Source organism: Taudactylus pleione, unplaced genomic scaffold (assembly GCF_031769625.1).
Source record: "Taudactylus pleione unplaced genomic scaffold, aTauple2 ptg001489l, whole genome shotgun sequence".
Lineage (NCBI taxonomy): Eukaryota > Metazoa > Chordata > Amphibia > Anura > Myobatrachidae > Taudactylus > Taudactylus pleione.
The window spans coordinates 23,432-311,789 of record NW_028285887.1 but is presented as its reverse complement, the minus strand read 5'-3'; the positions used below and the strand labels follow the sequence as shown (position 1 = coordinate 311,789).

The 288,358-nt window shown below is 47.4% G+C and overlaps 1 protein-coding gene across 1 annotated transcript; it reads right to left on the bottom strand.

Annotated features, from left to right (window-relative positions):
• Nucleotides 1-64,039: 64,039 nt before the first annotated feature.
• Nucleotides 64,040-283,458, bottom strand: LOC148442500 (carbonic anhydrase 4-like; the record flags this gene model as incomplete). Its single annotated transcript, XM_088463880.1, has 6 exons — nt 64,040-64,833; nt 156,173-156,336; nt 157,572-157,641; nt 246,844-246,933; nt 263,200-263,342; nt 283,294-283,458. Coding segments are annotated over 6 exons (866 nt in total), but the record flags the coding sequence as incomplete, so codon positions are not given.
• Nucleotides 283,459-288,358: the final 4,900 nt, after the last annotated feature.

Sequence of the window (288,358 nt, the reverse complement as noted above, 5' to 3'; positions counted from 1 at the left end):
CCCTGGAATCCTGGCAAAGCGAATGAAGGGCTTCATCCACAAGTATCACATAACGAGTGGGATCGCATCTCCTGCATGCCTCTGTCATTTTTCAGAAAATTCTGCACCACCAAATTTATTGTGTTAGGAAAACATGGGACGTGCTGGAATTTGCCCAGATGTAATGCCCACATAATATTGGTGGCATTGTCAGATATCACAAATCCCCAGGAGAGTCTAAGTGGGGTAAGCCACTGGGCGATGATTTTCCTCAGTTTCTCTAAGAGGTTGTCGGCGGTGTGCCTCTTACTGAAACAGGTGATACACAGCGTAGCTTGCCTTGGAACGAGCTGGCAATTCTGAGATGCTGCTACTGGTGACGCTGCTGTTGTTGCTGCGTAAGGTGATACATCTACCCAGTGGGCTGTCATAGTCATATTGGGCCTGACTCAGACCCACTCGCAAGTGCACAGCACTTGCAAGCGGGTCGATGGTCCCCCTCTGCACATGCTCTGCCTCCAGCGTGCCCATGCGCGAGACCCATCCTGCGACGGCAGCTCCGTCACAACTGGTCTTGCTACAAGACGTGGCGGCTATCGATGTTGATTGACAGCTCGCCCCATTTTGTAGATGGGGAGGGTGGGTGGCTGCACAAAAGCAGGCGTTCCCTTAGGAATGCCTGCCATTTGTGGGCAGCCCTACTGACATCACTCGTGATGTCACTAGTGACATTACTGCTCTATTAGAGCAGGAAGTTCACTTGGGCTTGTGAGAGCTGAGACCCTACCACAGGGTATCCTCGCAAGCCCAATGGTCGCGATAATCGTGACCATTTCCAGGCCGCTCGCAGAAGTTGTGGGTGGTCACCCACAGCTTAGCAAGTAGCCGGACGAAAAAATAAAATCCAAGCCCTGATTCAGAGCGAGCGGCTCTGAATCAGGCCCATAGTCCTTAGTCTGCCCTGTTCCACTTATCCACATGTCCGTGGTTAAGTGGATATTGGGTACACCTCCAATAGCTTTTGAGGTGTAGCCTCTTAAACACCATGCCACCCCCTCCAGAAATCCGCATCTTCGTGACCTTCCTCAGTGACAGGAGCTGGGTGCTGCACTGTAACATTATGAGCAGCACTGGGCTCCTGACACAGTGAGGGATCCGGCACTGCACAGAGAGTGGTTCCCGGGAGAAGTCCGCACCTCCGTGACCTCCCTCAGTGACAGGAGCTGGGTGCTGCACTGTAGCATTATGAGCAGCACCCAGCTCCTGACACAGTGAGGGATCCGGCACTGCACAGAGTGGTTCCTGGGAGAAGTCCACACCTCCGTGACCTCCCTCAGTGACAGGAGCTGGGTGCTGCACTGTAGCATTATGAGCAGCACTGGGATCCTGACACATTGAGGGATCCAGCACTGCACAGAGAGTGGTTCCCAGGAGAAGTCCGCACCTCCGTGACACCCCTCAGTGACAGGAGATGGGTGCTGCACTGTAGCATTATGAGCAGCACTGGGCTCCTGACGCAGTGAGGGATCCGGCACTGCACAGAGAGTGGTTCCCAGGAGAAGTCCGCACCTCCGTGACCCCCCTCAGTGACAGTAGCTGGGTGCTGTACTGTAGCACTATGAGCAGCACTGGGCTCCTGACACAGTGAGGGATCCAGCACTGCACAGAGAGTGGTTCCCAGGAGAAGTCTGCACCTCCGTGAACTCCCTCAGTGATAGGAGCTGGGTGCTGCACTGTAGCATTATGAGCAGCACTGGGCTCCTGACACAGTGAGGGATCCGGCACTGCACAGAGAGTGGTTCCCTGGAGAAATCCGCACCTCCATGACCCCCCTCAGTGACAGGAGCTGGGTGCTGCACTGTAGCATTATGAGCAGCACTGGCTCCTGACACAGTGAGGGTTCCGGCACTGCACAGAGAGTGGTTCCCTGGAGAAGTCCGCACCTCCATGACCCCCCTCAGTGACGAGCTGGGTGCTGCACTGTAGCATTATGAGCAGCACTGGGCTTCTGACACATTGAGGATCCGGCACTGCACAGAGAGTGGTTCCCAGGAGAAGTCCGCACCTCCGTGACCCCCCTCAGTGACAGTAGCTGGGTGCTGTACTGTAGCACTATGAGCAGCACTGGGCTCCTGACACAGTGAGGGATCCAGCACTGCACAGAGAGTGGTTCCCGGGAGAAGTCCGCACCTCTGTGACCTCCCTCAGTGATAGGAGCTGGGTGCTGCACTGTAGCATTATAAGCAGCACTGGGCTCCTGACACAGAGAGGGATCTGGCAATGCACAGAGAGTTGTTCCCAGGAGAAGTCCACACCTCCGTGAACCCCTCAGTGACAGGAGCTGGGTGCTGCACTGTAGCATTATGAGCAGCAATGGGCTTCTGACAGTGAGGGATCCGGTACTGCACAGAGAGTAGTTCCCGAGGAAAAGTCTGCACCTCCGTGACCCCCCTCAGTGACAGGAGCTGGGTGCTGCACTGTAGCATTATGAGCAGCACTGGGCTCCTGACACAGTGAGGGATCCGGCACTGCACAGAGAATGGTTCCCAGGAGAAGTCCGCACCTCCGTGATCCCCCTCAGTGACAGGAGCTGGGTGCTGCACTGTAGCATTATGAGCAGCACTGGGCTCCTGACACAGTGAGGGATCCGGCACTGCACAGAGAGTGGTTCCCGGGAGAAGTCTGCACCTCCATGACCTCCCTTTGTAACAGGAGCTGGGTGCTGCACTGTAGCATTATGAGTAGCACTGGGCTCCTGACACAGTGAGGGATCCGGCACTGCACAGAGAGTGGTTCCTGGGAGAAGTCCGCACCTCCGTGACCCCCTTCAGTGACAGGAGCTGGGTGCTGCACTGTAGCATTATGAGCAGCACTGGGCTCCTGACACAGTGAGGGATCCTGCACTGCACAGAGAGTGGTTCCTGGGAGAAGTCCGCACCTCCGTGACCCCCCTCAGTGACAGGAGCTGGGTGCTGCACTGTAGCATTATGAGGAGCACTGGGCTCCTGACGCAGTGAGGTATGCGGCACTGCACAGAGAGTGGTTCTCGGGAAAAGTCTGCACCTCCATGACCCCCCTCAGTGACAGGAGCTGGGTGCTGCACTGTAGCATTATGAGCAGCACTGGACTTCTGACACATTGAGGGATCCGGCACTGCACAGAGAGTGGATCCCGGGAGAATGGCGCACCTCTGTGACCCCCTTCAGTGACAGGAGCTGGGTGCTGCACTGTAGCATTATGAGCAGCACTGGGCTCCTGATACAGGATTCGTCACTGCACAGAGAGTTGTTCCCAGGAGAAGTCCGCACCTCCGTGACCTCCCTCAGTGACAGGAGCTGGGTGCTGCACTGTAGCATTATGAGCAGCACTGGGATCCTGACACAGTGAGGGATCTGGCACTGCACAGAGAGTAGGTACCATGAGAAGTCCGCACCTCCGTGACCTCTCTCAGTGATATGAGCTGGGTGCTGCACTGTAGCATTATGAGCAGCACTGGGCTCCTGACACAGTCTGGGATCTGGCATTGCACAGAGAGTGGTTCCCGGGAAAAGTCCGCACCTTAGTGACCCCCCTCCGTAACAGGAGCTGGGTGCTGCACTGTAGCATTATGAGCAGCACTGGGCTCTTGACACAGTGAGGGATCCGGCACTGCACAGAGAGTGGTTCCTGGGAGAAGTCCACACCTCTGTGACCCCCCTCAGTGATATGAGCTGGGTGCTGCACTGTAGCATTATGTGCAGCACAGGGCTCCTGACACATTGAGGGATCTGGCACTGCACAGAGTGGTTCCCTGGAGAAGTCTGCACCTCCTTGACCCCCCTCAGTGACAGGAGCTTGGTGCTGCACTGTAGCATTATGAGCAGAACTGGGCTCCTGACACAGTGATGGATCCGGCACTGCACAGAGAGTGGTTCCCAGGAGAAGTCTGCATCTCCATGACCCCCCTCAGTGACAGGAGCTGGGTGCTGCACTGTAGCATTATGAGCAGCACTGGGCTCCTGACACAGTGAGGGATCTGGCACTGCACAGAGAGGTTCCCTGGAGAAGTCTGCACCTCCTTTACCCCCCTCAGTGACAGGAGCTGGGTGCTGCACTGTAGCATTATGAGCAGCACTGGGCTCCTGACACATTGAGGGATCCGGCACTGCACAGAGAGTGGTTCCAGGGAGAAGTCCACAACTCCGTGATCTCCCTCAGTGACAGGAGCTGGGTGCTGCACTGTAGCACTGGGCTCCTGACACAGTGAGGATCCGGCACTGCACAGAGAGTGGTTCCCAGGTGAAGTCTGCACCTCTTTGACCTCCCTCAGTGACGGGAGCTGGGTGCTGCACTGTAGTATTATGAGCAGCACTGGACTTCTGACACAGTGAGGGATCCGGCACTGCACAGAGAGTGGTTCCCGGGAGAAGTCCGCACCTCTGTGACCCCCCTCAGTGATATGAGCTGGGTGCTGCACTGTAGCATTATGAGCAGCACAGGGCTCCTGACACATTGAGGGATCTGGCACTGCACAGAGTGGTTCCCTGGAGAAGTCTGCACCTCCTTGACCCCCCTCAGTGACAGGAGCTTGGTGCTGCACTGTAGCATTATGAGCAGAACTGGGCTCCTGACACATTGAGGGATCCGGCACTGCAAAGAGAGTGGTTCATGGGAGAAGTCTGCACCTCCATGACCCCCCTCAGTGACAGGAGCTTGGTGCTGCACTGTAGCATTATGAGCAGAACTGGGCTCCTGACACATTGAGGGATCCGGCACTGCAAAGAGAGTGGTTCATGGGAGAAGTCTGCACCTCCGTGACCCCCCTCAGTGACAGGAGTTGGGTGCTGCACTGTAGCATTATGAGCAGCACTTGGCTCCTGACACAGTGAGGATTCGGCACTGCACAGAGAGTGGTTCCAGGGAGAAGTCCACAACTCCGTGATCTCCCTCAGTGACTGGAGCTGGGTGCTGCACTGTAGCATTATGAGCAGCACTGGGCTCCTGATACAGGATTCGGCACTGCACAGAGAGTTGTTCCCAGGAGAAGTCCGCTCCTCCGTGACCTCTCTCAGTGATATGAGCTGGGTGCTGGACTGTAGCATTATGAGCAGCACTGGGCTCCTGACACAGTGAGGGATCCGGCACTGCACAGAGAGTGGTTCCCAGGAGAAGTCTGCATCTCCATGACCCCCCTCAGTGACAGGAGCTGGGTGCTGCACTGTAGCATTATGAGCAGCACTGGACTTCTGACACAATGAGGGATCCGGCACTGCACAGAGAGTGGTTCCCAGGAGATATCCGCACCTCTGTGACCCCCCTCAGTGACAGGAGCTGGGTGCTGCACTGTAGCATTAAGAGCAGCACTGGGCTCCTGATACTGAATCCGGCACTGCAGAGAGAGTGGTTCCCGAGGAAAAGTCTGCACCTCCGTGACCCCCCTCAGTGACAGGAGCTGGGTGCTGCACTGGGCTCCTGACACAGTGAGGGATACAGCACTGCACAGAGAGTGGTTCCCAGGAGAAGTCCGCACATCCGTGATCCCCCTCAGTGACAGGAGCTGGGTGCTGCACTGTAGCATTATGAGCAGCACTGGGCTCCTGACACAGTGAGGGATCTGGCACTGCACAGAGAGTGGTTCCTGGGAGAAGTCCGCACCTCCCTAACCCCCCTCAGTGACAGGAGCTGGGTGCTGCACTGTAGCATTATGAGCAGCACTGGGCTCCTGACACAGTGAGGGATCTGGCACTGCACAGAGAGGTTCCCTGGTGAAGTCTGCACCTCCTTGACCCCCCCAGTGACAGGAGCTGGGTGCTGCACTGTAGTATTATGAGTAGCACTGGGCTTCTGACACATTGAGGATCCGGCACTGCACAGAGAGTGGTTCCCGGGAGAAGTCTGCACCTCCGTGACCTCCCTTAGTGACAGGAGCTGGGTGCTGCACTGTAGCATTATATGTAGCACTGGGCTCCTGACACAGTGAGGGATCCGGTACTACACAGAGAGAAGTTCCCGAGGAAAAGTCTGCACCTCCGTGACCCCCCTCAGTGACAGGAGCTGGGTGCTGCACTGTAGCATTATGAGCAGCACTGGGCTCCTGACACAGTGAGGGATCCGGCACTGCACAGAGAGTGGTGCCCGGGAGAAGTCTGCACCTCCGTGACCTCCCTTAGTGACAGGAGCTGGGTGCTGCACTGTAGCATTACGAGTAGCACTGGGCTCCTGACACAGTGAGGGATCCGGCACTGCACAGAGAGTGGTTCCTGGGAGAAGTCCACACCTCCGTGACCCCCTTCAGTGACAGGAGCTGGGTGCTGCACTGTAGCATTATGATCAGCACTGGGCTCCTGACACAGTGAGGGATCCGGCACTGCACAGAGAGTGGTTCCTGGGAGAAGTCCGCACCTCCGTGACCCCCCTCAGTGACAGGAGCTGGGTGCTGCACTGTAGCATTATGAGCAGAACTGAGCTACTGACACAGAGAGGGATCCGGCACTGCACAGAGAGAGTGGTCCCTGGGAGAAGTCTACATCTCCGTGACACCCCTCAGTGACAGGAGCTGGGTGCTGCACTGTAGCATTATGAGCAGCACTGGGCTTCTGACACTTTGAGGATCCGGCACTGCAGAGAGAGTGGTTCCCAGGAGAAGTCCGGACCTCCGTGACCCCCCTCAGTGACAGGAGCTGGGTGCTGCACTGTAGCATTATAAGCAGCACTGGGCTCCTGACACAGTGAGGGATCTGGCACTGCACAGAGAGTGGTTCCCAGGAGAAGTCCACACCTCCGCGAACCCCTCAGTGACAGGAGCTGGGTGCTGCACTGTAGCATTATGAGCAGCAATGGGCTTCTGACAGTGAGGGATCCGGTACTGCACAGAGAGTAGTTCCCGAGGAAAAGTCTGCACCTCCGTGACCCCCCTCAGTGACAGGAGCTGGGTGCTGCACTGTAGCATTATGAGCAGCACTGGGCTCCTGACATGGTGAGGATCCGGCACTGCACAGAGAATGGTTCCCAGGAGAAGTCCGCACCTCCGTGACCCCCCTCAGTGATATGAGCTGGGTGCTGCACTGTAGCATTATGAGCAGCACTGGGCTCCTGACACAGTGAGGGATCTGGCACTGCACAGAGAGTGGTTCCCGGGAGAAGTCTGCACCTCCGTGACCTCCCTCAGGGACAGGAGCTGGGTGCTGCACTGTAGCATTATGAGTAGCACTGGGCTCCTGACACAGTGAGGGATCCGGCACTGCTCAGAGAGTGGTTCCGTGGAGAAATCCGCACCACCGTGACCCCCTTCAGTGACAGGAGCTGGGTGCTGCACTGTAGCATTATGAGCAGCACTGGGCTCCTGACACAGTGAGGGATCCGGCACTGCACAGAGAGTGGTTCCTGGGAGAAGTCCGCACCTCCGTGACCCCCCTCAGTGACAGGAGCTGGGTGCTGCACTGTAGCATTATGAGCAGCACTGAGCTCCAGACACAGTGAGGGATCCGACACTGCACAGAGAGAGAGGTCCCTGGGAGAAGTCTAAATCTCCGTGACCCCCCTCAGTGACAGGAGCTGGGTGCTGCACTGTAGCATTATGAGCAGCACTGGACTTCGGACACAGTGAGGGATCCGGCAATGCACAGAGAGTGGATCCTGGGAGAAGTCCACACCTCCGTGACCTCCGTCAGTGACAGGAGCTGGGTGCTGTACTATAGCATTATGAGCAGCACTGGGCTCCTGACACAGTGAGGGATCTGGCACTGCACAGAGAGTAGGTCCCATGAGAAGTCCGCACCTCCGTGACCTCTCTCAGTGATATGAGCTGGGTGCTGCACTGTAGCATTATGAGCAGCACTGGGCTCCTGACACAGTCTGGGATCTGGCATTGCACAGAGAGTGGTTCCCTGGAAAAGTCCGCACCTCAGTGACCCCCCTCCGTAACAGGAGCTGTGTGCTGCACTGTGGCATTATGAGCAGCACTGGGCTCCTGACACAGTGAGGGATCTGGCACAGCACAGAGAGTGGTTCCCTGGAGAAGTCTGCACCTCCTTAACCCCCCTCAGTGACAGGAGCTGGGTGCTGCACTGTAGCATTATGAGAAGCACTGGGCTCCTGACACATTGAGGGATCCGGCACTGCACAGAGAGTGGTTCCTGGGAAAAGTCTGCACCTCCTTGACCCCCCTCAGTGACAGGAGCTTGGTGCTGCACTGTAGCATTATGAGCAGCACTGGGCTCCTAACACAGTGAGGGTTCTGGCACTGCACAGAGAGTGGTTCCTGGGAGAAGTCCACACATCCGTGAACTCTCTCAGTGACAGGAGCTGGGTGCTGCACTGTAGCATTATGAGCAGAACTGGGCTCCTGACACAGAGAGGGATCCAGCACTGCACAGAGAGTGGTTCCCAGGAGAAGTCTGCACCTCCATGACCCCCCTCAGTGACAGGAGCTGGGTTCTGCACTGTAGCATTATGAGCAGCACTTGGCTCCTGACACAGTGAGGATTCGGCACTGCACAGAGAGTGGTTCCTGGGAGAAGTCCTCAACTCTGTGATCTCCCTCAGTGACAGGAGCTGGGTGCTGCACTGTAGCATTATGAGCAGCACTGGGCTCCTGATACAGGATTCGGCGCTGCACAGAGAGTGGTTCCCAGGAGAAATCTGCACCTCCATGACTCACCTCAGTGACGGGAGCTGGGTGCTGCACTGTAGCATTATGAGCAGCACTGGGCTCCTGACACAGTGAGGGATCCGGCACTGCACAGAGAGTGGTTACAGGGAGAAGTCCACACCTCCATGACCTCTCTCAGTGACAGGAGCTGGGTGCTGCACTGTAGCATTATGAGCAGCACTGGGCTCCTGACACATTGAGAGATCCGGCACTGCACAGAGGGTGGTTCCTGGGAGAAGTCTGCACCTCCATGATCCCCCTCAGTGACAGGAGCTGGGTGCTGCACTGTAGCATTATGAGCAGCACTGGGCTCCTGACACAGTGAGGGTTCCGGCACTGCACAGAGAGTGGTTCCTGGGAGAAGTCCACACCTCTGTGACCTCTCTCAGTGACAGGAGCTGGGTGCTGCACTGTAGCATTATGAGCAGCACTGGGCTCCTGACACAGTGAGGGATCCGGCACTGCACAGAGAGTGGTTCCCAGGAGAAGTCCGCATCTCCATGACCCCCCTCAGTGACAGGAGCTGGGTGCTGCACTGTAGCATTATGAGCAGCACTAGGCTCCTGACACAGTGAGGGATCTGGCACTGCACAGAGTGGTTCCCTGGAGAAGTCTGCACCTCCTTGACCCCCCTCAGTGACAGGAGCTTGGTGCTGCACTGTAGCATTATGAGCAGCACTGGGCTCCTGACACATTGAGGGATCAGGCACTGCACAGAGAGTGGTTCCTGGGAGAAGTCCACACCTCTATGATCTCCCTCAGTGACAGGAGCTGGGTGCTGCACTGTAGCATTATGAGCAGCACTGGGCTCCTGACACAGTGAGGGATCCGGCACTGCACAGAGAGTGGTTCCCAGGAGAAGTCCGCATCTCCATGACCCCCCTCAGTGACAGGAGCTGGGTGCTGCACTGTAGCATTATGAGCAGCACTAGGCTCCTGACACAGTGAGGATCTGGCACTGCACAGAGAGTGGTTCCCAGCTGAAGTCTGCACCTCTTTGACCTCCCTCAGTGACGGGAGCTGGGTGCTGCACTGTAGCATTATGAGCAGCACTGGGCTCCTGACACAGTGAGGGATCCGGCACTGCACAGAGAGTGGTTCCCAGGAGAAGTCTGCATCTCCATGACCCCCCTCAGTGACAGGAGCTGGGTGCTGCACTGTAGCATTATGAGCAGCACTCGGCTCCTGATACAGGATTCGGCACTGCACAGAGAGATGTTCCCAGGAGAAGTCCGCACCTCCGTGACCTCCCTCAGTGATATGAGCTGGGTGCTGCACTGTAGTTTATGAGCAGCACTGGGCTCCTGACACAGTGAGGGATCCGGCACTGCACAGAGAGTGGTTCCTGGGAAAAGTCCACACCTCCGTGACCTCTCTCAGTGACAGGAGCTGGGTGCTGCACTGTACCATTGTGAGCAGCACTGGGCTCCTGACACAGTGAGGGATCCGGCACTGCACAGAGAGTGGTTCCTGGGAGAAGTCCACACCTCCGTGACCTCTCTCAGTGACAGGAGCTGGGTGCTGCACTGTAGCATTATGAGCAGCACTGGGCTCCTGACACAGTGAAGGATCCGGCACTGCACAGAGAGTGGTTCCCAGGAGAAGACCGCATCTCCATGACCCCCCTCAGTGACAGGAGCTGGGTGCTGCACTGTAGCATTATGAGCAGCACGGGGCTCCTGACACAGTGAGGATTCGGCACTGCACAGAGAGTGGTTCCTGGGAGAAGTCCACACCTCCGTGATCTCCCTCAGTGACAGGAGCTGGGTGCTGCACTGTAGCATTATGAGCAGCACTGGGCTCCTGACACAGTGAGGGATCCGGCACTGCACAGAGAGTGGTTCCCTGGGAGAAGTCTGCAATTCCATGACCCCCCTCAGTGACAGGAGCTGGGTGCTGCACTGTAGCATTATGAGCAGCATTGGGCTTCTGACACATTGAAGATCTGGCTCTGTAGAGAGAGTGGTTCCCAGGAGAAGTCCACACCTCCGTGACCCCCCTCAGTGACAGGAGCTGGGTGTTGCACTGTAGCATTATAAGCAGCACTGGGCTCCTGACACACTGAGGGATCTGGCACTGCACAGAGAGTGGTTCCTGGGAGAAGTCCACACCTCTGTGATCTCCCTCAGTGACAGGAGCTGGGTGCTGCACTGTAGCATTATGAGCAGCACTGGGTTCCTGACACAGTGAGGATTCGGCACTGCACAGAGAGTGGTTCCTGGGAGAAGTCTGCACTTCCGTGACCCCCCTCAGTGACAGGAGCTGGGTGCTGCACTGTAGCATTATGAGCAGCACTGGGCTCCTGACACAGTGAGGATTCGGCACTGCACAGAGAGTGGTTCCAGGGAGAAGTCCGCACCTCCGTGACTTCCCTCAGTGATATGAGCTGGGAGCTGCACTGTAGCATTATGAGCAGCACTGGGCTCCTGACACAGTGAGGATTCAGCACTGCACAGAGAGTGGTTCCTGGGAGAAGTCCGCACCTCCGTCACCTTCCTCACCTCCCTCAGTGATGTGAGCTGGGTGCTGCACTGTAGCATTATGAGCAGCACTGGGCTCCTGACACAGTGAGGATTTGGCACTGCACAGAGAGTGGTTCCTGGGAGAAGTCCGCACCTCCGTGACCTCCCTCAGTGATATGAGCTGGGTGCTGCACTGTAGCATTATGAGCAGCACTGGGCTCCTGACACAGTGAGGATTCGGCACTGCACAGAGAGTGGTTCCTGGGAGAAGTCCGCATCCCCGTGACCCCCCTCAGTGACAGTAGCTGGGTGCTGCACTGTAGCATTATGAGCAGCACTGGGCTCCTGACACAGTGAGGGATCCGGCACTGCACAGAGAGTGGTTCCCGGGAGAAGTCCGCATCTCCATAACCCCCCTCAGTGACAGGAGCTGGGTGCTGCACTGTAGCATTATGAGCAGCACTGGGCTCCTGACACAGTGAGGATTCGGCACTGCACAGAGTGTGGTTCCTGGGAGAAGTCCGCACCTCCATGACCTCCCTCAGTGACAGGAGCTGGGTGCTGCACTGTAGCATTATGAGCAGCACTGGGCTTCAGACACATTGAGGATCCGGCACTGCACAGAGAGTGGTTCCCAGGAGAAGTCCGCATCTCCGTGACCCCCCTCAGTGACAGTAGCTGGGTGCTGCACTGTAGCATTATGAGCAGCACTGGGCTCCTGACACAGTGAGGGATCCGGCACTGCACAGACAGTGGTTTCCGGGAGAAGTCTGCATCTCCATGACCCCCCTCAGTGACAGGAGCTGGGTGCTGCACTGTAGCAGTATGAGCAGCACGGGGCTCCTGACACAGTGAGGATTCGGGACTGCACAGAGAGTGGTTCCTGGGAGAAGTCCACACCTCTGTGATCTCCCTCAGTGACAGGAGCTGGTTGCTGCACTGTAGCATTATGAGCAGCACTGGGCATCTGACACAGTGAGGGATCCGGCACTGCACAGAGAGTGGTTCCCAGGAGAAGTCCGCACCTCCGTGACCCCCCTCTGTGATATGAGCTGGGTGCTGCACTGCAGAATTATGAGCAGCACTGGGCTCCTGACACAGTGAGGGATCTGGCACTGCACAGAGAGTGGTTCCTGGGAGAAGTCCGCACCTCCGTGACCTCCCTCAGTGACAGTAGCTGGGTGCTGCACTGTAGCATTATGAGCAGCACTGGGCTCCTGACACAGTGATGGATCCGGCACTGCACAGAGAGTGGTTCCCGGGAGAAGTCCGCATCTCCGTGACCCCCCTCAGTGACAGGAGCTGGGTGCTGCACTGTAGCATTATGAGAAGCACTGGGCTCCTGACACAGTGAGGATTCGGCACTGGACAGAGAGTGGTTCCTGGGAGAAGTCCACACCTCCGTGACCTCCCTCAGTGATATGAGCTGGGTGCTGCACTGTAGCATTATGAGCAGCACTGGGCTCCTGACACAGTGAGGCTTCGGCACTGCACAGAGAGTGGTTCCTGGGAAAAGTCCGCACCTCTGTGACCCCCCTCAGTGACAGGAGCTGGGTGCTGCACTGTAGCATTATGAGCAGCACTGGGCTCCTGACACAGTGAGGATTCGGCACTGCACAGAGAGTGGTTACTGGGAGAAGTCTGCACCTCCGTGACCCCCCTCAGTGACAGGAGCTGGGTGCTGCACTGTAGCATTATGAGCAGCACTGGGCTCCTGACACAGTGAGGGATCCAGCACTGCACAGAGAGTGGTTCCCGGGAGAAGTCCGCATCTCTGTGACCCCCCTCAGTGACAGGAGCTGGGTGCTGCACTGTAGCATTAAGAGCAGCACTGGGCTCCTGACACAGTGAGGATTCGGCACTGCACAGAGAGTGGTTCCTGGGAGAAATCTGCACCTTCATGACTCCCCTCAGTGACAGGAGCTGGGTAATGCACTGTAGCATTATGAGCAGCACTGGGCTCCTGACAGTGAGGGATCCGGCACTGCACAGAGAGTGGTTACTGGGAGAAGTCCACACCTCCGTGACCTCTCTCAGTGACAGGAGCTGGGTGCTGCACTGTAGCATTATGAGCAGCACTGGGCTCCTGACACAGTGAGGGATCTGGCACTGCACAGAGTGGTTACTGGGAGAAGTCCGCACCTCCGTGACCTCCCTCAGTGATATGAGCTGGGTGCTGCACTGTAGCATTATGAGCAGCACTGGGCTCCTGACACATTGAGAAATCCGGCACTGCACAGAGAGTGGTTCCTGGGAGAAGTCTGCACCTCCGTGACCTCCCTCAGTGATAGTAGCTGGGTGCTGCACTGTAGCATTATGAGCAGCACTGGGCTCCTGACACAGTGAGGATCCGGCATGGCACAGAGAGTGGTTCCCAGGTGAAGTCTGCACCTCTTTGACCTCCCTCAGTGATAGTAGCTGGGTGCTGCACTGTAGCATTATGAGCAGCACTGGGCTCCTGACACAGAGAGGATGCGGCACTGCACAGAGAGTGGTTACTGGGAGAAGTCCGCACCTCCGTGACCTCCCTCAGTGATATGAGCTGGGTGCTGCACTGTAGCATTATGAGCAGCACTGGGCTCCTGACACAGTGAGGATTCGGCACTGCACAGAGAGTGGTTCCTGGGAAAAGTCCGCACCTCTGTGACCCCCCTCAGTGACAGGAGCTGGGTGCTGCACTGTAGCATTATGAGCAGCACTGGGCTCCTGACACAGTGAGGATTCGGCACTGCACAGAGAGTGGTTCCCAGGTGAAGTCTGCACCTCTTTGACCTCCCTCAGTGATAGTAGCTGGGTGCTGCACTGTAGCATTATGAGCAGCACTGGGCTCCTGACACAGAGAGGATGCGGCACTGCACAGAGAGTGGTTACTGGGAGAAGTCCACACCTCCGTGACCTCCCTCAGTGATATGAGCTTGGTGCTGCACTGTAGCATTATATGTAGCACTGGGCTCCTGACACAGTGAGGGATCCGGTACTACACAGAGAGAAGTTCCCGAGGAAAAGTCTGCACCTCCGTGACCCCCCTCAGTGACAGGAGCTGGGTGCTGCACTGTAGCATTATGAGCAGCACTGGGCTCCTGACACAGTGAGGGATCCGGCACTGCACAGAGAGTGGTGCCCGGGAGAAGTCTGCACCTCCGTGACCTCCCTTAGTGACAGGAGCTGGGTGCTGCACTGTAGCATTACGAGTAGCACTGGGCTCCTGACACAGTGAGGGATCCGGCACTGCACAGAGAGTGGTTCCTGGGAGAAGTCTACACCTCCGTGACCCCCTTCAGTGACAGGAGCTGGGTGCTGCACTGTAGCATTATGATCAGCACTGGGCTCCTGACACAGTGAGGGATCCGGCACTGCACAGAGAGTGGTTCCTGGGAGAAGTCCGCACCTCCGTGACCCCCCTCAGTGACAGGAGCTGGGTGCTGCACTGTAGCATTATGAGCAGAACTGAGCTACTGACACAGAGAGGGATCCGGCACTGCACAGAGAGAGTGGTCCCTGGGAGAAGTCTACATCTCCGTGACACCCCTCAGTGACAGGAGCTGGGTGCTGCACTGTAGCATTATGAGCAGCACTGGGCTTCTGACACTTTGAGGATCCGGCACTGCAGAGAGAGTGGTTCCCAGGAGAAGTCCGGACCTCCGTGACCCCCCTCAGTGACAGGAGCTGGGTGCTGCACTGTAGCATTATAAGCAGCACTGGGCTCCTGACACAGTGAGGGATCTGGCACTGCACAGAGAGTGGTTCCCAGGAGAAGTCCACACCTCCGCGAACCCCTCAGTGACAGGAGCTGGGTGCTGCACTGTAGCATTATGAGCAGCAATGGGCTTCTGACAGTAAGGGATCCGGTACTGCACAGAGAGTAGTTCCCAAGGAAAAGTCTGCACCTCCGTGACCCCACTCAGTGACAGGAGCTGGGTGCTGCACTGTAGCATTATGAGCAGCACTGGGCTCCTGACACGGTGAGGATCCGGCACTGCACAGAGAATGGTTCCCAGGAGAAGTCCGCACCTCCGTGACCCCCCTCAGTGATATGAGCTGGGTGCTGCACTGTAGCATTATGAGCAGCACTGGGCTCCTGACACAGTGAGGGATCTGGCACTGCACAGAGAGTGGTTCCCGGGAGAAGTCTGCACCTCCGTGACCTCCCTCAGGGACAGGAGCTGGGTGCTGCACTGTAGCATTATGAGTAGCACTGGGCTCCTGACACAGTGAGGGATCCGGCACTGCTCAGAGAGTGGTTCCGTGGAGAAGTCCGCACCACCGTGACCCCCTTCAGTGACAGGAGCTGGGTGCTGCACTGTAGCATTATGAGCAGCACTGGGCTCCTGACACAGTGAGGGATCCGGCACTGCACAGAGAGTGGTTCCCGGGAGAAGTCCGCACCTCTGTGACCCCCCTCAGTGACAGGAGCTGGGTGCTGCACTGTAGCATTATGAGCAGCACTGGACTTCGGACACAGTGAGGGATCTGGCACTGCACAGAGAGTGGTTCCCGGGAGAAGTCCGCACCTCTGTGACCCCCCTCAGTGATATGAGCTGGGTGCTGCACTGTAGCATTATGAGCAGCACTGGGCTCCTGACACAGTGAGGGATCCGGCAATGCACAGAGAGTGGATCCTGGGAGAAGTCCACACCTCCGTGACCTCCGTCAGTGACAGGAGCTGGGTGCTGTACTATAGCATTATGAGCAGCACTGGGCTCCTGACACAGTGAGGGATCTGGCACTGCACAGAGAGTAGGTCCCATGAGAAGTCCGCACCTCCGTGACCTCTCTCAGTGATATGAGCTGGGTGCTGCACTGTAGCATTATGAGCAGCACTGGGCTCCTGACACAGTCTGGGATCTGGCATTGCACAGAGAGTGGTTCCCTGGAAAAGTCCGCACCTCAGTGACCCCCCTCCGTAACAGGAGCTGTGTGCTGCACTGTGGCATTATGAGCAGCACTGGGCTCCTGACACAGTGAGGGATCTGGCACAGCACAGAGAGTGGTTCCCTGGAGAAGTCTGCACCTCCTTAACCCCCCTCAGTGACAGGAGCTGGGTGCTGCACTGTAGCATTATGAGAAGCACTGGGCTCCTGACACATTGAGGGATCCGGCACTGCACAGAGAGTGGTTCCTGGGAAAAGTCTGCACCTCCTTGACCCCCCTCAGTGACAGGAGCTTGGTGCTGCACTGTAGCATTATGAGCAGCACTGGGCTCCTAACACAGTGAGGGTTCTGGCACTGCACAGAGAGTGGTTCCTGGGAGAAGTCCACACATCCGTGAACTCTCTCAGTGACAGGAGCTGGGTGCTGCACTGTAGCATTATGAGCAGAACTGGGCTCCTGACACAGTGAGGGATCCAGCACTGCACAGAGAGTGGTTCCCAGGAGAAGTCTGCACCTCCATGACCCCCCTCAGTGACAGGAGCTGGGTTCTGCACTGTAGCATTATGAGCAGCACTTGGCTCCTGACACAGTGAGGATTCGGCACTGCACAGAGAGTGGTTCCTGGGAGAAGTCCTCAACTCTGTGATCTCCCTCAGTGACAGGAGCTGGGTGCTGCACTGTAGCATTATGAGCAGCACTGGGCTCCTGATACAGGATTCGGCGCTGCACAGAGAGTGGTTCCCAGGAGAAATCTGCACCTCCATGACTCCCCTCAGTGACGGGAGCTGGGTGCTGCACTGTAGCATTATGAGCAGCACTGGGCTCCTGACACAGTGAGGATTCGGCACTGCACAGAGAGTGGTTCCCGGGAGAAGTCTGCACCTCCGTGACCCCCCTCAGTGACAGGAGCTGGGTGCTGCACTGTAGCATTATGAGCAGCACTGGGCTCCTGACACAGTGAGGGTTCCGGCACTGCACAGAGAGTGGTTCCTGGGAGAAGTCCACACCTCTGTGACCTCTCTCAGTGACAGGAGCTGGGTGCTGCACTGTAGCATTATGAGCAGCACTGGGCTCCTGACACAGTGAGGGATCCGGCACTGCACAGAGAATGGTTCCTGGGAGAAATCTGCACCTTCATGACTCCCCTCAGTGACAGGAGCTGGGTACTGCACTGTAGCATTATGAGCAGCACTGGGCTCCTGACACAGTGAGGGATCTGGCACTGCACAGAGTGGTTCCCTGGAGAAGTCTGCACCTCATTGACCCCCCTCAGTGACAGGAGCTTGGTGCTGCACTGTAGCATTATGAGCAGCACTGGGCTCCTGACACTGTGAGGGATCCGGCACTGCACAGAGTGTGGTTCCCAGGAGAAGACCGCATCTCCATGACCCCCCTCAGTGACAGGAGCTGGGTGCTGCACTGTAGCATTATGAGCAGCACTGGGCTCCTGACACACTGAGGGATCTGGCACTGCACAGAGAGTGGTTCCTGGGAGAAGTCCACACCTCCGTGATCTCCCTCAGTGACAGGAGCTGGGTGCTGCACTGTAGCATTATGAGCAGCACTGGGTTCCTGACACAGTGAGGATTCGGCACTGCACAGAGAGTGGTTCCTGGGAGAAGTCTGCACTTCCGTGACCCCCCTCAGTGACAGGAGCTGGGTGCTGCACTGTAGCATTATGAGCAGCACTGGGCTCCTGACACAGTGAGGATTCGGCACTGCACAGAGAGTGGTTCCAGGGAGAAGTCCGCACCTCCGTGACTTCCCTCAGTGATATGAGCTGGGAGCTGCACTGTAGCATTATGAGCAGCACTGGGCTCCTGACACAGTGAGGATTCAGCACTGCACAGAGAGTGGTTCCTGGGAGAAGTCCGCACCTCCGTCACCTTCCTCACCTCCCTCAGTGATGTGAGCTGGGTGCTGCACTGTAGCATTATGAGCAGCACTGGGCTCCTGACACAGTGAGGATTTGGCACTGCACAGAGAGTGGTTCCTGGGAGAAGTCCGCACCTCCATGACCTCCCTCAGTGATATGAGCTGGGTGCTGCACTGTAGCATTATGAGCAGCACTGGGCTCCTGACACAGTGAGGATTCGGCACTGCACAGAGAGTGGTTCCTGGGAGAAGTCCGCATCCCCGTGACCCCCCTCAGTGACAGTAGCTGGGTGCTGCACTGTAGCATTATGAGCAGCACTGGGCTCCTGACACAGTGAGGGATCCGGCACTGCACAGAGAGTGGTTCCCGGGAGAAGTCCGCATCTCCATAACCCCCCTCAGTGACAGGAGCTGGGTGCTGCACTGTAGCATTATGAGCAGCACTGGGCTTCAGACACATTGAGGATCCGGCACTGCACAGAGAGTGGTTCCCAGGAGAAGTCCGCATCTCCGTGACCCCCCTCAGTGACAGTAGCTGGGTGCTGCACTGTAGCATTATGAGCAGCACTGGGCTCCTGACACAGTGAGGGATCCGGCACTGCACAGACAGTGGTTTCCGGGAGAAGTCTGCATCTCCATGACCCCCCTCAGTGACAGGAGCTGGGTGCTGCACTGTAGCATTATGAGCAGCACGGGGCTCCTGACACAGTGAGGATTCGGGACTGCACAGAGAGTGGTTCCTGGGAGAAGTCCACACCTCTGTGATCTCCCTCAGTGACAGGAGCTGGGTGCTGCACTGTAGCATTATGAGCAACACTGGGCTCCTGACACAGTGAGGATCCGGCACTGCACAGAGAGTGGTTCCCAGGTGAAGTCTGCACCTCTTTGACCTCCCTCAGTGACAGGAGCTGGTTGCTGCACTGTAGCATTATGAGCAGCACTGGGCATCTGACACAGTGAGGGATCCGGCACTGCACAGAGAGTGGTTCCCAGGAGAAGTCCGCACCTCCGTGACCCCCCTCTGTGATATGAGCTGGGTGCTGCACTGCAGAATTATGAGCAGCACTGGGCTCCTGACACAGTGAGGGATCTGGCACTGCACAGAGAGTGGTTCCTGGGAGAAGTCCGCACCTCCGTGACCTCCCTCAGTGACAGTAGCTGGGTGCTGCACTGTAGCATTATGAGCAGCACTGGGCTCCTGACACAGTGATGGATCCGGCACTGCACAGAGAGTGGTTCCCGGGAGAAGTCCGCATCTCCGTGACCCCCCTCAGTGACAGGAGCTGGGTGCTGCACTGTAGCATTATGAGAAGCACTGGGCTCCTGACACAGTGAGGATTCGGCACTGGACAGAGAGTGGTTCCTGGGAGAAGTCCACACCTCCGTGACCTCCCTCAGTGATATGAGCTGGGTGCTGCACTGTAGCATTATGAGCAGCACTGGGCTCCTGACACAGTGAGGATTCGGCACTGCACAGAGAGTGGTTCCTGGGAAAAGTCCGCACCTCTGTGACCCCCCTCAGTGACAGGAGCTGGGTGCTGCACTGTAGCATTATGAGCAGCACTGGGCTCCTGACACAGTGAGGATTCGGCACTGCACAGAGAGTGGTTCCTGGGAGAAGTCCGCACCTCCGTGACCTCCCTCAGTGATATGAGCTGGGTGCTGCACTGTAGCATTATGAGCAGCACTGGGCTCCTGACACAGTGAGGGATCTGGCACTGCACAGAGAGTGGTTCCTGGGAGAAGTCCGAACCTCCGTGACCCCCCTCAGTGACAGGAGCTCTGTGCTGCACTGTAGCATTATGAGCAGCACTGGGCTCCTGACACAGTGAGGATTCGGCACTGCACAGAGAGTGGTTACTGGGAGAAGTCTGCACCTCCGTGACCCCCCTCAGTGACAGGAGCTGGGTGCTGCACTGTAGCATTATGAGCAGCACTGGGCTCCTGACACAGTGAGGGATCCAGCACTGCACAGAGAGTGGTTCCCGGGAGAAGTCCACATCTCTGTGACCCCCCTCAGTGACAGGAGCTGGGTGCTGCACTGTAGCATTAAGAGCAGCACTGGGCTCCTGACACAGTGAGGATTCGGCACTGCACAGAGAGTGGTTCCTGGGAGAAATCTGCACCTTCATGACTCCCCTCAGTGACAGGAGCTGGGTAATGCACTGTAGCATTATGAGCAGCACTGGGCTCCTGACAGTGAGGGATCCGGCACTGCACAGAGAGTGGTTACTGGGAGAAGTCCACACCTCCGTGACCTCTCTCAGTGACAGGAGCTGGGTGCTGCACTGTAGCATTATGAGCAGCACTGGGCTCCTGACACAGTGAGGGATCTGGCACTGCACAGAGTGGTTACTGGGAGAAGTCCGCACCTCCGTGACCTCCCTCAGTGATATGAGCTGGGTGCTGCACTGTAGCATTATGAGCAGCACTGGGCTCCTGACACATTGAGAAATCCGGCACTGCACAGAGAGTGGTTCCTGGGAGAAGTCTGCACCTCCGTGACCTCCCTCAGTGATAGTAGCTGGGTGCTGCACTGTAGCATTATGAGCAGCACTGGGCTCCTGACACAGTGAGGATCCGGCATGGCACAGAGAGTGGTTCCCAGGTGAAGTCTGCACCTCTTTGACCTCCCTCAGTGATAGTAGCTGGGTGCTGCACTGTAGCATTATGAGCAGCACTGGGCTCCTGACACAGAGAGGATGCGGCACTGCACAGAGAGTGGTTACTGGGAGAAGTCCGCACCTCCGTGACCTCCCTCAGTGATATGAGCTGGGTGCTGCACTGTAGCATTATGAGCAGCACTGGGCTCCTGACACAGTGAGGATTCGGCACTGCACAGAGAGTGGTTCCTGGGAAAAGTCCGCACCTCTGTGACCCCCCTCAGTGACAGGAGCTGGGTGCTGCACTGTAGCATTATGAGCAGCACTGGGCTCCTGACACAGTGAGGATTCGGCACTGCACAGAGAGTGGTTCCCAGGTGAAGTCTGCACCTCTTTGACCTCCCTCAGTGATAGTAGCTGGGTGCTGCACTGTAGCATTATGAGCAGCACTGGGCTCCTGACACAGAGAGGATGCGGCACTGCACAGAGAGTGGTTACTGGGAGAAGTCCGCACCTCCGTGACCTCCCTCAGTGATATGAGCTTGGTGCTGCACTGTAGCATTATGAGCAGCACTGGGCTCCTGACACAGTGAGGATTCGGCACTGCACAGAGAGTAGTTCCTGGGAGAAGTCCGCACCTCCGTGACCTCCCTCAGTGATATGAGCTGGGTGCTGCACTGTAGCATTATGAGCAGCACTGGGCTCCTGACACAGTGAGGGATCTGGCACTGCACAGAGAGTTGTTCCCGGGAGATGTCCGCACCTCCGTGACCCCCCTCAGTGACTGGAGCTGGGTGCTGCACTGTAGCATTATGAGCAGCACTGGGCTCCTGACACAGTGAGGGATCCAGCACTGCACAGAGAGTGGTTCCCGGGAGAAGTCCGCATCTCCGTGACCCCCCTCAGTGACAGGAGCTGGGTGCTGCACTGTAGCATTATGAGAAGCACTTGGCTCCTGACACAGTGAGGATTCGGCACTGGACAGAGAGTGGTTACTGGGATAAGTCCGCACCTCCGTGACCTCCCTCAGTGATATGAGCTGGGTGCTGCACTGTAGCATTATGAGCAGCACTGGGCTCCTGACACAGTGAGGATTCGGCACTGCACAGAGAGTAGTTCCTGGGAGAAGTCCGCACCTCCGTGACCTCCCTCAGTGATATGAGCTGGGTGCTGCACTGTAGCATTATGAGCAGCACTGGGCTCCTGACACAGTGAGGGATCTGGCACTGCACAGAGAGTTGTTCCCGGGAGATGTCCGCACCTCCGTGACCCCCCTCAGTGACTGGAGCTGGGTGCTGCACTGTAGCATTATGAGCAGCACTGGGCTCCTGACACAGTGAGGGATCCAGCACTGCACAGAGAGTGGTTCCCGGGAGAAGTCCGCATCTCCGTGACCCCCCTCAGTGACAGGAGCTGGGTGCTGCACTGTAGCATTATGAGAAGCACTTGGCTCCTGACACAGTGGGGATTCGGCACTGGACAGAGAGTGGTTACTGGGAGAAGTCCGCACCTCCGTGACCTCCCTCAGTGATATGAGCTGGGTGCTGCACTGTAGCATTATGAGCAGCACTGGGCTCCTGACACAGTGAGGATTCGGCACTGCACAGAGAGTGGTTCCTGGGAGAAGTCCGCACCTCTGTGACCTCCCTCAGTGACAGGAGCTGGGTGCTGCACTGTAGCATTATGAGCAGCACTGGGCTCCTGACACAGTGAGGATTCGGCACTGCACAGAGAGTGGTTCCTGGGAGAAGTCCGCACCTCCGTGACCTCCCTCAGTGATATGAGCTGGGTGCTGCACTGTAGCATTATGAGCAGCACTGGTCTCCTGACACAGTGAGGGATCTGGCACTGCACAGAGAGTGGTTCCCGGGAGAAGTCCGCACCTCCGTGACCCCCCTCAGTGACAGGAGCTGGGTGCTGCACTGTAGCATTATGAGCAGCACTGGGCTCCTGACACAGTGAGGATTCGGCACTGCACAGAGAGTGGTTACTGGGAGAAGTCTGCACCTCTGTGACCCCCCTCAGTAACAGGAGCTGGGTGCTGCACTGTAGCATTATGAGCAGCACTGGGCTCCTGACACAGTGAGGGATCCAGCACTGCACAGAGAGTGGTTCCCGGGAGAAGTCCGCATCTCCGTGACCCCCCTCAGTGACAGGAGCTGGGTGCTGCACTGTAGCATTATGAGCAGCACTGGGCTCCTGACACAGTGAGGATTCGGCACTGCACAGAGAGTGGTTCCCGGGAGAAGTCTGCACCTCCGTGACCCCCCTCAGTGACAGGAGCTGGGTGCTGCACTGTAGCATTATGAGAAGCACTGGGCTCCTGACACAGTGAGGATTCGGCACTGGACAGAGAGTGGTTACTGGGAGAAGTCCGCACCTCCGTGACCTCCCTCAGTGATATGAGCTGGGTGCTGCACTGTAGCATTATGAGCAGCACTGGGCTCCTCACACAGTGAGGATTCGGCACTGCACAGAGAGTGGTTCCTGGGAGAAGTCCGCACCTCTGTGACCTCCCTCAGTGACAGGAGCTGGGTGCTGCACTGTAGCATTATGAGCAGCACTGGGCTCCTGACACAGTGAGGATTCGGCACTGCACAGAGAGTGGTTCCTGGGAGAAGTCCGCACCTCTGTGACCTCCCTCAGTGACAGGAGCTAGGTGCTGCACTGTAGCATTATGAGCAGCACTGGGCTCCTGACACAGTGAGGATTCGGCACTGCACAGAGAGTGGTTCCTGGGAGAAGTCCGCACCTCCGTGACCTCCCTCAGTGATATGAGCTGGGTGCTGCACTGTAGCATTATGAGCAGCACTGGGCTCCTGACACAGTGAGGATCCGGCATGGCACAGAGAGTGGTTCCCAGGTGAAGTCTGCACCTCTTTGACCTCCCTCAGTGACAGGAGCTGGTTGCTGCACTGTAGCATTATGAGCAGCACTGGGCATCTGACACAGTGAGGGATCCGGCACTGCACAGAGAGTGGTTCCTGGGAGAAGTCCACACCTCCGTGACCCCCCTCCGTGATATGAGCTGGGTGCTGCACTGCAGAATTATGAGCAGCACCGGGCTCCTGACACATTGAGGGATCTGGCACTGCACAGAGAGTGGTTCCTGGGAAAAGTCCGCACCTCCGTGACCCCCCTCAGTGACAGTAGCTGGGTGCTGCACTGTAGCATTATGAGCAGCACTGGGCTCCTGTCACAGTGAGGGATCCGGCACTGCACAGAGAGTGGTTCCCGGGAGAAGTCTGCACCTCCGTGACCCCCCTCAGTGACAGGAGCTGGGTGCTGCTCTGTAGCATTATGAGCAGCACTGGGCTCCTGACACAGTGAGGGATCCAGCACTGCACAGAGAGTGGATCCCGGGAGAAGTCCGCATCTCCGTGACCCCCGTCAGTGACAGGAGCTGGGTGCTGCACTGTAGCATTATGAGCAGCACTGGGCTCCTGACAGTGAGGATTCGGCACTGCACAGAGAGTGGTTACTGGGAGAAGTCCGCACCTCCGTGACCTCCCTCAGTGATATGAGCTTGGTGCTGCACTGTAGCATTATGAGCAGCACTGGGCTCCTGACACAGTGAGGATTCGGCACTGCACAGAGAGTGGTTCCTGGGAGAAGTCCGCACCTCTGTGACCTCCCTCAGTGACAGGAGCTGGGTGCTGCACTGTAGCACTATGAGCAGCACTGGGCTCCTGACACAGTGAGGGATCTGGCACTGCACAGAGAGTGGTTCCCGGGAGAAGTCCGCACCTCCGTGACCCCCCTCAGTGACAGGAGCTGGGTGCTGCACTGTAGCATTATGAGCAGCACTGGGCTCCTGACACAGTGAGGGATCCAGCACTGCACAGAGAGTGGTTCCCGGGAGAAGTCCGCATCTCCGTGACCCCCCTCAGTGACAGGAGCTGGGTGCTGCACTGTAGCATTATGAGAAGCACTGGGCTCCTGACACAGTGAGGATTCGGCACTGGACAGAGAGTGGTTACTGGGAGAAGTCCGCACCTCCGTGACCTCCCTCAGTGATATGAGCTGGGTGCTGCACTGTAGCATTATGAGCAGCACTGGGCTCCTGACACAGTGAGGATTCGGCACTGCACAGAGAGTGGTTCCTGGGAGAAGTCCGCACCTCTGTGACCTCCCTCAGTGACAGGAGCTGGGTGCTGCACTGTAGCATTATGAGCAGCACTGGGCTCCTGACACAGTGAGGATTTGGCACTGCACAGAGAGTGGTTCCTGGGAGAAGTCCGCACCTCCATGACCTCCCTCAGTGATATGAGCTGGGTGCTGCACTGTAGCATTATGAGCAGCACTGGGCTCCTGACACAGTGAGGATTCGGCACTGCACAGAGAGTGGTTCCTGGGAGAAGTCCACAACTCCGTGATCTCCCTCAGTGACAGGAGCTGGGTGCTGCACTGTAGCATTATGAGCAACACTGGGCTCCTGACACAGTGAGGATCCGGCATGGCACAGAGAGTGGTTCGCAGGTGAAGTCTGCACCTCTTTGACCTCCCTCAGTGACAGGAGCTGGTTGCTGCACTGTAGCATTATGAGCAGCACTGGGCTCCTGACACAGTGAGGGATCCAGCACTGCACAGAGAGTGTTTCCCGGGAGAAGTCCGCATCTCCGTGACCCCCCTCAGTGACAGGAGCTGGGTGCTGCACTGTAGCATTATGAGCAGCACTGGGCTCCTGACTCAGTGAGGATTCGGCACTGCACAGAGAGTGGTTACTGGGAGAAGTCCGCACCTCCGTGACCTCCCTCAGTGATATGAGCTTGGTGCTGCACTGTAGCATTATGAGCAGCACTGGGCTCCTGACACAGTGAGGATTCGGCACTGCACAGAGAGTGGTTCCTGGGAGAAGTCCGCACCTCTGTGACCTCCCTCAGTGATGTGAGCTGGGTGCTGCACTGTAGCATTATGAGCAGCACTGGGTTCCTGACACAGTGAGGATTCGGCACTGCACAGAGAGTGGTTCCTGGGAGAAGTCCGCACCTCCGTGACCTCCCTCAGTGATATGAGCTGGGTGCTGCACTGTAGCATTATGAGCAGCACTGGGCTCCTGACACAGTGAGGATTCAGCACTGCACAGAGAGTGGTTCCTGGGAGAAGTCCACACCTCTGTGACCTCCCTCAGTGACAGGAGCTGGGTGCTGCACTGTAGCATTATGAGCAGCACTGGGCTCCTGACACAGTGAGGATTCGGCACTGCACAGAAAGTAGTTCCTGGGAGAATTCCGCACCTCCGTGACCTCCCCCCTCAGTGATATGAGCTGGGTGCTGCACTGTAGTATTATGAGCAGCACTGGGCTCCTGACACAGTGAGGATTTGGCACTGCACAGAGAGTGGTTCCTGGGAGAAGTCCGCACCTCCGTGACCCCCCTCAGTGACAGGAGCTGGGTGCTGCACTGTAGCATTATGAGCAGCACTGGGCTCCTGACACAGTGAGGATTCGGCACTGCACAGAGAGTGGTTACTGGGAGAAGTCCGCACCTCCGTGACCTCCCTCAGTGATATGAGCTGGGTGCTGCACTGTAGCATTATGAGCAGCACTGGGCTCCTGACACAGTGAGGATTCGGCACTGCACAGAGAGTGGTTCCTGGGAGAAGTCCGCACCTCCGTGACCTCCCTCAGTGAAATGAGCTGGGTGCTGCACTGTAGCATTATGAGCAGCACTGGGCTCCTGACACAGTGAGGATTCGGCACTGCACAGAGAGTGGTTCCCAGGAGAAGTCTGCACCTCCGTGACCCCCCTCAGTGATATGCGCTTGGTGCTGCACTGTAGCATTATGTGCAGCACTGGGCTCCTGACACAGTGAGGATTCGGCACTGCACAGAGAGTGGTTCCTGGGAGAAGTCCGCACCTCCATGACCCCCCTCAGTGACAGAAGCTGGGTGCTGCACTGGAGCATTATGAGCTGCAGTGGGCTCCTGACACAGTGAGGGATCCGGCACTGCACACAGAGTGGTTCCTGGGAGAAGTCTGCAACTCCATGACCTACCAAACTGATTCAAATGGGTGTTTGGCCTGCGAGGCCATGTCCCCGGTCTAAGAGGCCACACTCCTTCTACAGCCCTCCCAGCATCGGGTGTCACCATGGGGAGAGATGCCACTGGTAGAGATCATTGTACCTTATAATCAATGCAGGGAAATGGCACTGATTTTACCATTTGAATGTATATATCTCTTATTTTATTTTTTTTCTCCATGTACAGAGCTACATAATGGGTGTGAGGTGCAATCAGGGAGATTTATAGACTCTTTAGGGAGGTTGCTGCTATTTCAGGGAGTTTCCCTGATGATCAGGAAGAGTTGGCAAGGTCTAGAATAACTAAAAATCCATAGCGACACAGACTGGCTCACGGACACTATGGCAGGAATCCCCGACTTGCTATAAACAAGAATTAAGCTGTAGGTGATAAATAGGGGAAATGTACTAAACAGCGGATATGAAATTCTGACGAGATTGAGATGTTTCCCTGGTGGGATTGTGATGTTTCCCTGATGGGATTGTGAGGTTTCCCTGGCGGGATTGTGACGTTTCCCTGGTGGGATTGTCCCTGGTAGGATTGTGACGTTTCCCTGGCGGGATTGTGACGTTTCCCTGGCGGGATTGTGACTTTCACTGGTGGGATTGTGACGTTTCCCTGGTGGGATTGTCCCTGGCAGGATTGTGACGTTTCCCTGGTGGGATTGTCCCTGGCGGAATTGTGACGTTTCCATGGTGGGATTTTGGTGGGATTTTGATGTTTCCCTGGCAAGATTGTGACGTTTCCCTGGCGGGATTGTGACGTTTCCCTGGTGGGATTGTCCCTGGCGGGATTGTGACGTTTCCCTGGCGAGATTGTGACGTTTCCCTGGCAGGATTGTGACTTTTCCCTGGCGGGATTGTGACGTTTCACTGGCGAGATTGTGACGTTTCCCTGGCGGGATTGTGACGTTTCCCTGGCGGGATTGTCCCTGGCGGGATTGTCCCTGGCGGGATTGTGACGTTTCCCTGGCGAGATTGTGATGTTTCCCTGGCAGGATTGTGACTTTTCCCTGGCGGGATAGTGACGTTTCACTGGCGAGATTGTGACGTTTCCCTGGCGGGATTGTGACGTTTCCCTGGCGGGATTGTGACGTTTCCCTGGCGAGATTGTGACGTTTCCCTGGCGGGATTGTGACGTTTCCCTGGCGAGATTGTGACGTTTCCCTGGCGAGATTGTGATGTTTCCCTGGCAGGATTGTGACGTTTGTCTGGCGAGATAGTGACGTTTCCCTGGCGAGATTGTGATGTTTCCCTGGCGGGATTGTGACGTTTGTCTGGTGGGATTGTGACGTTTCCCTGGCGGGATTGTGACGTTTGTCTGGTGGGATTGTCCCTAGCGGGATTGTGACGTTTCCCTGGCGGGATTGTGACGTTTGTCTGGTGGGATTGTCCCTAGCGGGATTGTGACGTTTCCCTGGCGGGATTGTGACGTTTGTCTGGTGGGATTGGCCCTAGCGGGATAGTGACGTTTCCCTGGTGGGATAGTGACGTTTCCCTGGCGAGATAGTGACGTTTCCCTGGCGGGATTGTGACGTTTCCCTGGCGGGATTGTGATGTTTCCTTGGTGGGATTATGACGTTTCCCTGGCGGGATTGTGACGTTTGTCTGGTGGGATTGTCCCTAGCGGGATTGTGACGTTTCCCTGGCGGGATTGTGACGTTTGTCTGGTGGGATTGGCCCTAGCGGGATAGTGACGTTTCCCTGGTGGGATAGTGACGTTTCCCTGGCGAGATAGTGACGTTTCCCTGGCGGGATTGTGACGTTTCCCTGGTGGGATTGTGATGTTTCCTTGGTGGGATTATGACGTTTCCCTGGCGGGATTGTGACGTTTCCCTGGCGGGATTGTGACGTGATTTACTAAACACAAAACTACCGCTATCCCACTAAGAGAAAATAATAGTTTACAATAGAAAACTCCGCCCCAATTAAAGAAATAGAAGGCACAGATTTACCAATACAGTATTAGAGGTGGTCACGATCCAGCCCAAAAGAAAAATGACCTGCGTCTGAATGGCGGTTTGTTGGCGAGCGCAATCCCTAAAACTGTATTTATGTAGCTTTTTTTTAATGGGAACATTCACACAAAAAAATAATAATAAGGTCACAAGTCCCCGGCCTTTACCCCCGGCTGTTAGCGGGAAATGAGAACCAGGCCGCTCAGCACAGCGTTGGTGGGGTCTCCCCCCCTAATGTATGACAGTGCAGGGTCTCTCATGTGTATCGGCACAAAGTCTTCATCAGCAACATTCTCATAAATGAGCACATTCCGTCTACATGTAAACTAGATCATTAGTTAATGAGCGAACAGGTTTCTACTGACAGGACACTGCAGACTATTGCGCCACATTATAGCTTCAGGAGCGATCTGCAATTTATTCCTGCAACTGGTGCCAGCAACATAATGAACATTTAGAAGAGACAGTGTAAGAACAAAGAGAAAAATTAGTGTATTGAATAAAAACTACCCATAACTGTACTAAATCTGTTATATGGGGTAATACGCAGAGCATCACCCCACATAACAGATCTACACAGCACTCTGCAGAGCTTCACTCCATATAACATGTCTACACCACTCTCTGCAGAGCATCACCCCACATAACAGATCTACACAGCACTCTGCAGAGCATCACCCCACATAACAGATCTACACAGCACTCTGCAGAGCTTCACTCCATATAACATGTCTACACCACTCTCTGCAGAGCATCACCCCACATAACAGATCTACACAGCACTCTGCAGAGCATCACCCCACATAACAGATCTACACAGCACTCTGCAGAGCTTCACTCCATATAACATGTCTACACCACTCTCTGCAGAGCATCACCCCACATAACAGATCTACACAGCACTCTGCAGAGCATCACCCCACATAACATGTCTACACCACTCTCTGCAGAGCATCACCCCACATAACAGATCTACACAGCACTCTGCAGAGCTTCACTCCATATAACAGATCTACACAGCACTCTGCAGAGCTTCACTTCATATAACATGTCTACACCACTCACTGCAGAGCATCACCCCCATATAACAGATCTACACAGCACTCTGCAGAGCTTCACTCCATATAACATGTCTACACCACTCTCTGCAGAGCATCACCCCCATATAACAGATCTACACAGCACTCTGCAGAGCTTCACTCCATATAACATGTCTACACCACTCTCTGCAGAGCATCACCCCACATAACAGATCTACACAGCACTCTGCAGAGCTTCACTCCATATAACATGTCTACACCACTCTCTGCAGAGCATCACCCCACATAACAGATCTACACAGCACTCTGCAGAGCATCACCCCACATAACATGTCTACACCACTCTCTGCAGAGCATCACCCCACATAACAGATCTACACAGCACTCTGCAGAGCATCACCCCACATAACAGATCTACACAGCACTCTGCAGAGCTTCACTCCATATAACATGTCTACACCACTCTCTGCAGAGCATCACCCCCATATAACAGATCTACACAGCACTCTGCAGAGCTTCACTCCATATAACATGTCTACACCACTCTCTGCAGAGCATCACCCCACATAACAGATCTACACAGCACTCTGCAGAGCATCACCCCACATAACATGTCTACACCACTCTCTGCAGAGCATCACCCCACATAACAGATCTACACAGCACTCTGCAGAGCATCACCCCACATAACAGATCTACACAGCACTCTGCAGAGCTTCACTCCATATAACATGTCTACACCACTCTCTGCAGAGCATCACCCCCATATAACAGATCTACACAGCACTCTGCAGAGCTTCACTCCATATAACATGTCTACACCACTCTCTGCAGAGCATCACCCCACATAACAGATCTACACAGCACTCTGCAGAGCTTCACTCCATATAACATGTCTACACCACTCTCTGCAGAGCATCACCCCACATAACAGATCTACACAGCACTCTGCAGAGCATCACCCCACATAACAGATCTACACAGCACTCTGCAGAGCTTCACTCCATATAACATGTCTACACCACTCTCTGCAGAGCATCACCCCCATATAACAGATCTACACAGCACTCTGCAGAGCTTCACTCCATATAACATGTCTACACCACTCTCTGCAGAGCATCACCCTTATAACAGATCTACACCAAACTCTGCAGAGCATCACCCCCATATAACAGATCTATACTGTGAATGCAGAGCATCACCCCAGAAAATAGATCTACCCGGCACTTTGCAGAGCATTATACCATATAACAGTTCTACTATGCAATATGCAGAGCATCACCCTATATAACAGAATCATTGTACAGTAAACTCAAACCACCTTATTGAGAATCATCCAGTATAACAAGTCAACATAACCCCCCCCCCCAATATAATAGGTCTGCAGAGCATCCCCCCAAATAATAGGTCTGCAGAGCATGCCCCCATATAATAGGTCGGCAGAGCATCTCCCCATATAAGAGGAATGGGTTATAGCAGAAGGAACTGCAGAACATTACATACAATAGGCAAAGCTTTATAAAACATTATGAAATAACGTCTATAGAAAGCTACACACAACCTCTGTATACTAACAGCCCGTGGTGCAGAGAATTGTACATTATATAGGTAACATGAAATAATAATGAGCACTGATCCATCACTTACCCACAGACCCACGCCAATAACCACCACAAAGTACCCCACAATCACCGAAATGTCTGCCGGGTTACTAATGGCAGCTGAGGTCCCCGGGGCAGATGTATTCATGGTCTCCTCTATCTCTGGTGCTCTCTTACTGCCCTGCCGGCCTGTCTCTTTCCACCCAGTGTGTCACTGGTGTTCTCTTACTGCCCTGCCGGCCTGTCTCTTTCCACCCAGTGTGTCACTGGTGCTCTCTTACTGCCTTGCCGGCCTGTCTCTTTCCACCCAGTGTGTCACTGGTGCTCTCTTCCTTCCCAGGCTGTCTGTGTGTCCGTATCTTCCTTCCCAGGCTGTCTGTGTGTCCGTATCTTCCTTCCCAGGCTGTCGGTGTGTCCGTATCTTCCTTCCCAGGCTGTCGGTGTGTCCGTATCTTCCCACCCTAACCATCTAGCTGACTCTCATAGTCTCTCTCTTGTTCTTTTATCTGAGGTGTCCGGTTAATACCCCTAAACATTAACTTCTTCTGCTTGTGAGAGTGAACCAGGACCAGGTTGCTGTTATTAGCAGGTGGTATCACATGGACAATCGCACAAGCAGGAGGCCACCACTTGGGGTGAGGTCACTAGTTAATCTGTATGGGCGATGCCACAGTAACCCATAGACCGAGGCTTTCACCAAAGGTTATGAGATCTACACTACCAGGGACAGAGGGTCACACTGTGACTTCTATATGCTGGGGGCAATTCTCCGTTCCGGTTCCTCCTCTAATACTCATCTACAGAGCCGCCTATAAGCACTGCGCACAATGTGGTACGCGTGGCGCACATATACCTCTTGCTCAGGAGCGGTGCACACAGGGAGGAGCACTAACCAGAGGGGGTCACTGTGCGAGAGTCTATAGGCCGGATTCTGAGTTACATGCAGCTTTTTCTTCTGCGCACGCATCTAAGTCGCACCGTGCGTGCATCCAGTGCCCGTGCACATAGAGCCGCAGTTACGATGGAGACACATGGCCTCAGAATGTTTTGATAATGAATTGGACATTCCTGGTAGGTGACGGTGGGCGCACTTAGATGGTCCGGCTTATGGGCGGGTTATAGGTGTGCTGCCGGCGTGTTGCTTTAGTGGTTGGTGGCGATTTGCACATAGATGGGTCTGGTGCAAGCTTCCAAGTTGCGACTAGGGGTGTGCACCGGCCACTTTTCGTGTTTTGTGTTTTGGTTTTGGATCTGGATCTTTCTTCGTGTTTTGGATCTGCATTGGTTTTGCCAAAACCACCCTTCCGTGTTTTGGGTTCTGGGTTTTGTGTTTTGGATCTTTATTTTTTTAAAAAAAAAGCATAAAAACAGCTAAAATCATAGAATTTGTAGGTTTTTCTGCTCCTATTCTATTATTAACCTCAATAACCTTAATGTCCACTCATTTCCAGTCTATTCTGAACACCTCACACCTCACAATAGTGTTTTTATGGCCAAAAGGTTGCACCGAGGTAGCTGGATGACTATGCTAAGCGACACGAGTGGGCGGCACAAACACGTGGCCCATCTAGGCGTGATACTGCAGTGGCAGACAGGATGGCAGTTTGAAAGCTAGGCCCCAAACTGTACATAATGCAAAGAAAAAAAAGAGGTGCAAGATGGAATTGTCCTTGGGCCCTCCCACCCACCCTTATGTTGTATAAACAGGACAGCACACTTTAACAAACCAATCATTTCAGCGCCAGGGTCTGCCACACGACTGTGGCTGAAATGATTGGTTCGTTTGGGCCCCCACAAAAACAAGCTGGCAATTAATCTGTCCCTGCACAAACTGGCTCTACGGAGGCAAGATGTCGTCCTCATCCTCCTCATCCACCGATTCCTCACCCTCTTCAGTGTTGTGTACATCCTCATCCTCACAGAGTATTAACTCGTCCCCTCTGGAATCCACCACCACAGGTCCCTCTGTACGTTCTGGAGGCTGGTCTCCCTGGAAGAGTTGATAATTAATTTTTATGAACATCATCTTCTCCACATTTTGTGGAAGCAACCTCCTACGCCTTTCGCTGACAAGGTTCCCGGCTGCACTAAACACTCTTTCGGAGTACACACTGGAGGGGGGGGCAACTCAGGTAAAATAGAGCCAGTTTGTACAGGGGTCTACAAAAAAATTGCCTCTTTTTCCTGCCAGTACAGGTATGGACTGTCTGACATGCCTACTTGGATGCTGTCACCGATGTAATCCTCCACCATTCTGTCAATGGTGACAGTATCATATGTAGTGACAGTAGACATGTCAGAAATTGTTGCGAGGTCCTTCAGTCCGGACCAGATGTCCAAACTTGGTCCTGCCTGCCCTGCATCACCGCCAGCGGGTTGCTTAGGATACCTAAGTTTTTTCCTGGCAGCCCCAGTTGCGGGAGAAAATGAAGAAGGAGCTGTTGACGTGTCACGTTCTGCTTCAGCTGACAGTGTTTTCACCAGCAGGTCTTTGCACCTCTGCAAGCTTGTGTCAGCCGGAAAGAGACACACCACATAGGCTTTAAACCTAGGATCGAGCACGGTGGCCAAAATGTAGTGGTCTCATTTCAACAGATTGACCACCCTGGAATCCAGGCAAAGCCCAAGGGCTTCATCCACAAGTCCCACATGCCGAGCGGAATCGCTCCATCTTAGCTCCTCCTTCACTTTCTCCAGCTGCTTCTGCAAAAGCCTGATGAGGGGAATGACCTGACTCAAGCTGGCAGTGTCTGAACTGACTTCACGTGTGGCAAGTTCACAGGCCTGGAGAACCTTGCACAACACGGAAATCATTCTCCACTGCGCTTGAGTCAGGTGTATACCCCCTCCTTTGCCTATGTCATAGGTGGATGTATAGGCTTGAATGGCCTTTTGCTGTTCCTCCATTCTCTGAAGCATATAGAGGGTTGAGTTCCACCGCGTCACAACCTCTTGCTTCAGGTGATGGCGGGGCAGGTTCAAGAGTGTTTGCTGGTGCTCCAGTCTTTGGCACACAGTCGCTGAATGGCGAAAGTGGCCAGAAATTTTTCGGGCCACCCAAAGCATCTCCTGCACTCCCCTGTCACTTTTCAGAAAATTCTGCACCACCAAGTTTGTGTGAGCAAAACATGGGACGTGCTGGTATTTGCCCAGATGTAATGCCCGCACAATATTGGTGGCGTTGTCAGATATCACAAATCCCCAGGAGAGTCTAAGTGGGGTAAGCCACTGGGCAATGATTTCCCTCAGTTTCTCTAAGAGGTTGTCGGCAGTGTGCCTCTTACTGAAACCGGTGATACACAGCGTAGCCTGCCTTGGAACGAGCTGGCGTTTCTGAGATGCTGCTACTGGTGACGCTGCTGCGTAAGGTGATACATCTACCCAGTGGGCTGTCACAGTCATATAGTCCTTAGTCTGCCCTGTTCCACTTGTCCACATGTCCGTGGTTAAGTGGACATTGGGTACAACGGCATTTTTCAGAACACTGAGGACACTTTTTCTGATGTTTCTGTACAGTCTCGGTATCGCCTGCCTAGTGAAGTGGAATCTAGATGGGATTTATAACCGGGGACACACTACCTCCATCAATTGTCTAAATCCCACTGCACTAATGGCGGATACCGGACGCACGTCTAACACCAACATAGCAGTCAAGGCCTCAGTTATACGTTTTGCTTCAGGATGACTGCTGTCGTACTTCATCCTCCTCGCTAAGGACTGTTGGAGGGTCAATTGTTTAGTAAAAGTAGTGGTGTTCCTACTTCCTCTCTGGGATGATGAACGACTCCCAGCAGCAGCAACAGCAGCAGCGGCAGCACGAGGCGCAGCAATGCAGGATCCTCCGGAGGAATCCCGGATAGGAGAGTCAGTCATGCCAGTGACATGGCCTGCAGGACTACTTCCGATCCAGACTAAGGAGGAAATTGACGAGGAGGGAGTTGACGGTGTGGTTTGCAGGCGCTTGGATACAACAGGACAACGGGATTTAGGTGTCCCTGGACTGCTTACGGTCTTAGCCAAAGTTTCTGAACTTGACAGTAACTTTTTATGAACGCGCTTCAGGTGCCGTATAAGGGAGGATGTTCCTAGGTGGTTAACATCCCTAACCCTACTTATTTCACCTTTACATATGGTACATATGGCAAGACAGTTGTTGTCCGGATTTGGATAGAAATATTGCCAGACCAAAGAGGTGCAATGTTTGGTCTTCTGCCCAGGCATGACCGTGATGTGCTTTTTCATCCCACGGACAACAACTGTCTCCCCCGGAGCCTGATTTAAACAAACCACATCACCATCAGAATCCTCCTCGCCAACTTCCTCCTCAGCGCCAGCTACACCAGTATCCTCATCCTGTTGTACTTCAACAGTGACATCTTCAATTTGCATATCAGCAAGTGGACTGTGGGTGCTCCTTCCAGCACTTGCAGGTGGAAATGGTGGAAAGAGCCACCTCTTCCCGTCCAGTGCTGGGAAGGTCAGGCTTCGCAACCACCACCACACTTGGGCTCTCCTTGGGGATTTGTGATATCTTCTTAGAACGCACAGTTCTTCGCTGTGCTTTTGCCAGCCTAACTCTTTTGATTTTTTTAGTGGGAGGAGGGCTTCCATCGTCATGTGAAGCTGAACCACTAGTCATGAACATAGGGAAAGACCTTAGCCATTCCTTGCCACTCCGTGTCGTAAATGGCATATTGGCAAGTTTACGTTTCTCTTCAGATGATTTAAATGTTTTTTTCAAGGTCATTTTCCTGAACTTTGTCATTTGGGATTGTATGTGCCCTCTACTATGACATGGGCATCGGCCTTGGCAGACGACGTTGATGGCATGTTAACGTCTATGTCATGACTAGTGGCAGCAGCTTCAGCACTAGGAGGAAGTGGTTCTTGATCTTTCCCTATTTTATTTTTATTGGAGAAAGTTTGGTCCTCCATTTATGTTATATTGATATATACATGCGGCTAAGGCGCACACAAACACAGAAAATAATTTTTTATTTTTGTTGGAGACTAGTGCACTTTGTGGGTTACACCACCCTTTAAGAAATGAGCCAGCCGGCCCTTTACTTATGGGACACAGGCGCACGCTTGGCGCTGCTCCTTTGTTGATGCACGTGCAGCCACAGTGCACACAATTCACAAACATTGAAAAAAAATTTTTATTTTGTTTGGAGTGCCCTTTGGGGGTTACAGCACCCTTTAGCGGTCAATCCAGCCAGCCCTTTATTTATGTGACACATGCGCACGCTTGGCACTACTTTGTTGATGCACATGCAGCTACTGCGCACACAATTCACAAACACAAAAAAATTCATTTTTTTATTTTGTTTGGAGTGCCCTTTGGGGGTTACAGCACCCTTTAACGGACAAGCCATCTGGCCCTTTATTTATGGGACACAGGCGCCCGCTTGGCACTGCTCCTTTGTTGATGCACGTGCAGCCACAGTGCACACAATTCACAAACACAGAAAAAATATTGTTTTTTAGCACTTGGGGGGAGCACCCCTGATGGACAGAGCACCCCCTGGACAACACTACAGCACCCCTTTAGGACTGGGACACTGCACAGGACTTTGGAGTGGACACAGCCCCTATGGACAACTGACTGCTCAACACAGTCCAGCCAGCCCCTATGGACTTTGAAGTAGTGGACACAGCCCCTATGGACAACAGCAGCACAGCACAACACTACACTACACTACTCTGCACTACACTACACTACACAGCCCAGCCAGCCCTAACTCCCACCCTCCCTCTTCACTGTCCACAGCCGAGTGAGAGAATGGCGCCGAAGCGGGTACCTTATATAGGATCCAAAACCCACGAGACCCGGAAGGTGGGATGATGACATTTTGCCTCGATTTCAGATCCGAGTCAGGCAGGAAAAGTCGAGCCTGACTCGGATCGGCCTTGGATTGGGGGGGCTCGGAATTCAGAAATCCGGACCTGCTAACCCCTAGTTGCGACCGATTGCTGTGCACACATTACATAATTTCCACATCCCCATACTATAGTATGGGGACTGTATAGTGCTATAGCATGGAGACTGTATAGTGCTATAGCATGGAGACTGTATAGTACTATAGTATGGGGACTGTATAGTGCTATAGCATGGGGACTGTATAGTACTATAGCATGTATAGTACTATAGTACGGGGACTGTATAGTGCTATAGTATGGGGACTGTATAGAGCTATAGCATGGGGACTGTATAGTACTATAGTAAGTCGACTGTAGAGTGCTATAGCATGGGGACTGTATAGTACTACAGTATGAGGACTGTATAGTACTATAGTATGGGGACAGTATAGTACTATAGTATGTATAGTACTATAGTATGGGGACTGTATAGTGCTATAGCATGGGGACTGTATAGTACTAAAGCATGTATAGTACTATAGTATGGGGACTGTATAGTACTATAGTATGGGGACTGTATAGTGCTATAGCATGGGGATTGTATAGAGCTATAGCATGGGGACTGTATAGTACTATAGTATGGGGACTGTATAGTACTATAGTATGGGGACTGTATAGTACTATAGTATGGGGACTGTATAGTGCTATAGTATGGAGACTGTATAGTGCTATAGTATGGAGACTGTATATTACTATAGTTCGGGGACTGTATAGTGCTATAGTATGGAGACTGTACAGTGCTATAGTATGGAGACTGTACATTACTATAGTATGGAGACTGTACAGTGCTATAGCATGGGGACTGTATAGTACTATAGTATGGGGACTGTATAGTGCTATAGCATGGGGACTGTATAGAGCTATAGCATGGGGACTGTATAGTACTATAGTATGGGGACTGTATAGTACTATAGTATGGGGACTGTATAGTGCTATAGTATGGAGACTGTATAGTGCTATAGTATGGAGACTGTATAGTACTATAGTATGGGGACTGTATAGTGCTATAATATGGAGACTGTACAGTGCTATAGTATGGAGACTGTATAGTACTATAGCATGGGAACTGTATAGTACTATAGCATGTATAGTACTATAGTATGGGGACTGTATAGTGCTATAGTATGGGGACTGTATAGTACTATAGTATGGGGACTGTATAGTGCTATAGTATGGGGACTGTAGAGTGCTATAGTATGGGGACTGTATAGTGCTATAGTATGGGGACTGTAGAGTGCTATAGTATGGGGACTGTAGAGTGCTATAGTATGGGGACTGTATAGTGCTATAGTATGGGGACTGTAGAGTGCTATAGTATGGGGACTGTAGAGTGCTATAGTATGGGGACTGTATAGTATTATAGTATGGGAACTGAATAATGCTATAGCATGGGGACTGTATAGTACTATAGTATGTATAGTACTATAGTATGGGGACTGTATAGTACTATAGTATGTATAGTACTATAGTATGGGGACTGTATAGTGCTATAGCATGGGGACTGTATAGTACTAAAGCATGTATAGTACTATAGTATGGGGACTGTATAGTACTATAGTATGGGGACTGTATAGTGCTATAGCATGGGGACTGTATAGTACTATAGTATGGGGACTGTATAGTGCTATAGCATGGGGACTGTATAGTGCTATAGCATGGGGACTGTATAGCGCTATAGCATGGGGACTGTATAGTTCTGTAGTATGTATAGTGCTATAGCATGGGGACTGTATAGTGCCATAGCATGGGGACTGTATAGTGCTATAGCATGGGGACTGTATAGCGCTATAGCATGGGGACTGTATAGTGCTATAGTAAGTCGACTGTATAGTGCTATAGCATGGGGACTGTATAGTGCTATAGCATGGAGACTGTATAGTGCTATAGCATGGAGACTGTATAGCGCTATAGTATGGGGACTGTGTAGTGCTATAGAAAGACGACTGTAGAGTGCTATAGCATGGGGACTGTATAGTACTATAGTATGGGGACTGTATAGTGCTATAGCATGGGGACTGTATAGTACTATAGTAAGTCGACTGTAGAGTGCTATAGCATGGAGACTGTATAGTACAATAGTATGAGGACTGTATAGTACAATAGTATGGGGACTGTATAGTACTATAGCATGGGGACTGTATAGTGCTATAGCAGGGGGACTGAATAGTGCTATAGCATGGGGACTGTAGAGTACTATAGTATGGGGACTGAAGAGTGATATAGTATGGGGACTGTAGAGTGCTATAGTATGGGGACTGTAGAGTGCTATAGTATGGGAACTGTATAATGCTATAGCATGGGGACTGTATAGTACTATAGTATGTATAGTATGGGGACTGTATAGTACTATAGTATGGGGACTGTATAGTGCTATAGCATGGAGACTGTATAGTGCTATAGCATGGAGACTGTATAGCGCTATAGTATGGGGACTGTATAGTGCTATAGTAAGTCGACTGTATAGCGCTATAGTATGGGGACTGTATAGTGCTATAGTAAGTCGACTGTAGAGTGCTTAAGCATGGGGACTGTATAGTACTATAGTAAGTCGACTGTAGAGTGCTATAGTATGGGGACTGTATAGTACTATAGTATGGGGACTGTATAGTGCTATAGTATGGGGACTGTATAGTACTATAGTATGTATAGTACTATAGTATGGGGACTGTATAGTGCTATAGCATGGGGACTGTATAGTACTAAAGCATGTATAGTACTATAGTATAGGGACTGTATAGTACTATAGTATGGGGACTGTATAGTGCTATAGCATGGGGACTGTATAGTACTATAGTATGGGGACTGTATAGTACTATAGTATGGGGACTGTATAGTGCTATAGCATGGGGACTGTATAGTGCTATAGCATGGGGACTGTATAGTGCTATAGCATGGGGACTGTATAGCGCTATAGTATGGGGACTGTACAGTACTATAGTATGGGGACTGTACAGTACTATAGTATGGAGACTATACAGTGCTATAGCATGGGGACAGTATAGTACTATAGTAAGTCGACTGTAGAGTGCTATAGCATGGGGACTGTATAGTGCTATAGCATGAGGACTGTATAGTGCTATAGCATGGGGACTGTATAGTACTATAGCATGGGGACTGTATAGTACTATAGCATAGGGACTGTATAGTGCTATAGTATGGGGACTGTAGAGTGCTCAGGGGCGGATTGGCCATAGACTTCACCGGGTACTTTCCCGGTGAGCCGACGGGTGAGGGGGCTGCTGTCTGCAGATCTTAAATATTTACATCCATATATTAATAGTTATTCCCTCATCGGGGCCGGCTCCAGCTTACTAATGCACTTCCTGGTTGCTGGCTCCGCCCCAGGGACCAGCCACCTCACTACAATTGTAGCCCGTCCCCGTTCTGCCTCCTGGACCTGCTATTGGCCGATTCATAGTGATGCGCACACCCACCACCAACCCGCTCTCAGTTCTCAGCCTTTACCACTGCCGCCGGGAACAAGAGAACGCGTCTCACAGAAGTGGAAGAATGACATCAGCGCAGCCTAGTATCCTGTGGAAGCTCTGCAGTGACAGGGGACGTACAGCCAGGAACGGACCCAACTAATTGCAACAGGTAAGCAGCACATTAAGTGCCCCTCCCCCTTATCACCTGCCTCCCACCTCCGAAACGTCACAGAAGCAGGATGGGTGGGTGCTGCTGCTTAGTGTAGAGAGCACACATGGCGGGTGTTGCTGCCGGCTTGCCGGGCGGAACATGTCACCCTCTGCCTGGCACATCGTTGGATGGGCCGGCAACAGCTGAACGACTCCTCAGTCTGCAGGTAGTCTTCTCACAGCCACAACAGTAGAGAAGATGGTACCAATGATAAGGGCATAGATATAACTGGCAAGGGTCTGATAGGGTCTCGCTGTGACGTTACTCATGGAGAAGGAGGAGGGAGATGACCCCCCCAGATGTTCTAGTAATAATACAGCACATTATACTGAGTAGAAAGACTCTAATCGATAGAACCCAGATACTGAACATTCCAGCCTCTGGCATTATGCCCTGATCACTCACCTGGGCACACTGCTTCTTTAGGAGCTTGGACAGGCGCAGGATAGCACTCACTGGAAGACATAAATATCAGTGGTTACCATCAAACCCCAATACACCCCTCTAGCTGTAACGACCAGTTCCTAATTCATTATCCCCCTAATCTGACATCAAGCCCCCCAGTATCCTCCTTACTCACAATACTCCTTCCCATCACTCCTAGCCCCCCACGTAATCCCTCGCTCTCTCTGCTCCCCCATCACTCCTATCCCCTCTGTAACCCTGACTCACTCTGTATATATAATTTACTTATTTATTACCATCTATTTATATAGGGTACTCAAAGTCTGCAATGCTTTACAGAGAATATTCAAAATCAGTTTGCATTGTGAGGTCCCTGTATTGGGCTGTGCTTGCTGGACACTGTCTGTACTATTTGGTGCCCCGTGGCTTGTTGCCTGTCCTATATGACAGTTGCCGGATGGTGCCTGTACTGTATGGTGGATATTGGTATGCTGTCTGTCCTGTATGGCAGTTGCCGGATGGTGCCTGTACTGTATGGTGGATATTGGTATGTTGTCTGTCCTATATGACAGTTGCCGGATGGTGCCTGTACTGTATGGTGGATATTGGTATGCTGTCTGTCCTATATGGCAGTTGCCGGATGGTGCCTGTACTGTATGGTGGACATTGGTATGCTGTCTGTCCTATATGGCAGTTGCCGGATGGTGCCTGTACTGTATGGTGGACATTGGTATGCTGTCTGTCCTATATGGCAGTTGCCGGATGGTGCCTGTACTGTATGGTGGACATTGAAATGCTGTCTGTCCTATATGGCAGTTGCCGGATGGTGCCTGTACTGTATAGTGGACATTGGTATGCTGTCTGTCCTACATGGCAGTTGCTGGATGGTGCCTGTACTGTATGGTGGACATTGGTATGCTGTCTGTCCTATATGGCAGTTGCCGGATGGTGCCTGTACTATATGGTGTCCCGTGGGTTGCTGTCTGTCCTATATGGCAGTTGCCGGATGGTGCCTGTACTGTATGGTGGACATTGGTATGCTGTCTGTCCAATATGGCAATTGCCGGATGGTGCCCGTACTGTATGGTGGACATTGGTATGCTGTCTGTCCTATATGACAGTTGCCGGATGGTGCCTGTACTGTATGGTGGACATTGGTATGCTGTCTGTCCTATATGGCAGTTGCCGGATGGTGCCTGTGCTGTATGGTGGACATTGGTATGCTGTCTGTCCTATATGGCAGCTGCCGGATGGTGCCTGTGCTGTATGGTGGACATTGGTATGCTGTCTGTCCTATATGGCAGTTGCCGGATGGTGCCTGTACTGTATGGTGGACATTGGTATGCTGTCTGTCCTATATTGCAGTTGCCGGATGGTGCCTGTACTGTATGGTGGACATTGGTATGCTGTCTGTCCTATATTGCAGTTGCCGGATGGTGCCTGTACTGTATGGTGGACATTGGTATGCTGTCTGTCCTATATTGCAGTTGCCGGATGGTGCCTGTACTGTATGGTGGACATTGGTATGCTGTCTGTCCTATATGACAGGGGCGGATGGTGCCTGTACTGTATGGTGGACATTGGTATGCTGTCTGTCCTATATGGCAGTTGCCGGATGGTGCCTGTACTGTATGGTGGATATTGCTATGCTGTCTGTCCTATATGGCAGTTGCCGGATGGTGCCTGTATGGTGGATATTGGTATGCTGTCTGTCCTATATGGCAGTTGCCGGATGGTGCCTGTACTGTATGGTGGAAATTGGTATTCTGTCTGTCCTATATGACAGTTGCCGGATGGTGCCTGTACTGTATGGTGGACATTGGTATGCTGTCTGTCCTATATGGCAGTTGCCGGATGGTGCCTGTACTGTATGGTGGACATTGGTATTCTGTCTGTCCTATATGACAGTTGCCGGATGGTGCCTGTGCTGTATGGTGGACATTGGTATGCTGTCTGTCCTATATGGCAGTTGCCGGATGGTGCCTGTACTGTATGGTGGATATTGCTATGCTGTCTGTCCTATATGGCAGTTGCCGGATGGTGCCTGTATGGTGGATATTGGTATGCTGTCTGTCCTATATGGCAGTTGCCGGATGGTGCCTGTACTGTATGGTGGACATTGGTATTCTGTCTGTCCTATATGACAGTTGCCGGATGGTGCCTGTACTGTATGGTGGACATTGGTATGCTGTCTGTCCTATATGGCAGTTGCCGGATGGTGCCTGTACTGTATGGTGGACATTGGTATTCTGTCTGTCCTATATGACAGTTGCTGGATGGTGCCTGTACTGTATGGTGGACATTGGTATGCTGTCTGTCCTATATGACAGTTGCCGGATGGTGCCTGTACTGTATGGTGGACATTGGTATGCTGTCTGTCCGATTTGACAGTTGCCGGATGGTGCCTGTGCTGTATGGTGGACATTGGTATGCTGTCTGTCCTATATGACAGTTGCCGGATGGTGCCTGTATGGTGGAAATTGGTATGCTGTCTGTCCAATATGGCAGTTGCCGGATGGTGCCTGTGCTGTATGGTGGACATTGGTATGCTGTCTGTCCTATATGGCAGTTGCCGGATGGTGCCTGTACTGTATGGTGGACATTGGTATGCTGTCTGTACTATATGGCAGTTGCCGGATGGTGCCTGTACTGTATGGTGGATATTGCTATGCTGTCTGTCCTATATGGCAGTTGCCGGATGGTGCCTGTATGGTGGACATTGGTATGCTGTCTGTCCTATATTGCAGTTGCCAGATGGTGCCTGTACTGTATGGCGGATATTGGTAAGCTGTCTGTCCTATATGGCAGTTGCCGGATGGTGCCTGTACTGTATGGTGGACATTGGTATGCTGTCTGTCCTACATGGCAGTTGCCGGATGGTGCCCGTACTGTATGGTGGACATTGGTATGCTCTCTGCCCTTTATGACAGTTGCCGGATGGTGCCTGTACTGTATGGTGGACATTGGTATGCTGTCTGTCCTATATGACAGTTGCCGGATGGTGCCTGTACTGTATGGTGGACATTGGTATTCTGTCTGTCCTATATGACAGTTGCCGGATGGTGCCTGTACTGTATGGTGGACATTGGTATGCTGTCTGTCCTATATGGCAGTTGCCGGATGGTGCCTGTACTGTATGGTAGACATTGGTATGCTGTCTGTCCTATATGGCAGTTGCCAGATGGTGCCTGTACTGTATGGTGTCCCGTGAGTTGCTGTCTGTCCTATATGGCAGTTGCCGGATGGTGCCTGTACTGTATGGTGGACATTGGTATTCTGTCTGTCCTATATGACAGTTGCCGGATGGTGCCTGTACTGTATGGTGGACATTGGTATGCTGTCTGTCCTATATGACAGTTGCCGGATGGTGCCTGTACTGTATGGTGGACATTGGTATGCTGTCTGTCCTATGTGGCAGTTGCCGGATGGTGCCTGTACTATATGGTGGACATTGGTATGCTGTCTGTCCTATGTGGCAGTTGCCGGATGGTGCCTGTACTATATGGTGGACATTGGTATGCTGTCTGTCCTATATGGCAGTTGCCGGATGGTGCCTGTACTGTATGGTGGACATTGGTATGCTGTCTGTCCTATATGGCAGTTGCCGGATGGTGCCTGTACTGTATGGTGGACATTGGTATGCTGTCTGTCCTATATGGCAGTTGCCGGATGGTGCCTGTACTGTATGGTGGACATTGGTATTCTGTCTGTCCTATATGGCAGTTGCCGGATGGTGCCTGTACTGTATGGTGGACATTGGTATGCTGTCTGTCCTATATGGCAGTTGCCGGATGGTGCCTGTACTGTATGGTGGACATTGGTATTCTGTCTGTCCTATATGACAGTTGCCGGATGGTGCCTGTACTGTATGGTGGACATTGGTATGCTGTCTGTCCTATATGACAGTTGCCGGATGGTGCCTGTACTGTATGGTGGACATTGGTATGCTGTCTGTCCTATTTGACAGTTGACGGATGGTGCCTGTGCTGTATGGTGGACATTGGTATGCTGTCTGTCCTATATGACAGTTGCCGGATGGTGCCTGTATGGTGGACATTGGTATGCTGTCTGTCCTGTATGGCAGTTGCCGGATGGTGCCTGTACTGTATGGTGGACATTGGTATGCTGTCTGTCCTGTATGGCAGTTGCCGGATGGTGCCTGTATGGTGGACATTGGTATGCTGTCTGTCCTGTATGGCAGTTGCCGGATTTTTGCATGTATGGTGGACATTGGTATGATGTCCGCATTTTATGGCTGTCACTAAAATGTTTTTATTTTATAGCAGTTACTTGGATACTTTATGTCCTGTATGACAGTCACTGGGATGTTGTGTGTTTTGTATTTTAGTCACTAAGATGTTGTCTGTCCTATGTGGCGGCCACTGGGATGCTGTCTGTCCACTACTGGAGTCACACGGATGCTGCCTTTTGTGTATTGTTGTCACAAGGATAATATTAGTCTCTGTATTGCATTGCTGTTAGGGCAAAGGATTTGATAATCCACCTAGGTTTCAATATGGACCCGCCTACAGTTTATTTGGCTCCGCCTACATGAGGCCACTTTCTGAAAATTTTTCAGGGCCACTGTAAGTTCCCAATCCGCCCTTGATAGTGCTATAGCATGGGGACTGTATAGTGCTATAGCATGGCGACTGTATAGCGCTATAGCATGGGGACTGTATAGAGCTATAGCATGGCGACTGTATAGCGCTATAGCATGGGGACTGTATAGAGCTATAGCATGGGGACTGTATAGCGCTATAGCATGGGGACTATATAGAGCTATAGCATGGGGACTGTATAGCGCTATTGCATGGGGACTGTATAGTACTATAGTATGGGGACTGTATAGTACTATAATATGGGGACTGTATAGTGCTATAGCATGGGGACTGTGGAAATTATCGGGGTAGAATTGTAATCAGTGATATATCCTGTGTTACATGCTTAATGAATAGCCCTGAGCCCTAATTATAAAAATGTAAGGGAAAATGTTAATTATCACCCTCTTTTGTAAAATTAAGTGATGATGAATAGGCCCCTATCTGAGCAATAAACATCTGCCTTTAAGACGACTGCACCTATATATCCTGTGACAACAGAATTGCACCAAATGATATTCTCTTCTACATCTGTTCTGGATTGAGCGCAGTGTCTCCAAACTCAATCCCTCTGCCAGATACTGTGCAGGGCCTGGTCCATTGCGAGGGATCAGGGGGTAACTATCATTTGACACCAATCAGGATCTGCGGCCATAGCCTGTCTACGCATACGCAGCAGAAACGGTTCCAGGGGATGGCGGTAGAAGCTCAGGTGTACATAAGCGGTTCCAAGTGCCGAGGGTAGGAGTTTGGTGGTGGCAGCATCATTACACACCCATGGCGCAGTGGGTGGAGTCAGTAACAGGCGTTTACTGATGGTAAGAGGGAATCCCTAATACCCCAAGATCCAGTGGGAATCAAAACTAATCTGTAATCAGGTGGTGATCTTGGGTCATGTGGTCCCACTTGGTGTAGCCTCATTTATTGATGAGAAAGAGAAGGGACATTGCTCTGACTGCCCATCGTATTGCAACAGCCCAGATCACCCTGCTCTGCAACAGATGGTATCTACACCATATTCAATGAGGATCATCCAGTCATAACCTATGCCAAGTGTAATATACAATACCATAACTTGTGCCAAGTGTAATCTGCAGAGCCATAACTTGTGCCAAGTGTAATATACAATACCATAACTTGTGCCAAGTGTAATATACAGAACCATAACTTAATATGCAGAGCCATAACTTGTGCCAAGGGTAATATACAGAGCCATAACTTGTGCCAAGGGTAATATGCAGAGTCATAATTTGTGCCAAGCGTAATCTGCAGAGCCATAACTTGTGCCAAGCGTAATCTGCAGAGCCATAATTTGTGCCAAGTGTAATCTGCAGAGCCATAACTTGTGCCAAGTGTAATCTGCAGAGCCATAACTTGTGCCAAGCGTAATCTGCAGAGCCATAACTTGTGCCAAGCGTAATCTGCAGAGCCATAACTTGTGCCAAGTGTAATCTGCAGAGCCATAACTTGTGCCAAGTGTAATATACAATACCATAACTTGTGCCAAGTGTAATCTGCAGAGCCATAACTTGTGCCAAGTGTAATATACAATACCATAACTTGTGCCAAGTGTAATATACAGAACCATAACTTAATATGCAGAGCCATAACTTGTGCCAAGGGTAATATACAGAGCCATAACTTGTGCCAAGGGTAATATGCAGAGTCATAATTTGTGCCAAGCGTAATCTGCAGAGCCATAACTTGTGCCAAGCGTAATCTGCAGAGCCATAATTTGTGCCAAGTGTAATCTGCAGAGCCATAACTTGTGCCAAGTGTAATCTGCAGAGCCATAACTTGTGCCAAGCGTAATCTGCAGAACCATAACTTGTGCCAAGCGTAATCTGCAGAGCCATAATTTGTGCCAAGTGTAATCTGCAGAGCCATAATTTGTGCCAAGCGTAATCTGCAGAGCCATAACTTGTGCGAAGCGTAATCTGCAGAGCCATAACTTGTGCCAAGTGTAATCTGCAGAGCCATAACTTGTGCCAAGTGTAATATACAATACCATAACTTGTGCCAAGTGTAATATACAGAACCATAACTTAATATGCAGAGCCATAACTTGTGCCAAGGGTAATATGCAGTCATAACTTGTGCCAAGCGTAATCTGCAGAGCCATAATTTGTGCCAAGCATAATCTGCAGAGCCATAACTTGTGCCAAGTGTAATCTGCAGAGCCATAACTTGTGCCAAGTGTAATATACAATACCATAATTTGTGCCAAGTGTAATATACAGAACCATAACTTAATATGCAGAGCCATAACTTGTGCCAAGGGTAATAGGCAGTCATAACTTGTGCCAAGTGTAATATACAGAGCCATAACTTGTGCCAAGGGTAATATGCAGAGTCATAACTTGTGCCAAGCGTAATCTGCAGAGCCATAATTTGTGCCAAGTGTAATCTGCAGAGCCATAACTTGTGCCAAGTGTAATCTGCAGAGCCATAACTTGTGCCAAGCGTAATCTGCAGAACCATAACTTGCGCCAAGCGTAATCTGCAGAGCCATAATTTGTGCCAAGTGTAATCTGCAGAGCCATAATTTGTGCCAAGCGTAATCTGCAGAGCCATAACTTGTGCCAAGCGTAATCTGCAGAGCCATAACTTGTGCCAAGTGTAATCTGCAGAGCCATAACTTGTAGAAAAGAGAGGGGGGTTTAACCCCGTATTGTTCCTCAGCACACTGAATTATACTAGCAACAATATATGAACACTATATGGTAATAGAATTTCAGAGATATTAGTTGCATGCATTTGCAAATACATGGGATGCTAGGCCTCGTCAAGGCTTCTCTGTCACTAGCAGTCCCTACACTAAATGGTTCACGTACGGGCGCAGAGCACCCCAAAACTACGTCCAGCCCAGGACCCCCCCAGGGCATCACACGAAAAATGGAAAAAGAGTGACAGTGCAGTGTAAAGTATAGTAGTGTGCAAGTAATTACTAAGTGTTAAGGGGTTAAAATATATGTGAAAAATTACATATTACCATATTTACATGCCCATTAAGGCCATGTAAAGAAGACAGTTGTCCCCATGCGGACTCGCTACGCTCGCCGCTATTCAGGCTCGGTAGCTCTCTATGCTTGCCACAAGGTTATATCCCCCTCTATGCCCACCTGGATGGTAGGGAATGATGTTGGACAGTAACTGATGTCATGCTGGAGGGTGTGTAACTGGTAAAACCAGGAGAAGAGCATTGTGTACTTGGTGGAAGGCATCTGTAAGTGGGAACTCTAGGAGCAGAGCATTGTGTACCTGGTGGAAGGGGTCATGTTGGAGAATAAGTGGGAAGCCAAGGAGTAGAACATTGTATACCTGATGGAATGGGTGATGTTGGAAGGTGTGTATGTGGGAAGCCCAGAAGCAGAGCACTGTGTAGCTGATGGAAGGGGACACGTTGGACGGTGGGTAAGTGGGAATCCCAGGAGAAGAGCATTGTGTTCCTGGTAATAGGGGACAGGTTGGAGGGTGTGTAAGTGGGAAGCCCAGGAGCAGAGCATTGTGTACCTGGTGAAGGATATACATGTTGGAGGGTATGTAAGAGTGAAGCCCAGGAGTAGAGGATGGAATGGGTGATGTTGGAAGGTGTGTAAGTGGGAAGACCAGGAGCAGAGCACTGTGTACCTGGTGGAAGGGAGCATGTTGGAGGGTGTGTAAGAGTGAAGCCCAGGAGTAGAGAATTGTGTATCTGGTGGAAGGGGTCATGCTTGAGTTTGTGTAAGTGGGAAGTCCAGGAGCAGAACACTGTGTACCTGGTGGAAGGGGTCACGTTGGAGGGTGTGTAATTGGGAAATCCAGGAGCAGAACATTGTGTACCTGGTGGAAGGGGTCATGTTGGATAGTGAGTAAGTGGGAAGTCCATGAGTATAGCATTGTGTACCTGTTTGTAGGGGACATGTTGGAGGTTGTGTAAGTGGGAAGACCAGAAGCAGAGCATTATGTACCTTTTGGAAGGGGTCATATAGGATGGTGTGTAAGTGGGAAGCCCAGGATAAATGCAATGTGTACCTTGTGGAAAGTGTCATGTTGGAAGGTATATAAGTGAGCAACTAAGGAGCAGAGCACTGTATACCATTTTGGAAGGGATCATGTAGGAGGGTGTGTATGTGGGAAGCCCAGGAGAAGAGCACTGTGTACCTGGTGGAAGGGGACATGTATGAGGGTGTGTAAGTGGGAAGCCCAGGAGCAGAGCACTGTGTACCGGGTGGAAGAGGACATGTAGGAGTGTGTGTAAGTGGGAAGCCCAGGAGCAGAGCACTGTGTACCTGGTGGAAGGGGACATGTAGGAGGGTGTGTAAGTGGGAAGCCTAGGAGCAGAGGACTGTGGACCGGGTGGAAGAGGACATATAGGAGGGTGTGTAAGTGGGAAGCCCAGGAGTAGAGTATCGTGCACCTGGTGGAAGGGGACATGTAGTAGGGTGTGTAAGTGGGAAGCACAGGAGCAGAGCACTGTGTACCTGGTGGAAGAGGACATGTAGGAGGGTGTGTAAGTGGGAAGCCCAGGAGCAGAGGACTGTGTACCTGGTGGAAGAGGACATGTAGGAGGGTGTGTAAGTGGGAAGCCCAGGAGCGGAGCACTGTGTACCTGGTGGAAGGGGACATGTAGGAAGGTGTGTAAGTGGGAAGACCAGGAGCAGAGCACTGTGTATTTGGTGGAAGGGGTCATGTAGGAGGGTGTGTAAGTTTGAAGTCTGCACTTTCTTGTAATTTTCAGGGGCTGTCTTTGTTCTTTTAATCAGGACACAGGAAGATATTAGATCACAATAGTCTTTATTACTTGCCATCTACACTGGTAGAAGTGTGTGAGGGTCCTGATAAATAGAGAATTAAGCTGATTAATTACATGAAGCCCCCTTACCACAATTGTCATAGTTTGTATACTGGATTCTATCTATATCAAATAACCTCTTCCCATTTTCAATTACACAGGAAATTAGGAGAATATCATTCACTCTATACCGTGTCTGGTAATCATGCCTACTAATGCCGAATAGTGCTAGGACATACTACAGCCATGCAACGTGGAGTCTCTCCGGCAAACTTCTGTTATACTCTTTGTCTCTTTTGTTTTTTCTGATGGTGGAAACTTTTCGCTGTCATAATTGAAAACTGATAGAGACTAAGCTGGGTACAAAAGTCCATTTCTGTGGCTTGTCAATTAAAAAAATTTAGGGGTAAATTTATTAAGCGTCGACTTGGCAAACTCCAGATTTACTAAAGCCAAACTGCCAAAGACATGCCCATCCCAATTTTGCTTTTTATGTGAAGAATAGAACAGATTTCCAAACCAAAAACTCCCCAAAAATGAGATGGTTGGGACAGATGATAAAAAAGCATCACGCTGCTATCTGCCCAATCAGGAGGAGAGGAACCACAATACTCCACAATCACGCTGCAACCTGCCCAATCAGGAGCAGAGGAACCAAGATACACCACAATCACGCTGCTATCTGCCCAATCAGGAGGAGAGGAACCACAATACACCACAATCACACTGCTATCTGCCCAATCAGGAGGAGAGGAACCACAATACTCCACAATCACGCTGCTATCTACCCAATCAGGAGGAGAGGAACCACGATACACCACAATTACGTTGCAACCTGCCCAATCAGGAGAAGAGGAACCACAAATCTACCACAATCACGCTGCTATCTGCCCAATCAGGAGGAAAGGAACCACGATACACCACAATCACACTGCTATCTGCCCAATCAGGAGGAGAGGAACCACAATACTCCACAATCACGCTGCTATCTGCACAATCAGGAGCAGAGGAGCCACAATACTCCACAATCACGCTGCTATCTGCCCAATCAGGAGGAGAGGAACCACAATAATCCACAATCAAACTGCTATCTGCCCAATCAGGAGGAGAGGAACCACAATACTCCACAATCACACTGCTATCTGCCCAATCAGGAGGATGGGAACCACAATACTCCACAATCACGCTGCTATCTGCCCAATCAGGAGGAGAGGAACCACAATACACCACAATCACGCTGCTATCTGCCCAATCAGGAGGAGAGGAACCACAATACGTCACAATCACGCTGCTATCTGCCCAATCAGGAGGAAAGGAGCCACAATACTCCACAATCAGCTGCTATCTGCCCAATCAGGAGGAGAGGAACCACAATACTCCACAATCACGCTGCTATCTGCCCAATCAGGAGGAGAGGAGCCACAATACTCCACAATCAGCTACTATCTGCCCAATCAGGAGGAGAGGAGCCACAATACTCCACAATCACACTGCTATCTGTCCAATCAGGAGGAGAGGAGCCACAATACACCACAATCACGCTGCTATCTGTCCAATCATGAGGAGAGGAACCACAATACTCCACAATCACACTGCTATCTGTCCAATCAGGAGGAGAGGAGCCACAATACACCACAATCACGCTGCTATCTGCCCAATCAGGAGGAGAGGAGCCACAATACTCCACAATCACACTGCTATCTGCCCAATCAGGAGGAGAGGAGCCACAATACACCACAATCAGCTGTTATCTGCCCAATCAGGAGGAGAGGAGCCACAATACTCCACAATCACACTGCTATCTGCCCAATCAGGAGGAGAGGAGCCACAATACTCCACAATCAGCTGCTATCTGCCCAATCAGGAGGAGGGGAGCCACAATACTCCACAATCAGCTGCTATCTGCCCAATCAGGAGGAGAGGAGCCACAATACTCCACAATCACACTGCTATCTGCCCAATCAGGAGGAGAGGAGCCACAATATACCACAATCACGCTGCTATCTGCCCAATCAGGAGGAGAGGAACCACAATACACCACAATCACTCTGCTATCTGCCCAATCAGGAGGAGAGGAACCACAATACTCCACAATCACGCTGCTATCTTCCCAATCAGGAGAAGAGGATCCACAATACTCCACAATCATGCTGCTATCTTCCCAATCAGGAGGAGAGGAACCACAACACTCCACAATCACACTGCTAACTGCCCAATCAGGAGGAGAGGAACCACAATACTCCACAATCACGCTGCTACCTGCCCAATCAGGAGGAGAGGATCCACAATACTCCACAATCACACTTCTACCTGCCCAATCAGGAGGAGAGGAACCACAATACTCCACAATCACACTGCTACCTGCCCAATCAGGAGGAGAGGAACCACAATACTCCACAATCATGCTGCTATCTGCCCAATCCTAATCAGGAGGAAAGGAACCACAAACTGCGTGTTTTGGTTCCTCTCCTACTGATTGGGCAGATCATGCCGTTATTAGCCAAATCAGTAGGAGGGTAGCCACAATCATGTTGCTATCTGCCCAATCAGGAGGAGATGACCAACAATATGCCACAATCATGCTGCTTTCTACTAGGGATCTGCGCCGGACCATTTTTGCTGGATTTGGTTCTGATTCATCGTTCGGCTTTGGTTTGGATTTGCCAAACCTGCCGTGACTGGTTTTGGATTTGGATTTTTTTTTACAAACATTGACAAAAAATGCTAAAATCACATAATTTGGGCTTTTATGTTCCTATGTTATTATTAACCCCAACAACATTAATTTCCAGTCATTTACAGTCAATTTAGACCACCTCACAGCTCACATTACTGTTTTCACCACTATTGGCCAAAGGTTGCAGTGAGCTGGATGGTTACTAAGCAACAGACACCACAGTTTAAAGCACATCTATGAAACATTGCCACTCACTACTGAGTCACTGTGCTTGTGTGTTATGAACACAATGAAGGCTAAGGCCAAAGGAGTCACTATACTTATACACACAGAGGGCTACTGCCCAAGGAGTCACGGTGCTTATAAACACAGAGGGCTACTGCCCAAGGAGTCACGGTGCTTATACACACAGAGGGCTACTGCACAAGGAGTCACAGTGCATATACACACAGAGGGTGTGAGGATACCGGGGGACCTGGGAATCCCGGGGTTCAGGATCACACAGTGGAGCGGGTTATAATGACGGCAAGATGAACTTTATTCATGGAGACACAGAAATCCAGCCAACAGTAAGCAGGGTTATAGCAATACAGTCCACTCAGAGTTCAACAAAGTATTTCCCAGCTGCTCTATATCTCCTCCCTACCTGGCCAGCAATGGCAGCTGTATCAGGGCACACAGAGCTGTTATATATCTCCACCCAACCTGGCCAGCAATGACAGCTGTAGCAAGGCACACAGAGCTGCTCTATATCTCCTCCCTACCTGGCCAGCAATGGCAGCTGTATCAGGGCACACAGAGCTGTTATATATCTCCACCCAACCTGGCCAGCAATGACAGCTATAGCAGAGCACACAGAGCTGCTGTATATCTCCTCCCTACCTGGCCAGCAATGGCAGCTGTAGCAGGGCACACAGAGCTGCTGTATATCTTCTCCTTACCTGGCCAGCAATGACAGCTATAGCAGAGCACACAGAGCTGCTCTATATCTCCTCCCTACCTGGCCAGCAATGGCAGCTGTAGCAGGGCACACAGAGCTGCTATATATCTAAAGACACTAAGAGGGGACAACACCCCAATCTTCAGAGTCACACTGTACTCACACACTTACCCACAATTACCCTTGCTGCACCACCCTACTTCCTTCTCTCTCTCTCATTGGTGGGCCCTGGTGTCAGTCTTTCCAGAGAGGAAGGAGGAGGGCTTTGTAACACTCCCTTACTGTGTGCTGCTGGCAAACTTCCTGTATTAGACTTATGCAGACTGAGGGCTTCAATTTAAGAACACAGAACTGGGTCATGGGATTAATTCTATTCAACATGCAGGGAAGTCCTAGAAGTCCTTCTTATGCCTCCTCACATACCTCCCCCTGCTTAAATCGAGGAGACAGACATGGTCCCAACATTGGAGTCCTGACTGTCGACTCGGCCCGAGGGTCTGGAAAGCTTGATATTTGTTTCCTCACATCTGGATAGCCCGTCAGTATTGTGATGTTCTCATCCCTTTTTGTGAGAAATGGAAAAGTTGAAACTTTGTAATACCAGACTCCAACTCAACAACCTCCCATTTTCCCCCCAAGGTTCTATTTAGCCAATACAATGGGTTATGGTCAGTGACAACAGTAAATTCCTTCCCATAAAGATATGGTTGTAGCTTCTTTAAGGCCCAGACTATGGCTAGACATTCTTTTTCGATAGTGGCATAGGCTATCTCTCGGTCAGCTAGTTTACGGGATAGATCCACAATTAGATGTTCCCTACCGTCTTCTCCCACTTGACTCAACACTGCCCCAAGTCCACACCCTGATGCGCCTGTCTGCACAATAAACTTTCTGTTGTAGTCAGGGGCAGCCAACACTGGGGCTCGAATCAGCAAGTCTTTTAAGGTCAAAAATCTTTTAAAATTCAGGAGTTTATGACGTGCAATAGCATTAACTGCATTTATGTTATTGAATGCACATGTGGCCTACAATATATAGGCAAAACATCAAGAACATTACATGAAAGATGGGCTGAACACCTGCGTAATATTAGGAGGGGTGTAACCAATCATTCATACTCCAAACACTTCCAGGAGATACACCAGAGTTCTGTGACGGGCATTAGACATATCATAGGTGTTAAAAAGGTAGAGGGCAATTGGCGCACTAAAGGCACAGAAATCTTTTTAGCTAAAGCGGAGATGAGATTAATATACGAAGCTAAAACATTGGAACCTTATGGTCTAAATGCAGATTTTGAACTGAAATGGTTCCTATGAGATTTCTTCATTGTGTTTAATTTTATCTTTTTATCACCTTATCTCTCTGTTTTATGTATTTAAGATCTTTTACTCTACCCATTTTATTTATTATGTCTTATGGAGTATATCTTATATATGATTTTATGCTTTATTTTAATGGGATCTTCTCTTAATTTGTACATATATATTTGTATCCTGTTTTTATATGTCATTATGCTATATTCTGTACAACAGTGGACCCGCTGAGTATTTAGTATTAGTATATGTGCATTGAGATTTTACATCGGATACCTTGGATCTACATATAGGATCCGATCGTCAACTACTAGATATGGAACTTTATATTATATAAAGAGCGAATGATACATATGTATATTATAAGCATCAGCACCTTGAACCTGTGCTCGTTTAATAGCAATGCCGGGACCCTGTAGATATACATATATATTAGATGGGACCAGGTGATGCGGTCCAAATAGGTAAAGCACATAGTTTCCATGGGAACTGGAAGATAAGTGATGCACTCCACAGAGTGGAACGCACCACAAGGAAGCGCCTGTAACATGAGGGTTAGTAGTCCCTATTGCGGGGCCGACATATACGTCATATGTACACGCCCACCCACGTGATGCGTTCCAGATAGGTGGAACGCATCATGAAACTACAAGTCCCCGCTGTTAACAGGAAGTCAGGTGGAACACACCACGAGGAAACGCTACTGACATAGAGGATTGAACGGAGCTGTCCAATCTTGCAGGGAATACGAAGTAAGTGGGAATTATTTTAAAGAGGCAATTCGTGCAAGTTGCAGCTTTTATTTCTTCATAGCCACACCCATGATTTGGAGGTTGGGCATATTGGTACCCTATATAAGTTCTGGTTATTTTATCCATCACACACCTTGACAAAGACCTGTTTGAGGGGTTGAAACGCGTTGGTGTTTTCTCTGATGGTGACTGCTGACTGAGGAGTACCTACATTGGGAAAGGTAGTGCTCTATAGGGGGAGTGGAATACCCCTATATGTTCAACATTCTACCTTTCTTAAAAGGTCTGTAACGGTACGCGGCCATCTGTTTTATCTGTACTATTTCAAATAAATGTTTATGGTTTTATGCTATGTTGGCATCCCTTCTTTTATATCTTCTATATATTGGGACTGAGAACCTATATGAAGGGAAGGAGAGCCATAGCGAGGAACCACTACAGTAAGAAGTGAAGTAACCAGACACTTTTGAAGAATACAGCATTTTGGAGTACCACTATCCATAAAGACTGAGTATTTTTGGAACTTTCATACATTTACCTTTGTAAAAAAAAGAGGACTTTGTCTATTGAGACGGATTATATATTATAAGCTATTATTGGCCACATAATACTGGTACAATCCCTGACACTTGGAGCGCTTGAGACTTTGTTTGTATTTTGCCAAGTCTTTTAAGGTGTTGAAAGCTTGCTCACATTCAACAGTCCATTCAATATTTCGAGCATATCTCTTTTTGGTCAAGTCTGTCAGAGCCTTGGCCATGGTGCTGTAATGTGGTATAAATTTCCTGTAATAGCCAGCGACTCCAAGGAGCGCCTGCACTTGTTTCTGGTTGACAGGTTGGGGCCAATTGGCAATAGCCTCCACCTTTGCCAGATCAGGTCTGATAGCACCTCCTCAGACCCGATGTCCTAGGTACTGAACCTCAGCCATCCCCATCTGACACTTATCTGGGCATATGGTGAGTCCAGCCTGTCTATTCCTCTTCAGCACTTCTGTCACCTGAATTAAATGCTCCTCCCAGGTATGGCTGAAGATGGCAATGTCATCTAAGTAGGCTTGGGAAAAGTCTTGACACCCCTCCAAGAGGTCATTAACCATTTGCTGGAATGTGGCAGGGGCGTTCTTCATCCTGAAAGTCATGGTAGTCTACTCAAAGAGTCCTTTCGGTGTGATGAAGGCAGAATGCTCCTGGGCCTCTTTGGTAAGTGGGATTTGCCAGTAGCCTTTGCTCAAGTCCAGTGTTGAGACAAACTCAGCCCCTTCAATCCGATCCAGTAGCTCATCAACATGGAGCACAGGGTAAGCGTCAGTGGTGGTGACTTGATTCAATTTGCGATAGTCCACACAAAACCATGTGGTTCCATCTTTTTTGGGAACCAAAACAACCCCAGCAGCCCATGGGCTTTTAGATGGCACTATAACCCCCAAAGCTAGCATCTCCTCAATCTCAGCCTTTAACTGCCTCATAACACCCAGAGTCATCTGGTAAGTGACTTGTCGGATGGGCTTAGCACTCCCAGTATCCATGTGGTGGGCGGTCAGATGAGTTCGACCAGGTAGACAAGAAAACTGGGCCTGTTCAGCCTCTAAGATCCTCCACATCTCTTGCTGCTAGGCTGCATTCAACTGTTGTCCCACCTGGACTGATTCCACTCCTTTCTTCTCTTTAGCAGCTCTCAAAGGGTCAAGCAATGGATCAGTTTCTGGTGTCTCCATCGGAGGACAACATACAGCCATTGTTACTACTTGACGATCATGATAAGCCTTAATTCGATTTATATGGAAGGTGCGTAGGTACTTTCGTCCCTTATCCAGGGCAATCATGTAATTGACTGGTCCGGTGTGCCTTACCACGGTATACAGTCCTTTCCATGTGGCCTGCAGTTTGTTTCTTCACACTGGGATAAGCACCATTACTTTTTGCCCTGGATGCAACTCTCGGTCTTGAGCGTGGGCATCATACCATTCCTTTTGTCTCTCTTGTGATTCCCTGAGATGCTCTTGGGTTAACTGTAGCAATTTTCTCATGTGGTTCCGCATATTCTTTACATATTGTAAAATGGGTTGCTGGTGTACTTGGAAAGTTCCCGCCCAGCTCTCTTTGACCAGGTCTAGAGGCCCCCGCACTTTCCGGCCGTACAAAAGTTCAAATAGGGAATATCCAGTAGATGCCTGTGGGACGTCCCGATAAACGAATAGAAGCTGTTGAAGGGCTCTCTCCCAGTCCCTCCCCTCGGACTGCACGTAAAGCTTGTAGAAGTCTATTTAGCGTTCCATTGAAACGTTCACAGAGTCTGTGGATGATAAGAGGTGGTCCGAAGAGGTTGAACCCCCCACTTTTCCCACAGGGTTTGCATTAGTTCACCTTGGAATTGGGGTCCTTGATCTGTGACAACTTCCTGCGGGTATCCAAGCCGACTGAATATGTACGTCAATGCTTGCGCAACATGTTCTGTGTCAATAGATGATAGGGCCACAGCCTCAGGATAGCATGTAGCAAAGTCCACCAGTGTTAGGATGTACTTCTTTCCTGTATGACTGGGAATAACTAATGGTCCAACTAGGTCTATGGCAATATGGGCAAAGGGCTCCCCTATAATAGGTAATGGGTGCAGAGGAGCTTTTCACTGGGGCTTCCCTGGTCTCTGGCAGGTATCACAGGTGTCTCGATACTGCTTAATGTCTCTAGAGATCCGTGGCCAGAAGAAATTCTGCAACAGTCGGGCCAGTGTTTTATGGGTACCAAAATGCCCGGCCACTGGAATGTCATGAGCAAGGGCTAGTAATTGTGCTCTATTTGGTGTAGGTACCACCAACTGTTTAGTAGGCATGACTGTTTCTTGTCCAGACTAAAGAATGACCAAATGGTACAGCAATTCCTCTTCCCAAACTATCTTGCTCCCATCGGCTGTTTCCAACACCAGGTCAGCTGCGCTCCTTAATTTACTTAGGGAAGGGTCTATCCATTGGGGCTGTCGAAACTCGCTCCGGTCCACCTCCCCCAAGTCCATCTCTGAAGTACTGGACAAGGGACTGGAATCACTCACCATTGTGGTCCGGGTAGGTTGGTTCTGTTCTGTATCTATCACCTGGGTCACTGCTCTTTGGGTTTGGCTCTGGGTCACCACTTGAACAAAGCGTGTCACCAGTCCCTGATCATACCCGAGAATGACCTTGGCTGGTAGCCCCTTGAGTACTCCGACCTCCACGATTCCTTGATCGGCTCCCTAGTCGAGATGTATCTTGGCGACGGGGATATTGGTCTGTTGTGCCCCGGCGGTGGCAATTCGTACATACTGTCCAGGAATCACCTGGGAGGTGGGAATCAGGTCTGGCTCAATCAATGTGAGTGAGGCCCCAGAATCTCGTAGGCCCTATACCTGCTGGTCCTCTACCAACACAGGCTGTAAGTGCCCCTGCATATTCTGAGGAGTTGCCTGCTCCTCCCCCAGAACCAGGTTTACAATATACACCCCATCCATCATCTCGGCCGCATCTGACTAGATGACCTCCTCGCAATAATCCTCCATGGGGTAACATACCACAGAGACTGGGGCCAGTCTAGCCCCAGGGAATGGCCCTCGCATGCATGGACAGGTCCTCAACAAGTGTCCTGGTTGATTGCAGCGGTAACACTTATGAGGTCCTGGGTTATCCACTTTGAATCTGGGTGGCTGATAAGAGATGTTTTTGATAGGGCCTCCTCTACTACTATCATTTATGCGTGGTTCTCTGTTAGGGAGCTTCTCCACTCGTGGGGCTCTTGTACCACCTGTTGCACTGAAGTCTCTTCATTCAGGACGGTTAGCTGTATATTCATCAGCCCATTCTGCAGCTTGGTCAGGTGTGCTGGGCTTCCGGTCTGCGACCCACTCCCGTACCTCTGGTGCCATCTTAATCATTAGTTGTTCTACTACGATTATGTTGATGATATGCTCCACAGTAGAGGCCTGTCTACCCTCAAGCCATTTTCCACAGGTTTGCTGTAGCTGACTGGCAAACTCTTGGTAGGAAGCAGTCCCACTTTTGCTCAGTGTCCTGAATTTGAGATGATAAGATTCTGCCGTGATCTGAAAGTTAGCCAGCAATGCCTTCTTTGTACAGGTGTAGGCTCCACATTCCTGGGGAGTTAGAGCCAGGTAAGCTTCCAGAGCTCTACCGGTGAGAGTTGGCCCCAAGTACTCCCATGAGATTCTCAAAGATCTGGAGGTGAGTGTCAATGTCAGTTTCATTCTCTCGAAATGTGGGAACATCCTTAAATCCCAAGCGCCACTTCTCTTGTTCAGCCCCTCTGGGCAATAGCACAGTTCCGCTGCTAGTAGGGATTTGTACCCCTAATATCGCTTGGATCACTCCAGCTCTCTTGTGTAGTTGCACTTTCACCTAGCGCCCCCAGCCAGCTCTGTAGTAGGGTGGGAGTAGCGGTGGTTGACTCGGGTAACCGACTGGAAGAAGTGCTTCCACTGCCTGTCGGTCCTTCTATATCATCACTCAGGTGGTCGGGATCCTCTGGGTGTGCACGATCCCATTCCAACAAGCACAGTACCAGAATCTCCTGGGTGTCAGTCCCATTATACGCAATTCCCTTCATCCTGCAAAATCCTTGCAGGTGCGATTTCCGGGCTGTCCGGTAAAACTTCTCCTGTCCTCTCATGACGTTTTCAATTTGGCCGCCGGTTGCAACTCCTGACTGACTCTCCATGATGATATTCTCTGGTGTTAGCGTTGCTTCTACTCACTCCCCTGGAATAACTGCAGGAACTGTGTGACATGCCACCGCTGCCACCAAATGTGAGGATACCGGGTGACCTGGGTATCCCGGGGTTCAGGGATCACACAGTGGAGCAGGTTATAATGAAGGCAAGATGAACTTTATTCAAGGAGACACAGAAATCCAGCAAACAGTAAGCAGGGTTATATCAATACAGTCCACTCATACAGCAGCTGGAAAATACTTTGCTGAACTCTATCTCCTCCCTACCTGGCCAGCAATGACAGCTGTAGCAGGGCACACAGAGCTGCTGTATATCTCCCTGCCTGGCCAGCAATGGCAGCTGTAGCAGGGCACACAGAGCTGCTGTATATCTCCTCCCTACCTGGTCAACAATGAAAGCTGTAGCAAGGCACATAGAGCTGCTCTATATCTCCTCCCTACCTGGTCAGCAATGACAGCTGTAGCAGGGCACACAGAGCTGCTGTATATCTCCTCCCTACCTGGCCAGCAGTGACAGCTGTAGCAGGGCACACAGAGCTGCTCTATATCTCCTCCCTACCTGGTCAGCAATGACAGCTGTAGCAGGGCACACAGAGCTGCTGTATATCTCCTCCCTACCTGGCCAGCAGTGACAGCTGTAGCAGGGCACACAGAGCTGCTCTATATCTCCTCCCTACCTGGTCAGCAATGACAGCTGTAGCAGGGCACACAGAGCTGCTGTATATCTCCTCCCTACCTGGCCAGCAGTGACAGCTGTAGCAGGGCACACAGAGCTGCTCTATATCTCCTCCCTACCTGGTCAGCAATGACAGCTGTAGCAGGGCACACAGAGCTGCTGTATATCTCCCTGCCTGGCCAGCAATGGCAGCTGTATCAGGGCACACAGAGCTGCTATATATCTCCTCCTTGCCTGGCCAGCAATGGCAGCTGTAGCAGGGCACACAGAGCTGCTGTATATCTCCTCTCTACCTGGCCAGCAATGAAAGCTGTAGCAGGGCACACAGATCTGCTATATATCTAAAGACACTGAGAGAGGACAACACCCCAACCTCCAGAGTCACACTGTACTCGCACACTTCCCCACAATTCCCCTTGCTGCACCACCCTACTTCCTTGTCTCTCTCTCATTGGTGGGCCCTGGTATCAGTCTTTCCAGAGAAGAAGGAGGAGGGCTTTTGTAACAGGAACACTCCCTTACTGTCTGCTGCTGGCAAACTTCCTGTATGAGACTTATGCAGACTGAGGGCTTCAATTTAAGAACACAGAAATGGGTCATGGGGTTAACTCTTTTCAACATGCATGCAAGTCCTAGAAGTCCTTTCCCTTGCCTCCTCACAGAGGGCTATTGCCCAAGGAGTAACGGTGCTTATACACACAGATAGCTATTACCCAAGGAGTCACAGTGCTTATACACACAGAGAGATACTGCCCAAGGAGTCACGGTGCTTTTAATTTATACACAGAGGGCTAAGGCCCTGATTCAGAGCTGAACGCTCTGAGCAGAACGCTCGCTCTGAATCGGGGCCCTCCTCCATGAAAAAGGAGCGGCCTCCTGGCCGCTCGCAGAGCTGTGGGTGACCACCCACAGCATATGCGAGTGGCCAAAAAGATGGTCACGATGGTCTTGACCATCGCGACCATCGGACTTGCGACGGAGACCCTGCGGTAGGGTCTCCCTGCCACAAGCCCTGGAGTGATTTTGGCTCTATCAGAGCCACAATCACTCCCACTGACATCACTAGTGATGTCAGTGGGGCCGGCTTCAGACGGTAGGCGTTCCCATGGGAACGCCTCCGTCTGGCAGGCACGCCCACCAAAGTGGGCGTGCTGTCAATCACCATCAACAGCACGCCCCCTTTGGTGCGAGACCCGGAGCGATGGAAAGCCCGTTGCTCGTTGTGTCTCGCGCATGTGCACGACGGAGCTCCCTCCGTCGTGCGCATGCGCAGTGGGGAACATCGACCCGCTTGCGAGCGTACTGCCGCTCGTGAGCGGGTCTGAATGACCCCCTAAGGCCCAATGAGTCACAGTGCTTGTATACACAGAGGGCTATGGGCCAAGGAGCCATGGTGCCTGTGTATACACAGTGGGGGTACAGCACCAAAAAATATGTTTTTTTTAAACTTCTAACTTTCCTGAAATTTTTGTTTATTTTTTTAAACTTTATTTTTGTACACACAGCTACTTGTGAGTCTTTGATCAGCAGAGTATAGCGCAGCATATATCAGTGTGCAGTGTGCGCCTTATACACAGTCACTTTACCAGCACAGCCACTTGTGAGTCTCTGGACACAGCCAGTATCACTATCAGCAGAGCAGTGCGCAGCGTGGGAGTGAAATGGAGCAGAGTATCCTTATATAGAGGCAAACTCTCGCGAGAATCCGACATCAGGAGGATGATGTTCAGCCTCGCAGTGGGATCCGAGTTAGGCTGGAACACCCGAGCCACTTCTCGGGTGAACTCAGATCTCCATTGTTCGGATTCCACAGAATCCGAACCACACATCCCTACTTTCTACCCAATCAGGAGAAGAGGAGCCACAATAACACTGCGATCTTCCCAATCAGGAGGAGAGGAGCCACAATATGTCACAATCACACTGCTATCTGCCCAATCAGGAGGAGAGGATCCACAATATGTCACAATCACACTGCTATCTGCCCAATCAGGAGGAGAGGATCCACAATATGTCACAATCACACTGCTATCTGCCCAATCAGGAGGAGAGGATCCACAATATGTCACAATCACACTGCTATCTGCCCAATCAGGAGGAGAGGATCCACAATATGTCACAATCACACTGCTATCTGCCCAATCAGGAGGAGAGGAGCCACAATACTCCACAATCACACTGCTATCTGCCCAATCAGGAGGAGAGGAGCCACAATACTCCACAATCATGCTGCTATCTGCCCAATCAGGAGGAGAGGAGCCACAATACTCCATAATCACTCTGCAATCTGCCCAATCAGGAGGAGAGGAGCCACAATATGTCACAATCACGCTGCTATCTGCCCAATCAGGAGGAGAGGAACCACAATACTCCACAATCACACTGCTATCTGCCCAATCAGGAGGAGAGGATCCACAATATGTCACAATCACTCTGCTATCTGCCCAATCAGGAGGAGAGGATCCACAATATGTCACAATCACACTGCTATCTGCCCAATCAGGAGGAGAGGAGCCACAATATGTCACAATCACACTGCTATCTGCCCAATCAGGAGGAGAGGAGCCACAATATGTCACAATCACACTGCTATCTGCCCAATCAGGAGGAGAGGAGCCACAATATGCATACAATGAGGGCAATTAATATAGTGCTCTCACAGGGTAGACACTATTTTATTACTATCTTAGGCGGGAATTATAGTTTATTTTTATTAGGATAGCAATAGTTTACATTGTAATAATTATATTAAAGAGGCAAAAAAATTAACTTTTAATTGTGGTACAAAAATGTTTTTATGTCTTGGACAATGTTAATTACTTTATGTCTATAGAATCATAATTAATAATCTTTGTAGCTGAGTTTTATTTTTTTTGCATGGAGTTTTGACCACAACACCAGCAATTTGGTCATTTCTACACCAATGGACATCAACGCAGTTTTCAAAAGCGCAGAATAGTAAATTTATCAGACTGCCGGCAATGTCCAGCTGTGTTAGACCCTTGGCAAAGCTACTGCTCAGTAAATTTATTCTTTATCTTAGACTTAGATTAGATACATGGTATGGTGAAGTTGGTTTCTGCACACATTGTTTGTGGTGGAGAAGGTGACATCTTGGTCAGGTTACACTCAGGTTGGTCTCTAAATTAGCAGAAGCAGCAGTGTGAGCACAGAGAGGGTTGCACCATACTGGAGACTGGCATGTGAGTCGCTTGTGACAGTCGGTGCTGACGTGCTGTTTGGTGATTGGGTCGCTCTTTGGAATGAAGCCTGCACTTGTCGACCATTCAGAGATTGAGGAGGACGGAAGTTATTCATCATTGTCTCTAAATTTCCTGAGACGTTGTGCTTAAGAGCAGATGAGAAAGTTTGAATCTGGAAAATAATTTTGGATGTAACTAATAGAGAACACAGAATAGAGAAATATAAGAGAAATCTGCTAGTATAGAGCATAGCACATTATTCATACTAACACACCTGGAGCTGGAAGAGATGGACACAATATGGTTTAGAGAAGATATGATGGGGAATGTGGAAAAGAAATATCTGCACCAATGACAACAATGTGAGCAAAGTGACCAGTAGAGAAGGAAAAGTGACCAGAAATGAAGAGTTATGGTAGACTTACCCCTGTTAACTCTATTTCTTTGAACTCCATAGGGTCCACAGGGATTTCCATGGGGTATAGTTGGTAGGAGTGAGCCATGCACCAATCAGTTAAAGCTTTATCTCCCAGGATGCACTGGCCCTACACATATACCCCACCCCCAGCCACTGGCAGCCAGTTTTGTAAGCAAGCCCAAGGCAGGGGTGGAAGAGAGGAGAAGGTAGAACAAACTACACAAGAAAAACACTGACAGAAGATGAGGGAATCAGTGATCGAGTGAAAAATACCCAATGAAGCCAGGTGCATCAGGGTGGGCGCCCCGTGGCAACGCAAGAAGAAAAATAAATGTCCTCTTTGTTGGCGCACTAAGGGGTAAATTTACTAAGAAATGAGTTTGGTCGAGATGACAATCTCGGGTGTTTTTAGGAAAGTTTTTCATCTCGCAAAATTGGTTTTCTCACTTTTCTTTCTCTCCCGAGATGTAAATCTTGCCTTTACTCGCCATCGGCAAAAATCGGTAATGTTAATACATGCTATCACAGTGTGTCTGCCCACAGAATTGGATATCTGCGGAGAACGTCGCGGGACATAAGGGTGAGTATTGGCTTTTTCTTTCAGGTTTTTCACTTTATGTTGACACCTGCTACCCGATGTTCAGGGCCACTTAAGTCAATGTATGTATGTATGTATGTGTGTAATAAAACTTTAATTTCATGGTGTGTGTAGTGGTTTTTTACTAATTTCTTTCCCAGTGAACTACAGGTGCCAGCAGGCCCTTAATGCATGGTACTTGTGGTTCTCCAAGTACTAGCATGCGGGGGAGGCTTGCTGGCACCTGTAGTTCGACTGGAAAGACAATGTATATTTTTCTAATTTTACACAACAAGGACAAGTTACCAGAAATAAAGAGTTATGGTAGACTTAACCCGCCACCCACCGCCCAGGGGTGGCAGGGATAGCCCCCCCTTGCTTGGAGGGGTACTCAACTCCCCAGGGATCCCTGGCCTGGGATGACTAGCAGTCAGGACTGATGCTGCGGCTGGGGGGCGTGGTCAAAGGGCTTCCCTGTCTGTGGCATCAGCCCCCCGCTAGTAAGGGTCCAGGGCTGGTTTTAAATATAGGGGTACCCCTATGCATTTTTTTGCCCCTATATTTAAAACCAGCCCTGCTGCCTGGTGCTGGTACCTAATTTACTGGGTAACCCTATTCATTTTGTTCCCCATAATTTTAGGTACCAGGACAGGCTGGCAATTTCGGGGCTGGTTAGTGTTTTTTTTGGGGGGGAACCTCACGTCATTTAAAAAAAAAAAAAAAATTATTACAGGTACACCACAAGCTGCCAGCACATATATCAGTGATACTGTATGTACAGGCTGCTAGCTGGGGAGAGTCACATATATCCCTGATACTGTATGTGCAGGCTGCTAGCTGGGGAGAGTCACATATCACTGATACTGTATGTGCAGGCTGCTAGCTGGGGAGAGTCACATATATCACTGATACTGTATGTGCAGGCTGCTAGCTGGGGAGAGTCACATATATCACTGATACTGTATGTGCAGGCTGCTAGCTGGGGAGAGTCACATATATCACTGATACTGTATGTACAGGCTGCTAGCTGGGGAGAGTCACATATATCACTGATACTGTATGTGCAGGCTGCTAGCTGGGGAGAGTCACATATATCACTGATACTGTATGTGCAGGCTGCTAGCTGGGGAGAGTCACATATATCACTGATACTGTATGTGCTGCTAGCTGGGGAGAGTCACATATATCACTGATACTGTATATACAGGCTGCTAGCTGGGGAGAGTCACATATATCACTGATACTGTATGTGCAGGCTGCTAGCTGGGGAGAGTCACATATATCACTGATACTGTATGTGCAGGCTGCTAGCTGGGGAGAGTCACATATATCACTGATACTGTATATACAGGCTGCTAGCTGGGGAGAGTCACATATATCACTGATACTGTATGTGCTGCTAGCTGGGGAGAGTCACATATATCACTGATACTGTATGTGCAGGCTGCTAGCTGGGGAGAGTCACATATATCACTGATACTGTATGTGCAGGCTGCTAGCTGGGGATAATCACATATATCACTGATACTGTATGTACAGGCTGCTAGCTGGGGAGAGTCACATATATCACTGATACTGTATGTGCAGGCTGCTAGCTGGGGAGAGTCACATATATCACTGATACTGTATGTGCTGCTAGCTGGGGAGAGTCACATATATCACTGATACTGTATGTACAGGCTGCTAGCTGGGGAGAGTCACATATCACTGATACTGTATGTGCAGGCTGCTAGCTGGGGAGAGTCACATATATCACTGATACTGTATGTGCTGCTAGCTGGGGAGAGTCACATATCACTGATACTGTATGTGCAGGCTGCTAGCTGGGGAGAGTCACATATATCACTGATACTGTATGTGCTGGCTGCTAGCTGGGGATAATAACATACATCACTGATACTGTATGTACAGGCTGCTAGCTAGGGAGAGTCACATATCACTGATACTGTATGTGCTGCTAGCTGGGGAGAGTCACATATATCACTGATACTGTATGTACAGGCTGCTAGCTGGGGATAATAACATACATCACTGATACTGTATGTACAGGCTGCTAGCTAGGGAGAGTCACATATCACTGATACTGTATGTGCAGGCTGCTAGCTGAGGAGAGTCACATATATCACTGATACTGTATGTGCTGCTAGCTGGGGAGAGTCACATATATCACTGATACTGTATGTGCAGGCTGCTAGCTGGGGAGAGTCACATATGTCACTGATACTGTATGTACAGGCTGCTAGCTAGGGAGAGTCACATATCACTGATACTGTATGTGCTGCTAGCTGGGGAGAGTCACATATCACTGATACTGTATGTGCTGCTAGCTGGGGAGAGTCACATATCACTGATACTGTATGTGCAGGCTGCTAGCTGGGGATAATCACATATATCACTGATACTGTATGTGCTGGCTGCTAGCTGGGGATAATAACATACATCACTGATACTGTATGTACAGGCTGCTAGCTAGGGAGAGTCACATATCACTGATACTGTATGTGCTGCTAGCTGGGGAGAGTCACATATATCACTGATACTGTATGTACAGGCTGCTAGCTGGGGATAATAACATACATCACTGATACTGTATGTACAGGCTGCTAGCTAGGGAGAGTCACATATCACTGATACTGTATGTGCTGCTAGCTGGGGAGAGTCACATATATCACTGATACTGTATGTACAGGCTGCTAGCTGGGGATAATAACATACATCACTGATACTGTATGTACAGGCTGCTAGCTAGGGAGAGTCACATATCACTGATACTGTATGTGCAGGCTGCTAGCTGAGGAGAGTCACATATATCACTGATACTGTATGTGCTGCTAGCTGGGGAGAGTCACATATATCACTGATACTGTATGTGCAGGCTGCTAGCTGGGGAGAGTCACATATGTCACTGATACTGTATGTGCAGGCTGCTAGCTGAGGAGAGTCACATATATCACTGATACTGTATGTGCTGCTAGCTGGGGAGAGTCACATATATCACTGATACTGTATGTGCAGGCTGCTAGCTGGGGAGAGTCACATATATCACTGATACAGTATGTGCAGGCTGCTAGCTGGGGAGAGTCACATATATCACTGATACAGTATGTGCAGGATGCTAGCTGGGGAGAGTCACATATATCACTGATACTGTATGTGCAGGCTGCTAGCTGGGGAGAGTCACATATATCACTGATACTGTATGTGCAGGCTGCTAGCTGGGGAGAGTCACATATATCACTGATACTGTATGTGCAGGCTGCTAGCTGGGGATAATAACATACATCACTGATACTGTATGTACAGGCTGCTAGCTGGGGAGAGTCACATATCACTGATACTGTATGTGCAGGCTGCTAGCTGGGGAGAGTCACATATATCACTGATACAGTATATGCAGGATGCTAGCTGGGGAGAGTCACATATATCACTGATACTGTATGTACAGGATGATAGCTGGGGAGAGTCACATATATTACTGATACAGTATGTGCGGGCTGCTAGCTGGGGAGAGTCACATATATCACTGATACTGTATGTGCAGGCTGCTAGCTGGGGAGAGTCACATATATCACTGATACTGTATGTGCTGCTAGCTGGGGAGAGTCACATATCACTGATACTGTATGTGCTGCTAGCTGGGGAGAGTCACATATATCACTGATACTGTATGTGCAGGCTGCTAGCTGGGGAGAGTCACATATCACTGATACTGTATGTGCAGGCTGCTAGCTGGGGAGAGTCACATATATCACTGATACTGTATGTGCAGGCTGCTAGCTGGGGAGAGTCACATATGTCACTGATACTGTATGTGCAGGCTGCTAGCTGGGGAGAGTCACATATCACTGATACTGTATGTGCAGGCTGCTAGCTGGGTAGAGACACATATGTCACTGATACTGTATGTGCTGCTAGCTGGGGAGAGTCACATATATCACTGATACTGTATGTGCAGGCTGCTAGCTGGGTAGAGTCACATATATCACTGATACTGTATGTGCTGCTAGCTGGGGAGAGTCACATATATCACTGATACTGTATGTACAGGCTGCTAGCTGGGGAGAGTCACATATATCACTGATACTGTATGTACAGGCTGCTAGCTGGGGAGAGTCACATATATCACTGATACTGTATGTGCAGGCTGCTAGCTGGGGAGAGTCACATATATCACTGATACTGTATGTACAGGCTGCTAGCTGGGGATAATAACATACATCACTGATACTGTATGTACAGGCTGCTAGCTAGGGAGAGTCACATATCACTGATACTGTATGTGCAGGCTGCTAGCTGAGGAGAGTCACATATATCACTGATACTGTATGTGCTGCTAGCTGGGGAGAGTCACATATATCACTGATACTGTATGTGCAGGCTGCTAGCTGAGGAGAGTCACATATATCACTGATACTGTATGTGCTGCTAGCTGGGGAGAGTCACATATATCACTGATACTGTATGTGCAGGCTGCTAGCTGGGGATAATCACATATATCACTGATACAGTATGTGCAGGCTGCTAGCTGGGGAGAGTCACATATATCACTGATACTGTATGTGCAGGCTGCTAGCTGGGGATAATCACATATATCACTGATACAGTATGTGCAGGATGCTAGCTGGGGAGAGTCACATATATCACTGATACTGTATGTGCAGGCTGCTAGCTGGGGAGAGTCACATATATCACTGATACTGTATGTGCAGGCTGCTAGCTGGGGAGAGTCACATATATCACTGATACTGTATGTGCAGGCTGCTAGCTGGGGATAATAACATACATCACTGATACTGTATGTACAGGCTGCTAGCTGGGGAGAGTCACATATCACTGATACTGTATGTGCAGGCTGCTAGCTGGGGAGAGTCACATATATCACTGATACAGTATATGCAGGATGCTAGCTGGGGAGAGTCACATATATCACTGATACTGTATGTACAGGATGATAGCTGGGGAGAGTCACATATATTACTGATACAGTATGTGCGGGCTGCTAGCTGGGGAGAGTCACATATATCACTGATACAGTATGTGCAGGCTGCTAGCTGGGGAGAGTCACATATCACTGATACAGTATGTGCTGCTAGCTGGGGAGAGTCACATATATCACTGATACTGTATGTGCAGGCTGCTAGCTGGGGAGAGTCACTGATACTGTATGTGCAGGCTGCTAGCTGGGGAGAGTCACATATGTCACTGATACTGTATGTGCAGGCTGCTAGCTGGGGAGAGTCACATATCACTGATACTGTATGTGCAGGCTGCTAGCTGGGTAGAGACACATATGTCACTGATACTGTATGTGCTGCTAGCTGGGGAGAGTCACATATATCACTGATACTGTATGTGCTGCTAGCTGGGGAGAGTCACATATATCACTGATACTGTATGTACAGGCTGCTAGCTGGGGAGAGTCACATATATCACTGATACTGTATGTGCAGGCTGCTAGCTGGGGAGAGTCACATATATCACTGATACTGTATGTGCTGCTAGCTGGGGAGAGTCACATATATCACTGATACTGTATGTGCAGGCTGCTAGCTGGGGAGAGTCACATATATCACTGATACTGTATGTGCAGGCTGCTAGCTGGGGATAATCACATATATCACTGATACAGTATGTGCAGGCTGCTAGCTGGGGAGAGTCACATATATCACTGATACAGTATGTGCAGGATGCTAGCTGGGGAGAGTCACATATATCACTGATACTGTATGTGCAGGCTGCTAGCTGGGGAGAGTCACATATATCACTGATACTGTATGTGCAGGCTGCTAGCTGGGGAGAGTCACATATATCACTGATACTGTATGTGCAGGCTGCTAGCTGGGGATAATAACATACATCACTGATACTGTATGTACAGGCTGCTAGCTGGGGAGAGTCACATATCACTGATACTGTATGTGCAGGCTGCTAGCTGGGGAGAGTCACATATATCACTGATACAGTATATGCAGGATGCTAGCTGGGGAGAGTCACATATATCACTGATACTGTATGTGCAGGCTGCTAGCTGGGGAGAGTCACATATATCACTGATACTGTATGTGCAGGCTGCTAGCTGGGGAGAGTCACATATATCACTGATACTGTATGTGCAGGCTGCTAGCTGGGGAGAGTCACATATCACTGATACAGTATGTGCAGGCTGCTAGCTGGGGAGAGTCACATATCACTGATACTGTATGTGCTGCTAGCTGGGGAGAGTCACATATATCACTGATACTGTATGTGCAGGCTGCTAGCTGGGGAGAGTCACATATCACTGATACTGTATGTGCAGGCTGCTAGCTGGGGAGAGTCACATATATCACTGATACTGTATGTGCAGGCTGCTAGCTGGGGAGAGTCACTGATACAGTATTTGCAGGCTGCTAGCTGGGGAGAGTCACATATGTCACTGATACTGTATGTGCAGGCTGCTAGCTGGGGAGAGTCACATATGTCACTGATACTGTATGTGCAGGCTGCTAGCTGGGGAGAGTCACATATCACTGATACTGTATGTGCAGGCTGCTAGCTGGGTAGAGACACATATGTCACTGATACTGTATGTGCTGCTAGCTGGGGAGAGTCACATATATCACTGATACTGTATGTGCAGGCTGCTAGCTGGGGAGAGTCACATATCACTGATACTGTATGTGCAGGCTGCTAGCTGGGGAGAGTCACATATCACTGATACTGTATGTGCAGGCTGCTAGCTGGGGAGAGTCACATATCACTGATACTGTATGTGCAGGCTGCTAGCTGGGGAGAGTCACATATATCACTGATACTGTATGTGCTGCTAGCTGGGGAGAGTCACATATATCACTGATACTGTATGTGCAGGCTGCTAGCTGGGGAGAGTCACATATATCACTGATACTGTATGTGCAGGCTGCTAGCTGGGGATAATCACATATATCACTGATACAGTATGTGCAGGCTGCTAGCTGGGGAGAGTCACATATATCACTGATACTGTATGTGCAGGCTGCTAGCTGGGGAGAGTCACATATGTCACTGATACTGTATGTGCAGGCTGCTAGCTGGGGAGAGTCACATATATCACTGATACTGTATGTACAGGCTGCTAGCTGGGGACAGTCACATATATCACTGATACTGTAGGTGCAGGCTGCTAGCTGGGGAGAGTCACATATATCACTGATACTGTATGTGCAGGCTGCTAGCTGGGGAGAGTCACATATATCACTGATACAGTATGTGCAGGCTGCTAGCTGGGGATAATCACATATATCACTGATACAGTATGTGCAGGCTGCTAGCTGGGGAGAGTCACATATATCACTGATACTGTATGTACAGGCTGCTAGCTGGGGAGAGTCACATATATCACTGATACTGTATGTACAGGCTGCTAGCTGGGGAGAGTCACATATATCACTGATACTGTATGTGCAGGCTGCTAGCTGGGGAGAGTCACATATATCACTGATACTGTATGTACAGGCTGCTAGCTGGGGAGAGTCACATATATCACTGATACTGTATGTGCAGGCTGCTAGCTGGGGAGAGTCACATATATCACTGATACAGTATGTGCAGGCTGCTAGCTGGGGATAATCACATATATCACTGATACTGTATGTGCAGGCTGCTAGCTGGGGAGAGTCACATATATCACTGATACTGTATGTGCAGGCTGCTAGCTGGGGAGAGTCACTGATACTGTATGTGCAGGCTGCTAGCTGGGGCGAGATTTGCAGTAATAGTAAACACTGTAATCTCGGGTCAGTTATCTCATCTTCACTTGTAACTCGGGAGAGAAATCTCGATTTGCTTCACCATCAGAAAACTGACTTTCAGCTAAACTCGCTTCTTAGTAAATTTGCAAAACCAAGAAAACAAAACAAGCCCGAGTTTAGGCGATGTAAATCAAGATTAAACAAAAAAAAAATACCTGACCTATCTCGACTCTTAGTAAATTTACCCCTAGGAATGAGCATAAAATGTAAATTTTATTCATTAAATTTTAAAATACAAATGAACTCCTGACGTGAAATATGAAAAAAGATATTCTATATTATGAGCAATAAAAAAATATTAAATAAATGAGTGTGTCTTTTTTATCCCAATTGGTATTTATTATGTGGAATGATTAATCAACCTGAATCCTCATTATTATTATGCATCCAGTTTGCACTAAGGTCCTGACAATAGGGTTAGCAACTAATTCAGCCAATGTGGAGTGATATATCAGGAATGTGAGTTGTGATACTTCTAGTACCAGAGGCATCTACTAAGTAACAGCTCTCTGATTATAGAACAATGTTGCAATTCCAGTAACCACAAGTGTAGTTATAAGAACATCCCCTTAGCCTCTAGGTGTCGCTGTTGTATTAGAAATCATATACTGAAATGGCGCTCACATCTGTTGGTAATATAAATCACACAAAGGGCTCTATTTACTACAATCCGCATTTGTAATGCAGATTGTAGTGTGATATTACCGACTGAATTCGCATTGCGAATTCAGGTAATATCACAGGGATTTACTACAAATCCCTTGCAGGGACAGAGATTGCGATAAATCTCTGTCCCTGCGAATCCCCTTTGGAGCCTTATCACGGTATTTTTGCAAAAAATACTGTGATTAAGTGCCCGCGCATGCGCCGACCGGTCACCACTGCTACCCCCCCTCTGGCGCGAAGCCCCGCCCCCTGGCACTAAGCCCTGCCCCCCACAATCACGGCCCCCCCGCAACCCTACCTACCCCCCCGCGACCCCCCTCTCCCTTACTTACACTTACCTGCATGCTCCAGGCCTCCGGTGATGTTCTCCATTCCTCCGGTCAGGTGATCTCCCATACTGCACTGGGACCCGATCACCTGATGACCAGGCAGCAGGGCACTATGGGAGACCAGCTGACCAGAGGGGAGACATTACCGGAGGCCCGATCACCAGTCCCTGGAGTCAGGTAAGTGAATTTTTTTTTTAACAATTTTCTTTTCTTTTTTTTACAGTGATCAGCTTGTGGTCTGTTTAGACCACACAGCTGATTACAGGGACCGACTCCCAGCTCTGCTCATCCTGTTAGAGCAGGGCAGAAGGCTGGTAACCGGGGGAGACCTTGGATAACGCCACCTCCAGGTGGTGTTATTATCATAGGGCTTTCACCGATATTTTTTTCACATTTATTTTTAGTAACTCTGGTCGGATCGCAACAATATACACAATCACACCTTAATGCAATGTTGTAATAAAGATTCTTTATAGTGGTGTGCTTGTATTTCTTATCCTCTAATATCCAGATAAAATAAGAGGTATAATGCACACACCACGGAACTAGGTAATTAGTTGCACCTTGTGAATGTATTAGTGCCCACATGAAAATAAATGACACAGTGGTAAATAGCAATACTTAGAATATAATTGCCTGGTATGGTATATTGAATAAGCAAAACTCAGTGTGCACTATATAACTATAATGGAACCTGATCCGATTTTTATTACCAATTCAGAACACGACATCAGCCCGCAGTTACGTGAGCTCAAAAAATTATTAGTTATGGTTTTTGTCAGGATAATAATAATGGTTTAATAAATATTTATTTTATGTCCATATAGTTAAAGTGCAAATAGGTCCAGATGTTATATTACTAGTCTCAAGCCCTGAGTATTGCATCCATTCAGGATTTGTATTCCTAATGACCGTATAGTTTGAGGGCTGTACTAATTATTCAGGACCCTAAGCATTACGTCAGCTCAGGATTAAATCCCTATTGGTCAAAGGGATGTCAGTTAAATCGTAAAATAAATCATTAGTATTATTTGTTTATAAAACTGACAATGGCCCTCATTCAGAGCCGCTCGTTAGCGGCAGTACGCTCGTTCCGAGCGATGTTCGCACATCTGCGCATGCGTACAGTTTTTAGTACGCATGCGCGAACCAGTCAGTGCGGCTGAAAATCGTTTGTACGCTATATAGTGAGTGCCTGCTATTTTGAGTGACAGAATGAGGTGTATGTGGGTGGTACCAGGGGAAGGTGCTTGAAAACGGGGAGTGGAATTCGAACGCAGGCGTGCTTAAAGGTCAAAACGGGCGTTTTAAGGGTGTGCATAATTAATCCAGCTGCGTCATTGACCACGTCACTTGGTTTTTTTAAACTCAGAACTGCTCGCAAAACAGCGGTTGAAAAAACCAACCACAGGAATAGCGAGCAGTTCATATCCTCGATTAATCAAATAAATAGCGGACATGACGTATGGTGCGAGTGGCCAGGGGGCGTTTTTATCAAATAAACGAGCGTATGTTTTGCTCGCTCGTTCAGACTTAGAGGTGTGAACAGACTGCAATTTGCGAACAGATCATTTGAATAGCCACCCCTTGTTTTTGAACGAACTACCGCAAATAGCGAACAGCTCTGAATGAGGGCCAATATCCATAAGGATTTAGATACAGATACGCTTACTAGCTGTATTGAATAATTTAGAACACTGAGAAATATGTCAGCTCTGAATTAGTGTCCCTATCAGCCGTTGTACTACTGATATATATACTGCGTGTTCTGTTGAGTATATGAACCAAGCGCTGTTAAATCTGAATAGCGCTATAGCACAACGAGGATAGGTGAATCAGTTAAATTACTACTGACATACATACTGTGTATTGATATATAAACCAAGCGCTGTTTAATCAAAATAGCACTACAGCATAACGAGGATAGTTTGAGCAGTTAAACAGTAATATAGTTATATTGGGAGACACATATCAGAGTAGTGAAAACTACTCCCACCGCCGACGTACGTTTCACATATACAGGTTTTATTAAGGCACCCTGTGGACCCTATGAACTTCAAAGAAATAAAGTTAACAAGGGTAAGTTCTTACCATAGCTCTAAATTTCTTCTTCAGGGTCCATAGGGGGTCCACAGGGATTACCATGGGGATGTCCTAAAGTAGGAATGTGCAGGCTCGGATAGGTTCGAGTTTGCACGTGGAGTTCGGATTTTTCCCTCCAAAAAAACGGAACTCAGAAAGAGGCAAAACGTCATCTTACATGAACGAACATCATCATTCCTGGACAAAAGTCCAGGAATGATGATGTTCGTCCATGTAAGATGACGTTTTGCCTCTTTCTGAGTTCCGTTTTTTTGGAGGAAAAAATCCGAACTCCACGTGCAAACTCGAACCTATCCGAGCCTGCACATCCCTATCCTAAAGCAGTTTCCCCTAAGGGAGCTCCTGAGTAAAAAGGAGAATCCTGCACCCGAAAGAAGCATCCTGAGAGGCAAATGTCTCAAAGGCAAAAACCTATGGAAGGTATGGACGGAAGCCTATGTGGCCGCCCTGCACAATTGTCTAGGAAAAGCGCCACCGCAAACCGTACATGAAGGTCCGACAAACCGCAACCACACATTCTTCAATCAAAATTAAAACCCCAGGATACCACTTATGGAAGGTAACCAATACGGGTACATAGGACAGCTCTGTCCGAAAACAGAGAAAAAATGAAAAGCAAGCACCCAAACCCCTAAAACCATAGGGTCATGACCTCTGGGTGAGCACCCTTAAAAATAAGAGTGCTAAACCCTGTGACAGATGCGGGCTGAGGAAGGCTTCCTCACCCCAAGCATCATCCTGACCACAGAGCTATAGAAACCTTTGGCTCATAAGAGGGATAACTTAAGAACCACACCATCAAAGACAGACAAGGGAGGTCCGAGTGCAGACAAGGACCCTGTACTAACAGGTCTGGCCCTAGAATTAGCGTCCAGTCTGTGTACTATGAGCGCACAATTCCCGAGCGCAGTCAGTGAAGCGCACATGCGCCTAATGATGCAAACTCATGAACAAAAGGGTGATTATCGGCCATAGCGTGCGTCCGCGGCTTAGCGTCCGGGTCTGAATCAGGCCCTCTGTACATAGATCGAAGCTCCAGGATGTTTATAGGCAGGTGATTTTCTTTAGTTGTCCATCTTCCCTGAAAGATATGATGACCTTTTACAGCGCCCCATCCATGGGATGGCATAATAAGCACATGCAGATACAAATCCTGAATGTCCAGAGAAAACATGAAATCCCCAGGTTCCATTGTCCAAGTTTCGAATGGAAACTCTACGGGCTATTTTTCTGGCAGAGTGGAATAAAAACCAGTTCCTTGTTGAACTGAAGGAACAGATATTACCACACCTGAACTTAGCAGGGAGTGAATGACTTCCTCGAAGGTCTGGGCCCTCATGGGGTCTGATGAAAGACCTGTACAATGAAAATTGCTGGGGAGGATATCTCTGGAAAGTGAGAGCGTATACATTAGACCACTTCTCTGACCCTGTGGTCTGCGATTGTCTGATGCCATGAGTTGGCACACAGCAAAACTCGGCCTCCCACCCTGGGATCCCCCAGGAGGAGGCCCGCTTCATCAGACGGACGGTTTGTCATCAGACTTAGGAGGTGGACGTCTGGGAGCCCAAGGCTGCTTAGATCTAGACTTGTTGGTCTTGTCTGAAGCAGGCTGCCTTAGAAAGGATTGTCCTTTTGCCTTACCTTGGAGACGAAAAGGCCAAAAGGAAAACCTATTAGGCTTAGAAATAGCTGCTGATGGGAAAAAAAAAAGATTTTAAGGCTGCCAGAGTATCCACTATCTTGTCCAATTCTGCGCCAAACAGTACATTGCCAGGGAAAAGCAAGGATTTGAGAGCCGTCTTAGATTCTGAGTCCACTGTCCAGGATCGTAGCCAATGGACTCTGCGGGTGACTACCAAAGTTGTAAAAGCTTTAGAAGCAAGGAATCCAGTATCCAATGCAGCTTCTTCCAAATAAGAGGCTGCCTCCCGAACATGGGAGATGTAGGCCAGTTGCTCCCTGATTGCACTGAAAGACAGGATGTCATCAGATGCTTTCGTCCATCCTTCAATAGCCTTAGCTACCCAGGCTGCGGCCATAGCCGGCCTAGTAATAGCACAAGAAAATGAGTAAATAGACTTAAGACAAGTTTCTAGTTTTCCATCTGTAGCGTCCTTAAGGGAGGATGCGGATGGTATAGGCAACGTAGAGCTCTTAACTAAATGCGCCATATGGGAATCCACCATAGGAGGGACATCCCATTTAGTATACTCACCAGGTGGGAGAGGGTAAAAAGACACTAGTCTTTTTGGAATCTGGAACCATTTGTTAGGAATATTCCATGCTTCGCCCATAAACTCAGTGAGCTGTTCTAATTGAGGGAACTCAGCCTTAACCACCTTTTGTCATTTAAACACTGAGGCTTTAGGCTTAGGAGCGGGTTCCTCATCCTCTATATTCAAGAATGATTTAACCACCCTCACTAGAGAAGAAACATCCACTATCAAATGATGGTACTTCTCACCCAAGGGGGACCCTGGAGGAGAAACCTGTGCATCATCTGCCTCCTCAGATTATGTGCCAGAATATGAAATCTGGGCAACCTGAAATAATACAAACTGCCTATGTTCTATGGTGGCTAACGGTCTGTCCACCTCTAACATATCTTGCTGAAAGGCGGCAGACGTATGAGCCATATCTTGAGTTGGGTGAGCATAAGCATCCATCCAGGAAGGATGTATGGGGGGTACAAACATAGCAGGCTATAATTGCTGTGGGTACCCCACAGTGGGAGGAAGCATGGGGGCTGATAAGCGATCCACTAACTTCAACATAACCTGTGCAAAGGAGGATACCCAAGGTGGGTCCTGCACCGGTACTGGTAAGGTAAGCTGGTGAGGAGGTACATGACAATTAGCACACTGCCCATCCTGCACAATATCCTGAGAGGACAAGGCTGCTGCACCGGTACTGGTAAGGTAAGCTGGAGAGGAGGTACATGACAATTAGCACACTGCCCATCCTGCACAATATCCTGAGAGGACAAGGCTCCTGCACCGGTACTGGTAAGGTAAGCTGGAGAGGAGGTACATGACAATTAGCACACTGACCATCCTGCACAATATCCTGAGAGGACAAGGCTGCTGTACCATTACTGGTAAGGTAAGCTGGTGAGGGGGTACATGACAATTAGCACACTGACCATCCTGCACAATATCCTGAGAGGACAAGGCTGCTGCACCGGTACTGGTAAGGTAAGCTGGTGAGGGGGTACATGACAATTAGCACACTGACCATCCTGCACAATATCCTGAGTGGACAAGGCTCCTGCACCGGTACTGGTAAGGTAAGCTGGTGAGGAGGTACATGACAATTAGCACACTGACCATCCTGCACAATATCCTGAGAGGACAAGGCTGCTGCACCGGTACTGGTAAGGTAAGCAGGTGAGGAGGTACATGACAATTAGCACACTGACCATCCTGCACAATATCCTGAGAGGACAAGGCTGCTGCACCGGTACTGGTAAGGTAAGCTGGAGAGGAGGTACATGACAATTAGCACACTGACCATCCTGCACAATATCCTGAGAGGACAAGGCTCCTGCACTGGTACTGGTAAGGTAAGCTGGTGAGGGGGTACATGACAATTAGCACACTGACCATCCTGCACAATATCCTGAGAGGACAAGGCTCCTGCACCGGTACTGGTAAGGTAAGCTGGAGAGGAGGTACATGACAATTAGCACACTGACCATCCTGCACAATATCCTGAGAGGACAAGGCTGCTGCACTAGTACTGGTAAGGTAAGCTGGAGAGGAGGTACATGACAATTAGCACACAGCCCATCCTGCACAATATCCTGAGAGGACAAGGCTCCTGCACCGGTACTGGTAAGGTAAGCTGGAGAGGAGGAACATGACAATTAGCACACTGACCATCCTGCACAATATCCTGAGAGGACAAGGCTGCTGTACCGGTACTGGTAAGGTAAGCTGGAGAGGAGGTACATGACAATTAGCACACTGCCCATCCTGCACAATATCCTGAGAGGACAAGGCTGCTGCACCAGTACTGGTAAGGTAAGCTGGTGAGGGGGTACATGACAATTAGCACATTGACCATCCTGCACAATATCCTGAGAGGACAAGGCTGCTGTACCATTACTGGTAAGGTAAGCTGGTGAGGGGGTACATGACAATTAGCACACTGACCATCCTGCACAATATCCTGAGAGGACAAGGCTGCTGCACCGGTACTGATAAGGTAAGCTGGAGAGAAGGTACATGACAATTAGCACACTGACCATCCTGCACAATATCCTGAGAGGACAAGGCTGCTGCACCAGTACTGGTAAGGTAAGCTGGAGAGGAGGTACATGACAATTAGCACTCTGACCATCCTGCACAATATCCTGAGAGGACAAGGCTGCTGCACCAGTACTGGTAAGGTAAGCTGGAGAGGAGGTACATGACAATTAGAACACTGACCATCCTGCACAATATCCTGAGAGGACAAGGCTCCTGCACCGGTACTGGTAAGGTAAGCTGGAGAGGAGGTACATGACAATTAGCACACTGACCATCCTGCACAATATCCTGAGAGGACAAGGCTGCTGCACCGGTACTGGTAAGGTAAGCTGGTGAGGTGGTACATGACAATTAGCACACTGACCATCCTGCACAATATCCTGAGAGGACAAGGCTGCTGCACCGGTACTGGTAAGGTAAGCTGGAGAGGAGGTACATGACAATTAGCACACTGACCATCCTGCACAATATCCTGAGAGGACAAGGCAGCTGTACCATTACTGGTAAGGTAAGCTGGAGAGGAGGTACATGACAATTAGCACACTGACCATCCTGCACAATATCCTGAGAGGACAAGGCTGCTGCACCGGTACTGGTAAGGTAAGCTGGTGAGGAGGTACATGACAATTAGAACACTGACCATCCTGCACAATATCCTGAGAGGACAAGGCTTCTGTACCGGTACTGGTAAGGTAAGCTGGAGAGGAGGTACATGACAATTAGCACACTGACCATCCTGCACAATATCCTGAGAGGACAAGGCTGCTGTACCGGTACTGGTAAGGTAAGCTGGTGAGGAGGTACATGACAATTAGCACACTGACCATCCTGCACAATATCCTGAGAGGACAAGGCTGCTGCACCGGTACTGGTAAGGTAAGCTGGAGAGGAGGTACATGACAATTAGCACACTGACCATCCTGCACAATATCCTGAGAGGACAAGGCTGCTGTACCATTACTGGTAAGGTAAGCTGGAGAGGAGGTACATGACAATTAGCACACTGACCATCCTGCACAATATCCTGAGAGGACAAGGCTGCTGCACCGGTACTGGTAAGGTAAGCTGGTGAGGAGGTACATGACAATGAGAACACTGACCATCCTGTACAATATCCTGAGAGGACAAGGCTGCTGTTCCGGTACTGGTAAGGTAAGCTGGTGAGGGGGTACATGTCAATTAGCACACTGACCATCCTGCACAATATCCTGAGAGGACAAGGCTCCTGCACCGGTACTGGTAAGGTAAGCTGGAGAGGAGGTACATGACAATTAGCACACTGACCATCCTGCACAATATCCTGAGAGGACAAGGCTGCTGTACCATTACTGGTAAGGTAAGCTGGAGAGGAGGTACATGAAAATTAGCACACTGACCATCCTGCACAATATCCTGAGAGGACAAGGCTGCTGCACCGGTACTGGTAAGGTAAGCTGGTGAGGAGGTACATGAAAATTAGAACACTGACCATCCTGCACAATATCCTGAGAGGACAAGGCTGCTGTACCGGAACTGGTAAGGTAAGCTGGTGAGGAGGTACATGACAATTAGCACACTGACCATCCTGCACAATATCCTGAGAGGACAAGGCTGCTGCACCGGTACTGGTAAGGTAAGCTGGAGAGGAGGTACATGACAATTAGCACACTGACCATCCTGCACAATATCCTGAGAGGACAAGGCTCCTGCACCGGTACTGGTAAGGTAAGCTGGTGAGGGGGTACATGACAATTAGCACACTGACCATCCTGCACAATATCCTGAGAGGACAAGGCTCCTGCACCGGTACTGGTAAGGTAAGCTGGAGAGGAGGTACATGAAATTAGCACACTGACCATCCTGCACAATATCCTGAGAGGACAAGGCTGCTGCACCGGTACTGGTAAGGTAAGCTGGTGAGGGGGTACATGACAATTAGCACACTGACCATCCTGCACAATATCCTGAGAGGACAAGGCTGCTGTACCATTACTGGTAAGGTAAGCTGGTGAGGGGGTACATGACAATTAGCACACTGACCATCCTGCACAATATCCTGAGAGGAGATGGCTGCTGCACCAGTACTGGTAAGGTAAGCTGGAGAGGAGGTACATGACAATTAGCACACTGACCATCCTGCACAATATCCTGAGAGGACAAGGCTGCTGCACCGGTACTGGTAAGGTAAGCTGGAGAGGAGGTACATGACAATTAGCACACTGACCATCCTGCACAATATCCTGAGAGGACAAGGCTGCTGCACCATTACTGGTAAGGTAAGCTGGTGAGGGGTACATGACAATTAGCACACTGACCATCCTGCACAATATCCTGAGAGGACAAGGCTGCTGTACCGGTACTGATAAGGTAAGCTGGAGAGGAGGTACATGACAATTAGCACACTGACCATCCTGCACAATATCCTGAGAGGACAAGGCTGCTGCACCATTACTGGTAAGGTAAGCTGGTGAGGGGTACATGACAATTAGCACACTGACCATCCTGCACAATATCCTGAGAGGACAAGGCTGCTGCACCATTACTGGTAAGGTAAGCTGGTGAGGGGTACATGACAATTAGCACACTGACCATCCTGCACAATATCCTGAGAGGACAAGGCTGCTGCACCGGTACTGGTAAGGTAAGCTGGTGAGGAGGTACATGACAATTAGCACACTGACCATCCTGCACAATATCCTGAGAGGAGAAGGCTGCTGCACCGGTACTGGTAAGGTAAGCTGGAGAGGAGGTACATGACAATTAGCACACTGACCATCCTGCATAATATCCTGAGAGGACAAGGCTGCTGCACCGGTACTGGTAAGGTAAGCTGGTGAGGAGGTACATGACAATTAGCACACTGACCATCCTGCACAATATCCTGAGAGGACAAGGCTGCTGCACCAGTACTGGTAAGGTAAGCTGGAGAGGAGGTACATGACAATTAGCACACTGACCATCCTGCACAATATCCTGAGAGGACAAGGCTGCTGCACCGCTACTGGTAAGGTAAGCTGGAGAGGAGGTACATGACAATTAGCACACTGACCATCCTGCACAATATCCTGAGAGGACAAGGCTGCTGCACCGGTACTGGTAAGGTAAGCTGGTGAGGTGGTACATGACAATTAGCACACTGACCATCCTGCACAATATCCTGAGAGGACAAGGCTGCTGCACCGGTACTGGTAAGGTAAGCTGGAGAGGAGGTACATGACAATTAGCACACTGACCATCCTGCACAATATCCTGAGAGGACAAGGCTGCTGCACCGGTACTGGTAAGGTAAGCTGGTGAGGAGGTACATGACAATTAGAACACTGACCATCCTGCACAATATCCTGAGAGGACAAGGCTTCTGTACCGGTACTGGTAAGGTAAGCTGGAGAGGAGGTACATGACAATTAGCACACTGACCATCCTGCACAATATCCTGAGAGGACAAGGCTGCTGTACCGGTACTGGTAAGGTAAGCTGGTGAGGAGGTACATGAATATTAGCACACTGACCATCCTGCACAATATCCTGAGAGGACAAGGCTGCTGCATCGGTACTGGTAAGGTAAGCTGGAGAGGAGGTACATGACAATTAGCACACTGACCATCCTGCACAATATCCTGAGAGGACAAGGCTGCTGTACCATTACTGGTAAGGTAAGCTGGAGAGGAGGTACATGACAATTAGCACACTGACCATCCTGCACAATATCCTGAGAGGACAAGGCTGCTGCACCGGTACTGGTAAGGTAAGCTGGTGAGGAGGTACATGACAATGAGAACACTGACCATCCTGTACAATATCCTGAGAGGACAAGGCTGCTGTTCCGGTACTGGTAAGGTAAGCTGGTGAGGGGGTACATGTCAATTAGCACACTGACCATCCTGCACAATATCCTGAGAGGACAAGGCTCCTGCACCGGTACTGGTAAGGTAAGCTGGAGAGGAGGTACATGACAATTAGCACACTGACCATCCTGCACAATATCCTGAGAGGACAAGGCTGCTGTACCATTACTGGTAAGGTAAGCTGGAGAGGAGGTACATGAAAATTAGCACACTGACCATCCTGCACAATATCCTGAGAGGACAAGGCTGCTGCACCGGTACTGGTAAGGTAAGCTGGTGAGGAGGTACATGAAAATTAGAACACTGACCATCCTGCACAATATCCTGAGAGGACAAGGCTGCTGTACCGGAACTGGTAAGGTAAGCTGGTGAGGAGGTACATGACAATTAGCACACTGACCATCCTGCACAATATCCTGAGAGGACAAGGCTGCTGCACCGGTACTGGTAAGGTAAGCTGGTGAGGAGGTACATGACAATTAGCACACTGACCATCCTGCACAATATCCTGAGAGGACAAGGCTCCTGCACCGGTACTGGTAAGGTAAGCTGGTGAGGAGGTACATGACAATTAGCACACTGACCATCCTGCACAATATCCTGAGAGGACAAGGCTGCTGCACTGGTACTGGTAAGGTAAGCTGGAGAGGAGGTACATGACAATTAGCACACTGACCATCCTGCACAATATCCTGAGAGGACAAGGCTCCTGCACTGATACTGGTAAGGTAAGCTGGTGAGGGGGTACATGACAATTAGCACACTGACCATCCTGCACAATATCCTGAGAGGACAAGGCTCCTGCACCGGTACTGGTAAGGTAAGCTGGAGAGGAGGTACATGACAATTAGCACACTGACCATCCTGCACAATATCCTGAGAGGACAAGGCTGCTGCACTAGTACTGGTAAGGTAAGCTGGAGAGGAGGTACATGACAATTAGCACACAGCCCATCCTGCACAATATCCTGAGAGGACAAGGCTCCTGCACCGGTACTGGTAAGGTAAGCTGGAGAGGAGGAACATGACAATTAGCACACTGACCATCCTGCACAATATCCTGAGAGGACAAGGCTGCTGTACCGGTACTGGTAAGGTAAGCTGGAGAGGAGGTACATGACAATTAGCACACTGCCCATCCTGCACAATATCCTGAGAGGACAAGGCTGCTGCACCAGTACTGGTAAGGTAAGCTGGTGAGGGGGTACATGACAATTAGCACATTGACCATCCTGCACAATATCCTGAGAGGACAAGGCTGCTGTACCATTACTGGTAAGGTAAGCTGGTGAGGGGGTACATGACAATTAGCACACTGACCATCCTGCACAATATCCTGAGAGGACAACGCTGCTGCACCGGTACTGATAAGGTAAGCTGGAGAGGAGGTACATGACAATTAGCACACTGACCATCCTGCACAATATCCTGAGAGGACAAGGCTGCTGCACCAGTACTGGTAAGGTAAGCTGGAGAGGAGGTACATGACAATTAGCACACTGACCATCCTGCACAATATCCTGAGAGGACAAGGCTGCTGCACCAGTACTGGTAAGGTAAGCTGGAGAGGAGGTACATGACAATTAGAACACTGACCATCCTGCACAATATCCTGAGAGGACAAGGCTCCTGCACCGGTACTGGTAAGGTAAGCTGGAGAGGAGGTACATGACAATTAGCACACTGACCATCCTGCACAATATCCTGAGAGGACAAGGCTGCTGCACCGGTACTGGTAAGGTAAGCTGGTGAGGTGGTACATGACAATTAGCACACTGACCATCCTGCACAATATCCTGAGAGGACAAGGCTGCTGCACCGGTACTGGTAAGGTAAGCTGGAGAGGAGGTACATGACAATTAGCACACTGACCATCCTGCACAATATCCTGAGAGGACAAGGCAGCTGTACCATTACTGGTAAGGTAAGCTGGAGAGGAGGTACATGACAATTAGCACACTGACCATCCTGCACAATATCCTGAGAGGACAAGGCTGCTGCACCGGTACTGGTAAGGTAAGCTGGTGAGGAGGTACATGACAATTAGAACACTGACCATCCTGCACAATATCCTGAGAGGACAAGGCTTCTGTACCGGTACTGGTAAGGTAAGCTGGAGAGGAGGTACATGACAATTAGCACACTGACCATCCTGCACAATATCCTGAGAGGACAAGGCTGCTGTACCGGTACTGGTAAGGTAAGCTGGTGAGGAGGTACATGACAATTAGCACACTGACCATCCTGCACAATATCCTGAGAGGACAAGGCTGCTGCACCGGTACTGGTAAGGTAAGCTGGAGAGGAGGTACATGACAATTAGCACACTGACCATCCTGCACAATATCCTGAGAGGACAAGGCTGCTGTACCATTACTGGTAAGGTAAGCTGGAGAGGAGGTACATGACAATTAGCACACTGACCATCCTGCACAATATCCTGAGAGGACAAGGCTGCTGCACCGGTACTGGTAAGGTAAGCTGGTGAGGAGGTACATGACAATGAGAACACTGACCATCCTGTACAATATCCTGAGAGGACAAGGCTGCTGTTCCGGTACTGGTAAGGTAAGCTGGTGAGGGGGTACATGTCAATTAGCACACTGACCATCCTGCACAATATCCTGAGAGGACAAGGCTCCTGCACCGGTACTGGTAAGGTAAGCTGGAGAGGAGGTACATGACAATTAGCACACTGACCATCCTGCACAATATCCTGAGAGGACAAGGCTGCTGTACCATTACTGGTAAGGTAAGCTGGAGAGGAGGTACATGAAAATAAGCACACTGACCATCCTGCACAATATCCTGAGAGGACAAGGCTGCTGCACCGGTACTGGTAAGGTAAGCTGGTGAGGAGGTACATGAAAATTAGAACACTGACCATCCTGCACAATATCCTGAGAGGACAAGGCTGCTGTACCATTACTGGTAAGGTAAGCTGGTGAGGAGGTACATGACAATGAGAACACTGACCATCCTGTACAATATCCTGAGAGGACAAGGCTGTTGTTCCGGTACTGGTAAGGTAAGCTGGTGAGGGGGTACATGTCAATTAGCACACTGACCATCCTGCACAATATCCTGAGAGGACAAGGCTCCTGCACCGGTACTGGTAAGGTAAGCTGGAGAGGAGGTACATGACAATTAGCACACTGACCATCCTGCACAATATCCTGAGAGGACAAGGCTGCTGTACCATTACTGGTAAGGTAAGCTGGAGAGGAGGTACATGAAAATTAGCACACTGCCCATCCTGCACAATATCCTGAGAGGACAAGGCTGCTGCACCGGTACTGGTAAGGTAAGCTGGTGAGGGGGTACATGACAATTAGCACACTGACCATCCTGCACAATATCCTGAGAGGACAAGGCTGCTGTACCATTACTGGTAAGGTAAGCTGGTGAGGGGGTACATGACAATTAGCACACTGACCATCCTGCACAATATCCTGAGAGGAGATGGCTGCTGCACCAGTACTGGTAAGGTAAGCTGGAGAAGAGGTACATGACAATTAGCACACAGCCCATCCTGCACAATATCCTGAGAGGACAAGGCTCCTGCACCGGTACTGGTAAGGTAAGCTGGAGAGGAGGTACATGACAATTAGCACACTGACCATCCTGCACAATATCCTGAGAGGACAAGGCTCCTGTACCGGTACTGGTAAGGTAAGCTGGAGAGGAGGTACATGACAATTAGCACACTGCCCATCCTGCACAATATCCTGAGAGGACAAGGCTGCTGCACCGGTACTGGTAAGGTAAGCTGGTGAGGGGGTACATGACAATTAGCACACTGCCCATCCTGCACAATATCCTGAGAGGACAAGGCTGCTGCACCAGTACTGGTAAGGTAAGCTGGTGAGGAGGTACATGACAATTAGCACACTGACCATCCTGCACAATATCCTGAGAGGACAAGGCTGCTGCACCATTACTGGTAAGGTAAGCTGGTGAGGGGTACATGACAATTAGCACACTGACCATCCTGCACAATATCCTGAGAGGACACGGCTGCTGCACCAGTACTGGTAAGGTAAGCTGGTGAGGAGGTACATGACAATTAGCACACTGACCATCCTGCACAATATCCTGAGAGGACAAGCCTGCTGCACCAGTTCTGGTAAGGTAAGCTGGAGAGGAGGTACATGACAATTAGCACACTGACCATCCTGCACAATATCCTGAGAGGACAAGGCTGCTGCACCAGTACTGGTAAGGTAAGCTGGAGAGGAGGTACATGACAATTAGCACACTGACCATCCTGCACAATATTCTGAGAGGACAAGGCTGCTGCACCATTACTGGTAAGGTAAGCTGGTGAGGAGGTACATGACAATTAGCACACTGACCATCCTGCACAATATCCTGAGAGGAGATGGCTGCTGCACCAGTACTGGTAAGGTAAGCTGGAGAGGAGGTACATGACAATTAGCACACTGACCATCCTGCACAATATCCTGAGAGGACAAGGCTGCTGCACCGGTACTGGTAAGGTAAGCTGGAGAGGAGGTACATGACAATTAGCACACTGACCATCCTGCACAATATCCTGAGAGGACAAGGCTGCTGCACCGGTACTGGTAAGGTAAGCTGGTGAGGAGGTACATGACAATTAGCACACTGACCATCCTGCACAATATCCTGAGAGGACAAGGCTGCTGCACCAGTACTGGTAAGGTAAGCTGGAGAGGAGGTACATGACAATTAGCACACTGACCATCCTGCACAATATCCTGAGAGGACAAGGCTGCTGCACCGCTACTGGTAAGGTAAGCTGGAGAGGAGGTACATGACAATTAGCACACTGACCATCCTGCACAATATCCTGAGAGGACAAGGCTGCTGCACCGGTACTGATAAGGTAAGCTGGAGAGGAGGTACATGACAATTAGCACACTGATCATCCTGCACAATATCCTGAGAGGACAAGGCTGCTGCACCATTACTGGTAAGGTAAGCTGGTGAGGGGTACATGACAATTAGCACACTGACCATCCTGCACAATATCCTGAGAGGACAAGGCTGCTGCACCAGTACTGGTAAGGTAAGCTGGAGAGGAGGTACATGACAATTAGCACACTGACCATCCTGCACAATATCCTGAGAGGACAAGGCTGCTGCACCATTACTGGTAAGGTAAGCTGGTGAGGGGTACATGACAATTAGCACACTGACCATCCTGCACAATATCCTGAGAGGACACGGCTGCTGCACCAGTACTGGTAAGGTAAGCTGGTGAGGAGGTACATGACAATTAGCACACTGACCATCCTGCACAATATCCTGAGAGGACAAGCCTGCTGCACCAGTACTGGTAAGGTAAGCTGGAGAGGAGGTACATGACAATTAGCACACTGACCATCCTGCACAATATCCTGAGAGGACAAGGCTGCTGCACCAGTACTGGTAAGGTAAGCTGGAGAGGAGGTACATGACAATTAGCACACTGACCATCCTGCACAATATCCTGAGAGGACAAGGCTGCTGCACAGGTTATGCATGTAACCAGTAAGTAGTACACAATACAGTGTATAACTAATAATGCAATGTGACACCCTTCACAAATACAAGTAAATGTGAAGTACAAATTAACCCCTACACACCTGGTAGTGATGGGTTAAGAAAGAGCAGCCAGGATAGATATAACTGACAGTCAGAAAATTAAATGCATTTGTGACCATCGCCATGGGTTACGGCGATCCTCAAAGTCACTTGCCATAACTGTATGCATTCTGTGTGCACAGGGTAATGAGTGCTTGCAGTATTATGAGCAACAACCTAGCTAAGAGCATAATGTGAATTATTATAATAACCCTAAAATGTATTTATTTCATGTTTGATATAAACTGGTAGGTCAAAGCTATGTCTGCATTCAGCTACTCGTTGAACCATTGGGGGACCAGGGGGCCCTTTGAAGAAAAGCTTCATTGAAATAGTGTTTGCCCCTCACCCTAGGGGGCCCTTGTTCTAGACTGTGCACAAACAAACGGGCTGTTAAGAGTATCATTTTTATCACCTTAAGTTTATCAGCTGTTCTACAATAAAATCCCTGTTGAAGTCATGGAGATATATGACGCATAGGTTCTTGTAGCCATGCTAATTTACATCTACACAGACCCTGGGAGAACAAAGGACAGGAAGGGTGGGGCCAGGAAGGGTGGGGGCTGCTGGGGGAGAGGGTAGCTGTGGAACCATAAGAACAAGTTACACACACTACTTTGCATTCAGTCTACAAGGGAGTAGCTTCATGCAAGGAGTGCTGCCCATTTTCTGTCTCCTGTGGTCTCCATCCACCAGTCGCATAACTAAGGGGGGGTCGAGCAGGGCGTGTGCCCTTGGCACCATCGGACCGGCAGTGTGGGGGGGTGCTGACGGCCCCAGTCCAGGACACCATGGTCAGTGTAGTGCTGACCGGAAAGAGTTTGGTCAGCCCTACAGAGTAAGTAATAAACACACAGCCTCACTCATGAGCTCCATCTTCCGGCTCCCGCAGTGGGTAATGGAGAGATGTCATGACGTCTCTCCCATATTGCACAGCGGGCTGGCTCGGGAGGATGGAGATGCAGACGGCGGCAGGAGCAGGAGCGGGGATTCAGGTAAGAGTTATTTTTTTCTTTTTTATGTGTGTTTGTCTGCACTGCTGGAGGAGGGGGGGGCAACTGCTGGGGCCACTGCATTGGGGGGACTACTGCTGGGGGCACTACTGGGGAGGACTTCTACTGGGGGCACTGCATCAGGGGACCACTACTGGGGGCAATACTGGGGCACTGCATTGGGGGACCACTACTGGGGGCACTGCATAGGGGGGGCCACTACTGGGGGCACTGCATAGGGGGGACTACTACTGGGGGAACTATATATGGGGCTTTCTACTGGGGGCACAAGGGACACTGCACAGGGCGGACCATGACTGGGGGCACTGTATAAGGGGCACTGCATAGGGGGATCACTAATGGGGGGACTGCATAGGGGGGACTACTACTGGGGGCACTGTATAAGGGGCACTACTTGGGGTCTGCATAAGGGGGACCACTCCTGGGGCACTGCATAGGGGGAACCACTACTGGGGGCACTGACTAGGGAGGACCACTACAGGGGGCACTGTATAAGGGGCACTGCATAGGGGGGGTCACTACTGGGGGCATGCATAAGGATGACCACTACTGGGGGCACTGCATAAGGGTGACCACTACTGGGGGCACTGCCTAAGGGTGTCCACTACTGGGGGCACTGCCTAAGGGTGTCCACTACTGGGGGCACTGCCTAAGGGTGACCACTACTGGGGGCACTGCATAAGGGGGAACACTACTGGGGGCACTGCATAAGGGAGAACACTACTGGGGGCACTGCATATGGGGGAACACTACTGGGGGCACTGCATAAGGGGGAACACTACTGGGGGCACTGCATAGGGAGGACTGCATTAAGGTGCATATGGAATGGAAAGGACTGTTCCCAGAGTGCCAAGAAAGGGGCGTGTGTCATGTTAACACACCCCATTTTTCAGTGACCATGCCCCTTGTGACCAAGCCCATTTTTCGGCATGGTGGAGCCACATTTTTCAATTTGCCCTGGGCGCCAAACACCCTAGTTACACCACTTCCATCCACACAGATCTCCTAAGACCTCAGAGTAAGATAATTTAGGGTTCTGACTTATTATCCTTTTCTGTTATTTGAAATTAGTCTGTGCCTTTATATCTGTATGTCTGTATTATATCTGTATTATATCTGTATATCTGTATTATATCTGTATATCTGTATATCTGTATATCTGTATTATATCTGTATATCTATATTATATCTGTATATCTGTATGTCTGTATATCTGTATATCTGTATGTCTGTATGTCTGTATATCTGTATTATATCTGTATGTCTGTATTATATCTGTGCCTGTATATCTGTATTAAATCTGTGTCTGTATATCTGTATTATATCTGTACCTGTATATCTGTATTATATCTGTATATCTGTGTCTGTATTATATCTGTATTATATCTGTATGTCTGTATATCTGTATTATATCTGTACCTGTATGTCTGTATATCTGTATATCTGTATTATATCTGTAACTGTATATCTGCATTATATCTGTACCTGTATATCTGTATTATATCTGTATGTCTGTATATCTGTACTATATCTGTGTCTGTATATCTGTATTATATCTGTACCTGTATATCTGTATATCTGTATTATATCTGTGCCTGTATATCTGTATTATATCTGTGCCTGTATATCTGTATTATATCTTTACCTGTATATCTGTATATCTGTGCCTGTATATCTGTATATCTGTATTATATCTGTGCCTGTATATCTGTATGTCTGTATATCTGTATTATATCTGTATATCTGTATTATATCTGTGTCTGTATATCTGTATTATATCTGTGTCTGTATATCTGTATTATATCTGTACCTGTATGTCTGTATATCTGTACCTGTATTATATCTGTATATCTGTATTATATCTGTGCCTGTATATCTGTATATCTGTACCTATATATCTGTACCTGTATATCTGTATTATATCTGTATTATATCTGTATATCTGTGCCTGTATATCTGTATATCTGTACCTATATATCTGTATATCTGTACCTGTATATCTGTATAATATCTGTATCTGTATTATATCTGTATATCTGTATTATATCTGTATCTGTATATCAGGATATCTGTACCTGTATATCTGTATTATATCTGTATCTGTATTATATATGTGCCTGTATATCTGTATATCTGTATAATATCTGGATCTGTATTATATATGTGCCTGTATATCTGTATATCTGTATTATATCTGTATGTCTGTATATCTGTATTATATCTGTGCCTGTATATCTGTATATCTGTACCTGTATATCTGTATTATATCTGTATCTGTATTATATCTGTATATCTGTATTATATCTGTGCCTGTATATCTGTATTATATCTGTGTCTGTATATCTGTATTGTATCTGTATCTGTATATCTGTCTGTCTGTATATCTGTATATCTGTATTATATCTGTATGTCTGTATATCTGTATTATATCTGTGTCTGTATATCTGTATTATATCTGTACCTGTATGTCTGTATATCTGTACCTGTATATCTGTATTATATCTGTACCTGTATATCTGTATTATATCTGTGCCTGTATATCTGTATTATATCTGTGCCTGTATATCTGTATTATATCTGTACCTGTATATCTGTATTATATCTGTGCCTGTATATCTGTATATCTGTACCTGTATATCTGTATTATATCTGTGCCTATATATCTGTATATCTGTACCTGTATATCTATATTATATCTGTATCTGTATTATATCTGTATATCTGTATTATATCTGTGCCTGTATATCTGTATATCTGTACCTATATATCTGTATATCTGTACCTGTATATCTGTATTATATCTGTATCTGTATTATATATGTGCCTGTATATCTGTATAATATCTGGATCTGTATTATATCTGTGCCTGTATATCTGTATTATATCTGTATGTCTGTATATCTGTATTATATCTGTGCCTGTATATCTGTATTATATCTGTATCTGTATATCTGTCTGTCTGTATATCTGTATATCTGTATTATATCTGTATGTCTGTATATCTGTATTATATCTGTGCCTGTATATCTGTATATCTGTACCTGTATATCTGTATTATATCTGTATCTGTATTATATCTGTATATCTGTATTATATCTGTATATCTGTATTATATCTGTATCTGTATTATATCTGTATATCTGTATTATATCTGTGCCTGTATATCTGTATTATATCTGTGTCTGTATATCTGTATATCTGTATTGTATCTGTATCTGTATATCTGTCTGTCTGTATATCTGTATATCTGTATTATATCTGTATGTCTGTATATCTGTATTATATCTGTGTCTGTATATCTGTATTATATCTGTACCTGTATGTCTGTATATCTGTACCTGTATATCTGTATTATATCTGTACCTGTATATCTGTATTATATCTGTGCCTGTATATCTGTATTATATCTGTGCCTGTATATCTGTATTATATCTGTGCCTGTATATCTGTATTATATCTGAACCTGTATATCTGTATTATATCTGTGCCTGTATATCTGTATATCTGTACCTGTATATCTGTATTATATCTGTGCCTGTATATCTGTATATCTGTACCTGTATATCTATATTATATCTGTATCTGTATTATATCTGTATATCTGTATTATATCTGTATCTGTATATCAGTATATCTGTACCTGTATATCTGTATTATATCTGTATCTGTATTATATCTGTGCCTGTATATCTGTATTATATCTGTGCCTGTATATCTGTATTATATCTGTATCTGTATATCTGTATATCTGTACCTGTATATCTGTATATCTGTGCCTGTATATCTGTATATCTGTACCTGTATTATATCTGTATATCTGTATTATATCTGTGCCTGTATATCTGTATATCTGTACCTATATATCTGTACCTGTATATCTGTATTATATCTGTATCTGTATTATATCTGTATATCTGTATTATATCTGTGCCTGTATTTCTGTATATCTGTACCTATATATCTGTATATCTGTACCTGTATATCTGTATATCTGTACCTGTATATCTGTATTATATCTGTATCTGTATTATATCTGTATATCTGTATTATATCTGTATCTGTATTATATATGTGCCTGTATATCTGTATATCTGTATAATATCTGGATCTGTATTATATCTGTGCCTGTATATCTGTATTATATCTGTATGTCTGTATATCTGTATTATATCTGTGCCTGTATATCTGTATTATATCTGTATCTGTATATCTGTCTGTCTGTATATCTGTATATCTGTATTATATCTGTATGTCTGTATATCTGTATTATATCTGTGCCTGTATATCTGTATATCTGTACCTGTATATCTGTATTATATCTGTATCTGTATTATATCTGTATATCTGTATTATATCTGTGCCTGTATATCTGTATTATATCTGTGTCTGTATATCTGTATATCTGTATTGTATCTGTATCTGTATATCTGTCTGTCTGTATATCTGTATATCTGTATTATATCTGTATTATATCTGTGTCTGTATATCTGTATTATATCTGTGCCTGTATATCTGTATTATATCTGTATCTGTATATCTGTCTGTCTGTATATCTGTATATCTGTATTATATCTGTATGTCTGTATATCTGTATTATATCTGTGCCTGTATATCTGTATATCTGTACCTGTATATCTGTATTATATCTGTATCTGTATTATATCTGTATATCTGTATTATATCTGTATATCTGTATTATATCTGTATCTGTATTATATCTGTATATCTGTATTATATCTGTGCCTGTATATCTGTATTATATCTGTGTCTGTATATCTGTATATCTGTATTGTATCTGTATCTGTATATCTGTCTGTCTGTATATCTGTATATCTGTATTATATCTGTATGTCTGTATATCTGTATTATATCTGTGTCTGTATATCTGTATTATATCTGTACCTGTATGTCTGTATATCTGTACCTGTATATCTGTATTATATCTGTACCTGTATATCTGTATTATATCTGTGCCTGTATATCTGTATTATATCTGTGCCTGTATATCTGTATTATATCTGTGCCTGTATATCTGTATTATATCTGAACCTGTATATCTGTATTATATCTGTGCCTGTATATCTGTATATCTGTACCTGTATATCTGTATTATATCTGTGCCTGTATATCTGTATATCTGTACCTGTATATCTATATTATATCTGTATCTGTATTATATCTGTATATCTGTATTATATCTGTATCTGTATATCAGTATATCTGTACCTGTATATCTGTATTATATCTGTATCTGTATTATATCTGTGCCTGTATATCTGTATTATATCTGTGCCTGTATATCTGTATTATATCTGTATCTGTATATCTGTATATCTGTACCTGTATATCTGTATATCTGTGCCTGTATATCTGTATATCTGTACCTGTATTATATCTGTATATCTGTATTATATCTGTGCCTGTATATCTGTATATCTGTACCTATATATCTGTACCTGTATATCTGTATTATATCTGTATCTGTATTATATCTGTATATCTGTATTATATCTGTGCCTGTATTTCTGTATATCTGTACCTATATATCTGTATATCTGTACCTGTATATCTGTATATCTGTACCTGTATATCTGTATTATATCTGTATCTGTATTATATCTGTATATCTGTATTATATCTGTATCTGTATTATATATGTGCCTGTATATCTGTATATCTGTATAATATCTGGATCTGTATTATATCTGTGCCTGTATATCTGTATTATATCTGTATGTCTGTATATCTGTATTATATCTGTGCCTGTATATCTGTATTATATCTGTATCTGTATATCTGTCTGTCTGTATATCTGTATATCTGTATTATATCTGTATGTCTGTATATCTGTATTATATCTGTGCCTGTATATCTGTATATCTGTACCTGTATATCTGTATTATATCTGTATCTGTATTATATCTGTATATCTGTATTATATCTGTGCCTGTATATCTGTATTATATCTGTGTCTGTATATCTGTATATCTGTATTGTATCTGTATCTGTATATCTGTCTGTCTGTATATCTGTATATCTGTATTATATCTGTATTATATCTGTGTCTGTATATCTGTATTATATCTGTACCTGTATGTCTGTATATCTGTACCTGTATATCTGTATTATATCTGTACCTGTATATCTGTATTATATCTGTGCCTGTATATCTGTATTATATCTGTGCCTGTATATCTGTATTATATCTGTACCTGTATATCTGTATTATATCTGTGCCTGTATATCTGTATATCTGTACCTGTATATCTGTATTATATCTGTGCCTATATATCTGTATATCTGTACCTGTATATCTATATTATATCTGTATCTGTATTATATCTGTATATCTGTATTATATCTGTGCCTGTATATCAGTATATCTGTACCTGTATATCTGTATTATATCTGTATCTGTATATCAGGATATCTGTACCTGTATATCTGTATTATATCTGTATCTGTATTATATATGTGCCTGTATATCTGTATAATATCTGGATCTGTATTATATCTGTGCCTGTATATCTGTATTATATCTGTATGTCTGTATATCTGTATTATATCTGTATGTCTGTATATCTGTATTATATCTGTGCCTGTATATCTGTATATCTGTACCTGTATATCTGTATTATATCTGTATCTGTATTATATCTGTATATCTGTATTATATCTGTGCATGTATATCTGTATTATATCTGTGTCTGTATATCTGTATATCTGTATTGTATCTGTATCTGTATATCTGTCTGTCTGTATATCTGTATATCTGTATTATATCTGTATGTCTGTATATCTGTATTATATCTGTGTCTGTATATCTGTATTATATCTGTACCTGTATGTCTGTATATCTGTACCTGTATATCTGTATTATATCTGTACCTGTATATCAGTATTATATCTGTGCCTGTATATCTGTATTATATCTGTGCCTGTATATCTGTATTATATCTGTACCTGTATATCTGTATTATATCTGTGCCTGTATATCTGTATATCTGTACCTGTATATCTGTATTATATCTGTACCTGTATGTCTGTATATCTGTACCTGTATATCTGTATTATATCTGTACCTGTATATCTGTATTATATCTGTGCCTGTATATCTGTATATCTGTACCTATATATCTGTATATCTGTACCTGTATATCTATATTATATCTGTATCTGTATTATATCTGTATATCTGTATTATATCTGTATCTGTATATCAGTATATCTGTACCTGTATATCTGTATTATATCTGTATCTGTATTATATCTGTGCCTGTATATCTGTATTATATCTGTGCCTGTATATCTGTATTATATCTGTATCTGTATATCTGTATATCTGTACCTGTATATCTGTATATCTGTGCCTGTATATCTGGATGTCTGTATATCTGTATTATATCTGTACCTGTATATCTGTATTATATCTGTACCTGTATATCTGTATTTTATCTGTGCCTGTATATCTGTATATCTGTACCTGTATATCTGTATTATATCTGTATCTGTATTATATCTGTATATCTGTATTATATCTGTATCTGTATTATATCTGTATTATATCTGTATCTGTATTATATCTGTATATCTGTATTATATCTGTATCTGTATATCTGTACCTGTATATCGGTATATCTGTGCCTGTATATCTGTATGTCTGTATATCTGTATTATATCTGTACCTGTATGTCTGTATATCTGTACCTGTATATCTGTATTATATCTGTACCTGTATATCTGTATTATATCTGTATCTGTATTATATCTGTATATCTGTATTATATCTGTGCCTGTATATCTGTATATCTGTACTTATATATCTGTATATCTGTACCTGTATATCTGTATTATATCTGTATCTGTATTATATCTGTATATCTGTATTATATCTGTATCTGTATATCTGTATTATATCTGTATCTGTATATCAGTATATCTGTATGTCTGTATATTTGTATTATATCTGTACCTGTATATCTGTATTATATCTGAGCCTGTATATCTGTATATCTGTACCTATATATCTGTATATCTGTACCTGTATATCTGTATTATATCTGTATTATATCTGTATATCTGTATTATATCTGTATCTGTATATCAGTATATCTGTACCTGTATATCTGTATTATATCTGTGCCTGTATATCTGTATTATATCTCTGTCTGTATATCTGTATGTCTGTATATCTGTATTATATCTGTGCCTGTATATCTGTATTATATCTGTGCCTGTATATCTGTATATCTGTACCTGTATATCTGTATGTCTGTACCTGTATATCTGTATTATATCTGTGTCTGTATATCTGTATATCTGTATTATATCTGTGCCTGTATATCTGTATATCTGTATTATATCTGTGCCTGTATATCTGTATATCTGTACCTGTATATCTGTATATCTGTACCTGTATATCTGTATTATATCTGTACCTGTATATCTGTATATCTGTACCTGTATATCTGTACCTGCATATCTGTATTATATCTGTATCTGTATTATATCTGTGCCTGTATATCTGTATTATATCTGTGCCTGTATATCTGTATATCTTCTGTACCTGTATATCTGTATTATATCTGTATCTGTATATCTGTATATCTGTATTAAATCTGTGTCTATATCTGTATTATATCTGTACCTGTATGTCTGTATATCTGTATATCTGTATGTCTGTAAGTCTGTATATCTGTATTATATCTGTACCTGTATATCTGTATTATATCTGTACCTGTATATCTGTATTATATCTGTATATCTGTATGTCTGTATATCTGTATTATATCTGTATGTCTGTATATCTGTATTATATCTGTGTCTGTATATCTGTATTATATCTGTACCTGTATGTCTGTATATCTGTATGTCTGTATATCTGTATATCTGTATTATATCTTAGCCTGTATATCTGTATATCTGTATTATATCTGTGCCTGTATACCTGTATGTCTGTATATCAGTATTATATATGTGCTTGTATATCTGTATTATATCTGTATGTCTGTATATCTGTATTATATCTGTGTCTGTATATCTGTATTATATCTGTGCCTGTATATCTGTACCTGTATATCTGTATTATATCTGTATCTGTATTATATCTGTGCCTGTATATCTGTACCTATATATCTGTACCTGTATATCTGTATTATATCTGTATATCTGTATTATATCTGTATCTGTATATCAGTATATCTGTACCTGTATATCTGCATATCTGTACCTGTATATCTGTATTATATCTGTATCTGTATTATATCTGTGTCTGTATATCTGTACCTGTATATCTGTATATCTGTACCTGTATATCTGTATTATATCTGTATCTGTATTATATCTGTGCCTGTATATCTGTATGTCTGTATATCAGTATTATATCTGTTCCTGTATATCTGTATTATATCTGTGTCTGTATATCTGTATTATATCTGTATGTCTGCATATCTGTATATCTGTGCCTGTATATCTGTATTATATCTTTACCTGTATATCTGTGCCTGAATATCTGTATTATATCTGTATCTGTATATCTGTATGTCTGTATATCTGTATTATATCTGTATGACTGTATATCTGTATTATATCTGTGTCTGTATATCTGTATTATATCTGTACCTGTATGTCTGTATATCTGTACTTGTATATCAGTATTATATCTGTACCTGTATATCTGTATTATATCTGTGCCTGTATATCTGTATATCTGTGCCTGTATATCTGTATGTCTATATTATATCTGTATATCTGTATATCTGTATTATATTTGTATCTGTATATCTGTATTATATCTGTATATCTGTATTATATCTGTACCTGTATGTCTGTATATCTGTACCTGTATATCTGTATTATATCTGTACCTGTATGTCTGTATATCTGTACCTGTATATCTGTATTATATCTGTACCTGTATATCTGTATTATATCTGTGCCTGTATATCTGTATATCTGTACCTGTATATCTGTACCTGTATATCTGTATATCTGTATATCTGTATATCTGTGCCTGTATATCTGTATGTCTGTATATCTGTACCTGTATATCTGTATTATATCTGTATCTGTAATTATATCTGTATTATATCTGTATATCTGTATTATATCTGTACCTGTATGTCTGTATATCTGTACCTGTATATCTGCATTATATCTGTACCTGTATGTCTGTATATCTATACCTGTATATCTGTGTTATATCTGTACCTGTATATCTGTATTATATCTGTGCCTGTATATCTGTATTATATCTGTGCCTGTATATCTGTACCTGTATATCTGTATTATATCTGTGCCTGTATATCTGTACCTATATATCTGTATATCTGTACCTGTATATCTGTATTATATCTGTATCTGTATTATATCTGTATATCTGTATTATATCTGTATCTGTATATCTGTATATCTGTACCTGTATATCTGTATTATATCTGTATCTGTATATCTGTATGTCTGTATATCTGTGTCTGTATATCTGTATGTCTGTATATCTGTACCTGTATATCTGTGCCTCTATATCTGTATTATATCTGTGCCTGTATATCTGTATTATATCTGTGCCTGTATATCTTTATGTCTGTATATCTGTATTATATCTGTATGTCTGCATATCTGTACCTGTATATCTGTATATCTGTATTATATCTATGCCTGTATATCTGTATTATATATGTGCCTGTATATCTGTATATCTGTACCTGTATATCTGTATTATATCTGTGCCTGTATATCTGTATATCTGTACCTATATATCTGTATATCTGTACCTATATATCTGTATTATATCTGTATCTGTATATCTGTATTATATCTGTATATCTGTATTATATCTGTATCTGTATATCTGTATATCTGTACCTGTATATCTGTATATCTGTGCCTGTATATCTGTATGTCTGTATATCTGTACCTGTATATCTGTATTATATCTGTATCTGTATTATATCTGTGCCTGTATATCTGTATGTCTGTATATCTGTATTATATCTGTGCCTGTATATCTGTGTCTGTATATATCTGTATGTCTGTATATCTGTATTATATCTGTACCTGTATATCTGTATTATATCTGAGCCTGTATATCTGTATATCTGTACCTATATATCTGTATTATATCTGTATCTGTATTATATCTGTATATCTGTATTATATCTGTATCTGTATATCAGTATATCTGTACCTGTATATCTGTATTATATCTGTGCCTGTATATCTGTATTATATCTGTATCTGTATATCAGTATATCTGTATTATATCTGTGCCTGTATATCTGTATTATATCTCTGTCTGTATATCTGTATATCTGTATATCTGTACCTGTATATCTGTATTATATCTGTATCTGTATATCTGTATGTCTGTATATCTGTGTCTGTATATCTGTATGTCTGTATATCTGTACCTGTATATCTGTGCCTGTATATCTGTATTATATCTGTGCCTGTATATCTGTATTATATCTGTGCCTGTATATCTTTATGTCTGTATATCTGTATTATATCTGTATGTCTGCATATCTGTACCTGTATATCTGTATATCTGTATTATATCTATACCTGTATATCTGTGCCTGTATATCTGTATTATATATGTGCCTGTATATCTGTATATCTGTACCTGTATATCTGTATTATATTTGTGCCTGTATATCTGTATATCTGTACCTATATATCTGTATATCTGTACCTATATATCTGTATTATATCTGTATCTGTATATCTGTATTATATCTGTATTATATCTGTATCTGTATATCTGTACCTGTATATCTGTATATCTGTGCCTGTATATCTGTATGTCTGTATATCTGTACCTGTATATCTGTATTATATCTGTATCTGTATTATATCTGTGCCTGTATATCTGTATGTCTGTATATCTGTATTATATCTGTGCCTGTATATCTGTGTCTGTATATATCTGTATGTCTGTATATCTGTATTATATCTGTACCTGTATATCTGTATTATATCTGAGCCTGTATATCTGTATATCTGTATCTGTATTATATCTGTATATCTGTATTATATCTGTATCTGTATATCAGTATATCTGTACCTGTATATATGTATTATATCTGTGCCTGTATATCTGTATTATATCTGTATCTGTATATCAGTATATCTGTATTATATCTGTATGTCTGTATATCTGTATTAGATCTGTGCCTGTATATCTGTATATCTGTACCTGTATATCTGTATTATATCTGTATCTGTATATCTGTATTATATCTGTATGTCTGTATTATATCTGTGCCTGTATATCTGTACTAGGGATGTGCGCCGGACCATTTTTGCCGGATTTGGATTTGGATTTGGTTCTAATTCGTCGTCCGGCTTTGGATTTGGATTTGGATTTGCCAAACTGCGGTGACTGGCTTTGGATTTGGATTTGGATTTGGATTTGGATTTTTTTACAAAAATTGACAAAAAAAGCTAAAATCACATAAATTGGTCTTTTTTTTCTTCCTAGAGTATTATTAACCTCAATAACATTAATTTCCAGTCAATTTAGACCATATCACAGCTTATAATATTGTTTTCAACATTATTGGCCAAAGGTTGCAGTGAGCTGACTGGTTACTAAGCGACAAAGCAGCGGCACAACGACACAGACACCACAGTATAAAGCACATCTATGACACATTGCCACACAGCAGTGGCAGAAATGAAAAGTAGTGCACCCACCCAGTGGGGTACGGCCAGCAGAGTCACAGTACTTGTTTACAAAGTGGGCTACGGCCCTAGGAGTCACAGTGCACAATCTTATTAGCATTACACCGCACATAGGGCCTGATTCACATTACACCATAAAGTAGTGTCTCTTATTTATGTTACGACACACAGTAGTGCCCCTTTTACACAATGCCCACAGTAGTGACCCTTTTACACAATGCCCACAGTAGCGGTGTCCCTTACACAATGTCCCCCAGCAGTGGTGCCCCCTATGCAGTCCCCTTAGTAGTACGGTCCACTATGCAGTGCCCCCAGTTGAATGCTCCCCAGTAGTATGCCCCCCATTAGCAGGCCCCCCCAGTAGTATGTCCCCCATTAGCAGGCCCCCCCAGTAGTATGCCCCCCATTAGCATGCCACCCAGTAGTATGCCCCCCCAGTAGTATGGCTCCCCCAGTAGTAGGCTGCCCCAGTAGCAGGCCCCCCCAGTAGTAGGCTGCTCCAGTAGTAGCCCCCCCTGTAGTATGGGCCCCCCCTGTAGTATGGCCCCCCCTGTAGTAGGCCCCCCCCCAGTAGTATGGCCCCCCCAGTAGCAGACCCCCCCCCAGTAGTATAGCCCCCCCCCAGTAGCAGGCCCCTCTGTAGTATGGCCCCCCCAGTAGTATTGCCTCCCCCAGTAGCAGACCCCCCCCCAGTAGTGCAGACCCCCCCCCCCAGTAGTATAGCCCCCCCAGTAGCAGGCCCCTCTGTAGTATGGCCCCCCCAGTAGTATAGCCCCCCCCCAGTAGCAGACCCCCCCAGTAGTGCAGACCCCCCCCCCCCAGTAGCGCCCCCCGGACCTTTGACAAGTAAAAAAATAAAAAAAATAAAACTTACCTGTATCCCCGCTCCCGCGCCGTCCGCTCTGTCACACGCTGAGGAGGGAGCCGGAAGACGGAGCTCATGTGTGAGCTCCAGCCGGCTCCCTCCGTGCAGCAGCCAATGAGAGTCTGTGTGACTCTCATTGGCTGCTGTAACAAACACACAGCTGCCGCTGGCGGCTGTGTGTCTGTGTCTGTGTAGGGCAGAGCGCTATCACTGCGCTCTGCCCTACACGCGAGGAGACCTGATGTCGGATTCTCTAGTGAGAATCCGACATCAGGCGGCCGCCGTTCGGGCCCCGAACGGGGATCCGAGTCAGGCGGTGAACACCCGAACAGGGTTCGGGTGGACTCGGATCCCCAATGTTCGGAGCGGTTCGGATTCCACAGAATCCGAACCGCTCATCTCTAATCTGTACCTGCATATCTGTATATCTGTACCTGTATATCTGTATATCTGTGTTATATCTGTGTCTGTATATCTGTATTATATCTGTGCCTGTATATCTGTATATCTGTACCTATATATCTGTATATCTGTACCTATATATCTGTATTATATCTGTATCTGTATATCTGTATTATATCTGTATATCTGTATTATATCTGTATCTGTATATCTGTATATCTGTACCTGTATATCTATATATCTGTGCCTGTATATCTGTATGTCTGTATATCAGTATTATATCTGTGCCTGTATATCTGTATGTCTGTACCTGTATATCTGTATTATATCTGTATCTGTATTATATCTGTGCCTGTATATCTGTGTCTGTATATATCTGTATGTCTGTATATCTGTATTATATCTGTACCTGTATATCTGTATTATATCTGAGCCTGTATATCTGTATATCTGTACCTATATATCTGTATATCTGTACCTGTATATCTGTATTATATCTGTATCTGTATTATATCTGTATATCTGTATTATATCTGTATCTGTATATCAGTATATCTGTACCTGTATATATGTATTATATCTGTGCCTGTATATCTGTATTATATCTGTATCTGTATATCAGTATATCTGTATTATATCTGTGCCTGTATATCTGTATTATATCTCTGTCTGTATATCTGTATGTCTGTATATCTGTATTAGATCTGTGCCTGTATATCTGTATATCTGTACCTGTATATCTGTATTATATCTGTGCCTGTATATCTGTACCTGTATATCTGTATTATATCTGTATCTGTATATCTGTATTATATCTGTATGTCTGTATTATATCTGTGCCTGTATATCTGTATATCTGTACCTGCATATCTGTACCTGTATATCTGTATATCTGTGTTATATCTGTGTCTGTATATCTGTATTATATCTGTGCCTGTATATCTGTATATCTGTACCTATATATCTGTATATCTGTACCTATATATCTGTATTATATCTGTATCTGTATATCTGTATTATATCTGTATATCTGTATTATATCTGTATCTGTATATCTGTATATCTGTGCCTGTATATCTGTATATCTGTATTATATCTGTGCCTGTATATCTGTATGTCTGTACCTGTATATCTGTATTATATCTGTCTGTATATCTGTATTATATCTGTGCCTGTATATCTGTATATCTGTATTATATCTGTGCCTGTATATCTGTATATCTGTACCTGTATATCTGTATATCTGTACCTGTATATCTGTATTATATCTGTGCCTGTATATCTGTACCTGTATATCTGTATTATATCTGTATTATATCTGTATATCTGTATTATATCTGTATCTGTATATCAGTATATCTGTACCTGTATATCTGTACCTGTATATCTGTATTATATCTGTATCTGTATTATATCTGTGCCTGTATATCTGTATTATATCTGTGTCTGTATATCTGTATTATATCTGTATGTCTGCATATCTGTATATCTGTACCTGTATATCTGTATATCTGTATTATATCTGTACCTGTATATCTGTGCCTGTATATCTGTATTATATCTGTGCCTGTATATCTGTATATCTTCTGTACCTGTATATCTGTATTAAATCTGTGTCTGTATATCTGTATTATATCTGTATGTCTGTATATCTGTATTTTATCTGTACCTGTATGTCTGTATATCTGTACCTGTATATCTGTATGTCTGTATATCTGTATTATATCTGTATGTCTGTATATCTGTATTATATCTGTGTCTGTATATCTGTATTATATCTGTACCTGTATGTCTGTATATCTGTATGTCTGTATATCTGTATATCTGTATTATATCTTAGCCTGTATATCTGTATTATATCTGTGCCTGTATATCTGTATGTCTGTATATCAGTATTATATATGTGCCTGTATATCTGTATTATATCTGTGCCTGTATATCTGTATTATATCTGTGCCTGTATATCTGTATGTCTGTATATCAGTATTATATATGTGCCTGTATATCTGTATTATATCTGTGTCTGTATATCTGTATTATATCTGTGCCTGTATATCTGTACCTATATATCTGTATATCTGTACCTGTATATCTGTATTATATCTGTATATCTGTATTATATCTGTGCCTGTATATCTGTACCTATATATCTGTACCTGTATATCTGTATTATATCTGTATATCTGAATTATATCTGTATCTGTATATCAGTATATCTGTACCTGTATATCTGTATATCTGTACCTGTATATCTGTATTATATCTGTATCTGTATTATATCTGTGTCTGTATATCTGTACCTGTATATCTGTACCTGTATATCTGTATTATATCTGTATCTGTATTATATCTGTATATCTGTATTATATATGTGCCTGTATATCTGTATTATATCTGTGCCTGTATATCTGTATTATATCTGTGCCTGTATATCTGTATGTCTGTATATCTGTATTATATCTGTGTCTGTATATCTGTATTATATCTGTATGTCTGCATATCTGTATATCTGTACCTGTATATCTGTATTATATCTGTACCTGTATATCTGTGCCTGAATATCTGTATTATATCTGTATCTGTATGTCTGTATATCTGTATATCTGTATTATATCTGTATGTCTGTATATCTGTATTATATCTGTGTCTGTATATCTGTATTATATCTGTACCTGTATAATCTGTATATCTGTACCTGTATATCTGTATTATATCTGTATTATATCTGTATATTTGTATTATATCTGTATCTGTAATATCAGTATATCTGTACCTGTATATCTGTACCTGTATATCAGTATTATATCTGTATCTGTATTATATCTATGCCTGTATATCTGTATTATATCTGTGTCTGTATATCCTTGTATTATATCTGTATGTCTGCATATCTGTATATCTGTACCTGTATATCTGTATATCTGTATTATATCTGTACCTGTATATCTGTGCCTGTATATCTGTATTATATCTGTGCCTGTATATCTGTATATCTTCTGTACCTGTATATCTGTATTATATCTGTATCTGTATATCTGTATATCTGTATTAAATCTGTGTCTGTATATCTGTATTATATCTGTATGTCTGTATATCTGTATTTTATCTGTATATCTGTATGTCTGTATGTCTGTATTATATCTGTGTCTGTATATCTGTATTATATCTGTACCCTGTATGTCTGTATATCTGTATATCCTGTATGTCTGTATATCTGTATATCTGTATTATATCTTAGCCTGTATATCTGTATATCTGTATTATATCTGTGCCTGTATATCTGTATTAATATCTGTGTCTGTATATCTGTATTATATCTGTGTCTGTATATCAGTACTATATATGTGCCTGTATATCTGTATTATATCTGTGTCTGTATATCTGTATTATATCTGTATGTCTGTATATCTGTATTATATCTGTGTCTGTATATCTGTATTATATCTGTGCCTGTATATCTGTATTATATCCTGTATCTGTATATCAGTATATCTGTACCTGTATATCTGTATATCTGTACCTGTATTAGGGGTGTGCACCGGCCAATTTTTCGTGTTTTGTGTTTGGTTTTGGATCTGGATCTTTCTTCGTGTTTTGGATCTGGATTGGTTTTGCCAAAACCACCCTTCCGTGTTTTGGGTTCTGGGTTTTGTGTTTTGGATCTGTATTTTTTTGAAAAAAAGCATAAAAACAGCTAAAATCACAGAATTTGTAGGTTTTTCTGCTCCTATGCTATTATTATCCTCAATATCCTTAATTTCCACTCATTTCCAGTCTATTCTGAACACCCTCACACCTCACAATAGTGTTTTTATGTCCAAAAGGTTGCACCGAGGTAGCTGGATGACTATGCTAAGCGAAACGGGTGGGCGGCACAAACACGTGACCCATCTAGGCGTGAAACTGCAGTGGCAGACATGACGGCAGTTTGAAAAACTAGGCCCCAAACTGTACATAATGCAAAGAAAAAAAAGAGGTGCAAGATGGAATTGTCCTTGGGCCCTCCCACCCACCCTTATGTTGTATAAACAGGACATGCACACTTTAACAAACCAATCATTTCAGCGCCAGGGTCTGCCACACAACTGTGGCTGAAATGATTGGTTCGTTTGGGCCCCCACAAAACAAGCTGGCAATTAATCTGTCCCTGCACAAACTGGCTCTATGGAGGCAAGATGTCATCCTCATCCTCCTCATCCACCGATTCCTCACCCTCTTCAGTGTGTACATCCTCATCCTCACAGAGTATTAATTCGTCCTCGCTGGAACCACAGGTCCCTCTGTACGTTCTGGAGGCTGGTCTCCCCTGGATGAGTTGATAATTAATTTTATGAACATCATCTCCACATTTTGTGGAAGCAACCTCCTATTCCTTTCGCTGACAAGGTTCCCGGCTGCACTAAACACTCTTTCGGAGTACAACACTGGAGGGGGGGCAACTCAGGGTAAAATAGAGCCAGTTTGTACAGGGACCTCCAAATTGCTTCTTTTTCCTGCCAGTACAGGTACGGACTGTCTGACATGCCTACTTGGATGCTGTCACTGATGTAATCCTTTAACAGACAGACGCACGCTTGTCGCTGCTGCTTTGAGGATGCAAGTGCGGCTACAGCCCGCACAATTCACAAAGACAGAAAAAAAAAAAGAATATTTTTATTGTTTGTGGAGCGCACTTTGAGGGTTACACCACCCTTTAACAGACAGACGCACGCTTGTCGCTGCTGCTTTGAGGATGCAAGTGCGGCTACAGCCCACACAATTCACAAAGACAGAAAAAAGAAGAATATTTTTATTGTTTGTGTAGCACACTTTGAGGGTGTCACCACCCTTTAACAGACAGACGCACGTTTGTCGCTGCTGCTTTAAGGATGCAGGTGCGGCTACAGCCCACACATTTCACAAAGACCGAAAAAAAAAGAACAATATTTTAATTGTTTGTGTAGCACACTTTGAGGGTGTCACCACCCTTTAACAGACAGACGCACGCTTGTCGCTGCTGCTTTAAGGATGCAGGTGCGGCTACAGCCCACACAATTCACAAAGACAGAAAAAAGAAGAAGAATATTTTTATTGTTTGTGTAGCACACTTTGAGGGTGTCACCACCCTTTAACAGACAGACGCACGCTTGTCGCTGCTGCTTTGAGGATGCAAGTGCGGCTACATCGCACACAAGTCACAAACACATTAAAAAAATAGTTTTTTATTTTTTGGAGCACTTTGAGGGTTACACCACCCTTTAACAGACAGACGCACGCTTGTCGCTGCTGCTTTGAGGATGCAAGTGCGGCTACAGCCCACACAATTCACAAAGACAGAAAAAAACAGAACTATTTTTATTGTTTGTGTAGCACACTTTGAGGGTGTCACCACCCTTTAACAGACAGACGCACGCTTGTCGCTGCTGCTTTAAGGATGCAGGTGCGGCTACAGCCCACACATTTCACAAAGACCGAAAAAAAAAGAACAATATTTTAATTGTTTGTGTAGCACACTTTGAGGGTGTCACCACCCTTTAACAGACAGACGCACGCTTGTCGCTGCTGCTTTAAGGATGCAGGTGCGGCTACAGCCTACACATTTCACAAAGACCGAAAAAAAAAGAACAATATTTTTATTGTTTGTGTAGCACACTTTGAGGGTGTCACCACCCTTTAACAGACAGACGCACGCTTGTCGCTGCTGCTTTGAGGATGCAGGTGGAATCTAGAGGAACCGGGGACACACTACCTCCATCAATTGTCTAAATCCCACTGCACTAATGGCGGATACCGGACGCACGTCTAACACCAACATAGCAGTCAAGGCCTCAGTTATACGTTTTGCTTCAGGATGACTGCTGTCGTACTTCATCCTCATCGCTAGGGACTGTTGGAGGGTCAATTGTTTAGTAAAAGTAGTGATGTTCCTACTTCCTCTCTGGGATGATGAACAACTCCCAGCAGCAGCAATAGCACTAGGAGGAAGTGGTTCTTGATCTTTCCCTATTTTATTTTTATCGGAGAAAGTTTGGTCCTCCATTTATGTTATATTGATATATACGTGCGGCTAAAGCGCACACAAACACAGAAAATATTTTTTTATTTTTGCTGGAGAGTAGTGCACTTTGTGGGTTACACCACCCTTTAAGAAATGAGCCAGCCGGCTCTTTACTTATGGGACACAGGCGCACGCTTGGCGCTGCTCCTTTGTTGATGCACGTGCAGCCACAGTGCACACAAGTCACAAACATAGAAAATATAATTTTTTTTGGTTTGGAGTGTACTTTGGGGGTTACAGCACCCTTTAACGGTCAAGCCAGCCGGCCCTTTACTTATGACACAGGCGCACGCTTGGCACTACTTTGTTGATGCACGTGCGGCTACTGCGCACACAATTCACAAACACAGAAAATAATTTTTTTTTTGGTTTGGACTGGAGTGTACTTTGGGGGTTACAGCACCCTTTAACGGTCAAGCCAGCCGGCCCTTTACTTATGACACAGGCGCACGCTTGGCACTACTTTGTTGATGCATGTGCGGCTACTGCGCACACAATTCACAAACACAGAAAATAATTTTTTTTTTGGTTTGAACTGGAGTGTACTTTGGGGGTTACAGCACCCTTTAATGGTCAAGCCAGCCGGCCCTTTACTTATGACACAGGCACACGCTTGGCACTACTTTGTTGATGCACGTGCGGCTACTGCGCACACAATTCACAAACACAGAAAATAATTTTTTTTTTGGTTTGGACTGGAGTGTACTTTGGGGGTTACAGCACCCTTTAACGGTCAAGCCAGCCGGCCCTTTATTTATGACACAGGCGCACGCTTGGCACTACTTTGTTGATGCACGTGCGGCTACTGCGCACACAATTCACAAACACAGAAAATATATATTTTTTTGGTTTGGACTGGAGTGTACTTTGGGGGTTACAGCACCCTTTAACGGTCAAGCCAGCCGGCCCTTTACTTATGACACAGGCGCACGCTTGGCACTACTTTGTTGATGCACGTGCGGCTACTGCGCACACAATTCACAAACACAGAAAATATATATTTTTTTGGTTTGGACTGGAGTGTACTTTGGGGGTTACAGCACCCTTTAATGGTCAAGCCAACCGGCCCTTTACTTATGACACAGGCGCACGCTTGGCACTACTTTGTTGATGCACGTGCGGCTACTGCGCACACAATTCACAAACACAGAAAATAATTTTTTTTTTGGTTTGGACTGGAGTGTACTTTGGGGGTTACAGCACCCTTTAATGGTCAAGCCAGCCGGCCCTTTACTTATGACACAGGCGCACGCTTGGCACTACTTTGTTGATGCACGTGCGGCTACTGCGCACACAATTCACAAACACAGAAAATATATAATTTTTTTAACACTTGGGGGGAGCACCCCTGGTGGACAGAGCACCCCCCCGACAACACTACAGCACCCCTTTAGGACTGGGACACTGCACAGGACTTTGGAGTGGACACAGCCCCTATGGAGAACTGACTGCACAACACAGTCCAGCCAGCCCCTATGGACTTTGAAGTAGTGGACACAGCCCCTATTAACAACAGCAGCACAGCACAACACAGCCAGCCCCTATGGACTTTGAAGTAGTGGACAACAGCAGCACTACACTACACTACACTACACTACACAGCCCAGCCAGCCCTAACTCCCACCCTCCCTCTTCACTGTCCACAGCCGAGTGAGAAAATGGCGCAGACGCGGGTACCTTATATAGGATCCAAAACCCGCGAGACTCGGAAGGCGGGATGATGACGTTTTGCCTCGATTTCAGATCCGAGTCAGGCGGGAAAAGTCGAGCCTGACTCGGATCGGACTCGGATCGGGGGGGCTCGGGGGGGTTCGGATTTCAGAAATCCGAACCCGCTCACCCCTAACCTGTATATCTGTATTATATCTGTATCTGTATTATATCTGTGTCTGTATATCTGTACCTGTATATCTGTATATCTGTATATCTGTACCTGTATATCTGTATTATATCTGTTTCTGTATTATATCTGTGCCTGTATATATGTATTATATCTGTGCCTGTATATCTGTATGTCTGTATATCAGTATTATATCTGTTCCTGTATATCTGTATTATATCTGTGTCTGTATATCTGTATTATATCTGTATGTCTGCATATCTGTATATCTGTACCTGTATATCTGTATATCTGTATTATATCTGTACCTGTATATCTGTATGTCTGTATTATATCTGTATCTGTATATCTGTATGTCTGTATATCTGTATATCTGTATTATATCTGTATGTCTGTATATCTGTATTATATCTGTGTCTGTATATCTGTATTATATCTGTACCTGTATGTCTGTATATCTGTACTTGTATATCAGTATTATATCTGTACCTGTATATCTGTATTATATCTGTGCCTGTATATCTGTATATCTGTGCCTGTATATCTGTATGTCTGTATTATATCTGTATATCTGTATTATATCTGTATCTGTATATCTGTATTATATCTGTATATCTGTATTATATCTGTACCTGTATATCTGTATTATATCTGTGCCTGTATATCTGTATATCTGTACCTGTATATCTGTATATCTGTACCTGTATATCTGTATATCTGTGCCTGTATATCTGTATATCTGTATATCTGTATATCTGTGCCTGTATATCTGTATATCTGTACCTGTATATCTGTATATCTGTGCCTGTATATCTGTATGTCTGTATATCTGTACCTGTATATCTGTATTATATCTGTATCTGTATGTCTGTATATCTATACCTGTATATCTGTGTTATATCTGTACCTGTATATCTGTATTATATCTGTGCCTGTATATCTGTACCTGTATATCTGTATTATATCTGTGCCTGTATATCTGTACCTATATATCTGTATATCTGAATTATATCTGTACCTGTATGTCTGTATATCTGTACCTGTATATCTGTATTATATCTGTGCCTGTATATCTGTATATCTGTACCTGTATATCTGTATATCTGTGCCTGTATATCTGTATGTCTGTATATCTGTACCTGTATATCTGTATATCTGTATATCTGTATATCTGTGCCTGTATATCTGTATATCTGTACCTGTATATCTGTGCCTGTATATCTGTATGTCTGTATATCTGTACCTGTATATCTGTGTTATATCTGTACCTGTATATCTGTATTATATCTGTGCCTGTATATCTGTACCTATATATCTGTATATCTGTACCTGTATATCTGTATTATATCTGTAACTGTATTATATCTGTATATCTGTATTATATCTGTATCTGTATATCAGTATATCTGTACCTGTATATCTGTATATCTGTACCTGTATATCTGTATTATATCTGTATCTGTATTATATCTGTGTCTGTATATCTGTATGTCTGTATATCTGTGTCTGTATATCTGTATGTCTGTATATCTGTGCCTGTATATCTGTATTATATCTGTATGTCTGCATATCTGTACCTGTATATCTGTATTATATCTATACCTGTATATCTGTGCCTGTATATCTGTATTATATCTGTGCCTGTATATCTGTACCTATATATCTGTATATCTGTACCTGTATATCTGTATCTGTATATCTGTATTATATCTGTATATCTGTATCTGTATATCTGTATATCTGTACCTGTATATCTGTATATCTGTATGTCTGTATATCTGTATTATATCTGTATCTGTATTATATCTGTGCCTGTATATCTGTATGTCTGTATATCTGTATTATATCTGTGCCTGTATATCTGTATTATATCTGTGTCTGTATATCTGTGTATCTGTATATCTGTATTATATCTGTGCCTGTATATCTGTATATCTGTATATCTGTATTATATCTGTGCCTGTATATCTGTATATCTGTACCTGTATATCTGTATGTCTGTATATCTGTATTATATCTGTGTCTGTATATCTGTATATCTGTATTATATCTGTGCCAGTATATCTGTATATCAGTACCTGTATATCTGTATGTCTGTATCTGTATATCTGTATATCTGTATTATATCTGTGCCTGTATATCTGTATATCTGTACCTGTATATCTGTATGTCTGTACCTGTACATCTGTATTATATCTGTGTCCGTATATCTGTATATCTGTATTATATCTGTGCCTGTATATCTGTATATCTGTACCTGTATATCTGTACCTGTATATCTGTATATCTGTATGTCTGTATGTCTGTATTATATCTATGCCTGTATATCTGTATTATATCTGTGTCTGTATATCTGTATATCTGGACCTGTATATCTGTATGTCTGTATATCTGTATTATATCTGTGTCTGTATATCTGTACCTGTATGTCTGTATATCTGTACCTGTATATCTGTATTATAACTGTACCTGTATATCTGTGCCTGTATATCTGTACATCTGTACCAGTATATCTGTATTATATCTGTGCCTGTATATCTGTACCTGTATATCTGTATTATATCTGTATCTGTATTATATCTGTATATCTGTATTATATCTGTATCTGTATATCAGTATATCTGTACCTGTATATCTGTATTATATCTGTATCTGTATTATATCTGTATCTGTATATCTGTATTATATATGTATCTGTATATCTGTATTATATCTGTATCTGTATATCTGTATATCTGTACCAGTATATCTGTATTATATCTGTATCTGTATTATATCTGTTTCTGTATATCTGTATGTCTGTATATCTGTGCCTGTATATCTGTATTATATATGTGCCTGTATATCTGTATTATATATGTGCCTGTATATCTGTATGTCTGTATATCTGTATTATATCTGTGCCTGTATATCTGTATTATATCTGTATGTCTGCATATCTGTACCTGTATATCTGTATATCTGTATTATATCTATACCTGTATATCTGTGCCTGTATATCTGTATTATATATGTGCCTGTATATCTGTATATCTGTACATGTATATCTGTATTATATCTGTGCCTGTATATCTGTACCTATATATCTGTATATCTGTACCTGTATATCTGTATTATATCTGTATCTGTATATGTGTATTATATCTGTATATCTGTATTATATCTGTATCTGTATATCTGTACCTGTATATCTGTATATCTTTATATCTGAGCCTGTATATCTGTATGTCTGTATATCTGTACCTGTATATCTGTATATCTGTATATCTGTATTATATCTGTATCTGTATTATATCTGTGTCTGTATATCTGTATTATATCTGTGCCTGTATATCTGTATGTCTGTATATCTGTATTATATCTGTGCCTGTATATCTGTATTATATCTGTGTCTGTATATCTGTATATCTGTATTATATCTGTGCCTGTATATCTGTATTATATCTGTGTCTGTATATCTGTATTATATCTGTATGTCTGTATATCTGTGTATCTGTATATCTGTATTATATCTGTGCCTGTATATCTGTATATCTGTACCTGCATATCTGTATATCTGTACCTGTATATCTGTATATCTGTATATCTGTATTATATCTGTGCCTGTATATCTGTATATCTGTACCTGTATATCTGTATGTCTGTACCTGTATATCTGTATTATATCTGTGTCTGTATATCTGTATATCTGTATTAAATCTGTGCCTGTATATCTGTATATCTGTACCTGTATATCTGTATGTCTGTACCTGCATATCTGTATATCTGTACCTGTATATCTGTATTATATCTGTGCCTGTATATCTGTATGTCTGTACCTGTATATCTGTATTATATCTGTGTCTGTATATCTGTATATCTGTATATCTGTATTATATCTGTATATCTGTATATCTGTATGTCTGTATATCTGTATTATATCTGTGTCTGTATATCTGTATATCTGTATGTCTGTATGTCTGTATTATATCTGTATATCTGTATATCTGTATGTCTGTATTATATCTATGCCTGTATATCTGTTTTATATCTGTATATCTGTATCTGTATATCTGTACCTGTATATCTGTATATCTGTATGTCTGTATATCTGTATTATATCTGTGTCTGTATATCTGTATTATATCTGTACCTGTATGTCTGTATATCTGTACCTGTATATCTGTATTATAACTGTACCTGTATATCTGTGCCTGTATATCTGTATATCTGTACCTGTATATCTGTATTATATCTGTGCCTGTATATCTGTATATCTGTACCTGTATATCTGTATTATATCTGTATCTGTATATCTGTATTATATCTGTATATCTGTATTATATCTGTATCTGTATATCAGTATATCTGTACCTGTATGTCTGTATTATATCTGTATCTGTATATCTGTGCCTGTATATCTGTATTATATCTGTGTCTGTATATCTGTATTATATCTGTACCTGTATATCTGTGCCTGTATATCTGTATTATATCTGTGCCTGTATATCTGTACCTGTATATCTGTATTATATCTGTACCTGTATATCTGTGCCTGTATATCTGTATTATATCTGTGCCTGTATATCTGTACCTGTATATCTGTATTATATCTGTATCTGTATATCTGTATTATATCTGTATATCTGTATTATATCTGTATCTGTAATCTGTATATCTGTGCCTGTATATCTGTATGTCTGTATATCTGTACCTGTATATCTTCTGTACCTGTATATCTGTATTATATCTGTATCTGTATATCTGTATTATATCTGTATCTGTATATCTGTATATCTGTATATCTGTACCTGTATATCTGTATATCTGTATATCTGTATTATATCTGTGTCTGTATATCTGTATTATATCTGTGCCTGTATATCTGTATGTCTGTATATCTGTATTATATCTGTGTCTGTATATCTGTATTATATCTGTACCTGTATGTCTGTATATCTGTACTTGTATATCAGTATTATATCTGTACCTGTATATCTGTATTATATCTGTGCCTGTATATCTGTATTATATCTGTGCCTGTATATCTGTATGTCTGTATATCTGTATTATATCTGTGCCTGTATATCTGTATTATATCTGTGTCTGTATATCTGTATGTCTGTATGTCTGTAATATATCTGTATGTCTGTATATCTGTATTATATCTGTATCTGTATATCTGTATTATATCTGTGTCTGTATATCTGTATTATATCTGTATGTCTGTATATCTGTATTATATCTGTATGTCTGTGTATCTCTATATCTGTATTATATCTGTGCCTGTATATCTGTATTATATCTGTGCCTGTATATCTGTATGTCTGTATATCTGTATATCTGTGCCTGTATATCTGTATTATATCTGTGCCTGTATATCTGTATGTCTGTATGTCTGTATATCTGTATATCTGTGTATCTGTGTATCTGTATATCTGTATATCTGTATTATATCTGTACCTGTATATCTGTATATCTGTATGTCTGTATATCTGTACCTGTATATCTGTATGTCTGTATATCTGTAGGTCTGTATATATGTATCTGTATTATATCTGTACCTGTATATCTGTATTATATCTGTGCCTGTATATCTGTGCCTGTATATCTGTATGTCTGTATATCTGTACCTGTATATCTGTATATCTTCAATACCTGTATATCTGTATTATATCTGTTTCTGTATATCTGTATTATATCTGTATCTGTATATCTGTATATCTGTATATCTGTACCTGTATATCTGTATATCTGTGCCTGTATATCTGTATGTCTGTATATCTGTACCTGTATATTTGTATATCTGTATATCTGTATTATATCTGTGTCTGTATATCTGTATATCTGTATTATATCTGTGCCTGTATATCTGTATATCTGTACCTGTATATCTGTATATCAGTATATCTGTATTATATCTGTGCCTGTATATCTGTATCTGTATATCTGTATATCTGTATTATATCTGTGCCTGTATATCTGTATATCTGTACCTGTATATCTGTATATCTGTACCTGTATATCTGTATGTCTGTATATCTGTATTATATATGTGTCTGTATATCTGTATTATATCTGTGCCTGTATATCTGTATTATATCTGTGCCTGTATATCTGTATTATATCTGTGTCTGTGTATCTGTATATCTGTATGTCTGTATGTCTGTATGCCTGTATATCTGTATTATATCTGTATGTCTGTATATCTGTATATCTGTATGTCTGTATGTCTGTATGCCTGTATATCTGTATTATATCTGTATGTCTGTACTATATCTGTGCCTGTATATCTGTATTATATCTGTGTCTGTATGTCTGTGCCTGTATATCTGTATTATATCTGTGCCTGTATATCTGTATTATATCTGTGCCTGTATATCTGTATATCTGTATGTCTGTATATCTGTATATCTGTGCCTGTATATCTGTATTATATCTGTGCCTGTATATCTGTATATCTGTACCTGTATATCTGTATATCTGTATGTCTGTATATCTGTATATCTGTGTATCTGTATATATGTATTATATCTGTACCTGTATATCTGTATATCTGTACCTGTATATCTGTGCCTGTATATCTGTACCTGTATATCTGTATATCTGTATATCTGTATTATATCTGTATGTCTGTATATCTGTGTATCTGTATATCTGTATTATATCTGTGCCTGTATATCTGTATATCTGTACCTGCATATCTGTATATCTGTACCTGTATATCTGTATATCTGTATATCTGTATTATATCTGTGCCTATATATCTGTATATCTGTACCTGTATATCTGTATGTCTGTACCTGTATATCTGTATCATATCTGTGTCTGTATATCTGTATATCTGTATTATATCTGTGCCTGTATATCTGTATGTCTGTACCTGTATATCTGTATATCTGTATATCTGTATATCTGTATTATATCTGTGCCTGTATATCTGTATGTCTGTATGTCTGTATATCTGTATTATATCTGTGTCTGTATATCTGTATGTCTGTATATCTGTATTATATCTGTGCCTGTATATCTGTATTATATCTGTGCCTGTATATCTGTATTATATCTGTGTCTGTATATCTGTATATCTGTACCTGTATATCTGTATTATATCTGTATGTCTGTATATCTGTATGTCTGTATTATATCTGTGCCTGTATATCTGTATTATATCTGTGTCTGTATGTCTGTGCCTGTATATCTGTATTATATCTGTGCCTGTATATCTGTATTATATCTGTGCCTGTATATCTGTATTATATCTGTATATCTGTATTATATCTGTGCCTGTATATCTGTATTATATCTGTGCCTGTATATCTGTACCTGTATATCTGTATATCTGTATATCTGTATATCTGTATGTCTGTATGTCTGTATATCTGTACCTGTATATCTGTATATCTGTATGTCTGTATATCTGTATGTCTGTATATATGTATCTGTATTATATCTGTACCTGTATATCTGTATTATATCTGTGCCTGTATATCTGTATTATATCTGTGCCTGTATATCTGTATTATATCTGTGCCTGTATATCTGTATTATATCTGTACCTGTATATCTGTATGTCTGTATATCTGTATATCTGTGTATCTGTATATCTGTATTATATCTGTACCTGTATGTCTGTATATCTGTATGTCTGTATATCTGTATATCTTTATGTCTGTATATCTGTGTATCTGTATATCTGTATTATATCTGTACCTGTATATCTGTATTATATCTGTATATCTGTACGTCTGTATATCTGTATGTCTGTATATCTGTGTATCTGTATATCTGTATTATATCTGTACCTGTATATCTGTATGTCTGTATGTCTGTATATCTGTACCTGTATATCTGTATATCTGTATGTCTGTATATCTGTATGTCTGTATATATGTATCTGTATTATATCTGTACCTGTATATCTGTATTATATCTGTGCCTGTATATCTGTATTATATCTGTGCCTGTATATCTGTATTATATCTGTGCCTGTATATCTGTATTATATCTGTGCCTGTATATCTGTATTATATCTGTGCCTGTAAATCTGTATTATATCTGTATATATCTGTATTATATCTGTGCCTGTATATCTGTATTAAATCTGTGTCTGTATATCTGTGTATCTGTATTATATCTATATATCTGTATATCTGTATTATATCTGTGCCTGTATATCTGTATTATATCTGTGCCTGTATATCTGTATTATATCTGTATATCTGTATTATATCTGTGCCTGTAAATCTGTATTATATCTGTATATATCTGTATTATATCTGTGCCTGTGTATCTGTATTATATCTGTGCCTGTATATCTGTATTATATCTATATATCTGCATTATATCTGTGCCTGTATATCTGTATTATATCTGTGCCTGTATATCTGTATTATATCTGTGTCTGTATGTCTGTATATCTGTATTATATCTGTATATCTGTATTATATCTGTGCCTGTATATCTGTATTATATCTGTGCCTGTATATCTGTATATCTGTATATCTGTGCCTGTATATCTATATATCTGTGCCTGTATATCTGTATTATATCTGTATATCTGTATTATATCTGTGTCTGTGTCTGTATATCTGTATTATATCTGTGTCTGTATATCAGTATTATATCTGTGTCTGTATATCTGTGTATCTGTGCCTGTATATCTGTATTATATCTATATATCTGTATATCTGTATTATATCTGTGCCTGTATATCTGTATTATATCTGTGCCTGTATATCTGTATATCTGTATATCTGTGCCTGTATATCTATATATCTGTGCCTGTATATCTGTATTATATCTGTATATCTGTATTATATCTGTGTCTGTGTCTGTATATCTGTATTATATCTGTGTCTGTATATCTGTGTATCTGTGCCTGTATATCTGTATTATATCTATATATCTGTATATCTGTATTATATCTGTATTATATGTGTGCCTGTATATCTGTATTATATCTGTGTCTGTATATCTGTATGTCTGTATATTAGGGGTGAGCGGGTTCGGATTTCTGAAATCCGAACCCCCCCGAGCCCCCCCGATCCGAGTCCGATCCGAGTCAGGCTCGACTTTTCCCGCCTGACTCGGATCTGACATCGAGGCAAAACGTCATCATCCCGCCTTCCGAGTCTCGCGGGTTTTGGATCCTATATAAGGTACCCGCGTCGGCGCCATTTTCTCACTCGGCTGTGGACAGTGAAGAGGGAGGGTGGGAGTTAGTGCTGTGTAGTGTAGTGTAGTGTAGTGCTGCTGTTGTCCACTACTTCAAAGTCCATAGGGGCTGGCTGTGTTGTGCTGTGCTGCTGTTGTTAATAGGGGCTGTGTCCACTACTTCAAAGTCCATAGGGGCTGGCTGGACTGTGTTGTGCAGTCAGTTCTCCATAGGGGCTGTGTCCACTCCAAAGTCCCGTGCAGTGTCCAGTCCTAGAGGGGTGCTGTAGTGTTGTCCAGGGGGTGCTCTGTCCATCAGGGGTGCTCCCCCCAAGTGCTAAAAAAATAATATATTTTCTGTGTTTGTGAATTGTGTGCGCAGTAGCCGCACGTGCATCAACAAAGTAGTGCCAAGCGTGCGCCTGTGTCATAAGTAAAGGGCCGGCTGGCTTGACCGTTAAGGGTGCTGTAACCCCCGAAAGTACACTCCAGTCCAAACCAAAAAAAGAATTATTTTCTGTGTTTGTGAATTGTGTGCGCAGTAGCCGCACGTGCATCAACAAAGTAGTGCCAAGCGTGCGCCTGTGTCATAAGTAAAGGGCCGGCTGGCTTGACCGTTAAAGGGTGCTGTAACCCCCGAAAGTACACTCCAGTCCAAACCAAAAAAAAATTATTTTCTGTGTTTGTGAATTGTGTGCGCAGTAGCCGCACGTGCATCAACAAAGTAGTGCCAAGCGTGCGCCTGTGTCATAAGTAAAGGGCCGGCTGGCTTGACCGTTAAGGGTGCTGTAACCCCCGAAAGTACACTCCAGTCCAAACCTAAAAAAAAATTATTTTCTGTGTTTGTGAATTGTGTGCGCAGTAGCCGCATGTGCATCAACAAAGTAGTGCCAAGAGTGCCCCTGTGTCATAAGTAAAGGGCCGGCTGGCTTGACCGTTAAAGGGTGCTGTAACCCCCGAAAGTACACTCCAGTCCAAACCAAAAAAAAATTATTTTCTGTGTTTGTGAATTGTGTGCGCAGTAGCCGCACGTGCATCAACAAAGTAGTGCCAAGCGTGCGCCTGTGTCATAAGTAAAGGGCCGGCTGGCTTGACCGTTAAAGGGTGCTGTAACCCCTGAAAGTACACTCCAGTCCAAACCAAAAAAAAATTATTTTCTGTGTTTGTGAATTGTGTGCGCAGTAGCCGCACGTGCATCAACAAAGTAGTGTCAAGCGTTCGCCTGTGTCATAAGTAAAGGGCCGGCTGGCTTGACCGTTAAGGGTGCTGTAACCCCCGAAAGTACACTCCAGTCCAAACCAAAAAAAAAATTATTTTCTGTGTTTGTGAATTGTGTGCGCAGTAGCCGCACGTGCATCAACAAAGTAGTGCCAAGCGTGCGCCTGTGTCATAAGTAAAGGGCCGGCTGGCTTGACCGTTAAGGGTGCTGTAACCCCCGAAAGTACACTCCAGTCCAAACCAAAAAAAAATTATTTTCTGTGTTTGTGAATTGTGTGCGCAGTAGCCGCACGTGCATCAACAAAGTAGTGCCAAGCGTGCGCCTGTGTCATAAGTAAAGGGCCGGCTGGCTTGACCGTTAAAGGGTGCTGTAACCCCTGAAAGTACACTCCAGTCCAAACCAAAAAAAAAATATTTTCTGTGTTTGTGAATTGTGTGCGCAGTAGCCGCACGTGCATCAACAAAGTAGTGCCAAGCGTGCGCCTGTGTCATAAGTAAAGGGCCGGCTGGCTTGACCATTAAGGGTGCTGTAACTCCCGAAAGTACACTCCAGTCCAAACCAAAAAAAAAATTATTTTCTGTGTTTGTGAATTGTGTGCGCAGTAGCCGCACGTGCATCAACAAAGTAGTGCCAAGCGTGCGCCTGTGTCATAAGTAAAGGGCCGGCTGGCTTGACCGTTAAAGGGTGCTGTAACCCCCGAAAGTACACTCCAGTCCAAACCAAAAAAAAATTATTTTCTGTGTTTGTGAATTGTGTGCGCAGTAGCCGCACGTGCATCAACAAAGTAGTGCCAAGCGTGTGCCTGTGTCATAAGTAAAGGGCCGGCTGGCTTGACCGTTAAAGGGTGCTGTAACCCCCAAAGTACACTCCAGTCCAAACCAAAAAAAAATTATTTTCTGTGTTTGTGAATTGTGTGCGCAGTAGCCGCACGTGCATCAACAAAGTAGTGCCAAGAGTGTGCCTGTGTCATAAGTAAAGGGCCGGCTGGCTTGACCGTTAAAGGGTGCTGTAACCCACAAAGTACACTCCAGTCCGAACCAAAAAAAAATTTATTTTCTGTGTTTAGCCGCACGTATATATCAAATCGATATAACATAAATGGAGGACCAAACTTTCTCCGATAAAAATAAAATAGAGAAAGATCAAGAACCACTTCCTCCTAGTGCTGAAGCTGCTGCCACTAGTCATGACATAGACGATAACATGCCATCAACGTCGTCTGCCAAGGCCGATGCCCAATGTCATAGTAGAGGGCACATACAATCCCAAATGGCAAAGTTCAGGAAAATGACCTTGAAAAAGACATTTAAATCAGCTGAAGAGAAACGTAAACTTGCCAATATGCCATTTACGACACGGAGTGGCAAGGAACGGCTAAGGTCGATCCCTAGTATGTTCATGACTAGTGGTTCAGCTTCACATGACGATGGAAGCACTCCTCCCACTAAAAAAATCAAAAGAGTTAAGCTGGCAAAAGCACAGCGAAGAACTGTGCTTTCTAAGAAGATATCACAAATCCCCAAAGAGAGTCCAAGTGTGGTGGTGGTTGCGATGCCTGACCTTCCCAGCACTGGACGGGAAGAGGTGGCTCTTTCCACCATTTGCACGCCCCCTGCAAGTGCTGAAAGGAGCACCCACAGTCCACTTGCTGATATGCAAATTGAAGATGTCACTGTTGAAGTACAACAGGATGAGGATACTGGTGTAGCTGGCGCTGAGGAGGAAGTTGGCGAGGAGGATTCTGATGGTGATGTGGTTTGTTTAAATCAGGCTCCGGGGGAGACAGTTGTTGTCCGTGGGATGAAAAAGCCCATCACGGTCATGCCTGGGCAGAAGACCAAACATTCCACCTCTTTGGTCTGGCAATATTTCTATCCAAATCCGGACAACAACTGTCTTGCCATATGTACCATATGTAAAGGTGAAATAAGTAGGGGTAGGGACGTCAACCACCTAGGAACATCCTCCCTTATACGGCACCTGCAGCGCGTTCATAAAAAGTTACTGTCAAGTTCAGAAACTTTGGCTCAGACCGTAAGCAGTCCAGGGACACCTAAATCCCGTTGTCCTGTTGTATCCAAGCGCCTGCAAACCACACCGTCAACTCCCTCCTCGTCAATTTCCTCCTTAGTCAGGATCGGAAGTAGTCCTGCAGGCCATATCACTGGCATGACTGACTCTCCTATCCGGGATTCCTCCGGAGGATCCTGCATTGCTACGCCTACTGCTGCCGCTGCTGCTGTTGCTGCTGCTGCTAGGAGTCGTTCATCATCCCAGAGAGGAAGTAGGAACACCACTACTTTTACTAAACAATTGACCCTCCAACAGTCCTTAGCGAGGAGGATGAAGTACGACAGCAGTCATCCTGAAGCAAAACGTATAACTGAGGCCTTGACTGCTATGTTGGTGTTAGACGTGCGTCCGGTATCCGCCATTAGTGCAGTGGGATTTAGACAATTGATGGAGGTAGTGTGTCCCCGGTTCCAAATCCCGTCTAGATTCCACTTCACTAGGCAGGCGATACCGAGACTGTACAGAAACGTCAGAAAAAGTGTCCTCAGTGTCCTGAAAAATGCCGTTGTACACAATGTCCACTTAACCACGGACATGTGGACAAGTGGAACAGGGCAGACTAAGGACTATATGACTGTGACAGCCCACTGGGTAGATGTATCACCTTACGCAGCAACAGCAGCAGCGTCACCAGTAGCAGCATCTCAGAAACGCCAGCTCGTTACAAGGCAGGCTACGCTGTGTATCACCGGTTTCAGTAAGAGGCACACCGCCGACAACCTCTTAGAGAAACTGAGGGAAATCATCGCCCAGTGGCTTACCCCACTTAGACTCTCCTGGGGATTTGTGATATCTGACAACGCCACCAATATTGTGCGGGCATTACATCTGGGCAAAATCCAGCACGTCCCATGTTTTGCTCACACAATAAACTTGGTGGTGCAGAATTTTCTGAAAAGCGACAGGGGCGTGCAGGAGACGCTTTGGGTGGCCCGAAAAATTTCTGGCCACTTTCGCCATTCAGCGACTGCGTGCCGAAGACTGGAGCGCCAGCAAACACTCTTGAACCTGCCCCGCCATCACCTGAAGCAAGAGGTTGTGACGCGGTGGAACTCAACCCTCTATATGCTTCAGAGGATGGAGGAGCAGCAAAAGGCCATACAAGCCTATACATCCACCTATGACATAGGCAAAGGAGGGGGTATGCACCTGACTCAAGCGCAGTGGAGAATGATTTCCGTGTTGTGCAAGGTTCTTCAGCCCTTCGAACTTGCCACACGTGAAGTCAGTTCAGACACTGCCAGCTTGAGTCAGGTCATTCCCCTCATCAGGCTTTTGCAGAAGCAGCTGGAGAAAGTGAAGGAGGAGCTAAGACGGAGCGATTCCGCTCGGCATGTGGGACTTGTGGATGAAGCCCTTCATTCGCTTTGCCAGGATTCCAGGGTGGTCAATCTGTTGAAATCAGACCACTACATTTTGGCCACCGTGCTCGATCCTAGGTTTAAAGCCTATGTGGTGTCTCTCTTTCCGGCCGACACAAGCCTGCAGAGGTGCAAAGACCTGCTGGTGAACACACTGTCAGCTGAAGCGGAACGTGACACGTCAACGGCTCCTTCTTCATTTTCTCCCGCAACTGGGGCTGCCAGGAAAAAACTTAGGTATCCTAAGCAACCCGCTGGCGGTGATGCAGGGCAGGCAGGACCAAGTTTGGACATCTGGTCCGGACTGAAGGACCTGGCAACAATTTCTGACATGTCTACTGTCACTGCATATGATACTGTCACCATTGACAGAATGGTGGAGGATTACATCGGTGACAGCATCCAAGTAGGCATGTCAGACAGTCCATACCTGTACTGGCAGGAAAAAGAGGCAATTTGGAGGCCCCTGTACAAACTGGCTCTATTTTACCTGAGTTGCCCCCCCTCCAGTGTGTACTCCGAAAGAGTGTTTAGTGCAGCCGGGAACCTTGTCAGCGAAAGGCGTAGGAGGTTGCTTCCACAGAATGTGGAGAAGATGATGTTCATCAAAATGAATTATCAGCTCTTCCAGGGAGACCAGCCTCCAGAAGGTACAGAGGGACCTGTGGTGGTGGATTCAAGTGGGGACGAGTTAATACTTTGTGAGGATGAGGATGTACACACTGAAGAGGGTGAGGAATCGGTGGATGAGGAGGATGAGGATGACATCTTGCCTCCGTAGAGCCAGTTTGTGCAGGGACACATTAATTGCCAGCTTGTTTTGTGGGGGCCCAAACGAACCAATCATTTCAGCCACAGTTGTGTGGCAGACCCTGGCGCTGAAATGATTGATTTGTTAAAGTGTGCATGTCCTGTTTATACAACATAAGGGTGGGTGGGAGGGCCCAAGGACAATTCCATCTTGCACCTCTTTTTTTCTTTGCATTATGTACAGTTTGGGGCCTAGTTTTTCTAACTGCCATCCTGCCTGCCACTGCAGTGTCACTCCTAGATGGGTCACGTGTTTGTGCCGCCCACTCGTGTCGCTTAGCATAGTCATCCAGCTACCTCGGTGCAACCTTTTGGACATAAAAACACTATTGTGAGGTGTGAGGTGTTCAGAATAGACTGGAAATGAGTGGAAATTAAGGTTATTGAGGTTAATAATAGCATAGGAGCAGAAAAACCTACAAATTCTGTGATTTTAGCTGTTTTTATGCTTTTTTTCAAAAAAATACAGATCCAAAACACAAAACCCAGAACCCAAAACACGGAAGGGTGGTTTTGGCAAAACCAATCCAGATCCAAAACACGAAGAAAGATCCAGATCCAAAACCAAAACACAAAACACGAAAAGTGGCCGGTGCACACCCCTACTGTATATCTATATTATATCTGTGCCTGTATATCTGTATTATATCTGTGTCTGTATATCTGTATTATATCTATATATCTGTATATCTGTATTATATCTGTGCCTGTATATCTGTATTATATCTGTGCCTGTATATCTGTATATCTGTATTATATCTGTGCCTGTAAATCTGTATTATATCTGTATATATCTGTATTATATCTGTGCCTGTATATCTGTGTATCTGTGCCTGTATATCTGTATTATATCTATATATCTGTATTATATCTGTGCCTGTATATCTGTATATCTGTATTATATCTGTATATCTGTATTATATCTGTGCCTGTATATCTGTATTATATCTGTGTCTGTATATCTGTATTATATCTGTGTCTGTATATCTGTATATCTGTATGTCTGTATATCTGTGCCTGTATATCTGTATATCTGTGCCTGTATATCTATATATCTGTGCCTGTATATCTATATATCTGTATATCTGTATTATATCTGTGCCTGTATATCTGTATATCTGTATTATATCTGTATATCTGTATTATATCTGTGTCTGTATATCTGTGTATCTGTGCCTGTATATCTGTATTATATCTATATATCTGTATATCTGTATTATATCTGTATTATATCTGTGCCTGTATATCTGTATTATATCTGTGTCTGTATATCTGTATTATATCTGTGTCTGTATATCTGTGTATCTGTGCCTGTATATCTGTATTATATCTATATATCTGTATTATATCTGTGCCTGTATATCTGTATTATATCTGTGCCTGTATATCTGTATATCTGTATTATATCTGTGCCTGTAAATCTGTATTATATCTGTATATATCTGTATTATATCTGTGCCTGTATATCTGTGTATCTGTGCCTGTATATCTGTATTATATCTATATATCTGTATATCTGTATTATATCTGTGCCTGTATATCTGTATTATATCTATATATCTGTATATCTGTATTATATCTGTGCCTGTATATCTGTATTATATCTGTGTCTGTATATCTGTATTATATCTGTGTCTGTATGTCTGTATATCTGTGCCTGTATATCTGTATATCTGTATATCTGTGTCTGTATATCTGTATTATATCTGTGCCTGTATATCTGTATTATATCTGTACCTGTATATCTGTATTATATCTGTGCCTGTATATCTGTATTATATCTGTGCCTATATATCTGTATATCTGTATTATATCTGTGCCTGTATTTCTATATATCTGTGCCTGTATATCTGTATTATATATGTGCCTGTATATCTGTATATCTGTATTATATCTGTATATCTGTATTATATCTGTGTCTGTATATCTGTATTATATCTGTGTCTGTATTATATCTGTGCCTGTATATGTGTATCTGTATATCTGTATATCTGTGCCTGTATATCTGTATATCTGTACCTGTATATCTGTATGTCTGTACCTGCATATCTGTATATCTGTGCCTGTGTACCTGTATATCTGTGCCTGTATATCTGTATTATATCTGTGCCTGTATATCTGTATTATATCTGTGTCTGTATGTCTGTATATCTGTATGTCTGTATGTCTGTATATCTGTGCCTGTATATCTGTATATCTGTATATCTGTATTATATCTGTGTCTGTATGTCTGTATATCTGTATGTCTGTATGTCTGTATATCTGTGCCTGTATATCTGTATATCTGTATATCTGTGCCTGTATATCTGTATGTCTGTATATCTGTGCCTGTATATCTGTATTATATCTGTATATCTGTATTATATCTGTGCCTGTATATATGTATTATATCTGTCCCTGTATATCTGTATTATATCTGTATATCTGTATTATATCTGTGCCTGTATATATGTATTATATCTGTCCCTGTATATCTGTATTATATCTGTGCCTGTATGTCTGTATGTCTTGTTCAATCACCTGTGTTTCCTTGTAATATAACCCTGGAGAGATTATCTCAGTAAATCCTAATAATGTATCAACGTTATCTCTGCTCTATGTAATCACAGACTGGAGAGCCCCATGCTACATGTGTAATAATTGTGCATTATTAATTGTGATTTATGTGTCTGGTGAGCACAAGAGCGCTATTCTAATACTCTTCATGGTGACAGCTTGAGTAAAACCCACGTCACAACCCCCCACCTGCGTCAGGTCGGCGTATCTGAGTGCAGGCTGGGTCGCGGTGTTTGACCGCAGTATATCACCACAGCATAGCTAGCACAAGTCACATAAAATGCAAATAAATACAAATAACAAGAGATATGGTAAGAACTTACCTTTGTTATCTCTGTTTCTACGAAGTCCATAGGGTCCACAGGGTTGACCTTGGGGTATAGGTTGGGAACCAAATCCGGGCACCACGCAGTTAAAGCTTTTAGCTCCCAGGATGCACTTGGGTCCACTCTCCCTATAACCCCGCCCCCCAGCCAGAGGCACCTCAGATTGTAAGTAGCCAAAGGCCGGAGGAGGAGAGAAAAAGAGAGAGAAAACTGGAACACTCTAGAACCATACTCACAGAAAAGGAGACGGGAAGCCGGTGACCAGTAACACAGCCCATATGAAGCCAGGTGCGTCAGGGCGGGCGCCCTGTGGACCCTATGGACTTCGTAGAAACAGAGATAACAAAGGTAAGTTCTTACCATATCTCTTGTTTTCTACTTCAGGGTCCATAGGGGGTCCACAGGGTTGACCTTGGGGATGTCCCAAAGCAGTTCAACCAAGGGTGGGGACGCTCCTGTGCTGAGAGGAGAATCCGTCGCCAAAAAGGAAGCATCCTGAGAGGCAAAGGAAACCAATGCCTAGAACCTTAAAAAGGTATGGACAGAAGACCACGTGGACACCTAGTAAGGCAAAACAGCCGAGGCGCCACGACGAGCCGCCCACGAGGGTTACACGGCCCGAGAAAAAAACAAGCCTCAACGACAGAAATGCCCACCCATGGGTAGGCCCCTGAGGAAGACATACGAGGCCATCCAGTCAACATTTCATTATAGGCCGGCCATCGTTTCCTGTTAAAACCAGAAACCGCAGACCACCAATAAGGAGTCCGCTTACCATAAGGAACTTGAACGGATCACATAAAGCCAAAGAGGCCGGACCACAGTCCATGAGGCCACAACAGCCGAGAGGACTGGGAACTGAATGGCCATACCATAAGTTCCAGAATAATATGGAACCTAAAAACCACTTTAAGAAGAAACACAGGGCGAGAGCAACTCACAGCCTGACATGATGCCCTCCAGAAGAGGGAGCCACATGAGAACGCTCCCCATTCAGACACTCTCCTGGTTGATTTAAACACCCTGAGAGAGAGAGAGCTTAAACAATAGACCATGTAATGGCTATCGCAACCAGCGGTTCCATTGACTGTCCCCGGAGGGAACAAAGAACCACTACTAACTCCCCAGGAGTCCCTAGGGAGGACAAGTGGAGACATAATCCAGAAAACACTCCAAAGGATGAACTGGATACCAGAGCGGAGCAATTCCATATCTTAACCATACCGACAGTGTAGAGATCCGCACTGTCAGGAAGGCCAGGCCAAGGGTGAAACCCAAGCCAGCTGGAAGGAATGCCAGAATATCTGGAAATCCTGGACACCGGAGGATCGTATCGACAGGTACGATACCATAAGAATTATGTATGCCACAGTCCGTGGCAGATCCCAGCAAAGTCTGGCCTATCTGCTCTAAACATCTCAATGAAGACAGAGCCAGGGAAGCCCGAGGACCACAGTAGGGGCGCAGTTAAAGACAAGCGATCCAGATCCAGGGAAAAACAAGGACCCTGAGACAACAGGTCCAGATAGTGAAGCAGTAGGAACGGAGCATCGAGGAGGAGACTCCGAAAATCTTAGTACCAATGATGTCTGGGACGACCTGGAGCCCCCAGAAGGAAAGCCCCTCCGTCTCGAATTAAACTTCCGAAGACCTCGAGGAAGAAGGGAGACCGGAGGACACAGGTACACAAAGTGGAAGGACCACTTCACTGACAAAGAGTCACTGAAGGTAGCTTCAGTACTCCTAGAGCTGGACTGTAACACCGGTAATGTGTGATCGAGTCAGAAGGCCATGGGGATCAATCCCCTCAGGGAGGCCCCCTCTGCTCACCAGGAGTTGAAACCTCTCTTGGAGAAGAGACTAGTCCCCGGGATGCACGCCGTGACGGCTGAGGAAGCCCGCTTCCCAATGGAGAGCTCCGGGAATAAACACCGCAGAGTTGGCCAGGAGAAGACCCTTGGACTATGTCAGAATGGGTGACATTCCTAACATTGCCACCCAACTACCAGTGTTGCCTAGATGGAAGCCACTGTTGTGACACTGTCGGACTGAACCTATTCAGGTTAACCGTGACAAATGGGTTAGGCCAGAGTGAAAGTCCAAGACAGCTTAAAGTATCAACAAGGTAAGTGGCAGGGCAGAAGCGACAGACGTCCAACTGCCCCGAAATGAATGCGGACCAGACACTGTCTTTAGCAAAGAACACCCTGGACGAGATGGCCATAGCCACCCGGACAGAGACCAACTCGCCTCCGTAGAAAGTATCATCGTTCGAACAGCGATCCGATGGAAAAAACTCGATCCATCTGGAGGGGAGTCAATTATGGCAAGGCCTGGAATGGAACTGAGCACATTCCACCCTACCAAAAGGTAGACACTCTGGTAGACCGCGCATCACAAAGAGTAATGACATATGTCGACTGCGTAGATATCCGCACCCTCGAAGTTGAAGAGTGGAGATCTTGTCTTACGCCAGAAAAATTCTCAGATTCTGAGAATCCAGCAGTGCTCCCAGATGAAGAAAACCCTGTGAGGGATGCAGGGAGGACTTTTCTGTGACGAGAAGAAGCCCCGGTTATCCTGACCTGGCGGTAAAGTACCTTGGTGATCCTGCTAAAAGTAGGAGACCGTCCAGAGAAAGGAGCATTCGGATACACTGAACAGGTGAACTGTCAGAAAATCCATAAAGCTGGTAAACCCCGGTGGAGTTGAGGACAGCCCCAAAAGGCAGAGCCCGAAACTTACAAGTGTTGCTGTGGCACAGCAAACCTGAACCCATGCTGATGAGAGGGCTCTGTATGTACCCGTAGGTACGTATCCTGAATACTCGGATATACCATAAAATCCCCAGGTTCCAAACATCGGATGATGGAGCATGGACGATTCCACCTGAGTCAAGGCACCGTTGGAATCTGATTCAGGGATTTGAGACAGAGTATAGGCAAAGGAGGACCAGTCGGTCACCGCCCCAAAAAGAAAGTAGAACAACCAGTCCCTCACTGAGATAGTGAGGTTGGCCGAAATAGCTCTGCTTACCACAAAGACTGTATAGCTTTCTGGGATTGTAAGGCCCTGATCAGTTCTGAAGAAGGGCCCGTGTAACAATGCCTGTGAGGAGGCTGCATGAGCAATGAGAGGCCGTTGAGAATCAGTACCTCACTCTGGAAATTCCCCAGATGTAGACCTGTCCCGTCAGGCTGAGGGTATATCCTCAGGTGTAGAAACAGGGTCGTCCGGAAGTCCAGGACTGCTCGGTACTGGATATGGTGGCCCCCGTGGAGGCCGACAGCCTAGGAAAAAACAGGCCTTTAGGCTGACCCTGAGGACAAAAAGACTTAACAGAGTTAGTCCGAATGTAGTGGGAGTAGCTAAAGACGGTATCTCCCCATTAGTGATACTGCCAATGATGCAACGATCTTGTCAAGGTCAGGACCAAACAAGAACTTCCCCCTGGAAGGAGTGTGCACCTCTGCTTTCCCATAACGCAGCCATAGGGTACTGCGGCGGATACAGACGCCGCCGAAACCCTGAAAGTTAGAAGACCGGCATCCCATGAGGTAATCCCACATATGACCACTGCATATTTTGTGAGCGGCAAAAAGATATTTGAACCTCAGACGTGTTGGAGGGGAAAAACGTCACAAAAGCATCACCATGCGATGGCCATGGTAGGACGGGCAACAGGCCCTGAAAACGAGTACATTGATTTCAGGCAAAGTTACCACCTACGGATCCGTAAAAATTCGTCCAGGCCGGGATGGGAGGCGTATTAATGCCTGTAACCCGATGATTAACATACAAATCCATCCCAGAAGGGAATTTCCATTACTTGTGAGGACCCTCAGGGAATGGGAAACAGGAGGCCTTTGTGACTCCTCGTATCTGGGGACAGCCAGACTCCCGCTATGAGATCCACCCGCTGGGCAGAAAACGGGAGATGTATGATACTGGTGCAGGATCGACATTCTCTATATCCAGAATGAGCCTGGCTACCAGCCCCAAAGCAGGGATAATAATACTTGAGATCGGCTCCCCCCCATGTGAGAGGGAAAGAGCCGAATATACCATCCAGTTCACGGCAGAGCCACTGGTCAGTAACCACAGGGCGTATATCACGCCAATTAGCATTTCGTATAAAACGACATCCACCAGGGTGGCCGTTGTGGTAATCCCTGCAAGGGGAATGACAGACCGATGTGGTATCGGAGGTAATTCATGTACTGTGAAAAACCCCGGCAGGGAGCGATAGTCTGTGACACAGGGGTAAATTGCAAGAAATTGCGAGATACCCCGAGTTCAAAAGGGCAGTATGGTGAAGTAACTCCAAGCGAGTGACGACAATGGGGCCCGCCCGGCGATCCTCAAAGGAGAGGATCCTGAGAAACAACGCCCTTTAAGGGGGTCGTGCAAGGGGCCCGGCACCAGATGGTGCCGCATACGTAAACCTTTCTGAGTTAAAATCCTCCGCACTAATTCCTGCAGGCTATGACTTGCAGGATAGCAATAATGGGTGCAGTATCGTGTGCAATCTCCTGGTCAGATATATCTGACTATCTTGACGGAAATATTAAGCAGCGCCATACCGGTCCTGACTGACGCTAAGATTAGCTGCAGGAACCCATTATCAGCGTACGCAACTCACAGTTCCATCTAAAATATGGCAACGTGCAGCACGCAACAGTATGTGACAAACCTCACAGATATTAACAAATATATATATGTGAGGTCTCAGAACCACCCCAGGTACACCTGTATTAGGGCAGATAAAGAAAAGGGATAGATATACACTGACAGGTGAGAGAAAAAGCAGACAGTCAGCACTAGCATAAGTCACATACAATGCAGAAAAATATATATACATACATAAGCATGACATATAATATACTGCACAATGTCGCTACATTCAACTGCCCAGATTCAGTGTCTGGGAAGGCTATAGCGCTGTGTACACTCACCCAAAATGGCCAGGTACGCAGGGGGGACTGGGCTCACTGACATCCTAAGAGTTCTGCAGCACCACAGAGAGAAAATGGCCGCTGGAGACCTCAGAAGAAGCGTGGCCCGCGGAGGAAGCAGCTCAGCGACGCCAGACTGTATTATTGAAAGGCGCGCTGAGCTGAGGGGAGGAGCCGCTAGACAGGGAAGGCTTCCTCCCCTGGCTAGCAATTAACCCCCCGGGATGCCGGCTCCCGCTGCCGCTATAATCCCTGGTGGGCTGTGGACACGCGGGGTATGCCTCCATGGAGGGGGAGCCCGCCGCCACCCGCTAGCGCCTCCGGTCTGTCCCCAGAGACCGGAGGCATAAGGCTGCATGTACACGCGGGTCACCGCAAGCGGTGACCACGCGACTTACCTGTCCCCGTCGATCCGGCAGCAGCCCAGGGATTCCTCCAGAGCCCGGCTAGTACAGACTCTGGGGTCCCGCTGCGATCCCCAGATCTGTACTGGCGTCGCAGCGCCGGCGGGGTGTAGGAGCGGCAGCTCAGACGTCCATTGGACAGTCTGATGCTGCCGCTCTGAAGAGTAGTAAAAAAAAAATAATAAAATAAAACTCTTTTAAGCTTAGGGGCTGCTAAGCAGCCCCCCTGCAGTAACGGTGACCCGACTCCGGCCGGGCACCAACTTAAACTGAGGTGCCTCTGGCTGGGGGGCGGGGTTATAGGGAGAGTGGACCCAAGCCAAGTGCATCCTGGGAGCTAAAAGCTTTAACTGCGTGGTGCCCGGATTTTGTTCCCAACCTATACCCCAAGGTCAACCCTGTGGACCCCCCTATGGACCCTGAAGTAGAAAATAAATATACTTATAATGAGCACTGAATCAACTACTCAAACAACACTAGGCTGCCAGGATTTGTGCGCTGTATAACCTGGCTCAGGGGAGAGGTATACAGGGAGACAGGACCCGATCTCCTGAGACCTACAGCGTCAGAACAGCCCAGATTACAGGCACCTGAGCATCTCATTAGGAGGAGGGTGTACGAGGAGCAGCTCAGAGGTGGTAAGAAATCACAGTCTGAGCTGGGAGGGGCTGTCAGGGGAGAGGTATACAGGGAGACAGGACCCGATCTCCTGAGACCTACAGCATCCAGAAAAGCCCTGATTACAGGCACCTGAGCTCTCATTAGGGAGGAGGTGTACGAGGAGCAGCTCAGAGGTGGTAAGAAATCACAGTCTGAGCTGGGGAGGGGCTGTCAGGGAGTAGGTATACAGGGAGACAGGACCCGATCTCCTAGACCTACAGCGTCAGAAAAGCCCGATTACAGGCACCTGAGCGTCTCATTAGGGAGGAGGGTGTACGAGGAGCAGCTCAGAGGTGGTAAGAAATCACAGTCTGAGCTGGGGAGGGGGCTGTCAGGGGAGAGGTATACAGGGAGACAGGACCCCCATCTCCTGAGACCTACAGCATCAGAAAAGCCCTGATTTACAGCACCTGAGCATCTCATTAGGGAGGAGGGTGTACGAGGAGCAGCTCAGAGGTGGTAAGAAATCACAGTCTGAGCTGGGGAGGGGGCTGTCAGGGGAGAGGTATACAGGGAGACAGGACCCCCATCTCCTGAGACCTACAGCGTCAGAAAAGCCCTGATTACAGGCACCTGAGCATCTCATTAGGGAGGAGGGTGTACGAGGAGCAGCTCAGAGGTGGTAAGAAATCACAGTCTGAGCTGGGGAGGGGCTGTCAGGGGAGAGGTATACAGGGAGACAGGACCCCGATCTCCTGAGACCTACAGCGTCAGAACAGCCCGATTACAGGCACCTGACGTCTCATTAGGGAGGAGGGTGTACGAGGAGCAGCTCAGAGGTGTAAGAAATCAGTCTGAGCTGGTGAGGGGGCTGTCAGGGGAGAGGTATACAGGGAGACAGGACCCGATCTCCTGAGACCTACAGCGTCAGAACAGCCCGGATTACAGGCACCTGAGCGTCTCATTAGGGAGGAGGGTGTACGAGGAGCAGCTCAGAGGTGGTAAGAAATCAGTCTGAGCTGGGGAGGGGCTGTCAGGGGAGAGGTATACAGGGAGACAGGACCCCATCTCCTGAGACCTACAGCGTCAGAACAGCCCGGATTACAGGCACCTGAGCATCTCATTAGGGAAGAGGGTGTACGAGGAGCAGCTCAGAGGTGGTAAGAAATCAGTCTGAGCTGTGGGAGGGGCTGTCAGGGGAGAGGTATACAGGGAGACAGGACCCCATCTCCTGAGACCTACAGCGTCAGAAAAGCCCTGATTACAGGCACCTGAGCGTTCTCATTAGGAGGAGGGTGTACGAGGAGCAGCTCAGAGGTGGTAAGAAATCACAGTCTGAGCTGGGGAGGGGGCTGTCAGGGGAGAGGTATACAGGAGACAGGACCTGATCTCCTGAGACCTACAGCGTCAGAACAGCCCGGATTACAGGCACCTGAGCGTCTCATTAGGGAGGAGGGTGTACGAGGAACAGCTCAGAGGTGGTAAGAAATCACAGTCTGAGCTGGGGAGGGGCTGTCAGGGGAGAGGTATACAGGGAGACAGGACCCGATCTCCTGAGACCTACAGCGTCAGAAAAGCCCTGATTACAGGCACCTGAGTGTCTCATTAGGGAGGAGGGTTTACGAGGAGCAGCTCCAGAGGTGGTAAGAAATCACAGTCTGAGCTGGGGAGGGGGCTGTCAGGGGAGAGGTATACAGGGAGACAGAACCCGATCTCCTGAGACCTACAGCGTCAGAAAAGCCCTGATTACAGGCACCTGAGCTTCTCATTAGGGAGGAGGGTGTACGAGGAGCAGCTCAGAGGTGGTAAGAAATCACAGTCTGAGCTGGGGAGGGGGCTGTCAGGGGAGAGGTATACAGGGAGACAGGACCTGATCTCCTGAGACCTACAGCGTCAGAACAGCCGGATTACAGGCACCTGAGCGTCTCATTAGGGAGGAGGGTGTACGAGGAACAGCTCAGAGGTGGTAAGAAATCACAGTCTGAGCTGGAGAGGGGCCTGTCAGGGGAAAGGTATACAGGGAGACAGGACCCGATCTCCTGAGACCTACAGCATCAGAAAAGCCCTGATTACAGGCACCTGAGTGTCTCATTAGGGAGGAGGGTTTACGAGGAGCAGCTCAGAGGTGGTAAGAAATCAGTCTGATCTGGGGAGGGGGCTGTCAGGGGAGAGGTATACAGGGAGACAGGACCCAATCTCCTGAGACCTACAGCGTCAGAAAAGCCCTGATTACAGGCACCTGAGCGTCTCATTAGGGAGGAGGGTGTACGAGGAGCAGCTCAGAGGTGGTAAGAAATCACAGTCTGAGCTGGGGAGGGGGCTGTCAGGGGAGAGGTATACAGGGAGACAGGACCCCATCTCCTGAGACCTACAGCGTCAGAAAAGCCCTGATTACAGGCACCTGAGCGTCTCATTAGGGAGGAGGGTGTACGAGGAGCAGCTCAGAGGTGGTAAGAAATCACAGTCTGATCTGGGGAGGGGGCTGTCAGGGGAGAGGTATACAGGGAGACAGGACCCCATCTCCTGAGACCTACAGCGTCAGAAAAGCCCTGATTACAGGCACCTGAGCATCTCATTAGGGAGGAGGGTGTACGAGGAACAGCTCAGAGGTGGTAAGAAATCACAGTCTGAGCTGGGGAGGGGCTGTCAGGGGAGAGGTATACAGGGAGACAGGACCTGATCTCCTGAGACCTACAGCGTCAGAAAAGCCCTGATTACAGGCACCTGAGCGTCTCATTAGGGAGGAGGGTGTACGAGGAGCAGCTCAGAGGTGGTAAGAAATCACAGTCTGAGCTGGGGAGGGGGCTGTCAGGGGAGAGGTATACAGGGAGACAGGACCCGATCTCCTGAGACCTACAGCGTCAGAAAAGCCCTGATTACAGGCACCTGAGCGTCTCATTAGGGAGGAGGGTGTACGAGGAGCAGCTCAGAGGTGGTAAGAAATCACAGTCTGAGCTGGGGAGGGGGCTGTCAGGGGAGAGGTATACAGGGAGACAGGACCCGATCTCCTGAGACCTACAGCGTCAGAACAGCCCGGATTACAGGCACCTGAGCATCCCATTAGGGAGGAGGGTGTACGAGGAACAGCTCAGAGGTGGTAAGAAATCACAGTCTGATCTGGGGAGGGGGCTGTCAGGGGAGAGGTATACAGGGAGACAGGACCCGATCTCTTGAGACCTACAGCGTCAGAACAGCCCGGATTACAGGCACCTGAGCGTCTCATTAGGGAGGAGGGTGTACGAGGAACAGCTCAGAGGTGGTAAGAAATCAGTCTGAGCTGGGGAGGGGCTGTCAGGGGAGAGGTATACAGGGAGACAGGACCCCATCTCCTGAGACCTACAGCGTCAGAACAGCCCGGATTACAGGCACATGAGCATCTCATTAGGGAGGAGGGTGTACGAGGAACAGCTCAGAGGTGGTAAGAAATCACAGTCTGAGCTGGGGAGGGGCTGTCAGGGGAGAGCCTACCTCCTGTCACAGCACCGCGCCCCAGCCTGCGCTCAGATACGCCAATCAGACACAGGTGGGCGGTTGTTACCTGGGTTTTACTCAAGCTGTCACCATGAAGAGTATTAGAATAGCGCTCTTGTGCTCGCCAGACACATAAATCACAATAATGCACAATTATTACACATGTAGCATGGGGCTCTCCAGGCCGTGATTACATAGAGCAGAGATAACGTTGATACATTATTAGGATTTACTGAGATAATATCTCCAGGGTTATATTACAAGGAAACACAGGTGAATAAACAAGATATACAAACAGGCACAGATATAATACATATATACAGACATACAGATATACAGACACAGATTGATTTCAATAAAAGAGAAAGATAAAAAGTCAGAACCCTAAATTATCTTACTATGAGGTATTAGGAGACCACAGGACAGGAGATGGGAGCACTACTAGCACAAAGCTTCTCCCTTATAGAGTGAACACAGGGCCTGATTCAGACCCGGACGGTATCCACAGTGCGCTCACTATTGCCTATGGTTGCTAATCTGCGTATGTGCGAACTACACTGTGTGATCACAGATCCTCGCTCGCCCAGCACAGCCAGCCCAGCCCAGCACAGCACAGCCAGCCCAGCCCAGCACAGCCAGCCCAGCCCAGCCCAGCACAGCACAGCCAGCACAGCCCAGCACAGCCAGCCCAGCCCAGCACAGCACAGCACAGCACAGCCAGCCCAGCCAGCCCAGCACAGCCAGCCCAGCACAGCACAGCACAGCCAGCCCAGCACAGCACAGCCAACCCAGCACAGCCAGCCCAGCACAACCAGCCCAGCACAGCCCAGCCCAGCACAGCCCAGCCCAGCCCAACCCAGCACAGCACAGCCAGCCCAGCACAGCACAGCCCAGCACAGCCAGCCCAGCACAGCACAGCACACTCAGCACAGCCAGCCCAGCACAACCAGCCCAGCACAGCACAGCCCAGCCCAGCACAGCCAGCCCAGCACAGCCAGCACAGCCAGCCCAGCACAGCACAGCCAGCACAGCCAGCCCAGCACAGCCAGCCCAGCACAACCAGCCCAGCACAGCCAGCCCAGCACAACCAGCCCAGCACAGCCCAGCACAACCAGCCCAGCCCAGCACAGCCCAGCACAGCCAGCCCAGCACAGCACAGCCAGCCCAGCACAGCCAGCCCAGCATAGCCAGCCCAGCAGAGTGAGTGACAGGAGAGGCCGTTTGAGGGTGGTGTGGGCAGTCCAGTAAAAATGGGGGGTTGGAGATGCGAACGCAGGCGTGCCTGAGTGTTTCAACGCCGTTTTAGAGGGCGTGCATATTAACAGGCAGTGTCATAGTACACGTCACCAGCCATTTTTTTCCTCTGTTTTCCTCGCAACCCAGCACAGCCAGCCCAGCACAACCAGCCCAGCACAGCACAGCCCAGCACAGCACAGCCAGCCCAGCACAGCACAGCCAGCACAGCCCAGCACAGCCAGCCCAGCCCAGCACAGCACAGCCAGCACAGCACAGCCAGCCCAGCACAGCCAGCCAAGCACAACCAGCCCAGCACAGCCAGCCCAGCACAACCAGCCCAGCACAGCACAGCACAGCACAGCCAGCCCAGCACAGCCAGCCCAGCACAGCACAGCCAGCCCAGCACAGCCAGCCCAGCATAGCCAGCCCAGCAGAGTGAGTGACAGGAGAGACCCCCCCGTGGGGGGTTGGAGATGCGAACGCAGGCGTGCCTGAGTGTTTCAACACCGTTTTAGAGGCGTGCATATTAACAGGCAGCGTCATAGTACACGTCACCAGCCATTTTTTTCCTCTGTTTTCCTCGCAATGCTTGTGGTAAAAAAAAGCTACCACAAGCACTGCGTTCCCATCCGATAGTGGTCGATGTACCAATGTTTTCATAAACTTCCAGGAGATGACATGGGGCAGTGGGCGTCTCTGCATACACAAAGTGAACGCTCGTACAGGTACGATGGGCGTGCTTATGCCTTGGCAAGCACTCGCTCCCCGCCACGTCACTTTCAAATATTTGCATACGCATCATGCGAGCGTACGCTCATAGCGACCAGGTCTGACTCAGGCCCACAGAGTAGTGTGGGTTGCTGATCCTTATAGTTCCACAACTGACCTCTCCCCCAGCAGCCCCCACCATCTGCAGGCTCAAAAGGACTGGCCTTTGTTCTCCGAGGGTCTGTGTAGATGTAAATTAGAAAGGCCTCATATATCTCCATGACTTCAAAAGACATTTTATTGTAGAACAGCTGATAAACTTAAGGTGATACAAATGACCCTCTAGCAGCCGGTGTGTCTGTGTGTAGGGCTTGCACAAGGGCCACCTACTGTAGAGAGCAAACACTATTTCCATTAAGCTTTTGTCTTCAGAGACTAGATAGCACCTGGCCACTTGGTTCTGAGTAGCTGATATAACCCAGTTTTGACATACTGTACCGATTCATAGCCAGTAGACATTCCTAATATATATATTTCAGGGGAACTATAATAACACAAATCACGCTCACAGTCAGGTTGCTATTAATAGCACCATGAGCACACTAACCACGGCACACAGAATACACATAGTCATGACACATGACTGAGGAATCTCCGTAACCCATGGTGATGGTCACATCTCCCCACTGCTGTATTAAGCCCCGAGTCTACTGGCTTAACAAAGGCCCCAGACACCAGATGTTACTGCCACGGTGGTGTAGTGAAGGAGCGAACGCACCAGTCGCCTCACAACAGCAGCTTCCGGCTGGTCTCCACAGCTGGAGGCTGGAAATGCATAACAACGCGATTCCCCACAGGCGCCTTACCTGACATCCCCGTTATCCAGCTGCAGTCCAGGGTCTCCCATGGAAGCACTAGCCAAGCTCCATTGGTGCACACTGTAATCCCCGGACCACTCCCCAGTGTTGCAGCACCGGCGATAGTAGGAGCAGTCATGCAGGCGTCCATTAGGACGCTCAGCACAACTTGGTCAGAAACAAAGTAAGAACTTTATAACATAAAATAAAAGGTAGGGGCTGCCAAACAATGACCCACTGTTCTAAAAGGTGCAACTGCTTCTGCTAACCCCAAATGGAAAAAAAAATGGCTGCCTGTGGCTGAGGGAGAGATATATATGGAGGGCTAGTGCATGCTGGGAGCTAAAGCTTAACTGTAAGGTGCACGGCTTACTCCAACCAACTACACCCCATTGTAATCCCTGTGGACCCTGAGGAAGAAAGTTTACTGGTAGATAGAGAGGATAATTGGTAGAAAGGACATGAGACAGACAGGTGTAGGCTGCTTGTGGTAGGGTCACTGGTAGTGAGAGGACAATTGGTGGAAAGGACATAAGACAGACAGGCGTAGGCTGCATGTGGTAGGGACTCTGGTAGACAGAGAGGATAATTGGTGGAAAGGACATAAGACAGACAGGTGTAGGCTGCATGTGGTAGGGTCACTGGTAGACAGAGAGGATAATTGGTGGAAAGGACATGAGACAGACAGGTGTAGGCTGCATGTGGTAGGGTCACTGGTAGACAGAGAGGATAATTGGTGGAAAGGACATAAGACAGACAGGCGTAGGCTGCATGTGGTAGGGACTCTGGTAGACAGAGAGGATAATTGGTGGAAAGGACATAAGACAGACAGGTGTAGGCTGCATGTGGTAGGGTCACTGGTAGTCAGAGAGGATAATTGGTGGAAAGGACATAAGACAGACAGGTGTCGGCTGCATGTGGTAGACAGATTGAAAGAAGTGTAGCCACCATTTGATTGGATACCTGGATTTTTGACATACTTTTACCTAATTGGATACCCCTAATGTAGTAAGATAACTGGTAGAGAAGATTAAAGAAAAGGTGTAGCCTCTATGTGGTAGGATAACTGGTAGATAGGATGAAAGAATAAGACGTGTAGCCTCCATGTGGTAGGATAACTGGTAGACAGGATAATAGAGGAAGAGGTGTAGCCTCCATGTGGTAGGTTGACTGGTAGACAGGATGAAAGAGGAAGATGTGAAGCCTCCATGTGGTAGGATAACTGGTAGACAGGATGAAAGAGGAAGAGGTGAAGCCTCCATGTGGTAGGATAACTGTAGACAGGATGAAAGAGGAAGAGGTGTCGCCTCCATGTGGTGGGATAACAAGAGATATGGTAAGAACTTACCTTTGTTATCTCTGTTTCTACGAAGTCCATAGGGTCCACAGGGTTGACCTTGGGGTATAGGTTGGGAACCAAATCCGGGCACCACGCAGTTAAAGCTTTTAGCTCCCAGGATGCACTTGGGTCCACTCTCCCTATACTCCCGCCCCCCAGCCAGAGGCACCTCAGATTGTAAGTAGCCAAAGGCCGGAGGAGGAGAGAAAAAGAGAGAGAAAACTGGAACACTCTAGAACCATACTCACAGAAAAGGAGACGGGAAGCCGGTGACCAGTAACACAGCCCATATGAAGCCAGGTGCGTCAGGGCGGGCGCCCTGTGGACCCTATGGACTTCGTAGAAACAGAGATAACAAAGGTAAGTTCTTACCATATCTCTTGTTTTCTACTTCAGGGTCCATAGGGGGTCCACAGGGTTGACCTTGGGGATGTCCCAAAGCAGTTCAACCAAGGGTGGGGACGCTCCTGTGCTGAGAGGAGAATCCGTCGCCAAAAAGGAAGCATCCTGAGAGGCAAAGGAAACCAATGCCTAGAACCTTAAAAAGGTATGGACAGAAGACCACGTGGACACCTAGTAAGGCAAAACAGCCGAGGCGCCACGACGAGCCGCCCACGAGGGTTACACGGCCCGAGAAAAAAACAAGCCTCAACGACAGAAATGCCCACCCATGGGTAGGCCCCTGAGGAAGACATACGAGGCCATCCAGTCAACATTTCATTATAGGCCGGCCATCGTTTCCTGTTAAAACCAGAAACCGCAGACCACCAATAAGGAGTCCGCTTACCATAAGGAACTTGAACGGATCACATAAAGCCAAAGAGGCCGGACCACAGTCCATGAGGCCACAACAGCCGAGAGGACTGGGAACTGAATGGCCATACCATAAGTTCCAGAATAATATGGAACCTAAAAACCACTTTAAGAAGAAACACAGGGCGAGAGCAACTCACACCCTGACATGATGCCCTCCAGAAGAGGGAGCCACATGAGAACGCTCCCCATTCAGACACTCTCCTGGTTGATTTAAACACCCGGAGAGAGAGAGAGAGAGAGCTTAAACAATAGACCATGTAATGGCTATCACAACCAGGGGTTCCATTGACTGTCCCCGGAGGGAACAAAGAACCACTACTAACTCCCCAGGAGTCCCTAGGGAGGACAAGTGGAGACATAATCCAGAAAACACTCCAAAGGATGAACTGGATACCAGAGCGGAGCAATTCCATATCTTAACCATACCGACAGTGTAGAGATCCGCACTGTCAGGAAGGCCAGGCCAAGGGTGAAACCCAAGCCAGCTGGAAGGAATGCCAGAATATCTGGAAATCCTGGACACCGGAGGATCGTATCGACAGGTACGATACCATAAGAATTATGTATGCCACAGTCCGTGGCAGATCCCAGCAAAGTCTGGCCTATCTGCTCTAAACATCTCAATGAAGACAGAGCCAGGGAAGCCCGAGGACCACAGTAGGGGCGCAGTTAAAGACAAGCGATCCAGATCCAGGGAAAAACAAGGACCCTGAGACAACAGGTCCAGATAGTGAAGCAGTAGGAACGGAGCATCGAGGAGGAGACTCCGAAAATCTTAGTACCAGTGATGTCTGGGACGACCTGGAGCCCCCAGAAGGAAAGCCCCTCCGTCTCGAATTAAACTTCCGAAGACCTCGAGGAAGAAGGGAGACCGGAGGACACAGGTACACAAAGTGGAAGGACCACTTCACTGACAAAGAGTCACTGAAGGTAGCTTCAGTACTCCTAGAGATGGACTGTAACACCGGTAATGTGTGATCGAGTCAGAAGGCCATGGGGATCAATCCCCTCAGGGAGGCCCCCTCTGCTCACCAGGAGTTGAAACCTCTCTTGGAGAAGAGACTAGTCCCCGGGATGGACGCCGTGACGGCTGAGGAAGCCCGCTTCCCAATGGAGAGCTCCGGGAATAAACACCGCAGAGTTGGCCAGGAGAAGACCCTTGGACTATGTCAGAATGGGTGACATTCCTAACATTGCCACCCAACTACCAGTGTTGCCTAGATGGAAGCCACTGTTGTGACACTGTCGGACTGAACCTATTCAGGTTTACCGTGACAAATGGGTTAGGCCAGAGTGAAAGTCCAAGACAGCTTAAAGTATCAACAAGGTAAGTGGCAGGGCAGAAGCGACAGACGTCCAACTGCCCCGAAATGAATGCGGACCAGACACTGTCTTTAGCAAAGAACACCCTGGACGAGATGGCCATAGCCACCCGGACAGAGACCAACTCGCCTCCGTAGAAAGTATCATCGTTCGAACAGCGATCCGATGGAAAAAACTCGATCCATCTGGAGGGGAGTCAATTATGGCAAGGCCTGGAATGGAACTGAGCACATTCCACCCTACCAAAAGGTAGACACTCTGGTAGACCGCGCATCACAAAGAGTAATGACATATGTCGACTGCGTAGATATCCGCACCCTCGAAGTTGAAGAGTGGAGATCTTGTCTTACGCCAGAAAAATTCTCAGATTCTGAGAATCCAGCAGTGCTCCCAGATGAAGAAAACCCTGTGAGGGATGCAGGGAGGACTTTTCTGTGACGAGAAGAAGCCCCGGTTATCCTGACCTGGCGGTAAAGTACCTTGGTGATCCTGCTAAAAGTAGGAGACCGTCCAGAGAAAGGAGCATTCGGATACACTGAACAGGTGAACTGTCAGAAAATCCATAAAGCTGGTAAACCCCGGTGGAGTTGAGGACAGCCCCAAAAGGCAGAGCCCGAAACTTACAAGTGTTGCTGTGGCACAGCAAACCTGAACCCATGCTGATGAGAGGGCTCTGTATGTACCCGTAGGTACGTATCCTGAATACTCGGATATACCATAAAATCCCCAGGTTCCAAACATCGGATGATGGAGCATGGACGATTCCACCTGAGTCAAGGCACCGTTGGAATCTGATTCAGGGATTTGAGACAGAGTATAGGCAAAGGAGGACCAGTCGGTCACCGCCCCAAAAAGAAAGTAGAACAACCAGTCCCTCACTGAGATAGTGAGGTTGGCCGAAATAGCTCTGCTTACCACAAAGACTGTATAGCTTTCTGGGATTGTAAGGCCCTGATCAGTTCTGAAGAAGGGCCCGTGTAACAATGCCTGTGAGGAGGCTGCATGAGCAATGAGAGGCCGTTGAGAATCAGTACCTCACTCTGGAAATTCCCCAGATGTAGACCTGTCCCGTCAGGCTGAGGGTATATCCTCAGGTGTAGAAACAGGGTCGTCCGGAAGTCCAGGACTGCTCGGTACTGGATATGGTGGCCCCCGTGGAGGCCGACAGCCTAGGAAAAAACAGGCCTTTAGGCTGACCCTGAGGACAAAAAGACTTAACAGAGTTAGTCCGAATGTAGTGGGAGTAGCTAAAGACGGTATCTCCCCATTAGTGATACTGCCAATGATGCAACGATCTTGTCAAGGTCAGGACCAAACAAGAACTTCCCCCTGGAAGGAGTGTGCACCTCTGCTTTCCCATAACGCAGCCATAGGGTACTGCGGCGGATACAGACGCCGCCGAAACCCTGAAAGTTAGAAGACCGGCATCCCATGAGGTAATCCCACATATGACCACTGCATATTTTGTGAGCGGCAAAAAGATATTTGAACCTCAGACGTGTTGGAGGGGAAAAACGTCACAAAAGCATCACCATGCGATGGCCATGGTAGGACGGGCAACAGGCCCTGAAAACGAGTACATTGATTTCAGGCAAAGTTACCACCTACGGATCCGTAAAAATTCGTCCAGGCCGGGATGGGAGGCGTATTAATGCCTGTAACCCGATGATTAACATACAAATCCATCCCAGAAGGGAATTTCCATTACTTGTGAGGACCCTCAGGGAATGGGAAACAGGAGGCCTTTGTGACTCCTCGTATCTGGGGACAGCCAGACTCCCGCTATGAGATCCACCCGCTGGGCAGAAAACGGGAGATGTATGATACTGGTGCAGGATCGACATTCTCTATATCCAGAATGAGCCTGGCTACCAGCCCCAAAGCAGGGATAATAATACTTGAGATCGGCTCCCCCCCATGTGAGAGGGAAAGAGCCGAATATACCATCCAGTTCACGGCAGAGCCACTGGTCAGTAACCACAGGGCGTATATCACGCCAATTAGCATTTCGTATAAAACGACATCCACCAGGGTGGCCGTTGTGGTAATCCCTGCAAGGGGAATGACAGACCGATGTGGTATCGGAGGTAATTCATGTACTGTGAAAAACCCCGGCAGGGAGCGATAGTCTGTGACACAGGGGTAAATTGCAAGAAATTGCGAGATACCCCGAGTTCAAAAGGGCAGTATGGTGAAGTAACTCCAAGCGAGTGACGACAATGGGGCCCGCCCGGCGATCCTCAAAGGAGAGGATCCTGAGAAACAACGCCCTTTAAGGGGGTCGTGCAAGGGGCCCGGCACCAGATGGTGCCGCATACGTAAACCTTTCTGAGTTAAAATCCTCCGCACTAATTCCTGCAGGCTATGACTTGCAGGATAGCAATAATGGGTGCAGTATCGTGTGCAATCTCCTGGTCAGATATATCTGACTATCTTGACGGAAATATTAAGCAGCGCCATACCGGTCCTGACTGACGCTAAGATTAGCTGCAGGAACCCATTATCAGCGTACGCAACTCACAGTTCCATCTAAAATATGGCAACGTGCAGCACGCAACAGTATGTGACAAACCTCACAGATATTAACAAATATATATATGTGAGGTCTCAGAACCACCCCAGGTACACCTGTATTAGGGCAGATAAAGAAAAGGGATAGATATACACTGACAGGTGAGAGAAAAAGCAGACAGTCAGCACTAGCATAAGTCACATACAATGCAGAAAAATATATATACATACATAAGCATGACATATAATATACTGCACAATGTCGCTACATTCAACTGCCCAGATTCAGTGTCTGGGAAGGCTATAGCGCTGTGTACACTCACCCAAAATGGCCAGGTACGCAGGGGGACTGGGCTCACTGACATCCTAAGAGTTCTGCAGCACCACAGAGAGAAAATGGCCGCTGGAGACCTCAGAAGAAGCGTGGCCCGCGGAGGAAGCAGCTCAGTGACGCCAGACTGTATTATTGAAAGGCGCGCTGAGCTGAGGGGAGGAGCCGCTAGACAGGGAAGGCTTCCTCCCCTGGCTAGCAATTAACCCCCCGGGATGCCGGCTCCCGCTGCCGCTATAATCCCTGGTGGGCTGTGGACACGCGGGGTATGCCTCCATGGAGGGGGAGCCCGCCGCCACCGCTAGCGCCTCCGGTCTGTCCCCAGAGACCGGAGGCATAAGGCTGCATGTACACGCGGGTCACCGCAAGCGGTGACCACGCGACTTACCTGTCCCCGTCGATCCGGCAGCAGCCCAGGGATTCCTCCAGAGCCCGGCTAGTACAGACTCTGGGGTCCCGCTGCGATCCCCAGATCTGTACTGGCGTCGCAGCGCCGGCGGGGTGTAGGAGCGGCAGCTCAGACGTCCATTGGACAGTCTGATGCTGCCGCTCTGAAGAGTAGTAAAAAAATAATAAAATAAAACTCTTTTAAGCTTAGGGGCTGCTAAGCAGGCCCCCTGCAGTAACGGTGACCCGACTCCGGCCGGGCACCAACTTAAACTGAGGTGCCTCTGGCTGGGGGGCGGGAGTATAGGGAGAGTGGACCCAAGTGCATCCTGGGAGCTAAAAGCTTTAACTGCGTGGTGCCCGGATTTGGTTCCCAACCTATACCCCAAGGTCAACCCTGTGGACCCCCTATGGACCCTGAAGTAGAAAACTGGTAGAAGGATAATAGAGGAAGAGGTGTAGCCTCCATGTGGTGGGATAACTGGTAGACAGGATAATAGAGGCAGAGGTGTAGCCTCCTTGTGGTAGGATAACTGGTAGACAGGATGAAAGAGGAAGAGGTGTAGCTTCCATGTGATAGGACAACTGGCAGACAGGATGAAAGAGGAAGAGGTGTAGCCTCCATGTGATAGGATAACTGGTAGACCAGATAAGAAAGGAAGAGGTGTAGCCTCCATGTGGTAGGATAACTGGTAGACAGGATGAAAGAGGAAGAGGTGTAGCCTCCATGTGGTAGGATAACTGGTAGACAGGATGAAAGAGGAAGAGGTGTAGCCTCCAAGTGATAGGATAACTGGTAGACAGGATGAAAGAGGAAGAGGTGTATCCTCCATGTGGTAGGATAACTGGTAGACCGGATAATAAAGGAAGATGTGTAGCTTCCATGTGCTAGGATAACTGGTAGACAGGATGAAAGAGGAAGAGGTGTAGGCCCATGTGGTAGGATAACTGGTAGACTGGATGAAAGAGGAAGAGGTGTAGCCTCCTCGTGGTAGGATAACTGGTAGACAGGATGAAAGAGGAAGAGGTGTAGGTTCCATGTGGTAGGATAACTGGTAGACAGGATAAAAGAATAAGAGGTGTAGCCTCCATGTGGTAGGATAACTGGTAGACAGGATGAAAGAGGAAGAGGTGTAGCCTCCTTGTGGTAGGATAACTGGTAGACAGGATGAAAGAGGAAGAGGTGTAGCCTCCATGTAGTAGGATAACTGGTAGACAGGATGAAAGAGGAAGAGGTGTAGCCTCCATGTGGTAGGATAACTGGTAGACAGGATAAAAGAATAAGAGGTGTAGCCTCCATGTGGTAGGATAACTGGTAGACCGGATAATAAAGGAAGAGGTGTAGCCTCCATGTGGTACGATAACTGGAAGACCGGATAATAAAGGAAGAGGTGTAGCCTCCATGTGGTAGCATTACTGGTAGACAGGATGAAAGAGGAAGAGGTGTAGCCTCCTTGTGGTAGGATAACTGGTAGACCGGATAATAAAGGAAGAGGTGTAGCCTCCATGTGGTAGCATTACTGGTAGACAGGATGAAAGAGGAAGAGGTGTAGCCTCCATGTGGTAGGATAACTGGTAGACAGGATAAAAGAACAAGAGGTGTAGCCTCCATGTGGTAGCATAACTGGTAGACAGGGTGAAAGAGGAAGAGGTGTAGCCTCCATGTGGTAGGATAACTGGTAGACAGGATGAAAGAGGAAGAGGTGTAGCCTCCATGTGGTAGGATAACTTGTAGACCGGATAATAAAGGAAGAGGTGTAGCCTCCATGTGGTAGCATTACTGGTAGATAGGATGAAAGAGGAAGAGGTGTAGCCTCCATGTCGTAGGATAACTGGTAGACAGGATAAAAGAACAAGAGGTGTAGCCTCCATGTGGTAGCATAACTGGTAGACAGGGTGAAAGAGGAAGAGATGTAGCCTCCATGTGGTAGGATAACTGGTAGACCGGATAATAAAGGAAGAGGTGTAGCCTCCATGTGGTAGGATAACTGGTAGACAGGATGAAAGAGGAAGAGGTGTAGCCTCTATGTGGTAGGATAACTGGTAGACAGGATGAAAGAGGAAGAGGTGTAGCCTCCATGTGGTAGGATAACTGGTAGACAGGATAAAAGAATAAGAGGTGTAGCCTCCATGTGGTAGGATAACTGGTAGACCGGATAATAAAGGAAGAGGTGTAGCCTCCATGTGGTACGATAACTGGAAGACCGGATAATAAAGGAAGAGGTGTAGCCTCCATGTGGTAGCATTACTGGTAGACAGGATGAAAGAGGAAGAGGTGTAGCCTCCTTGTGGTAGGATAACTGGTAGACCGGATAATAAAGGAAGAGGTGTAGCCTCCATGTGGTAGGATAACTGGTAGACAGGATGAAAGAGGAAGAGGTGTAGCCTCCATGTGGTAGGATAACTGGTAGACTGGATAAAAGAACAAGAGGTGTAGCCTCCATGTGGTAGCATAACTGGTAGACAGGGTGAAAGAGGAAGAGGTGTAGCCTCCATGTGGTAGGATAACTGGTAGACAGGATGAAAGAGGAAGAGGTGTAGCCTCCATGTGGTAGGATAACTTGTAGACCGGATAATAAAGGAAGAGGTGTAGCCTCCATGTGGTAGCATTACTGGTAGATAGGATGAAAGAGGAAGAGGTGTAGCCTCCATGTCGTAGGATAACTGGTAGACAGGATAAAAGAACAAGAGGTGTAGCCTCCATGTGGTAGCATAACTGGTAGACAGGGTGAAAGAGGAAGAGATGTAGCCTCCATGTGGTAGGATAACTGGTAGACCGGATAATAAAGGAAGAGGTGTAGCCTCCATGTGGTAGGATAACTGGTAGACAGGATGAAAGAGGAAGAGGTGTAGCCTCTATGTGGTAGGATAACTGGTAGACAGGATGAGAGAGGAAGAGGTGTAGCCTCCTCGTGGTAGGATAACTGGTAGACAGGATGAAAGAGGAAGAGGTGTAGCCTCCATGTGGTAGGATAACTGGTAGATCGGATAATAAAGGAAGAGGTGTAGCCTCCATGTGTTAGCATAACTGGTAGACAGGATGAAAGAGGAAGAGGTGTAGCCTCCATGTGGTAGGATAACTGGTAGACCGGATAATAAAGGAAGAGGTGTAGCCTCCATGTGGTACCATAACTGGTAGATAGGATGAAAGAGGAAGAGGTGTAGCCTCCATGTGATAGGATAACTGGTAGACAGGATAAAAGAATAAGAGGTGTAGCCTCCATGTGATAGGATAACTGGTAGACAGCATGAAAGAGGAAGAGGTGTAGCTTCCATGTGGTAGGATAACTGGTAGACAGGATAAAAGAATAAGAGGTGTAGCCTCCATGTGGTAGGATAACTGGTAGACAGGATAAAAGAATAAGAGGTGTAGCCTCCATTTGGTAGGATAACTGGTAGACAGGATGAAAGAGGAAGAGGTGTAGCCTCCTTGTGGTAGGATAACTGGTAGACAGGATGAAAGAGGAAGAGGTGTAGCTTCCATGTGATAGGATAACTATCAGACAGGATGAAAGAGGAAGAGGTGTAGCCTCCATGTGGTAGGATAACTGGTAGACAGGATGAAAGAGGAAGAGGTGTAGCCTCCATGTGGTAGGAAAAATGGTAGACAGGATAAAAGAATAAGAGGTGTAGCCTCCATGTGGTAGGATAACTGGTAGACCAGATAATAAAGGAAGAGGTGTAGCCTCCATGTGGTAGCATTACTGGTAGACAGGATGAAAGAGGAAGAGGTGTAGCTTCCATGTGATAGGATAACTATCAGACAGGATGAAAGAGGAAGAGGTGTAGCCTCCATGTGGTAGGATAACTGGTAGACCGGATAATAAAGGAAGAGGTGTAGCCTCCATGTGGTAGGATAACTGGTAGACCGGATAATAAAGGAAGAGGTGTAGCCTCCATGTGGAAGCATTACTGGTAGACAGGATGAAAGAGGAAGAGGTGTAGCCTCCATGTGGTAGGATAACTGGTAGACAGGATAAAAGAATAAGAGGTGTAGCCTCCATTTGGTAGGATAACTGGTAGACAGGATGAAAGAGGAAGAGGTGTAGCCTCCTTGTGGTAGGATAACTGGTAGACAGGATGAAAGAGGAAGAGGTGTAGCCTCCTTGTGGTAGGATAACTGGTAGACAGGATGAAAGAGGAAGAGGTGTAGCTTCCATGTGATAGGATAACTATCAGACAGGATGAAAGAGGAAGAGGTGTAGCCTCCAAGTTGTAGGATAACTGGTAGACAGGATAAAAGAATAAGAGGTGTAGCCTCCATGTGGTAGGATAACTGGTAGACCGGATAATAAAGGAAGAGGTGTAGCCTCCATGTGGTAGGATAACTGGTAGACCGGATAATAAAGGAAGAGGTGTAGCCTCCATGTGGTAGCATTACTGGTAGACAGGATGAAAGAGGAAGAGGTGTAGCTTCCATGTGATAGGATAACTATCAGACAGGATGAAAGAGGAAGAGGTGTAGCCTCTATGTGATAGCATTACTGGTAGACAGGATGAAAGAGGAAGAGGTGTAGCCTCCTTGTGGTAGGATAACTGGTAGACCGGATAATAGAGGAAGAGGTGTAGCCTCTATGTGGTAGGATAACTGGTAGACAGGATGAAAGATGAAGAGGTGTAGCCTCCATGTGGTAGGATAACTGGAAGACAGGATGAAAGAGGAAGAGGTGTAGCCTCCTTGTGGTAGGATAACTGGTAGACAGGATGAAAGAGGAAGAGGTGTAGCCTCCATGTGGTAGGATAACTGGTAGACAGGATAAAAGAATAAGAGGTGTAGCCTCCATGTGGTAGGATAACTGGTAGACCGGATAATAAAGGAAGAGGTGTAGCCTCCATGTGGTAGGATAACTGGTAGACCGGATAATAAAGGAAGAGGTGTAGCCTCCATGTGGAAGCATTACTGGTAGACAGGATGAAAGAGGAAGAGGTGTAGCCTCCATGTGGTAGGATAACTGGTAGACAGGATAAAAGAATAAGAGGTGTAGCCTCCATTTGGTAGGATAACTGGTAGACAGGATGAAAGAGGAAGAGGTGTAGCCTCCTTGTGGTAGGATAACTGGTAGACAGGATGAAAGAGGAAGAGGTGTAGCTTCCATGTGATAGGATAACTATCAGACAGGATGAAAGAGGAAGAGGTGTAGCCTCCATGTGGTAGGATAACTGGTAGACAGGATGAAAGAGGAAGAGGTGTAGCCTCCATGTGGTAGGATAACTGGTAGACAGGATAAAAGAGTAAGAGGTGTAGCCTCCATGTGGTAGGATAACTGGTAGACCGGATAATAAAGGAAGAGGTGTAGCCTCCATGTGGTAGGATAACTGGTAGACCGGATAATAAAGGAAGAGGTGTAGCCTCCATGTGGTAGCATTACTGGTAGACAGGATGAAAGAGGAAGAGGTGTAGCTTCCATGTGATAGGATAACTATCAGACAGGATGAAAGAGGAAGAGGTGTAGCCTCTATGTGGTAGCATTACTGGTAGACAGGATGAAAGAGGAAGAGGTGTAGCCTCCTTGTGGTAGGATAACTGGTAGACCGGATAATAGAGGAAGAGGTGTAGCCTCTATGTGGTAGGATAACTGGTAGACAGGATGAAAGAGGAAGAGGTGTAGCCTCTATGTGGTAGGATAACTGGTAGACAGGATGAAAGAGGAAGAGGTGTAGCCTCCATGTGGTAGGATAACTGGTAGACAGGATAAAAGAATAAGAGGTGTAGCTTCCATGAGGTAGGATAACTGGTAGACAGGATGAAAGAGGAAGAGGTGTAGCCTCCATGTGGTAGGATAACTGGTAGACAGGATGAAAGAGGAAGAGGTGTAGGCCCATGAGGTAGGATAACTGGTAGACAGGATGAGAGAGGAAGAGGTGTAGCCTCCATGTGGTAGGATAACTTTTAGACAGGATGAAAGAGGAAGAGGTGTAGCCTCCATGTGGTAGGATAACTGGTAGACCGGATAATAAAGGAAGAGGTGTAGCCTCCATGTGGTAGGATAACTGGTAGATCAGATAATAAAGGAAGAGGTGTAGCCTCCATGTGTTAGCATAACTGGTAGACAGGATGAAAGAGGAAGAGGTGTAGCCTCCATGCGGTAGGATAACTGGTAGACCGGATAATAAAGGAAGAGGTGTAGCCTCCATGTGGTACCATAACTGGTAGACAGGATGAAAGAGGAAGAGGTGTAGCCTCCATGTGGTAGGATAACTGGTAGACCGGATAATAGAGGAAGAGGTGTAGCCTCCATGTGGTAGGATAACTGGTAGACAGGATGAAAGATGAAGTGGTGTAGCCTCCATGTGGTAGGATAACTGGTAGACAGGATGAAAGAGGAAGAGGTGTAGCCTCTATGTGGTAGGATAACTGGTAGACAGGATGAAAGACGAAGAGGTGTAGCCTCTATGTGGTAGGATAACTGGTAGACAGGATGAAAGAAGTGTAGCCTCTATGTGGTAGGATAACTGGTAGACAGGATGAAAGAGGAAGAGGTGTAGCCTCCATGTGGTAGGATAACTGGTAGACAGGATGAAAGAGGAAGAGGTGTAGCCTCCATGTGGTAGGATTACTGGTAGACAGGATGAAAGATGAAGAGGTGTAGCCTCCATGTGGTTGGATGCTGGACAGGATAAAAGTTGGAGAGGTATAGCCTCCATGTGGTAATGTTACTGTCAGACAGGAGTGACTGAACAGAGAGTTATTATGTTTGATACTTACCACCTGAGAGGGGACAAATATTGGGTTTTTGAAAACAGTCCAGACTACAGCCTGCTCGCATGTAGGAGTGGTGAGTGAGCCAAGATATCGATAGTACAGAGTACGATTGACATCACCCAGGAGTGCATCGAGAGAGAGAGTGACATTCATGGGCAACGTTGTTCCTGAAATGATGAAGGAGCAGCAATCACAAGTATTTTCCCTTAGCCGGAATATCACTTTCCTATGTACATAAGGCCTGCTCACAACTATCCATGGTCCATACATAGAAACACAGAATATTATGGTCTATATAGTCTGTCCATGATAACATCCATGTGGCTGGTATCCCTTCAGCAGCAATGTATCCCAGGATGTGATTATACATTTCTCCATAATGTAACAGGGAGTTGTCACCAGGAGATACTAATAATAGGGGCTGATATCGCAACATGAAAAACCCTACAGCCAGCAAAAACGGGTGTGTTCTGTAAAAATAGGGCCGTATTCACCACCAGCGCCAAGTATTGATGGCTTTTACTTGATATTGCCGGAGGATCCTAAATATTGCGCATAGCAGCAGTATCGACACAATACTCATCCTGATAACCCAATCTCAGGGTGATCAGAACAAAGAGAGATGAAAATAATTCTTTATTAATGACATTTTTACCAGGAAGAATCTATGAGAAGTGAAGGAGGCTGCTGAATGTAATTCATATATTATATCTACTGATTTATTTTTAGATAATATAATATTAAATTGAAGTGATCTGTGAATTTGTTTTTATCACTGCGACATGTGTTAGTTTGATAACTAGGAGCGCACAACCTCAGGCAAGAAGTTCTGTAATAACTATGGCCCTGATTCAGAGGTGCTCGCTATTTGCGAGTGTACGCTGTGAATCAGGCCATTTTTTTTTTTTTTTAAACCCGGCCTCCAGGCCGCTTGCTTAGCTGTGGGTGACCACCCACCGCTTTAGCTGGCGGCCTGGCGATGTTCACGATTATCGCGACCATCGGGCTTGCGAGGAGACCCTGTGGTAGGGTCTCAGGTCTCGCAAGCCCGAGCAGACTTCCTGCTCTAATAGAGCAGGAAGTCCACTACTGACATCACAAGTGATGTCAGAAGGGCCGCCCACAAACGGCAGGCGTTCCTTCGGGAACGCCTCCATTTGTCCAGCCATCCCCCTCTACCCGCCTACAAAACGGGGCAAGCTGTCGATCAACATCGACAGCCGCCCTGTCTTGTAGCTAGCCCCAGAGCGAGTGAAGTTCTCGCTCGCGCATGCACACTGGCCGACCATTGACCTGCTTGCAAGCGCTGTGCGCTTGCGAGTGGGTCTGAATCAGGCCCTATGTTCATAATATTAACTAATTACATATTAGAAGACTGTAGAATATATGGGTGATAAGTTACCGGGAGTGGAGACTTGATTTAACAGACTGGAGATCACTGGTAGCTGGGATGTGTTGGCTGAGTCCATGACCTGTGGAAAAGGACACAAATAACGTCACACCCCTCTCCTGTACGTCACACCTCTCTCCTGTATGTCACACCCCTCTCCTGTACATCACAACCCTTTCCTGTATGTCACACCCCTCTCCTGTACATCACACCCCTCTCCTGTACGTCACACCCCTCTCCTGTACGTCACACCTCTCTCCTGTACGTCACACCCCTCTCCTGTACGTCACACCCCTCTCCTGTACGTCACACCCCTCTCCTGTACGTCACACCTCTCTCCTGTACGTCACACCTCTCTCCTGTACATCACACTTCTCTCCTGTACGTCACACCCCTCTCCTGTACATCACACCGCTCTCCTGTACATCACACCCCTCTCCTGTACGTCACACCCCTCTACTGTACATCACACCCCTCTCCTGTACATCACACCCCTCTCCTGTATGTCACACCCCTCTCCTGTAAGTCACACCCCTCTCCTGTACATCACACCCCTCTCCTGTAAGTCACACCCCTCTACTGTAAGTCACACCCCTCTCCTGTACATCACACCCCTCTCCTGTACGTCACACCCCTCTCCTGTATGTCACACCCCTCTCCTGTAAGTCACACCTCTCTCCTGTAAGTCACACCCCTCTACTGTACATCACACCCCTCTTCTGTACATCACACCCCTCTCCTGTACGTCACACCCCTCTCCTGTAAGTCACACCCCTCTCCTGTAAGTCACACCCCTCTACTGTAAGTCACACCCCTCTCCTGTACGTCACACCCCTCTCCTGTACGTCACACCCCTCTCCTGTATGTCACACCCCTCTCCTGTACGTCACACCTCTCTCCTGTACGTCACACCTCTCCCCTGTACGTCACACCTCTTTCCTGTACATCACACCTGTCTTCTGTAGTGTGTGACTAGAACCAGCGTGCTGTGTACACAGTGTGTGACTAGAACCAGTGTGCTGTAAATTTAGTGTGTGACTAGAACCAGCCTGCTGTGTATTCAGTGTGTGACTAGAACCAGCGTGCTGTGTACACAGTGTGTGACTAGAACCAGTGTGCTGTATATTCAGTGTGTGACTAGAACCAGCGTGCTATGTACTCAGTGTGTGACTAGAACCAGCATTCTGTGTATTCCGTGTGTGACTTGAACCAGCGTTCTGTGTACTCCGTGTGTGACTAGAACCAGCGTGCTGTGTATTCAGTGTGTGACTAGAACCAGTGTGCTGTGTATTCAGTGTATGACTTGAACCAGCATGCTGTGTACTCAGTGTGCGACTAGAACCAGTGTGCTGTATATTCAGTGTGTGACTAGAACCAGCGTGCTATGTACTCAGTGTGTGACTAGAACCAGCATTCTGTGTATTCCGTGTGTGACTTGAACCAGCGTTCTGTGTACTCCGTGTGTGACTAGAACCAGCGTGCTGTGTATTCAGTGTGTGACTAGAACCAGTGTGCTGTGTATTCAGTGTATGACTTGAACCAGCATGCTGTGTACTCAGTGTGCGACTAGAACCAGCGTGCTGTGTATTCAGTGTGCAACTAGAACCGGCATGCTGTGTACTCAGTATATGGCTAGAACCAGCGTGCTGTATATTCAGTGTGTGACTAGAACCAGCATGCTGTGTACTTAGTGTATGACTAGAACCAGCGTGCTGTATATTCAGTGTGCGACTAGAACCTGCATGCTGTGTATTCAGTGTGCGACTAGAACCTACGTGCTGTCTATTCAGTGTGTGACTAGAACCAGCGTGCTGTGTATTCAGTGTGTGACTAGAACCAGCGTGCTGTGTATTCAGTGTGCGACTAGAACCAGCGTGCTGTGTACTCAGTGTGCGACTAGAACCAGCGTGCTGTGTATTCAGTGTGCGACTAGAACCTACGTGCTATGTATTCAGTGTGTGACTAGAACCTACGTGCTGTGTATTCAGTGTGTGACTAGAACCAGCATTCTGTGTTCTCAGTGTGTGACTAGAACCAGTGTGTTGTATATTCAGTGTGTGACTAGAACCAGCCTGCTGTGTATTCAGTGTGCGACTAGAACCAGCGTGCTGTGTATTCAGTGTGCGACTAGAACCAGCGTGCTGTGTATTCAGTGTGCGACTAGAACCAGCGTGCTGTGTACTCAGTCTGTGACTAGAACCAGCATGCTGTGCATTCAGTGTGTGACTAGAACCGGCGTGCTGTGCATTCAGTGTGTGACTAGAACCGGCGTGCTGTGTATTCAGTGTGTGACTAGAACCAGCGTGCTGTGCATTCAGTGTGTGACTAGAACCAGCGTGCAGTGCATTCAGTGTGTGACTTCAACCAGCGTGCTGTGCATTCAGTGTGTGACTAGAACCAGCATGCTGTGTACTCAGTGTGTGACTAGAACCAGCGTTCTGTGTATTCCGTGTGTGACTAGAACCAGCATGCTGTATATTCAGTGTGTGAGTAGAACCAGCCTGCTATGTATTCCATGTGTGACTTGAACCAGCGTTCTGTGTATTCCGTGTGTTACTAGAACCAGCGTGCTGTGTATTCAGTGTGTGACTAGAACCAGCATGCTGTATATTCAGTGTGTGACTAGAACCAGCGTGCTGTGTACTTAGTGTGTGACTAGAACCAGCATGCTGTATATTCAGTGTGTGAGTAGAACCAGCCTGCTGTGTATTTAGTGTGTGACTAGAGCCAGCGGCTGTGTATTCCGTGTGTGACTAGAACCAGCGTGCTGTGTATTCAGTGTGTGACAAGAACCAGCGTGCTGTGTATTCAGTGTGTGACTAGAACCAGCGTGCTGTGTATTCAGTGTGCGACTAGAACCGGCATGCTGTGTACTCAGTGTAAGACTAGAACCAGCGTGCTGTATATTCAGTGGGCGACTAGAACCAGAATGCTGTGTATTCAGTGTGCGACTAGAACCTACGTGCTGTCTATTCAGTGTGTGACTAGAACCAGCGTGCTGTGTATTCAGTGTGCAACTAGAACCAGCGTGCTGTGTACTCAGTGTGCGACTAGAACCAGCGTGCTGTGTATTCAGTGTGCGACTAGAACCTACGTGCTATGTATTCAGTGTGTGACTAGAACCTACGTGCTGTGTATTCAGTGTGTGACTAGAACCAACGTGCTGTGTATTCAGTGTGCGACTAGAACCAGTGTGCTGTGCATTCAGTGTGTGACTAGAACTGTACTCAGTGTGTGACTAGAACCAGCGTTCTGTGTATTCCGTGTGTGACTAGAACCAGCATGCTGTATATTCAGTGTGTGAGTATAACCAGCCTGCAGTGTATTCCGTGTGTGACTAGAACCAGCGTTCTGTGTATTCCGTGTGTGACTAGAACCAGCGTGCTGTGTATTCAGTGTGTGACAAGAACCAGCATGCTGTATATTCAGTGTGTGACTAGAACCAGCGTGCTGTGTACTTAGTGTGTGACTAGAACCAGCATGCTGTGTATTCAGTGTGTGACTAGAACAAGCGTTCTGTGTATTCCATGTGTGACTAGAACCAGCGTGCTGTGTATTCAGTGTGTGACTAGAACCAGCGTGCTGTATATTCAGTGTGTGACTAGAACCAGCGTGCTGTGTACTCACTGTGACTAGAACTAGCGTGCTATGTACTCAGTGTGACTAGAACTAGCGTGCTGTGTATTCAGTGTGTGACTAGAACCAGCGTGCTGTGTGTGCGACTAGAACCAGCGTGCTGTGTATTCAGTGTGCGACTAGAACCAGCATGCTGTGTATTCAGTGTGCAACTAGAACCGGCATGCTGTGTACTCAGTATATGACTAGAACCGGCGTGCTGTATATTCAGTGTGAGACTAGAACCAGCATGCTGTGTATTCAGTGTGCGACTAGAACCGGCATGCTGTGTACTCAGTGTATGACTAGAACCAGCGTGCATTATATTCAGTGTGCGACTAGAACTAGCATGTTGTGTATTCAGTGTGCGACTAGAACCTACGTGCTGTGTATTCAGTGTGTGAGTAGAACCAGCGTGCTGTATATTCAGTGTGTGACTAGAACCAGCGTGCTGTGTATTCAGTGTGCGACTAGAACCAGCGTGCTGTGTAATCAGTGTGCGACTAGAACCAGCGTGCTGTGTATTCAGTGTGCGACTAGAACCTACGTGCTGTGTATTCAGTGTGTGACTAGAACCAGCATTCTGTGTTCTCAGTGTGTGACTAGAACCAGCGTGCTGTATATTCAGTGTGTGACTAGAACCAGCGTGCTGTGTATTCAGTGTGCGACTAGAACCAGCGTGCTGTGTATTCAGTTTGTGACTAGAACCAGCGTGCTGTGGATTCAGTGTGCGACTAGAACCAGCGTGCTGTGCTTTCAGTGTGCGACTAGAACCAGCGTGCTGTGCATTCAGTGTGCGACTAGAACCGGAGTGCTGTGCATTCAGTGTGTGACTAGAACCGGCGTGCTGTGCATTCAGTGTGCGACTAGAACCGGCGTGCTGTGCATTCAGTGTGTTACTAGAACCGGCGTGCTGTGCATTCAGTGTGTGACTAGAACCGGCGTGCTGTGCATTCAGTGTGTGACTAGAACCGGCGTGCTGTGCATTCAGTGTGTGACTAGAACCGGCGTGCAGTGCATTCAGTGTGTGACTAGAACCGGCGTGCTGTGCACTCAGTGTGTGACTAGAACCGGCGTGCTGTGCACTCAGTGTGTGAATAGAACCGGCGTGCTGTGTATTCAGTGTGTGACTAGAACCAGCATGCTGTATATTCAGTGTGTGAGTAGAACCAGCCTGCTGTGTATTCCGTGTGTGACTAGAACCAGCGTTCTGTGTATTCCGCGTGTGACTAGAACCAGCGTGCTGTGTATTCCCTGTGTGACTAGAACCAGCGTGCTGTGTATTCAGTGTGTGACTAGAACCAGCGTGCTGTGTATTCAGTGTGTGACTAGTGCCAGCGTGCTGTGTATTCAGTATGTGACTAGAGCCAGCGTGCTGTGTATTCAGTGTGTGACTAGAACCTACGTTCTGTGTATTCAGTGTGTGACTAGAGCCAGCGTGCTGTGTATTCAGTGTGTGACTAGAACCTACGTTCTGTGTATTCAGTGTGTGACTACAACCAGCGTGCTGTGTATTCAGTGTGTGACTAGAACCAGCGTACTGTATATTCAGTGTGTGACTAGAACCAGCGTGCTGTGTATTCAGTGTGCGACTAGAACCAGCGTGCTGTGTATTCAGTGTGCGACTAGAACCTACGTGCTGTGTATTCAGTGTGCGACTAGAGCCAGCATGGTGTGTATTCCGTGTGCGACTAGAACCAGCGTGCTGTATATTCAGTGTGCGACTAGAACCAGCGTGCTGTGTATTCAGTGTGCGACTAGAACCAGCGTGCTGTATATTCAGTGTGCGACTAGAACCAGCGTGCTGTGTATTCCGTGTGCGACTAGAACCAGCGTGCTGTGTATTCAGTGTGCGACTAGAACCAGCGTGCTGTGTATTCAGTGTGCGACTAGAACCAGCATGCTGTGTATTCAGTGTGCGACTAGAACCAGCGTGCTGTGTATTCAGTGAGTGACTAGAACCAGCGTGCTGTGTACTCAGTGTGTGACTAGAACCAGCGTGCTGTATATTCAGTGTGTGAGTAGAACCAGCCTGCTGTGTATTCCGTGTGTGACTAGAACCAGCCTTCTGTGTATTCCGTGTGTGACTAGAACCAGCGTGCTGTGTATTCCCTGTGTGACTAGAACCAGCGTGCTGTGTATTCAGTGTGTGACTAGAACCTACGTGCTGTGTATTCAGTGTGTGACTAGAGCCAGCGTGCTGTGTATTCAGTGTGTGACTAGAACCAGCGTGCTGTGTATTCAGTGTGTGACTAGAACCAGCGTGCTGTATATTCAGTGTGTGACTAGAACCAGCATGCTGTGTATTCAGTGTGTGACTAGAGCCAGCGTGCTGTGTATTCAGTGTGTGACTAGAACCTACGTGCTGTGTATTCAGTGTGCGACTAGAGCCAACGTGCTGTGTATTCAGTGTGCGACTAGAGCCAGCGTGGTGTGTAATCCGTGTGCGCCTAGAACCAGCGTGCTGTGTATTCAGTGTGCGACTAGAACCAGCGTGCTGTGTATTCAGTGTGTGACTAGAACCAGCGTGCTGTGTATTCAGTGTGTGATTAGAACCAGCGTTCTGTGTATTCCGTGTGTGACTAGAACCAGCGTTCTGTATATTCAGTGTGTGAGTAGAACCGGCGTGCTGTCTATTCAGTGTGTGACTAGAACCGGCGTGCTGTGTATTCAGTGTGTGACTAGAGGCAGCGTGCTGTGTATTCAGTGTGCGACTAGAGGCAGCGTGCTGTGTACTCAGTGTGCGAATAGAACCAGCGTGCTGTGTATTCAGTGTGCGACTAGAACCTACGTGCTATGTATTCAGTGTGTGACTAGAACCTACGTGCTGTGTATTCCGTGTGTGACTAGAACCAGCGTTCTGTGTATTCAGTGTGTGACTAGAACCAGTGTGCTGTGTATTCAGTGTGTGACGAGAACCAGCGTGCTGTGCACTCAGTGTGTGAATAGAACCAGCATGCTGTGTATTCAGTGTGTGACTAGAACCAGCGTTCTGTGTATTCCGTGTGTGACTAGTACCAGCCTGCTGTGTATTCAGTGTGTGACTAGAACCAGCGTGCTGTATATTCAGTGTGTGACTAGAACCAGCGTGCTGTGTACTCAGTGTGACTAGAACTAGCGTGCTATGTACTCAGTGTGACTAGAACTAGCGTGCTGTGTATTCAGTGTGTGACTAGAACCAGCGTGCTGTGTATTCAGTGTGCGACTAGAGGCAGCGTGCTGTGTACTCAGTGTGCGACTAGAACCAGCGTGCTGTGTATTCAGTGTGCGACTAGAACCAGCGTGCTGTGTATTCAGTGTGCGACTAGAACCGGCGTGCTGTATATTCAGTGTGCGACTAGAACCGGCGTGCTGTCTATTCAGTGTGTGACTAGAACCGGCGTGCTGTGTATTCAGTGTGTGACTAGAGGCAGCGTGCTGTGTATTCAGTGTGCGACTAGAGGCAGCGTGCTGTGTACTCAGTGTGCGAATAGAACCAGCGTGCTGTGTATTCAGTGTGCGACTAGAACCTACGTGCTATGTATTCAGTGTGTGACTAGAACCTACGTGCTGTGTATTCAGTGTGTGACTAGAACCAGCGTGCTGTATATTCAGTGTGCGACTTGAACCAGCGTTCTGTGTATTCAGTGTGCGACTAGAACCAGCGTGCTGTGTATTCAGTGTGCGACTAGAACCAGCGTGCTGTGTATTCCGTGTGCGACTAGAACCAGCGTGCTGTGTATTCCGTGTGCGACTAGAGCCAGCGTTCTGTGTATTCCGTGTGTGACTAGAACCAGTGTGCTGTGTATTCAGTGTGTGACTAGAACCAGCGTGCTGTATATTCAGTGTGTGACTAGAACCAGCGTGCTGTGTACTTAGTGTGTGACTAGAACCAGCATGCTGTGTATTCAGTGTGTGACTAGAACCAGCGTTGTGTAATCCGTGTGTGACTAGAACCAGCGTGCTGTGTATTCAGTGTGTGACTAGAACCAGCGTGCTGTGTATTCAGTGTGCAACTAGAACCAGCGTGCTGTGTATTCCGTGTGTGACTAGAACCAGCGTGCTGTGCACTCAGTGTGTGACTAGAACCAGCGTGCTGTGCACTCAGTGTGTGACTAGAACCAGCGTGATGTGTATTCAGTGTGTGACTAGTACCAGCGTTCTGTGTATTCCGTGTGTGACTAGAACCAGCGTGCTGTGTATTCAGTGTGTGACTAGAACCAGCGTGCTGTATATTCAGTGTGTGACTAGAACCAGCGTGCTGTGCACTCAGTGTGTGACTAGAACCAGCGTGATGTGTATTCAGTGTGTGACTAGTACCAGCGTTCTGTGTATTCCGTGTGTGACTAGAACCAGCGTGCTGTGTATTCAGTGTGTGACTAGAACCAGCGTGCTGTGTATTCAGTGTGTGACTAGAACCAGCGTGCTGTGTACTCAGTGTGACTAGAACTAGCGTGCTATGTACTCAGTGTGACTAGAACTAGCGTGCTGTGTATTCAGTGTGCGACTAGAACCAGCGTGCTGTATACTCAGTTTGCGACTAGAACCAGCGTGCTGTATATTCAGTGTGTGACTAGAACCAGCATGCTGTGTATTCAGTGTGCGACTAGAACCGGCATGCTGTGTACTCAGTGTATGACTAAAACCAGCCTGCTGTATATTCAGTGTGCGACTAGAACCAGCATGCTGTGTATTCAGTGTGCGACTAGAACCTACGTGCTGTCTATTCAGTGTGTGACTAGAACCACGTGCTGTGTATTCAGTGTGTGACTAGAACCAGCGTGCTGTGTATTCAGTGTGCGACTAGAACCAGCGTGCTGTGTACTCAGTGTGCGACTAGAAGCAGCGTGTTGTGTATTCAGTGTGCGACTATTACCTACGTGCTATGTATTCAGTGTGTGACTAGAACCTACGTGCTGTGTATTCAGTGTGTGACTAGAACCAGCATTCTGTGTTCTCAGTGTGTGACTAGAACCAGAGTGCTGTATATTCAGCGTGTGACTAGAACCAGCGTGCTGTGTATTCAGTGTGCGACTAGAACCAGCGTGCTGTGTATTCAGTGTGCGACTAGAACCAGCGTGCTGTGTATTCAGTGTGCGACTAGAACCAGCGTGCTGTGCATTCAGTGTGCGACTAGAACCGGCGTGCTGTGTATTCAGTGTGCGACTTGAACCGGCGTGCTGTGCATTCAGTGTGTGACGAGAACCGGCGTGCTGTGCATTCAGTGTGTGACTAGAACCGGCGTGTTGTGCATTCAGTGTGTGACTAGAACCGGCGTGCTGTGCATTCAGTGTGTGACTACGTGCTGTGTATTCAGTGTGTGACTAGAACCGGCGTGCTGTGTATTCAGTGTGTGACTAGAACCAGCGTGCTGTATATTCAGTGTGTGAGTAGAACCAGCCTGCTGTGTATTCCGTGTGTGACTAGAACCAGCGTTCTGTGTATTCCGTGTGTGACTAGAACCAGCGTGCTGTGTATTCCGTGTGTGACTAGAACCAGCGTGCTGTGTATTCAGTATGTGACTAGAACCAGCGTGCTGTGTATTCAGTGTGTGACTAGAACCTACGTGCTGTGTATTCAGTGTGTGAGTTGAACCAGCCTGCTGTGTATTCCGTGTGTGACTAGAACCAGCGTACTGTATATTCAGTGTGTGACTAGAACCAGCGTGCTGTGTATTTAGTATGTGACTAGAGCCAGCGTGCTGTGTATTCAGTGTGTGACTAGAACCAGCGTGCTGTGTATTCAGTGTATGACTAGAACCAGCGTGCTGTGTATTCAGTGTGTGACTAGAACCAGCGTACTGTATATTCAGTGTGTGACTAGAACCAGCGTGCTGTGTATTCAGTGTGTGATTAGAGCCAGCGTGCTGTGTATTCAGTGTGTGACTAGAACTTACGTGCTGTGTATTCCGTGTGTGACTAGAGCCAGCGTGGTGTGTATTCCGTGTGCGACTAGAACAGGCATGCTGTGTACTCAGTATATGACTAGAACCAGCGTGCTGTATATTCAGTGTGTGACTAGAACCAGCATGCTGTGTACTCAGTGTGGGACTAGAACCGGCATGCTGTGTACTCAGTGTATGACTAGAACCAGCGTGCTGTATATTCAGTGTGCGACTAGAACCAGCATGCTGTGTATTCAGTGTGCAACTAGAACCTACATGCTGTCTATTCAGTGTGTGACTAGAACCAGCGTGCTGTGTATGCAGTGTGCGACTAGAACCAGTGTGCTGTGTACTCAGTGTATGACTAGAACCAGCGTGCTGTGCATTCAGTGTGCGACTAGAACCAGCGTGCTGTGCACTCAGTGTGTGACTAGAACCGGCATGCTGTGCATTCAGTGTGTGACTAGAACCGGCGTGCTGTGCATTCAGTGTGCGACTAGAACCAGCGTGCTGTGCACTCAGTGTGTGACTAGAACCGGCGTGCTGTGCATTCAGTGTGTGACTAGAACCTACGTGCTGTGCATTCAGTGTGTGACTAGAACCGGCGTGCTCTGCATTCAGTGTGTGACTAGAACCGGCGTGCTGTGCATTCAGTGTGTGACTAGAACCGGCGTGCTGTGCATTCAGTGTGTGACAAGAACCGGGGTGCTGTGCATTTAGTGTGTGACTAGAACCAGCGTGCTGTGCATTCAGTGTGTGACTAGAACCGGCGTGCTGTGCATTCAGTGTGTGACTAGAGCCGGCGTGCTGTGTATTCAGTGTGTGAGTAGAACCAGCGTGCTGTGTATTCAGTGTGTGAGTAGAACCAGCGTGCTGTGTATTCAGTGTGTGACTAGAACCAGCGTGCTGTGTATTCAGTGTGTGACTAGAACCAGCGTGCTGTGTATTCAGTGTGTGACTAGAGCCAGCGTGCTGTGTATTCAGTGTGTGACTAGAGCCAGCGTGCTGTGTATTCAGTGTGTGACTAGAACCAGCGTGCTGTGTATTCAGTGTGTGATTAGAGCCAGCGTGCTGTGTATTCAGTGTGTGACTATAACCTACGTGCTGTGTATTCCGTGTGTGACTAGAGCCAGCGTGGTGTGTATTCCGTGTGCGACTAGAACCGGCATGCTGTGTACTCAGTATATGACTAGAACCAGCGTGCTGTATATTCAGTGTGTGACTAGAACCAGCATGCTGTGTATTCAGTGTGCGACTAGAACCGGCATGCTGTGTACTCAGTGTATGACTAGAACCAGCGTGCTGTATATTCAGTGTGCGACTAGAACCAGCATGCTGTGTATTCAGTGTGCAACTAGAACCTACGTGCTGTCTATTCAGTGTGTGACTAGAACCAGCGTTCTGTGTATTCAGTGTGTGACTAGAACCAGCGTGCTGTGTATTCAGTGTGCGACTAGAACCAGCGTGCTGTGTACTCAGTGTGCGACTAGAACCAGCGTGCTGTGTATTCAGTGTGCGACTAGAACCTACGTGCTATGTATTCAGTGTGTGACTAGAACCTACGTGCTGTGTATTCAGTGTGTGACTAGAACCAGCATTCTGTGTTCTCAGTGTGTGACTAGAACCAGCGTGCTGTATATTCAGTGTGTGACTAGAACCAGCGTGCTGTGTATTCCGTGTGTGACTAGAACCAGCGTGCTCTGCATTCAGTGTGTGACTAGAACCGGCGTGATGTGCATTCAGTGTGTGACTAGAACCGGCGTGCTGTGCATTCAGTGTGTGACTAGAACCGGCGTGCTGTGCATTCAGTGTGTGACTAGAACCGGCGTGCTGTGCATTCAGTGTGTGACTAGAACCGGCGTGCTGTGCATTCAGTGTGTGACTAGAACCGGCGTGCTGTGTATTCAGTGTGTGACTAGAACCGGCGTGCTGTGCATTCAGTGTGTGACTAGAACCGGCGTGCTGTGTATTCAGTGTGTGACTAGAACCGGCGTGCTGTGTATTCAGTGTGTGACTAGAACCGGCGTGCTGTGCATTCAGTGTGTGAATAGAACCAGCGTGCAGTGCATTCAGTGTGTGACTAGAACCAGCGTGCTGTGCATTCAGTGTGTGACTTCAACCAGCGTGCTGTGCATTCAGTGTGTGACTAGATCCAGCGTGCTGTGTACTCCATGTGTGACTACAACCAGCGTTCTGTGTATTCCGTGTGTGACTAGAACCAGCCTTCTGTGTTATCCGTGTGTGACTAGAACCAGCGTGCTGTGTACTCAGTGTGTGACTAGAACCAGCGTGCTGTGTATTCAGTGTGTGACTAGAACCAGCGTGCTGTGCATTCAGTGTGTGACTTCAACCAGCGTGCTGTGCATTCAGTGCGTGACTAGAACCAGCGTGCTGTGTACTCAGTGTGTGACTAGAACCAGCATTCTGTGTATTCCGTGTGTGACTAGAACCAGCGTGCTGTGTATTCAGTGTGTGACTAGAACCAGCGTGCTGTGTATTCAGTGTGTGACTAGAACCAGCGTGTTGTGTACTCAGGGTGTAACTAGAACCAGCGTGCTGTGTATTCAGTGTGTGACTAGAACCAGCGTTCTGTGTATTCCGTGTGTGACTAGAACCAGCGTGCTGTGTATTCCGTGTGTGACTAGAACCAGCGTGCTCTGCATTCAGTGTGTGACTAGAACCGGCGTGATGTGCATTCAGTGTGTGACTAGAACCAGCGTGCTGTGCATTCAGTGTGTGACTAGAACCGGCGTGCTGTGCATTCAGTGTGTGACTAGAACCGGCGTGCTGTGCATTCAGTGTGTGACTAGAACCGGCGTGCTGTGCATTCAGTGTGTGACTAGAACCGGCGTGCTGTGTATTCAGTGTGTGACTAGAACCGGCGTGCTGTGCATTCAGTGTGTGACTAGAACCGGCGTGCAGTGCATTCAGTGTGTGACTAGAACCAGCGTGCTGTGCATTCAGTGTGTGACTTCAACCAGCGTGCTGTGCATTCAGTGTGTGACTAGAACCAGCGTGCTGTGTACTCCATGTGTGACTAGAAACAGCGTTCTGTGTATTCCGTGTGTGACTAGAACCAGCCTTCTGTGTATTCCGTGTGTGACTAGAACCAGCGTGCTGTGTACTCAGTGTGTGACTAGAAACAGCGTGCTGTGTATTCAGTGTGTGACTAGAACCAGCGTGCTGTGCATTCAGTGTGTGACTTCAACCAGCGTGCTGTGCATTCAGTGGTTGACTAGAACCAGTGTGCTGTGTACTCAGTGTGCATTCAGTGTGTGACTTCAACCAGCGTGCTGTGCATTCAGTGTGTGACTAGAACCAGCGTGCTGTGTACTCAGTGTGTGACTAGAACCAGCGTTCTGTGTATTCCGTGTGTGACTAGAACCAGCGTGCTGTGTATTCAGTGTGTGACTAGAACCAGCGTGCTGTGTATTCAGTGTGTGACTAGAACCAGCGTGCTGTGTACTCAGGGTGTGACTAGAACCAGCGTGCTGTGTATTCAGTGTGTGACTAGAACCAGCGTTCTGTGTATTCCGTGTGTGACTAGAATCAGCGTGCTGTGTATTCAGTGTGTGACTAGAACCAGCGTGCTGTGTATTCAGTGTGTGACTAGAACCAGCGTGCAGTGCATTCAGTGTGTGACTAGAACCAGCGTGCAGTGCATTCAGTGTGTGACTTCAACCAGCGTGCTGTGCATTCAGTGTGTGACTTCAACCAGCGTGCTGTGTACTCAGTGTGTGACTAGAACCAGCGTGCAGTGCATTCAGTGTGTGACTAGAACCAGCGTGCAGTGCATTCAGTGTGTGACTTCAACCAGCGTGCTGTGCATTCAGTGTGTGACTTCAACCAGCGTGCTGTGTACTCAGTGTGTGACTAGAATCAGCGTGCTGTGTATTCAGTGTGTGACTAGAACCAGCGTGCTGTGTATTCAGTGTGTGACTAGAACCAGCGTGCAGTGCATTCAGTGTGTGACTAGAACCAGCGTGCAGTGCATTCAGTGTGTGACTTCAACCAGCGTGCTGTGCATTCAGTGTGTGACTTCAACCAGCGTGCTGTGTACTCAGTGTGTGACTAGAACCAGCGTGCTGTGCATTCAGTGTGTGACTAGAACCAGCGTGCTGTGTACTCAGTGTGTGACTAGAACCAGCGTGCTGTGTACTCAGTGTGTGACTAGAACCAGCGTTCTGTGTATTCCGTGTGTGACTAGAACCAGCGTTCTGTGTATTCCGTGTGTGACTAGAACCAGCCTGCTGTATATTCAGTGTGTGAGTAGAACCAGCCTGCTGTGCATTCAGTGTGTGACTAGAACCAGCGTGCTGTGTACTCAGTGTGTGACTAGAACCAGCGTGCTGTGTACTCAGGGTGTGACTAGAACCAGCGTGCTGTGTATTCAGTGTGTGACTAGAATCAGCGTTCTGTGTATTCCGTGTGTGACTAGAACCAGCATGCTGTGTATTCAGTGTGTGACTAGAACCAGCGTGCTGTGTATTCAGTGTGTGACTAGAACCAGCGTGCTGTGTACTCAGTGTGTGACTAGAACCAGCGTGCTGTGTATTCCGTGTGTGACTAGAACCAGCGTTCTGTGTATTCCGTGTGTGACTAGAACCAGCGTGCTGTGTATTCAGTGTGTGACTAGAACCAGCGTGCTGTATATTCAGTGTGTGACTAGAACCAGCGTGCAGTGCATTCAGTGTGTGACTAGAACCAGCGTGCAGTGCATTCCGTGTGTGACTTCAACCAGCGTGCTGTGCATTCAGTGTGTGACTTCAACCAGCGTGCTGTGTACTCAGTGTGTGACTAGAACCAGCGTGCTGTGCATTCAGTATGTGACTAGAACCAGCGTGCTGTGTACTCAGTGTGTGACTAGAACCAGCGTGCTGTGTACTCAGTGTGTGACTAGAACCAGCGTTCTGTGTATTCCGTGTGTGACTAGAACCAGCGTGCTGTGTATTCAGTGTGTGACTAGAACCAGCGTGCTGTGTATTCAGTGTGTGACTAGAACCAGCGTGCTGTGTACTCACTGTGACTAGAACTAGCGTGCTATGTACTCAGTGTGACTAGAACTAGCGTGCGGTGTATTCAGTGTGCGACTTGAACCAGCGTGCTGTGTACTCAGTGTGCGACTAGAACCAGCGTGCTGTGTATTCAGTGTGTGACTAGAACCAGCATGCTGTGTATTCAGTGTGCGACTAGAACCGGCATGCTGTGTATTCAGTGTGTGACTAGAACCAGCATGCTGTGTATTCAGTGTGCGACTAGAACCGGCATGCTGTGTACTCAGTGTATGACTAGAACCAGCGTGCTGTGTATTCAGTGTGCGACTAGAACCAGCGTGCTGTATATTCAGTGTGCGACTAGAACCAGCATGCTGTGTATTCAGTGTGCGACTAGAACCTACGTGCTGTGTATTCAGTGTGCGACTAGAACCAGCGTGCTGTGTATTCAGTGTGCGACTAGTACCAGCGTGCTGTGTACTCAGTGTGCGACTAGAACCAGCGTGCTGTGTATTCAGTGTGCGACTAGAACCTACATGCTATGTATTCAGTGTGTGACTAGAACCTCCATGCTATGTATTCAGTGTGTGACTAGAACCAACGTGCTGTATATTCAGTGTGACTAGAACCAGCGTGCTGTGTATTCAGTGTGCGACTAGAACCAGCGTGCTGTGTATTCAGTGTGTGACTAGAACCAGCGTGCTGTGTATTCAGTGTGCGACTAGAACCAGTGTGCTGTGTATTCAGTGTGCGACTAGAACCGGCGTGCTGTGCATTCAGTGTGTGACTAGAACCGGAGTGCTGTGCATTCAGTGTGTGACTAGAACCGGCGTGTTGTGTATTCAGTGTGTGACTAGAGCCAGCGTGCTGTGTATTCAGTGTGTGACTAGAACCTACGTGCTGTGTATTCAGTGTGCGACTAGAGCCAGTGTGGTGTGTATTCCGTGTGTGACTAGAGCCAGCGTGCTGTGTATTCAGTGTGCGACTAGAACCAGCGTGCTGTGTATTCAGTGTGCGACTAGAACCAGCGTGCTGTGTATTCAGTGTGCGACTAGAACCAGCGTGCTGTGTATTCAGTGTGCGACTAGAACCAGCGTGCTGTGTATTCAGTGTGTGACTAGAACCAGCGTGTTGTGTACTCAGGGTGTAACTAGAACCAGCGTGCTGTGTATTCAGTGTGTGACTAGAACCAGCGTTCTGTGTATTCCGTGTGTGACTAGAACCAGCGTGCTGTGTATTCCGTGTGTGACTAGAACCAGCGTGCTCTGCATTCAGTGTGTGACTAGAACCGGCGTGATGTGCATTCAGTGTGTGACTAGAACCGGCGTGCTGTGCATTCAGTGTGTGACTAGAACCGGCGTGCTGTGCATTCAGTGTGTGACTAGAACCGGCGTGCTGTGCATTCAGTGTGTGACTAGAACCGGCGTGCTGTGCATTCAGTGTGTGACTAGAACCGGCGTGCTGTGTATTCAGTGTGTGACTAGAACCGGCGTGCTGTGCATTCAGTGTGTGACTAGAACCGGCGTGCAGTGCATTCAGTGTGTGACTAGAACCAGCGTGCTGTGCATTCAGTGTGTGACTTCAACCAGCGTGCTGTGCATTCAGTGTGTGACTAGAACCAGCGTGCTGTGTACTCCATGTGTGACTAGAACCAGCGTTCTGTGTATTCCGTGTGTGACTAGAACCAGCCTTCTGTGTATTCCGTGTGTGACTAGAACCAGCGTGCTGTGTACTCAGTGTGTGACTAGAAACAGCGTGCTGTGTATTCAGTGTGTGACTAGAACCAGCGTGCTGTGCATTCAGTGTGTGACTTCAACCAGCGTGCTGTGCATTCAGTGGTTGACTAGAACCAGTGTGATGTGTACTCAGTGTGCATTCAGTGTGTGACTTCAACCAGCGTGCTGTGCATTCAGTGTGTGACTAGAACCAGCGTGCTGTGTACTCAGTGTGTGACTAGAACCAGCGTTCTGTGTATTCCGTGTGTGACTAGAACCAGCGTGCTGTGTATTCAGTGTGTGACTAGAACCAGCGTGCTGTGTATTCAGTGTGTGACTAGAACCAGCGTGCTGTGTACTCAGGGTGTGACTAGAACCAGCGTGCTGTGTATTCAGTGTGTGACTAGAACCAGCGTTCTGTGTATTCCGTGTGTGACTAGAATCAGCGTGCTGTGTATTCAGTGTGTGACTAGAACCAGCGTGCTGTGTATTCAGTGTGTGACTAGAACCAGCGTGCAGTGCATTCAGTGTGTGACTAGAACCAGCGTGCAGTGCATTCAGTGTGTGACTTCAACCAGCGTGCTGTGCATTCAGTGTGTGACTTCAACCAGCGTGCTGTGTACTCAGTGTGTGACTAGAACCAGCGTGCAGTGCATTCAGTGTGTGACTAGAACCAGCGTGCAGTGCATTCAGTGTGTGACTTCAACCAGCGTGCTGTGCATTCAGTGTGTGACTTCAACCAGCGTGCTGTGTACTCAGTGTGTGACTAGAATCAGCGTGCTGTGTATTCAGTGTGTGACTAGAACCAGCGTGCTGTGTATTCAGTGTGTGACTAGAACCAGCGTGCAGTGCATTCAGTGTGTGACTAGAACCAGCGTGCAGTGCATTCAGTGTGTGACTTCAACCAGCGTGCTGTGCATTCAGTGTGTGACTTCAACCAGCGTGCTGTGTACTCAGTGTGTGACTAGAACCAGCGTGCTGTGCATTCAGTGTGTGACTAGAACCAGCGTGCTGTGTACTCAGTGTGTGACTAGAACCAGCGTGCTGTGTACTCAGTGTGTGACTAGAACCAGCGTTCTGTGTATTCCGTGTGTGACTAGAACCAGCGTTCTGTGTATTCCGTGTGTGACTAGAACCAGCCTGCTGTATATTCAGTGTGTGAGTAGAACCAGCCTGCTGTGCATTCAGTGTGTGACTAGAACCAGCGTGCTGTGTACTCAGTGTGTGACTAGAACCAGCGTGCTGTGTACTCAGGGTGTGACTAGAACCAGCGTGCTGTGTATTCAGTGTGTGACTAGAATCAGCGTTCTGTGTATTCCGTGTGTGACTAGAACCAGCATGCTGTGTATTCAGTGTGTGACTAGAACCAGCGTGCTGTGTATTCAGTGTGTGACTAGAACCAGCGTGCTGTGTACTCAGTGTGTGACTAGAACCAGCGTGCTGTGTATTCCGTGTGTGACTAGAACCAGCGTTCTGTGTATTCCGTGTGTGACTAGAACCAGCGTGCTGTGTATTCAGTGTGTGACTAGAACCAGCGTGCTGTATATTCAGTGTGTGACTAGAACCAGCGTGCAGTGCATTCAGTGTGTGACTAGAACCAGCGTGCAGTGCATTCCGTGTGTGACTTCAACCAGCGTGCTGTGCATTCAGTGTGTGACTTCAACCAGCGTGCTGTGTACTCAGTGTGTGACTAGAACCAGCGTGCTGTGCATTCAGTATGTGACTAGAACCAGCGTGCTGTGTACTCAGTGTGTGACTAGAACCAGCGTGCTGTGTACTCAGTGTGTGACTAGAACCAGCGTTCTGTGTATTCCGTGTGTGACTAGAACCAGCGTGCTGTGTATTCAGTGTGTGACTAGAACCAGCGTGCTGTGTATTCAGTGTGTGACTAGAACCAGCGTGCTGTGTACTCACTGTGACTAGAACTAGCGTGCTATGTACTCAGTGTGACTAGAACTAGCGTGCGGTGTATTCAGTGTGCGACTTGAACCAGCGTGCTGTGTACTCAGTGTGCGACTAGAACCAGCGTGCTGTGTATTCAGTGTGTGACTAGAACCAGCATGCTGTGTATTCAGTGTGCGACTAGAACCGGCATGCTGTGTATTCAGTGTGTGACTAGAACCAGCATGCTGTGTATTCAGTGTGCGACTAGAACCGGCATGCTGTGTACTCAGTGTATGACTAGAACCAGCGTGCTGTGTATTCAGTGTGCGACTAGAACCAGCGTGCTGTATATTCAGTGTGCGACTAGAACCAGCATGCTGTGTATTCAGTGTGCGACTAGAACCTACGTGCTGTGTATTCAGTGTGCGACTAGAACCAGCGTGCTGTGTATTCAGTGTGCGACTAGTACCAGCGTGCTGTGTACTCAGTGTGCGACTAGAACCAGCGTGCTGTGTATTCAGTGTGCGACTAGAACCTACATGCTATGTATTCAGTGTGTGACTAGAACCTACATGCTATGTATTCAGTGTGTGACTAGAACCAACGTGCTGTATATTCAGTGTGACTAGAACCAGCGTGCTGTGTATTCAGTGTGCGACTAGAACCAGCGTGCTGTGTATTCAGTGTGTGACTAGAACCAGCGTGCTGTGTATTCAGTGTGCGACTAGAACCAGTGTGCTGTGTATTCAGTGTGCGACTAGAACCGGCGTGCTGTGCATTCAGTGTGTGACTAGAACCGGAGTGCTGTGCATTCAGTGTGTGACTAGAACCGGCGTGTTGTGTATTCAGTGTGTGACTAGAGCCAGCGTGTTGTGTATTCAGTGTGTGACTAGAACCTACGTGCTGTGTATTCAGTGTGTGACTAGAGCCAGTGTGGTGTGTATTCCGTGTGTGACTAGAGCCAGCGTGCTGTGTATTCAGTGTGCGACTAGAACCAGCGTGCTGTGTATTCAGTGTGCGACTAGAACCAGCGTGCTGTGTATTCAGTGTGCGACTAGAACCAGCGTGCTGTGTATTCAGTGTGCGACTAGAACCAGCGTGCTGTGTATTCAGTGTGCGACTAGAACCAGCGTGCTGTGTATTCAGTGTGCGACTAGAACCAGCGTGCTGTGTATTCAGTGTGCGACTAGAACCAGCGTGCTGTGTATTCAGTGTGCGACTAGAACCAGCGTGCTGTGTATTCAGTGTGTGACTAGAACTACCGTGCTGTGTACTCAGTGTGTGACTAGAACCGGAGTGCTGTGTATACAGTGTGTGACTAGAACCAGCTTGCTGTGTATTCAGTGTGTGACTAGAACCAGCATGCTGTGTATTCAGTGTGTGACTAGAACCAGCGTGCTGTGTATTTAGTGTGTGACTAGAACCAGCATGCTGTGCATTCAGTGTGTGACTAGAACTAGCATGCTGTGCTTTCAGTGTGTGACTTCAACCAGCGTGCTGTGCATTCAGTGTGTGACTAGAACCAGCGTGCTGTGTACTCAGTGTGTGACTAGAACCAGTGTTCTGTGTATTCCGTGTGTGACTAGAACCAGCCTGCTGTGTATTCAGTGTGTGAGTAGAACCAGCCAGCTGTGTATTCCGTGAGTGACTAGAACCAGCGTTCTGTGTATTCCGTGTGTGACTAGAACCAGCGTGCTGTGTATTCAGTGTGTGACTAGAACCAGCGTGCTGTGTATTCAGTGTGTGACTAGAGCCAGCGTGCTGTGCTTTCAGTGTGTGACTTCAACCAGCGTGCTGTGCATTCAGTGTGTGACTAGAACCAGCGTGCTGTGTACTCAGTGTGTGACTAGAACCAGTGTTCTGTGTATTCCGTGTGTGACTAGAACCAGCCTGCTGTGTATTCAGTGTGTGAGTAGAACCAGCCAGCTGTGTATTCCGTGAGTGACTAGAACCAGCGTTCTGTGTATTCCGTGTGTGACTAGAACCAGCGTGCTGTGTATTCAGTGTGTGACTAGAACCAGCGTGCTGTGTACTCAGTGTGTGACTAGAACCAGCGTGCTATGTACTAAGTGTGACTAGAACCAGCGTGCTGTGTATTCAGTGTGTGACTAGAACCTACGTGCTGTGTATTCAGTGTGTGACTAGAGCCAGCATGCTGTGTATTCAGTGTGTGACTAGAACCAGCATGCTGTGTATTTAGTGTGTGACTAGAACCAGCCAGCTGTGTATTCCGTGTGTGACTAGAACCAGCGTTCTGTGTATTCCGTGTGTGACTAGAACCAGCGTTCTGTGTATTCCGTGTGTGACTAGAACCAGCGTGCTGTGTATTCAGTGTGTGACTAGAACCAGCGTGCTGTGTACTCAGTGTGTGACTAGAACCAGCGTGCTATGTACTCAGTGTGACTAGAACTTGCGTGCTGTGTACTCAGTGTGTGACTAGAACCAGCGTGCTATGTACTCAGTGTGTGACTAGAACCAGCGTGCTGTGCATTCAGTGGTTGACTAGAACCAGTGTGCTGTGTACTCAGTGTGCATTCAGTGTGTGACTTCAACCAGCGTGCTGTGCATTCAGTGTGTGACTAGAACCAGCGTGCTGTGTACTCAGTGTGTGACTAGAACCAGCGTTCTGTGTATTCCGTGTGTGACTAGAACCAGCGTGCTGTGTATTCAGTGTGTGACTAGAACCAGCGTGCTGTGTATTCAGTGTGTGACTAGAACCAGCGTGCTGTGTACTCAGGGTGTGACTAGAACCAGCGTGCTGTGTATTCAGTGTGTGACTAGAACCAGCGTTCTGTGTATTCCGTGTGTGACTAGAATCAGCGTGCTGTGTATTCAGTGTGTGACTAGAACCAGCGTGCTGTGTATTCAGTGTGTGACTAGAACCAGCGTGCAGTGCATTCAGTGTGTGACTAGAACCAGCGTGCAGTGCATTCAGTGTGTGACTTCAACCAGCGTGCTGTGCATTCAGTGTGTGACTTCAACCAGCGTGCTGTGTACTCAGTGTGTGACTAGAACCAGCGTGCAGTGCATTCAGTGTGTGACTAGAACCAGCGTGCAGTGCATTCAGTGTGTGACTTCAACCAGCGTGCTGTGCATTCAGTGTGTGACTTCAACCAGCGTGCTGTGTACTCAGTGTGTGACTAGAATCAGCGTGCTGTGTATTCAGTGTGTGACTAGAACCAGCGTGCTGTGTATTCAGTGTGTGACTAGAACCAGCGTGCAGTGCATTCAGTGTGTGACTAGAACCAGCGTGCAGTGCATTCAGTGTGTGACTTCAACCAGCGTGCTGTGCATTCAGTGTGTGACTTCAACCAGCGTGCTGTGTACTCAGTGTGTGACTAGAACCAGCGTGCTGTGCATTCAGTGTGTGACTAGAACCAGCGTGCTGTGTACTCAGTGTGTGACTAGAACCAGCGTGCTGTGTACTCAGTGTGTGACTAGAACCAGCGTTCTGTGTATTCCGTGTGTGACTAGAACCAGCGTTCTGTGTATTCCGTGTGTGACTAGAACCAGCCTGCTGTATATTCAGTGTGTGAGTAGAACCAGCCTGCTGTGCATTCAGTGTGTGACTAGAACCAGCGTGCTGTGTACTCAGTGTGTGACTAGAACCAGCGTGCTGTGTACTCAGGGTGTGACTAGAACCAGCGTGCTGTGTATTCAGTGTGTGACTAGAATCAGCGTTCTGTGTATTCCGTGTGTGACTAGAACCAGCATGCTGTGTATTCAGTGTGTGACTAGAACCAGCGTGCTGTGTATTCAGTGTGTGACTAGAACCAGCGTGCTGTGTACTCAGTGTGTGACTAGAACCAGCGTGCTGTGTATTCCGTGTGTGACTAGAACCAGCGTTCTGTGTATTCCGTGTGTGACTAGAACCAGCGTGCTGTGTATTCAGTGTGTGACTAGAACCAGCGTGCTGTATATTCAGTGTGTGACTAGAACCAGCGTGCAGTGCATTCAGTGTGTGACTAGAACCAGCGTGCAGTGCATTCCGTGTGTGACTTCAACCAGCGTGCTGTGCATTCAGTGTGTGACTTCAACCAGCGTGCTGTGTACTCAGTGTGTGACTAGAACCAGCGTGCTGTGCATTCAGTATGTGACTAGAACCAGCGTGCTGTGTACTCAGTGTGTGACTAGAACCAGCGTGCTGTGTACTCAGTGTGTGACTAGAACCAGCGTTCTGTGTATTCCGTGTGTGACTAGAACCAGCGTGCTGTGTATTCAGTGTGTGACTAGAACCAGCGTGCTGTGTATTCAGTGTGTGACTAGAACCAGCGTGCTGTGTACTCACTGTGACTAGAACTAGCGTGCTATGTACTCAGTGTGACTAGAACTAGCGTGCGGTGTATTCAGTGTGCGACTTGAACCAGCGTGCTGTGTACTCAGTGTGCGACTAGAACCAGCGTGCTGTGTATTCAGTGTGTGACTAGAACCAGCATGCTGTGTATTCAGTGTGCGACTAGAACCGGCATGCTGTGTATTCAGTGTGTGACTAGAACCAGCATGCTGTGTATTCAGTGTGCGACTAGAACCGGCATGCTGTGTACTCAGTGTATGACTAGAACCAGCGTGCTGTGTATTCAGTGTGCGACTAGAACCAGCGTGCTGTATATTCAGTGTGCGACTAGAACCAGCGTGCTGTGTATTCAGTGTGCGACTAGAACCTACGTGCTGTGTATTCAGTGTGCGACTAGAACCAGCGTGCTGTGTATTCAGTGTGCGACTAGTACCAGCGTGCTGTGTACTCAGTGTGCGACTAGAACCAGCGTGCTGTGTATTCAGTGTGCGACTAGAACCTACATGCTATGTATTCAGTGTGTGACTAGAACCTACATGCTATGTATTCAGTGTGTGACTAGAACCAACGTGCTGTATATTCAGTGTGACTAGAACCAGCGTGCTGTGTATTCAGTGTGCGACTAGAACCAGCGTGCTGTGTATTCAGTGTGTGACTAGAACCAGCGTGCTGTGTATTCAGTGTGCGACTAGAACCAGTGTGCTGTGTATTCAGTGTGCGACTAGAACCGGCGTGCTGTGCATTCAGTGTGTGACTAGAACCGGAGTGCTGTGCATTCAGTGTGTGACTAGAACCGGCGTGTTGTGTATTCAGTGTGTGACTAGAGCCAGCGTGCTGTGTATTCAGTGTGTGACTAGAACCTACGTGCTGTGTATTCAGTGTGCGACTAGAGCCAGTGTGGTGTGTATTCCGTGTGTGACTAGAGCCAGCGTGCTGTGTATTCAGTGTGCGACTAGAACCAGCGTGCTGTGTATTCAGTGTGCGACTAGAACCAGCGTGCTGTGTATTCAGTGTGCGACTAGAACCAGCGTGCTGTGTATTCAGTGTGCGACTAGAACCAGCGTGCTGTGTATTCAGTGTGCGACTAGAACCAGCGTGCTGTGTATTCAGTGTGCGACTAGAACCAGCGTGCTGTGTATTCAGTGTGCGACTAGAACCAGCGTGCTGTGTATTCAGTGTGCGACTAGAACCAGCGTGCTGTGTATTCAGTGTGTGACTAGAACTACCGTGCTGTGTACTCAGTGTGTGACTAGAACCGGAGTGCTGTGTATACAGTGTGTGACTAGAACCAGCTTGCTGTGTATTCAGTGTGTGACTAGAACCAGCGTGCTGTGTATTCAGTGTGTGACTAGAACCAGCGTGCTGTGTATTTAGTGTGTGACTAGAACCAGCATGCTGTGCATTCAGTGTGTGACTAGAACTAGCATGCTGTGCTTTCAGTGTGTGACTTCAACCAGCGTGCTGTGCATTCAGTGTGTGACTAGAACCAGCGTGCTGTGTACTCAGTGTGTGACTAGAACCAGTGTTCTGTGTATTCCGTGTGTGACTAGAACCAGCCTGCTGTGTATTCAGTGTGTGAGTAGAACCAGCCAGCTGTGTATTCCGTGAGTGACTAGAACCAGCGTTCTGTGTATTCCGTGTGTGACTAGAACCAGCGTGCTGTGTATTCAGTGTGTGACTAGAACCAGCGTGCTGTGTATTCAGTGTGTGACTAGAGCCAGCGTGCTGTGCTTTCAGTGTGTGACTTCAACCAGCGTGCTGTGCATTCAGTGTGTGACTAGAACCAGCGTGCTGTGTACTCAGTGTGTGACTAGAACCAGTGTTCTGTGTATTCCGTGTGTGACTAGAACCAGCCTGCTGTGTATTCAGTGTGTGAGTAGAACCAGCCAGCTGTGTATTCCGTGAGTGACTAGAACCAGCGTTCTGTGTATTCCGTGTGTGACTAGAACCAGCGTGCTGTGTATTCAGTGTGTGACTAGAACCAGCGTGCTGTGTACTCAGTGTGTGACTAGAACCAGCGTGCTATGTACTAAGTGTGACTAGAACCAGCGTGCTGTGTATTCAGTGTGTGACTAGAACCTACGTGCTGTGTATTCAGTGTGTGACTAGAGCCAGCATGCTGTGTATTCAGTGTGTGACTAGAACCAGCATGCTGTGTATTTAGTGTGTGACTAGAACCAGCCAGCTGTGTATTCCGTGTGTGACTAGAACCAGCGTTCTGTGTATTCCGTGTGTGACTAGAACCAGCGTTCTGTGTATTCCGTGTGTGACTAGAACCAGCGTGCTGTGTATTCAGTGTGTGACTAGAACCAGCGTGCTGTGTACTCAGTGTGTGACTAGAACCAGCGTGCTATGTACTCAGTGTGACTAGAACTTGCGTGCTGTGTACTCAGTGTGTGACTAGAACCAGCGTGCTATGTACTCAGTGTGTGACTAGAACCAGCGTGCTGTGTACTCCGTATGACTAGAACCGGCGTGCTGTGTATTCAGTGTGTGACTAGAACCAGCGTGCTGTATATTCAGTGTGTGACTAGAACCAGCGTGCTGTGTATTCAGTGTGACTAGAACTAGCGTGCTATGTACTCAGTGTGACTAGAACTAGCGTGCTGTGTATTCAGTGTGTGAATAGAACCAGCATGCTGTGTACTCAGTGTATGACTAGAAGCAGCATGCTGTGTATTCAGTGTGCGACTAGAACCTACGTGCTGTGTTTTCAGTGTGTGACTAGAACCAGCGTGCTGTGTATTCAGTGTGCGACTAGAACCAGCGTGCTGTGTATTCAGTGTGTGACTAGAACCAGCGTGCTGTGTACTCAGTGTGCGACTAGAACCAGCATGCTGTGTATTCAGTGTGTGACTAGAACCTACGTGCTGTGTATTCATTGTGTGACTAGAACCAACGTGCTGTGTATTCAGTGTGTGACTAGAACCAGAATTCTGTGTTCTCCGTGTGTGACTAGAACCAGCGTGCTGTATATTCAGTGTGCGACTAGAACCAGCGTGCTGTGTATTCAGTGTGCGACTAGAACCAGCGTGCTGTGTATTCAGTGTGTGACTAGAACCAGCGTGCTGTGCATTCAGTGTGTGACTAGAACCAGCGTGCTGTGTACTCAGTGTTTGACTAGAACCAGTGTTCTGTGTATTCCGTGTGTGACTAGAACCAGCCTGCTGTGTATTCAGTGTGTGAGTAGAACCAGCCAGCTGTGTATTCAGTGTGTGACTAGAACCAGCGTGCTGTGTATTTAGTGTGTGACTAGAACCAGCATGCTGTGAATTCATTGTGTGACTTCAACCAGCGTGCTGTGCATTCAGTGTGTGACTAGAACCAGCGTGCTGTGTACTCAGTGTGTGACTAGAACCAGTGTTCTGTGTATTCCGTGTGTGACTAGAACCAGCCTGCTGTGTATTCAGTGTGTGAGTAGAACCAGCCAGCTGTGTATTCCGTGTGTGACTAGAACCAGCGTTCTGTGTATTCCGTGTGTGACTAGAACCAGCGTGCTGTGTATTCAGTGTGTGACTAGAACCAGCGTGCTGTGTACTCAGTGTGTGACTAGAACCAGCGTGCTGTGTACTCAATGTGACTAGAACCAGCGTGCTGTGAATTCAGTGTGTGACTAGAACCTACGTGCTGTGTATTCAGTGTGTGACTAGGGCCGGCGTGCTGTGTATTCAGTGTGTGACTAGAACCGGCGTGCTGTGCATTCAGTGTGTGACTAGAACCAGCGTGCAGTGCATTCAGTGTGTGACTAGAACCAGCGTGCTGTGCATTCAGTGTGTGACTTCAACCAGCGTGCTGTGCATTCAGGGTGTGACTAGAACCGGCGTGCTGTGCATTCAGTGTGTGACTAGAACCGGCGTGACTAGAACCAGCGTGCTGTGTATTCAGTGTGTGACTAGAACCAGCGTGCTGTGTATTCAGTGTGTGACTAGAGCCAGCGTGCTGTGTATTCACTGTGTGACTAGAACCAGCGTGCTGTATATTCAGTGTGTGACTAGAACCTACGTGCTGTGTATTCAGTGTGTGACTAGAGCCAGCGTGCTGTGTATTCAGTGTGTGACTAGAACCAGCGTGCTGTGTATTCAGTGTGTGACTAGAACCAGCGTACTGTGTATTCAGTGTGTGACTAGAACCAGCGTGCTGTGTATTCAGTGTGTGACTAGAGCCAGCGTGCTGTGTATTCAGTGTGTGACTAGAACCTACGTGCTGTGTATTCAGTGTGCGACTAGAGCCAGCGTGGTGTGTATTCCGTGTGTGACTAGAGCCAGCGTGCTGTGTATTCAGTGTGCGACTAGAACCAGCGTGCTGTGTATTCAGTGTGCGACTAGAACCAGCGTGCTGTGTATTCAGTGTGCGACTAGAACCAGCGTGCTGTGTATTCAGTGTGCGACTAGAACCAGCGTGCTGTGTATTCAGTGTGCGACTAGAACCAGCGTGCTGTGTATTCAGTGTGCGACTAGAACCAGCGTGCTGTGTATTCAGTGTGCGACTAGAACCAGCGTGCTGTGTATTCAGTGTGTGAGTAGAACCAGCCAGCTGTGTATTCCGTGAGTGACTAGAACCAGCGTTCTGTGTATTCCGTGTGTGACTAGAACCAGCGTGCTGTGTATTCAGTGTGTGACTAGAACCAGCGTGCTGTGTATTCAGTGTGTGACTAGAGCCAGCGTGCTGTGCTTTCAGTGTGTGACTTCAACCAGCGTGCTGTGCATTCAGTGTGTGACTAGAACCAGCGTGCTGTGTACTCAGTGTGTGACTAGAACCAGTGTTCTGTGTATTCCGTGTGTGACTAGAACCAGCCTGCTGTGTATTCAGTGTGTGAGTAGAACCAGCCAGCTGTGTATTCCGTGAGTGACTAGAACCAGCATTCTGTGTATTCCGTGTGTGACTAGAACCAGCGTGCTGTGTATTCAGTGTGTGACTAGAACTAGCGTGCTGTGTACTCAGTGTGTGACTAGAACCAGCGTGCTATGTACTAAGTGTGACTAGAACCAGCGTGCTGTGTATTCAGTGTGTGACTAGAACCTACGTGCTGTGTATTCAGTGTGTGACTAGAGCCAGCATGCTGTGTATTCAGTGTGTGACTAGAACCAGCATGCTGTGTATTTAGTGTGTGACTAGAACCAGCCAGCTGTGTATTCCGTGTGTGACTAGAACCAGCGTTCTGTGTATTCCGTGTGTGACTAGAACCAGCGTTCTGTGTATTCCGTGTGTGACTAGAACCAGCGTGCTGTGTATTCAGTGTGTGACTAGAACCAGCGTGCTGTGTACTCAGTGTGTGACTAGAACCAGCGTGCTATGTACTCAGTGTGACTAGAACTTGCGTGCTGTGTACTCAGTGTGTGACTAGAACCAGCGTGCTATGTACTCAGTGTGTGACTAGAACCAGCGTGCTGTGTACTCCGTATGACTAGAACCGGCGTGCTGTGTATTCAGTGTGTGACTAGAACCAGCGTGCTGTATATTCAGTGTGTGACTAGAACCAGCGTGCTGTGTATTCAGTGTGACTAGAACTAGCGTGCTATGTACTCAGTGTGACTAGAACTAGCGTGCTGTGTATTCAGTGTGTGAATAGAACCAGCATGCTGTGTACTCAGTGTATGACTAGAAGCAGCATGCTGTGTATTCAGTGTGCGACTAGAACCTACGTGCTGTGTTTTCAGTGTGTGACTAGAACCAGCGTGCTGTGTATTCAGTGTGCGACTAGAACCAGCGTGCTGTGTATTCAGTGTGTGACTAGAACCAGCGTGCTGTGTACTCAGTGTGCGACTAGAACCAGCATGCTGTGTATTCAGTGTGTGACTAGAACCTACGTGCTGTGTATTCATTGTGTGACTAGAACCAACGTGCTGTGTATTCAGTGTGTGACTAGAACCAGAATTCTGTGTTCTCCGTGTGTGACTAGAACCAGCGTGCTGTATATTCAGTGTGCGACTAGAACCAGCGTGCTGTGTATTCAGTGTGCGACTAGAACCAGCGTGCTGTGTATTCAGTGTGTGACTAGAACCAGCGTGCTGTGCATTCAGTGTGTGACTAGAACCAGCGTGCTGTGTACTCAGTGTTTGACTAGAACCAGTGTTCTGTGTATTCCGTGTGTGACTAGAACCAGCCTGCTGTGTATTCAGTGTGTGAGTAGAACCAGCCAGCTGTGTATTCAGTGTGTGACTAGAACCAGCGTGCTGTGTATTTAGTGTGTGACTAGAACCAGCATGCTGTGCATTCATTGTGTGACTTCAACCAGCGTGCTGTGCATTCAGTGTGTGACTAGAACCAGCGTGCTGTGTACTCAGTGTGTGACTAGAACCAGTGTTCTGTGTATTCCGTGTGTGAATAGAACCAGCCTGCTGTGTATTCAGTGTGTGAGTAGAACCAGCCAGCTGTGTATTCCGTGTGTGACTAGAACCAGCGTTCTGTGTATTCCGTGTGTGACTAGAACCAGCGTGCTGTGTATTCAGTGTGTGACTAGAACCAGCGTGCTGTGTACTCAGTGTGTGACTAGAACCAGCGTGCTGTGTACTCAATGTGACTAGAACCAGCGTGCTGTGAATTCAGTGTGTGACTAGAACCTACGTGCTGTGTATTCAGTGTGTGACTAGGGCCGGCGTGCTGTGTATTCAGTGTGTGACTAGAACCGGCGTGCTGTGCATTCAGTGTGTGACTAGAACCAGCGTGCAGTGCATTCAGTGTGTGACTAGAACCAGCGTGCTGTGCATTCAGTGTGTGACTTCAACCAGCGTGCTGTGCATTCAGTGTGTGACTAGAACCAGCCTGCTGTGTACTCCATGTGTGACTAGAACCAGCGTTCTGTGTATTCCGTGTGTGACTAGAACCAGCCTTCTGTGTATTCCGTGTGTGACTAGAACCAGCGTGCTGTGTACTCAGTGTGTGACTAGAACCAGCGTGCTGTGTATTCAGTGTGTGACTAGAACCAGCGTGCTGTGCATTGAGTGTGTGACTTCAACCAGCGTGCTGTGCATTCAGTGGTTGACTAGAACCAGCGTGCTGTGTACTCAGTGTGTATTCAGTGTGTGACTAGAGCCAGCGTGCTGTGTATTCAGTGTGTGACTAGAACCAGCGTGCTGTGTACTCAGTGTGTGACTAGAACCAGCGTTCTGTGTATTCCGTGTGTGACTAGAACCAGCGTGCTGTGTATTCAGTGTGTGACTAGAACCAGCGTGCTGTGTATTCAGTGTGTGACTAGAACCAGCGTGCTGTGTACTCAGGGTGTAACTAGAACCAGCGTGCTGTGTATTCAGTGTGTGACTAGAACCAGCGTTCTGTGTATTCCGTGTGTGACTAGAACCAGCGTGCTGTGTATTCAGTGTGTGACTAGAACCAGCGTGCTGTGTATTCAGTGTGTGACTAGAACCAGCGTGCAGTGCATTCAGTGTGTGACTAGAACCAGCGTGCAGTGCATTCAGTGTGTGACTTCAACCAGCGTGCTGTGCATTCAGTGTGTGACTTCAACCAGCGTGCTGTGTTTTCAGTGTGTGACTTCAACCAGCGTGCTGTGCATTCAGTGTGTGACTAGAACCAGCGTGCTGTGTACTCAGTGTGTGACTAAAACCAGCGTTCTGTGTATTCCGTGTGTGACTAGAACCAGCGTTCTGTGTATTCCGTGTGTGACTAGAACCAGCCTGCTGTATATTCAGTGTGTGAGTAGAACCAGCCTGCTGTGTATTCCGTGTGTGACTAGAACCAGCGTTCTGTGTACTCCGTGTGTGACTAGAACCAGCGTGCTGTGTATTCAGTGTGTGACTAGAACCAGCGTGCTGTATATTCAGTGTGTGACTAGAACCAGCGTGCTGTGTACTCAGTGTGTGACTAGAACCAGCATGCTGTGTATTCAGTGTGTGACTAGAGCCAGCGTTCTGTGTATTCCGTGTGTGACTAGAACCAGCGTGCTGTGTATTCAGTGTGTGACTAGAACCAGCGTGCTGTGTATTCAGTGTGTGACTAGAACCAGCGTGCTGTGTACTCAGTGTGTGACTAGAACCAGCGTGCTGTGTATTCCGTGTGTGACTAGAACCAGCGTTCTGTGTATTCCGTGTGTGACTAGAACCAGCGTGCTGTGTATTCAGTGTGTGACTAGAACCAGCGTGCTGTATATTCAGTGTGTGACTAGAACCAGCGTGCAGTGCATTCAGTGTGTGACTAGAACCAGCGTGCAGTGCATTCCATGTGTGACTTCAACCAGCGTGCTGTGCATTCAGTGTGTGACTTCAACCAGCGTGCTGTGTACTCAGGGTGTGACTAGAACCAGCGTGCTGTGCATTCAGTGTGTGACTAGAACCGGCGTGACTAGAACCAGCGTGCTGTGTATTCAGTGTGTGACTAGAACCAGCGTGCTGTGTATTCAGTGTGTGACTAGAGCCAGCGTGCTGTGTATTCACTGTGTGACTAGAACCAGCGTGCTGTATATTCAGTGTGTGACTAGAACCTACGTGCTGTGTATTCAGTGTGTGACTAGAGCCAGCGTGCTGTGTATTCAGTGTGTGACTAGAACCAGCGTGCTGTGTATTCAGTGTGTGACTAGAACCAGCGTACTGTGTATTCAGTGTGTGACTAGAACCAGCGTGCTGTGTATTCAGTGTGTGACTAGAGCCAGCGTGCTGTGTATTCAGTGTGTGACTAGAACCTACGTGCTGTGTATTCAGTGTGCGACTAGAGCCAGTGTGGTGTGTATTCCGTGTGTGACTAGAGCCAGCGTGCTGTGTATTCAGTGTGCGACTAGAACCAGCGTGCTGTGTATTCAGTGTGCGACTAGAACCAGCGTGCTGTGTATTCAGTGTGCGACTAGAACCAGCGTGCTGTGTATTCAGTGTGCGACTAGAACCAGCGTGCTGTGTATTCAGTGTGCGACTAGAACCAGCGTGCTGTGTATTCAGTGTGCGACTAGAACCAGCGTGCTGTGTATTCAGTGTGCGACTAGAACCAGCGTGCTGTGTATTCAATGTGCGACTAGAACCAGCGTGCTGTGTATTCAGTGTGTGACTAGAACTACCGTGCTGTGTACTCAGTGTGTGACTAGAACCGGAGTGCTGTGTATACAGTGTGTGACTAGAACCAGCTTGCTGTGTATTCAGTGTGTGACTAGAACCAGCGTGCTGTGTATTCAGTGTGTGACTAGAACCAGCGTGCTGTGTATTTAGTGTGTGACTAGAACCAGCATGCTGTGCATTCAGTGTGTGACTAGAACCAGCATGCTGTGCTTTCAGTGTGTGACTTCAACCAGCGTGCTGTGCATTCAGTGTGTGACTAGAACCAGCGTGCTGTGTACTCAGTGTGTGACTAGAACCAGTGTTCTGTGTATTCCGTGTGTGACTAGAACCAGCCTGCTGTGTATTCAGTGTGTGAGTAGAACCAGCCAGCTGTGTATTCCGTGAGTGACTAGAACCAGAGTTCTGTGTATTCCGTGTGTGACTAGAACCAGCGTGCTGTGTATTCAGTGTGTGACTAGAACCAGCGTGCTGTGTATTCAGTGTGTGACTAGAGCCAGCGTGCTGTGCTTTCAGTGTGTGACTTCAACCAGCGTGCTGTGCATTCAGTGTGTGACTAGAACCAGCGTGCTGTGTACTCAGTGTGTGACTAGAACCAGTGTTCTGTGTATTCCGTGTGTGACTAGAACCAGCCTGCTGTGTATTCAGTGTGTGAGTAGAACCAGCCAGCTGTGTATTCCGTGAGTGACTAGAACCAGCGTTCTGTGTATTCCGTGTGTGACTAGAACCAGCGTGCTGTGTATTCAGTGTGTGACTAGAACCAGCGTGCTGTGTACTCAGTGTGTGACTAGAACCAGCGTGCTATGTACTAAGTGTGACTAGAACCAGCGTGCTGTGTATTCAGTGTGTGACTAGAACCTACGTGCTGTGTATTCAGTGTGTGACTAGAGCCAGCATGCTGTGTATTCAGTGTGTGACTAGAACCAGCATGCTGTGTATTTAGTGTGTGACTAGAACCAGCCAGCTGTGTATTCCGTGTGTGACTAGAACCAGCGTTCTGTGTATTCCGTGTGTGACTAGAACCAGCGTTCTGTGTATTCCGTGTGTGACTAGAACCAGCGTGCTGTGTATTCAGTGTGTGACTAGAACCAGCGTGCTGTGTACTCAGTGTGTGACTAGAACCAGCGTGCTATGTACTCAGTGTGACTAGAACTTGCGTGCTGTGTACTCAGTGTGTGACTAGAACCAGCGTGCTATGTACTCAGTGTGTGACTAGAACCAGCGTGCTGTGTACTCCGTATGACTAGAACCGGCGTGCTGTGTATTCAGTGTGTGACTAGAACCAGCGTGCTGTATATTCAGTGTGTGACTAGAACCAGCGTGCTGTGTATTCAGTGTGACTAGAACTAGCATGCTATGTACTCAGTGTGACTAGAACTAGCGTGCTGTGTATTCAGTGTGTGAATAGAACCAGCATGCTGTGTACTCAGTGTATGACTAGAAGCAGCATGCTGTGTATTCAGTGTGCGACTAGAACCTACGTGCTGTGTTTTCAGTGTGTGACTAGAACCAGCGTGCTGTGTATTCAGTGTGCGACTAGAACCAGCGTGCTGTGTATTCAGTGTGTGACTAGAACCAGCGTGCTGTGTACTCAGTGTGCGACTAGAACCAGCATGCTGTGTATTCAGTGTGTGACTAGAACCTACGTGCTGTGTATTCATTGTGTGACTAGAACCAACGTGCTGTGTATTCAGTGTGTGACTAGAACCAGAATTCTGTGTTCTCCGTGTGTGACTAGAACCAGCGTGCTGTATATTCAGTGTGCGACTAGAACCAGCGTGCTGTGTATTCAGTGTGCGACTAGAACCAGCGTGCTGTGTATTCAGTGTGTGACTAGAACCAGCGTGCTGTGCATTCAGTGTGTGACTAGAACCAGCGTGCTGTGTACTCAGTGTTTGACTAGAACCAGTGTTCTGTGTATTCCTTGTGTGACTAGAACCAGCCTGCTGTGTATTCAGTGTGTGAGTAGAACCAGCCAGCTGTGTATTCAGTGTGTGACTAGAACCAGCGTGCTGTGTATTTAGTGTGTGACTAGAACCAGCATGCTGTGCATTCATTGTGTGACTTCAACCAGCGTGCTGTGCATTCAGTGTGTGACTAGAACCAGCGTGCTGTGTACTCAGTGTGTGACTAGAACCAGTGTTCTGTGTATTCCGTGTGTGACTAGAACCAGCCTGCTGTGTATTCAGTGTGTGAGTAGAACCAGCCAGCTGTGTATTCCGTGTGTGACTAGAACCAGCGTTCTGTGTATTCCGTGTGTGACTAGAACCAGCGTGCTGTGTATTCAGTGTGTGACTAGAACCAGCGTGCTGTGTACTCAGTGTGTGACTAGAACCAGCGTGCTGTGTACTCAATGTGACTAGAACCAGCGTGCTGTGAATTCAGTGTGTGACTAGAACCTACGTGCTGTGTATTCAGTGTGTGACTAGGGCCGGCGTGCTGTGTATTCAGTGTGTGACTAGAACCGGCGTGCTGTGCATTCAGTGTGTGACTAGAACCAGCGTGCAGTGCATTCAGTGTGTGACTAGAACCAGCGTGCTGTGCATTCAGTGTGTGACTTCAACCAGCGTGCTGTGCATTCAGGGTGTGACTAGAACCGGCGTGCTGTGCATTCAGTGTGTGACTAGAACCGGCGTGACTAGAACCAGCGTGCTGTGTATTCAGTGTGTGACTAGAACCAGCGTGCTGTGTATTCAGTGTGTGACTAGAGCCAGCGTGCTGTGTATTCACTGTGTGACTAGAACCAGCGTGCTGTATATTCAGTGTGTGACTAGAACCTACGTGCTGTGTATTCAGTGTGTGACTAGAGCCAGCGTGCTGTGTATTCAGTGTGTGACTAGAACCAGCGTGCTGTGTATTCAGTGTGTGACTAGAACCAGCGTACTGTGTATTCAGTGTGTGACTAGAACCAGCGTGCTGTGTATTCAGTGTGTGACTAGAGCCAGCGTGCTGTGTATTCAGTGTGTGACTAGAACCTACGTGCTGTGTATTCAGTGTGCGACTAGAGCCAGCGTGGTGTGTATTCCGTGTGTGACTAGAGCCAGCGTGCTGTGTATTCAGTGTGCGACTAGAACCAGCGTGCTGTGTATTCAGTGTGCGACTAGAACCAGCGTGCTGTGTATTCAGTGTGCGACTAGAACCAGCGTGCTGTGTATTCAGTGTGCGACTAGAACCAGCGTGCTGTGTATTCAGTGTGCGACTAGAACCAGCGTGCTGTGTATTCAGTGTGCGACTAGAACCAGCGTGCTGTGTATTCAGTGTGCGACTAGAACCAGCGTGCTGTGTATTCAGTGTGTGAGTAGAACCAGCCAGCTGTGTATTCCGTGAGTGACTAGAACCAGCGTTCTGTGTATTCCGTGTGTGACTAGAACCAGCGTGCTGTGTATTCAGTGTGTGACTAGAACCAGCGTGCTGTGTATTCAGTGTGTGACTAGAGCCAGCGTGCTGTGCTTTCAGTGTGTGACTTCAACCAGCGTGCTGTGCATTCAGTGTGTGACTAGAACCAGCGTGCTGTGTACTCAGTGTGTGACTAGAACCAGTGTTCTGTGTATTCCGTGTGTGACTAGAACCAGCCTGCTGTGTATTCAGTGTGTGAGTAGAACCAGCCAGCTGTGTATTCCGTGAGTGACTAGAACCAGCGTTCTGTGTATTCCGTGTGTGACTAGAACCAGCGTGCTGTGTATTCAGTGTGTGACTAGAACTAGCGTGCTGTGTACTCAGTGTGTGACTAGAACCAGCGTGCTATGTACTAAGTGTGACTAGAACCAGCGTGCTGTGTATTCAGTGTGTGACTAGAACCTACGTGCTGTGTATTCAGTGTGTGACTAGAGCCAGCATGCTGTGTATTCAGTGTGTGACTAGAACCAGCATGCTGTGTATTTAGTGTGTGACTAGAACCAGCCAGCTGTGTATTCCGTGTGTGACTAGAACCAGCGTTCTGTGTATTCCGTGTGTGACTAGAACCAGCGTTCTGTGTATTCCGTGTGTGACTAGAACCAGCGTGCTGTGTATTCAGTGTGTGACTAGAACCAGCGTGCTGTGTACTCAGTGTGTGACTAGAACCAGCGTGCTATGTACTCAGTGTGACTAGAACTTGCGTGCTGTGTACTCAGTGTGTGACTAGAACCAGCGTGCTATGTACTCAGTGTGTGACTAGAACCAGCGTGCTGTGTACTCCGTATGACTAGAACCGGCGTGCTGTGTATTCAGTGTGTGACTAGAACCAGCGTGCTGTATATTCAGTGTGTGACTAGAACCAGCGTGCTGTGTATTCAGTGTGACTAGAACTAGCGTGCTATGTACTCAGTGTGACTAGAACTAGCGTGCTGTGTATTCAGTGTGTGAATAGAACCAGCATGCTGTGTACTCAGTGTATGACTAGAAGCAGCATGCTGTGTATTCAGTGTGCGACTAGAACCTACGTGCTGTGTTTTCAGTGTGTGACTAGAACCAGCGTGCTGTGTATTCAGTGTGCGACTAGAACCAGCGTGCTGTGTATTCAGTGTGTGACTAGAACCAGCGTGCTGTGTACTCAGTGTGCGACTAGAACCAGCATGCTGTGTATTCAGTGTGTGACTAGAACCTACGTGCTGTGTATTCATTGTGTGACTAGAACCAACGTGCTGTGTATTCAGTGTGTGACTAGAACCAGAATTCTGTGTTCTCCGTGTGTGACTAGAACCAGCGTGCTGTATATTCAGTGTGCGACTAGAACCAGCGTGCTGTGTATTCAGTGTGCGACTAGAACCAGCGTGCTGTGTATTCAGTGTGTGACTAGAACCAGCGTGCTGTGCATTCAGTGTGTGACTAGAACCAGCGTGCTGTGTACTCAGTGTTTGACTAGAACCAGTGTTCTGTGTATTCCGTGTGTGACTAGAACCAGCCTGCTGTGTATTCAGTGTGTGAGTAGAACCAGCCAGCTGTGTATTCAGTGTGTGACTAGAACCAGCGTGCTGTGTATTTAGTGTGTGACTAGAACCAGCATGCTGTGCATTCATTGTGTGACTTCAACCAGCGTGCTGTGCATTCAGTGTGTGACTAGAACCAGCGTGCTGTGTACTCAGTGTGTGACTAGAACCAGTGTTCTGTGTATTCCGTGTGTGACTAGAACCAGCCTGCTGTGTATTCAGTGTGTGAGTAGAACCAGCCAGCTGTGTATTCCGTGTGTGACTAGAACCAGCGTTCTGTGTATTCCGTGTGTGACTAGAACCAGCGTGCTGTGTATTCAGTGTGTGACTAGAACCAGCGTGCTGTGTACTCAGTGTGTGACTAGAACCAGCGTGCTGTGTACTCAATGTGACTAGAACCAGCGTGCTGTGAATTCAGTGTGTGACTAGAACCTACGTGCTGTGTATTCAGTGTGTGACTAGGGCCGGCGTGCTGTGTATTCAGTGTGTGACTAGAACCGGCGTGCTGTGCATTCAGTGTGTGACTAGAACCAGCGTGCAGTGCATTCAGTGTGTGACTAGAACCAGCGTGCTGTGCATTCAGTGTGTGACTTCAACCAGCGTGCTGTGCATTCAGTGTGTGACTAGAACCAGCCTGCTGTGTACTCCATGTGTGACTAGAACCAGCGTTCTGTGTATTCCGTGTGTGACTAGAACCAGCCTTCTGTGTATTCCGTGTGTGACTAGAACCAGCGTGCTGTGTACTCAGTGTGTGACTAGAACCAGCGTGCTGTGTATTCAGTGTGTGACTAGAACCAGCGTGCTGTGCATTCAGTGTGTGACTTCAACCAGCGTGCTGTGCATTCAGTGGTTGACTAGAACCAGCGTGCTGTGTACTCAGTGTGCATTCAGTGTGTGACTTCAACCAGCGTGCTGTGCATTCAGTGTGTGACTAGAACCAGCGTGCTGTGTACTCAGTGTGTGACTAGAACCAGCGTTCTGTGTATTCCGTGTGTGACTAGAACCAGCGTGCTGTGTATTCAGTGTGTGACTAGAACCAGCGTGCTGTGTATTCAGTGTGTGACTAGAACCAGCGTGCTGTGTACTCAGGGTGTAACTAGAACCAGCGTGCTGTGTATTCAGTGTGTGACTAGAACCAGCGTTCTGTGTATTCCGTGTGTGACTAGAACCAGCGTGCTGTGTATTCAGTGTGTGACTAGAACCAGCGTGCTGTGTATTCAGTGTGTGACTAGAACCAGCGTGCAGTGCATTCAGTGTGTGACTAGAACCAGCGTGCAGTGCATTCAGTGTGTGACTTCAACCAGCGTGCTGTGCATTCAGTGTGTGACTTCAACCAGCGTGCTGTGTTTTCAGTGTGTGACTTCAACCAGCGTGCTGTGCATTCAGTGTGTGACTAGAACCAGCGTGCTGTGTACTCAGTGTGTGACTAAAACCAGCGTTCTGTGTATTCCGTGTGTGACTAGAACCAGCGTTCTGTGTATTCCGTGTGTGACTAGAACCAGCCTGCTGTATATTCAGTGTGTGAGTAGAACCAGCCTGCTGTGTATTCCGTGTGTGACTAGAACCAGCGTTCTGTGTACTCCGTGTGTGACTAGAACCAGCGTGCTGTGTATTCAGTGTGTGACTAGAACCAGCGTGCTGTATATTCAGTGTGTGACTAGAACCAGCGTGCTGTGTACTCAGTGTGTGACTAGAACCAGCATGCTGTGTATTCAGTGTGTGACTAGAGCCAGCGTTCTGTGTATTCCGTGTGTGACTAGAACCAGCGTGCTGTGTATTCAGTGTGTGACTAGAACCAGCGTGCTGTGTATTCAGTGTGTGACTAGAACCAGCGTGCTGTGTACTCAGTGTGTGACTAGAACCAGCGTGCTGTGTATTCCGTGTGTGACTAGAACCAGCGTTCTGTGTATTCCGTGTGTGACTAGAACCAGCGTGCTGTGTATTCAGTGTGTGACTAGAACCAGCGTGCTGTATATTCAGTGTGTGACTAGAACCAGCGTGCAGTGCATTCAGTGTGTGACTAGAACCAGCGTGCAGTGCATTCCATGTGTGACTTCAACCAGCGTGCTGTGCATTTTATTGTGTGACTTCAACCAGCGTGCTGTGTACTCAGGGTGTGACTAGAACCAGCGTGCTGTGCATTCAGTGTGTGACTAGAACCAGCGTGCTGTGTACTCAGTGTGTGACTAGAACCAGCGTTCTGTGTATTCCGTGTGTGACTAGAACCAGCGTGCTGTGTATTCAGTGTGTGACTAGAACCAGCGTGCTGTGTATTCAGTGTGTGACTAGAACCAGCGTGCTGTGTACTCACTGTGACTAGAACTAGCGTGCTATGTACTCAGTGTGACTAGAACTAGCGTGCGGTGTATTCAGTGTGCGACTTGAACCAGCGTGCTGTGTACTCAGTGTGCGACTAGAACCAGCGTGCTGTGTATTCAGTGTGTGACTAGAACCAGCATGCTGTGTATTCAGTGTGCGACTAGAACCGGCATGCTGTGTATTCAGTGTGTGACTAGAACCAGCATGCTGTTTATTCAGTGTGCGACTAGAACCGGCATGCTGTGTACTCAGTGTATGACTAGAACCAGCGTGCTGTGTATTCAGTGTGCGACTAGAACCAGCATGCTGTGTATTCAGTGTGCGACTAGAACCTACGTGCTGTGTATTCAGTGTGCGACTAGAACCAGCGTGCTGTGTATTCAGTGTGCGACTAGTACCAGCGTGCTGTGTACTCAGTGTGCGACTAGAACCAGCGTGCTGTGTATTCAGTGTGCGACTAGAACCTACATGCTATGTATTCAGTGTGTGACTAGAACCTACATGCTATGTATTCAGTGTGTGACTAGAACCTACGTGCTGTATATTCAGTGTGACTAGAACCAGCGTGCTGTGTATTCAGTGTGCGACTAGAACCAGCGTGCTGTGTATTCAGTGTGTGACTAGAACCAGCGTGCTGTGTATTCAGTGTGCGACTAGAACCAGCGTGCTGTGTATTCAGTGTGCGACTAGAACCGGCGTGCTGTGCATTCAGTGTGTGACTAGAACCGGAGTGCTGTGCATTCAGTGTGTGACTAGAACCGGCGTGTTGTGCATTCAGTGTGTGACTAGAACCAGCGTGCTGTGCATTCAGGGTGTGACTAGAACCGGCGTGCTGTGCATTCAGTGTGTGACTAGAACCGGCGTGACTAGAACCAGCGTGCTGTGTATTCAGTGTGTGACTAGAACCAGCGTGCTGTGTATTCAGTGTGTGACTAGAGCCAGCATGCTGTGTATTCACTGTGTGACTAGAACCAGCGTGCTGTATATTCAGTGTGTGACTAGAACCTACGTGCTGTGTATTCAGTGTGTGACTAGAGCCAGCGTGCTGTGTATTCAGTGTGTGACTAGAACCAGCGTGCTGTGTATTCAGTGTGTGACTAGAACCAGCGTACTGTGTATTCAGTGTGTGACTAGAACCAGCGTGCTGTGTATTCAGTGTGTGACTAGAGCCAGCGTGCTGTGTATTCAGTGTGTGACTAGAACCTACGTGCTGTGTATTCAGTGTGCGACTAGAGCCAGCGTGGTGTGTATTCCATGTGTGACTAGAACCAGCGTGCTGTGTATTCAGTGTGCGACTAGAACCAGCGTGCTGTGTATTCAGTGTGCGACTAGAACCAGTGTGCTGTGTATTCAGTGTGCGACTAGAACCAGCGTGCTGTGTATTCAGTGTGCGACTAGAACCAGCGTGCTGTGTATTCAGTGTGCGACTAGAACCAGCGTGCTGTATATTCAGTGTGCGACTAGAACCAGCGTGCTGTGTATTCAGTGTGCGACTAGAACCAGCGTGCTGTGTATTCAGTGTGCGACTAGAACCAGCGTGCTGTGTATTCAGTGTGTGACTAGAACTACCGTGCTGTGTACTCAGTGTGTGACTAGAACCGGAGTGCTGTGTATACAGTGTGTGACTAGAACCAGCGTGCTGTGTATTCAGTGTGTGACTAGAACCAGCGTGCTGTGTATTCAGTGTGTGACTAGAACCAGCGTGCTGTGTATTTAGTGTGTGACTAGAACCAGCATGCTGTGCATTCAGTGTGTGACTAGAACCAGCATGCTGTGCTTTCAGTGTGTGACTTCAACCAGCGTGCTGTGCATTCAGTGTGTGACTAGAACCAGCGTGCTGTGTACTCAGTGTGTGACTAGAACCAGTGTTCTGTGTATTCCGTGTGTGACTAGAACCAGCCTGCTGTGTATTCAGTGTGTGAGTAGAACCAGCCAGCTGTGTATTCCGTGAGTGACTAGAACCAGCGTTCTGTGTATTCCGTGTGTGACTAGAACCAGCGTGCTGTGTATTCAGTGTGTGACTAGAACCAGCGTGCTGTGTATTCAGTGTGTGACTAGAGCCAGCGTGCTGTGCTTTCAGTGTGTGACTTCAACCAGCGTGCTGTGCATTCAGTGTGTGACTAGAACCAGCGTGCTGTGTACTCAGTGTGTGACTAGAACCAGCGTGCTATGTACTCAGTGTGACTAGAACCAGCGTTCTGTGTATTCCATGTGTGACTAGAACCAGCCTGCTGTATATTCAGTGTGTGAGTAGAACCAGCCTGCTGTGTTTTCCGTGTGTGACTAGAACCAGCGTTCTGTGTACTCCGTGTGTGACTAGAACCAGCGTGCTGTGTATTCAGTGTGTGACTAGAACCAGCGTGCTGTATATTCAGTGTGTGACTAGAACCAGCGTGCTGTGTACTCAGTGTGTGACTAGAACCAGCATGCTGTGTATTCAGTGTGTGACTAGAGCCAGCGTTCTGTGTATTCCGTGTGTGACTAGAACCAGCGTGCTGTGTATTCAGTGTGTGACTAGAACCAGCGTGCTGTGTACTCAGTGTGTGACTAGAACCAGCGTGCTGTGTATTCCGTGTGTGACTAGAACCAGCGTTCTGTGTATTCCGTGTGTGACTAGAACCAGCGTGCTGTGTATTCAGTGTGTGACTAGAACCAGCGTGCTGTATATTCAGTGTGTGACTAGAACCAGCGTGCAGTGCATTCCGTGTGTGACTTCAACCAGCGTGCTGTGCATTCAGTGTGTGACTTCAACCAGCGTGCTGTGTACTCAGGGTGTGACTAGAACCAGCGTGCTGTGCATTCAGTGTGTGACTAGAACCAGCGTGCTGTGTACTCAGTGTGTGACTAGAACCAGCGTGCTGTGTACTCAGTGTGTGACTAGAACCAGCGTTCTGTGTATTCCGTGTGTGACTAGAACCAGCGTGCTGTGTATTCAGTGTGTGACTAGAACCAGCGTGCTGTGTATTCAGTGTGTGACTAGAACCAGCGTGCTGTGTACTCACTGTGACTAGAACTAGCGTGCTATGTACTCAGTGTGACTAGAACTAGCGTGCGGTGTATTCAGTGTGCGACTTGAACCAGCGTGCTGTGTACTCAGTGTGCGACTAGAACCAGCGTGCTGTGTATTCAGTGTGTGACTAGAACCAGCATGCTGTGTATTCAGTGTGCGACTAGAACCGGCATGCTGTGTATTCAGTGTGTGACTAGAACCGGCATGCTGTGTATTCAGTGTGCGACTAGAACCGGCATGCTGTGTACTCAGTGTATGACTAGAACCAGCGTGCTGTGTATTCAGTGTGCGACTAGAACCTACGTGCTGTGTATTCAGTGTGCGACTAGAACCAGCGTGCTGTGTATTCAGTGTGCGACTAGTACCAGCGTGCTGTGTACTCAGTGTGCGACTAGAAACAGCGTGCTGTGTATTCAGTGTGCGACTAGAAACAGCGTGCTGTGTATTCAGTGTGCGACTAGAACCTACATGCTATGTATTCAGTGTGTGACTAGAACCTACATGCTATGTATTCAGTGTGTGACTAGAACCTACGTGCTGTATATTCAGTGTGACTAGAACCAGCGTGCTGTGTATTCAGTGTGCGACTAGAACCAGCGTGCTGTGTATTCAGTGTGCGACTAGAACCAGCGTGCTGTGTATTCAGTGTGCGACTAGAACCAGTGTGCTGTGTATTCACTGTGCGACTAGAACCGGCATGCTGTGCATTCAGTGTGTGACTAGAACCGGAGTGCTGTGCATTCAGTGTGTGACTAGAACCGGCGTGTTGTGCATTCAGTGTGTGACTAGAACCAGCGTGCTGTGCATTCAGGGTGTGACTAGAACCGGCGTGCTGTGTATTCAGTGTGTGACTAGAACCAGCGTGCTGTGTATTCAGTGTGTGACTAGAGCCAGCGTGCTGTGTATTCACTGTGTGACTAGAACCAGCGTGCTGTATATTCAGTGTGTGAATAGAACCTACGTGCTGTGTATTCAGTGTGTGACTAGAGCCAGCGTGCTGTGTATTCAGTGTGTGACTAGAACCAGCGTGCTGTGTATTCAGTGTGTGACTAGAACCAGCGTACTGTGTATTCAGTGTGTGACTAGAACCAGCGTGCTGTGTATTCAGTGTGTGACTAGAGCCAGCGTGCTGTGTATTCAGTGTGTGACTAGAACCTACGTGCTGTGTATTCAGTGTGCGACTAGAGCCAGCGTGGTGTGTATTCCGTGTGTGACTAGAACCAGCGTGCTGTGTATTCAGTGTGCGACTAGAACCAGCGTGCTGTGTATTCAGTGTGCGACTAGAACCAGCGTGCTGTGTATTCAGTGTGCGACTAGAACCAGCGTGCTGTGTATTCAGTGTGCGACTAGAACCAGCGTGCTGTGTATTCAGTGTGCGACTAGAACCAGCGTGCTGTGTATTCAGTGTGCGACTAGAACCAGCGTGCTGTGTATTCAGTGTGCGACTAGAACCAGCGTGCTGTGTATTCAGTGTGCGACTAGAACCAGCGTGCTGTGTATTCAGTGTGTGACTAGAACTACCGTGCTGTGTACTCAGTGTGTGACTAGAACCGGAGTGCTGTATATACAGTGTGTGACTAGAACCAGCGTGCTGTGTATTCAGTGTGTGACTAGAACCAGCGTGCTGTGTATTCAGTGTGTGACTAGAACCAGCGTGCTGTGTATTTAGTGTGTGACTAGAACCAGCATGCTGTGCATTCAGTGTGTGACTAGAACCAGCATGCTGTGCTTTCAGTGTGTGACTTCAACCAGCGTGCTGTGCATTCAGTGTGTGACTAGAACCAGCGTGCTGTGTACTCAGTGTGTGACTAGAACCAGTGTTCTGTGTATTCCGTGTGTGACTAGAACCAGCCTGCTGTGTATTCAGTGTGTGAGTAGAACCAGCCAGCTGTGTATTCCGTGAGTGACTAGAACCAGCGTTCTGTGTATTCCGTGTGTGACTAGAACCAGCGTGCTGTGTATTCAGTGTGTGACTAGAACCAGCGTGCTGTGTATTCAGTGTGTGACTAGAGCCAGCGTGCTGTGCTTTCAGTGTGTGACTTCAACCAGCGTGCTGTGCATTCAGTGTGTGACTAGAACCAGCGTGCTGTGTACTCAGTGTGTGACTACAACCAGTGTTCTGTGTATTCCGTGTGTGACTAGAACCAGCCTGCTGTGTATTCAGTGTGTGAGTAGAACCAGCCAGCTGTGTATTCTGTGAGTGACTAGAACCAGCGTTCTGTGTATTCCGTGTGTGACTAGAACCAGCGTGCTGTGTATTCAGTGTGTGACTAGAACCAGCGTTCTGTGTACTCAGTGTGTGACTAGAACCAGCGTGCTATGTACTAAGTGTGACTAGAACCAGCGTGCTGTGTATTCAGTGTGTGACTAGAACCTACGTGCTGTGTATTCAGTGTGTGACTAGAGCCAGCATGCTGTGTATTCAGTGTGTGACTAGAACCAGCATGCTGTGTATTTAGTGTGTGACTAGAACCAGCCAGCTGTGTATTCCGTGTGTGACTAGAACCAGCGTTCTGTGTATTCCATGTGTGACTAGAACCAGCGTTCTGTGTATTCCGTGTGTGACTAGAACCAGCGTGCTGTGTATTCAGTGTGTGACTAGAACCAGCGTGCTGTGTACTCAGTGTGTGACTAGAACCAGCGTGCTATGTACTCAGTGTGACTAGAACTTGCGTGCTGTGTACTCAGTGTGTGACTAGAACCAGCGTGCCATGTACTCAGTGTGTGACTAGAACCAGCGTGCTGTGTACTCCGTATGACTAGAACCGGCGTGCTGTGTATTCAGTGTGTGACTAGAACCAGCGTGCTGTATATTCAGTGTGTGACTAGAACCAGTGTGCTGTGTATTCAGTGTGACTAGAACTAGCGTGCTATGTACTCAGTGTGACTAGAACTAGCGTGCTGTGTATTCAGTGTGTGAATAGAACCAGCATGCTGTGTACTCAGTGTATGACTAGAAGCAGCGTGCTGTGTATTCAGTGTGCGACTAGAACCAGCATGCTGTGTATTCAGTGTGCGACTAGAACCTACGTGCTGTGTTTTCAGTGTGTGACTAGAACCAGCGTGCTGTGTATTCAGTGTGCGACTAGGACCAGCGTGCTGTGTATTCAGTGTGTGACTAGAACCAGCGTGCTGTGTACTCAGTGTGCGACTAGAACCAGCGTGCTGTGTATTCAGTGTGTGACTAGAACCTACGTGCTGTGTATTCATTGTGTGACTAGAACCAACGTGCTGTGTATTCAGTGTGTGACTAGAACCAGAATTCTGTGTTCTCCGTGTGTGACTAGAACCAGCGTGCTGTATATTCAGTGTGCGACTAGAACCAGCGTGCTGTGTATTCAGTGTGCGACTAGAACCAGCGTGCTGTGTATTCAGTGTGTGACTAGAACCAGCGTGCTGTGCATTCAGTGTGTGACTAGAACCAGCGTGCTGTGTACTCAGTGTTTGACTAGAACCAGTGTTCTGTGTATTCCGTGTGTGACTAGAACCAGCCTGCTGTGTATTCAGTGTGTGAGTAGAACCAGCCAGCTGTGTATTCAGTGTGTGACTAGAACCAGCGTGCTGTGTATTTAGTGTGTGACTAGAACCAGCATGCTGTGCATTCATTGTGTGACTTCAACCAGCGTGCTGTGCATTCAGTGTGTGACTAGAACCAGCGTGCTGTGTACTCAGTGTGTGACTAGAACCAGTGTTCTGTGTATTCCGTGTGTGACTAGAACCAGCCTGCTGTGTATTCAGTGTGTGAGTAGAACCAGCCAGCTGTGTATTCCGTGTGTGACTAGAACCAGCGTTCTGTGTATTCCGTGTGTGACTAGAACCAGCGTGCTGTGTATTCAGTGTGTGACTAGAACCAGCGTGCTGTGTACTCAGTGTGTGACTAGAACCAGCGTGCTGTGTACTCAATGTGACTAGAACCAGCGTGCTGTGAATTCAGTGTGTGACTAGAACCTACGTGCTGTGTATTCAGTGTGTGACTAGAGCCAGCGTGCTGTGTATTCAGTGTGTGACTAGAACCAGCGTGCTGTGTATTTAGTGTGTGACTAGAACCAGCCAGCTGTGTATTCCGTGTGTGACTAGAACCAGCGTTCTGTGTATTCCGTGTGTGACTAGAACCAGCGTTCTGTGTATTCCGTGTGTGACTAGAACCAGCGTGCTGTGTATTCAGTGTGTGACTAGAACCAGCGTGCTGTGTACTCCGTGTGTGACTAGAACCAGCGTGCTATGTACTCAGTGTGACTAGAACCAGCGTGCTGTGTATTCAGTGTGTGACTAGAACCAGCGTGCTGTGTATTCAGTGTGCGACTAGAACCAGCGTGCTGTATATTCAGTGTGCGACTAGAACCAGCGTGCTGTGTATTCAGTGTGCGACTAGAACCAGCGTGCTGTGTATTCAGTGTGCGACTAGAACCAGCGTGCTGTGTATTCAGTGTGTGACTAGAACTACCGTGCTGTGTACTCAGTGTGTGACTAGAACCGGAGTGCTGTGTATACAGTGTGTGACTAGAACCAGCGTGCTGTGTATTCAGTGTGTGACTAGAACCAGCGTGCTGTGTATTTAGTGTGTGACTAGAACCAGCATGCTGTGCATTCAGTGTGTGACTAGAACCAGCATGCAGTGCATTCAGTGTGTGACTAGAACCAGCGTGCTGTGCTTTCAGTGTGTGACTTCAACCAGCGTGCTGTGCATTCAGTGTGTGACTAGAACCAGCGTGCTGTGTACTCAGTGTGTGACTAGAACCAGTGTTCTGTGTATTCCGTGTGTGACTAGAACCAGCCTGCTGTGTATTCAGTGTGTGAGTAGAACCAGCCAGCTGTGTATTCCGTGTGTGACTAGAACCAGCGTTCTGTGTATTCCGTGTGTGACTAGAACCAGCGTGCTGTGTATTCAGTGTGTGACTAGAACCAGCGTGCTGTGTACTCAGTGTGTGACTAGATCCAGCGTGCTATGTACTCAGTGTGACTAGAACCAGCGTGCTGTGTATTCAGTGTGTGACTAGAACCTACATGCTGTGTATTCAGTGTGTGACTAGAGCCAGCGTGCTGTGTATTCAGTGTGTGACTAGAACCAGCATGCTGTGTATTTAGTGTGTGACTAGAACCAGCGTGCTGTATATTCAGTGTGTGACTAGAACCAGCGTGCTGTGCTTTCAGTGCGTGACTTCAACCAGCGTGCTGTGCATTCAGTGTGTGACTAGAACCAGCGTGCTGTGTACTCAGTGTGTGACTAGAACCAGTGTTCTGTGTATTCCATGTGTGACTAGAACCAGCCTGCTGTGTATTCAGTGTGTGAGTAGAACCAGCCAGCTGTGTATTCCGTGTGTGACTAGAACCAGCGTTCTGTGTATTCCGTGTGTGACTAGAACCAGCGTGCTGTGTATTCAGTGTGTGACTAGAACCAGCGTGCTGTGTACTCAGTGTGTGACTAGAACCAGCGTGCTATGTACTCAGTGTGACTAGAAACAGCGTGCTGTGTATTCAGTGTGTGACTAGAACCTACGTGCTGTGAATTCAGTGTGTGACTAGAGCCAGCGTGCTGTGTATTCAGTGTGTGACTAGAACCAGCATGCTGTGTATTTAGTGTGTGACTAGAACCGGCGTGCTGTGTATTCAGTGTGACTAGAACTGGCGTGCTGTGTACTCAGTGTGTGACTAGAACCAGCGTGCTGTGTACTCAGTGTGTGACTAGAACCAGCGTGCTGTGTACTCAGTGTGTGACTAGAACCAGCGTGCTATGTACTCAGTGTGACTAGAACCGGCGTGCTATGTATTCAGTGTGTGACTTGAACCAGCGTGCTGTATATTCAGTGTGTGACTAGAACCAGCGTGCTGTGTATTCAGTGTGACTAGAACTAGCGTGCTATGTACTCAGTGTGACTAGAATTAGCGTGCTGTGTATTCAGTGTGTGACTAGAACCAGCATGCTGTGTACTCAGTGTATGACTAGAACTAGCGTGCTGTGTATTCAGTGTGCGACTAGAACCAGCATGCTGTGTATTCAGTGTGCGACTAGAACCTACGTGCTGTGTATTCAGTGTGTGACTAGAACCAGCGTGCTGTGTATTCAGTGTGCGACTAGAACCAGCGTGCTGTGTACTCAGTGTGTGACTAGAACCAGCGTGCTATGTACTCAATGTGACTAGAACCAGCGTGCTGTGAATTCAGTGTGTGACTAGAACCTACTTGCTGTGTATTCAGTGTGTGACTAGAGCCAGCGTGCTGTGTATTCAGTGTGTGACTAGAACCAGCGTGCTGTGTATTTAGTGTGTGACTAGAACCAGCCAGCTGTGTATTCCGTGTGTGACTAGAACCAGCATTCTGTGCATTCCGTGTGTGACTAGAACCAGCGTTCTGTGTATTCCGTGTGTGACTAGAACCAGCGTGCTGTGTATTCAGTGTGTGACTAGAACCAGCGTGCTGTGTACTCAGTGTGTGACTAGAACCAGCGTGCTATGTACTCAGTGTGACTAGAACCAGCGTGCTGTGTACTCAGTGTGTGACTAGAACCAGCGTGCTATGTACTCAGTGTGACTAGAACCAGCGTGCTGTGTATTCAGTGTGCGACTAGAACCAGTGTGCTGTGTATTCAGTGTGCGACTAGAACCAGCGTGCTGTGTATTCAGTGTGCGACTAGAACCAGCGTGCTGTGTATTCAGTGTGCGACTAGAACCAGCGTGCTGTGTATTCAGTGTGCGACTAGAACCAGCGTGCTGTGTATTCAGTGTGTGACTAGAACTACCGTGCTGTGTACTCAGTGTGTGACTAGAACCAGAGTGCTGTGTATACAGTGTGTGACTAGAACCAGCGTGCTGTGTATTCAGTGTGTGACTAGAACCAGCATGCTGTGTTTTCAGTGTGTGACTAGAACCAGCGTGCTGTGTATTTAGTGTGTGACTAGAACCAGCGTGCTGTGCTTTCAGTGTGTGACTTCAACCAGTGTTCTGTGTATTCCGTGTGTGACTAGAACCAGCCTGCTGTGTATTCCGTGTTTGAGTAGAACCAGCCAGCTGTGTATTCCGTGTGTGACTAGAACCAGCGTTCTGTGTATTCCGTGTGTGACGAACCAGCGTGCTGTGTATTCAGTGTGTGACTAGAACCAGCGTGCTGTGTACTCAGTGTGTGACTAGAACCAGCGTGCTGTGTATTCAGTGTGTGACTAGAACCTACGTGCTGTGTATTCAGTGTGTGACTAGAGCCAGCGTGCTGTGTATTCAGTGTGTGACTAGAACCAGCATGCTGTGTATTTAGTGTGTGACTAGAACCAGCGTGCTGTATATTCAGTGTGTGACTAGAACCAGCGTGCTGTGTATTCAGTGTGTGACTAGAGCCAGCGTGCTGTTTATTCAGTGTGTGACTAGAACCTACGTGCTGTGTATTCCGTGTGCGACTAGAACCAGCGTGCTGTATATTCAGTGTGCGACTAGAACCAGCGTGCTGTGTATTCAGTGTGCGACTAGAAAAAGCGTGCTGTGTATTCAGTGTGCGACTAGAACCAGCGTGCTGTGCATTCAGTGTGCGACTAGAACCAGCGTGCTGTGCATTCAGTGTGCGACTAGAACCAGCGTGCTGTGCATTCAGTGTGCGACTAGAACCAGCGTGCTGTGCATTCAGTGTGCGACTAGAACCAGCGTGCTGTGCACTCAGTGTGTGACTTGAACCAGCGTGCTGTGCATTCAGTGTGTGACTTGAACCGGCGTGCTGTGCATTCAGTGTGTGACTAGAACCGGCGTGCTGTGCATTCAGTGTGTGACTAGAAAAGGCGTGCTGTGCATTCAGTGTGTGACTAGAACCGGCGTGCTGTGCATTCAGTGTGTGACTAGAACCGGCGTGCTGTGCGTTCAGTGTGTGACTAGAACCGGCGTGCTGTGCGTTCAGTGTGTGACTAGAACCGGCGTGCTGTGCGTTCAGTGTGTGACTAGAACCGGCGTGCTGTGCGTTCAGTGTGTGACTAGAACCGGCGTGCTGTGCGTTCAGTGTGTGACTAGAACCGGCGTGCTGTGCGTTCAGTGTGTGACTAGAACCGGCGTGCAGTGCGTTCAGTGTGTGACTAGAACCGGCGTGCTGTGTATTCAGTGTGACTAGAACCGGCGTGCTGTGTACTCAGTGTGTGACTAGAACCGGCGTGCTGTGTACTCAGTGTGTGACTAGAACCAGCGTGCTATGTACTCAGTGTGACTAGAACCAGCGTGCTATGTACTCAGTGTGACTAGAACCGGCGTGCTGTGTATTCAGTGTGTGACTTGAACCAGCGTGCTGTATATTCAGTGTGTGACTAGAACCAGCGTGCTGTGTATTCAGTGTGACTAGAACTAGCGTGCTATGTACTCAGTGTGACTAGAATTAGCGTGCTGTGTATTCAGTGTGTGACTAGAACCAGCATGCTGTGTACTCAGTGTGTGACTAGAACCAGCGTGCTGTGTATTCAGTGTGCGACTAGAACCAGCATGCAGTGTATTCAGTGTGTGACTAGAACCTACGTGCTGTGTATTCAGTGTGTGACTAGAACCAGCGTGCTGTGTATTCAGTGTGCGACTAGAACCAGTGTGCTGTGTATTCAGTGTGTGACTAGAACCTACGTGCTGTGTATTCAGTGTGTGACTAGAACCTACGTGCTGTGTATTCAGTGTGTGACTAGAACCGGCGTGCTGTGTATTCAGTGTGTGACTAGAACCGGCGTGCTGTGAATTCAGTGTGTGACTAGAACCGGCGTGCTGTGTATTCAGTGTGCGACTAGAACCTGCGTGCTGTGCACTCAGTGTGTGACTAGAACCGGCGTGCTGTGAATTCAGTGTGTGACTAGAACCGGCGTGCTGTGCATTCAGTGTGTGACTAGAACCGGCGTGCTGTGCATTCAGTGTGTGACTAGAACCGGCGTGCTGTGCATTCAGTGTGTGACTAGAACCGGCGTGCTGTGCATTCAGTGTGTGACTAGAACCGGCGTGCTGTGCATTCAGTGTGTGACTAGAACCGGCGTGCAGTGCATTCAGTGTGTGACTAGAACCGGCGTGCTGTGTATTCAGTGTGACTAGAACCGGCGTGCTGTGTATTCAGTGTGTGACTAGAACCGGCGTGCTGTGTACTCAGTGTGTGACTAGAACCGGCGTGCTGTGTACTCAGTGTGTGACTAGAACCAGCGTGCTATGTACTCCGTGTGACTAGAACCGGCGTGCTGTGTATTCAGTGTGTGACTAGAACCGGCGTGCTGTATATTCAGTGTGTGACTAGAACCAGCGTGCTGTGTATTCAGTGTGACTAGAACCAGCGTGCTGTGTATTCAGTGTGCGACTAGAACCAGCATGCTGTGTATTCAGTGTGCGACTAGAACCTACGTGCTGTGTATTCAGTGTGTGACTAGAACCAGCGTGCTGTGTATTTAGTGTGTGACTAGAACCAGCCAGCTGTGTATTCCATGTGTGACTAGAACTAGCGTTCTGTGTATTCCGTGTGTGACTAGAACCAGCGTTCTGTGTATTCCGTGTGTGACTAGAACCAGCGTGCTGTGTATTCAGTGTGCGACTAGAACCAGCATGCTGTGTACTCAGTGTGTGACTAGAACCAGCGTGCTATGTACTCAGTGTGACTAGAACCAGCGTGCTGTGTACTAAGTGTGTGACTAGAACCAGCGTGCTATGTACTCAGTGTGACTAGAACCAGCGTGCTGTGTATTCAGTGTGCGACTAGAACCAGCGTGCTGTGTATTCGGTGTGCGACTAGAACCAACGTGCTGTGTATTCAGTGTGCGACTAGAACCAGCGTGCTGTGTATTCAGTGTGCGACTAGAACCAGCGTGCTGTGTATTCAGTGTGCGACTAGAACCAGCGTGCTGTGTATTCAGTGTGTGACTAGAACTACCGTGCTGTGTACTCAGTGTGTGACTAGAACCGGAGTGCTGTGTATACAGTGTGTGACTAGAACCAGTGTGCTGTGTATTCAGTGTGTGACTAGAACCAGCATGCTGTGTATTCAGTGTGTGACTAGATCCAGCGTGCTGTGTATTTAGTGTGTGACTAGAACCAGCATGCTGTGCATTCAGTGTGGGACTAGAACCAGCGTGCAGTGCATTCAGTGTGTGACTAGAACCAGCGTGCAGTGCATTCAGTGTGTGACTTCAACCAGCGTGCTGTGCATTCAGTGTGTGACTAGAACCGGCGTGCAGTGCATTCAGTGTGTGACTAGAACCGGCGTGCTGTGTATTCAGTGTGACTAGAACCGGCGTGCTGTGTATTCAGTGTGTGACTAGAACCAGCGTGCTGTGTACTCAGTGTGTGACTAGAACCAGCGTGCTGTGTACTCAGTGTGTGACTAGAACCAGCGTGCTGTGTACTCCGTGTTACTAGAACCGGCGTGCTGTGTATTCAGTGTGCGACTAGAACCTACGTGCTGTGTATTCAGTGTGTGACTAGAACCAGCGTGCTGTGTATTTAGTGTGTGACTAGAACCAGCCAGCTGTGTATTCCGTGTGTGACTAGAACTAGCGTTCTGTGTATTCCGTGTGTGACTAGAACCAGCGTTCTGTGTATTCTGTGTGTGACTAGAACCAGCGTGCTGTGTATTCAGTGTGCGACTAGAACCAGCGTGCTGTGTATTCGGTGTGCGACTAGAACCAACGTGCTGTGTATTCAGTGTGCGACTAGAACCAGCGTGCTGTGTATTCAGTGTGCGACTAGAACCAGCGTGCTGTGTATTCAGTGTGCGACTAGAACCAGCGTGCTGTGTATTCAGTGTGTGACTAGAACTACCGTGCTGTGTACTCAGTGTGTGACTAGAACCGGAGTGCTGTGTATACAGTGTGTGACTAGAACCAGTGTGCTGTGTATTCAGTGTGTGACTAGAACCAGCATGCTGTGTATTCAGTGTGTGACTAGATCCAGCGTGCTGTGTATTTAGTGTGTGACTAGAACCAGCATGCTGTGCATTCAGTGTGGGACTAGAACCAGCGTGCAGTGCATTCAGTGTGTGACTAGAACCAGCGTGCAGTGCATTCAGTGTGTGACTTCAACCAGCGTGCTGTGCATTCAGTGTGTGACTAGAACCGGCGTGCAGTGCATTCAGTGTGTGACTAGAACCGGCGTGCTGTGTATTCAGTGTGACTAGAACCGGCGTGCTGTGTATTCAGTGTGTGACTAGAACCAGCGTGCTGTGTACTCAGTGTGTGACTAGAACCAGCGTGCTGTGTACTCAGTGTGTGACTAGAACCAGCGTGCTGTGTACTCCGTGTTACTAGAACCGGCGTGCTGTGTATTCAGTGTGCGACTAGAACCTACGTGCTGTGTATTCAGTGTGTGACTAGAACCAGCGTGCTGTGTATTTAGTGTGTGACTAGAACCAGCCAGCTGTGTATTCCGTGTGTGACTAGAACTAGCGTTCTGTGTATTCCGTGTGTGACTAGAACCAGCGTTCTGTGTATTCTGTGTGTGACTAGAACCAGCGTGCTGTGTATTCAGTGTGTGACTAGAACCAGCGTGCTGTGTACTCAGTGTGTGACTAGAACCAGCATGCTATGTACTCAGTGTGACTAGAACCAGCGTGCTGTGTACTAAGTGTGTGACTAGAACCAGCGCGCTATGTACTCAGTGTGACTAGAACCAGCGTGCTGTGTATTCAGTGTGCGACTAGAACCAGCGTGCTGTGTATTCAGTGTGCGACTAGAACCAACGTGCTGTGTATTCAGTGTGCGACTAGAACCAGCGTGCTGTGTATTCAGTGTGCGACTAGAACCAGCGTGCTGTGTATTCAGTGTGCGACTAGAACCAGCGTGCTGTGTATTCAGTGTGTGACTAGAACTACCGTGCTGTGTACTCAGTGTGTGACTAGAACCGGAGTGCTGTGTATACAGTGTGTGACTAGAACCAGCGTGCTGTGTATTCAGTGTGTGACTAGAACCAGCATGCTGTGTATTCAGTGTGTGACTAGATCCAGCGTGCTGTGTATTTAGTGTGTGACTAGAACAAGCATGCTGTGCATTCAGTGTGTGACTAGAACCAGCGTGCAGTGCATTCAGTGTGTGACTAGAACCAGCGTGCAGTGCATTCAGTGTGTGACTTCAATCAGCGTGCTGTGCATTCAGTGTGTGACTAGAACCGGCGTGCAGTGCATTCAGTGTGTGACTAGAACCGGCGTGCTGTGTATTCAGTGTGACTAGAACCGGCGTGCTGTGCATTCAGTGTGTGACTAGAACCGGCGTGCTGTGCGTTCAGTGTGTGACTAGAACCGGCGTGCTGTGCGTTCAGTGTGTGACTAGAACCGGCGTGCTGTGCGTTCAGTGTGTGACTAGAACCGGCGTGCTGTGCGTTCAGTGTGTGACTAGAACCGGCGTGCTGTGCGTTCAGTGTGTGACTAGAACCGGCGTGCTGTGCGTTCAGTGTGTGACTAGAACCGGCGTGCAGTGCGTTCAGTGTGTGACTAGAACCGGCGTGCTGTGTATTCAGTGTGACTAGAACCGGCGTGCTGTGTACTCAGTGTGTGACTAGAACCGGCGTGCTGTGTACTCAGTGTGTGACTAGAACCAGCGTGCTATGTACTCAGTGTGACTAGAACCAGCGTGCTATGTACTCAGTGTGACTAGAACCGGCGTGCTGTGTATTCAGTGTGTGACTTGAACCAGCGTGCTGTATATTCAGTGTGTGACTAGAACCAGCGTGCTGTGTATTCAGTGTGACTAGAACTAGCGTGCTATGTACTCAGTGTGACTAGAATTAGCGTGCTGTGTATTCAGTGTGTGACTAGAACCAGCATGCTGTGTACTCAGTGTGTGACTAGAACCAGCGTGCTGTGTATTCAGTGTGCGACTAGAACCAGCATGCAGTGTATTCAGTGTGTGACTAGAACCTACGTGCTGTGTATTCAGTGTGTGACTAGAACCAGCGTGCTGTGTATTCAGTGTGCGACTAGAACCAGTGTGCTGTGTATTCAGTGTGTGACTAGAACCTACGTGCTGTGTATTCAGTGTGTGACTAGAACCTACGTGCTGTGTATTCAGTGTGTGACTAGAACCGGCGTGCTGTGTATTCAGTGTGTGACTAGAACCGGCGTGCTGTGAATTCAGTGTGTGACTAGAACCGGCGTGCTGTGTATTCAGTGTGCGACTAGAACCTGCGTGCTGTGCACTCAGTGTGTGACTAGAACCGGCGTGCTGTGCATTCAGTGTGTGACTAGAACCGGCGTGCTGTGCATTCAGTGTGTGACTAGAACCGGCGTGCTGTGCATTCAGTGTGTGACTAGAACCGGCGTGCTGTGCATTCAGTGTGTGACTAGAACCGGCGTGCTGTGCATTCAGTGTGTGACTAGAACCGGCGTGCTGTGCATTCAGTGTGTGACTAGAACCGGCGTGCAGTGCATTCAGTGTGTGACTAGAACCGGCGTGCTGTGTATTCAGTGTGACTAGAACCGGCGTGCTGTGTATTCAGTGTGTGACTAGAACCGGCGTGCTGTGTACTCAGTGTGTGACTAGAACCGGCGTGCTGTGTACTCAGTGTGTGACTAGAACCAGCGTGCTATGTACTCCGTGTGACTAGAACCGGCGTGCTGTGTATTCAGTGTGTGACTAGAACCGGCGTGCTGTATATTCAGTGTGTGACTAGAACCAGCGTGCTGTGTATTCAGTGTGACTAGAACCAGCGTGCTGTGTATTCAGTGTGCGACTAGAACCAGCATGCTGTGTATTCAGTGTGCGACTAGAACCTACGTGCTGTGTATTCAGTGTGTGACTAGAACCAGCGTGCTGTGTATTTAGTGTGTGACTAGAACCAGCCAGCTGTGTATTCCATGTGTGACTAGAACTAGCGTTCTGTGTATTCCGTGTGTGACTAGAACCAGCGTTCTGTGTATTCCGTGTGTGACTAGAACCAGCGTGCTGTGTATTCAGTGTGCGACTAGAACCAGCATGCTGTGTACTCAGTGTGTGACTAGAACCAGCGTGCTATGTACTCAGTGTGACTAGAACCAGCGTGCTGTGTACTAAGTGTGTGACTAGAACCAGCGTGCTATGTACTCAGTGTGACTAGAACCAGCGTGCTGTGTATTCAGTGTGCGACTAGAACCAGCGTGCTGTGTATTCGGTGTGCGACTAGAACCAACGTGCTGTGTATTCAGTGTGCGACTAGAACCAGCGTGCTGTGTATTCAGTGTGCGACTAGAACCAGCGTGCTGTGTATTCAGTGTGCGACTAGAACCAGCGTGCTGTGTATTCAGTGTGTGACTAGAACTACCGTGCTGTGTACTCAGTGTGTGACTAGAACCGGAGTGCTGTGTATACAGTGTGTGACTAGAACCAGTGTGCTGTGTATTCAGTGTGTGACTAGAACCAGCATGCTGTGTATTCAGTGTGTGACTAGATCCAGCGTGCTGTGTATTTAGTGTGTGACTAGAACCAGCATGCTGTGCATTCAGTGTGGGACTAGAACCAGCGTGCAGTGCATTCAGTGTGTGACTAGAACCAGCGTGCAGTGCATTCAGTGTGTGACTTCAACCAGCGTGCTGTGCATTCAGTGTGTGACTAGAACCGGCGTGCAGTGCATTCAGTGTGTGACTAGAACCGGCGTGCTGTGTATTCAGTGTGACTAGAACCGGCGTGCTGTGTATTCAGTGTGTGACTAGAACCAGCGTGCTGTGTACTCAGTGTGTGACTAGAACCAGCGTGCTGTGTACTCAGTGTGTGACTAGAACCAGCGTGCTGTGTACTCCGTGTTACTAGAACCGGCGTGCTGTGTATTCAGTGTGCGACTAGAACCTACGTGCTGTGTATTCAGTGTGTGACTAGAACCAGCGTGCTGTGTATTTAGTGTGTGACTAGAACCAGCCAGCTGTGTATTCCGTGTGTGACTAGAACTAGCGTTCTGTGTATTCCGTGTGTGACTAGAACCAGCGTTCTGTGTATTCTGTGTGTGACTAGAACCAGCGTGCTGTGTATTCAGTGTGTGACTAGAACCAGCGTGCTGTGTACTCAGTGTGTGACTAGAACCAGCATGCTATGTACTCAGTGTGACTAGAACCAGCGTGCTGTGTACTAAGTGTGTGACTAGAACCAGCGCGCTATGTACTCAGTGTGACTAGAACCAGCGTGCTGTGTATTCAGTGTGCGACTAGAACCAGCGTGCTGTGTATTCAGTGTGCGACTAGAACCAACGTGCTGTGTATTCAGTGTGCGACTAGAACCAGCGTGCTGTGTATTCAGTGTGCGACTAGAACCAGCGTGCTGTGTATTCAGTGTGCGACTAGAACCAGCGTGCTGTGTATTCAGTGTGTGACTAGAACTACCGTGCTGTGTACTCAGTGTGTGACTAGAACCGGAGTGCTGTGTATACAGTGTGTGACTAGAACCAGCGTGCTGTGTATTCAGTGTGTGACTAGAACCAGCATGCTGTGTATTCAGTGTGTGACTAGATCCAGCGTGCTGTGTATTTAGTGTGTGACTAGAACAAGCATGCTGTGCATTCAGTGTGTGACTAGAACCAGCGTGCAGTGCATTCAGTGTGTGACTAGAACCAGCGTGCAGTGCATTCAGTGTGTGACTTCAATCAGCGTGCTGTGCATTCAGTGTGTGACTAGAACCGGCGTGCAGTGCATTCAGTGTGTGACTAGAACCGGCGTGCTGTGTATTCAGTGTGACTAGAACCAGCGTGCTGTGTATTCAGTGTGTGACTAGAACCAGCGTGCTGTGTACTCAGTGTGTGACTAGAACCAGCGTGCTGTGTACTCAGTGTGTGACTAGAACCAGCGTGCTGTGTACTCAGTGTGTGACTAGAACCAGCGTGCTATGTACTCCGTGTGACTAGAACCGGCGTGCTGTGTATTCAGTGTGTGACTAGAACCGGCGTGCTGTATATTCAGTGTGTGACTAGAACCAGCGTGCTGTGTATTCAGTGTGACTAGAACTAGCGTGCTATGTACTCAGTGTGACTAGAACTAGCGTGCTGTGTATTCAGTGTGTGACTAGAACCAGCGTGCTGTGTACTCAGTGTATGACTAGAACCAGCGTGCTGTGTATTCAGTGTGCGACTAGAACCAGCATGCTGTGTATTCAGTGTGCGACTAGAACCTACGTGCTGTGTATTCAGTGTGTGACTAGAACCAGCGTGCTGTGTATTTAGTGTGTGACTAGAACCAGCCAGCTGTGTATTCCGTGTGTGACTAGAACTAGTGTTCTGTGTATTCCGTGTGTGACTAGAACCAGCGTTCTGTGTATTCCGTGTGTGACTAGAACCAGCGTGCTGTGTATTCAGTGTGTGACTAGAACAAGCGTGCTGTGTACTCAGTGTGTGACTAGAACCAGCGTGCTATGTACTCAGTGTGACTAGAACCAGCGTGCTGTGTACTAAGTGTGTGACTAGAACCAGCGTGCTATGTACTCAGTGTGACTAGAACCAGCGTGCTGTGTATTCAGTGTGCGACTAGAACCAGCGTGCTGTGTATTCAGTGTGCGACTAGAACCAACGTGCTGTGTATTCAGTGTGCGACTAGAACCAGCGTGCTGTGTATTCAGTGTGCGACTAGAACCAGCGTGCTGTGTATTCAGTGTGCGACTAGAACCAGCGTGCTGTGTATTCAGTGTGTGACTAGAACTACCGTGCTGTGTATTCCGTGTGTGACTAGAACCAGCGTGCTGTGTATTCAGTGTGTGACTAGAACCAGCGTGCTGAGTACTCAGTGTGTGACTAGAACCAGCGTGCTGTGTACTCAGTGTGTGACTAGAACCAGCGTGCTGTGTATTCAGTGTGTGACTAGAACCTACGTGCTGTGTATTCAGTGTGTGACTAGAACCTACGTGCTGTGTATTCAGTGTGTGACTAGAGCCAGCGTGCTGTGTATTCAGTGTGTGACTAGAACCAGCATGCTGTGTATTTAGTGTGTGACTAGAACCAGCGTGCTGTATATTCAGTGTGTGACTAGAACCAGCGTGCTGTGCTTTCAGTGTGTGACTTCAACCAGCGTGCTGTGCATTCAGTGTGTGACTAGAACCAGCGTGCTGTGTACTCAGTGTGTGACTAGAACCAGTGTTCTGTGTATTCCGTGTGTGACTAGAACCAGCCTGCTGTGTATTCAGTGTGTGAGTAGAACCAGCCAGCTGTGTATTCCGTGTGTGACTAGAACCAGCGTTCTGTGTATTCCGTGTGTGACTAGAACCAGCGTGCTGTGTATTCAGTGTGTGACTAGAACCAGCGTGCTGTGTACTCAGTGTGTGACTAGAACCAGCATGCTGTGTACTCAGTGTGTGACTAGAACCAGCGTGCTGTGTATTTAGTGTGTGACTAGAACCAGCGTTCTGTGTATTCCGTGTGTGACTAGAACCAGCATGCTGTGTATTCAGTGTGTGACTAGAACCTACGTGCTGTGTATTCAGTGTGTGACTAGAGCCAGCATGCTGTGTATTCAGTGTGTGTCTAGAACCAGCGTGCTGTGTATTTAGTGTGTGACTAGAACCAGCGTGCTGTATATTCAGTGTGTGACTAGAACCAGCGTGCTGTGTATTCAGTGTGTGACTAGAGCCAGCGTGCTGTTTATTCACTGTGCGACTAGAACCTACGTGCTGTATAGTCAGTGTGCGACTAGAGCCAGCGTGGTGTGTATTCCGTGTGCGACTAGAACCAGCGTGCTGTGTATTCAGTGTGCGACTAGAACCAGCATGCTGTGTATTCAGTGTGCGACTAGAACCAGCGTGCTGTGTATTCAGTGTGCGACTAGAACCAGCATGCTGTGTATTCAGTGTGCGACTAGAACCAGCGTGCTGTGTATTCAGTGTGCGACTAGAACCAGCGTGCTGTGTATTCAGTGTGCGACTAGAACCAGCGTGCTGTGTATTCAGTGTGCGACTAGAACCAGCGTGCTGTGTATTCAGTGTGCGACTAGAACCAGCGTGCTGTGTATTCAGTGTGCGACTAGAACCAGCGTGCTGTGCATTCAGTGTGTGACTAGAACCGGCGTGCTGTGCACTCAGTGTGTGACTAGAACCGGCGTGCTGTGCATTCAGTGTGTGACTAGAACCGGCGTGCTGTGCATTCAGTGTGTGACTAGAAAAGGCGTGCTGTGCATTCAGTGTGTGACTAGAACCGGCGTGCTGTGCATTCAGTGTGTGACTAGAACCGGCGTGCTGTGCATTCAGTGTGTGACTAGAACCGGCGTGCTGTGCATTCAGTGTGTGACTAGAACCGGCGTGCTGTGCATTCAGTTTGTGACTAGAACCGGCGTGCAGTGCATTCAGTGTGTGACTAGAACCGGCGTGCTGTGTATTCAGTGTGACTAGAACCGGCGTGCTGTGTAATCAGTGTGTGACTAGAACCGGCGTGCTGTGTACTCAGTGTGTGACTAGAACCGGCGTGCTGTGTACTCAGTGTGTGACTAGAACCAGCGTGCTATGTACTCAGTGTGACTAGAACCGGCGTGCTGGGTATTCAGTGTGTGACTTGAACCAGCGTGCTGTATATTCAGTGTGTGACTAGAACCAGCGTGCTGTGTATTCAGTGTGACTAGAACTAGCGTGCTATGTACTCAGTGTGACTAGAATTAGCGTGCTGTGTATTCAGTGTGTGACTAGAACCAGCATGCTGTGTACTCAGTGTATGACTAGAACCGGCGTGCTGTATATTCAGTGTGTGACTAGAACCAGCATGCTGTGTATTCAGTGTGACTAGAACTAGCGTGCTATGTACTCAGTGTGACTAGAACTAGCGTGCTGTGTATTCAGTGTGTGACTAGAACCAGCGTGCTGTGTACTCAGTGTATGACTAGAACCAGCGTGCTGTGTATTCAGTGTGCGACTAGAACCAGCATGCTTTGTATTCAGTGTGCGACTAGAACCTACGTGCTGTGTATTCAGTGTGTGACTAGAACCAGCGTGCTGTGTATTTAGTGTGTGACTAGAACCAGCCAGCTGTGTATTCCGTGTGTGACTAGAACTAGTGTTCTGTGTATTCCGTGTGTGACTAGAACCAGCGTTCTGTGTATTCCGTGTGTGACTAGAACCAGCGTGCTGTGTATTCAGTGTGTGACTAGAACAAGCGTGCTGTGTACTCAGTGTGTGACTAGAACCAGCGTGCTATGTACTCAGTGTGACTAGAACCAGCGTGCTGTGTACTAAGTGTGTGACTAGAACCAGCGTGCTATGTACTCAGTGTGACTAGAACCAGCGTGCTGTGTATTCAGTGTGCGACTAGAACCAGCGTGCTGTGTATTCAGTGTGCGACTAGAACCAACGTGCTGTGTATTCAGTGTGCGACTAGAACCAGCGTGCTGTGTATTCAGTGTGCGACTAGAACCAGCGTGCTGTGTATTCAGTGTGCGACTAGAACCAGCGTGCTGTGTATTCAGTGTGTGACTAGAACTACCGTGCTGTGTATTCCGGGTGTGACTAGAACCAGTGTGCTGTGTATTCAGTGTGTGACTAGAACCAGCGTGCTGAGTACTCAGTGTGTGACTAGAACCAGCGTGCTGTGTACTCAGTGTGTGACTAGAACCAGCGTGCTGTGTATTCAGTGTGTGACTAGAACCTACGTGCTGTGTATTCAGTGTGTGACTAGAACCTACATGCTGTGTATTCAGTGTGTGACTAGAGCCAGCGTGCTGTGTATTCAGTGTGTGACTAGAACCAGCATGCTGTGTATTTAGTGTGTGACTAGAACCAGCGTGCTGTATATTCAGTGTGTGACTAGAACCAGCGTGCTGTGCTTTCAGTGTGTGACTTCAACCAGCGTGCTGTGCATTCAGTGTGTGACTAGAACCAGCGTGCTGTGTACTCAGTGTGTGACTAGAACCAGTGTTCTGTGTATTCCGTGTGTGACTAGAACCAGCCTGCTGTGTATTCAGTGTGTGAGTAGAACCAGCCAGCTGTGTATTCCGTGTGTGACTAGAACCAGCGGTCTGTGTATTCCGTGTGTGACTAGAACCAGCGTGCTGTGTATTCAGTGTGTGACTAGAACCAGCGTGCTGTGTACTCAGTGTGTGACTAGAACCAGCGTGCTGTGTACTCAGTGTGTGACTAGAACCAGCGTGCTGTGTATTTAGTGTGTGACTAGAACCAGCGTTCTGTGTATTCCGTGTGTGACTAGAACCAGCATGCTGTGTATTCAGTGTGTGACTAGAACCAGCGTGCTGTGTATTCAGTGTGTGACTAGAGCCAGCATGCTGTGTATTCAGTGTGTGTCTAGAACCAGCGTGCTGTGTATTTAGTGTGTGACTAGAACCAGCGTGCTGTATATTCAGTGTGTGACTAGAACCAGCGTGCTGTGTATTCAGTGTGTGACTAGAGCCAGCGTGCTGTTTATTCACTGTGCGACTAGAACCTACGTGCTGTATATTCAGTGTGCGACTAGAGCCAGCGTGGTGTGTATTCCGTGTGCGACTAGAACCAGCGTGCTGTGTATTCAGTGTGCGACTAGAACCAGCGTGCTGTGTATTCAGTGTGCGACTAGAACCAGCGTGCTGTGTATTCAGTGTGCGACTAGAACCAGCATGCTGTGTATTCAGTGTGCGACTAGAACCAGCGTGCTGTGTATTCAGTGTGCGACTAGAACCAGCGTGCTGTGTATTCAGTGTGCGACTAGAACCAGCGTGCTGTGTATTCAGTGTGCGACTAGAACCAGCGTGCTGTGTATTCAGTGTGCGACTAGAACCAGCGTGCTGTGTATTCAGTGTGCGACTAGAACCAGCGTGCTGTGTATTCAGTGTGCGACTAGAACCAGCGTGCTGTGCATTCAGTGTGCGACTAGAACCGGCGTGCTGTGCACTCAGTGTGTGACTAGAACCGGCGTGCTGTGCATTCAGTGTGTGACTAGAACCGGCGTGCTGTGCATTCAGTGTGTGACTAGAAAAGGCGTGCTGTGCATTCAGTGTGTGACTAGAACCGGCGTGCTGTGCATTCAGTGTGTGACTAGAACCGGCGTGCTGTGCATTCAGTGTGTGACTAGAACCGGCGTGCTGTGCATTCAGTGTGTGACTAGAACCGGCGTGCTGTGCATTCAGTGTGTGACTAGAACCGGCGTGCAGTGCATTCAGTGTGTGACTAGAACCGGCGTGCTGTGTATTCAGTGTGACTAGAACCGGCGTGCTGTGTAATCAGTGTGTGACTAGAACCGGCGTGCTGTGTACTCAGTGTGTGACTAGAACCGGCATGCTGTGTACTCAGTGTGTGACTAGAACCAGCGTGCTATGTACTCAGTGTGACTAGAACCGGCGTGCTGGGTATTCAGTGTGTGACTTGAACCAGCGTGCTGTATATTCAGTGTGTGACTAGAACCAGCGTGCTGTGTATTCAGTGTGACTAGAACTAGCGTGCTATGTACTCAGTGTGACTAGAATTAGCGTGCTGTGTATTCAGTGTGTGACTAGAACCAGCATGCTGTGTACTCAGTGTATGACTAGAACCAGCGTGCTGTGTATTCAGTGTGCGACTAGAACCAGCATGCTGTGTATTCAGTGTGCGACTAGAACCTACGTGCTGTGTATTCAGTGTGTGACTAGAACCAGCGTGCTGTGTATTCAGTGTGCGACTAGAACCAGCGTGCTGTGTATTCAGTGTGCGACTAGAACCAGCGTGCTGTGTACTCAGTGTGCGAATAGAACCAGCGTGCTGTGTATTCAGTGTGTGACTAGAACCTACGTGCTGTGTATTCAGTGTGTGACTAGAACCTACGTGCTGTGTATTCAGTGTGTGACTAGAACCAGAATTCTGTGTTCTCCGTGTGTGACTAGAACCAGTGTGCTGTATATTCAGAGTGCGACTAGAACCAGCGTGCTGTGTATTCAGTGTGCGACTAGAACCAGCGTGCTGTGTATTCAGTGTGTGACTAGAACCAGCGTGCTGTGCATTCAGTGTGCGACTAGAACCGGCGTGCTGTGCACTCAGTGTGCGACTAGAACCGGCGTGCTGTGCATTCAGTGTGCGACTAGAACCGGCGTGCTGTGTATTCAGTGTGCGACTAGAACCGGCGTGCTGTGCATTCAGTGTGTGACTAGAACTGGCGTGCTGTGTTCAGTGTGTGACTAGAACCGGCGTGTTGTGCATTCAGTGTGTGACTAGAACCGGCGTGCTGTGCATTCAGGGTGTGACTAGAACCGGCGTGCTGTGCATTCAGTGTGTGACTAGAACCGGCGTGACTAGAACCAGCGTGCTGTGTATTCAGTGTGTGACTAGAACCAGCGTGCTGTGTATTCAGTGTGTGACTAGAGCCAGCGTGCTGTGTATTCACTGTGTGACTAGAACCAGCGTGCTGTGTATTCAGTGTGTGACTAGAACCTACGTGCTGTGTATTCAGTGTGTGACTAGAGCCAGCGTGCTGTGTATTCAGTGTGTGACTAGAACCAGCGTGCTGTGTATTCAGTGTGTGACTAGAACCAGCATACTGTGTATTCAGTGTGCGACTAGAACCAGCGTGCTGTGTATTCAGAGTGCGACTAGAGCCAGCGTGCTGTGTATTCAGTGTGCGACTAGAACCAGCGTGCTGTGTATTCAGTGTGCGACTAGAACCAGCGTGCTGTGTATTCAGTGTGCGACTAGAACCAGCGTGCTGTATATTCAGTGTGCGACTAGAACCAGCGTGCTGTGTATTCAGTGTTTTCAGTGTGTGACTAGAACCAGCATGCTGTGTATTCAGTGTGTGACTAGAACCAGCGAGCTGTGTATTCAGTGTGTGACTAGAACCTACGTGCTGTGTATTCAGTGTGCGACTAGAACCAGCATGCTGTGCATTCAGTGTGTGACTAGAACCAGCGTGCAGTGCATTCAGTGTGTGACTAGAACCAGCGTGCTGTGCTTTCAGTGTGTGACTTCAACCAGCGTGCTGTGCATTCAGTGTGTGACTAGAACCAGCGTGCTGTGAATTCCGTGTGAGACTAGAACCAGCCTGCTGTATATTCAGTGTGTGAGTAGAACCAGCCAGCTGTGTATTCCGTGTGTGACTAGAACCAGCGTTCTGTGTATTCAGTGTGTGACTAGAACCAGCGTGCTGTGTATTCAGTGTGTGACTAGAACCAGCGTGCTGTGTATTTAGTGTGTGACTAGAACCAGCATGCTGTGCATTCAGTGTGTGACTAGAACCAGCGTGCTGTGCATTCAGTGTGTGACTAGAACCAGCGTGCTGTGTACTCAGTGTGTGACTAGAACCAGTGTTCTGTGTATTCCGTGTGTGACTAGAACCAGCCTGCTGTGTATTCAGTGTGTGAGTAGAACCAGCCAGCTGTGTATTCAGTGTGTGACTAGAACCAGCGTGCTGTGTATTTAGTGTGTGACTAGAACCAGCATGCTGTGCATTCATTGTGTGACTTCAACCAGCGTGCTGTGCATTCAGTGTGTGACTAGAACCAGCGTGCTGTGTACTCAGTGTGTGACTAGAACCAGTGTTCTGTGTATTCCGTGTGTGACTAGAACCAGCCTGCTGTGTATTCAGTGTGTGAGTAGAACCAGCCAGCTGTGTATTCCGTGTGTGACTAGAACCAGCGTTCTGTGTATTCCGTGTGTGACTAGAACCAGCGTGCTGTGTATTCAGTGTGTGACTAGAACCAGCGTGCTGTGTACTCAGTGTGTGACTAGAACCAGCGTGCTATGTACTCAATGTGACTAGAACCAGCGTGCTGTGAATTCAGTGTGTGACTAGAACCTACGTGCTGTGTATTCAGTGTGTGACTAGAGCCAGCGTGCTGTGTATTCAGTGTGTGACTAGAACCAGCGTGCTGTGTATTCAGTGTGTGACTAGAACCAGCGTGCTGTGTATTCCGTGTGTGACTAGAACCAGCGTTCTGTGTATTCTGTGTGTGACTAGAACCAGCGTTCTGTGTATTCCGTGTGTGACTAGAACCAGCGTGCTGTGTATTCAGTGTGTGACTAGAACCAGCGTGCTGTGTACTCAGTGTGTGACTAGAACCAGCGTGCTATGTACTCAGTGTGACTAGAACCAGCGTGCTGTGTACTCAGTGTGTGACTAGAACCAGCGTGCTATGTACTCAGTGTGACTAGAACCAGCGTGCTGTGTTTTCAGTGTGTGACTAGAACCAGCGTGCTGTGTATTCAGTGTGCGACTAGAACCAGCATGCTGTATATTCAGTGTGTGACTAGAGCCAGCGTGCTGTGTATTCAGTGTGTGACTTGAACCAGCATGCTGTGTATTCAGTGTGTGACTAGAACCAGCGTGCTGTATATTCAGTGTGTGACTAGAACCAGCGTGCTGTGCTTTCAGTGCGTGACTTCAACCAGCGTGCTGTGCACTCAGTGTGTGACTAGATCCAGCGTGCTGTGTATTTAGTGTGTGACTAGAACAAGCATGCTGTGCATTCAGTGTGTGACTAGAACCAGCGTGCAGTGCATTCAGTGTGTGACTAGAACCAGCGTGCAGTGCATTCAGTGTGTGACTTCAATCAGCGTGCTGTGCATTCAGTGTGTGACTAGAACCGGCGTGCAGTGCATTCAGTGTGTGACTAGAACCGGCGTGCTGTGTATTCAGTGTGACTAGAACCAGCGTGCTGTGTATTCAGTGTGTGACTAGAACCAGCGTGCTGTGTACTCAGTGTGTGACTAGAACCAGCGTGCTGTGTACTCAGTGTGTGACTAGAACCAGCGTGCTGTGTACTCAGTGTGTGACTAGAACCAGCGTGCTATGTACTCCGTGTGACTAGAACCGGCGTGCTGTGTATTCAGTGTGTGACTAGAACCGGCGTGCTGTATATTCAGTGTGTGACTAGAACCAGCGTGCTGTGTATTCAGTGTGACTAGAACTAGCGTGCTATGTACTCAGTGTGACTAGAACTAGCGTGCTGTGTATTCAGTGTGTGACTAGAACCAGCGTGCTGTGTACTCAGTGTATGACTAGAACCAGCGTGCTGTGTATTCAGTGTGCGACTAGAACCAGCATGCTGTGTATTCAGTGTGCGACTAGAACCTACGTGCTGTGTATTCAGTGTGTGACTAGAACCAGCGTGCTGTGTATTTAGTGTGTGACTAGAACCAGCCAGCTGTGTATTCCGTGTGTGACTAGAACTAGTGTTCTGTGTATTCCGTGTGTGACTAGAACCAGCGTTCTGTGTATTCCGTGTGTGACTAGAACCAGCGTGCTGTGTATTCAGTGTGTGACTAGAACAAGCGTGCTGTGTACTCAGTGTGTGACTAGAACCAGCGTGCTATGTACTCAGTGTGACTAGAACCAGCGTGCTGTGTACTAAGTGTGTGACTAGAACCAGCGTGCTATGTACTCAGTGTGACTAGAACCAGCGTGCTGTGTATTCAGTGTGCGACTAGAACCAGCGTGCTGTGTATTCAGTGTGCGACTAGAACCAACGTGCTGTGTATTCAGTGTGCGACTAGAACCAGCGTGCTGTGTATTCAGTGTGCGACTAGAACCAGCGTGCTGTGTATTCAGTGTGCGACTAGAACCAGCGTGCTGTGTATTCAGTGTGTGACTAGAACTACCGTGCTGTGTATTCCGTGTGTGACTAGAACCAGCGTGCTGTGTATTCAGTGTGTGACTAGAACCAGCGTGCTGAGTACTCAGTGTGTGACTAGAACCAGCGTGCTGTGTACTCAGTGTGTGACTAGAACCAGCGTGCTGTGTATTCAGTGTGTGACTAGAACCTACGTGCTGTGTATTCAGTGTGTGACTAGAACCTACGTGCTGTGTATTCAGTGTGTGACTAGAGCCAGCGTGCTGTGTATTCAGTGTGTGACTAGAACCAGCGTTCTGTGTATTCCGTGTGTGACTAGAACCAGCGTTCTGTGTATTCCGTGTGTGACTAGAACCAGCGTGCTGTGTATTCAGTGTGTGACTAGAACCAGCGTGCTGTGTACTCAGTGTGTGACTAGAACCAGCGTGCTATGTACTCAATGTGACTAGAACCAGCGTGCTGTGAATTCAGTGTGTGACTAGAACCTACGTGCTGTGTATTCAGTGTGTGACTAGAGCCAGCGTGCTGTGTATTCAGTGTGTGACTAGAACCAGCGTGCTGTGTATTCAGTGTGTGACTAGAACCAGCGTGCTGTGTATTCCGTGTGTGACTAGAACCAGCGTTCTGTGTATTCTGTGTGTGACTAGAACCAGCGTTCTGTGTATTCCGTGTGTGACTAGAACCAGCGTGCTGTGTATTCAGTGTGTGACTAGAACCAGCGTGCTGTGTACTCAGTGTGTGACTAGAACCAGCGTGCTATGTACTCAGTGTGACTAGAACCAGCGTGCTGTGTACTCAGTGTGTGACTAGAACCAGCGTGCTATGTACTCAGTGTGACTAGAACCAGCGTGCTGTGTTTTCAGTGTGTGACTAGAACCAGCGTGCTGTGTATTCAGTGTGCGACTAGAACCAGCATGCTGTATATTCAGTGTGTGACTAGAGCCAGCGTGCTGTGTATTCAGTGTGTGACTTGAACCAGCATGCTGTGTATTCAGTGTGTGACTAGAACCAGCGTGCTGTATATTCAGTGTGTGACTAGAACCAGCGTGCTGTGCTTTCAGTGCGTGACTTCAACCAGCGTGCTGTGCACTCAGTGTGTGACTAGATCCAGCGTGCTGTGTATTTAGTGTGTGACTAGAACAAGCATGCTGTGCATTCAGTGTGTGACTAGAACCAGCGTGCAGTGCATTCAGTGTGTGACTAGAACCAGCGTGCAGTGCATTCAGTGTGTGACTTCAATCAGCGTGCTGTGCATTCAGTGTGTGACTAGAACCGGCGTGCAGTGCATTCAGTGTGTGACTAGAACCGGCGTGCTGTGTATTCAGTGTGACTAGAACCAGCGTGCTGTGTATTCAGTGTGTGACTAGAACCAGCGTGCTGTGTACTCAGTGTGTGACTAGAACCAGCGTGCTGTGTACTCAGTGTGTGACTAGAACCAGCGTGCTGTGTACTCAGTGTGTGACTAGAACCAGCGTGCTATGTACTCCGTGTGACTAGAACCGGCGTGCTGTGTATTCAGTGTGTGACTAGAACCGGCGTGCTGTATATTCAGTGTGTGACTAGAACCAGCGTGCTGTGTATTCAGTGTGACTAGAACTAGCGTGCTATGTACTCAGTGTGACTAGAACTAGCGTGCTGTGTATTCAGTGTGTGACTAGAACCAGCGTGCTGTGTACTCAGTGTATGACTAGAACCAGCGTGCTGTGTATTCAGTGTGCGACTAGAACCAGCATGCTGTGTATTCAGTGTGCGACTAGAACCTACGTGCTGTGTATTCAGTGTGTGACTAGAACCAGCGTGCTGTGTATTTAGTGTGTGACTAGAACCAGCCAGCTGTGTATTCCGTGTGTGACTAGAACTAGTGTTCTGTGTATTCCGTGTGTGACTAGAACCAGCGTTCTGTGTATTCCGTGTGTGACTAGAACCAGCGTGCTGTGTATTCAGTGTGTGACTAGAACAAGCGTGCTGTGTACTCAGTGTGTGACTAGAACCAGCGTGCTATGTACTCAGTGTGACTAGAACCAGCGTGCTGTGTACTAAGTGTGTGACTAGAACCAGCGTGCTATGTACTCAGTGTGACTAGAACCAGCGTGCTGTGTATTCAGTGTGCGACTAGAACCAGCGTGCTGTGTATTCAGTGTGCGACTAGAACCAACGTGCTGTGTATTCAGTGTGCGACTAGAACCAGCGTGCTGTGTATTCAGTGTGCGACTAGAACCAGCGTGCTGTGTATTCAGTGTGCGACTAGAACCAGCGTGCTGTGTATTCAGTGTGTGACTAGAACTACCGTGCTGTGTATTCCGTGTGTGACTAGAACCAGCGTGCTGTGTATTCAGTGTGTGACTAGAACCAGCGTGCTGAGTACTCAGTGTGTGACTAGAACCAGCGTGCTGTGTACTCAGTGTGTGACTAGAACCAGCGTGCTGTGTATTCAGTGTGTGACTAGAACCTACGTGCTGTGTATTCAGTGTGTGACTAGAACCTACGTGCTGTGTATTCAGTGTGTGACTAGAGCCAGCGTGCTGTGTATTCAGTGTGTGACTAGAACCAGCATGCTGTGTATTTAGTGTGTGACTAGAACCAGCGTGCTGTATATTCAGTGTGTGACTAGAACCAGCGTGCTGTGCTTTCAGTGTGTGACTTCAACCAGCGTGCTGTGCATTCAGTGTGTGACTAGAACCAGCGTGCTGTGTACTCAGTGTGTGACTAGAACCAGTGTTCTGTGTATTCCGTGTGTGACTAGAACCAGCCTGCTGTGTATTCAGTGTGTGAGTAGAACCAGCCAGCTGTGTATTCAGTGTGTGACTAGAACCAGCGTGCTGTGTATTTAGTGTGTGACTAGAACCAGCCAGCTGTGTATTCCGTGTGTGACTAGAACTAGTGTTCTGTGTATTCCGTGTGTGACTAGAACCAGCGTTCTGTGTATTCCGTGTGTGACTAGAACCAGCGTGCTGTGTATTCAGTGTGTGACTAGAACAAGCGTGCTGTGTACTCAGTGTGTGACTAGAACCAGCGTGCTATGTACTCAGTGTGACTAGAACCAGCGTGCTGTGTACTAAGTGTGTGACTAGAACCAGCGTGCTATGTACTCAGTGTGACTAGAACCAGCGTGCTGTGTATTCAGTGTGCGACTAGAACCAGCGTGCTGTGTATTCAGTGTGCGACTAGAACCAACGTGCTGTGTATTCAGTGTGCGACTAGAACCAGCGTGCTGTGTATTCAGTGTGCGACTAGAACCAGCGTGCTGTGTATTCAGTGTGCGACTAGAACCAGCGTGCTGTGTATTCAGTGTGTGACTAGAACTACCGTGCTGTGTATTCCGTGTGTGACTAGAACCAGCGTGCTGTGTATTCAGTGTGTGACTAGAACCAGCGTGCTGAGTACTCAGTGTGTGACTAGAACCAGCGTGCTGTGTACTCAGTGTGTGACTAGAACCAGCGTGCTGTGTATTCAGTGTGTGACTAGAACCTACGTGCTGTGTATTCAGTGTGTGACTAGAACCTACGTGCTGTGTATTCAGTGTGTGACTAGAGCCAGCGTGCTGTGTATTCAGTGTGTGACTAGAACCAGCATGCTGTGTATTTAGTGTGTGACTAGAACCAGCGTGCTGTATATTCAGTGTGTGACTAGAACCAGCGTGCTGTGCTTTCAGTGTGTGACTTCAACCAGCGTGCTGTGCATTCAGTGTGTGACTAGAACCAGCGTGCTGTGTACTCAGTGTGTGACTAGAACCAGTGTTCTGTGTATTCCGTGTGTGACTAGAACCAGCCTGCTGTGTATTCAGTGTGTGAGTAGAACCAGCCAGCTGTGTATTCCGTGTGTGACTAGAACCAGCGTTCTGTGTATTCCGTGTGTGACTAGAACCAGCGTGCTGTGTATTCAGTGTGTGACTAGAACCAGCGTGCTGTGTACTCAGTGTGTGACTAGAACCAGCGTGCTGTATATTCAGTGTGTGACTAGAACCAGCGTGCTGTGCTTTCAGTGTGTGACTTCAACCAGCGTGCTGTGCATTCAGTGTGTGACTAGAACCAGCGTGCTGTGTACTCAGTGTGTGACTAGAACCAGTGTTCTGTGTATTCCGTGTGTGACTAGAACCAGCCTGCTGTGTATTCAGTGTGTGAGTAGAACCAGCCAGCTGTGTATTCCGTGTGTGACTAGAACCAGCGTTCTGTGTATTCCGTGTGTGACTAGAACCAGCGTGCTGTGTATTCAGTGTGTGACTAGAACCAGCGTGCTGTGTACTCAGTGTGTGACTAGAACCAGCATGCTGTGTACTCAGTGTGTGACTAGAACCAGCGTGCTGTGTATTTAGTGTGTGACTAGAACCAGCGTTCTGTGTATTCCGTGTGTGACTAGAACCAGCATGCTGTGTATTCAGTGTGTGACTAGAACCTACGTGCTGTGTATTCAGTGTGTGACTAGAGCCAGCATGCTGTGTATTCAGTGTGTGTCTAGAACCAGCGTGCTGTGTATTTAGTGTGTGACTAGAACCAGCGTGCTGTATATTCAGTGTGTGACTAGAACCAGCGTGCTGTGTATTCAGTGTGTGACTAGAGCCAGCGTGCTGTTTATTCACTGTGCGACTAGAACCTACGTGCTGTATAGTCAGTGTGCGACTAGAACCAGCGTGCTGTGTATTCAGTGTGCGACTAGAACCAGCGTGCTGTGTATTCAGTGTGCGACTAGAACCAACGTGCTGTGTATTCAGTGTGCGACTAGAACCAGCGTGCTGTGTATTCAGTGTGCGACTAGAACCAGCGTGCTGTGTATTCAGTGTGCGACTAGAACCAGCGTGCTGTGTATTCAGTGTGTGACTAGAACTACCGTGCTGTGTATTCCGTGTGTGACTAGAACCAGCGTGCTGTGTATTCAGTGTGTGACTAGAACCAGCGTGCTGAGTACTCAGTGTGTGACTAGAACCAGCGTGCTGTGTACTCAGTGTGTGACTAGAACCAGCGTGCTGTGTATTCAGTGTGTGACTAGAACCTACGTGCTGTGTATTCAGTGTGTGACTAGAACCTACGTGCTGTGTATTCAGTGTGTGACTAGAGCCAGCGTGCTGTGTATTCAGTGTGTGACTAGAACCAGCATGCTGTGTATTTAGTGTGTGACTAGAACCAGCGTGCTGTATATTCAGTGTGTGACTAGAACCAGCGTGCTGTGCTTTCAGTGTGTGACTTCAACCAGCGTGCTGTGCATTCAGTGTGTGACTAGAACCAGCGTGCTGTGTACTCAGTGTGTGACTAGAACCAGTGTTCTGTGTATTCCGTGTGTGACTAGAACCAGCCTGCTGTGTATTCAGTGTGTGAGTAGAACCAGCCAGCTGTGTATTCCGTGTGTGACTAGAACCAGCGTTCTGTGTATTCCGTGTGTGACTAGAACCAGCGTGCTGTGTATTCAGTGTGTGACTAGAACCAGCGTGCTGTGTACTCAGTGTGTGACTAGAACCAGCGTGCTGTATATTCAGTGTGTGACTAGAACCAGCGTGCTGTGCTTTCAGTGTGTGACTTCAACCAGCGTGCTGTGCATTCAGTGTGTGACTAGAACCAGCGTGCTGTGTACTCAGTGTGTGACTAGAACCAGTGTTCTGTGTATTCCGTGTGTGACTAGAACCAGCCTGCTGTGTATTCAGTGTGTGAGTAGAACCAGCCAGCTGTGTATTCCGTGTGTGACTAGAACCAGCGTTCTGTGTATTCCGTGTGTGACTAGAACCAGCGTGCTGTGTATTCAGTGTGTGACTAGAACCAGCGTGCTGTGTACTCAGTGTGTGACTAGAACCAGCATGCTGTGTACTCAGTGTGTGACTAGAACCAGCGTGCTGTGTATTTAGTGTGTGACTAGAACCAGCGTTCTGTGTATTCCGTGTGTGACTAGAACCAGCATGCTGTGTATTCAGTGTGTGACTAGAACCTACGTGCTGTGTATTCAGTGTGTGACTAGAGCCAGCATGCTGTGTATTCAGTGTGTGTCTAGAACCAGCGTGCTGTGTATTTAGTGTGTGACTAGAACCAGCGTGCTGTATATTCAGTGTGTGACTAGAACCAGCGTGCTGTGTATTCAGTGTGTGACTAGAGCCAGCGTGCTGTTTATTCACTGTGCGACTAGAACCTACGTGCTGTATAGTCAGTGTGCGACTAGAGCCAGCGTGGTGTGTATTCCGTGTGCGACTAGAACCAGCGTGCTGTGTATTCAGTGTGCGACTAGAACCAGCATGCTGTGTATTCAGTGTGCGACTAGAACCAGCGTGCTGTGTATTCAGTGTGCGACTAGAACCAGCATGCTGTGTATTCAGTGTGCGACTAGAACCAGCGTGCTGTGTATTCAGTGTGCGACTAGAACCAGCGTGCTGTGTATTCAGTGTGCGACTAGAACCAGCGTGCTGTGTATTCAGTGTGCGACTAGAACCAGCGTGCTGTGTATTCAGTGTGCGACTAGAACCAGCGTGCTGTGTATTCAGTGTGCGACTAGAACCAGCGTGCTGTGTATTCAGTGTGCGACTAGAACCAGCGTGCTGTGCATTCAGTGTGCGACTAGAACCGGCGTGCTGTGCACTCAGTGTGTGACTAGAACCGGCGTGCTGTGCATTCAGTGTGTGACTAGAACCGGCGTGCTGTGCATTCAGTGTGTGACTAGAAAAGGCGTGCTGTGCATTCAGTGTGTGACTAGAACCGGCGTGCTGTGCATTCAGTGTGTGACTAGAACCGGCGTGCTGTGCATTCAGTGTGTGACTAGAACCGGCGTGCTGTGCATTCAGTGTGTGACTAGAACCGGCGTGCTGTGCATTCAGTTTGTGACTAGAACCGGCGTGCAGTGCATTCAGTGTGTGACTAGAACCGGCGTGCTGTGTATTCAGTGTGACTAGAACCGGCGTGCTGTGTAATCAGTGTGTGACTAGAACCGGCGTGCTGTGTACTCAGTGTGTGACTAGAACCGGCGTGCTGTGTACTCAGTGTGTGACTAGAACCAGCGTGCTATGTACTCAGTGTGACTAGAACCGGCGTGCTGGGTATTCAGTGTGTGACTTGAACCAGCGTGCTGTATATTCAGTGTGTGACTAGAACCAGCGTGCTGTGTATTCAGTGTGACTAGAACTAGCGTGCTATGTACTCAGTGTGACTAGAATTAGCGTGCTGTGTATTCAGTGTGTGACTAGAACCAGCATGCTGTGTACTCAGTGTATGACTAGAACCGGCGTGCTGTATATTCAGTGTGTGACTAGAACCAGCGTGCTGTGTATTCAGTGTGACTAGAACTAGCGTGCTATGTACTCAGTGTGACTAGAACTAGCGTGCTGTGTATTCAGTGTGTGACTAGAACCAGCGTGCTGTGTACTCAGTGTATGACTAGAACCAGCGTGCTGTGTATTCAGTGTGCGACTAGAACCAGCATGCTGTGTATTCAGTGTGCGACTAGAACCTACGTGCTGTGTATTCAGTGTGTGACTAGAACCAGCGTGCTGTGTATTTAGTGTGTGACTAGAACCAGCCAGCTGTGTATTCCGTGTGTGACTAGAACTAGTGTTCTGTGTATTCCGTGTGTGACTAGAACCAGCGTTCTGTGTATTCCGTGTGTGACTAGAACCAGCGTGCTGTGTATTCAGTGTGTGACTAGAACAAGCGTGCTGTGTACTCAGTGTGTGACTAGAACCAGCGTGCTATGTACTCAGTGTGACTAGAACCAGCGTGCTGTGTACTAAGTGTGTGACTAGAACCAGCGTGCTATGTACTCAGTGTGACTAGAACCAGCGTGCTGTGTATTCAGTGTGCGACTAGAACCAACGTGCTGTGTATTCAGTGTGCAACTAGAACCAGCGTGCTGTGTATTCAGTGTGCGACTAGAACCAGCGTGCTGTGTATTCAGTGTGCGACTAGAACCAGCGTGCTGTGTATTCAGTGTGTGACTAGAACTACCGTGCTGTGTATTCCGGGTGTGACTAGAACCAGTGTGCTGTGTATTCAGTGTGTGACTAGAACCAGCGTGCTGAGTACTCAGTGTGTGACTAGAACCAGCGTGCTGTGTACTCAGTGTGTGACTAGAACCAGCGTGCTGTGTATTCAGTGTGTGACTAGAACCTACGTGCTGTGTATTCAGTGTGTGACTAGAACCTACATGCTGTGTATTCAGTGTGTGACTAGAGCCAGCGTGCTGTGTATTCAGTGTGTGACTAGAACCAGCATGCTGTGTATTTAGTGTGTGACTAGAACCAGCGTGCTGTATATTCAGTGTGTGACTAGAACCAGCGTGCTGTGCTTTCAGTGTGTGACTTCAACCAGCGTGCTGTGCATTCAGTGTGTGACTAGAACCAGCGTGCTGTGTACTCAGTGTGTGACTAGAACCAGTGTTCTGTGTATTCCGTGTGTGACTAGAACCAGCCTGCTGTGTATTCAGTGTGTGAGTAGAACCAGCCAGCTGTGTATTCCGTGTGTGACTAGAACCAGCGGTCTGTGTATTCCGTGTGTGACTAGAACCAGCGTGCTGTGTATTCAGTGTGTGACTAGAACCAGCGTGCTGTGTACTCAGTGTGTGACTAGAACCAGCATGCTGTGTACTCAGTGTGTGACTAGAACCAGCGTGCTGTGTATTTAGTGTGTGACTAGAACCAGCGTTCTGTGTATTCCGTGTGTGACTAGAACCAGCATGCTGTGTATTCAGTGTGTGACTAGAACCAGCGTGCTGTGTATTCAGTGTGTGACTAGAGCCAGCATGCTGTGTATTCAGTGTGTGTCTAGAACCAGCGTGCTGTGTATTTAGTGTGTGACTAGAACCAGCGTGCTGTATATTCAGTGTGTGACTAGAACCAGCGTGCTGTGTATTCAGTGTGTGACTAGAGCCAGCGTGCTGTTTATTCACTGTGCGACTAGAACCTACGTGCTGTATATTCAGTGTGCGACTAGAGCCAGCGTGGTGTGTATTCCGTGTGCGACTAGAACCAGCGTGCTGTGTATTCAGTGTGCGACTAGAACCAGCGTGCTGTGTATTCAGTGTGCGACTAGAACCAGCGTGCTGTGTATTCAGTGTGCGACTAGAACCAGCATGCTGTGTATTCAGTGTGCGACTAGAACCAGCGTGCTGTGTATTCAGTGTGCGACTAGAACCAGCGTGCTGTGTATTCAGTGTGCGACTAGAACCAGCGTGCTGTGTATTCAGTGTGCGACTAGAACCAGCGTGCTGTGTATTCAGTGTGCGACTAGAACCAGCGTGCTGTGTATTCAGTGTGCGACTAGAACCAGCGTGCTGTGTATTCAGTGTGCGACTAGAACCAGCGTGCTGTGCATTCAGTGTGCGACTAGAACCGGCGTGCTGTGCACTCAGTGTGTGACTAGAACCGGCGTGCTGTGCATTCAGTGTGTGACTAGAACCGGCGTGCTGTGCATTCAGTGTGTGACTAGAAAAGGCGTGCTGTGCATTCAGTGTGTGACTAGAACCGGCGTGCTGTGCATTCAGTGTGTGACTAGAACCGGCGTGCTGTGCATTCAGTGTGTGACTAGAACCGGCGTGCTGTGCATTCAGTGTGTGACTAGAACCGGCGTGCTGTGCATTCAGTGTGTGACTAGAACCGGCGTGCAGTGCATTCAGTGTGTGACTAGAACCGGCGTGCTGTGTATTCAGTGTGACTAGAACCGGCGTGCTGTGTAATCAGTGTGTGACTAGAACCGGCGTGCTGTGTACTCAGTGTGTGACTAGAACCGGCATGCTGTGTACTCAGTGTGTGACTAGAACCAGCGTGCTATGTACTCAGTGTGACTAGAACCGGCGTGCTGGGTATTCAGTGTGTGACTTGAACCAGCGTGCTGTATATTCAGTGTGTGACTAGAACCAGCGTGCTGTGTATTCAGTGTGACTAGAACTAGCGTGCTATGTACTCAGTGTGACTAGAATTAGCGTGCTGTGTATTCAGTGTGTGACTAGAACCAGCATGCTGTGTACTCAGTGTATGACTAGAACCAGCGTGCTGTGTATTCAGTGTGCGACTAGAACCAGCATGCTGTGTATTCAGTGTGCGACTAGAACCTACGTGCTGTGTATTCAGTGTGTGACTAGAACCAGCGTGCTGTGTATTCAGTGTGCGACTAGAACCAGCGTGCTGTGTATTCAGTGTGCGACTAGAACCAGCGTGCTGTGTACTCAGTGTGCGAATAGAACCAGCGTGCTGTGTATTCAGTGTGTGACTAGAACCTACGTGCTGTGTATTCAGTGTGTGACTAGAACCTACGTGCTGTGTATTCAGTGTGTGACTAGAACCAGAATTCTGTGTTCTCCGTGTGTGACTAGAACCAGTGTGCTGTATATTCAGAGTGCGACTAGAACCAGCGTGCTGTGTATTCAGTGTGCGACTAGAACCAGCGTGCTGTGTATTCAGTGTGTGACTAGAACCAGCGTGCTGTGCATTCAGTGTGCGACTAGAACCGGCGTGCTGTGCACTCAGTGTGCGACTAGAACCGGCGTGCTGTGCATTCAGTGTGCGACTAGAACCGGCGTGCTGTGTATTCAGTGTGCGACTAGAACCGGCGTGCTGTGCATTCAGTGTGTGACTAGAACTGGCGTGCTGTGTTCAGTGTGTGACTAGAACCGGCGTGTTGTGCATTCAGTGTGTGACTAGAACCGGCGTGCTGTGCATTCAGGGTGTGACTAGAACCGGCGTGCTGTGCATTCAGTGTGTGACTAGAACCGGCGTGACTAGAACCAGCGTGCTGTGTATTCAGTGTGTGACTAGAACCAGCGTGCTGTGTATTCAGTGTGTGACTAGAGCCAGCGTGCTGTGTATTCACTGTGTGACTAGAACCAGCGTGCTGTGTATTCAGTGTGTGACTAGAACCTACGTGCTGTGTATTCAGTGTGTGACTAGAGCCAGCGTGCTGTGTATTCAGTGTGTGACTAGAACCAGCGTGCTGTGTATTCAGTGTGTGACTAGAACCAGCATACTGTGTATTCAGTGTGCGACTAGAACCAGCGTGCTGTGTATTCAGAGTGCGACTAGAGCCAGCGTGCTGTGTATTCAGTGTGCGACTAGAACCAGCGTGCTGTGTATTCAGTGTGCGACTAGAACCAGCGTGCTGTGTATTCAGTGTGCGACTAGAACCAGCGTGCTGTATATTCAGTGTGCGACTAGAACCAGCGTGCTGTGTATTCAGTGTTTTCAGTGTGTGACTAGAACCAGCATGCTGTGTATTCAGTGTGTGACTAGAACCAGCGAGCTGTGTATTCAGTGTGTGACTAGAACCTACGTGCTGTGTATTCAGTGTGCGACTAGAACCAGCATGCTGTGCATTCAGTGTGTGACTAGAACCAGCGTGCAGTGCATTCAGTGTGTGACTAGAACCAGCGTGCTGTGCTTTCAGTGTGTGACTTCAACCAGCGTGCTGTGCATTCAGTGTGTGACTAGAACCAGCGTGCTGTGAATTCCGTGTGAGACTAGAACCAGCCTGCTGTATATTCAGTGTGTGAGTAGAACCAGCCAGCTGTGTATTCCGTGTGTGACTAGAACCAGCGTTCTGTGTATTCAGTGTGTGACTAGAACCAGCGTGCTGTGTATTCAGTGTGTGACTAGAACCAGCGTGCTGTGTATTTAGTGTGTGACTAGAACCAGCATGCTGTGCATTCAGTGTGTGACTAGAACCAGCGTGCTGTGCATTCAGTGTGTGACTAGAACCAGCGTGCTGTGTACTCAGTGTGTGACTAGAACCAGTGTTCTGTGTATTCCGTGTGTGACTAGAACCAGCCTGCTGTGTATTCAGTGTGTGAGTAGAACCAGCCAGCTGTGTATTCAGTGTGTGACTAGAACCAGCGTGCTGTGTATTTAGTGTGTGACTAGAACCAGCATGCTGTGCATTCATTGTGTGACTTCAACCAGCGTGCTGTGCATTCAGTGTGTGACTAGAACCAGCGTGCTGTGTACTCAGTGTGTGACTAGAACCAGTGTTCTGTGTATTCCGTGTGTGACTAGAACCAGCCTGCTGTGTATTCAGTGTGTGAGTAGAACCAGCCAGCTGTGTATTCCGTGTGTGACTAGAACCAGCGTTCTGTGTATTCCGTGTGTGACTAGAACCAGCGTGCTGTGTATTCAGTGTGTGACTAGAACCAGCGTGCTGTGTACTCAGTGTGTGACTAGAACCAGCGTGCTATGTACTCAATGTGACTAGAACCAGCGTGCTGTGAATTCAGTGTGTGACTAGAACCTACGTGCTGTGTATTCAGTGTGTGACTAGAGCCAGCGTGCTGTGTATTCAGTGTGTGACTAGAACCAGCGTGCTGTGTATTCAGTGTGTGACTAGAACCAGCGTGCTGTGTATTCCGTGTGTGACTAGAACCAGCGTTCTGTGTATTCTGTGTGTGACTAGAACCAGCGTTCTGTGTATTCCGTGTGTGACTAGAACCAGCGTGCTGTGTATTCAGTGTGTGACTAGAACCAGCGTGCTGTGTACTCAGTGTGTGACTAGAACCAGCGTGCTATGTACTCAGTGTGACTAGAACCAGCGTGCTGTGTACTCAGTGTGTGACTAGAACCAGCGTGCTATGTACTCAGTGTGACTAGAACCAGCGTGCTGTGTTTTCAGTGTGTGACTAGAACCAGCGTGCTGTGTATTCAGTGTGCGACTAGAACCAGCATGCTGTATATTCAGTGTGTGACTAGAGCCAGCGTGCTGTGTATTCAGTGTGTGACTTGAACCAGCATGCTGTGTATTCAGTGTGTGACTAGAACCAGCGTGCTGTATATTCAGTGTGTGACTAGAACCAGCGTGCTGTGCTTTCAGTGCGTGACTTCAACCAGCGTGCTGTGCACTCAGTGTGTGACTAGAACCAGCGTGATGTGTACTCAGTGTGTGACTAGAACCAGTGTTCTGTGTATTCCATGTGTGACTAGAACCAGCCTGCTGTGTATTCAGTGTGTGAGTAGAACCAGCCAGCTGTGTATTCCATGTGTGACTAGAACCAGCGTTCTGTGTATTCCGTGTGTGACTAGAACCAGCGTGCTGTGTATTCAGTGTGACTAGAACCGGCGTGCTGTGTACTCAGTGTGTGACTAGAACCAGCGTGCTGTGTACTCAGTGTGTGACTAGAACCAGCGTGCTGTGCATTCAGTGTGTGACTAGAACCGGCGTGCTGTGCATTCAGTGTGTGACTAGAAAAGGCGTGCTGTGCATTCAGTGTGTGACTAGAACCGGCGTGCTGTGCATTCAGTGTGTGACTAGAACCGGCGTGCTGTGCATTCAGTGTGTGACTAGAACCGGCGTGCAGTGCATTCAGTGTGTGACTAGAACCAGCGTGCTGTGTACTCAGTGTGACTAGAACCGGCGTGCTGTGTACTCAGTGTGACTAGAACCGGCGTGCTGTGTACTCAGTGTGTGACTAGAACCAGCCAGCTGTGTACTCAGTGTGTGACTAGAACCAGCGTGCTATGTACTCAGTGTGACTAGAACCGGCGTGCTGTGTATTCAGTGTGTGACTTGAACCAGCGTGCTGTGTATTCAGTGTGCGACTAGAACCAGCGTGCTGTATATTCAGTGTGCGACTAGAACCAGCGTGCTGTGTATTCAGTGTGCGACTAGAACCAGCGTGCTGTGTATTCAGTGTGCGACTAGAACCAGCGTGCTGTGTATTCAGTGTGCGACTAGAACCAGCGTGCTGTGTATTCAGTGTGCGACTAGAACCAGCGTGCTGTGTATTCAGTGTGCGACTAGAACCAGCGTGCTGTATTTTCAGTGTGCGACTAGAACCAGCGTGCTGTATATTCAGTGTGCGACTAGAACCAGCGTGCTGTGTATTCAGTGTGCGACTAGAACCAGCGTGCTGTGTATTCAGTGTGTGACTAGAACTACCGTGCTGTGTACTCAGTGTGTGACTAGAACCGGCGTGCTGTGAATACAGTGTGTGACTAGAACCGGCCTGCTGTGTATTCAGTGTGTGACTAGAACCAGCGTGCTGTGTATTCAGTGTGTGACTAGAACCAGCATGCTGTGCATTCAGTGTGTGACTAGAACCAGCGTGCAGTGCATTCAGTGTGTGACTAGAACCAGCGTGCTGTGCATTCAGTGTGTGACTTCAACCAGCGTGCTGTGCATTCAGTGTGTGACTAGAACCAGCGTGCTGTGTACTCAGTGTGTGACTAGAACCAGCGTTCTGTGTATTCCGTGTGTGACTAGAACCAGCATGCTGTATATTCAGTGTGTGAGTAGAACCAGCCTGCTGTGTACTCAGTGTGTGACTAGAACCAGCGTGCTATGTACTCTGTGTGACTAGAACCAGCGTGCTGTGTATTCAGTGTGTGACTAGAACCTACGTGCTGTGTATTCAGTGTGTGACTAGAGCCAGCGTGCTGTGTATTCAGTGTTTGACTAGAACCAGCATGCTGTGTATTCAGTGTGTGACTAGAACCAGCGTGCTGTATATTCAGTGTGTGACTAGAACCAGCGTGGTGTGTATTCCGTGTGTGACTAGAACCAGCATGCTGTGTATTCAGTGTGCGACTAGAACCAGTGTGCTGTGTATTCAGTGTGCGACTAGAACCAGCGTGCTGTGTATTCAGTGTGCGACTAGAACCAGCATGCTGTATATTCAGTGTGTGAGTAGAACCAGCCTGCTGTGTACTCAGTGTGTGACTAGAACCAGCGTGCTATGTACTCTGTGTGACTAGAACCAGCGTGCTGTGTATTCAGTGTGTGACTAGAACCTACGTGCTGTGTATTCAGTGTGTGACTAGAGCCAGCGTGCTGTGTATTCAGTGTTTGACTAGAACCAGCATGCTGTGTATTCAGTGTGTGACTAGAACCTACGTGCTGTGTATTCAGTGTGTGACTAGAGCCAGCGTGGTGTGTATTCCGTGTGTGACTAGAACCAGCATGCTGTGTATTCAGTGTGCGACTAGAACCAGCGTGCTGTGTATTCAGTGTGCGACTAGAACCAGCGTGCTGTGTATTCAGTGTGCGACTAGAACCAGCGTGCTGTATATTCAGTGTGCGACTAGAACCAGCGTGCTGTGTATTCAGTGTGCGACTAGAACCAGATTGCTGTGTATTCAGTGTGCGACTAGAACCAGCGTGCTGTGTATTCAGTGTGTGACTAGAACTAGCGTGCTGTGTACTCAGTGTGTGACTAGAACCGGATTGCTGTGCATTCAGTGTGTGACTAGAACCGGTGTGCTGTGCATTCAGTGTGTGACTAGAGCCAGCATGCTGTGCATTCAGTGTGTGACTAGAACCAGCGTGCTGTGCATTCAGTGTGTGACTAGAACCAGCGTGCTGTGTATTCAGTGTGTGACTAGAACCAGCGTGCTGTGTATTCAGTGTGTGACTAGATCCAGCATGATGTGCATTCAGTGTGTGACTAGATCCAGCATGATGTGCATTCAGTGTGTGACTAGAACCAGCGTGCAGTGCATTCAGTGTGTGACTTCAACCAGCGTGCTGTGCATTCAGTGTGTGACTAGAACCAGCGTGCTGTGTACTCAGTGTGTGACTAAAACCAGCGTTCTGTATATTCAGTGTGTGAGTAGAACCAGCCTGCTGTGTATTCCGTGTGTGACTAGAACCAGCGTTCTGTGTATTCCGTGTGTGACTAGAACCAGCATGCTGTGTATTCAGTGTGTGACTAGAACCAGCGTGCTGTGTACTCAGTGTGTGACTAGAACCAGTGTGCTGTGTATTCAGTGTGCGACTAGAACCGGCGTGCTGTGTATTCAGTGTGCGACTAGAACCGGCGTGCTGTGCATTCAGTGTGTGACTAGAACCGGCGTGCTGTGTACTCAGTGTGTGACTAGAACCAGCGTGCTATGTACTCAGTGTGACTAGAACCAGCGTGCTGTGTACTCAGTGTGTGACTAGAACCAGCGTGCTATGTACTCAGTGTGACTAGAACCAGCGTGCTGTGTTTTCAGTGTGTGACTAGAACCAGCGTGCTGTGTATTCAGTGTGCGACTAGAACCAGCATGCTGTATATTCAGTGTGTGACTAGAGCCAGCGTGCTGTGTATTCAGTGTGTGACTTGAACCAGCATGCTGTGTATTCAGTGTGTGACTAGAACCAGCGTGCTGTATATTCAGTGTGTGACTAGAACCAGCGTGCTGTGCTTTCAGTGCGTGACTTCAACCAGCGTGCTGTGCACTCAGTGTGTGACTAGAACCAGCGTGATGTGTACTCAGTGTGTGACTAGAACCAGTGTTCTGTGTATTCCGTGTGTGACTAGAACCAGCCTGCTGTGTATTCAGTGTGTGAGTAGAACCAGCCAGCTGTGTATTCCGTGTGTGACTAGAACCAGCGTTCTGTGTATTCCGTGTGTGACTAGAACCAGCGTGCTGTGTATTCAGTGTGTCTAGAACCGGCGTGCTGTGTACTCAGTGTGTGACTAGAACCAGCGTGCTGTGTACTCAGTGTGTGACTAGAACCAGCGTGCTGTGCATTCAGTGTGTGACTAGAACCGGCGTGCTGTGCATTCAGTGTGTGACTAGAAAAGGCGTGCTGTGCATTCAGTGTGTGACTAGAACCGGCGTGCTGTGCATTCAGTGTGTGACTAGAACCGGCGTGCTGTGCATTCAATGTGTGACTAGAACCGGCGTGCTGTGCATTCAGTGTGTGACTAGAACCGGCGTGCTGTGCATTCAGTGTGTGACTAGAACCGGCGTGCTGTGCATTCAGTGTGTGACTAGAACCGGCGTGCTGTGCATTCAGTGTGTGACTAGAACCGGCGTGCTGTGCATTCAGTGTGTGACTAGAACCGGCGTGCTGTGCATTCAGTGTGTGACTAGAACCGGCGTGCTGTGCATTCAGTGTGTGACTAGAACCGGCGTGCAGTGCATTCAGTGTGTGACTAGAACCGGCGTGCTGTGTACTCAGTGTGACTAGAACCGGCGTGCTGTGTACTCAGTGTGACTAGAACCGGCGTGCTGTGAACTCAGTGTGTGACTAGAACCAGCCAGCTGTGTACTCAGTGTGTGACTAGAACCAGCGTGCTATGTACTCAGTGTGACTAGAACCGGCGTGCTGTGTATTCAGTGTGTGACTTGAACCAGCGTGCTGTATATTCAGTGTGTGACTAGAACCAGCGTGCTGTGTATTCAGTGTGACTAGAACTAGCGTGCTATGTACTCAGTGTGACTAGAATTAGCGTGCTGTGTATTCAGTGTGTGACTAGAACCAGCATGCTGTGTACTCAGTGTGTGACTAGAACCAGCGTGCTGTGTATTCAGTGTGACTAGAACCAGCGTGCTGTGTATTCAGTGTGTGACTAGAACCAGCATGCTGTGTACTCAGTGTGTGACTAGAACCAGCGTGCTGTGTACTCAGTGTGTGACTAGAACCAGCGTGCTATGTACTCCGTGTGACTAGAACCGGCGTGCTGTGTATTCAGTGTGTGACTAGAACCAGCGTGCTGTATATTCAGTGTGTGACTAGAACCAGCGTGCTGTGTATTCAGTGTGTGACTAGAACCAGAATTCTGTGTTCTCCGTGTGTGACTAGAACCAGCGTGCTGTATATTCAGTGTGTGACTAGAACCAGCGTGCTGTGTATTCAGTGTGCGACTAGAACCAGCGTGCTGTGTATTCAGTGTGTGACTAGAACCAGCGTGCTGTGCATTCAGTGTGCGACTAGAACCGGTGTGCTGTGCATTCAGTGTGCGACTAGAACCGGCGTGCTGTGCATTCAGTGTGTGACTAGAACCGGCGTGCTGTGCATTCAGTGTGTGACTAGAACCGGCGTGCTGTGCATTCAGTGTGTGACTAGAACCGGCGTGCTGTGCATTCAGTGTGTGACTAGAACCGGCGTGCTGTGCATTCAGTGTGTGACTAGAACCAGCCTGCTGTGTATTCCGTGTGTGAGTAGAACCAGCCTGCTGTGTATTCCGTGTGTGACTAGAACCAGCGTGCTGTGTATTCAGTGTGTGACTAGAGCCAGTGTGCTGTGTATTCAGAATGTGACTAGAACCAGCGTGCTGTGTATTCAGTGTGTGACTAGAACCTACGTGCTGTGTATTCAGTGTGCGACTAGAGCCAGCGTGCTGTGTATTCAGTGTGCGACTAGAACCAGCGTGCTGTATATTCAGTGTGCGACTAGAACCAGCGTGCTGTGTATTCAGTGTGTGACTAGAGCCAGCGTGCTGTGTATTCAGTGTGTGACTAGAGCCAGCGTGCTGTGTATTCAGTGTGTGACTAGAACCTACGTGCTCTGTATTCAGTGTGTGACTAGAACCTGCATGCTGTGTATTCAGTGTGCGACTAGAACCAGCGTGCTGTATATTCAGTGTGCGACTAGAACCAGCGTGCTGTGTATTCAGTGTGCGACTAGAACCAGCGTGCTGTGTATTCAGTGTGCGACTAGAACCAGCGTGCTGTGTATTCAGTGTGCGACTAGAACCAGCGTGCTGTGTATTCAGTGTGCGACTAGAACCAGCGTGCTGTGTATTCAGTGTGCGACTAGAACCAGCGTGCTGTATATTCAGTGTGCGACTAGAACCAGCGTGCTGTTTATTCAGTGTGCGACTAGAACCAGCGTGCTGTGTATTCAGTGTGCGACTAGAACCAGCGTGCTGTGTATTCAGTGTGTGACTAGAACTACCGTGCTGTGTACTCAGTGTGTGACTAGAACCGGCGTGCTGTGAATACAGTGTGTGACTAGAACCAGCGTGCTGTGTATTCAGTGTGTGACTAGAACCAGCCTGCTGTGTATTCAGTGTGTGACTAGAACCAGCGTGCTGTGTATTCAGTGTGTGACTAGAACCAGCATGCTGTGCATTCAGTGTGTGACTAGAACCAGCGTGCAGTGCATTCAGTGTGTGACTAGAACCAGCGTGCTGTGCATTCTGTGTGTGACTTCAACCAGCGTGCTGTGCATTCAGTGTGTGACTAGAACCAGCGTGCTGTGTACTCAGTGTGTGACTAGAACCAGCGTTCTGTGTATTCCGTGTGTGACTAGAACCAGCATGCTGTATATTCAGTGTGTGAGTAGAACCAGCCTGCTGTGTACTCAGTGTGTGACTAGAACCAGCGTGCTATGTACTCTGTGTGACTAGAACCAGCGTGCTGTGTATTCAGTGTGTGACTAGAACCTACGTGCTGTGTATTCAGTGTGTGACTAGAGCCAGCGTGCTGTGTATTCAGTGTTTGACTAGAACCAGCATGCTGTGTATTCAGTGTGTGACTAGAACCAGCGTGCTGTATATTCAGTGTGTGACTAGAACCAGCGTGGTGTGTATTCCGTGTGTGACTAGAACCAGCATGCTGTGTATTCAGTGTGCGACTAGAACCAGCGTGCTGTGTATTCAGTGTGCGACTAGAACCAGCGTGCTGTGTATTCAGTGTGCGACTAGAACCAGCATGCTGTATATTCAGTGTGTGAGTAGAACCAGCCTGCTGTGTACTCAGTGTGTGACTAGAACCAGCGTGCTATGTACTCTGTGTGACTAGAACCAGCGTGCTGTGTATTCAGTGTGTGACTAGAACCTACGTGCTGTGTATTCAGTGTGTGACTAGAGCCAGCGTGCTGTGTATTCAGTGTTTGACTAGAACCAGCATGCTGTGTATTCAGTGTGTGACTAGAACCTACATGCTGTGTATTCAGTGTGTGACTAGAGCCAGCGTGGTGTGTATTCCGTGTGTGACTAGAACCAGCATGCTGTGTATTCAGTGTGCGACTAGAACCAGCGTGCTGTGTATTCAGTGTGCGACTAGAACCAGCGTGCTGTGTATTCAGTGTGCGACTAGAACCAGCGTGCTGTATATTCAGTGTGCGACTAGAACCAGCGTGCTGTGTATTCAGTGTGCGACTAGAACCAGATTGCTGTGTATTCAGTGTGCGACTAGAACCAGCGTGCTGTGTATTCAGTGTGTGACTAGAACTAGCGTGCTGTGTACTCAGTGTGTGACTAGAACCGGATTGCTGTGCATTCAGTGTGTGACTAGAACCGGCGTGCTGTGCATTCAGTGTGTGACTAGAGCCAGCATGCTGTGCATTCAGTGTGTGACTAGAACCAGCGTGCTGTGCATTCAGTGTGTGACTAGAACCAGCGTGCTGTGTATTCAGTGTGTGACTAGAACCAGCGTGCTGTGTATTCAGTGTGTCACTAGATCCAGCATGATGTGCATTCAGTGTGTGACTAGATCCAGCATGATGTGCATTCAGTGTGTGACTAGAACCAGCGTGCAGTGCATTCAGTGTGTGACTTCAACCAGCGTGCTGTGCATTCAGTGTGTGACTAGAACCAGCGTGCTGTGTACTCAGTGTGTGACTAAAACCAGCGTTCTGTATATTCAGTGTGTGAGTAGAACCAGCCTGCTGTGTATTCCGTGTGTGACTAGAACCAGCGTTCTGTGTATTCCGTGTGTGACTAGAACCAGCATGCTGTGTATTCAGTGTGTGACTAGAACCAGCGTGCTGTGTACTCAGTGTGTGACTAGAACCAGTGTGCTGTGTATTCAGTGTGCGACTAGAACCGGCGTGCTGTGTATTCAGTGTGCGACTAGAACCGGCGTGCTGTGCATTCAGTGTGTGACTAGAACCGGCGTGCTGTGCATTCAGTGTGTGACTAGAACCGGCGTGTTGTGCATTCAGTGTGTGACTAGAACCGGCGTACTGTGTATTCAGTGTGTGACTAGAGCCAGCCTGGTGTGTATTCAGTGTGTGACTAGAACCAGCGTGCTGTGTACTCAGTGTGTGACTAGAACCAACGTGCTATGTACTCAGTGTGACTAGAACCGGCGTGCTGTGTATTCAGTGTGTGACTAGAACCAGCGTGCTGTGTATTCAGTGTGTGACTAGAACCAGCGTGCTGTGTATTCAGTGTGTGACTAGAACCAGCGTGCTGTGTATTCAGTGTGACTAGAACTAGCGTGCTATGTACTCAGTGTGACTAGAACTAGCGTGCTGTGTATTCAGTGTGTGACTAGAACCAGCATGCTGTGTATTCAGTGTGTGACTTAGAACCAGCGTGCTGTGTATTCAGTGTGTGACTAGAACCAGCGTGCTGTGTACTCAGTATGTGACTAGAACCAGCATGCTGTGTACTCAGTGTGTGACTAGAACCAGCGTGCTATGTACTCAGTGTGACTAGAACCGGCGTGCTGTGTATTCAGTGTGTGACTAGAACCAGCGTGCTGTGTATTCAGTGTGTGACTAGAACCAGCGTGCTGTATATTCAGTGTGTGACTTGAACCAGCGTGCTGTGTGTTCAGTGTGACTAGAACTAGCGTGCTATGTACTCAGTGTGACTAGAACTAGCGTGCTATGTACTCAGTGTGACTAGAACTAGCGTGCTGTGTATTCAGTGTGTGACTAGAACCAGCATGCTGTGTACTCAGTGTGTGACTAGAACCAGCGTGCTGTGTATTCAGTGTGTGACTAGAACCAGCGTGCTGTGTACTCAGTATGTGACTAGAACCAGCGTGCTATGTACTCAGTGTGACTAGAACCAGCGTGCTGTGTATTCAGTGTGTGACTAGAACCAGCGTGCTGTGTATTCAGTGTGTGACTTGAACCAGCATGCTGTGTACTCAGTGTGTGACTAGAACCAGCGTGCTGTGTATTCAGTGTGTGACTAGAGCCAGCGTGCTGTATATTCAGTGTGTGACTAGAACCAGCATGCTTTGTATTCAGTGTGTGACTAGAGCCAGCGTGCTGTGTATTCAGTATGTGACTAGAACCAGCGTGCTGTGTATTCAGTGTGTGTCTAGAACCTACGTGCTGTGTATTCAGTGTGTGACTAAAGCCAGCGTGCTGTGTATTCAGTGTGTGACTTGAACCAGCGTGCTGTGTATTCAGTGTGTGACTAGAACCAGCGTGCTGTGTATTCAGTGTTTGACTAGAACCAGCGTGCTGTATATTCAGTGTGTGACTAGAACCAGCGTGCTGTATATTCAGTGTGTGACTAGAACCAGTGTGCTGTGTATTCAGTATGTGACTAGAGCCAGCGTGCTGTGTATTCAGTGTGTGACTAGAACCTACGTGCTGTGTATTCAGTGTGTGACTAGAACCTACGTGCTGTGTATTCAGTGTGTGACTAGAACCTACGTGCTGTGTATTCCGTGTGTGACTAGAGCCAGCGTGCTGTATATTCAGTGTGTGACTAGAACCAGTGTGCTGTATATTCCGTGAGCTTGTGAGCTAAATTGCACCAAATCTAAACCAGAAACTTATCTCCTCTGGGGACACCCCTCACAATGCAGCAGCTGGAAGAACTTTTGCTGACACTGAGGGTGAAGCTATACATAAGCAGCCAGGAGAGCCATGAACACTAATCGTATGAGATTGCCTGAGGAACATGCGTACTGATCCGCCGAGTCTTCTTGTCTATGGAGGAAGAAGTGAATGGAATTGGTCCGGAGAGACTTCGCAGCCAAGTACAACACTTACATCAATGAAGAATCCGAGTACTGCAATCCCAGTTCTCTCCTTTTTGGCATCTGTCACATTCATCCCGTTTTTGGTGTGAACAATGTGCATCTATGGAAAGAAACACATCATATAGCAGGAGTAGTGTATATACAGGCTGTATGTATGAGTGTATATAGTCATGTGACAGACACTGTATTTTAGTAGCCTTTGTGATAAGGTTCTTCAGTCTTTGGATTATCTATCAATAATTGAAAATTTGGACCTATAAAAATGTAAAAATCATTTCATATTGTATTATGTATATTTTGCAATAAGTCATTTTTATTTCAGGATAACTTTTTACTTCAGATATGCGGAACAGCTATGGGGCCTCCACTCTCAACCAATTTCCCAAATTTATGTATGGGATGTGAAATATAATATTAATAATAATCCCTCTAACAACAATTTACCCTTTTTTTCAAATATATATATAAGTTGTGGATGGGAGCTATGTATGTCCCAGGTTTCTGACCCGCATGTTTAATAAAACACAGGAAAATGTTGCAGTTGTTGGGCTTTACTTCCTAAGGCTACCATTACTAAGCGTAACATTGAGGCTATTGACACTGTTGCTTTGTCCTCCCTGCTGGACTCTCTTCTCTCCCCTATCCTTTCCCTCTCCTGCCCTGAACAAGCCACTTCCCTGTACGCCTCCATTACTTCTGCTCTGGGCTCTGTTGCTTTGGCAATAACTACTCACCCTTGCAGATCCACATGACAACCCTGGCATTCCAAATGCACCAGGTACCTGCAGAAGTGTTCACAAATTGCCGAGCATCAGTGGAGGAAATCACACTCTAAGGCTGACTTCCTCCATTTCAAAATTATACTGTCATCCTACAGTGCTGCCCTGTCCCTCTCCAAACAATCATACTTCAAGAACCTCATCTCCTCCCAGTCCACAAACCCCCGGAATCTCTTTGCAACTTTCAACTCCCTCCTCTGCCCTTCCCCTCCTCGCCTCCCCTCCTCGCTCTCTGCCCTTGACTTTGCCACCTACTTTACATCAAAAATTTACTCCATATGTGAGGACATCATATCCCATCAGACCCTCAGCACTCCTGCCCCTCCTTTCCCTGACCACCCCTCCCCTTCTGTCTCACCAACTCTGACATCCTTCTTCCCTGTTTCTGGAGAGGAAGTCATGGCCCTCATCTGGTTCTCCCCTCCCTCCACCTCCCCCCTTGATCCTATCCCTTCCCGTCTCCTCTGTTACCTATCTCCTTGTGTTTGTTCCCATCCTGCCCACCTCTTTAATCTCTTCCTATCATCTGGCACTGTCCCTTCTGCATTCAAACATGCCCTTGTCTCTCCTATTCTTAAAAATCCTACCCTGGATTGTAGCATACTCTCCAACTACTGACCCATCTCTCTCCTCCCTTTTGCTTTTAAACTCCTTGAGCGTATTATTTACAGCTGCCTTACCACCTTTCTTTCCTTCCACTCCCTCCTTGACTCATTTCAATCTGGCTTCTGTTCTCTCCACTCCACTGAAAATGCCCTCACGAAAGTCAGCAATGACCTCCTTGCTGCCAAATCCAAGGGCCACTACTCTCTGCTCATTCTCCTTGACCTTTCTGCTGCTTTTGACACTGTGGACCACCCTATCCTCCTGCAAATTCTTCACTCTCTTGGTCTACATGGAACTGCCCTCTCCTGGCTGTCCTCCTACCTCTCTGATCGTTCCTTCTCTGTCTCCTCTCATGACTCCTTTTCCCTTCCACTAAAAGTAGGAGTTTCCCAAGGTTCGGTTCTTGGACCTCTCCTATTCTCCCTATATACATCCTCTTTAGGTGAACTCATCAACTCTTTTTACCTACAATATCATCTCTATGCTGATGATACTCAAATCTATCTCTCCACCCCTGATCTCTCCACCTCTCTCCTCACCTGTATCTCCAACTGTCTCTCTGCTGTCTCTTCATGGATGTCCCAGCGCTTTCGTAAACTTAACATGTGTAAGACAGAGCTGATCATCTTTCCACCCTCTTCCATCACCTCACCTCCCACATTTTCATTATCTGTTGAAGGCATAACTATCTCCTCTAGCCCCAAAGTGCGCTGTCTTGGAGTTATCCTAGACTCCTCCCTCTCCTTTAAACCACACATTCAGCACCTCTCGCAGTCCAGCCATTTCCATGTCCAAGATTAGACCATTGAAAGCTAATAAAACCCTCAACCACTCACTAGTCCGCTCCAGATTGGACTACTGTAACCTTCTCCTAGCTGGCCTCCCAGTCTCCCACCTCTCTCAACTACAATCTGTCCTGAATGCTGATGCTCAGCTCATCTTTCTCATCAGATGTTCTACATCTGCTTCCCCTCTCCTACAAGCCCTACACTGGCTCCCCTTCCCCTTCAAACGTCAATTCAAGGTTCTTACACTCTCCTACAAAGCCCTCACACAATCCTCTCCCACTTACATCTCTGACCTCATCTCCCTTCACACTCCCACTTAACTCAACACATACACGCCACCTCTCCTGCCAACTGATTGCTTCCTCCCACTCCCACCTCCAAGAGTTTGCCCGTGCTGCTCCCCACCTTTGGAAGTCTCTCCCTCTCCCCATCAGACTCTCCACCTCTCTACAAATTGTTAAATGGGCTCTCAAGACCCACTACTTCGTCAAGGCCTTCCAGCACTCACCCTAACCCACTACTACATGTTCCTTCCTCCCTGTCTATCCCATCTGTATTACCCCTGACATTTGGGCCTGCAATGATGAATGATGAACGATGAATGATGCGCGTTCCCGCATGTCAGATAACGATGAATGATGCGCGTTCCCGCATGTCAGGTGACGATGAACGATGCGCGTTCCCGCATGTCAGATGACGATGAATGATGCGCGTTCCCGCATGTCCGATAACGATGAATGATGCGCGTTCACGCATGTCAGATAACGATGAATGATGCGAGTTCCCGCATGTCAGATAACGATGAATGATGCGCGTTGCCGCATGTCAGATAACGATGAATGATGCGCGTTCCCGCATGTCAGATAACGATGAATGATGCGCGTTCCCCCATGTCCGATAACGATGAATGATGAGCGCTCCCGCATGTCAGATAACGATGAATGATGCGCGTTCCCCCATGTCCGATAACGATGAATGATGCGAGTTCCCGCATGTCAGATAACGATGAATGATGCGCATTCCCGCATGTCAGATAACGATAAACGATGCAAATTCCCGCATGTCAGATAACGATGAACGATGCACGTTCCCGCATGTCAGATGAACGATGTATGATGCGCATTCCCGCATGTCAGATAACGATGAATGATGCGCGTTCCCGCATGTCAGATAAAGATGAATGATGCGTTCCCCCATTTCAGATAACGATGAATGATGCGCGTTCCCGCATGTCAGATAACGATGAATGATGCGCGTTCCCGCATGTCAGATGACGATGAATGATGCGTGTTCCCGCATGTCAGATAACGATGAATGATGCGAGTTCCCGCATGTCAGATGAACGATGTATGATGCGCATTTCCGCATGTCAGATAATGATGCGCGTTCCCGCATGTCAGATAACGATGAATGATGCGCGTTCCCACATGTCAGATAACGATGAATGATGCACGTTCCCGCATGTCAGATAACGATGAATGATGCGCGTTCCCGCATGTCAGATAACGATGAATGATGCGAGTTCCCGCATGTCAGATAACGATGAATGATGCGTGTTCCCGCATGTCAGATAACGATGAATGATGCGAGTTCCCGCATGTCAGTTAACGATGAATGATGCACGTTCCCGCATGTCAGATAACGATGAATGATGCGCGTTCCCGCATGTCAGATAACGATGAATGATGCGCGTTCCCGCATGTCAGATAACGATGAATGATGCGAGTTCCCGCATGTCAGATAACGATGAATGATGCGCGTTCCCACATGTCAGATAACGATGAATGATGCGCGTTCCCGCATGTCAGATAACGATGAATGATGCACGTTCCCGCATGTCAGATAACGATGAATGATGCGCGTTCCCGCATGTCAGATAACGATGAATGATGCGAGTTCCCGCATGTCAGATAACGATGAACGATGCGCGTTCCCGCATGTCAGATAACGATGAACGATGCGCGTTCCCGCATGTCAGATAACGATGAACGATGCGCGTTCCCGCATGTCAGATAACGATGAATGATGCGCGTTCCGGCATGTCAGATAACGATGAATGATGCGCGTTCCCGCATGTCAGATAACGATGAATGATGCGCGTTCCCGTATGTCAGATAACGATGAATGATGCGCGTTCACCTAATGTCTATCATATATATCTATCAGTGTGTACACCCAATGTCTAGCCTATATACCTATCAGTGTGTACACCCAATGTCTATCATATATATCAGTGTGTCCACCCAATGTCTATCATATATATCTATCAGTGTGTACACCCAATGTCTATCATATATATTTATCAGTGTGTACCTCCAATGTCTATCATATATATTTATCAGTGTGTACCTCCAATGTCTATCATATATATCTATCAGTGTGTACACCCAATGTCTATCATATATATCTATCAGTGTGTACACCCAATGTCTATCATATATATCTATCAGTGTGTACACCCAATGTCTATCATATATATTTATCAGTGTGTACACCCAATGTCTATCATATATATCTATCAGTGTGTACACCCAATGTCTATCATATCTATCTATCAGTGTGTACCCCCAATGTCTATCATATATATCTATCAGTGTGTACACCCAATGTCTATCATATATATCTATCAGTGTGTACACCCAATGTCTATCATATATATCTATCTATCTATCAGTGTGTACACCCAATGTCTATCATATATATCTATCAGTGTGTACACCCAATGTCTATCATATATATCTATCAGTGTGTACACCCAATGTCTATCATATATATCTATCTATATATCAGTGTGTACACCCAATGTCTATCATATATATCTATCAGTGTGTACACCCAATGTCTATCATATATATCTATCAGTGTGTACACCCCATGTCTATCATATATACCTATCAGTGTGTTCACCCAATGTCTATCATATATATCTATCAGTGTGTACACCCAATGTCTAGCCTATATACCTATCAGTGTGTACACCCAATGTCTATCATATATATCAGTGTGTACACCCAATGTCTATCATATATATTTATCAGTGTGTACCCCCAATGTCTATCATATATATCTATCAGTGTGTACACCCAATGTCTATCATATATATCTATCAGTGTGTACACCCAATGTCTAGCCTATATACCTATCAGTGTGTACACCCAATGTCTATCATATATATCAGTGTGTACACCCAATGTCTATCATATATATTTATCAGTGTGTACCCCCAATGTCTATCATATATACCTATCAGTGTGTTCACCCAATGTCTATCATATATATCTATCAGTGTGTACACCCAATGTCTAGCCTATATACCTATCAGTGTGTACACCCAATGTCTATCATATATATCAGTGTGTACACCCAATGTCTATCATATATATTTATCAGTGTGTACCCCCAATGTCTATCATATATATCTATCAGTGTGTACACCCAATGTCTATCATATATATCTATCAGTGTGTATACCCAATGTCTATCATATATATCTATCAGTGTGTACACCCAATGTCTATCATATATATCTATCAGTGTGTACCCCCAATGTCTATCTTATATATCTATCAGTGTGTACACCCAATGTCTATCCTATATATCTATCAGTGTGTACACCCAATGTCTATCATATAGATCTATCAGTGTGTACATCCAATGTCTATCATATATATCTATCAGTGTGTACACCCAATGTCTATCATATCTATCTATCAGTGTGTACCCCTAATGTCTATCATATATATCTATCAGTGTGTACACCCAATGTCTATCATATATACCTATCAGTGTGTACACCCAATGTCTATCATATATATCTATCAGTGTGTACACCCAATGTCTATCATATATATCTATCTATATATCAGTGTGTACACCCCATGTCTATCATATATATATATCAGTGTGTACACCCAATGTCTATCTTATATATCTATCAGTGTGTACACTCCAATGTCTATCCTATATATCTATCAGTGTGTACACCCAATGTCTATCATATAGATCTATCAGTGTGTACATCCAATGTCTATCATATATATCTATCAGTGTGTACACCCAATGTCTATCATATCTATCTATCAGTGTGTACCCCCAATGTCTATCATATATATCTATCAGTGTGTACACCCAATGTCTATCATATATACCTATCAGTGTGTACACCCAATGTCTATCATATATATCTATCAGTGTGTACACCCAATGTCTATCATATATATCTATCTATATATCAGTGTGTACACCCCATGTCTATCATATATATATATCAGTGTGTACACCCAATGTCTATCATATATATCTATCAGTGTGTACACCCAATGTCTATCATATCTATCTATCAGTGTGTACCCCCAATGTCTATCATATACATCTATCAGTGTGTACACCCAATGTCTATCATATATATATATATCAGTGTGTACACCCAATGTCTATCATATATATATATCTATCAGTGTGTACACCCAATGTCTATCATATATATCTATCAGTGTGTACACCCAATGTCTATCATATATATCTATCTATCAGTATGTACACCCAATGTCTATCATATATATCTATCAGTGTGTACACCTAATGTCTATCATATAGATCTATCAGTGTGTACACCCAATGTCTATCATATATATCTATCTATCAGTGTGTACACCCAATGTCTATCATATATATCTATCAGTGTGTACACCTAATGTCTATCATATAGATCTATCAGTGTGTACACCCAATGTCTATCATATAGATCTATCAGTGTGCACATCCAATGTCTATCATAGATTTCAGTGTGTACACCCAATGTCTATCATATATATCTATCAGTGTGTACACCCAATGTCTATCATATATATCTATCAGTGTGTACACCCAATGTCTATCATATATATCTATCAGTGTGTACACCCAATGTCTATCATATATATCTATCAGTGTGTACACCCAATGTGTATCATATATATCTATCAGTGTGTACACCCAATGTCTATCTTATATATCTATCAGTGTGTACCCCCAATGTCTATCATATATATCTATCAGTGTGTACTCCCAATGTCTATCATATATAAAAATATATATATATATATATATATATATATATATATCAGTGTGTACACCCAATGTCTATCATATATATTTATCAGTGTGTACCCCCAATGTCTATCATATATATCTATCAGTGTGTACACCCAATGTCTATCATATATATCTATCAGTGTGTACACCCAATGTCTATCATATATATCTATCAGTGTGTACCCCCAATGTCTATCATATATATCTATCAGTGTGTACACCCAATGTCTATCATATATATTTATCAGTGTGTACCCCCAATGTCTATCATATATATCTATCAGTGTGTACACCCAATGTCTATCATATATATATATATCAGTGTGTACACCCAATGTCTATCATATATATATATATCAGTGTGTACACCGAATGTCTATCATATATATATATATATCAGTGTGTACACCCAATGTCTATCATATATATATATCAGTGTGTACACCCAATGTCTATCATATCTATCTATCTATCTATCTATCTATCTATCTATCTATCTATCTATCTATCTATCTATCAGTGTGTACCTCCAATGTCTATCATATATATCTATCAGTGTGTACACCGAATGTCTATCATATATATATATATCAGTGTGTACACCCAATGTCTATCATATATATATATATATATATATATATATATATATATATATATATATATCAGTGTGTACACCCAATGTCTATCTTATATATCTATCAGTGTGTACACCCAATGTCTATCCTATATATATATCAGTGTGTACACCCAATGTCTATCATATCTATCTATCTATCTATCTATCTATCTATCTATCTATCTATCTATCAGTGTGTACCTCCAATGTCTATCATATATATCTATCAGTGTGTACACCCAATGTCTATCATATATATCTATCAGTGTGTACCCCCAATGTCTATCATATCTATCATATATATCTATCAGTGTGTACAGCCAAAATCATTTGCCCTGTACTACAGATAGTTGAAGGGAAATCTATCAACGATATCTATGGTTGGTCAAGTTGTTCCGTGTGTATGCAGCATTAAAGACCAATTTTTCAAACGATTGTCAAAATATCGTTATCGTTCAATCGCTCATTTTAATAGCCTAGAGGATAGGACCTTAAAGGTGCATACTGTACACACGTAAAGATTTTCTGTCAAACCAATCAACTAGTTGGACAGAAAATCTTTACGTATGTACCCAGCCTTGGAGAGAAGTATTATATGTTAGTCAGAGCCATAGAGACCAGGATTAGATTACGCTTTGAATTACTTGTTCTGCCAAATACAAATAGCTGTGTCTATTTGCACCAAACACCCTGCACTGATCTGCTGTCAATATTTTACTGAGTGGGAAACTCTACTGCAAACACTTACATTGCAGCCTCTTAGCGCCCTTCCCTGTATCTGCAGCCTCTTAGCTCCCTTCCCTGTATCTGCAGCCTCTTAGCTCCCTTCTCTGTCACTGCAGCCTCTTAGCTCCCTTCCCTGTCACTGCAGCCTCTTAGCGCCCTTCCCTGTCACTGCAGCCTCTTAGCTCCCTTCCCTGTCACTGCAGCCTCTTAGCGCCCTTCCCTGTCACTGCAGCCTCTTAGCGCCCTTCCCTGTCACTGCAGCCTCTTAGCGCCCTTCCCTGTCACTGCAGCCTCTTAGCTTTTTTCCCTGTTACTGCAGCCTCTTAGCTCCATTCTCTGTCAGGGGAACCACATAAACCATACTGTGACCTGCACTTTGTTGATGCCTCAGACTATATACGCACCCACTGCTCTGTCCACTACTCCTGGCCACACTCCTCTGTATCACAGTGGGTGAGAGGGGCAGTGGGTGAGTGGGACATTGGGCAGTGGGTGAGTGTGGGACATTGGGCAGTGGGTGAGTGTGGGACATTGGGCAGTGGGTGAGTGTGGGCCATTGGGCAGTGGGTGAGTGTGGGCCATTGGGCAGTGAGAGAGTGGGAAATTGGGCAGTGGGTGAGTGGGACATTGGGCGAGTGGGACATTGGGCGAGTGGGACATTGGGCAAGAGGGCGAGTGGGACATTGGGCGAGTGGGACATTGGGCGAGTGGGAGAGTGGGACATTGGGCAGTGAGAGATTGGGCAGTGGGACATTGGGCAGTGGGACATTGGGCAGTGGGTCTTTGGGCAGTGAGAGAGTGGGACATTGGGCAGTGGGTGAGTGGGACATTGGGCAGTGGGTGAGTGGGACATTGGGCAGTGAGAGAGTGGGACATTGGGCCAGTGGGACATTGGGCAGTGGGAGAGTGGGACATTGGGCAGTGGGAGAGTGGGACATTGGGCGAGTGGGAGAGTGGGACATTGGGCAGTGGGAGAGTGGGACATTGGGCGAGTGGGACATTGGGCGTGTGGGACATTTGGCAGTGTGGGAGTGGGACATTGGACATTGGGCAGTGGGACATTGGGCAGTGAGAGAGTGGGACAATGGGCAGTGAGAGTGGGACAATGGGCAGTGGGACATTGGGCAGTGAGAGAGTGGGACAATGGGCAGTGAGAAGGTGGGACATTGGGCAGTGAGAGAGTGGGCTAATGGGCAGTGGGACATTGGGCAGTGAGAGCGTGGGCTAATGGGCAGTGAGAGAGTGGAGGCTGCCTGCTGTATAGGTCATAAATGCCTACTCTTTTGGGACACTCGGGAGGCTCCTGAAATTCGGGTGCCACCCAGAAAAGAAGGCAAATCTTCCACCCCCTTGCACTAACCCACATCCACTTACACAGCCCCCGCAGTGTGTGTGAGGGGGGGTGACGTGATTCTCGCTGAATCGAGTCATTGTGGTCCTGCCCGAATCTCTGTAATGCAACTATGCGGTTACGCTCACTGCTCCACCCCCAATATTTTATCATCTCCCTGCCATGCCCCCCTATTGCCACGTCACTACGCCCACCTCAGAAGCCTGGCTGTCCCCTCCCAGAAGAAGGGTGATAAATGTCAGAATGTATGATACAGGTGCACCCAGCGGTAGTGGGCATAGAGGAGAAGTGTTACAGGTGGGGGGGGCCCTCATTGATCAAAGCCCCTCCCCACCTTTGGAGCCGACCCTCTGCACTGAGCATGTGGCGCGTAACATAGTATATTTTTTGGGGGGAGGGAGTGTGACCACACTTCTCAGATTTGGTCACGCCCCCTCCCGGTATCTGGGTCATTTTAGAGCTCTCTACAGCCCTTGGTGGGCAACATACAGAAGGGGGCATAATGTTCCTTGTCCTGGGTGGATTTGTCTTCAGCAATTGCAGCCGTAATTATTTGCTCGGTTACACATTTGTCATGTATGATGTTTACTTACTAATTACTGACCTGCTGACAGAAGTGCGCTATGTATGGCTTCTGATTGATCTGCAGACATGGAATACGCACAGAGAGCGCTGACATGGAATACACGCACAGAGAGCGCTGACATGGAATACACGCACAGAGAGTGCAGACATGGAATACGCACAGAGAGCGCTGACATGGAATACACGCACAGAGAGCGCTGACATGGAATACACGCACAGAGAGCGTTGACATGGAATACACGCACAGAGAGCGCGCTGACATGGAATACACGCACAGAGAGCGCTGACATGGAATACACGCACAGCGAGCGCTGACATGGAATACACGCACAGAGAGCGCTGACATGGAATACACGCACAGAGAGCGCTGACATGGAATACACGCACAGAGAGCGCAGACATGGAAAACGCACAGAGAGCGCAGACATGGAATACACGCACAGAGAGCGCTGACATGGAATACGCACAGAGAGCGCTGACATGGAATACACGCACAGAGAGCGCTGACATGGAATACACGCACAGAGAGTGCTGACATGGAATATGCACAGAGAGCACTGACAGGGAATACGCACAGAGAGCGCTGACATGGAATACACGCACAGAGAGCGCTGACATGGAATACACGCACAGAGAGCGCTGACAGGGAATACACGCACAGAGAGCGCTGACATGGAATACACGCACAGGGAGCGCTGACATGGAATACACGCTCAGAGAGCGCTGACATGGAATATACGCACAGAGAGCGCTGACATGGAATACACGCACAGAGAGCGCTGACATGGAATACACGCACAGACTGCGCTGACAGGGAATACACGCACAGACTGCGCTGACAGGGAATACACGCACAGAGAGCGCTGACACGGAATACACGCAGAGAGAGCGCTGACATGGAATACATGCACAGAGAGTGCTGACATGGAATACACGCACAGAGAGAGCTGACAGGGAAAACCCACAGACTGTACTGACAGGGAATACGCTCAGAGAGCGCTGACATAGAATACGCACAGAGAGCACTGACATGGAATACACGCACAGAGAGCGCTGACATGGAATACACGCACAGAGAGCGCTGACATGGAATACACGCACAGAGAGCGCTGACATGGAATTCACGCACAGAGAGCGCTGACATGGAATACACGCACAGATAGCGCTGACATGGAATACGCACAGAGAGCGTTGACATTGAATACGCACAGAGTGCTGACATGGAATACACGCACAGAGAGCGCTGACATGGAATGCACGCACAGAGAGCGCTGACATGGAATACACGCACAGAGAGCGCTGACAAGGAATACACGCACAGAGAGCGCTGACATGGAATACACGCACAGAGAGCGCTGACATGGAATACGCACAGAGAGCGCAGACATGGAATACGCACAGAGAGCGCTGACATGGAATACACGCACAGAGAGCGCTGACATGGAATACACGCACAGAGAGCGCTGACATGGAATACACGCACAGAGAGCGCTGACATGGAATACACGCACAGAGAGCGCAGACATGGAATACGCACAGAGAGCGCTGACATGGAATACACGCACAGAGAGCGCTGACATGGAATACACGCACAGGGAGCGCTGACATGGAATACACGCACAGAGAGCGCTGACATGGAATACACGCACAGAGAGCGCTGACATGGAATACACGCACAGAGAGCGCTGACAAGGAATACACGCACAGAGAGCGCTGACATGGAATACACGCACAGAGAGCGCTGACAAGTAAAACGCACAGAGAGCACAGACATGGAATACGCACAGAGAGCGCTGACATGGAATACACGCACAGAGAGCGCTGACATGGAATACACGCACAGAGAGCGCTGACATGGAATACACGCACAGAGAGCGCAGACATGGAATACGCACAGAGAGCGCTGACATGGAATACGCACAGAGAGCGCTGACATGGAATACGCACAGAGAGCGCTGACATGGAATACACGCACAGAGAGCGCTGACATGGAATACACGCACAGAGAGCGCTGACATGGAATACACGCACAGAGAGCGCTGACATGGAATACACGCACAGAGAGCGCTGACATGGAATACACGCACAGAGAGCGCTGACATGGAATACACGCACAGAGAGCGCAGACATGGAATACACGCACAGAGAGCGCTGACATGGAATACGCACAGAGAGCGCTGACATGGAATACACGCACAGAGAGCGCTGACATGGAATACACGCACAGAGAGCGCTGACATGGAATACACGCACAGAGAGCGCTGACAAGGAATACACGCACAGAGAGCGCTGACATGGAATACACGCACAGAGAGCGCTGACAAGTAAAACGCACAGAGAGCGCAGACATGAAATACGCACAGAGAGCGCTGACATGGAATACACGCACAGAGAGCGCTGACATGGAATACACGCACAGAGAGCGCTGACATGGAATACATGCACAGAGAGCGCTGACATGGAATACACGCGCAGAGAGCGCAGACATGGAATACGCACAGAGAGCGCTGACATGGAATACGCACAGAGAGTACTGACATGGAATACACGCACAGAGAGCGCTGACATGGAAATCACGCACAGAGAGCGCTGACATGGAATGCACGCACAGAGAGCGCTGACATGGAATACACGCACAGAGAGTGCTGACATGGAATACACGCACAGAGAGTACTGACATGGAATACACGCACAGAGAGTGCTGACATGGAATACACGCACAGAGAGTGCTGACAGGGAATACACGCACAGAGAGTGCTGACATGGAATACACGCACAGAGAGCGCTGACATGGAATACACGAACAGAGAGCGCTGACATGGAATACACGCACAGAGAGCGCTGATATGGAATACACGCACAGAGAGCACTGACATGGAATATGCTCAGAGAGTGCTGACAGGGAATACACGCACAGAGAGCGCTGACATGGAATACACGCACAGACTGCGCTGACATGGAATACACGCACAGAGAGTGCTGACATGGAATACACGCACAGAGAGTGCTGACATGGAATACGCACAGAGAGCGCTGATATGGAATACACGCACAGACTGCACTGACAGGGAATACACGCACAGACTGTGCTGACAGGGAATACACGCACAGAGAGCGCTGACAAGGAATACATGCACAGAGAGCGCTGACATGGAATACACGCACAGAGAGCGCTGACATGGCATACACGCACAGAGAGTGCTGACATGGAGTACACGCACAGACTGCGCTGACAGGGAATACACGCACAGAGAGCGCTGACATGGAATACACGCACAGAGAGCGCTGACATGGAATACACGCACAGAGAGCGCTGACATGAAATACACGCACAGAGAGCGCTGACATGGCATACACGCACAGAGAGCGCTGACATGGAATACACGCACAGAGAGCGCTGACATGGAATACACGCACAGAGAGCGCTGACATGGAATACACGCACAGAGAGCGCTGACATGGCATACACGCACAGAGAGTGCTGACATGGAATACGCACACAGACTGCGCTGACATGGAATACACGCACAGAGAGTGCAGACATGGAATACACGCACAGACTGTGCTGACAGGGAATACACGCACAGACTGTCCTGAGAGGGAATACACGCACAGAGAGCGCTGACATGGAATACACGCACAGAGAGCGCTGACATGGAATACACGCACAGACTGCGCTGACAGGGAACACACGCACAGACTGCGCTGACAGGGAATACACGCACAGAGAGCGCTGACATGGAATACACGCACAGAGAGTGCTGACATGGAATACACGCACAGAGAGTGCTGACATGGAATACACGTACAGACTGCGCTGACATGGAATACACGCACAGACTGCGCTGACATGGAATACATGCACAGACTGCGCTGACAGGGAATACACGCACAGAGAGCGCTGACATGGAATACACGCACAGAGCGTGCTGACATGGAATACACTCACAGACTGCGCTGACATGGAATACACGCACAGAGAGTGCTGACAGGGAATACACGCACAGACTGCGCTGACATGGAATACACGCACAGACTGCGCTGACATGGAATACACGCACAGAGAGCGCTGACATGGAATACATGCACAGAGAGTGCTGACATGGAATACACGCACAGACTGCGCTGACAGGGAATACCCGCACAGAGAGTGCTGACAGGGAATACACGCACAGACTGCGCTGACATGGAATACACGCACAGACTGCGCTGACATGGAATACACGCACAGAGAGCGCTGACATGGAATACACGCACAGAGAGTGCTGACAGGGAATACACGCACAGACTGCGCTGACAGGGAATACACGCACAGAGAGCGCTGACATGGAATACATGCACAGAGAGTGCTGACAGGGAATACACGCACAGACTGCGCTGACATGGAATACACGCACAGACTGCGCTGACATGGAATACTTGCACGGAGACCGCTGACATGGAATACACGCACAGAGAGAGCTGACATGGAATACACGCACAGAGAGCGCTGACATGGAATACACGCACAGACTGCGCTGACAGGGAATACACGCACAGACTGCGCTGACAGGGAATACACGCACAGACTGCGCTGACATGGAATACATGCACAGAGACCGCTGACATGGAATACACGCACAGAGAGTGCTGACATGGAATACACGCACAGAGAGCGCTGACATGGAATACACGCACAGACTGCGCTGACAGGGAATACACGCACAGACTGCGATGACAGGGAATAAACGCACAGACTGCGCTGACATGGAATACACGCACAGAGACCGCTGACATGGAATACACGCACAGAGAGTGCTGACATGGAATACACGCACAGAGAGTGCTGACATGGAATACACTCACAGACTGCACTGACAGGGAATACACGCACAGACTGCGCTGACATGGAATACACGCACAGACTGCGCTGACATGGAATACACGCACAGAGAGCGCTGACATGGAATACACGCACAGAGAGTGCTGACATGGAATACACGCACAGACTGCGCTGACAGGGAATACCCGCACAGAGAGTGCTGACAGGGAATACACGCACAGACTGCGCTGACATGGAATACACGCACAGACTGCGCTGACATGGAATACACGCACAGAGAGTGCTTACAGGGAATACACGCACAGACTGCGCTGACATGGAATACACGCACAGACTGCCTGACATGGAATACACGCACAGAGAGCGCTGACATGGAATACACGCACAGAGAGTGCTGACATGGAATACACGCACAGACTGCGCTGACAGGGAATACCCGCACAGAGAGTGCTGACAGGGAATACACGCACAGACTGCGCTGACAGGGAATACACGCACAGAGAGCGCTGACATGGAATACATGCACAGAGAGTGCTGACAGGGAATACACGCACAGACTGCGCTGACATGGAATACACGCACGGAGACCGCTGACATGGAATACATGCACAGAGAGTGCTGACATGGAATACACGCACAGAGAGCGCTGACATGGAATACACGCACAGACTGTGCTGACAGGGAATACACGCACAGACTGCGCTGACAGGGAATACACGCACAGACTGCGCTGACATGGAATACACGCACAGAGACCGCTGACATGGAATACACGCACAGAGAGTGCTGACATGGAATACACGCACAGAGAGCGCTGACATGGAATACACGCACAGACTGCGCTGACAGGGAATACACGCACAGACTGCGCTGACAGGGAATACACGCACAGACTGCGCTGACATGGAATACACGCACAGAGACCGCTGACATGGAATACACGCACAGAGAGTGCTGACATGGAATACACGCACAGACTGTACTGGAGCTCGGATACATTTCCAGGTTGTTGCATATTACCTCCATAGGGTACTGCTTCCCAGACAGTCTATGCTCAGATCCAATGCTTCCGTTTCCCCAGTGAAAATGAAAGGCCACGGCTGTGTACACAGAAGGAAGACCCCCGCCAGACACCGAGACTCCTTTTCCAATGGAGACTTCCACTGCCAAGACAAATGAATGTAGTGTTTTCTTACACTGCTCAACAGGGAAAAAGTTTTCAACGTGACAATAGGGCAAAGAATGAACATGACTGAGATACAGCCCATTTGTGATGATGTCGGCTTATTTTGTTACATACTAGGGAATGTGGCGTCCAGCGAATATATAGGTTGGTAAATCTGAGCACAAGAATCAGGGGCATCACTAGACCAAGGGTGGCCCATAGCAAATTTTTCACTAGCCCCTCAAGGGGGTGAATACTCCAGGGCCTGAGGGAGGGGGGACTTTTAGAAATACTGTGTAGCAAACGAGAGCATACTGGGCGGCACTGTGGGGCATATAGGTGGTGGGTACTTTGGGGTGTCAATTTTATTGGTGGGGGCCCCCACAACTTAGTTGCCCCAAAAAGCCTTAATCCGGAACCTGTTTGTGGTTATTTATGTTAAAAGCCAGGATGCCAGGTAAATGTGTAAACATTGCTGACAATATCGGTCATCGATATATCGGACCATCAATGTTCGGAACATTGCGACCATTGCAGCTGTAATTTCCCCAGTGGCTGCTCCTCTGAGGGACTGAAGGGTGGTACATTTATATTTCCCCAATGGGTGCTCCTCTCTGCACCTTGTGGGTGGGGGGTCCTGCCGTGCTGACCTATCAGCAGTGACTGGGGGAGGGTGCAGGTATACAAAGGGGCCGGGAAGGACCGTCTGCTATTGGCAGCTACAGGAAGATTATCTACCAGACTCCGCCTACTGTGCGTTACTGACCGGTCCCATCATTTCTGGCTATGTCAGTACATGCACTGCCTGGTGTGGTCCCAAATGATGGGACCAGGAGAGAGGTGAAAGGTGTTGTGCATGGCGTCCTGGGTAATAGATGAGCTGGACACTACGCTGAGATTGTGATTCAACTTCTACAAAAGTGACATCAATTATGCTGCAGCAGGTCCCCCAAAATCCCCATTCTCACCCCTCACCTGGACGTCTCCCCTGACACATGCGGAGCATTCAGTGACCAGAGTGTACGTTTCCCCTGACACCCGTGGCACAGTGAGTAAGGAGCGCGGTGAGTGAGTGGACGTCTCCCCTGACAGCTGTGGCACAGTGAGTGATGAGCACGGTGAGTGAGTGGATGTCTCCCCTGACAGCTGTGACACAGTGAGTGATGAGCACGGTGAGTGAGTGGACGTCTCCCCTGACAGCTGTGGCAGAGTGAGTAAGGAGCGCGGTGAGTGAGTGGATGTCTCCCCTGACAGCTGTGACACAGTGAGTGATGAGCACGGTGAGTGAGTGGACGTCTCCCCTGACAGCTGTGGCACAGTGAGTGATGAGCACGGTGAGTGTGTGGACGTCTCCCCTGACAGCTGTGGCACAGTGAGTGATGAGCGTGGTGAGTGAGTGGACGTCTCCCCTGACAGCTGTGGCACAGTGAGTGATGAGCAGGGTGAGTGAGTGGACGTCTCTCCTGACAGCTGTGGCACAGTGAGTGATGAGCACATTGAGTGATGAGCACAGTGAGTGAGTGGACGTCTCCCCTGACAGCTGTGGCACAGTGAGTGATGAGCACGGTGAGTGAGTGGACGTCTCTCCTGACAGCTGTGGCACAGTGAGTGATGAGCACGGTGAGTGAGTGGACATCTCCCCTGACAGCTGTGGCACAGTGAGTGATGAGCACAGTGAGTGATGAGCACGGTGAGTGAGTGGACGTCTCCCCTGACAGCTGTGGCACAGTGAGTGATGAGCACGGTGAGTGAGTGGACGTCTCCCCTGACAGGTGTGGCACAGTGAGTGATGAGCACGGTGAGTGAGTGGACGTCTCCCCTGACAGCTGTGGCACAGTGAGTGATGAGCACGGTGAGTGAGTGGACGTCTCTCCTGACAGCAGTGGCACAGTGAGTGATGAGCACAGTGAGTGATGAGCACGGTGAGTGAGTGGACGTCTCCCCTGACAGCTGTGGCACAGTGAGAGATGAGCACAGTGAGTGAGTGGACGTCTGCCCTGACAGCTGTGGCACAGTGAGTGATGAGCACGGTGAGTGAGTGGACGTCTCCCCTGACAGCTGTGGCACAGTGAGTAAGGAGCACGGTGAGTGAGTGGACGTCTCCCCTGACAGCTGTGGCACAGTGAGTGATGAGCACGGTGAGTGAGTGGACGTCTCCCCTGACAGCTGTGGCACAGTGAGTGATGAGCACGGTGAGTGAGTGCATGTCTCCCCTGACAGCTGTGGCACAGTGAGTGATGAGCACGGTGAGTGAGTGGACGTCTCCCCTGACAGCTGTGGCACAGTGAGTGATGAGCACGGTGAGTGAGTGGACGTCTCCCCTGACAGCTGTGGCACAGTGAGTGATGAGCACGGTGAGTGAGTGCATGTCTCCCCTGACAGCTGTGGCACAGTGAGTGATGAGCACGGTGAGTGAGTGGCTGTCTCCCCTGACAGCTGTGGCACAGTGAGTGATGAGCACGATGAGTGAGTGGATGTCTCCCCTGACAGCTGTGGCACAGTGAGTGATGAGCACGGTGAGTGAGTGGACGTCTCCCCTGACAGCTGTGGCACAGTGAGTGATGAGCATGGTGAGTTAGTGGATGTCTCCCCTGACAGCTGTGGCACAGTGATTAAGGAGCATGGTGAGTGAGTGGATGTCTCCCCTGATAGCTGTGACACTGTGAGTGATGAGCGTGGTGAGTGGATGTCTCCCCTGACAGGTGTGGCACAGTGAGTGATGAGCATGGTGAGTGAGTGGACGTCTCCCCTGACACCCGTGGCACAGTGAGTGATGAGCACGGTGAGTGAGTGGACATCTCCCCTGACAGGTGTGGCACAGTGAGTGATGAGCACAGTGAGTGAGTGGATGTCTCCCCTGACAGCTGTAGCACAGTGAGTGATGAGCGCGGTGAGTGAGTGGACGTCTACCCTGACAGCTGTGGCACAGTGAGTGATGAGCGCGGTGAGTGAGTGGATGTCTCCCCTGACAGCTGTGGCACAGTGAGTGATGAGCGCGGTGAGTGAGTGGACGTCTACCCTGACAGCTGTGGCACAGTGAGTGATGAGCACGGTGAGTGAGTGGATGTCTCCCCTGACAGCTGTGGCACAGTGAGTAAGGAGCACGGTGAGTGAGTGGATGTCTCCTCTGACAGGTGTGGCACAGTGAGTGATGAGCATGGTGAGTGAGTGGACGTCTCCCCTGACAGCTGTGGCACAGTGAGTGATGAGCATGGTGAGTGAGTGGATGTCTCCCCTGACAGCTGTGGCACAGTGATTATGGAGCATGGTGAGTGAGTGGATGTCTCCCCTGACAGCTGTGACACAGTGAGTGATGAGCGTGGTGAGTGGATGTCTCCCCTGACAGGTCTGGCACAGTGAGTGATGAGCACGGTGAGTGAGTGGACGTCTCCCCTGACAGGTGTGGCACAGTGAGTGATGAGCACAGTGAGTGAGTGGATGTCTCCCCTGACAGCTGTAGCACAGTGAGTGATGAGCACGGTGAGTGAGTGGACGTCTCCCCTGACAGGTTTGGCACAGTGAGTGATGAGCATGGTGAGAGAGTGGACGTATCCCCTGACAGCTGTAGCACAGTGAGTGATGAGCACGGTGAGTGAGTGGACGTCTCCCCTGACTGCTGTGGCACAGTGAGTGATGAGCACGGTGAGTGAGTGGACGTCTCCCCTGACAGCTGTGGCACAGTGAGGGATGAGCACGGTGAGTGAGTGGATGTCTCCTCTGACAGGTGTGGCACAGTGAGTGATGAGCACGGTGAGTGAGTGGATGTCTCCCCTGACAGCTGTGGCACAGTGAGTGATGAGCACGGTGAGTGAGTGGAGGTCTCCCCTGACAGCTGTGGCACAGTGAGTGATGAGCACGGTGAGTGAGTGGATGTCTCCCCTGACAGCTGTGGCACAGTGAGTAAGGAGCACGGTGAGTGAGTGGATGTCTCCTCTGACAGGTGTGGCACAGTGAGTGGTGAGCACGGTGAGTGAGTGGATGTCTCCCCTGACAGCTGTGGCACAGTGAGTGATGAGCACGGTGAGTGAGTGGAGGTCTCCCCTGACAGCTGTGGCACAGTGAGTGATGAGCACGGTGAGTGAGTGGATGTCTCCCCTGACAGCTGTGGCACAGTGAGTAAGGAGCACGGTGAGTGAGTGGATGTCTCCTCTGACAGCTGTGGCACAGTGAGTGATGAGCACGGTGAGTGAGTGGACGTCTCCCCTGACAGCTGTGGCACAGTGAGTGATGAGCACGGTGAGTGAGTGGATGTCTCCCCTGACAGCTGTGGCACAGTGAGTAAGGAGCACGGTGAGTGAGTGGATGTCTCCTCTGACAGGTGTGGCACAGTGAGTGGTGAGCACGGTGAGTGAGTGGACGTCTCCCCTGACAGGTGTGGCACAGTGAGTGATGAGCACGGTGAGTGAGTGGACGTCTCCCCTGACAGCTGTGGCACAGTGAGTGATGAGCACGGTGAGTGAGTGGATGTCTCCCCTGACAGCTGTGGCAAAGTGAGTGATGAGCATGGTGAGTGAGTGGATGTCTCCCCTGACAGCTGTGGCACAGTGAGTGAAGAGCGTGGTGAGTGAGTGGACGTCTCCCCTGACAGGTTTGGCACAGTGATTAAGGAGCATGGTGAGTGAGTGGATGTCTCCCCTGACAGCTGTGACACAGTGAGTGATGAGCGTGGTGAGTGAGTGGATGTCTCCCCTGACAGGTCTGGCACAGTGAGTGATGAGCATGGTGAGTGAGTGGACGTCTCCCCTGACAGCTGTGGCACAGTGAGTAAGGAGCACGGTGAGTGAGTGGATTTCTCCTCTGACAGGTGTGGCACAGTGAGTGGTGAGCACGGTGAGTGAGTGGACGTCTCCCCTGACAGGTGTGGCACAGTGAGTGATGAGCACGGTGAGTGAGTGGACGTCTCCCCTGACAGCTGTGGCACAGTGAGTGATGAGCACGGTGAGTGAGTGGATGTCTCCTCTGACAGGTGTGGCACAGTGAGTGATGACCACGGTGAGTGAGTGGATGTCTCCCCTGACAGCTGTGGCACAGTGAGTGATGAGCACGGTGAGTGAGTGGAGGTCACCCCTGACAGCTGTGGCACAGTGAGTGATGAGCACGGTGAGTGAGTGGACATCTCCCCTGACAGCTGTGGCACAGTGAGTGATGAGCACGGTGAGTGAGTGGACGTCTCCCCTGACAGCTGTGGCACAGTGAGTGATGAGCGCGGTGAGTGAGTGGATGTCTCCCCTGACAGCTGTGGCACAGTGAGTGATGAGCGCGGTGAGTGAGTGGACGTCTACCCTGACAGCTGTGGCACAGTGAGTGATGAGCACGGTGAGTGAGTGGATGTCTCCCCTGACAGCTGTGGCACAGTGAGTAAGGAGCACGGTGAGTGAGTGGATGTCTCCTCTGACAGGTGTGGCACAGTGAGTGATGAGCATGGTGAGTGAGTGGACGTCTCCCCTGACAGCTGTGGCACAGTGAGTGATGAGCACGGTGAGTGAGTGGATGTCTCCCCTGACAGCTGTGGGACAGTGAGTAAGGATCACGGTGAGTGAGTGGAGGTCTCCCCTGACAGCTGTGGCACAGTTACTGATGAGCACGGTGAGTGAGTGGATGTCTCCCCTGACAGCTGTGGCACAGTGAGTGATGAGCGCGGTGAGTGAGTGGATGTCTCCCCTGACAGCTGTGGCACAGTGAGTGATGAGCGCGGTGAGTGAGTGGAGGTCTCCCCTGACAGCTGTGGCACAGTGAGTGATGAGCGCGGTGAGTGAGTGGATGTCTCCCCTGACAGCTGTGGCACAGTGAGTGATGAGCGTGGTGAGTGAGTGGACGTCTCCCCTGACAGCTGTGGCACAGTGAGTAAGGATCACGGTGAGTGAGTGGAGGTCTCCCCTGACAGCTGTGGCACAGTGAGTGATGAGCGCGGTGAGTGAGTGGACGTCTCCCCTGACAGCTGTGGCACAGTGAGTAAGGAGCATGGTGAGTGAGTGGACGTCTCCCCTGACAGCTGTGGCACAGTGAGTGATGAGCGCGGTGAGTGAGTGGATGTCTCCCCTGACAGCAGTGGCACAGTGAGTGATGAGCACGGTGAGTGAGTGGATGTCTCCTCTTACAGCTGTGGCACAGTGAGTAAGGAGCATGGTGAGTGAGTGGACGTCTCCCCTGACAGCTGTGGCAAAGTGAGTGATGAGCGCAGTGAGTGAGTGGACGTCTCCCCTGACAGCAGTTGCACAGTGAGTGATGAGCACGGTGAGTGAGTGGACGTCTCCCCTGACAGCTGTGACACAGTGAGTGATGAGCATGGTGAGTGAGTGGACATCTCCCCTGACAGCTGTGGCACAGTTAGTAAGGAGCATGGTTAGTGAGTGGACGTCTCCCCTGACAGCTGTGGCACAGTGAGTGATGAGCGCAGTGAGTGTGTGGACGTCTCCCCTGACAGCTGTGGCACAGTGAGTGATGAGCACGGTGAGTGAGTGGATGTCTCCCCTGACAGCTGTGGCACAGTGAGTAAGGAGCATGGTGAGTGAGTGGACGTCTCCCCTGACAGCTGTGGCACAGTGCGTGATGAGCACGGTGAGTGAGTGGACGTCTCCCCTGACAGCTGTGGCACAGTGAGTGATGAGCACGGTGAGTGAGTGGATGTCTCCCCTGACAGCTGTGGCACAGTGATTAAGGAGCATGTTGAGTGAGTGGATGTCTCCCCTGACAGGTGTGGCACAGTGAGTGATGAGCACGGTGAGTGAGTGGACGTCTCCCCTGACAGCTGTGGCACAGTGAGTGATGAGCATGGTGAGTGAGTGGATGTCTCCCCTGACAGCTGTGGCACAGTGAGTAAGGAGCATGGTGAGTGAGTGGACGTCTCCCCTGACAGCTGTGGCACAGTGAGTAAGGAGCATGGTGAGTGAGTGGACATCTCCCCTGACAGCTGTGGCACAGTGAGTGATGAGCACGGTGAGTGAGTGGATGTCTCCCCTGACAGGTGTGGCACAGTGAGTGATGAGCACGGTGAGTGAGTGGACGTCTCCCCTGACAGCTGTGGCACAGTGAGTGATGAGCACGGTGAGTGAGTGGACGTCTCCCCTGACAGGTGTGGCACAGTGAGTGATGAGCACGGTGAGTGAGTGGACGTCTCCCCTGACAGCTGTTGCACAGTGAGTAAGGAGCGCGGTGAGTAATGCCACTAGGACATGTCACTAATGGAAGGAAGACATCAGGGCAGGCGGAACGCGTCTTAGCTCGCTGTGTAGTGACAGGATATCGCAGAAGAGGAGCACAAACCACAAGCAAATAAAAAAAAAAAGCTCTCACTCACAGCGGTATCCATATAGAATATCGGCAATGTAATGGTTGACAGTCAAAAGGTCGACATCAGATGGTCGACATACAACAGGGACAAAAGGTTTACAGAGCAGAAGGAAAACAGGGTTAAAAGGTCAACAATTTCAAATGGTCAACGCATAAATTGTCAACACTTTTTATTTCAACATTTTTACGGTTCGGGTTAGAGGTTAGGCTTACGGTTTGGGTTACATTTCGGGTTAGAGGTTAGGGTTTGGGTTAGGGTTTGGGTTAGGGTTTGGGTTAGGGTTTGGGTTAGGGTTTGGGTTAGGGTTAGAGGTTAGGGTTACGGGGTTATGGTTTGGGTTACGGTTCGGGTTAGAGGTTAGGGTTTGGGTTAGGGTTTGGGTTAGGGTTTGGGTTAGGGTTAGAGGTTAGGGTTAAGGGGTTACGGTTTGGGTTACGGTTCGGGTTAGAGGTTAGGGTTTCGGTTATGGTTAGGGTTCGGGTTAGGGTTCGGGTTACGGTTTGGGTTAGGCACTTTGGGGAGGGTTGAATTACAATAAAAAAAAAAAAAAACACATATTGACAGTTTTAATGTCAACCATTTGAACCTGTCAACCTTTTAACACTGTCGACCTTCTGCACAGTCAACCTTTTGTACCTGTTGATCATTTGTCCCTGTCGACTATCAGGTGACGATGTATTGACTGTCTACCTTTACATTGCTGATACCACACCCACTATTGTTTGTGTCCTTATCTGTGATTGAATCGAAACAACGGTTATTTATGTTGTATGTAGAAAATATCTGATTATATTAAAATTGCTTTTCACTATGACTATATTTACTGAGGTACATATAGCGCAGGTAACGTAGCATAAAAACCAGCGCTAACACAAACATTCCAAAGTCATATTCATTTTTCTTGACCTCAAATGAGTAAATTATGAATATTCTTCAAAGGGAAACACATTAAAAGTATTTAATGTTGTACAGTGTTATTTTATGTCAGTGTTATAATGATCCTTCTCATAACTATTTATGTACACGGAGGAGTATCAGCAGTATGGTGTGCCTCATATATACACTGTGTGCTCATTATATGTACTGTATACAGGTGTGCCTCATATATACACCGTGTGCTCATTATATGTACTGTATACAGGTGTGCCTCATATATACACCGTGTGCTCATTATATGTACTGTATACAGGTGTGCCTCATATATACACCGTGTGCTCATTATATGTACTGTATACAGGTGTGCCTCATATATACACCGTGTGCTCATTATATGTACTGTATACAGGTGTGCCTCATATATACACCGTGTGCTCATTATATGTACTGTATACAGGTGTGTCTCATATATACACCGTGTGCTCATTATATGTACTGTATACAGGTGTGCCTCATATATACACCGTGTGCTCATTTTATGTACTGTATACAGGTGTGCCTCATATATACACCGTGTGCTCATTCTATGTACTGTATACAGGTGTGCCTCATATATACACCGTGTGCTCATTCTATGTACTGTATACAGGTGTGCCTCATATATACACCGTGTGCTCATTATATGTACTGTATACAGGTGTGCCTCATATATACACCGTGTGCTCATTATATGTACTGTATACAGGTGTGCCTCATATATACACCGTGTGCTCATTATATGTACTGTATACAGGTGTGTCTCATATATACACCGTGTGCTCATTATATGTACTGTATACAGGTGTGCCTCATATATACACCGTGTGCTCATTATATGTACTGTATACAGGTGTGCCTCATATATACACCGTGTGCTCATTATATGTACTGTATACAGGTGTGCCTCATATATACACCGTGTGCTCATTATATGTACTGTATACAGGTGTGTCTCATATATACACCGTGTGCTCATTATATGTACTGTATACAGGTGTGCCTCATATATACACCGTGTGCTCATTATATGTACTGTATACAGGTGTGCATCATATATACACCGTGTGCTCATTATATGTACTGTATACAGGTGTGCCTCATATATACACCGTGTGCTCATTATATGTACTGTATACAGGTGTGCCTCATATTCACCGTGTGCTCATTATATGTACTGTATACAGGTGTGCCTCATATATACACCGTGTGCTCATTATATGTACTGTATACAGGTGTGCCTCATATATACACCGTGTGCTCATTATATGTACTGTATACAGGTGTGCCTCATATATACACCGTGTGCTCATTATATGTACTGTATACAGGTGTGCCTCATATATACACCGTGTGCTCATTATATGTACTGTATACAGGTGTGCCTCATATATACACCGTGTGCTCATTATATGTACTGTATACAGGTGTGTCTCATATATACACCGTGTGCTCATTATATGTACTGTATACAGGTGTGCCTCATATATACACCGTGTGCTCATTATATGTACTGTATACAGGTGTGCCTCATATATACACCGTGTGCTCATTATATGTACTGTATACAGGTGTGCCTCATATATACACCGTGTGCTCATTATATGTACTGTATACAGGTGTGCCTCATATATACACCGTGAGCTCATTATATGTACTGTATACAGGTGTGCCTCATATATACACCGTGTGCTCATTATATGTACTGTATACAGGTGTGCCTCATATATACACCGTGAGCTCATTATATGTACTGTATACAGGTGTGCCTCATATATACACCGTGTGCTCATTATATGTACTGTATACAGGTGTGTCTCATATATATACACCGTGTGCTCATTATATGTACTGTATACAGGTGTGTCTCATATATACACCGTGTGCTCATTATATGTACTATATACAGGTGTGTCTCATATATACACCGTGTGCTCATTATATGTACTGTATACAGGTGTGTCTCATATATTCACCGTGTGCTCATTATATGTACTGTATACAGGTGTGTCTCATATATATACACCGTGTGATCATTATATGTACTGTATACAGGTGTGTCTCATATATATACACCATGTGCTCATTATAAGTACTGTATACAGGTGTGTCTCATATATATACACCATGTGCTCATTATATGTACTGTATACAGGTGTGTCTCATATATATACACCATGTGCTCATTATAAGTACTGTATACAGGTGTGTCTCATATATACACACCGTGTGCTCATTATGGACCTCATTCAGAGCAGCACGCTAGATGCGATCGCTTGCATCCAGCGTATGCAAATTTGTCAAAGTGACGCCAAGGGAAGCGATCGCTCGCCGAGGCATAAGCACACCCACTTTGGCTGTGCGAGCGATCGCTCTGTATATGCAGACACCCATTAGCGTATGTAGAGATGCCCACTAGCGCACGTCATCTCCAGGAAGTGTATTAAAACATTGGTACATCGAGCACCATCGGTAGCGATTGCAGCGCTTGTGGTTGCCTTACCCTGCCGCAAGCACTGCGAAGACTTCAGTTAAAAAAAAAACAAGCATGTGACGTGTACTATGACACTGCCTGTTAATTATGCACGCCTTAAAAACGGCTTTGAAACACCCAGGCACGCCTGCGTTTGCACCTCCACTCCGCCGTTATTAGTGTAATGCCCCTGTTACCACCCACAAACGGCCTCTCCTGTCACTCATTGCACTGGGCTGTCTTTGCTGGGTGAGCGAGCGTGCTGCGATCGTACAGAGTAGCTCATGCACGTGCAAAACGAAGCGTGCCCATGCGCGTTCGCAAACCATCGGGCCGCTTTCGAGCGAACGGGTCTGAATTAGCTCCTATATGTTTGGTATACAGGTGAGGGGATCAGCTCATTATATATATATATATATATATATATATATGTGTGTGTGTGTGTGTGTGTGTGTATATATATATTTCTCCAATTTTAGTGATACTATTTGGAACAAATGCAAATAGGAATATTTATAACGTTAGATTTGTAGTTCTAACGATATTTTATGATGTATAATTCAGGTCTTATTGATGCACTTGTAAAATATTGAAACAATTTAATAATAATAATAATAATAATAATAATAATAATAATTACCTGTGTGTCCTGTGTTACTGATGGTCAGTGTGGTGATAATGTAGCTGTAGTTAGTAATAATTACCTGTGTGTCCTGTGTTACTGACGGTCAGTGTGGTGATAATGTAGCTGTAGTTAGTAATAATTACCTGTGTGTCCTGTGTTACTGACGGTCAGTGTGGTGATAATGTTGCTGTAGTTAGTAATAATTACCTGTGTGTCCTGTGTTACTGATGGTCAGTGTGGTGATAATGTAGCTGTAGTTAGTAATAATTACCTGTGTGTCCTGTGTTACTGACGGTCAGTGTGGTGATAATGTTGCTGTAGTTAGTAATAATTACCTGTGTGTCCTGTGTTACTGACGGTCAGTGTGGTGATAATGTTGCTGTAGTTAGTAATTACCTGTGTGTCCTGTGTTACTGACGGTCAGTGTGGTGATATTGTTGCTGTAGTTAGTAATAATTACCTGTGTGTCCTGTGTTACTGACGGTCAGTGTGGTGATAATGTAGCTGTAGTTAGTAATAATTACCTGTGTGTCCTGTGTTACTGACGGTCAGTGTGGTGATAATGTTGCTGTAGTTAGTAATAATTACCTGTATGTCCTGTGTTACTGACGGTCAGTGTGGTGATATTGTTGCTGTAGTTAGTAATAATAACCTGTGTGTCCTGTGTTACTGATGGTCAGTGTGGTGATATTGTTGCTGTAGTTAGTAATAATTACCTGTGTGTCCTGTGTTACTGACGGTCAGTGTGGTGATAATGTTGCTGTAGTTATTAATTACCTGTATGTCCTGTGTTACTGACGGTCAGTGTGGTGATATTGTTGCTGTAGTTAGTAATAATTACCTGTGTGTCCTGTGTTACTGACGGTCAGTGTGGTGATAATGTAGCTGTAGTTAGTAATAATTACCTGTGTGTCCTGTGTTACTGACGGTCAGTGTGGTGATAATGTTGCTGTAGTTAGTAATAATTACCTGTGTTACTGACGGTCAGTGTGGTGATAATGTTGCTGTAGTTAGTAATAATTACCTGTGTGTCCTGTGTTACTGACGGTCAGTGTGGTGATAATGTTGCTGTAGTTAGTAATAATTACCTGTGTGTCCTGTGTTACTGACGGTCAGTGTGGTGATATTGTTGCTGTAGTTAGTAATTACCTATATGTCCTGTGTTACTGACGGTCAGTGTGGTGATAATGTAGCTGTAGTTAGTAATAATTACCTGTGTGTCCTGTGTTACTGATGGTCAGTGTGGTGATAATGTTGCTGTAGTTAGTAATAATTACCTGTGTGTCCTGTGTTACTGACGGTCAGTGTGGTGATAATGTAGCTGTAGTTAGTAATAATTACCTGTGTGTCCTGTGTTACTGACGGTCAGTGTGGTGATAATGTTGCTGTAGTTAGTAATAATTACCTGTATGTCCTGTGTTACTGACGGTCAGTGTGGTGATAATGTTGCTGTAGTTAGTAATAATTACCTGTGTGTCCTGTGTTACTGACGGTCAGTGTGGTGATATTGTTGCTGTAGTTAGTAATAATTACCTGTATGTCCTGTGTTACTGACGGTCAGTGTGGTGATATTATTGCTGTAGTTAGTAATAATTACCTGTGTGTCCTGTGTTACTGACGGTCAGTGTGGTGATAATGTTGCTGTAGTTAGTAATAATTATCTGTGTGTCCTGTGTTACTGACGGTCAGTGTGGTGATAATGTAGCTGTAGTTAGTAATAATTATCTGTGTGTCCTGTGTTACTGACGGTCAGTGTGGTGATAATGTTGCTGTAGTTAGTAATAATTACCTGTGTGTCCTGTGTTACTGACGGTCAGTGTGGTGATAATGTTGCTGTAGTTAGTAATAATTACCTGTGTGTCCTGTGTTACTGACGGTCAGTGTGGTGATAATGTTGCTGTAGTTAGTAATAATTATCTGTGTGTCCTGTGTTACTGACGGTCAGTGTGGTGATAATGTAGCTGTAGTTAGTAATAATTATCTGTGTGTCCTGTGTTACTGACGGTCAGTGTGGTGATAATGTTGCTGTAGTTAGTAATAATTACCTGTGTGTCCTGTGTTACTGACGGTCAGTGTGGTGATAATGTTGCTGTAGTTAGTAATAATTACCTGTGTGTCCTGTGTTACTGACGGTCAGTGTGGTGATATTGTTGCTGTAGTTAGTAATAATTACCTGTGTGTCCTGTGTTACTGACGGTCAGTGTGGTGATAATGTTGCTGTAGTTAGTAATAATTACCTGTGTGTCCTGTGTTACTGACGGTCAGTGTGGTGATAATGTTGCTGTAGTTAGTAATAATTACCTGTGTGTCCTGTGTTACTGACGGTCAGTGTGGTGATAATGTAGCTGTAGTTAGTAATAATTACCTGTGTGTCCTGTGTTACTGATGGTCAGTGTGGTGATAATGTAGCTGTAGTTAGTAATAATTACCTGTGTGTCCTGTGTTACTGATGGTCAGTGTGGTGATAATGTTGCTGTAGTTAGTAATAATAACCTGTGTGTCCTGTGTTACTGACGGTCAGTGTGGTGATATTGTTGCTGTAGTTAGTAATAATTACCTGTGTGTCCTGTGTTACTGACGGTCAGTGTGGTGATATTGTTGCTGTAGTTAGTAATTACCTGTATGTCCTGTGTTACTGACGGTCAGTGTGGTGATATTATTGCTGTAGTTAGTAATAATTACCTGTGTGTCCTGTGTTACTGACGGTCAGTGTGGTGATAATGTTGCTGTAGTTAGTAATAATTACCTGTGTGTCCTGTGTTACTGACGGTCAGTGTGGTGATATTGTTGCTGTAGTTAGTAATAATTACCTGTGTGTCCTGTGTTACTGACGGTCAGTGTGGTGATATTGTTGCTGTAGTTAGTAATAATTACCTGTGTGTCCTGTGTTACTGACGGTCAGTGTGGTGATATTATTGCTGTAGTTAGTAATAATTACCTGTGTGTCCTGTGTTACTGACGGTCAGTGTGGTTATATTGTTGCTGTAGTTAGTAATAATTACCTGTGTGTCCTGTGTTACTGACGGTCAGTGTGGTGATAATGTTGCTGTAGTTAGTAATAATTATCTGTGTGTCCTGTGTTACTGATGGTCAGTGTGGTGATAATGTTGCTGTAGTTAGTAATAATTACCTGTGTGTCCTGTGTTACTGACGGTCAGTGTGGTGATATTATTGCTGTAGTTAGTAATAATTACCTGTGTGTCCTGTGTTACTGACGGTCAGTGTGGTGATGATGTTACTGTAGTTAGTAATAATTACCTGTGTTACTGACGGTCAGTGTGGTGATAATGTTGCTGTAGTTAGTAATAATTACCTGTATGTCCTGTGTTACTGACGGTCAGTGTGGTGATATTGTTGCTGTAGTTAGTAATAATAACCTGTGTGTCCTGTGTTACTGATGGTCAGTGTGGTGATAATGTAGCTGTAGTTAGTAATAATTACCTGTGTGTCCTGTGTTACTGACGGTCAGTGTGGTGATAATGTTGCTGTAGTTATTAATTACCTGTATGTCCTGTGTTACTGACGGTCAGTGTGGTGATATTGTTGCTGTAGTTAGTAATAATTACCTGTGTGTCCTGTGTTACTGATGGTCAGTGTGGTGATAATGTTGCTGTAGTTAGTAATAATTACCTGTGTGTCCTGTGTTACTGATGGTCAGTGTGGTGATAATGTTGCTGTAGTTAGTAATAATTACCTGTATGTCCTGTGTTACTGACGGTCAGTGTGGTGATAATGTAGCTGTAGTTAGTAATAATTACCTGTGTGTCCTGTGTTACTGACGGTCAGTGTGGTGATAATGTTGCTGTAGTTAGTAATAATTACCTGTGTTACTGACGGTCAGTGTGGTGATAATGTTGCTGTAGTTAGTAATAATTACCTGTGTGTCCTGTGTTACTGACGGTCAGTGTGGTGATAATGTTGCTGTAGTTAGTAATTACCTGTGTGTCCTGTGTTACTGACGGTCAGTGTGGTGATAATGTTGCTGTAGTTAGTAATAATTACCTGTGTGTCCTGTGTTACTGACGGTCAGTGTGGTGATAATGTTGCTGTAGTTAGTAATAATTACCTGTGTGTCCTGTGTTACTGACGGTCAGTGTGGTGATATTGTTGCTGTAGTTAGTAATTACCTATATGTCCTGTGTTACTGACGGTCAGTGTGGTGATAATGTTGCTGTAGTTAGTAATAATTACCTGTGTTACTGATGGTCAGTGTGGTGATAATGTTGCTGTAGTTAGTAATAATTACCTGTGTGTCCTGTGTTACTGACGGTCAGTGTGGTGATAATGTAGCTGTAGTTAGTAATAATTACCTGTGTGTCCTGTGTTACTGACGGTCAGTGTGGTGATAATGTTGCTGTAGTTAGTAATAATTACCTGTATGTCCTGTGTTACTGACGGTCAGTGTGGTGATATTATTGCTGTAGTTAGTAATAATTACCTGTGTGTCCTGTGTTACTGACGGTCAGTGTGGTGATAATGTTGCTGTAGTTAGTAATAATTATCTGTGTGTCCTGTGTTACTGACGGTCAGTGTGGTGATAATGTTACTGTAGTTAGTAATAATTACCTGTGTGTCCTGTGTTACTGACGGTCAGTGTGGTGATAATGTAGCTGTAGTTAGTAATAATTACCTGTGTGTCCTGTGTTACTGACGGTCAGTGTGGTGATAATGTTGCTGTAGTTAGTAATAATTACCTGTGTGTCATGTGTTACTGACGGTCAGTGTGGTGATAATGTTGCTGTAGTTAGTAATAATTACCTGTGTGTCCTGTGTTACTGACGGTCAGTGTGGTGATAATGTTGCTGTAGTTAGTAATAATTACCTGTGTGTCATGTGTTACTGACGGTCAGTGTGGTGATATTATTGCTGTAGTTAGTAATTACCTGTATGTCCTGTGTTACTGACGGTCAGTGTGGTGATAATGTTGCTGTAGTTAGTAATAATTACCTGTGTGTCCTGTGTTACTGACGGTCAGTGTGGTGATAATGTTGCTGTAGTTAGTAATAATTACCTGTGTGTCCTGTGTTACTGACGGTCAGTGTGGTGATAATGTTGCTGTAGTTAGTAATAATTACCTGTGTGTCCTGTGTTACTGACGGTCAGTGTGGTGATAATGTAGCTGTAGTTAGTAATAATTACCTGTGTGTCCTGTGTTACTGATGGTCAGTGTGGTGATAATGTAGCTGTAGTTAGTAATAATTACCTGTGTGTCCTGTGTTACTGACGGTCAGTGTGGTGATATTGTTGCTGTAGTTAGTAATTACCTGTATGTCCTGTGTTACTGACGGTCAGTGTGGTGATAATGTTGCTGTAGTTAGTAATAATTACCTGTGTGTCCTGTGTTACTGACGGTCAGTGTGGTGATATTATTGCTGTAGTTAGTAATAATTACCTGTGTGTCCTGTGTTACTGACGGTCAGTGTGGTGATAATGTTGCTGTAGTTAGTAATAATTACCTGTGTGTCCTGTGTTACTGACGGTCAGTGTGGTGATATTGTTGCTGTAGTTAGTAATAATTACCTGTGTGTCCTGTGTTACTGACGGTCAGTGTGGTGATATTGTTGCTGTAGTTAGTAATAATTACCTGTGTGTCCTGTGTTACTGACGGTCAGTGTGGTGATATTGTTGCTGTAGTTAGTAATTACCTGTATGTCCTGTGTTACTGACGGTCAGTGTGGTGATAATGTTGCTGTAGTTAGTAATAATTACCTGTGTGTCCTGTGTTACTGACGGTCAGTGTGGTGATAATGTAGCTGTAGTTAGTAATAATTACCTGTGTGTCCTGTGTTACTGACGGTCAGTGTGGTGATATTGTTGCTGTAGTTAGTAATAATTACCTGTGTTACTGACGGTCAGTGTGGTGATAGTGTAGCTGTAGTTAGTAATAATTACCTGTGTGTCCTGTGTTACTGACGGTCAGTGTGGTGATAATGTTGCTGTAGTTAGTAATTATTACCTGTGTGTCCTGTGTTACTGACGGTCAGTGTGGTGATAATGTTGCTGTAGTTAGTAATAATGACCTGTGTGTCCTGTGTTACTGACGGTCTGTGTGGTGATGATGTTGCTGTAGTTAGTAATAATTACCTGTATGTCCTGTGTTACTGACGGTCAGTGTGGTGATAATGTTGCTGTAGTTAGTAATAATTACCTGTGTGTCCTGTGTTACTGACGGTCAGTGTGGTGATAATGTTGCTGTAGTTAGTAATAATTACCTGTGTGTCCTGTGTTACTGACGGTCAGTGTGGTGATAATGTAGCTGTAGTTAGTAATAATTACCTGTATGTCCTGTGTTACTGACGGTCAGTGTGGTGATAATGTTGCTGTAGTTAGTAATTACCTGTATGTCCTGTGTTACTGACGGTCAGTGTGGTGATAATGTTGCTGTAGTTAGTAATAATTACCTGTATGTCCTGTGTTACTGACGGTCAGTGTGGTGATATTATTGCTGTAGTTAGTAATAATTATCTGTGTGTCCTGTGTTACTGACGGTCAGTGTGGTGATAATGTTGCTGTAGTTAGTAATTACCTGTGTGTCCTGTGTTACTGACGGTCAGTGTGGTGATATTGTTGCTGTAGTTAGTAATAATTACCTGTATGTCCTGTGTTACTGACGGTCAGTGTGGTGATAATGTTGCTGTAGTTAGTAATAATAACCTGTGTGTCCTGTGTTACTGACGGTCAGTGTGGTGATAATGTTGCTGTAGTTAGTAATAATTACCTGTGTGTCCTGTGTTACTGACGGTCAGTGTGGTGATAATGTTGCTGTAGTTAGTAATAATTACCTGTGTGTCCTGTGTTACTGACGGTCAGTGTGGTGATAATGTTGCTGTAGTTAGTAATAATTACCTGTGTGTCCTGTGTTACTGACGGTCAGTGTGGTGATAATGTTGCTGTAGTTAGTAATAATTACCTGTGTGTCCTGTGTTACTGACGGTCAGTGTGGTGATAATGTTGCTGTAGTTAGTTATAATTACCTGTGTGTCCTGTGTTACTGACGGTCAGTGTGGTGATATTATTGCTGTAGTTAGTAATAATTACCTGTGTGTCCTGTGTTACTGACGGTCAGTGTGGTGATAATGTTGCTGTAGTTAGTAATAATTACCTGTGTGTCCTGTGTTACTGACGGTCAGTGTGGTGATATTGTTGCTGTAGATAGTAATAATTACCTGTGTGTCCTGTGTTACTGACGGTCAGTGTGGTGATAATGTTGCGGTAGTTAGTAATAATTACCTGTGTTACTGACGGTCAGTGTGGTGATGTTGTTGCTGTAGTTAGTAATTATTACCTGTATGTCCTGTGTTACTGACGGTCAGTGTGGTGATAATGTTTCTGTAGTTAGTAATAATTACCTGTGTGTCCTGTGTTACTGACGGTCAGTGTGGTGATAATGTTACTGTAGTTAGTAATAATTACCTGTGTTACTGACGGTCAGTGTGGTGATAATGTTGCTGTAGTTAGTAATAATTACCTGTGTGTCCTGTGTTACTGACGGTCAGTGTGGTGATGATGTTACTGTAGTTAGTAATAATTACCTGTGTTACTGACGGTCAGTGTGGTGATAATGTTGCTGTAGTTAGTAATAATTACCTGTGTGTCCTGTGTTACTGACGGTCAGTGTGGTGATAATGTTTCTGTAGTTAATAATAATTACCTGTGTGTCCTGTGTTACTGACGGTCAGTGTGGTGATAATGTTTCTGTAGTTAGTAATAATTACCTGTGTGTCCTGTGTTACTGACGGTCAGTGTGGTGATAATGTTGCTGTAGTTAGTAATAATTACCTGTGTGTCCTGTGTTACTGACGGTCAGTGTGGTGATAATGTTGCTGTAGTTAGTTATAATTACCTGTGTGTCCTGTGTTACTGACGGTCAGTGTGGTGATAATGTTGCTGTAGTTAGTAATAATTACCTGTGTGTCCTGTGTTACTGACGGTCAGTGTGGTGATAATGTTGCTGTAGTTAGTAATAATTACCTGTGTGTCCTGTGTTACTGACGGTCAGTGTGGTGATATTGTTGCTGTAGATAGTAATAATTACCTGTGTGTCCTGTGTTACTGACGGTCAGTGTGGTGATAATGTTGCGGTAGTTAGTAATAATTACCTGTGTTACTGACGGTCAGTGTGGTGATGTTGTTGCTGTAGTTAGTAATTATTACCTGTATGTCCTGTGTTACTGACGGTCAGTGTGGTGATAATGTTTCTGTAGTTAGTAATAATTACCTGTGTGTCCTGTGTTACTGACGGTCAGTGTGGTGATAATGTTACTGTAGTTAGTAATAATTACCTGTGTTACTGACGGTCAGTGTGGTGATAATGTTGCTGTAGTTAGTAATAATTACCTGTGTGTCCTGTGTTACTGACGGTCAGTGTGGTGATGATGTTACTGTAGTTAGTAATAATTACCTGTGTTACTGACGGTCAGTGTGGTGATAATGTTGCTGTAGTTAGTAATAATTACCTGTGTGTCCTGTGTTACTGACGGTCAGTGTGGTGATAATGTTTCTGTAGTTAATAATAATTACCTGTGTGTCCTGTGTTACTGACGGTCAGTGTGGTGATAATGTTTCTGTAGTTAGTAATAATTACCTGTGTGTCCTGTGTTACTGACGGTCAGTGTGGTGATAATGTTTCTGTAGTTAGTAATAATTACCTGTGTGTCCTGTGTTACTGATGGTCATTGTGGAGTTATTCATGCTGTAGTTAGTAAATATGAGGGATCCAAGGCTGCTGTTGAACTGGACGTTATCCTCTAGAATATCTACTGGAGACTGCTCTGATCCATTACAGGAACCCAATATCTGCCACGTACTGGGACCTGGGGGGAAAAGACATCACTATGGTGATTATCATTCTACAATTCACACTGACATGTACAGACACAGAAAGCGCACATGCCATCTATAATCATTGCAGATATAACCTTTATATATGATTTATAATTACTCTGTGAAATAGATTAGTAAGAGAATAGGCGGATAGCTGTGTATTACCCCGTTACTTTACACCACAGCTAAAGCGCAGGTAGCTCCTTGATGTAATAGGGGACAGGTTTGTATTCCCGGGTAGAGAGACCCTCCAATCCAATCCAGGTAACTTGCAGGGTATAACATGGGAATGACTCGTGTGACCCTGCAGTATAAACTACGCGATCCGGGTCAGGATGACCCGGATCGTACCGCATGCCGGCCAATCAGTGGCGCTTGGAGATGACGTCAACTCCAAGCGTCCACGTCACTGCAGACCCGGCTCCGGTGTGAACGGCGCTGACTTGAAAATATCCTGGGTCAGTGCCAGCAAAATTCCGGGTCTGATCCGGTTTGGAACAATGTTCCAACCTCCGGGTCAGAGCAGGAGAATTAGGTATAAATACGGTATTCCTGCAAGGCTCTGATCTATGCGCCGGTATTTGCTGTCTCTAGATTCAGTACTGCTGACAATCTCTGTATAGCATTGGATTTGCTGCGTCTCACATACAGTATATACAGGCGTTTTATATCTTTGTGTCCACAATGCACTCACTGCAGGCTCGGACCGGGCTGCCGGGGACTCGGGATACATCTAACCCGTTATCCTATATATAATAATAATCCTACACACTAATACTGACTGTACATCTAACCCGTTATCCTATATATAATAATAATCCTACACACTAATACTGACTGTACATCTAACCCGTTATCCTATATATAATAATAATCCTACACACTAATACTGACTGTACATCTAAACCGTTATCCTATATATAATAATAATCCTACACACTAATACTGACTGTACATCTAACCCGTTATCCTATATATAATAATAATCCTACTCACTAATACTGACTGTACATCTAACCCGTTATCCTATATATAATAATAATCCTACACACTAATACTGACTGTACATCTAACCCGTTATCCTATATATAATAATAATCCTACACACTAATCCTGACTGTACATCTAACCCGTTATCCTATATATAATAATAATCCTACACACTAATCCTGACTGTACATCTAACCCGTCATCCTATATATAATAATAATCCTACACACTAATGCTGACTGTACATTTAACCCGTTATCCTATATATAATAATAATCCTACACACTAATACTGACTGTACATCTAACCCGTTATCCTATATATAATAATAATCCTACACACTAATACTGACTGTACATCTAATACGTTATCCTATATATAATAATAATCCTACACACTAATACTGACTGTACATCTAACCCGTTATCATATATATATAATAATAATCCTACACACTAATACTGACTGTACATCTAACCCGTTATCCTAAATATAATAATAATCCTACACACTAATACTGACTGTACATCTAACCCGTTATCCTATATATAATAATCCTACACACTAATACTGACTGTACATCTAACACGTTATCCTATATATATATAATAATAATCCTACACACTAATACTGACTGTACATCTAACCCGTTATCCTAAATATAATAATAATCCTACACACTAATACTGACTGTACATCTAACCCGTTATCCTATATATAATAATAATCCTACACACTAATACTGACTGTACATCTAACCCGTTATCCTATATATAATAATAATCCTACACACTAATACTGACTGTACATCTAACCTGTTATCCTATATATATATAATCCTACTCACTAATACTGACTGTACATCTAACCCGTTATCCTATATATAATAATAATCCTACACACTAATACTGACTGTACATCTATCCCGTTATCCTATATATATAATAATAATAATCCTACACACTAATACTGACTGTACATCTAACCCATTATCCTATATATAATAATCCTACTCACTAATACTGACTGTACATCTAACCTGTTATCCTATATATATATAATAATAATCCTACACACTAATCCTGACTGTACATCTAACCCGTTATCCTAAATATAATAATAATCCTACACACTAATACTGACTGTACATCTAACCCGTTATCCTATATATAATAATAATAATACTACACACTAATACTGACTGTACATCTAACCCGTTATCCTATATATAATAATAATAATACTACACACTAATACTGACTGTACATCTAACCCGTCATCCTATATATAATAATAATCCTACACACTAACGCTGACTGTACATCTAACCCGTTATCCTATATATAATAATAATAATACTACACACTAATACTGACTGTACATTTAACCCGTTATCCTATATAGAATAATAATAATCCTACACACTAATACTGACTGTACATCTAACCCGTTATCCTATATATATAATAATAATCCTACACACTAATACTGACTGTACATCTAACCCGTTATCCTATATATATAATAATAATCCTACACACTAATACTGACTGTGCATCTAACCCGTTATCCTATATATAATAATAATCCTACACACTATTCCTGACTGTACATCTAACCCGTCATCCTATATATAATAATCCTACACACTAATACTGACTGTACATCTAACCCGTTATCCTATATATAATAATAATCCTACACAATAATACTGACTGTACATCTAACCCGTTATCCTATATATAATAATAATCCTACACACTAATACTGACTGTACATCTAACCCGTTATCCTATATATAATAATAATAATACTACACACTAATACTGACTGTACATCTAACCCATTATCCTATATATATATAATAATAATCCTACACACTAGTACTGACTGTACATCTAACCCGTTATCCTATATATATAATAATAATCCTACACACTAATACTGACTGTACATCTAACCCATTATCCTATATATAATAATCCTACACACTAATACTGACTGTACATCTAACCCGTTATCCTATATATAATAATAATCCTACACACTAATACTGACTGTACATCTAACCTGTTATCCTATATATATATAATAATAATACTACACACTAATACTGACTGTACATCTAACACGTTATCCTATATATAATAATAATCCTACACACTAGTACTGACTGTACATCTAACCCGTTATCCTATATATAATAATAATCCTACACACTAATACTGACTGTACATCTAACCCGTTATCCTATATATAATAATAATAATACTACACACTAATACTGACTGTACATCTAACCCGTTATCCTATATATAATAATAATCCTACTCACTAATACTGACTGTACATCTAACCTGTTATCCTATATATAATAATAATCCTACACACTAATACTGACTGTACATCTAATACGTTATCCTATATATAATAATAATCCTACACACTAATACTGACTGTACATCTAACCTGTTATCCTATATATATATAATAATAATACTACACACTAATACTGACTGTACATCTAACACGTTATCCTATATATAATAATAATCCTACACACTAGTACTGACTGTACATCTAACCCGTTATCCTATATATAATAATAATCCTACACACTAATACTGACTGTACATCTAACCTGTTATCCTATATATATATAATAATAATAATCCTACACACTAATACTGACTGTACATCTAACCCGTTATCCTATATATAATAATAATCCTACTCACTAATACTGACTGTACATCTAACCCGTTATCCTATATATAATAATAATCCTACACACTAATACTGACTGTACATCTAACCCGTTATCCTATATATAATAATAATCCTACACACTAATCCTGACTGTACATCTAACCCGTTATCCTATATATAATAATAATCCTACACACTAATCCTGACTGTACATCTAACCCGTCATCCTATATATAATAATAATCCTACACACTAATGCTGACTGTACATTTAACCCGTTATCCTATATATAATAATAATCCTACACACTAATACTGACTGTACATCTAACCCGTTATCCTATATATAATAATAATCCTACACACTAATACTGACTGTACATCTAATACGTTATCCTATATATAATAATAATCCTACACACTAATACTGACTGTACATCTAACCCGTTATCCTATATATATAATAATAATCCTACACACTAATACTGACTGTACATCTAACCCGTTATCCTAAATATAATAATAATCCTACACACTAATACTGATTGTACATCTAACCCGTTATCCTATATATAATAATCCTACACACTAGGGGTGTGCACCGGCCACTTTTCGTGTTTTGTGTTTTGGTTTTGGATCTGGATCTTTCTTCGTGTTTTGGATCTGGATTGGTTTTGCCAAAACCACCCTTCCGTGTTTTGGGTTCTGGGTTTTGTGTTTTGGATCTGTATTTTTTTTTTAAAAAGCATAAAAACAGCTAAAATCACAGAATTTGTTGGTTTCTCTGCTCCTATGCTATTATTAACCTCAATAACCATAATTTCCACTCATTTCCAGTCTATTCCGAACACCTCACACCTCACAATAGTGTTTTCATGTCCAAAAGGTTGCACCAAGGTAGCTGGATGACTATGCTAAGCGACACGAGTGGGCGGCACAAACACGTGACCCATCTAGGAGTGACACTGCAGTGGCAGACAGGATGGCAGTTAGAAAAACTAGGCCCCAAACTGTACATAATGCAAAGAAAAAAAAGAAGTGCAAGATGGAATTGTCCTTGGGCCCTCCCACCCACCCTTATGTTGTATAAACAGGACATGCACACTTTAACAAATCAATCATTTCAGCGCCAGGGTCTGCCACACAACTGTGGCTGAAATGATTGGTTCGTTTGGGCCCCCACAAAACAAGC